Source organism: Podarcis raffonei, chromosome 4, assembly GCF_027172205.1.
Source record: "Podarcis raffonei isolate rPodRaf1 chromosome 4, rPodRaf1.pri, whole genome shotgun sequence".
In the NCBI taxonomy this organism is placed as follows: Eukaryota; Metazoa; Chordata; class Lepidosauria; order Squamata; family Lacertidae; genus Podarcis; species Podarcis raffonei.
Genome location: NC_070605.1, coordinates 64989916 through 65278273, shown reverse-complemented (window position 1 = coordinate 65278273; position 288358 = coordinate 64989916). Strand labels below are relative to the sequence as shown.

Below are 288358 nucleotides of genomic sequence, written 5' to 3'. Positions count from 1 at the left end.
ACATTCAAAAATAGTTCTTTATAGTTCTATGGTGGATCAAATCAGCTCAAGCAACAATGCATACATGATTTTCATAATTAAGACTATGCACAGTGTTTTGAGGATGCTGTGAAGGAAAACTCATTGAGCTAGATAGGACTTCCAAGCAAACATGAATAGAACTGCATTGCGCCAGTTGCAGAAGTGTCTCATCAGGTGGGGTGGAGACAGTACACTTATCTTCCCAGTAAGTGGGTTGATGCTGAGACAAGGAGGGTTGTGGTGATGGGGAGTTCAGTGTGACACAAAATTACCAGTAGAGCCAATTTGGCACTTCTGCATTTGCACTTTGTCAACCTTCCCACTAACTTGCCATTTATCCCTTCCCTCCCAGTAACCAACAGCAATTGACCTGTGGGAAACTAACATACTGGCTCCACCCATATGCTTCTGACTAGTTTTGCAGCTCAAGCCTATCATTATTAACTCAGAGACAACTCCCAGCGTATTCAACAAAGCTTACTCCTAGTTAAATACCTATAGGATTGTAGCCCTTGACATTTTCATTTAGCCTATTCAAATTTCATTAAGGCCCTTTCTGAATTAGTATGTAGATTACAAGAATTGTAAGAATGATACAAATGTTCTGGGATTGATGAGAACAGCCATGAAATCATCTAACATTCTTAAAGAACAACCCCATATGAATTACTAAGGTAGGATTCTTCAACAGGGCTAATTCATATGAATATTATATCCACAAGTGCCTCCTTCTAACATCCATCCAAAGAGTGAAAAAGAGTGAATAATAACATCACTATTACAAATGAGCAGCTTGGGGGGGGGTTCCTTTCATTGTATTAACGTGTGAGTTGAGTCATCTTGAGGGAAATCGAGAATGAGGAAGAGTTTTCATCCCCATCACATTGGTCATGAATTTTATGTGTTCAGTAGGGTGACAGCCACTTTATTGCCAGAAAATGAGGGCACAGACTTGTATAGTATTTGCATATAAAACTGTTAGGGGAGCGGGGGGGGGGGCCATAGCTCAGTGGTAGAGCTTTGCCAAGTTTTATTCCCAGCAAGCCTAGGTAGACCTGTGGAAATAATCCCAACTGAGCTGTTTCCTGTCAGTGTACGCAATACTTTGCCAGATGGACCAATGGTCTGGCCCATAAGGTTCCACATGTTAATTTATATGTATAGATGCAAACTGAGGTCCCATTCACACCAGACATTTAAAGCACTATGATACCACTTTCAACAGCCTCAATTCCAGACCAGTTTAAAAATCAATTCTTATTCATAGGCAACTGGACAATGTAGCTCTGTGCAGGGAATAGGGGTTGCCTGACAACTCTCAGCACCCTTAACAAACTACAGCTCCCAGAATTCTTTTGGGGAAGCCACGACTCTTTAAAGTGGTATGCAGAGTTGTCTAACTCTCACCACCCTTCACTGAGGTTAGCTGTCGCCCCAGATTATGTCAGGACTCTCTTAAAAGGAGCACTGATTTTGAGAGACTTCAACTCTCTTTCCACTTCGATAAGTGCTTTGGGCTTTATTACACCTGCGGTAAGCTGACCTTGCACAGGCTCCAAATGACCTCAGTCAGCCATCTAGCAGGAAAAATAAGTTGAAATTGCTCCTTATCTTTTGGAGCTAGGTAGCCCCAAGCAGCAACACAAACCTATTAACCTTTGCAAGGGAATCATTCTGGGTTGCATAGCATCAGTATTTGGGTGTGGTTTTTTTAAAAACAGACCTTCCTGATTTCTTTCCAGCCAGCAGAGCAGAAAGTGTTTTTTAAACTCCAGAAATTGCACATCAAAATTTTCTAGAATGAACTGTGACCACCTGTATTCTAGGTTCAAAAACAAAACAAAGCCCTTCAATGTTTACTTTAAGGCTGCATTCAAGCAGTACTTTCATCCATTTCCCCAGTGTTTTCTTATCTGGTCCCCCCCCCCCCCCAAGATTTATGTGATCTTTCACAGGACATAAAAGCCGGTTTTGGAAATCGAGGGAAATCCAATGGGAGTTTAACACTGATTTCCATGTTAATTGCTTCCAGGAAAAACCCACCTGCAATCATGATAAGCTGGAAAACCATGGACAAATTTTGGGACAGTATCCTGGCATACAATTCTCTCTCACCATGCGTATGAAGGATGAGGGTGGTGAGATGTCCAATGACATCTGTTTAGCTGCACTATGCCAACTGGTGCAAATTAAATTTAGTATGACATTGTGGTATAGTGGTAAAAAAAAGGCCACTCTTCCATAAGGTAACAGGCAATGCAGTGTAAAAGGGATGCTAGAGACAGGGACACAATCACTAGCATTATAACCAGGCAAACTACCACAATAATCCCCACGTTGGAATGCACCCTTTTACAAATTCACTCAATCACCATACATGGGAAATATACATTAAGGCACCTGATCTACTTTAAGGCGCCTGATCTAACACCATCTAAGCAACAAAGACACACCCAGTTTGCTGAGCCCCCTCTCCACGGCTGCATTTGAAAGAGATGGGAGATTCATTGTAACTGAACACAATACATGAAACTGTAGAATGCCCTAACTTCTACGCCTCATAAACAGTAAGGTACTTTAACTGCCCATTCTCATGCTCTTTGGTACATAAATGTATTTTTAAGAGCACTAACTTGTCTCTTAATTGAAGATTTTTTAAAAAAACATCTAATGCAACAAGCTCCAGATGTGCTGGTGCAGACAAGATGGTACTGAGGCGTCTGAAGTGTCAGTCTTAAACTTTCATTAGTGAATCTTTGGCCTGGGTTGGCAAGAAAGGTCCAGCTCTCACTTGCAAATGAAGATGCCATCACTGCTTGGTAATTATTTTCTGTTGTGGCTGGCATTTGTGGTTGGTTTATTACTGAATAAAACTGAATTGTGCCATCCATTTTGTGGATACAGTTCAGCATTGTGGAGTAGTGGCTCTCCAGCTTCATCTGATGAGTCACCTTCAGTCCTACCTGGGGACACCAGGAATGGAAGCTGGGATCTTCTGCACACAAAGCATGTTCTGTGTATACAGATGTTTGATCCAGTTCACATTTAAAGGTCAATCTACCCAATTCACACTTTCCAAAGCAACATGTGACCTAAAACACAGCCATCCTTAGAAATTCACACCTCTCCAGATTTTGTTATGCCATTCTCCAGCCAAGTAATGTGTACAAAAATGCATGTGCAAAGTGTGCATAAAGATGCACATATTAGGGCAAATGGCTTATAAAAATGCTTTGCAAAAATGTGTGTATTGGGCAAAAATGCATTTGAATGTAGGCATTGGGAGACATTTGCAATAAGATGCTGATGTATTTTCATGTAGAGAACTGAATTTAAGATTTTGAAAAATTAGAAACTTAAACTGACAGATTTGCCTATCCTTAGTCACGTGGTCTGTTAAATCCTCAAGCTTGCACTTGTCAGTGTCTGCATGTTTTAGAAGGCACATTGTTAACAAATTATAACAGTACTTTTGCTCCCATCCTTTATAGCCTTGCTAGGCCCTTTAAAGCTCTGTGCATTTTATATTGAAGCTTTGCATCTGACAGATGTTAGTGATGGAAAGTAGAGGAAATATTGTGCTAGCAACTAAAAGACCACCCCTACTTCTTCACCTGATTGTGAGGCGCTGATACTAAAATAGAAAAGTGCTGAAATACTCAGACGTGCAACCAAAAAATGACTTCAGACTTTGCTACGAAAAAGGCACTAGCTATTTCACCTTAATCTAGTAAAACTAAAGAGCAGTAAAAGCGATTTAAAACTCTCTCTTGCTTATTTTCAATTTTAAGTTTACTTATCCTAATCTCAATATGACCAATAACTCATAACCCTTTCCATATCTATATCGATATCTATAAGATAGCAAGATACTTAGCAAGCAGGTGGTCCCAGACTCTCAAAGCTCTAATTTTTAATTGGAACTCCATTTGACTGCTGTAGTTCCAGGACTTCTATCTGAGCATTAATCTTCTGATTTCAGAAGTGGCAATTTCCAACTAATGATGGTGGTTGGGGTTTTTTTTTTTACGACTATGCCCTTACACTGATTTATGCAAACGGCAACAGAGATTTTAGAAATAGTCTAAATTAGCTTCAAACTGATTTCAGTGCAGCAATTCAATTACATTAAGTCAAAAGGGGGTTCAAAAATGATGCATAATCATCAAAGCACAGGTTTCATGAGGCTCACTTAAGTGACAAAACAATCAGCAATGGCAAATCCATCATCTCTTCCTATAATGACATAGCCCAGCTTTTGTAAAGTTTGTGGAAGCAATGAATATTTTGAAAAAAATGCCAGGAGTCTTTGACTGCTCGCACCGAGCAACCACCACCTATAGAACACAGGAAGTTACCCATGGGCAGAAAGACCTAGCTGCATTTAAAGCTGGTAATATGTAAATAGCCAAAGATGCTTCCTAGTCCACTTGGGTATGCAGAAAAAGGCTGGTGAAGTTATTTTAGCACGTGAGATGGAAAATCCCACAAATGCATTACCTCTCCCTAGTAAGAACAAGCAACAAGAATAAGAATAAATAAATAAAGAATATAAATATAAGAATAAATATAACAATAAATTAGATGGCTTAACAATTTGTTGCCCTTTGACAACAACAACAACAACAACAACAACAACAACAACAACAACAACAACAACAACAAACTTGTATTTGTCCCCTGCCCTCCCCGCCTGAGACTGGACTCAGGTCGGCTAACATCAAATATATAACATTGGTACAAAATCAAACAATAATTAAATTACCTTCTAAAAACAAGTCAGGATCAAATTAAAATCTCGGCCCAGTATACCTGAAGGAGCGTCTCCACCCCCATCATTCTGCCAGGATGCTGATGTCCAGCGCCGACGGCCTTCTGGCGGTTCCCTTGCTGTGAGAAGCAAAGCTACTGGGAACCAGGCAGAGGGCCTTCTCAGCCCTGTGGAATGCCCTCCCATCAGATGTGAAAGAGATAAACAACTACCTGACATTTAGAAGGCACCTGAAGGCAGCCCTGTTCAGGGAAGTTTTTAATGTGTGACATTTTAATGTATTTTTAATCTTTGTTGGAAACTGCCAAGAGTGGCTGGGGAAACCCAGTCAGATGGGCGGGGTACAAATAAATTATTATTATTATTATTATTATTATTATTATTATTATTATTATTATGCTTTCCACAGGATTAGAGTTGGGAACAGTAAATGTTCATCAGTCCCAACTGTTTACGCTGTTCTTATATGGGCCTGTGAGAATGCTGGGAGATCTCTTTCATACTAGTTCTTACACAAAAAGAGAAGGGGAGTCAGGCTGAGCCTGGTGGAACAACTGTCTTGCAGGCCCTGCAGAAAGATGTTAAATCTCGCAGGGCCCTAATCTCTTGTGGCAGAGTGTTCCACCAGGCTTAACCATTTGTTGCCTTTTCACAATATGCAGATTTCTTCTAAGGAACTGTTGACAACTCTGACTCCATCTTTGACACAACTATTAAATGGGCAGGAGACTTCTCCTCAACACCACATGCTGGAATCCACAGGAAGGGAGAGTACTGTTGCACTCATATCTTGCTTGTGGACTTCCCACAGGCATCCGGTTGGCCATTGTGAGAACACAGGATGTTGGACTAAATGGGCCATTTGCCAGATTCAGCAGGCTCTTCTTACATTCTTTATTTTTCCTCTTGTCACCCTTTCAGTGTTGCACACAGAATGTTTATTTCAGCTCAGCAGGCTTTTGCTAGCAATGAACCTGATCAAATGAGAGGATCTGAGTTCACAACAGACCTTTTTTTCCCCTTCCAAAAAGAAAAAGAATATCAGGGAAAAATTGCTCCCTTCTATTTGAGGATGACAGACTGTTCTCTTAAACTGAAAAGATTGTTAGACATTACCGAGACACAGGCCATCCCTTTTGATTGTGGCACAGATGAAATATCTTCAGCTGCAGCAAAACGGCTAACAGTCTAAGGATCGGTGAAATCCCCAAGGTGGGAAACTCAGCGGGGGGAAAAGCCACAGGAAGAAAAATCCAGCGCTGGAAGAAAATTGAATGTGTTTCTTAGATGGAAAAGCAGCCAGCACACAATCACTTAGTAGAAGGGAAAGTTTTCAGGAGCATTTGAGATTAAGCAGTGTCAGGTCACATTACCCTTTACATCTTGCTAAAGAATCTTTGGAAGGCAGTTCATAGGGTTTCATTAATTTTTCTTACCCAAGTTGGAAATGGTGTAAGCGTTGCTGACAACAGAAAAAATGGCTGCTCTTTGTAATTAAGGCATTGGTCCTCCACTTAGAGGCACTGATTTATTTCTTGGTTCTGCCACAACTGTGGTGTCACTAAATCTCTGCCTCAGTTGCCTCCCTGAAATATGAAAATAAATTCATTAGGTGTTTTCTAAAAGGCTATATGGGCTATATGCACATAGGGAAGGACAGAGAGGAAACATTTAAAAACAAACACACCTGAGATTGGAGAGTGACGTGTAATGCAGAGTAATAGATTCTTTACTGGGATTGAAGCAATTTGTAAAATATTGTACCAATGCTGTATTGCCTAAATATACCCAATAAAACCTGTTGAAGTAGGCTGTTGATTCTCCAGCCTATGGGCTACTAATGCTTCCAAGCCATTATCAAACATCTGCATTAGCTGTCCCAGACAACATCAGTTCAAGCCAGGTATAGGGATCCTTTGGCCATCCAGATGTTGCAGAACCACCCAGCAAGCATGGCTAATGGCCAGGGATAATGGAAATTGTAATTCAGCAACATCTGGAGGGCCAAAGATTTCCTGCACCTGGTTTAAGCACACAACTGAGTTTGCTGGTTTTTGTTGTAGCATCCCATACATCCTCTGCAGGAAGCATTCAGACAACCAGTCTTTGTTCCAATGTTTTTTGGTTTTGGTTTTTTGCATTAGGGATTCCAGTGGAACACCGTTGTCCAAAGGGGTTTCAGCAAGTGATGGCCTTGAATGACGGACTTTTTTTAATCAAGCTGAGTTTGTGACAGCAGATGGTACCAAGCTTGGAATGCATCACATGATGGGTCTATTCAGAAAATCTCATTCCATTCAATGTGGGAGGGGTGCATGAAGAGAGATGTGCTTGAATTTAGTCACATAAAGCTGCACAGAAGAAGCTGATCCACATCTGAGTGTCTGTCTGCAATCACTGCCACAGCAGCAGAAATAGACATCAACAGAAGTCCAGCTACAGCATTGTAAGGGGAAGTGAAACTTCCTTTGCAAAGTTATGCATGAAAACGCTGCACTTGCTATATTCTTGCTACATTGACACTTTGCTCTCTTGAGGCACGAAAGTTGTGCTAAATGAGTCTCTCGTACATCCTTTCCCCACAAAAGTAGCATGGCATGTTTCCCTTACTAGATTCCTCACTAATAACAAGGAAATAACACTTAGGCAATATTCTTATATTGTCTGACATTATTTTCCAACAATTGCATTTCATCGCACCCTTCTTTCTCCTCATTATCTCTTCATTTGTTTTGCATAGTTATGAAATAATGTGTAAGTGAAATGTCTATGAAGCAATGAGAAAAGCAAGTATAAGAAAATGATTTTCTATTTAATAAGTTCTGGTTACAAGGAATGAGAAAAACACAAATCAACATTTAATACCAGACTTTACACTGTGTTGCACTCAGGCACAGTGAATTAATTGCCTACTATTCCCTTAAATGCACTCAGTTTGGTTCAGTCCAGCCTCCAGGTTCCTCTTCTGACCACAGTAAAAACTTAAGCTAGTAGAAGCCCTGTGCAGGCCTGAATTAGGAGCCCTGGTGGGGAGCTGTGAATAAATTTAATAAAATAAATAAATCCAAAGAATTCCAAAGGAACCTGTGAGAATTTCCATATTCCTAGCAAATTATCTAAGGAGGCTTTTGACATGTTCCTGGTAGGTCCCAATAGTTTGTCAGTATTTGACAAAGTCTTAGCTGTTAAGGTTTTTATCCTCATCCATTAGAGGGAGAAGAGTGAGGAGAACTTATGCTAACCCAAACTCAAGGTTGGGCCCAGGAGACAGATGAGGAACCAATGGCCCTCTGGATATTTTTAGACTCTAGCACCCATCTGCTCAGTGATATGATGTCATAAAATACACCACAGGGAGGTATCCTATCAATTCTCTCCCCCCCACTCATTTTTGCAATGTGTTTCCAGGCCAAAGTTGATACAGACAATGACCTCAAAATTGAAAAACTGAAGAACAGCGCCATATCATGTATGTTAAGGAGCATTCTCTGTCACAGACATCACCAGCAACTGGAGAAGGAAAGCATATTTTTCTTACATAATTGTAAAGGAGATATAATAATTTATGCAGGGCCATCTCAAACTAGGGTTGAGATTTTAATTGACGAGAGCATAGCCTTCCATTGATTTGGAAGAGTTTGATTATCCAGCTCCTTGTTCCATTCTGCACACATGGGTGTTGTATAACGTTTAGTTCTATCCACAAGTCAACGGTTAAAAACTATAGTTGGCTTGAGTAGTGTTGGGAAGTAGATCCCCCTAATTAATATGAGGAGGGGGCAGTTTAGAAGCACTGCAGGGAGCATGACCAAATTAAGGGTTGTATCCAGCAAAGTAACCCTGTTAGCTCAAGGACTTCTAATGCAGAGGTTTTCAACCTTTTAAAATCCACAGCTCTCTTGACCAACTACATTCTTTCTGTGGCAACCCTGTGGGGCTCAGGAGCCCAGTTATGTCACCCCTTTCCTGCAGAGCCTCTCATGCTTTTTTGAACACCCTCCCTTCTGGAGTGTTCCCTCAGCCTCATCTCTTCTCCTTGGGAGTCCTCTGGCCAGCCGCTGCTGCAGCCCCTGGTCTCTGAGCTGCCTCCCTGCCCAAAAGAGAGGTGCCTCCTCACAGTGGCCCACAGGGGCCTGGGACTTGTCTGTCCATTCCCAGCAGCAAGGGCTGATGGACTGTCTGGCTGGGCTCCCTTGCCCACTTGCTTGCTTACTCTGAGGCTGCCTCATTCAGCTCGTGGCAACCAGCTCCTCCAGCCAACTCCAGAGGCACCATTCACCTATGGAGTTTGTAGCCAGGGCTTCTGCAACAAACAGCAGTGCAATCCATTGGGAGGCAGAGGCACAGGCACAAGAGGGCATCAGGGAGGAAGGGAAGGAAAGAGGGACAGATGCCAGTGTTGCCCATGGCACCCCTGACCATCATTCAAGCCACCCAGGGTGCCACGGCACACTGGCTGGAAACCCCTGTGCTAATGAGAAAACTTCATTGGATACAATCCAAAGAAACTAATACACTTTTCAACTGTAAATAATATCACTGGCAGGTATCAGGTGATCCGTATGTTTCTTGAAAGTAAGAAAAGGGGACAAAATTACTTTCCTTGTCTGTTTATTGATCCAAAGTGAGAATTTGATTATCTGCCCTAGTCTTTTACAAAACTGTGAGACCAGCAATTTTTTAGTTCTGGATTATGCCAAAGTGTTATTTCCCTTGCATCGATGGAAGGCTCAATAATGTGTTGGCAGTCTAGGATACGGGGGTGGAGGGTATCGGATGTTTATCAGAAAAGTTGTGAATATACCTGAAACTAAGGGCTGTCCACCCCATCAATGTAGAAAGAGCTGTTCTAATATTGTCTAGGCTGATGTTGATATGAGGATTCTGGCTGTGGCATTTATGTACTTGAGAAAGGAGAAAAGCTCTATAGAGAATTTGGGGAAGTTAAAATCACCTTAGATCAAAAGCTGAGGTTTATATACTGAAAATGTGGGGTGCTCTACTGCACCATATAAGGCCTTACAAAAACTTGTTGATATGTGTAAACTAGGAACCTGAGATGTACCGTATATTGGTAAGCCATGTAAAAAAACAAGTTAAGAATTGTACCACATTCATTTTCATAACATTAATCTTACTCCAGATGTTTACAGATTACATAGCCCACCTATCCAAGTCATCTTTTATTGTAGCAAAGTGTGAGCCATTCTTTGACCTTGTTTCCTAGACATATTAGGCCTCTGGTTTGGATGCTTAAGCCCTACAAACATAAAAGAGGTGAAGGGGTATATGTCAATTCTGATTGAAAAGGTGTATGTTAGTTCTGGCATTAATTCTGATCCCCAAAGGCTATCAAATTTGTGAATCAAATCAGTTAAAGCTATGACTGAGGTTGTCAGGGTCATCAACAAATACTATGGCATCATTAGCACAGAGGGCAATATCAGAGTCTTTAAATTTTATTCCTTTCTTTAATTGTGAGGTTTTGCTGAATTGCACAAGCTGGGGATTCTGATGCCAACTTAAATAATAAAGAAGAGAGGGCAGCCCTGTCTGGTGCCTTCGTATAGGCTGAAAGGCTTTAATATTATCCCCTTAGTAATGTTGGGAGGCTTAGGAGCAGAACCGAGAATATCTATTTCTTTCATACTCACAACTCTATTGTAGCAGCAAACTGGGGATTCCGTGGGTCTAATTTTAGAACAGGCATCCCAAACAAAGCCTCATGAAATAATCATATTATGAACTGCACGGGTGGCTTCCTGTTCCACACCTTAACCTACAACTCTCCATGAAGTCTTCCTTTGTGCTCACATTATATGTGACTGTCTTAGGTGCTCCTTTAATAGGCTTCAATAAAATGTAGACTAGGGAGGAGGAAGAAATTTGATTCGGTTTCCATTTACAAGTCAAATTATCACTTAAGAAAGTACTGAAACATAGGCATCCTCTGAAATTTTCACTTACTTGAATTTTGTGGTGCAGTTCTGCAACCAAACCATTTTTTAAAAGTGCATCTATTAGGGGAAAGTATGCATAATATATGCATAATATAAAAACACCCTGTATTAGGTGAAATTGCATGCAAAAGGGTGTATTAGGACATATGAGCATTCAAATGCTGATGAATTTTCATATATATATGTGTATTTATATGTATGTGTGTGTGTATATATATATATATATATATATATATATATCCCACAGATTGTAGAAAAACTGCGCAGAACTGAATTTAAGATTGGAAAAAATCAGGAATGGAAATAACCAAAATGGACAGATCCATCCATCCCTACTGTAGCATAATACTTTGCTGTGACAGCATAAAATGTGAGGATCAATGCCAGTCCTACTGAGAGTAAACCTATTGAAGTTCATATACATTACTCACTTAGGTTCATTAACTTCAGTGGACCTACTATGAGTGGGACTTAATTGAATACAACCCTGAGATTCCCCTGCTCCAGCACAGAGAAAGAAGTGAATGGGGGGGGGAGCTGTGCCCCTGGCACCCCTTAATTTTAGCAATGCAGATGGCAGGGTCTGCTGCAAGTGCTTGTCTATGTGGAACAAGTGCTGTGAGTCAACAAAACCCTGCAGCACATCATCTGTTTTAGAGAGTGAAATCACAACATTGCACACAATAAAAACATATGGAAAATATGGGTATCTATACAGAAAAATGTAATTCAGTTCCACTGAAAACTGCCTCCTCTCTAGTATGATGCAGTGTTAATTGTTGCCTGTCTTCTCTGCCCCTCAGGATGCTGCCTCCGTTTAGAAAACAGACAGCAGACAGATGGAGAGCTGCTGGAGTTGAACCCGAACACAGATAAACAACAGATACAGACTTTACGAAAGCTCAAAGGTGAGTGACCTACGCATTTGCCACAATTCTGTTAAAAATGTGTAAATGAATGTTACATGTAAAGGGTAAACACACTAACTTGGACTGAATTGGAATTTATAATTAATCTTTATGTTCAATTGATTACAAAAATATAGCATGATTGTTGGTGACACTTCTTGCAAATGGGATACATAGCTCTTTACTTTTTTGCTCTCTTTTGTCATGTTGGCCTCATGGATGAAGGGATGGAGTTATTGTATGAAGCCACAGTGATAAGGCATGGGTAGGCAAACTAAGGCCCGGGGGCCGGATCCAGCCCAATCGCCTTCTAAATCCAGCCCACAAATGGTCCGGGAATCAGTGTCTTTTTACATGAGTAGAATGTGTCCTTTTATTTAAAATGCATCTCTGGGTTATTTGTAGCACCTGCCTGGTGTTTTTACATGGGTAGAATGTGTGCTTTTATTTAAAACGCATCTCTGGGTTATCTGTGGGACATAGGAATTCGTTCTCCCCCAAAGAAAATATAGTCCAGCCCCCCACAAGGTCTGAGGGACAGTGGACCAGCCCCCTGCTGAAAAAGTTTGCTAACCCCTGGTGATAAGGCATCTCTGCTGCTCACCACAATGAATGACAGAATTAGACTCCTGCCTCTTGTATCTGTCCATTTATGTCATCTCGTTTTTAATAGAACTGCACCCTATAGATTCAAAAGAGTGATAAAGAGAGGTTGTGGATAAATAGAGGTTGTGAATGCCAAGCTTGATCTAGTTGCACGGTTGGGATAAAAGGCAGATGTGGGAGAAATATGCCTGTTATAGGAGCTAGATGTACCACAGGGTACTGTAGCAGACAGAAATATGAATACATTCAGAAAGAAACTAGCCTAGGTGAACTGAAAAATGAACAGTTTTTGTTTTTGTTTCATTCTTTCCAATAGCAAATAACAGCAAGTATGATGCCATTATATACATAGACGAGATAGCCACACATAGATTCCACATAAAAGTCACCACATATAGGTCTGGCCACCCTATCTCACAAAATAAAATACCAGAATTGGAAAATGTATGCCTTTTATTTAAAATATTTATACACCACTCTGCATTGTGCAAATTCCAGGGTGGCTCAGAATAAAACACCGTAAGTCTGTACAAAAAAACTTGCTACCTCCATCTCCATTGCCCTTCGCACATCCAAGGGCAGTTGTATCGCAGCAGACAAGGCTCCTATCCCAATGGGGTGTGTGCTTTTAAACCCTGAGTACATGAAACCTTCCAACAGCAGACAGTCACTCTTGAACACGCAACGTGATGGGAATTTGTGTGTGTGTGCAGCTAGTAATCTCATTCATAGTCTCCCCTAACTGCATGTTAATTTGGGCCCCATTGTATCTGATACACTGTTCATATATTCCTTCTAATCTAGGACCAGATGTCCTGCTCCCTTTTTCTTCTACACAGCAGGATGTGGGAGGAAGTTGTGATTGGGCTGGTGAGCCATTTGGCTCTTGTGGGCTGCTGGTGAATTGGCATACAGCAGGTGCCAGTTACAGCCTCTTCGTAAACATTTATTGTATTCTTTTTGCTTTTGTAGTTATTACATAATCTTTCTTCTCTTCTTTGGCAATCACTCGTAGCCGAGTAAGATTGTCTTCCATAAACACGGTTTTGAAAGTGAGTCCATAAGTGACTGCGGAGGCCAATTCTGGATCCACATGTCCTTCCATAGTGGGGACATAGGTTTCTGGGTGGGAGTTGATCATGGTGAGGGTTTGCCAAACATGCCTTGCTCTTAGCTCATTTCTCCCTTTCATCCTGAGTTCAAGTGCAGGTGCCCAGGCAGTTGACATGAACGTTTGATCACTTCAGTGAAATTCATGTATGAAATATCCACTCAGGCTCCACCTACATTATACATTGAAAGCAGCACCACACCACAATAGTTAGACAGCAGCAGCAGCTTCCAAAATTGTCACTGTGATCATACAATAATGACCAAGAAGTTACAGGAAAGGATGGATCCACCATAAAATAATAAATAAAATAACAACAACAACAACAATAATAATTTATTATTTATACCCCACCCATCTGGCTGAGTTTCCCCAGCCACTCTGGGCGGCTCCCAATCAAGTGTTAAAAACAGTACAGCATTAAATATTAAAAACTTCCCTGAACAGAACAATATGTTCTGCATATTGCCATTGACAGGGATCTTGATTATGAGGAGGCTTTTAAGTGCCTTTACAAATCCCCCTCAGACCTGCAGGCTAAATATGCCAAGGTCAGGGGAGAGCAGGCACAGCCAGTGAGACTGGTGACAAGTTCTATGTGTGGACCCCCGTCCTTCTACATGCTTTTGCCCTTGGGTGTCTAGGTTGAGTGCCTAAAAGAAAGCCAGTGTGGTGTAGTGGTTAAAAGCGGTGGACTCGTAATCTGGTGAACCTGATTTGCTTCCCCGCTCCTCCACATGCAGCTGCGGGATGACCTTGGGCTAGTCACACTTCTCTGAAGTCTCTCAGCCTCACTCACCTCACAGAGTGTTTGTTGTGGGGGAGGAAGGGAAAGGAGATTGTTAGCTGCTTTGAGACTCCTTAGGGTAGTGATAAAGCGGGATATCAAATCCAAACTCCTCCTCCTCCTCCTCCTCCTCTTCTTCTTCTCCTCAATCTTTTATTTTAAACAAGGACTGTTGAAGTAGGAAATGAGGCCAGCAACAATTCCACACCTGACTTGCCTGCAAGTTGCTTTTCAAACCCATGGAAAGATATGTATTTATTATGCATATTTATTTAATTTACAGGTGTGTATCTTATGTTTCCACTGAAAAAGTCTTTTGGCAGCTTACAACAGATTGCAAATAAAACAAACAAACAAACAAACAAACAAACAAACAAACAAACAAACCACTCACACAATATTAGCACAACCCAACAGCCCTCAGACCAGCATGGTGTTTTCCAAAGTCCAACAGTGCCAGCCAGCATAGCTAACAGTTGGGGATGGGGGGGAGTTTCAGTTCAACTTATTTGAAGGGCTCCATATTGATTTTCCATGCCTCAGCCCTTCTGGCTTAAAACATTTCTGAAGCTCATAAATGGAAAAAGTGGAAACAAACTCCACATAGGAAACCCTCCAAGCTACTATCTGCGAATTCTTATAAAACAAAGGTATGTTTATCTACAGCTTTTGCTTCTCAAGTGTCGTTTCAAGGTTTAATCTACTGAGCCATGAGGACAATGTTTTCCTTTATGTGCTTTATTTTAAAGTTACAAAAGAAGGAAAGCTCATCACTTTCTTTCTGGATCTGAAGGGTAAACAGCACATTTGGGGGGGATATTAAGAGTTAGCCTCAAATAAATCTGAATCCACACAGCTACTGCCCACACCATCTTTTTACTGCTGAGTGATAACAATGCTTAGCTTTTCATGACTGGCCCATCTCCTGAGACACAGCTAGTGCTGCTGCTTTGGCATAGCTACATGAGAACAGAGATAGACAAGAATTTCATTTGGTTCATATTTTCAAAGTGAAACTGATCTAATTTGAACCTCCCAGACTGACACAGGGATCACAATTTAATTATCCTTCAGATTTCACACTTTTCTGAATTTGACAATAAAGTTTTTGGTTGAACAAACGGTACCCAAAAGCAATAAATAAATAACTTTAGAAATGTTTATATGGAGTCAAATAAGCAGTTTGTGATTAAATATGTATTTACATATGTGTTTAAGTGTGGATTTTTGTATTTTAAAAATGCAGATAGATGTGCAAACAGGATGGAGAGGAGGAGTTATGAACAAACACATATGAAAATGATACAGGCCAGAACTAGACAGATATGTCCATTCATGTATGAACATGGAAGAAAGTTTTCCTTTCAATAGGGATACACCTCTAAGGGAGGGGAGCAAATATTTGAGAATGATCATCAAAGTAAGTATAAACAAGGGAACAAAAATCTTTCCTGGGAAATATCAGCCACAAGCAAAGCAAACGCAGTGTGTAGCACTTGTATTCAAGGCAAGTCTAAGGGGAGTGTCTGATTAGAGAACTCTGAAAAATGACATGCTCCTGATTTCACACTGAAACATTTTTGTGTCAAGATGACTCAGAGAAGAAGAGCCATGTATGGAAGCAGGCAAACAGCCATGTATCATTTGCCGTCCCAGGAATCATGGGTGCAAATTTTGTTGCATCAGGACCCTCAGGAACAAGGGTCTCTGGCAATATTAAATTTATCAAGTGTTTTTAATGTATGAACACTAGCCAGCAACAGCTGACATCTTGTTGTATATTTGGAGGGGCTACAGGAAAATCACCTCCCAGCCCTATTACCACTCTTTGTGCAAAGGTCTGGTGCAGATTGTGAGCATGCTTGGCTGAATACTCAGTGCTCCCAAATGTGTGGAGGACAGGAACAGTGTTTACTAGAAGGATTAGACCAGGCTTCCTCAACCTCAGCCCTCCAGATGTTTTGAGACTACAATTCCTAGCATCCCTGACCACTGGTCCTGCTAGCTAGGGATCATGGGAGTTGTAGGCCAAAAACATCTGGAGGGCCGAGGTTGAGGAAGCCTGGATTAGACCTTCCTACCCAATGCAGGAAGGTTGAGGATGGAAAAGATGCCTGAAATCTGCCTGGTTTGGACTTTAAAGACACTCAAACTCAGGACGAAAGGGAGAAATGAGGTAAGAGAAAGGCACGTTTGGCAAACCCTCATCATGATCAACTCTCACAAGGAAACCTATGTACCCACTGTGGAAGGACGTGTGGATCCAGAATTGGTCTCCATAGTCACTTACAGACTCACTGTTGAGACCGTGTTCATGGAAGACAATCTTACTCAGCTACGAGTGATCACCAAAGGAGGAGGAGGTTTGTTTAATCCATTAAGTCTGGAAATGTTTAGGGGTACTCTCATTTTCCTACTCATATTGAAATATTGCCCCTCGAGGCCAAACTTAGATTCACAAAATGTATGTGTACCCCTGTCTCCACAGAAAACAAGCACTGGTTATTACATACATTTAAGATTTTTTAAAAAAGATTTAAAAATATTTATGCATATCTAGGGAATCTCTCCAGTATGTAAAAACCGCTGCCTTATTTGTTTGATGGCCCGTTTTGCTTTTAAACTGGATTGGAGTATCAAGCATGAGGGTTGACTGACTGGAACACTGAACAGGATCTCTCTACATAACGATTGTTTGTTGCAGGCCCCACTTGTATTCACTTTTACTGTTTTTACTAGAATTGTTTCTGCTTCTGCCGTAGACTGCATGCATCACCAGCACATAGTTTCCTGAGTGCTGCAGATCAGAAATTGGCACCATAGCACATTATGAACAGCTTTGAGGAGAGGAGCACTCACTAACTTAGCCTCATAAGCATCTGGTTGGCCACTGCAAGAGGTCTTTGATCGTCTTCTTATGCTACCTCTCTCTGATCTTAGCTAATTCCATGTCCATTCAGATAAAGATTGAGCCTAGACCACAGTTCATATCTGCCTATTCACCGCTTCCCCAGTTGCAAATAGTCCACTTGCTAACCTTGATGATCATAAGAAAAGATTACATGGCCAAGGATTTCTACATCAGTCAGAATTTTTTTGTGGGGACGGGGGATAATCTACTATAGATGGAAGGTTTTATAACTGTATTTTAGCTCTCAAGGTCTGTTAAAATATATATTCTATTGCTTACTTTTATTGAGCCATTAAATATTTCCATAGAGGAATCAAGCATACTCATAAGATCCGGAGGTTCTTTCATATATCAGCAATGAGTTTTCCTCCTTATACATTTCTAAATTCTACATTATCCTTCTGAAAAGTAATATCTTGAGACAACATAAGTCAGATGTAGAGATCTGATATTCTTTCCTGAATTCTCTGTTGACACATCTCTTAAAGTACAAGAACTGGATCAGGCACCCTCTAGTCCTTTGATACTTTTTTCTTGTCCTTTAACAAGATATGAAAAATCACTCCCAAGTCCTTTTAAATGCATGTTCCCCTTAGAATCCTGGAATGTAATTAATCTGCATGAGGTGTCTTGTCAAAGTGCTTTATGTAACGGTGTGTTCTGGTATAATCATAAAGCATCTAATATCCTCTCTAGGTGAACATATATTTCAGCCTTCCAGATGCAGCCTTTGGGGGTTTCTTTAGAAATCCTGTACCAGGGGACTGGGGGGAGGGGGAGGTTGAAATAATGTAATGAGACCTTAGTCTTAGAATGGTACTCTTCCAACATGAAACCAAACATCACACAATTCTTCCTCCAGCTTATTATTGCCTATTTTTCGGAAAAATTTCTTGGACCTACATTTTCAGACTTGAAATTGAAGCAAATGCCGTTTCCTCAAATTTCATTGAACGGTGTACTATTTGATAAATTTCTAGTTATATTTTATTAGCTAACATGTCCGATAAGTACTGACTTTAAGAATAGCCATGTTCATTATTTGTCTAATTCACTACCACCCAAAACCATGAATCTAGATTGTTGCATAGCTGTTGCACCTTGAGTGTAAGGATCTGTGTCCCTGTTACAGCAAACTCATACAAGTCTTCACACCAGAAGAAATTAACAAAGCTCAGTACCACAACATAAGACCCTGCTGGATCAGGCTAATGGCCCATCTAGTCCAGGATCCTTTTCTCAGAGTGCCCCCCCCCAAAGCCACCACTGCCCATCTAACAGCTGCCCAGGTCAGAAATCTGTCAGTTTCTATCTCTCTCAGTTTCCGGTTTTCCAGTTTTCAGTTCTCCACATTTCTACATTACTTCATGATCTTAAAAAAAAACCAAAATCCTCATGAAAATCCATCTATATTTTAGTGTGAATTTCTCCTAATGTACACATTTGTGTCTACAATTTTCCCTAACATACACATGTTTGCAAAGCAATTTCCCTTAATATAATTAGTTTTTGTATGCTATTTTCACTAATAAATGTATTTTTGTGCACACTTTTTAGTATATGCATTTGTGGACAAATTGCTTGGCTGGAGAATTGCATCACAAAACTTGGATAAGCAGAAGTTTTGAAAGATGGCTGTGTTTCATTTCACGCATTGTTTCAGAAAGTGTGAATTACCAAGTCCAAAAGGATCAATTTCATTTGGGCCCTGTGCCACTTAATAGCCTAAGGGAAGCCAGTTCCTAGTATAAAATTCACAGAAAAAAGCACACAAACACGCTGTAATAAATGGCTATTTGTGAATCAAAGTGCATAACAGAAGTACAAATACTGGGAGCTGCAAACATTTTTCTTTGTTCTTCTTCATTCACAAGTCATTGATCTGGCTTATTACAGTTTTGAAATTCTGTCTGTTTTTGGATCTCATATGTCTTCTAATCTCTTCAGTTTTAAGGACATCATGCTTTTATTACATTTCTTATATTTCCAGTTCCTTCCACCCTACCCCATTTGACTCCATCTGCTTATTCTTGCTTTATTCCTAACTCCTGCTCTTCAAAAATCTGCTACATGAATAAAACACCCTGTTATCACCATTCTGATTTGTTCTTCTAGCTCTGGGACTTTTATAAAGACCTCAAAACTTATATAAACAAGGTCTTTAAGATATTGCTTATTCAGTTTGGTGCCACCTACAGGTTGTCCGTATAGGTCCGTATAGTTAAAGCCATGGTTTTTCCAGTAGTGATGTATGGAAGTGAGAGCTGGACCATAAAGAAGGCTGATCGCCGAAGAATTGATGCTTTTGAATTATGGTGCTGGAGAAGACTCTTGAGAGTCCCATGGACTGCAAGAAGATCAAACGCATCCATTCTTAAGGAAATCAGCCCTGAGTGCTCACTGGAAGGACAGATCGTGAAGCTGAGGCTCCAATACTTTGGCCACCTCATGAGAAGAGAAGACTCCCTGGAAAAGACCCTGATGTTGGGAAAGATGGAGGGCACAAGGAGAAGGGGACGACAGAGGACAAGATGGTTGGACAGTGTTCTTGAAGCTACAAACATGAGCCTGACCAAACTGCGGGAGGCAGTGGAAGACAGAAGTGCCTGGCGTGCTCTGGTCCATGGGGTCACGAAGAGTCGGACACGACTAAACAACTAAACAACAACACAGGTTGTGGTGACTTGAATGAGTCCCTTTGAATTAGGAAGGACCATAGCTCAGTGGCAGAGCCCCTGTTTTGCATGGAGAAGGTCTCAGTTTCAATCTCTGGCCTCTCCAGGCAGGGCTGGGAGAGAATCCTGTCTGGAATCCTGGATATTCACTGCCAGCCAGAGTTGACAATACTGACCTAGACAGATTAATGGTCCAAGCGCTGAGTCTGATGTCCAATGGACACCAGACACAAGCTGGAATCCAGATGTAACATGAGCAAAATGACTTAAATATTGGAAAAATCTGGATTCATAAAAGGAAGCACAGTGTTAAAAAATGGTACATAAAGTACTCGCAACAGACAGGTAAGATGAAACATGACAGAAAAGTGAACAAAGAAAATAGAGCCACAGTAACAGCAAAAGGCAAACAAGAAAGCTGACAGCAGGGAACTCTTGCGGAATGCTAATGAGATCAATATAAAAAGAAACACAAGAGCCAATGGAATGAAGCAATTAGATGCAAGGATGGGAGAGGCAGAGACGTGACAATGGCAGCTGAGATTTTGGCAGATCTTATATCAATAGCGCCTGTTGCTGGTACAATGTCAGGTCCATGCACAAAAGGAGCCAAGCAGAGAAGGCTACTGGGATGCCTAATTTCTCTGAAAAGCCAGTCACTAAGAGCTGGTTCACATATGCATGTGCATCCCATGATTCTTTTGCTCAACACTTGACTGGTGGCAGCTGAATGAGTCGACTCACTACATTGAGATATATGGTGCTTAGCTGAATAAAGTTTATATGAATTCTCTCTGTTGGGTTAGATCTTTCATAGCTCAGCTACAATAATTCATCGCATGGGTTCTGTAGTCCTCTGGTGACAAAGATGCAGGTGTAAACTAGACAGTGCTGTTATATCATCTCATGTTTGGAACCAGACTTTTTTTTTATGGGAATGCTTAACTCTTACTACAAACATTTCTTTACAAGCCCTTATTTTTCTGTCACTGTGTTGCTTAAAATATTGCATTAGATAATCAATTCACAACGCAAAAGAGATTCATTGAGGATTCTGGCTTGATGGCTCCTACTCTGAACACCCCCTGCCGTCCATCTTTTAATGGATGCCAAGATTGGATATCCATCCACTCTTCTATTCTGAGCAGAGAAGAGATGCAAAGCCCTTCTCTCTTTGAGTGTGGCTGTGGCTGATATAGGTGCCTATTTTCCCATGACAGTCAGAATGTGTTCTGCCATGCACTCATGGCAGCCATTTTGTGGTTGGGACCCACCCCACAATGCAATCTCAAAATTTCAAACATGCCCAGTGTTCCAAAGAGGTTGGCAACTCAGTTCAGTCCAGTTTCTAAGATCTATTTATTTTCAGACACACAGCATTGGACGATTAATTCTCCTACATTATGTTTTTGCTGCTGTAATGAGCTTCACCATGCTAAACGAAGCCCAATTAACCCCACTTAACCACAACTGTTCATTTATACCTTTAATAACAAAAGAAAGCCACGAAACAACTTGTGAAAATTCCAAAATATCGCTCTTACAAAACCCTTCAAGAATAGTTGAAATATGTCAACTATTCTTAATGGCCTAATGCTAGTTAGGCCTGAACTGTTTAACCATGTTCTAATAGCCGTACATGGTGCCCAAAAAGAAAGATTCATGCTGCTTGAGAAATAGATTCGTTTAAAACAGTTGCAGTCGGAGCCAATACAGATTCAGATGTATTGTTCAGCAGAAATGAGACTCTGGGGCAATGTGAACTCAGCAGGAACAGAGGACTGCCACTGTTGATTAATATTCCTGTGAGTTACCATTTTGGTGACTGTTCAGAAGTCCCACTGTATGCAGTAGGGCTTATTCCCTAGTTCATAGGTTTCAAACTGCAGCCTGAGATAACACAAAAAACAGAAGTGGCTTCCTGGATGAGACAGAGCCACTGAACCAACTTCTTGGCAGGTGGGCCACTGTGTCTTACTGGGCAGTGCAAAGTGGCAGGGAGGTTGGCACAGTGCGAAGGCACTGCCAGAACCAACATGGCACTCCTGCTGGTGTGTTTCCACCCTGTCGACTTCACCACCATCTCATCCCTCACTCTCCAGGTGAGCAACAGTGACTTGCCTGCCAGGAACCTAGAGCAGTGGCTCTGCCCCACCTGGCAAGCTGCATCTGCATAAAAATAGATCACGTCAGAGTCTATAGGCTCTGTTGTTATTTTTAGTGAGATTTATTATTCTGTAATAAAAATGGCTATTCCTAGCTGGCCTCATTCTTAAGACATGACAATAAACTTGGCTTCCTACATTTGTTTGGCTTTTGCTATTACAATGGTAATTTTTAGCTGCTAATCCCGCCTACCAGAATGAAATTCAAAAAAGGAGTGACCCAGAAACTTCAAACAGACTTATTCCACTGTCAGTCTTGTGATTACCCTTGTATAATGTTCCATTATAAACAGGAATGGGTTTAAAGAATTCTAAAAAAGAATTATGCTAGCCTAAACAAGAGAATGTCAGAACTAGAAAATATAGTTGGGGGGGGGGAATGTTGCTTACATGGCAAACAGCCAGTGGAGGAATTAATACTGCACAGTTGACCAGCAAAATTTATCTCACTTACCCAGACTGAATTGTAACTTCAGTGAGGAAAGTAACGCTGAAACGGAAACTAAAATATCTTCCACTGGAATGAAAATGCCACGTTGATAAGAAAAAAGCAAGATAAGAATTTGGAGCGTGAATGCAAATGGCACTGCACTGAGTTTTCCGGTGGGCTTGTTGGACCTGCTTTTGATAATATTCTCCAGCTTATTAAAATTTCCTAATTTGCTTTTGTAGATTTTCCCTCCTAAACTATGTAGCCTGAGCCTACATGAATCAATCTTATCTCTCTATCTTGTCGATTTCAGCATTTTATGATATCGTTCTTAACTCAATAAAATCTAAATTATGTACATGTAGATTAGGTCTGCCTTGCAGGATCCAAGGTTGACTTCACAGAGTTCTCAAATTACTCCATAAAAAATGAACATTAGTTTGCTTTTTGAAGCAATAAACTAGATGTACAAATTTAGCATTATTTTTTTTCTTTTGCAATTTTTAAATTGTTTGTTTATGTGGCCTCACTTGCATATGTAGGTTTTTAAGCACACTTAACTTACAATAGATTCAAAATAATGTTTGTACAGCTTAATTCTAAAAATATTTCTATAAGGAAAGAGAAACTGTGTGACACGCTGTTTGCTTTTGCAATTCAGTGCAACAAAAGATGGAGCAGCATTTCCCCATAATCAATACTAGATGTTTTGCTCTGCCCTGGTCCTGGCTTGCTGGCTTCCCAGAGGCATCTGGTTGGCCACTGTGAGAACAAGATGCTGGAGTAGGTGGGCCTTTGACCTGATCCAACAAGGCTGTTTTTTATGGTCACCTTTTCAGCCTACTAGATCTGATGGACTTCTTAGTTTCCTCTATCTTCTAATCATGTATCCAAGTATAAGGAGGCCCCCACATTACATCCATCACATTTGCCATAGTAGTCTTTCACAAATAGTCAGTGTGAGATTCCTAACCCTGTTTGGGAACCTAGTATGGTGAGTAGCAGCATTTTATTGTGTTGTAGCACTTTCAACAGCCATGGCTTCCCCCACAGAAACCAGGGAATTGCCTCTTGTTAAGGATGTTTAGAATTCTTAGAAGACCCCTATTTATCTCGTACAGCCACAATTCCCTAGTTTTCTGGGAAGAGGGACTGGTTGTTAAACCACTCTGCAAACTGCAGCCCTGTGAGGGGAATAGCAGTCTTCTGCCAACTCTCAGCACCTTTAACCAGCTACACTTCCCAGTACAGTGGAACCTCGGGTTAAGTACTTAATTCGTTCCAGAAATCCGTACTTAACCTGAAACTGTTCTTAACCTGAAGCACCACTTTAGCTAATGGGGCCTCCTGCTGCTGCCACACCGCCAGAGCGTGATTTCTGTTCTCATCCTGAAGCAAAGTTCTTAACCTGAAGCACTATTTCTGGGTTAGCGGAGTCTGTAACCTGATGCGTATGTAACCTGAGGTACCACTGTTTTCTTTGAGAGAAGCCGTGGCTGTTTAAAGTGCAGCATTAAATCTATAGGGCGGGTGGACACTTTGTTATTTATAAGGAAATCTGAGAGGACTCTGACTTTTCAACAATATAGCTTGAATAGTTTCCATGGTATCTTGACCTGGACCCAAGCAATGAACCTGATGAGATAACTAGGGTGATAATTATTATAGATTGGTTTTATATCCAATGTTCATTTATTTTGTAAAATCCGATTCACAACAAAGTTGCTGAATAAGGCTAATCCCTGTGCTAGCTAATTTTCAGATAAACCTTTCAAGGTGGCATTGGCAAGGAAATGTCAAATGAAAATAAGCATCTGTCTTCGTCCTCAGCCCACTTGGGTTAATGTTGGGAAGCAAGCTTTGCTTCCATGCCTGATTCACAAAGAAAACAAAGCAGCTATCATCAAAACACATCCAGCTTCCCCATGGGCTCCTCTCAGGGTTAATGTTCACAGAGATTGAAGCCAGAGCTGTTAGACCAGTATGAGATGGCAATTTAACACAGGTGCCGGGTTCTGCACCTGAGAGAAGAGAGGAGAGAGGATAGTCTTAAGAATGATGATAGTAATAAGCCTCTTGGCAGAAATTTGTCACACCTGCACCTGGATGAGGCTGCTGTGCGGAGTAAGCTGGAATGTTCCCTGGCAGAACTTTGCATTCTGCTGGAGAGATCATTGATCTTGCTATTGGCCAGATAACCCTTTGTAACTTTTTTGATTTTACAATGTTTTTAAAAATAGTGAGCCAGATGGAGGAAACAATGAATAAAATATGGCTCATTATCTTTCCTGTTAAAGGCAGCAACAAGTGTGAATGTGGAACATTTGGGGATTATTGTTATTTTTTAAAAAAACCAATTTCGGTTCCTAGCCTGCCAGCCTCACTCTTTTAGATTTTATTCAGTGTGCAGAGCTTGCCTGCCTCCAGTTGCACATGGAAGTTTCTTCTTTTATGAATGAAAGGAGAAGGCGATCTTAGAGACAACATTTCTCATTTAGATTGAACGGAGAGGTCTGACAAATCACCAGGGCCAGTCAGAGACATTTTGTTGCCTGAGGCAAAAGGACAACATGGCACCCTCTCATTTAGCATGTTGAATCCAGCTGGATTGGCAGCTGAATCATACATCAACACTGGGAAGAGGGCCTCCTCCTTCTCAGCACCTGGGCATCATCAAGGGTGCAGGACTGGCTTATTTATGGGACTCAGTGAGAACAGTGGGGACTGCTAGCCTGTCCCTCAATATGTGCCACCTGAAGGAACTGCCTCACTCATACAACTGGCCTCTCAATTCACCAAATACAGTGTTTCTGTGCCATACTTTATCATGGCCTTTATATGGGTGCTGGTCACAGTAATATTTCACGTTATCTGATGTGGTTCTTTAACTTCTCCTTAATTTATTTGACTCTTGTGTTCATTCCTTTCCTTATCATTTCATACAGCTCTCACTTGTTACTGTTTTTTTTCTGAGAGAAGGGGAGGAGAAAATGGAACTTTTTTCTTCCTTCCTTAGCATCTCAGAGCTCTTATTATGATACAAAAACACGATCTTCAACTTTACAGATGACGCTAAATTGGGAGAGAATAAAAACAAATGAGGAATAATTAGGTATTGCAGCCAGATATAAAAGGATTTAGATAATTTCATATTTATGGAACAGCAGATAGCAAATGCAGGGCTGAGCAAATAAATTGAGAGTAATTAGGCTTACAACACAGAATCACAAGCAAGAATCTGCATTAATGGAAAGGAGCTGTGCATTATACTGGCCGAACAAAGAGCCAGATGGGATATCCTTCTTTTATTTGTCAGTGCATTTCTCTGTTGAACTGTTCATTGCTTGCATGTGGAGATGGCAACTTCAGAGAGATGTCAAGATATGTATGTTCTCATAGGACAGAGAAAAACCAAGGAAGGTCAGGTCTAAGGCTGTGCATGGACATGGATCATACATTATGCATACATACAAGTAGGTTCTGCAAAACGTTGCAGTGTGGACTGTTCACGATGCCAGTCATGCCCTTTCCCACAATATTCTATTCAATTTCCACTCTCCATGTTTCACATTTCCCTACATCAAGAGTGAGTTGGCATCCCATAGACACTGAAAATGTTTGATCCTCCCTGAGCTATATTATGTTCGCTCCTTCCGCTTAGAGCTTTTTTCTAAAGATCTTTTCATACTTCTGCAAACCTTGGGATTTTCTGGAGTTTCTCACTTGTGCATGGGTGGCAACATACATAATGACCCACATACTGAGGATGAGCTTGCTATTAGTCATAGGATTAACCATCGTCCATTGCCAATAGTACCCACCAGTCTGTGATCAGGGAAGGATGAAGCTTTTGGAAGTTGTGAAAATGGGGATGAGGTACTACTATTCCCAATGAACTTTCACCTACCCGGCAGACAGAAAATGCGATGCATCCTTTACTCCATTGGTACAACCTTGGATCATTTATTGCTGCTGCTTCAGTGCTTTCAGAGTGATACACTGGGACTCTATATTAGATGCTTCCTGGAAATCAGATGAAAGAAGCAAAGTGGTGCACTCTGCTGTGCTAGCTGGAACACTAGGCTGTGCAAGAACTGCAGTGGGGCTCATTCTACACATGCCACCTCCTGGAACATAGGGCCATCCATTAGGTCATCTATTTCAGAACTGTCTCCAATGACTTGCAACAGCTGTTCAGGGGTTCAAACCTGTGCATTTTCCAGCCCTACAAGGAAATGTCGAGGATTGAACCTTGGACCTTCTGCATGCAGAGCAGATGTTCTACCACTGAGCTATGCCACTTCCCCAAAAAATTAATATAAGAAGCATAAGGATGTTATACCAAGTTAAGTCATGGGTCCATCTAGCCCACTGAGCTCCCAGGGTAGAAGGCAGGGGTTTTTCTAAGCAAAACTTGGAGACACCAGGGGCTTTCTACCCTGAGCTATAGCCCTTCATAGGCTCCCTTGTTTCCAAATTCACCACAAAATTACAGTGCCCATCTAGTCCAGCATCCTGTTCTCATAATGCACAACCAGATGCCTGTGGGTGTTGCAAAAGAAGGATCTAAATAAATAAATTAATAATAATAATAAGGGCTTCCCCAGCCACTCTGGGCGGCTTCCAACAAAATATTAAAATACAGTAATGCATCAAACATTAAAAGCTTCCCCAAACAGGGCTGCCTTCAGATGTCTTCTAAAAGTCTGGTAGTTGTTGTTCTCTTTGACATCTGGTGGGAGGGCGTTCCACAGGGCGGGTGCCACTACCAAGAAGGCCCTATGTCTGGTTCCCTGTAACTTGGCTTCTCGCAGTGAGGGAACTGCCAGAAGACCCTCGGCGTTGGACCTCAGTGTCCAGGTAGAACGATGGGGGTGGAGACGCTCCTTCAGGTATACAGGACCGAGGCCATTTAGGGCTTTAAAGGTCAGCACCAACACTTTGAATTGTGCTCGGAAATGTATTCTTCCCACCTGTGATTCCCATGTACACAGAATGGAAGATGACAGGATCCACAAGCACATGCTTTATGGGAGCTGGATTCCGGCACCAGGCTTGCTGGCAGTCTAACTCGGTGTTATCAAGATGTCTGCAAACGTGACATGAAGGCTGGCAACATTAACCCAGCCATGTGGAAATCCCTTGCATATGACCTCTGTGCTTGGAGACAAACAGATAGGTCATGTATCCAGAGCAGTGATGAGAGGGGAAATCACTGCTGGGAGGAGCGCAGGGAAAAGAAATGTTATGGTGCATCTGCAGCAACACAACCAGATGCCTTCATCTGCCCCAGCTGCAACAAAGCATGTCTATCCTGCCTCAGTCTCTACAGCCACAGCAGGCACTGTAACTCTCCAATGGTTTGCCCCAAAAGCACACTCCTCCATTGTCTCCTGAGACCAAATGGATGCCAGCAATAGGATGACCCACGTTGCAGTATTACGAGAGATGAGGGAATTTTTTCCCTATCCACTTGCTCCACAAACCTAATATATAATTGGAGTGCCATGATTCATTGTGCCACATAACTCAATACTATGCTGCTCTGGTAACACTTGAACAGAATAAATGTATATGATGGACAGAGCACACAGACAGATAGTATAAGTAGGAACCACTTGCGAGCGATAAATTGTTTTGGAGATTAACATTGTGTGGAAGAAAACAGTAGCTGAATTATTTGTGTAATGATACAGGGTGGACCAGGCTGTGTTTCCCCCTGAAGTCTTGCATGACATACAAGTGTACCTATTTTTGCTGGGAGCTAAATTTATCTCTGTATTTGTTCAGAAAATATTTTGGCTGTTTTTCTACAAGCTTTCAGTCATTTTGGCAGCATTCCTGGCCTAGAAAACACAGACTTACCCCCAGTTTGGGACACTTCTTGTTTGTTTTCAAGGGAGGTTATGTGTGTGTGTGAGAGAGTGAGAGAGTGGGTGACAGAGGGAGAGGGACAGGAGGGCCTTATGAGGATGAAGGGTAATCTTCCCTCTCAAAAGCATAAAGTGTTAAGTACCCTTTTCCTGTTTTTAAATAAATAGCTATCAATATAACATGGCTCTTGATGTGTCACAAAATGGTTAACAGTAGTGGCAACCCAAAGCATGCTATTCATTCAATGCTTTAATTTTTTTTAACCCCAAGTGCACATCTTTAGAAAATCAATATATCGATGCCTTGTGCTGTTGCTTTTCTATACAATAGTCAGTTTATATTCTAGAAGAAATGTTCACAGGGTAATACAATAGTGGAGACAGCGGCTATTGCAAAATGCTTTTTGGGATTCAAATAACAGTTGGTTTGGAAAACAAAGTGGCCCTGATCCATGAAAGTCTGCAAGTGTCTGTATGCACCACTTTGCCATTGATGAAGGGGCTTTGCAGAGTCATCTCTATGCCCGGGTGAGAGTTGGGGAAGCTTTTTGTGACAACACTGAAGTGTTTTATTTGGGTTTTGAACACAAGCACCCATTTATTTATTTATTACATTTATATCTCAGCTTTCCTTCCAGTAGCTTAAGGTCCTTCTCCCATTCCCCATCCTGATTTTATATTCACAACAACCCCACTGGGGTTGGGTTGAGAAAGGCTGGCTGGCAAAAAATCACCCAGAGAGCTTTGTGGCTGAAAGGGGATTTGAAGTCAGGTCTCACCAATGCGAATCCAACAGCTGCACCACAGTTTATGCAAAACAAACAAAAACAAACAAACAACCCACCCCACACACCTGGAAGGTTGGTTGGGGTTGCAAAACATTCCTGTCAAAGTGCTGGATAGTGATGTTGATTAAAAGAAAAACAGTGACATTGATCACAATAAAGGAGGGGCCTGTTGATTCCAGGATTCTTAAACTGAGCCACTCTGAGAGTCTAAAAGGTCACCCACAATGTTTGCTCCAGTTTCCCATTCCCATTACATTTCCAAAATGTAAATAAGGCAAAATGGAAAGTGGGGTTTCCAGATGAAGCAATCAAAACAAGTGAGAAAATGCCCCCCCCCAGCATGCTTTAGGGTACCAGAAAGGACAAATAGCACAAAGGACCAAATTCCGAGACTAATGACAAAATGACGCAGAGATGAAGAAAGATGAGTGCATTGTGGAAAAAGCCCTTCAGACTGTTGAACTCCATGTAACGTTTCAATGAATAAAGCAAATGCTATGTCAGACATTATTGCTTGAGGATTAAAGTGAAACTCCAGAGAGAGAGCACGTTATGACTGCGTAAGACATCACTTACTTTCATCTACACAGCTGGATTAATATTAATTCCAGTGCTTTGCACAGTGTACATAGGCCACCTCTCTCTCTCTCTCTCTCTCTCTCTCTCTCTCTCTCTCTCTCTCTCTCTTGTAGCTATTGCAGCAAGGTCATGGTATTCCCAAAGGTAGCCAAAACTCCAGAGTTGGCACGAATCAATTTATCAATCCTATTGTGTTCTTCTGGATTGTTCCATAAACTGCCCAGCTTTATTGCTTATTTTTTGGTGACCGCAAGTGCTCAGACCAGGGGGTGCCTAGCTTTTTAGGCACCTAGACACTTTGGGGTTTTTGAGTGAGGCCCATTGATACCCTGTCCCAGTTTCCTGAGAGTGGTCCACCAACAAGAGACAGAATGAGAGTGAGAGAGCGCACACACTTCACTTTTCCAAGGGATCTTGGTAGATTCTGAGCCTTGAAAAGCATATAGAGAGCTGAAACAGGAAGCAGGACAGAGTGTCACACTTCCAAGTTCCTTTCCCACTTGGAAAGGGAGAAAGAGGGTAACTGCCCTTCCTACCTCATGACCAGGTGTGGGAGAGAGGGGCTCAGAGGCTTCATGTTTAAGACCATTCCATTAACTCAATGCTGCAACATCATTAGTAAAAGTACGGTAATGCTATTAGTTTCTAGTATCCTGTTTTAGGCTGATTATTCTTCTCCAGACGGACCTCCCTGACTTTTCTATTCAAATGTTTTCAAACAGGCCTTTGGCTCCCTTTAGCTATCAAGAAAACAGAAGAACAGATTTAAAAGCTGTAATTTTGCTAATGTATATAAAATGCTTTGTTCCACTTTCCAAGCAGTGTCAAAATGTGCCACTAAATGTACAGAAAGAATAAAATAGCATGTGGAGAACTAGTATATAAAAGCAAGTTTCAGACTAATGTTACATTCAGAGATGAGAGTGTTATGGATGGTATTCTTTATGGAACATTGAGACTCAGAGGTGATAGCCAACTGTACTTTGCAGAATTTATATCACAGGGAGGATGCTTTATAAATAGTATCCTAAGGGCAAAATAAATGGAGTAGAAAGGCTTAAGAACTTACATCAGAAGAAATGCTTAATTCACCCCCCACCCCTGCACAATGGATGGCAATTGAAAATAGTAACCTAGTGAAGCGAGAAGTACCAGATTGGTTAAATCCTCTCTCAGAGAAGGAGGATCACCATGTATGAGGCAAAACTCATAAATATGTGACTTACACTCCATTCCACAGCATTCTTGAAACTGTATATTTTAGGGATGGAGAAGAATATCGTTATGTCCACATTTTTTAAGTGAAGCAACCAAATTCATACCTACCAGACAAATATGGATCAAAACACAATTATCCTTTGGATTTTTCACTTCTCCAACTTTTGTGATACCATTCTCATCTCAAAAGCTGTATGATATAGGGCATAATAAGTTTCACTGAGATAAAACATGTATTTAAATTCTTGCTTAAATGCGCTCTCTCTCTCTCTGTCTCTCTCATCTGTGAGAAAAAGGAAGGACTAATGAATTAATATATGAGGAACTGACAGACCAGGAATAGACTGTCAATCTCTAGTCTATTTGACTATAATCCAATAACATTTTTAAAAATATACCTGTCCATTCCAGGCAAACCATTCGGGCTGGTTCACACATTAGGTGTATCCAGATATCCCTTTGAACAGGCAACCAAGTCCTCCTGAGACGCAATCTCCTGCTTGCAGTTTCCAGAAATGTAACATCTGAAAACAAGCTGCCACATTTGTGAAAATCTCTTGAAAGCACTGCTTTGTCTGTGGAGAGCTTACTGACAACCTGTATGTATGGAACACCATTTGTTTTTACATTAGTGGAATATAGAACTGTTGGAAAATAAATGAATACAGCATTAAGCAAGAATGGAAGAATCTTCAATAACAGTGGGGGGGGCAGGACTGGTGAACTGATAAGATCATAAGAAGAGTCCTACTAGCTTAGACAAAAGCACCATCTAGTCCAGCATCGTCTTCCCACAATGGCCAACCAGATGTCTATGGGAAGCCCACAAGCAGCACATGAGGGCAATGACACTCTCCTGCTCATGTTCCCCAGCAACGAGAATATCCAGAGGCATACTGCCTCTAGTGCTCAAGGCAAGATCGTGGCTAGTAGCCATTGATAATCTTATTCATCACTGATTTGTCTAAGCTTCCTTTAAAGCCATTCCTGTTCACTCTCACTACACCTTATAACAGCAAATTCCATGGTTAAATATGCAGCATGTTCAACTATTGCCAACCATAGGAGGGATGAGGAGTATTGGCACCACAAGGTGTGGTACCCTGCACTCATGGAAAAGCTGATACAGACACTTAGAGTGTGGTTATTTGAAGACAGACAAATTTGTTAAAATTCTGTATAATTCTGTTAGTTTTGTTAACACGACAAAATACAGTAGGACCCCTCCTCTATATTATGCAAGAATTCAGAAAGCTTAAACTCATTATATACATTCCATAGGCTTGGACTTCTCTTATGCTTCCTTTTCATGATTACGATTGTTTTTGGACAGTAATAATATTAAATATGTGCTTTTTCTTCTTCCACTTATGGTTTAGGGGAAATCTACATGGCAGGAGCATCCATTGTCCTTGAAGTTATTATTAATGGTTTTGGTTATGTTGTTTTTGTGCATTGCAAGCAATGGTTTCTTTTATGTGCTACTTGGTGTACAATGTAAAACAAACATCGTTTGCTTCTCTTTCTATGTTTTCAAAATAAATAAAGCCTTTTAAAAATAATAACAAACAGCTATGCAGCACCAATGAGTCACACCAACAAAGCTGTAATGTCAGTGTGGTGCAAAACCATCCAAACATTTGACTAAGGCACCGCCCCCTGATTTGGCTGTTGCAGTTATGTGGTTAGCATATGATCTGTTGTCACACTAAGTTGTATCTCAATGAAATATTGTTGTATTTTTTAAAATGTTGCCATTCACTGTAAGACTGTATGGACAGAGTAGGTTGTTTAAATGAATAAAAATAAATAAAACTGACCTGCTGCATGAAAAAATACTTCCTTTTATCTGCTCTTTGACTCCTTCCACCCAGCTTTATTAGGTGATTCTAAGTCCTAGTATTATGGAGCAGAGAAAGAAAGAAATGTAGGATGAGTTCAGTAGGGATGTTAATGCTATGTCCCCTTTTCTTTCCATGAAATTTTTGAGAGTAGGCTAGGTTAGCTCCTCCACTCTATGCTCTTTGCAGTCGTGGCACCACAAGACTTTTCCTTCTAAAATATCATCTGTGTCACTGCTAATGGATTTTCCCCTCTATGTGCTGCACTACCTACATTAAATATCCAGGCATGAAAACAAGATAACAAAGGATGAGATGCCATTTGTTAAAGGCACCAGCCATTTAGCAAAATGTTCAATGGAATAATAGCAATAAACAATATCTTTCAATAAATTTTCTAACTGAAAGGCTTCTGATTGCCCCTGCCTCTGAAAACAGTCTTTATCTAAGTAAACACAATTCTCTTTTAAAACCAAACAGCCCTTTAGTAACCATTATTTTCCTGTCAATCATGGGATTACACAGCTATGTAATTGCAATGTCACTGGAGTTATCTGGTTGCCACTGCTGTTTCCAATAGAATAATAGTTTGCATTTTCTCAGCGCCTATGACATTGCACAGAAAAAGAATCACACATCACATTGCCGTGGGAACATAGATTAATATTCCCCCAAACCATCTGAGGAACTGCACCTGCGAAAGATGGATTATATGGAGCTGCAGTAGCTGAAGATAAATATTCTTGTTTCGGTTTGCACATCCATTGCCAGGGCATCTGTCTAGGATCATTCAGTCTAAAAGCAGCAAGGAATTCTGGCAGAGGTTAAGTGACTTCATATTAAAAGATGACAGCTGGTGAGGATGAACTTTAACAAAATCCCTGATACTTCCATGGCCCCAAATGGACGTATTTTGTTTGTCTATCTACTGGAAAGTCTCAAATCAATTAACACTAGATTTCTATTACAGGCCTTAACTCCTAAATGCTATGAATCCATTTGGAAGATGAGAGAGGGTGAGGGACGGAGAGATAAAGGGATTTGGGGGAATTTACTGGAGTTAGCTATCACCAAAGGTTTTTGAGTTCTTCACTAATAAAGTCACAGGTCCAAATTTAAGGCCAGGACAAAGGGGCCGGAGAGACCCCCTTGGCCCAAGTGTGCCCATAACAATGATTTCTCTCCCAGTTACATTATGCTTGCAAATGACATGACCCATTTAGCTGCCCACAAGGTGCTTTTAGAAGAAAAGTCCCCAAGCCATGCCTGTGACAGATGGACCTTGGGTCCTTCTCCTGGAAACCCAGAAGCCAATCAGGTCTGGGTGGAGTGTCCGCTAATCAGGATTGAGTAAAAAGTTAAACCCGACAGTTAAACTATCAGATGGGGCTTAGATTGGGCATAAAAAAGACTTCCTTAGGGATTAGCTGAGTGGTTAGGAGTTTGCTAGGCAGGACAGTCCAAATTACTGTATTTCCTTGAGGGGAAACAAAAGATTGTAGAAGGGGGCTGGAAATAATTTAATGGTTTAGTAGACCACATAGCCATTCTAGGAAGAATTGGATTAATTAGAAACAGGTTTACAGTGGAAGTTTTAAGTAAAGTTCTTAATTACTTTTTAAACTAAGTGCTGTGCGCAATCAGAGTAGCAAATAAGATTGTAACCCTCATTGAGTGTGTATACATAAAATTTCATTTTTGTCTCCAATGTGTCTCATCCCTTTTAACCTCTAGTTGAGGGATTAGGGGGTCACAGGTTTCCCTTTCACTTTATTAAGAGTCCTTGCTGCTGGATATTATCAATCCCAGGCAACCCAGGTTTAGTGATCTGGCAGAGAATTTTGTAGCATGTAAAATATCTTGGCAAACAAGCTGGCAATGGTTTTCCAGCTCATGATTTATCAGACAGGCAAAACTGAACAAATTTCAAGACCAAGTTCAAAGTACTGCACATTAATATCCAAGCATCCCCAACCTACTAAAAGCTAACACAAAACTGTATCTGAAAGGGGGCATGTTTGTGATTGTTTGACTTCACCTAAAAGTAAAACTTAGCAAGGAGCAGATAGTGAGATATGTGAGACATGAAGAAAATTGATGAAATGATGCAATAGCTTGATTAGACAATGTACATTTAGCTGAAGCTTAAAATGGGAGAAATGTGATATATATATATCACATCTTAATTTCTATTTCAGCTATAAGGAGACATAAGACGTACAAATTTTCCTAGTCACCTGCATGCTCACACACACAATATAAAGATTATGAGAGCGACTAATGCTTCTCTCTGCTGGAATTAGTGTAACAGCAAAGCTTGCTTGAATGACAGTGCAGATATCAGCTGAATTTTTTCTGGAAAATTAATACCCAAAATGAATGCAACCTCAGAGCTTTTGGACCACATTGCATATTTTAGCCCTTTCAAGCCTATGACGGTTCTTCGGAAAATAGGACTGTGCACTAGATTTGACTGAGTCCCAAGCCAAATGGTGACTATTCAGAGGGACTTGGGCATTGGACGAGTCGGGTGCAGAGAGCTACAAATAACTTCAGGTCAGGCTGGATGGTTGAGAATATTCTCTGGCTCTTAGTGAGCTGGGCATCAGGCAGGAGGAGAGGTAGACATCAGCTGGGAAAGGCTTACCCTGATTACTGGCTGCATTTCTGGGAGAAAGTAAGAGGCCCTCCTGACTCTCCTTGCTGTCTGGTGCAGGGCACTCATTTGCAAGGGAATTCTCTGCAGAAAAGTCACTCTCAGAGAAGCTACTTGCAAAGGAGCACCCATCAGAATTGACCCCCTGCTCTATTCTAGGTCAGAAGTGGGCTAGAACAATGCTTTTATATTTTGATTGATTCAATGAGATCCCTTCCTGGTCAATCACTAGAACTTCAGGCCCCATGAATGTACATCTGAAATGTATATTATTTTGCCCCCAAATATATCATCAAACTACACTAGCTTACATTGAATTCCATTTGCCTTTTGATGGCCCGTTCACTCAGTTTTGAGAGATCCTTTTGAAACTTATCACAATCATTTTATTGTTGTAAGCAAATTAGATGTCATCAACAGACTTGGCTACTGCTCACCCCTAACTCTAGATCATTTATGTTGAGTCAAAATATATGGGTCCCAATCAAAATCCTTGGGGGACCCCACTTTTAACATCCATTGGGAGAACTGTCCATTTATTCGTATTCTCTGCTCCCTGTTTCTTAACCAGTTACTCATTCACAAGGATTTTTTCTTACCCAGTGACTTCTAAGCTTACTCAAGAGGTACTTGGTCTAAATTAGCTGTTGCAGTAGCCATCTCCTATACCTGTTGGGACAATAAAATTATGGATCTAATTTTTTCTCACCAGATTCTCCCATGGGTGTTCTAGGCTCCTTTCCTTTCCTTTCCTTTCCTTTTCTTTCCTTTCCTTTCCTTTCTTTTCCTTTCACTACATGGCCAAACAGTACAGTTATAAATGTGGCTCTTTATTGTAAAATATGGTTAAATCACCAGTGAGTTCTTTCTTGGTCGACAGAGCACTATATATATTTTTGAGTTAATGCAATGGTGTTTGCAAAAACAGAAATAATAGTTGGAGCGTGCAGCAGTAGAACATTGAGTTTTCCTTCCATAAGTTAAAGGAGTGCCATAGATTGCTGTTTGTGTCAGCCTGGTTTTAATCACGTTAAAATGCTAATTGTGAATGACACTCTGTTTTGTATGTGGGTGAGAAATGACTACAGGAAAAGGCATTGCTTTGAATACCAAGATGTCTCCATGCCCAGTGAGTCATCTAATCCTATGATGAGTTGGAACAAGGCAGGCAGCACAACACACAGCAGCTGAAATTAAGCTAAATGGAATACAATACCTTTTGATTAGGCACTAATATGTGATTGAAATGGGCACAGCTGCATATACACCATTAGCATGGGGACAATAAAAAAAACATTTTGAATGCCTTTTTTTTTCTTTCTTCCCCACAATCCTCGCCACAAGGCAAACACTGCACGATGCATTTGTACTAATCAGCCAGGAAGTTAAAAGTCTGACAACATTTGCATATGTCTCTTCACTACACTCCGTCGTGTCATATATTTGGCCTTCTTCATTTCAGCCAGCCAACATCCAAAATGCTATGAGAGAATTTTCAATGCCAAGATGAAAGAGGTGCTATTAAACTGCCATCTCTTTTCCAAGGCATTTTTAAAAATTAATTTCTTTTAAATATGTCCTACCTGCCCTTCACTGACAAAACAATCCCAGAGTGTGTTACATTAAAATCAAATGCAGGATACACCTTCAGACAAAATGGAGGGGGGACGGGACGTGTACCGTGCATGTTAAAAACAAAACACAACACAACACAGCTGCAATCCTCACATAAAAGATGGGGCAATTAAGTAAGTTTTCAGCTGTCACTGAAAATTTATAAGAGTCAATGGCAGCGATATGTGAGATGGGAGGGGATTCCATATGCCGGCCAAAGACATTTTGGTGGATGACATACATTGTATTAGGGAAAATTGCATTCCCAAAATATATATTAGGATAAATTCACACTAAAATGCTGGGAAATTTCATAAGTACATTAAAACAAAAACAAAAAACCTGCAAACTGTTGTGGAAATATGGAGAACGGAATTTAAGATTGGAAAAATGAGAATCTGGGAGAAACCAACATTGACAGATTAGTCCATCCTACCATGACAGTAAACTATTTTTGAAGACAGATGTATTGCCTTCTTGGTAAAGCTGTGTAGGATTGCACCATAGTTTGAAGACAGAAATCCTCCAGTGCTACTTACACATCTAATAACTGATTTTGGTGAAATTCACTGATTTGACTGGTTGAAATCAGACATTCTGAACCAAGCCACAAAGCTGACAGCTGTGATAATAAAAAATAATAATTTTATTATTTATACCCTGCCCATCTGGCTGGGTTCCCGCAGCTGCTCTGGGCAGCTTACAACATATATAAAACAGTAAAATATCAAACATTGAAAACATTTTCAACAAATGGCTACTTTTCTTTTTATTTATATATTAAAATAGTAAGCCACTTTTATTTGAAGAAACCAAAGCCACTAATAGTAACACTTGCTTTAGAAACCCACAAAAATATCAAAAACAGCACATGAAAGTAGTACTGCAGCAGAGAAAACAAGCACTCAGCAAAAGAAGTAGCCTAGCCCATTTCACCAGCAGAAGCAATAACCAGCCGTCAGCCACCTCTGTTTAAATGAGAGTTCCATAAGCACTGGTGGAAGTTTCAAACTTTTTTTTTAAGCAATGAAAGGAGAATATGGAATAATTATAGCCCAGCGCTTTCATCTCATTTTCAGCTATCCAAAAGCAAGAATCCTCTGGCACACGTCCTTCTTGCAGCTAACAATGGGTAAGTGCCACTGAACTTACCGTATCCAGTTGCCAGTCATAGCCCACAGGTAGAATGACCCAAGCATTGGATCATATACTACTTCAAAAGGGAGAATTAACCTAAGTTACAATTTCACAGGAACCTAATAAAATGAAATCCTGCTAAGATTAGTAGTAACAAGCAGAGAGCATGCTAACTTTGCAAAGTGATTATAATTCCCTTCTGTGATTCTTATTAGCGGTAATATTTAGACTGCCAAGAGAGAAGAAATAATGGCAATGTTCATAGTAGTTGCAAATTAGCCTTCTTACTGCTGCATTAAAGGTTGGAATTCAACAGCATAGTTGGGGCAAGGAATTAGTTCTCCCAAGCCTACTGGTAGCTCCACCTAGTACACCACTCAGTTGTAAAAATACAATCTCAAAGTGGTTTACAAAAAGATAAAGCGAGAAAATCAAGAAAATATTACAATATTCTAAAACATTCAAAAAGTTAAAATACTAACATGGGTCAAAATTCACACCAGCCTTCTAAGCATCTTGGTAGGCTTGTCTAAACAGAAATCTTTTTAGCAGGTGCCGAACAGAATACAATGAAGGTGCCTGCTTGATATCAATAGGAATGGAGTTCCAAAGTGTAGCGCTGTCACACTAAATGATTAAGTTTAGTGGAACCATCCTCCTGGTGGCAGCATCACTACCATGATGAGGTGGGAAGGTGATGGACCAGGGCTGTGTGGGTGCAAAAGCAGGAACACCAGCTTGGTTCCACTCATGCTGCCATGCAGCCCTGCCTTCTCTGCTGCCCTGCCCCACCCCTCTTCCTTCCAGGTAAGCAGCAACACAACAAGGGTGGTTCCTCAACACCACTGCACCATGCTGGCCACTTTGGGCCGGCTCCCTGTAGAGACAGCATCATCCTGTAGCTGCCTTATATAGGAACTGTCCGAGGTCCTGTTCTTGTCTGCCCTTTGACTTTGACAAGCTCCATGGAACATCCAGGCGAATATTCTTCAATAATAATTATTTAAGTTCAGTGATTTGTTGCCAAGATTGGGGAAGCCTTGTTTGTTGGAGTGAGTGGGGAAATGTGTGAGCATTTCAGTAAGGATGTTTCTCAACTGCTTCTGTTTTGTTTTGTTTTTGAGTGTGTGGCAATGAGAACTAAAAAAAATACCGCAGACAATGGAAACAAGACTCTGGAAAACTCCCCCCGAGGCTTTAAGTTCAAGACATTTCCCCCCTCAAAGGCCAAATGGAGAAGTTTTGAGGATGAGCAGTGCCTTCTAGCAAACCCTCTAGGTAACTTGGCGGGAACCTCTGCTTGGCTGACAGTCAAGATGAAGCTAAAGAGATGAGGGAAAGTCTTCAGTGTCTCTTCCAAGCATTACTATGGTCTGATCTGTGGCTCCTCAGTTGTGCCTGAAAGCACTCCATTATGCAGGTCCCTGAGGGCCACCAAAGCCGCTTCCCTTTTATGGAACTGGCTCTGTTACAGGTGCTACGTAATACTCATTTCTGCATTTGTAAGAAATCAATCTTTTACTTTGGAACTTCCTGCCTATTGACATCAGGCCTGTGCCTCCATAGTCTTCTTTTTGGAAGCTGCTAAAAACACAGTATCATAGAATCCAAGAATTGCAGAGCTGGAAGAGACCCCAAGCGCCATCTCTTCTAACCCCCTGCAATGCAGGAATCTTGTGCACATTTTTGCTTAGATGCACCTACCTAGATAAGTAGAATGTTTACATATGTTTTAATCTGTGTTTTTAATTATTTGAATGATTTAAATAAATGTTTTTACCAATAATTTTATTGTTTTATTCTTTTTGTAAACCACCTTGAGGTTTTATTATAAGCAAGCAAGTTATAAATCTCGGGGGTGGGGGGCAAGCAAGCAGCCAGCCCCATGTAGGGTGCACTACAACAAAACACACACAGGATTGCACTGCAATGTTATTCATGCCTTTGTAACCCCATTACCTTATTAAATTCACCCTGTTGCCTAGAGCAGGAAGAAACATGGACGGTATCAAAGAATACCACTGTGGATTCTAGCATAAATTTTTAATTCAGTTATTATTCTGATTAATTTAAGTCCACCCAAAACTCGCTGAATAGGGTTCAAAGCGTTTGGCTGGAAGTTTCTGTTAGATCTTGTGCAGCTTTGCTTCAGGCTTCAGCTTGCTTCAAATCAAGGTGATACCTGAAAACAGCACCAGTAAAAGCTGTGAAGTTTCATCACACACCTTCCTTTCAAAGATATGTGAATTTTAACAAACTTCTTCACAGGCCTTGGTTGTTCCCCCACGTGCAACAAAAGCAGGGAAGTTCTGTGCTTTGAAACTTTACAGTACCTCTTTCATCAAACCTTCAGAAGTAGTAACATTGTGATGAGTTACATCCAAACTAAATTATATTTAGGTACCATTGAAATTAATGAGGTTTAAGCTAGCTATGGTTGACTTTTCAGACTGATTTCAATGGGACCTAAGAGCAACATGAAATCCTAACCATACCTAGTCAGAAATAGGTTCTACTGAATTCCGTAGGGCTTACTCCCAGGGTTAGAGTGTCAGCCTTAGTCTAGATCCATGCGCTTATCTAGCAGTGCAAATGGGTTGACCTAAGACTCATTGCGAGGACGCGGGTGGCTCTGTGGGTAAAACCTCAGCGCCTAGGACTTGCTGATCGTCAGGTCGGCGGTTCGAATCCCCGCGGCGGGGTGCGCTCCCGTTGCTCGGTCCCAGCGCCTGCCAACCTAGCAGTTCGAAAGCACCCCCGGGTGCAAGTAGATAAATAGGGACCGCTTACTAGCGGGAAGGTAAACGGCGTTTCCGTGTGCTGCGCTGGCTCGCCAGATGCAGCTTGTCACGCTGGCCACGTGACCCGGAAGTGTCTGCGGACAGCGCTGGCCCCCGGCCTCTTAAGTGAGATGGGTGCACAACCCTAGAGTCGGACACGACTGGCCCGTACGGGCAGGGGTACCTTTACCTAAGACTCATTGCAAAGGGCCTAATCCTTATAATTTGGGGAGGGTGTGTGTGTTACATATAGTGGAGGAGCTGATAACTTCAGTCCCTGTCTGAAGTTTGTCTTCCATCTCCAAGTAGCTTTGAGGATGTGTTGGAAAACAGAAGTGAGCAACATCTGAAGGCGGTTGGAGGATGGATGGCAGCTAATGGATTGAAGTTGAATCCTGACAAGACAGAAGTACTATTTTTGGGGGACAGGGGGCGGGCTGGTGTGGAGGACTCCCTGGTCCTGAATAGGGTAACTGTGCCACTGAAGGACCAGGTGCGCAGCCTGGGAGTCATTTTGGACTCACAGCTGTCCATGGAGGCGCAGGTCAATTCTGTGTCCAGGGCAGCTGTCTACCAACTCCACCTGGTACACAGGCTGAGACCCTACCTGCCCGCGGACTGTCTCGCCAGAGTGGTGCATACTCTAGTTATCTCCCGCTTGGACTACTGCAATGCACTCTACGTGGGGCTACCTTTGAAGGTGACTCGGAAACTACAACTAATCCAGAATGCAGCAGCTAGACTGGTGACTGGGGGCGGCCGCCAAGACCACATAACACCGGTCTTGAAAGACCTACATTGGCTCCCAGTACGTTTCCGAGCACAATTCAAAGTGCTGGTGTTGACCTTTAAAGCCCTAAACAGCCTTGGCCCAGTATACCTGAAGGAGCGTCTCCACCCCCATCGTTCTGCCTGGACACTGAGGTCCAGCGCCGAGGGCCTTCTGGCGGTTCCCTCATTGCAAGAAACAAAGCTACAGGGAACCAGACAGAGGGCCTTCTCGGTAGTGGCGCCCGCCCTGTGGAACGCCCTCCCATCAGATGTCAAAGCGATAAACAACTACCTGACATTCAGAAGACATCTTAAGGCAGCCCTGTTCAGGGAAGTTTTTAATGTGTGATATTTTAGTGTATTTTTGGTTTCTATGGAAGCCACCCAGAGTGGCTGGGGAAACCCAGCCAGATGGGCGGGGTACAAATAATAAATTATTATTATTATTATTATTATTATTATTATTATTATTATTATCATCATCATCATCATCATCATACAGCAGGTGAGTGGAGAGAAAGTAAAGCCAATGGGTTAAACATGGTTGATTACCAATTGGTTAATCAACATGCTTTGTACATCCATGGTCTTTCTCAGAGGAAAACGCTAAACATGAATCCAGAAGAAAAACAGTTGACACCTACTTCTAAGAAATAGCATATGAAATGGCAGTCACTGCAGTCTGTTGATGGGATTTACACAACTGAATCCATCCATAAACATAATATAAATACATAAATCAATTCAGAAAAAAGCAAGTACTTGAACATCCAAAGTTTGATGTCCTTGTCATTTGATCCAAAGGGTGCTTTTGAATGGTTCACTATGTACATAAAACAAAGTGAATTTGGATGTAAATTGTTCATTCCCTGAACATTGCAAAACAAGCAATGCATTTTGTGATAGGCATGAAAATCAACTCCCTTTTTCCATCCAAGGGAAAGCCATGCCCAATACATTCTGTCAACACAGATTAAGATTATATTACAACTAGAACGGCTGTAATTGGGTCAGAATAATTTGTAATATATATACCTTCAAGCAATATTATTTTTATATAATCAAGTAAGACAAAAAAAGGAGTGGTTGAGATAAAAAAAGGAAAAGTGTTATTGGGAGTTGAGTAGCCATATAAAGAAGGCTGATCGCCGAAGAATTGATGCATTTGAATTATGGTGCTGGAGGAGACTCTTGAGAGTCCCATGGACTGCAAGAAGATCAAACCTCTCCATTCTTAAGAAAATCAGCCCTGAGTGTTCACTGGAAGGACAGATCCTGAAGCTGAGGCTCCAATACTTTGGCCACCTTATGAGAAGAGAAGACTCCCTGGAAAAGACCCTGATGTTGGGAAAGACTGAGGGCACAAGGAGAAGGGGACAACAGAGGACGAGATGGTTGGACAGTGTTCTCAAAGATACAAACATGAGTTTGACCAAACTGCAGAAGACAGTGGGAGACAGGAGGGCCTGGCGTGCTCTGGTCCATGGGGTCATGAAGAGTTGGACATGACTAAACAACAACATACATGGTCACCATTTGTATTGTGACAGTTAATCAGAGCGTACATTTGCCCAGAGTGTGGGGTGATCCAAGTAAAAAAATGAAGGAGAGGACCTGACTGTAGGTATCTGATGGAGATGGATGGGTGTTCAAGCAGGTAAGAATAGCAGGGCTTGATAGAGGAATTGTAGGGATGGTGGGTGATGATGTTTCAGCCACTAGAAACAGTGCAGTAGAAGACATAAGAAAAAAGGAAGAGAAGAGAAAGGGGGTTGCTACCACCACTGATCCATCAACCTTTCCGTTTCTCAACTTGTCACATACTGTCAGGGGTGTATGGGGCATCTGGGGAGGAAACAAGGTGGTACAATATCAAAGAGGCAATCTACAGCATAGTGATGTTCTCCTTTGGCAAAAGAGAGCAGCAGATCCCTAACTGGTTTGAGGCTGGCATTAAGGACATGGAGCCTATTATCTCTGCAAAGCATGAGGCTCCTGTGAACTACAAGCATGTTCCCTGCAAAAAGACACTTGCTGCACTGAGAAAGGCAATGAGTGATACCCAGCAGATTGCCAGGCATTGTGCCAATGACTACTGGCTAAAGCTGTGTCAGAGTATCCAACCCTCTGCTGACACCTACTGCAGCAGGCGCTATAGGCTTCCAACAGTTTGACTTGACCCCCCAGTGGCCCACTCCTCCATTTCTCCTAAGACAGACCTATGCCAACAGTAACCGATATTGTCATTTATGAACATGAAATCAGTTTTAAAGAAATAAAGTAAAATTCTAACATAATGTTTAAGGTATTCAGTCACACTTCTCCTAGTTATATTGCCCACTCAAAAGGTTCCTGCTCTACAATGCTTCCTCTTTCCCTCTCCTCATGGAGTGCCCCTCACATTAGTATTTTACTGCCATGTTTTCAATGTACCCATCATATGACCATGAGTTTAAACTCAGCAAAATTTGCTGACACACACATGTGGTAATGGATGTGGATCTCCAGCCAACTGCAGCATTGAGTGTGTCACATCCTTATGTGTTACAATATACTTTTCTCTCATTCAAATGTTAAAGTGCTTCATCATTAAGTACACAGTGGTCCCACTCGAAACCCTTCTGTGGCTTCAAATTTGAGATAGGCTTCACTTTCCAGAAAACAGATGACTCCGCAGCACACAACTGGTACTGATTTGAGAACAGTTCTAACCTCAAAAGTCAGGATTCAGCTGAACGTAAGATTGTGACAATTTTTCACATTGTGCTGCGAAGGGAGGAAATGTCTTTCTGAACATTCAGCCTTTAAAAATCATAAAATTTTTCTTCCTAAAATATTAAGGCTCTCCTTATACCACAGATCACATTTGAATTCCAGTAACTATGAAGCAAAAATTAACAAGTTTTTCTAGGTCAGTGCACTAAAGAGAAATGCAAGTTTAATCCTCTTTCTTTATATAGCAGGTGTGGCAATTCACCTGGGACTTCTCTGCATTTTCTGTTGACACTTTTCTGCCACTGTTATCAAAGCTTCAGCTTCCAAACTCTTATTTCCAACCATCTACCTGCCACCAGCTTATGTTCATTCCATAATAATCTGACAGCCCATAGATAGCTACAGCAGGCATCTAAGCAAAGACTTCTGTCGGATACAGAAACAATTATATTCAACTCCAGGATATAGAACATTAAAAAATAACAACACATGTGCATGTTTATTTTAAAACAAACATAATTTTAAAATGCTAATAAATAGAATTGCCTTTCTTTGCTGTTAACGGTATATTCTCCTGTGTGATCTAGTGGGGTGTAGTGGTTAAAGTGTTGAATTAAGACAAGGGAGACCAGAGTTTGAATCCTCACTCAGCCATGAAGCTCACAGGGTGGGTCTTGGCCTAACCCAGGGCTGGCCCAAGACATTTTGGCACCTGAGGTAAAACACATAATGGCACCGCTCCTCCCCACCACCAGGGAAGAAAGGGTGAGTGGAGACCTACATCAGGAACAAGGGAGGAATCAAATCAACCTTACCTGATAGTTGAACCGGGAATCAAAGGCCATGGGGGGCACTCTGAATCATGCTAGGTTTGATTACCAACAATCCTATTCCCACAAACTATCATAACTCATGTGTACAATCAGTCTGCTATTCACTTAAAGGCATTAAAAAAATGACAGAAAAAAATATTTTCCTGAAATAGAAGATAAGGTTCCTCTTTCCTGGTAAACTTTCCCTTCCCTCAGGCTGAAATCCGTAGTTTCTCTTTCACAGGAAGCCTGTGCGATCATATTGCAAGCAGTTTGATTTGTTAGAATGCAAACAGACATGGAGATGACCACATCAATAGCTATTGATGCCCTTTCTGTGCAGGCAGGTGTGCTAACTTAGCTTGCCTCAAACAGGTAATATTTTCTCAAACACTCTGAAGTCCTTCTGATTTCTTATTTTCCTTTCTTTATCTCCCTCCATCCCTCTCTTTGTTTCCAGTGAATAGCATCTGCATCCACAGTTTTGAGGTAGGTATTTTTAAGCTAATTGTTCCATTCCAAAAGTGGAGCACATTGAAAAGAACTCTGTGGTGACGCAAGTGTGTGGCAAGGACGTTTCACCCACTAAGAATATGTCATCATTGGTCATTCTCATCAGCTTGCTTTGATAGTTGTTTGGAAGCCACCCAATGGCCCTTTTTAAAGAGAACATTCATTCAATATCCCAATCTATTGGACTTTGCAGCTTTAGGAAAGACCCGAATAGGCACAAAATGCCTTCAGATCCAATATGGACGACCCCCCCCCCCAACATCAGCTGCTCACCTTTGCTGCCTTTCCGGTGCATAACCATTATCACTGCTCACACCAACAACAGCATGATTGCCATTTTACCATATTGGTCAGGAGAGCATACCCTCCCCAACAGCAACTTGAATTAAACACACCTTTCTTTCTATACCGAGGCTATTTTATATGCACAGCATGCAGGAGCAGTGCTTCTGAGATGGCAGAGGTGGTAGGGGGAAGTGGCAGTGACAAAGCAGAGAACTGGGAGCACCAGTGCTTCACCCTTTATCGCTGCCATTTCAGATTGATTGCGCACATAATGTTTTTGATATGCCTGTGACAGAGTGGTGGAGGCAACAAAGGTAAGCTACAAAGAAGATGCAAGCAACTGTGCAAGGAGCAAGACCGTCTGCTGACTCGAAGAAATTGGTTTTGCAGCACTTCTTGTAGCAGAGGAGTTTATTGTATCCATTAGTATTGTAAACTTCAGGAAGAATTTTCTACAGTGACAGCTGTTCGACAGTGGAACGGACTCGCTCGGAAGGTGGTGGACTCTCCTTCCTTGCAGGAGTGCAGGAAGGGGGTTGCGGGGGTGCGGTCTGCCCCGGGGGCCATCTCTGAGGGGGGAGACAAAAAGGCAGGAGGATTGTGCCACCACCATGCACGGAGGATTGCCCTGCCCCCACGCGGTGCATCACCCCGCCCTCCCCTAGGTGCACGGCATGGTTGCCTCTCTGGGCGGCCATGCAACCAGCTCCACTACTACTTCCTTGGTGGGTTTTAAGCAGAGGTTGGATGACTACCTGTCATGTATGATTGAGTTGAGATTCCTGCAGTTGTTAATTCAAGGACTATTTACATATATATTGTAAAATTTAAGAAAGTTAGATGGTGTTGGATTGAAATTGAGAGGTTTCTAGCTGAAATGATATATAAGAACATAGATGGGGGAAAAAAGGGGTTTGAAAAATAAGGTAATGTTACAAGCTGTAATGCTTTAAATGAAGGATTTGCTGAACAAATAATCTTAATTGGGATACAAGAAGGAGAAGTATGAGGAGGTCTGAGAAATTTGTTATTTAAAAGTATGGTTTATGAATTTTATGCTTTTGTTTAATGTTTCTGTTTGTCTTGTTTGTTTGTTTTGTTTAAAAAATTGGAAAACTTAATAAATATTCTTTTTAAAAAAAAGAGATTCCTGCAGTTGAACCAGATGACGCTTGAGATCCCTTCCAACTCTACAATTCTATGATTTCAAAAAAGTACCATATATCTATAATGGAAAGATCATTAAACATGTATTTTTTTAAAAAATTTTTTATTAAAGGATTTTTTTATAACAACAAAAACATAACAGTACAATACAATAAACACAACAAACAAACAAACAAACAAAAAAACAAGTACAATTTCAGATCTTGTTTTCTTATACCTTACTTCTCCGACTTCCTCATGCCTCCCTTTTCTGTATTCCAATTTCTAATCATTTATTCAGCAAATCTTCCCTTATTTTAATTTGGTTTGATCTTACTTATTCTCCTTGTCTTATCCATTACTAATAGTAACCATTTATTTTCTAATCCAACATCATTTTAACTTTCATTAATTTTGTAATATTTCTTTAAATAGTCCTTAAATTTTTTCCATTCTTCTTCCGCTGCTTCTCTTCCCTGGTTTCGGATTCTGCTCGTCATCTCTGCCAGGCCCATGTAGTCAATCACCTTCATCTGCCATTCTTCCAGGGTGGGTAGATCTTGTGTCTTCCAGTACTTTGCAATGAGTATTCTTGCTGCTGTTGTAGCATACATAAAAAAAGTTATATCCATCTTTAACACCCCTTGGCCGACAATACCCAAGAGAAAGGCCTCTGGTTTCTTAGGGAAAGTATATTTAAATACCTTTTTCAGTTCATTATAGATCATTTCCCAGAATGCCTTAATCTTCGGGCACGTCCACCAGAGGTGAAAGAATGTGCCTTCCTTTTCCTTACATTTCCAACATTTATTGTCAGGCAAATGGTAAATCTTTGCAAGCTTGACTGGGGTTATGTACCACCTATAGATCATCTTCATAATATTTTCTCTTAAGGCATTACATGCCGTAAATTTCATCCCGGTGGTCCACAACTTCTCCCAGTCAGCAAACATAATGTTATGACCAATGTCCTGAGCCCATTTAATCATACTTGATTTAACCGTTTCATCCTGTGTATTCCATTTCAGCAGCAAATTATACATTTTTGACAAGTTTCTAGTGCTGGATTCTAACAGTTCAGTCTCCAATTTTGATTTTTCCACCTGGAAGCCAATTTTACTGTCCATTTTAAACACTTCATTTATTTGATGATAGTGCAGCCAATCTCTCACTTTCCCTTTTAATTTCTCAAAACTCTGCAATCTCAATCTGTCCCCTTCCTTTTCCAGAATTTCCCAATATCTTGGCCATTTAGACTCCATATTTAGTTTTTTGACTGCCTTAGCTTCCATTGGCGACAGCCACCTTGGGGTTTTGTTTTCCAACAAATCTTTATATCTAGTCCAGACATTAAGTAGTGCTTTTCTGACAATATGGTTTTTAAAACCTTTGTGTGCTTTAACCTTGTCATACCACAAATATGCATGCCACCCAAAGATATTATTAAAACCTTCTAGATCCAAGACATCTGTATTTTCAAGAAGTAGCCAATCTCTTAGCCAGCAGAAAGCTGCCGCTTCATAATAAAGTTTGAAGTCTGGCAGGGCAAATCCCCCCCTTTCCTTTGCATCCGTTAGTATCTTAAATTTTATTCTGGGCTTCTTGCCCTGCCAGACAAATTTAGATATATCTTTTTGCCACTTCTTGAAACAATCCGTCTTATCCATTATTTGCAATGCTTGGAACAAAAACAACATTCTTGGCAATACATTCATTTTTATAACCGCAATTCGACCTAACAAGGAAAGCTTCAAATTTGACCAAATCTCCAGATCTTTTTTCACTTCTATCCAAGTTTTTTCATAGTTATCTTTAAATAAATTCACATTCTTAGCTGTCATATTTATCCCCAAATATTTCACTTTTTTAACCACAGTTAACCCTGTCACATTCTGAAACCTTTCTTTTTCAAACAGTGTTAGATTTTTCTCCAATACCTTAGTCTTTAACTTATTCAGTTTGAATCCTGCCACTTGACCAAACTCTTGGATTAGTTCCAAAACTCTTTTCGTGCTAGCTTCTGGCTCTTGCAATGTAAGTACCAGGTCATCTGCAAATGCTCTCAATTTATATTGTTTAGCTCCGACCTGAACCCCTTTAATCAACTGGTCCTTCCTAATCATATTTAGCAAAACCTCCAGGACCGATATAAAAAGTAGTGGGGAGATAGGGCACCCCTGACGTGTCCCTTTTTCAATCTTGAACTCTTCTGTAACCACATTATTTACAATTAATTTTGCTTTCTGTTCAGAATATATTGCACCTATACCATTTTCAAACCCTTGACCTACCCCCATCCCCCGGAGGTTCTTCAGCATAAAACTCCCAGAAATATTGTCAAAGGCTTTCTCGGCATCCACAAATATCAAAACTGCCTTAGTGTTTATATTCACTTCCAACTTTTCCAAAATGTCAATTATATTCCTTACATTATCCGACAAGTGCCTTTTCGGGAGAAAGCCCGCTTGGTCCCCATGAATCTCCTCCATCAAAACTCTTTTCAGTCTCTTTGCTAAAATATCAGCAAAGATTTTATAATCCACATTTAATAACGAGATGGGTCGGTAGTTCTTAAGTTGGGTCTTTTCAGTCTCTGTCTTTGGTATAATGGAAAGATCATTAAACATGTAACCATCCCTCCCCTTTTCTAGAGTGTTAGGATACATTCCTAAACACACTCACTAGGGAGTAAGCCCCATGGAACACTGTGGGACATGTTTGAGTATGTTTGCACAGCATGAATGACTCTTGCTTTCATGTACATGAGTATAAAGAACATTTTCCCAGTAATTCAGTGCCAGTGTATAGTGCACATTTTTCGCAAAGCAGAGGAAATCTGTGCAATTTTTAAAAATTTCATGCATCCTTATGCAACTTTCCCAAAACGTAATGAGTATGGTGATTTTTTGATAGACCTCTCACATATTTGTTAATACGACATTTTATAAATGGTCAAAATACTGGTTTGGTAGTTGGGTGGAAGACAGGCATCTTTGTATGCATTTTATTGATACTGAAAATATTCCTTTTCCTCTGATGAGGCAGTACATTTGAATGAGTATTTCATTATCTGCAATACCTTGCAGGGCCATAAGGTTGATCATTTGTGTTTTCTACTTGAGGAAAATGAAGTTTTCACTGATCCCAAATACTGTTGTCATGGTAAGGAAGTAACCTCATGCAACTCTTTTTTTCAGTGCACAAGTTCAAACTCTCTGCATGATCCAGAAACTCCATCTGAAAAATGTGCATATGCTCAGTAATTAAAATAAAATGTCATGGAAATACGTATTTCATAAGTGTTACATTAAGAATTGCTTAATATGCACCATGACAGAAAGTTCTCTCACAAATTTAAAGCAATCATAATATGAAACAGGTCTACTAACAAGAGCCTTTCTTAATCCTGAATTAGACTTATGTCTGAACTATTAACCTGTTACCACCTTTAATTTAGACTCAATTAGCATTGATTTTAAAACCTAATACTATAATACTCTATAACAAGAATAATGGACTTTTTTTTTTACTGCAAAGTAGGTCCATATACTTCATAAAACTTTCATAAAACTTTCATTCTCTACTTTACTACTGCATTTTATTAACTACAATGACCTAGTTAATGTGATGCATGGTTCATAGCAAATGGTTGCCCAAATAATTTTGATCAATTCTTTTTATAATTCATCCAACAGCAATTCAAACTAGTCTGTGACAAAACATAGGGGAGAGCATAGGAAAAGCAAAATTGAAGTCAATACCTTTCCCAGGAATTTTAATGCCAGTTGCAAAGCACTGAATAGTAAGCATTCTAATGTTCCAAAGATTCCCAAATGATGCCATATTCAGCAAACTGAGCTCAGCAAACACACAAGCTAAGTGCACAGGGCTATTATATGTATGATTTAATTGCCAGTGCTGCAAACTTCTATAGGCCACAATTCTCTGCATGTACAAGAGCAGGGGAGGGAACTCGCTGAATAGCAAGCGAGGCCAGGCTTAAGAAGAGACCCGGGGGCCATCTTGAGAGATGTGGAGGGCCTGAGGTTCCCATCCCCTACAAGAAAGCCTCTGCAAAATCATTGTGGATACTCTGAAGATCTATGCACATTACTAGAAACAAGCTGCATCTATAGAAGACTCCAAAGCAGGAAGCAAATAGTGGGCCATTTGCTCCACTGACAAATAACGAATGGCTCTTTGCTGGCAGACCCTCCAAGTGTCCCTGTTTTCCAGGGACGTTCCTGATTTAGAGAAGCCGTCCGGGTTTCTGATTTGATCCTGGAATGTCCCAGTTTTCCTTAGGACATCCATATTTTCATTGGAGAAATGTTGGAGGGTATGGAATTATCCGACCCCCGAGCCATCCGAAGGAAATCCTGTATAGGGAAGGTTTTTTTAATGTTTAATGTTTTACTATGTTTTTATATATGTTGGAAGCTGCCCAGAGTGGCTGGGGCAAGCCAATAAAATTTGTGAGGTGTAAATAATAATTTTTTCATTATGAAATGGGACGACCCTATTTTCATCAGAGAAATATTGAAGGGTATGTGTTGGGTGTGGACTCAGCAGAACTTTAGGATGAAAACTGGTGCAAAGGTGTTTTTGCAGGACTATGAAACAAAAATGTAGATATAGTCAGTTCACATTAGTTACATCACGATATCAGTCAATGCCATTAAAAATTGCTGGACAGATTGCAGATCTGTACCTTGATTGCACAGGTCACAGAATTTGAAATTGAAACTCCAGCCCTAAAGTCAAACAAATCACATCTGTTTCACAGACAGTACTGAAGGTTGCAGGGGATATTTTTAGATCCAATTGTGGGCGTAAAAATCACACTGCACTGAAGAGATTTTGTTTAAGGAATAGCACTAATAGAAATATGGATCCTGTATAATTTTCAGCTGCACCATCACCTGACAGAAATTATGGATTCCACTCTATTATATCATTAAAACTACATTTACCTTAGATATGTGGAGTTTAGGGTTCAATGGAGTGTAAGGAAAGTGTATGGCCAAGCACATTTCAGCAGTGTGCTGCAACTGTGTAATCATTACGGAATAGAGCTTGAAAGCTGACTGCAAATGATCCTTGTGAAAAGGATCTAGGAGTCTTGGTGGACCACAAGCTTAATATGAGTCAACAGTGTGATGCAGCAGCAAAAAACGCTAATGCTATTCTAGGCTGCATCAACAGAAGTATAGTGTCCAGATCAAGGGAAGTAACAGTACCACTCTATTCTGCCTTGGTCAGACCACACTTGGAGTACTGTGTCCAGTTCTGGGCACCACAGTTCAAGAAGGATGTTAACAAGCTGGAACGTGTTCAGAGAATGATCAAGGGTCTGGAAACTAAGCCTTACGGGGAGCACTTGAAGGAGCTGGGTATGCTTAGTCTGGAGAAGAGGAGACTGAGAGGAGATATAATAGTCATCTTCAAATATCCTAAGGGCTGTCACATGGAAGAGGGACCAAACCTGTTTTCTCCTGATCTGGAGGGTAGAACTCGAGGCAATGGCTTCAAGTTACAAGAAAGGAAATTCTGACTAAACATTCAGAAAAACATCCTGACAGTAAGAGCTGTTTGGCAGTGGAACGGACTCCTGCGAGAGGTGGTGGACTCTCCTTCCTTGGAGGTTTTTAAGCAGAGGTTGGATGGCCATCTGTCATGGATGCTTTATCTGGGATTCCTGCACTGCAGGGGGTTGGACTAGATGACCCTTGGATCCCTTCCAACTCTAAGATACTATAAAATAAAAATAAGTGCACAATATCATGAAATATATAGGTGCTTTTTTTAAAAAAGGCATATATGATACAACTGCATCATCCGTATCTCTTCTCTTTCATGCTACATCATTAAACATTTTACAAATCAACTGTGTTGTTGTTTTTCTCACTGAGGGGTAAAGAATGCTAGCCTCAAGCTTATCAACCACTAACACAACCCAAACCTTGGTTTCCAGTAGCTTCAGCAATTGTGGCATTGTTATTGTTTGGCAACCCATGCACGCTGTCACAAAAAGCCATTTGTTCTCACAGGAAGGGACCGTGGGTGTAACCTGTAAAACTATTTTTTTTAAAAATGGACAGATTTCAGATGCTCCCCTCAAAAATCCCTTTTGTCATTACAATGGAGTACTGATGGAAGCAGTCAATTAAAAAAATGAAATTGATTTTCTAAAGTTGACAAACTGAGTGGGGCGTAGGAGGATCACAGAAGACCTTTTCTTCATCACAGTGTCTGTGGCCTACATGAAAATGGGGCTGGCTGGCGCAGGCTGAAAGTGCACTCCCTCCTGCACCAGCCAGCCTCATTTTCATGTTGTCCTCAGTAGAAATGAAGCTCATCCATTCCAACCATGAAAAGCTCCTTCCTCCACATCCAGCTTCATCCCTGTTTTGCCAGCCCATTTGGTGGAAGGCATTCCCCGCCATGTCCCTTTAAGGAGGCCCTTCCTCTTTCATGACCTGTTCTCTCCTGAGGTATGAAACTTAATAGGTTCTCCTCACTTCAAAACCAACATAAAAGCTGGTTATACAAAAGACCCACCATCAAACTGTTACATTTTTATGCGGTTCATTTGATTGTTCATTCAATCAACAGTTTTATATTGAGCTCACCCTTTTCCCCCCAGGATGAGTCCTCACAAAGTCTATGAAACCAATTGTAAAATATATTAAAAAAACAAAAATTTAAAGTCTACAATTGTACTCCTGTAAAAGGAGCAGTAAACAAGTCAAAAAGACATTTCAAAGAAAAGAATAAATAAAAAGTAGATTTAAAAAGTGGGTGGCAAAGTGCCAAAATAACAGAACAAGGACTTCATTTCATCCCCAAGACTGCGGGTGTGGTGCTGATGGAAGAATCCTGACAATAGTTGAATTATGGTGGATTATATTTCATACAAAAGGCAATGGTGGTGCAAGAAAAGGACCCAGAAGCTTCTCATCCTATTAAAGCATTATTTTAAAAAGAAATTCAACATTCCAATTTAGTTCAGTATAAGACATTTATTCTCACTAGTCAGATGGCTGCATACATCATGTTTTGAATTTACTACCATAACATGCCACTTATATAAAAATCATTGCCTTTTACAGTGATTTTTTATTCTCGGCTGTAGCAATGCATCCTATTTATATGCACACCAAGTACTCTTAAAATAACTCCAAGCATGTCTAAACTCAAAGAAAACCAATCCAAGGATTCAAGACAACCACCTGGTAAAATGCTAATGGCATATTTAAAACAGAACATGTTGATATATAAGGATATTTCAAATTGCCTTGTATAAGTTGGCTGTATCTGATAGATAAAGTGAATTCTAATTAAATCCACAGGAATTTTCTGGGACTCCGGAACTCCAACTTGCCCCGGTTTGCTGATGTATGGAACTATATGCTAGAGAGTTTCAGCTAAATGAATACACTGCTGCAAAGCTACTCATACTGAACCTGAAGCTCTGATTAAGCATTAGAAACCCAAGGGAATTAATTTGCAACCTCTGTAGTAAGCACAACACGTGTTGAACAAATAGAAAAATCGACTGGAGTAAATGAATTTTGGTGGGTAAGCAAAATAATAATAATGAGGTGCCCATGTCAATGACACGGGTGCCTGCTGGCAGACTGCAACAGATTTAATGTCAAAAGCTTTTAGTGCTCCTCAGCACTTCACGTTTGCAACTGCATCCCATGGCCTATAATGGGAAATTTATATGACCTTTGAGGAGTTTATTGCAAGCTTTGCTTTAAAAACAGAATTCACACCCACACATGGCAACTAGTTGGGGGCATAACTAGTTTCACCCATAAGGAGTAGAATATCCATGTGCAAGACTGTAGCACAATTGCCAGCAAGCATTAATGGCACAGTTCTGCCCTTATGTGGAGAGCTTTCCTCCCATAAAATGCCAAAGCAGAGGGTGTGATTTGGATCGATTCTGCAGTGTGGAGGGGGCTGGGGTCCCTATCCAGATTGGTGGCTCCATACCTGCAATGTGCTTTGCAAGTACAGGTCCTGTTTGTTTCAGCGATATTTTTTTTATTGCAATGTAAATTGCAGGTGTGGGGACCCTGATCCAAATCAGGATTGCATCAGGGGAGAAAGCCCCCTTTCTAGCCCTTTCTTTTTTTTTCTTTTTTTTTTTAATATTTTTATTAAACAATTTTTTATATTAACACAAACAAAACATACATAAACAAGCAACAAGCAATAACAAAACAAAAAACAAGTACCATTTCATGACCCAATTTCTTAAACCTTACTTCCTCGACTTCCTCTTGCTTCCCGTTTCTGTATTCCAAGTTCTTACAATTATTCAGCGAATCTTCCCTTATTTTACTATAATTTATGTTAATCATCCTTATTCTCTTTATCTTAACCATTGCTAATAGTAACCATTTATTTTAAACCCAACATCATTCTAGCTGTCATTAACCTTTCTAGCCCTTTCTAGCCCCCTGCTGCCTTTTCTAAGATCCCAATCTAAATCACCTTGAAAACACTGGGAAGTTATTTTTTGGTGGGCTACACTCAAGGATAGAACCAAATCATTAATGTCATCTATAGTTTGGGGCCTTAGATGGGTGGTCAAACTATTTATATGACTAGTTGCTATGCACTGCAATCAACAAGAAATTAAGCCAACAAGAAGAGTTTCTTGTGAATGAGTGAATGGCACTCAGGGGCCATTTCATAGGGTTCCAAGAAGTCCTGGAGGGCTGACTGATGGAGACCCCTTTCCTTCCTCCCAAAGAAAAGATCACGGTACTGATGGCTTGGAGGCTGCTGCAGACAACACTGCAGAATCACTCTAGAGTGTCTTGCAAAACAAGAGTAGGCCAGCCAGACTTCACAATGGGTTAAGTAAGGCACCCGTCTGAAACTAGCTGATGGGAATCTATACAAACCTGTCTTCGTAAGTACAAGTGACTCATGAGTAACCAACCTACCACCTTTCCCACTCCCATACTGTAAGCCATAATGTGTTCCTGTGGTTAGACAAGAGTAAGGAGAACCAAGTACCATTAAATAAATGAAAAGAAAACCTGTCTTTGCCAGGAAAACACAATGATGAGAAGATATTAGAGACATATGAGGACAATATATGCAAATAATGCCCAACTCATATGTGCAGTGCATCACTATGTACATTCTCCAACTTATACCTCATCACCAAGGGCCTGAGGGCCAAAGTACACAGCCATCCTTGTGTATGCCTCATTCAGACCAAAGCAACTCCTTGACATGAAAATGAGGACATGGGGAAGTGATGTAAAACCCCTCCTCTGCCTTACCTCTTTCTCCATTGATCCAACTTGGGGGTAGGGAATGTATGGCCCTCCAGGTTTTGTTGGACTCCAGTTCCCATCATTGTGACCATTGGCTATGCTGGCTGCAGCTGATAGGAGTTGGGGCTTTAAGTGTTTCCTTGCTATTATTATTAAAATTTATATACTGCCCTATACCTGTAGGTCTCTGGGTGGTTCACAAGATAAAATCACTATATAAAAACACAAAATAACCAAAATATAAACAGAAAGAGGCAAATAAGCCCAACAAGACATAGAAACAATTTTTAAAAAATAAAAAATAAAAATACAATTAAAAAGCTGTTTGAAAGAATGAGACAGTACTCTCTGCTGGGCAGCAGAAGTCAGGGCCTGTCCTAGGCCTGGTGGAGAGAGGCAAGAACATAACCCTCACTGTTACTTACATGTCTCAAAAATAAGCTGGACTGAAAGGAAATTGCTTAAAGCAGTGTGTGTCACTTGTCAGTAGTAGGCAGGGCCAGAAACAGAAGCTGACAGAGCAATGAATAGAATAGCTACCTTTCTTCAGGAGGCTAGCTTCCCCTCCCGCTTCTCTATCCTCCAACCAGACTGTCCTGAACTCCTGGCCTACCTGGCAGCAAGTCCAAAGTCCTGGGGTCAAGCCACACAAGCAAAATCCAAAGTACAGGAAACACAGTCCAGGATCAATCCAAGTAGTCAAGTCTGAAGTCCAACAGTCAGGAGACAGTCCAAAGCACAGTCCCATAGAGCTCCAAGAGCACCCAAACCAAGGTCCATCAATATGGACAGTTGAACAGACACAGCACTTCAGCTTTGCTTCCCTTTTATACCTTGCATGCTGATTGCAGCACCTGGGCTTGATGACGCATGTGACCCTCACCTGTTCCAAGCCTATTCCAACTGAGAAATCACACCCCTCCTCCCAGAACTAGCAAGCCTCAACAGGCCAGATAGTGAGCTGGGCTGTGGGCCCTCAGCCTCCTGGAGTGCCCCGCTCACTGCCCCCTACACCTCAGAGCCAGCCATGTTCATAGAGACAGGGCCCCCTCCAGCTCTGGTGATGGGTCTTGCTGCTCAGGTGCATTGACCCCCAGCTCCTTGCCATTCTCCATCACCCTGTGAGTACTCCCTTCCCCACGCCCTGCTTGTCCCAGTGTGTCCCAGTCCCACCCCTCACCGGGATCCTTTTCCCGGTTGTTCTGCCAGTTCATGACACAGACAAACAGGAATCATTGTCAGAACTCAAGAACATTCCAGCCAGGCAAAAATATTAATTTGTAGCAAGACCGGTGAGGAGCAGTAGCTTGTTGAAAGGAGGTGTAGCTACAGAAGGGCTGTGGCTTGGGGGAGGGTTCTTGCATTTGGCCCCTGCATGTAAGGTCCCCCCACTCTTGGCTTAAAGAAATGAAGCATACCACAAGGCAGGTGGGAAGGGTTTCGCTCCTCTCCATTATTTTTTCTTTAGGGGAAAAAATTAATACTGTGTTTAAAGGAGTAGCTTTTACATGCATAAGATCCATACACACTTTATCTGTAAACAGTAACCTCTTTCCAGTATAGAGACAACCCATGAATCTATCCATCCGACATAATGCATCCTGAATCAGACTGCTTCTAAATTGTACTTCAATTGGTTTTAAAGTGAATTTGTAATCATGGTTTATTCAAGTTTTCATTTTTTTTAATGCAGTGCAACACTTCTCCTTATGCCTTTGACCATTTATCAAGTCATGTGAATGAGGAGGTAAATAAGACAGTTGAGAATGAATTTAATAAATAGATAACTGCAGAGTGTTGCAAAATCCAGTTCTAGTTTCTGTGTTAGATGTCTAGGTTCCTTTGGTCTTCAAGTTCCAAAAATTAACTCCAAATCTCCTGAAAGCATTTTTCTTTTTGTAGTTGTTGAACAGGACTTTCTCGTGGGTTGGCAGCTGCAGAAGATCCTGCTTCCAACCTTCTATGCTTGGTGTGGCCTGGGGCTTCCAAAGTTGTAAGATTACTTGCTGTGGCATTAGAGTGGTCTAACACAACCATCTTTCCTACCCTTCTGACAGCTCCCAGTTTGATAGGTATGCAGCTGTATATAACTGATTAAACCCGAAATCCAATAATTTATCCAGAACCAAATGAACTTGCGTTTGTACTTCCTTCCAAAGGAGGCATGTCAAGTCTGCCTATGGCAGCCTGCATCAGTGTTAACATTTCTGAAGAATGCTTGGCTTTTTTTTGGTAGGCAAGATGTTCTTCAGAGCCTTGTCAAATGTCATTTTATATATTGAACATTATGCCTTCTGTTGACACTGAAAACTGATTTTTCATGCATGAGTTTTCAAAGGTTTCCAGCGTGTCTAATCAATAGTCAATTATACCCGTTTTTGCTTTGCTTGTCAAAAAATTATGTATAGAAGTTTACCTTATCTATTGAGAAACTGAAATACCACTGAAAGGCAGAGTGCTCCCTATCAATTGATCCTATTCCTAAAATTAGGTGCTTCTTAAAATTCCAATCTGCATGTTTCCGAGAGGACAAATATGAATTATCTTTCCTTTTAATTTTTGAAAAAATATGCAGTCACTATGGTGACCATCTACAGCATTCTGGTAGCTCTGTGTGTATCGGTGGACTTTGCCTGAAATTGTTCCGGTGTTTTCCCTCACACCGCATAAAATGAATTAATACTGAGGTAAGAGAACAGTGAAGTAAGTCTCCTTAAAATGCTTGCCCATAATGAGAAATGAAAACGATTTGCTACACCAAATTGGAACTTGACAATCTCATAAATTGTTCTACATCTTAGCAGGTGATGGAAAATCACTGTTATAATGAGCTGATAGAGTATTTTAAAGGGAGCCTGGGACTTAGTGCTAGTAATATAGGATACATGGACTGCAGCAGACGTATACCAAATTGATCAGGTTGTAAAATCTAAGGGCCTTGAATGAAGATCCCTTGCCATTGTTACCTATCCAGATATGAAAGAAGATACTTACCAGTATCTATGGTCTCCTATTGAAGTGGGAGCCCCTTGCCTTTTCTCTAAGCCCCGTATAATTAGAATTTTATAATTTTTATCAGAAGGATCTTCATCAGAGTATGACCTTGTAGAAGGGTACTTCCAGACTGGGGATATTGTAAATGGGTCATTTGGTTGTCAAATATCCAGCAACAGGCCTCTTCTAACTTATTGGATTTCCTCCGGAAATGGCAAATCCAGATCAAATTGGTGGGCAGCGAGGAACACAAGCTGGCATCTTGATCCTGAAAACTTTGCAAGGGTACTGCAGAAAATCATCCATCAGCATCGGTCTCGTGGCTGTTGTTGACTTCTATCATGGCATAAATCCATCTGGGTCTAGACTCTTAGCATCACTCCTTGCACAGAATCTCACTTCATATTTAATCTCCTTGCCTTCTGACCATCTTGGACAAAAGCTGATACTGACTGACTAGAGGTGCCTGAGCACACCAGGCATATGTAGTTACATGACAGTATAAATGATTAGTGTGAACCATATGAGAGCTGGTCATCATGTTTGAAGTCACTGCTATACTTGTCCAGCATGCAAGTGGCTGCTTGCTCACTCTGGCAGGAAAAACCACCATGGTGCTCTCCAGATGTGTTGGACTACAAATCCTATCAGCTCCAGCTGGCATGGCTAATGTGCAGTAATGTGGAGAGCACCATGTTGGCTATTCCTGCCCTATGCATACAGCCCAAGTCCCATAAGACTTTCTCTGTGTAGCTGCATGCACATAGCCACATGATCTAGTAGAAAAATTCAGCAATGAAAACCTGGTGCTCAGGTAATATTACAACTGTCTAGTCATTTGCCTTTTGGCACAAAGATGGCTTTCTTGGATCATTGTTCATTGGGGGGAAAAGTTTCTTCTACATTATGAATCGTCTCCCAAACCACCACTGAGCAATGACCTGAGGAATCTAATGCTGTCAGCAATAAAGTGTGGGTGGAGGGTAAATTGAAATTTGAGGTCAGCAAACACAGCTGCCACATTGTGTAACAAAAACATGCCCATTCAACTAAATAGGGTGGGAGGTCTGAATGTCATCTCAAGGATCTCCCCAATAACTCTGTATGTTTTTAGTTTGGTTAGGTCTTGCCCAGGCACGATGGATGGCTATTGGCTCAGCTGAGTATAGGCCAAAAAGAAGGAAAACTATTCATCCTTTTGTGCTCTGTATGGCTAGAAAGGAAAGACTTGAGTTTTGAATTCAGACTGAGGTCAGGCAGTGAGAAGGACAGATGGATGAGTTGCTTTCTGTAAGGATCTGACAGTGCTGGAAGCTCCCCAAGGAATCTAAAAGAGGAGGATGATTTTGGGGAATCTGTTGGAGTCAACCAACACTCAGCCTCTCTCTCTCTATACATCTCAACAGAACCACAATTCTCCAGTGATCTCATTCAATAGAAGCAGGATCTAAATACACACTGGAGTTCACACTGCTTGGAGAAGTGGTGTGCACATAACACTATCAATACATTTTATCTAGGTGATATAGAATATAGTACCTGTCCAGCCATGAAATCTTTGTGGCAGAAATGGGCAGGTGGAAGACCAGAGTGGGATGGAGATCTTGGTGGGGACAGATTGTGGGCAGCAGAACTACCCTTCATGAATATCTGTGTCCCTTCAAAAGAGCAATCTACTTTAAAACAGATCTAGAACAAGAGATGGTGGCTAAAAACAAATCAGCAACACTGTTGTGATGGCCTGGGAATTGGATTCGGATGCTGAACCTGAGGAATCCCAGCCTGCACAGGATTCCCCGCCTCCAGATCCAGCTGAGCCGGGGCTGGGGCATGAGCCTGAAGGGTCCTCACCTGTGCTGGATCCTCAGAGCAGGCATCAGCTGAGTCTGCTCTGGCTCCTGAGGGGATGGAGGACCCATTGCCTGCAAGTTCTTCATTCTCAGCCCCGTCAGAGGAAGCTGAGGTTGCCTCTGGGTCCAGTAACCCTCCAGCCTCTCCTGAGCTGCAGAGGCTCAGGGCAGAGAGGCGGAGGGAACTAAGTTCCAGCAGGAGGAGTGCTCGCCTCTAGGCCAGGAGAGGCAAGTCACCTGAGGATCAGGGCCACCCTATGCCTCAGGGGAGATAAAAGCCAGCCAGCCCCAGACCCAAGTTGCGGGAGCAACATAGTTGGTTGTCAGTTCCAGCCTGATCCCTGACCTGCTTCCCTGCGGGAGCTCCTGACCTCACCCGACTCCCTGCCCTGCACCCAGCTTCGACTTCTATGGACTGCCTTCATTTTGTACCATCGACCTCGGACTGGACTCGGACCTCGCCTCTCGGATAGCCCCCAGGACCAGCACAACTGTATAAGTAATCCTTCTTTCATTAGAGATACATATTTTATCATTTTCCATTGCTAAATAGTGTGTGTGTATGTGTGTGAAAGAGAACCTGAGGTTAGGTACTAAATGGTTTTCATGTTCTATTATTGGAAACACTCCCTGCAGCTGATTGAAGTGTCTCTCATTTTCAACTCGCTGCCATTGGCAAATCTCTGTGACATAAGGCAGCATGCCAAAGTGTGTCTGAGATCCAACCTGCAATCAATGGCTATTCTCTCTCTTTTGGAATCCTTTGCTAAACACTCTCCTTTGTGGTTCCAGAAATGCCTTGCAATGGAACGGTTGACAGGACCTTCTCTTGTGGCCTACACTGTGCACTCTTCAAATTCAAAGTTGGCATTGATGAACTAATTGGAAATTCAGAAGCTCATGGTCAGACCCTTGCCCCACCTTGCCATTGATTGTGGTCAAGTTGAAGCCATTAAGTCCTTTTGCCAAGAAGGAAATAGAACACTGAGGCTGAATCGGAATCTTCTCATCATCAACATCTTTATTAAAACTGCTTTCAGATTGCAGAAGAGAGAAATTCAATAGGATATCGTTGTATTCACAGAATACGCCAACCAACATTACTGCTGTTTTGAAAGTAAGCCCAGCATCTGTTTCCTAAGCATTATTCCTTGTGAGGGAAACAAGTGAAAACACATAAAGCATTTGGAGAGGGGAAAGGCCTGCAGATCCATTAAGAAAATACAAGGGATTTTATATTGAACTTTTTAAAAAAAATATGCACACACAATTACACAATAATCACTTGAAATGTTATTTTTTTGGTTACTGTTTTTCCCATGCATTTCCAAAAAAAACCTCCACAGCCCAGTGTTACTTGGTACTAAGAACCTCCTTTTGCAAATCAGTTTGTCATCAGGTCACACTTTGCTATTTAGTTATTTTTAGCCCCCTCATTACACCTGGCAATCTTTGCAGTTAAAGTACTGCCATCTGGAGTTGTTAATGACATGCTGATAGAAGTGTAATCACTGGATAACTTTGCTCAGCTTTTCTCCAGGGCATAGAAATTGTGATACACATTTAATTTATGTTATATTGCACTCGTTGCTGGTTGCGCTTATAGTACAAGCACAGTAATCGCCACATTTGGCACTTCGTTCCAGTGCACAGCCAAATGCATTGACTATATATCAACAGGAAGCACAGAGCACATCAGCAAAATGTTACTGCAGATGAAAGAAAATAGCCATTCAAAGTGGGGGGAGGCTGTATTTACTTTTTCTTGGGGTTTAATAAGATTTGTACACCAGAATACATTTCTGTTTATCTTTCATCTCTGCAAAAACCTCAATTGTGTCTCTTTAACCCGTGGAAGGTAAATTTTAGTGGCATTGTCTGAATTGCCTCTGTGATAGCACAGAATGAATTTTCTATTGTGCTTTCAGGCACAGCAATTTATATATCAGGACAGTGAACTCCACTTTTCAGCAAGGAATTGTTTTGCCTAGGCAGTGGAAATACTGAGCAGTAATTTAAGTATCTTGATGTTTACTTGCTGAAACATTTTAACAGGTAACAATCAAGATCATGTTCTTATTCACAACAAATGGATTCCTGCCCCCCCCCAACTCCAAGTGCCATTATCTGAGTGCCAAAGGACGACTAGAGAAATAGGCCTGTAGTTAATGAAAAGGGAATTCTTGAAGACTCTTGTGTGCCTGATATGCTTTCACTCTGGGTGATGGGACAAAGACTGGCCCATGGCTTTGGAGGTGGGTGGGTGGGTGGGTGCGCATGCGCCAGTGGGGATGGGGGTCCGAACTAGACCCCACTTTGCCCATAAAAGGAGCTTCTCCTGGAACCCTGTTCTGACTTGGGGAGAGAATTAGCATTGTGCTAAGACTCAGGAGATCCTGAGCTGAGGCTCCAATACTTTGGCCACCTCATGAGAAGAGAAGACTCCCTGGAAATGACCCTGATGTTGGGAAAGATGGAGGGCACAAGGAGAAGGGGATGACAGAGGACGAGATGGTTAGACAGTGTTCTCGAAGCTACCAATATGAGTTTGACCAAACTGCGGGAGGCAGTGGAAGACAGGAGTGCCTGGTGTGCTCTGGTCCATGGGGTCACGAAGAGTTGGACACGACTAAACGAATAAACAACAACAACAAGACTCAGGAGAGGGTGAAAGATACCTGAATCACTCCAGTTCACCTTATTATTCGTTTCCCGCACAGAGCTGATCCATATCCTAAGTTTGCCATATGCCACCATCTATTTCAATTGTTTTGAGTCTATGCTATACATATTTTGATCTTGGATATCCCCCAGTCTTTTGAAAGGAAAATGGGAATTAAAAAGAGATTTGCATTTATTTTGTGGGATTTTATTTGATATAAGGTTCACCTTCCCCCTAGATCAAATTTAAATAGCTGTGCCACTGAAAGTTTTAAATATCATTGTTTTTCCTGGATATCTGAGTTTGTACTGAAATAATGTAGTTCAGTTTTACATATACCGCAAAGTATTTGCCTGCAGTTCCTTATCTGTGAACTGCCTAGAAAATCACCAGCGTGTCCATTTCTTTGTTTGCAGGAGAACATAAGAATATCCTCAAGGTTTAAGATAAGATATAGAACAGAAAAAAAATAAACAGTGGTCCAACTGTTTAGCAATTTTATAAACAATATAACTTCTGGGCACTGCTTTCTGGACTGTGCTACAAAAACACATATGGTGAACTCTCGTGAAAATTTTAGCTAAGTAACCTAATAGCTAAGTGAGATACTGAATTTCTGTGTCTTGGTCTAAAGAGGTCCTACTATATGTACCTTGACCACTTCCACTTGCACAATGGGGTTTCCTTCTCTCACCTTGTGCCCCAAACCCCACTAAAATTTGCTCTGGGGTTAGTTGGAGAACACCAGAAGTGCACATGAGGGAGGAGAGGGAGATCATTCAATTTGGCAAGCTGAATGTTAGTTTTAGCACCATGTTTAATTCCATACCTTGACTAATGTGGAGAGGGTCCCTTTTCTCTGCTTCAAGTAGTAAAATGTTCTCAGGCCCTGGCCACCATAAGAAATCTGGTTGGCAGGAATGTGGGAGAGGACCTTTTCTGTGGCAGCACCCTAGTTATGGAATTCCCTCCCTAGAGAGGTTACAATGACCTCATCTCTGTTGACCTTTCGTCAGGCAGCATAAACATGCCCATTCTACTTGGCTTTTACTGAGTTTTAATTTGACATTGAAGTTTTAAACTCTGCACTTCTTGGTTTAAATTCCTTTGTTCCAAATCTGCTGCTAGGCCCATTTCACTTGATTACCTGTTTTGAGAGGAGACTCATGCTTGACCATAGAGAAAGAAAGCCTTCACAGTAACACCATTCTCCCTTGTTCCTTGGCATGTGGTATTCATGTGAGATATATCTATTGGGAAGTGGCCATAGGGCCAGGCAACATGAAAGCCAATTGTCAATCTTTTCCCATTGAGTCCACAAAAACCTACACTTACTCTGTATAGATGTACACTGCAAAACCAACATCTAAAATTCTCCCTTCCCTCAGGTAGCTTCTTCCTAAGTGGTCCTTTTTGTTTTCTATGTCCTATTTCACCAAGCTTCTCTGGCTACGTTATTGTCCATGATTTGTCCTGAATCTTAATATATAAATTGTATATACTTTGGTGAAGCCACACAGGGACAGTGGCTCCCATATCTCATTTGTCTCAGCCTGGTGACATCAAGTCTCATTGAAAGAAGAAAAGGCTTTTGGAATTTCTTCTTCTGTTACTCATGCAAAACAGCAGGAGAGTGTGTCTTTGCATATTTCCAGATAGCTAATATTGTCCCTGTGGCTAATATTAGTATGGATTTTAGAATTAAAAGCCTGTGATGGTCAGCAGGACTTAGCAAAAATTGGATCCCTACAGTAAATCCATTGGGAGTTCTGAAGTATAATAGTCTATAACCAGGCACAAGTTATAATGAGAGTCATCTGTTTCTGACATTGTTTGCTGTTCCATTTGAGCTTTCATAGAGAGAATGGTGAAGGCAGAAGGGGCTGCAGCTGAGAGGAACATAAATGATTTAGCGCTCGGGGTGTGAGTTATGAAGACACACTTAGCCTGGAGGTTACAGTACATACTGCAGTTCAGAAAAACTGAGGAGAAGAGTGCAGCTCATAAAGGAATGAAATATAATGAAAAGAGGTGACAGATTGATACCTGTTGGTGCCACAAAATAACAATTGCTTCTCAGGCGGAAGGTGACACCATGAAATTGACAGGTGCATTAAAAGACAAATCAATACCTGCTATCCAAACAAAGTTCATAAGTCATAGACAAGAAGAAAACACTGACTCAGCAAAATGCTACCCATTTGAGCAAGAAGAATAATCACATTTTAAAAAGAATGGACTAGTTGACCCTTTGGGTCCCTTCCAACTCAATCATCCTGTGAGTTTGATCTACCTACCATTCCTCCACATTGAAAGCTAGCTTGTCCAGAAGAGGACTACATTAGAACATTTCAGTCTCATGAGCCTTTAAAAGGTAAAGGGACCCCTGACCGTTAGGTCCAGTCATGACCGACTCTGAGGTTGCGGCGCTCATCTCGCTTTATTGGCCAAGAGAGCTGGCGTACAGCTTCCGGGTCATGTGGCCAGCATGACTAAGCCACTTCTGGCGAACCAGAGCAGTGCACGGAAACGCCGTTTACCTTCCCGCCGTACCTATTCCAGTGGTACCTATTTATCTACTTGCACTTTGACGTGCTTTCGAACTGCTAGGTTGGCAGGAGCAGGGACCGAGCAACGGGAGCTCACCCCGTCACAGGGATTCGAACCGCGACCTTCTGATCGGCAAGTCCTAGGCTCTGTGGTTTAACTCACAGCGCCACCTGCGTCCCTCATGCAGTCTAAAATGGTACAACGTAGAAGAGCAAAACTAAAGTATTAGAGAAAAACCTGGATAATGATGAAAGAAAACTATTACAAGAAAAGACGGGCTTAGATTTTGTGAAAAAAGTTAAGTATCTGGGAGTGAACTTGTCTGGGAAAAATCTGAATTTATATAAACTATGAGAAATTATGGAATGAAATAAATAGAGATATGGTCAAATTTAAAACTGTCACTTATGGGCCGGATTTCAGTGGTTAAGATGAATGTATTGCCGAAGATGTTATTTCTGTTCCAAGCCCTCCCAATTATAGATAACGTGAAATGTTTTAAAGAATGGCAGAAAGTTCTATCTAGATTCATCTGGCAGGGGGAAAAGCCCAGAATTAAATATAAATTACTTACAGAGTCTAAAGAAAGAGGAGGATTTTCCATGCCAGATTTGAAAATATACTTTGAAGCAGCTGCACTTTGCTGGATTAAGGAATGGATACAATTAGAAGATACCGATGTTTTAGATTTGGAGGGATTTGACAATGTGTTCGGATGGCATGCATATCTATGGTATGACAAGGTAAAGGCCCATAATGCTTTTAAAAACCATGTAATTAGAAAATATTTGTATAATGTATGGATAAAATATAAAGATCTCTTGGAAAGGAAGACACCCAGATGGCTTTCGCCAATGGAAGTGAAGGCCCAGAAAAAGTTAAATATGGACACCAAGTGGTAGAGATATTCAGATTTGTTATTGGAGGATAAAGAAGGTTACAAATTAAAACCATTTGACCAAATTAAAGATAAGCTAAATTGGTTACATTATCACCAGATTAATGAATTGTACAAATTAGATAAGAAAAATGGTTTTGCTTCAGAAAAATCTAAGTTGGAAATGGAGCTGTTGGATTCCAAAGTTAAAAATCTGTCTAAAATGTATAATTTATTGTTGGAATGGCATACAAAGGATGAGCAAGTTAAATGATAGATTGGGCAAGAGATGTGGGACATAATATAATGTTTGAAGATTGGGAAAGGTTGTAGAGGAAAGGGATCAAGTTCACTGCATGTACAATGCTAAAGGAAAATATAATGAAAATGATGTATAGATGGTACTTGACCCCTGTAAAGTTAGCAAAGACTTATCACAACAGTGATAATCTATGCTGGAAATGTAAAGAAAAGCCCACCATATCTGGTGGACTTGCCCCAAGGTGAAAGACTTCTGGGAAAAGATTTATAATGACCTGAAAAAATGTTGAAATATACATTTACTAAGAAACCAGAGGTCTTTCTTCTTGGAATAATAGGTTTGGAAATGCCCCAAAAAGATGTTAAATTATTTTTGTATGCCACAACTGCAGCAAGAATTTTGTTAGCGAAGAATTGGAAAACACAGGAAGTACCAACAGTGGAAGATTGGCAGATGAAGATGATGGATTTTTTGGAGCTGGCCGACCTGACTGGAAGAGTCTGCGACCAGGAGGAGGAGGAGTACCAGGAAGAATGGAAGAAATTTAAAGACTACTTAGCTAAATAGGTTAAGGTAATTTAATTGGAAAAGCTTGCAAATAAATAGAAAGGCTTAGGAGTTAAATATATAAGGATAAGATTTAAGATGTTTAAAGTCAAACTAGAAAGAATGAAAGATGTTAAGTGACCAAGTTAATTTTTTGAGAAAATCGATTTTGGAAAACTGTTAAAAATGAGATATAATGAAATTCAACCAAGGGGATTTGAGGAAGTCACTTAATAATGTTACCAAGACCTAAGCAGGATGTATGTGTGTATGTTTGTTTGTTTGTTTGTTTGTGTGTTTTGAACTTGTGAAAACCAATAATTTTTTTTGAAAAAATAAAATAAAATGGTACAACATAAAAAAGAGTGAGAACTAGACTGAGTCCCAAGAGGGAAGTCATAAACTGGTGTGCCCCTGGATTAGGTCTGATAACAGGTCATGTTGGTAAGATTAGAAACAAGAAACTTAAGAAACAGGACCATTCAGGGCTTGTTCCATCCCTAGCCAGAGTAAGGCCACAAGCTCAGGAAGCAGATGCTCTAGGCAGAGGGGGCAGCCCCCTACCCTTTCCTCCTCAGACTACTTACCCTTTCCCTACAGCCTGTTCTACACCCCTAATCTAGCCTTCTTCCCTCAAGTGAGGTGAGGATACAATCCCATTAGCTGGGTCAAAATAGCATCCAACCGCTAGTTCAACTGGCTTCTGTATGTTGAATGGTGGGAGGAAATACACCATCTTGTCCTTTGCATTAGGCAACAAAATTTCTTGGGTTAATCCTGGGATCATTGGCCCATCAAGCTCAACGTTGTCTACACTCAGTAGCACCCATGGGGTAGGATGGCAGAGCTGACCTCAGCTCCTAGCAGCTGGGCCTCTGCTGCATACCAGGAAGGAGGTGGGGAGGTGGCAGGGAGGTTGGTGCGGTGTAAACACAGCAGCACCAGATTGGCTCTGCTGGTGCATCTGCACTGCACCGATCTCTCTGCCACCTTGCTTGTCCCCTTGTCCTTCCAAATAAGCAGCAGTGACTCAACTGACAGAATAGCGAGTGAGCAGCACTGGCTCGCCACACCATCCAAAATTTTCTACACTGTCTCGCTATGATTCCCGGGGTTTCAGGAATGAGTCATCTCACACAGTGAGATAGTAAGCAACTCACTGGAGATGCAGGCGATGTGTGGAAGCGCTTTCTCAGCAGCTGAGTCTGGAATGTGGTGGGCTGGACCTGAGGGCAATGAGCATGGTCCATACATGGAAGGACAGTGAGGAGATGTTTTCCTAGTCTAACATAATTTGCTAAAGTCATGTTTCTATAACTGGCTTCCTTGATGTTTTGCATCCAATTAATTTGGCAGTGGAAACAATACACTTCAATCAAAGCTTCTAAAATTACTACACTGTGCTCAGAGGGAACCATTCTCAATTTACAAAAGGACTAACAAAAACCCTTGCAATTATCAGTTGGGGGCAGGGTTGACAATATGATGGCAGCAAATCTACTGATTGTATATGCAGCGTAATCCTATTTTTCAGGGCAGAGGGGTTAATTGAAGAAACAATTAACTGTATTGCTGCCTGAATCAGAAAGTAAATGTATGCTTGTTCAAGGATTTTATTTTGACTTAGAAGGTGAAGCCCTGGGATTTCTCGATTTGAATGGTGTATGGATTGAGAAAAATCCCCCACCCTCGGGTTCTTGATTGCTTTTAAACAAAGCTTTTAATTAGACTTCTTGTTAAGGCACACAATCAGATAGCTCATTGTTTTGAATTTGTTTACATAAACCTCTGGCACGTTATTTATTTTCTACGGATCTTCACGAGTGAAAAGAGAGGAGTGTCACTTACAGCAGAAAAGGGTTCACCTGACAGGCATTGCAGATTTTTCTTTTGTGTAGTCTCTCCCTCCCCATCCCACCTCAAGCCAAGAATCAGACATCTTTGCTGTAGACTGGATATAACAGTACAGTAAAATGCTACAAAATAACCTACACCTTCTCATCCACACATGGGGAAGGGCCTTAGCTCATTAGTAGAACATCTGATTTGCATGCATAAGGTCCCTAGGGCTGGGGAAGGCTCCTGTCTGAAACCCTGGAGAGGTGCTGCCAGTCAGTGTAAGCAATACTAAGGTAGATAGTCTGACTCAGTATAACACTGAATTATCTGAAATTACTTAACGATAAAGGATACTCTCATGTCAGGGCAGGTTCAGAAAGGCAACTTATTTTCATGGTATGTGGGTAAACATCTATTCAGTTTATTACTACCTGGATGTGCCAGATAGATTGCCAATGACAAAGAGCCAACATCTCTGAATAGCTCAGTTGGTTAGAGCATGGTGCTGATAACAACAAGGTTGCAGGTCTGATCCCTGTATGGGACAGCTGCACATTCCTGCATTGCAGGGGGTTGGACTAGATGATCCTCAGGGTCCCTTCCAACTCTACGGAGTTCAGAGCTCAGAGACCTGTGGCCTCCAAATGTTCCTGGATTACAGCTCCCATCACCCTGACCTTTAGCCATGCTGGCTGGGACTCCTGAAAGGTGGAGTCCAGCAATAGTCTGAGGTCCACAGTTTCCCCATCTCTGATGAAGTAGAAAGGTCTTCACAGATAGCTGCATGCACCACAACCCTTTCCACAAAAAGGCATGATTGGTGGCAAACCAGGAGTTTGTGCAGGCCATGCTGCACTGTAATGTTTAGAAATCCACTCTGTGCTTTTTTGAGTAGTTGTACAATACCAGAATCATACTATAGTAGTTCCCACACACCATAGCTCTGACATATGGAGATCTGGGCTAGTTCCAAACCAGATTAGACTCACCCATGTTTCACCCAAGCCCTATTTGGCCATTTCCCCTCACATGATTCCAGTCAGATCAGGGAGAAAAACAGAGGTACATTTGTTTTCCCCTTCCCATCTAACATGCTCCAAATTTATTTTCTACGGATCTTCATGAGTGAAAAGAGAGGAGTGAGAGGAAGAGTGGCAAGAGGTGGTCCTTGGTCTTGCCCCCTCTGTCATTTTCCCAGCAGTCAGACACTGCAGCCACCCACATATTAGTGCTGACCTTCTGGTGCAACGAAAGAAAGAAATTCCTGTTGGGAGTGTAACTTTTAAGGAACCTATGCTGAAAATGTGACATTTTTGCTATCTTGCACTGAAACAACAGTGACAACACAACAGGCTTAATTTAAGGTCGATGTCACAATAACCCAGCCTTTTTAGTTACCATGAAAGATGAAGCTATAAATAAGTCTGGTATTATTTCAATGCATCCCTTGCAAAAACACCAAAAGCAACTGGTGGGTGGGGAAACGGCTCTAGAGGAGAATGAAAGATTACTTTTGTGACTTTCCGTCAACCCACTATAAAGCTAGCCTGACGAATCGAGTCAGAAATAGAGAGGAACAACATTTCACTACCATCTACCCTTCTGCGATAAGCCAGCCACACTGACATAGGTCAAAACCAAGGGTACTCGCCAAGATGCAAATGTAGATAAGATGTCGTTTATTACACAAGGATGGTGCCTATTGAAAAAACAACAATTACAACAACAACACCTGATAGACTGATAAGAAGCACTTTTAGCAGGAAACTCTGAGCATTGCAATGGTTGCAGACAGAAATCTCTGAGGTCTTTCAAAATGAACTGGTGAAGCTGCATTCTTGCTGTTGAGGCTGATGGCAAACTTATTTAATTTTTAGGCAGGTGTCACAGTTGAATTAAATGGTGCTCTGCATACAATATATTGGTTTAAAACAGCCACACGTGAGAGTCAGACAATGAGGAGTATAGGTGCACTTCTTTAAAGTGGATGCAAACTAAACTGCTCCTATGGAGTCAGGTGAATCAAGCCACACAATACAAAATGTGCACGGCTAACATGTGGGCCAACATCCAAACAACAACAATAACAACAACAACAAGAGGTGTAGGGACCTGGAAACTCACCCACAAATACATACAATCATTTCTAGACATTGTCTCTTGTACCCCATGCCATTTCCCACCAATATCCACTCTATATGACTTACATCCAGACTAGGTTAGTTGAACTTGGGTCCCACAGACATTAATGGGACATGTTAATTATCACTTAAGTTCCAGGCTAAGCTAAGTTACACAAGCATAGTCCTGTATATTCATAAAACAATCCAGTGCTTTTCAACCTTTCTGCTTTTAGATACTCCTTCTACTGCAGAAACTCATATTTGGTTAATTTTAAACAAGGAAGTGGGGTAGAAATAAGAAAACAAAAATTAAATGATCAAACATTTCAGGATGGAGTTTTAGTTCAGGTCTTAGCATAGGTGGTGCATCAGTCCCACTTGCTGAGTCTTATCATTGCTCAGAGTGACCTAGACTATACCTTAAGCAACTTGTGCATTACAAGGGGAGATTATTGAGGGAAGCCGCAGTAGGCTACTTCTTTTCCAGAAAACTTGTCAGCCATGACTGATCTTTTCATTGAGGAACCTCTTGATAAAGTCAGTGAGATAAGCTAATAGTAAATAAGCATTATGCCATTCTGACATACAACATATATTTCAATGCTATGTAGAGGAAGAGTATTTATTTTTCAGTGGGGCCTCTTTTGGTTTCAGTGAGGGAACTGCATTTCTCATAGGGCTGTAAATTAACTGCAGCACTTCAACTGCTTCTAGAGTGTCAACATTTGCCATTAATACAGGCTTGCTGCAGTATTAATACAGCAGAAGGTGGCAGCATGCTGCATTTACTGAAATGCTATTTAGAGAAAACAGACATTGCACATGCATCCATACACTTAAAACAGCACTAAACTTAACACCATGTGGATGCCCATAAGGCAAAATATATTCCACAGGGTGGGAAAGCTAGTTTAATTTGCATGTCCCTGTTTAAGCATCTAAGTTCTGGTAAATTCTATTTGCAGTTCCTAACAAAAGAACATTTTGAATCAAGAAGTGGCGATTAAGGGCTTTATTAGACCACAATGGAGTGGACGTTTAAGAAGGACTTCTACAAATCCTCTACAAATATGAAAGCCACTCAGATATTACAGTTATATTCCACAAAACTGTGGAAATCAGTTCTTGCTTCTTCTTCTTTAATAGAACAGAACATTGGTCCTCAGAGTTTCATGAAAGTCAGAAAATTGTTGTAGTCTTCAAGTCAAACACTCCAGTGATGAAGCGATATCCTCTTAAAACCTCAGCTATCTATGATTAGATGTTTCAATGACAGGGAAAGAAGACCTAAAGCTAAAACAGTGAATAGTGTTGTAGTCCAATGCCAAGAAGAGAGCAAGGTTTTGTAATCAAATAGACTATTCCTTGAATTAAATTCTTCTTCTGATATTGGGCTGTATCCAGTCATGCCCTTCCACTAAAGGAAGACCTTTCAAACCAGTGAGTGGAGGTTCCTAGAATGGGTGTTCAATTCAATGCATTTTTCTGCTGATTCTTCTTCCTTCCATACCAACCCTGTGCTACTGGCCTACAAAGAGGTGGCAGAAAAGCAAGACTGAAATCCTAAACATATTTATCTGGGAGCAAGGCCCACTGAACCCAGCAGAATTTACTTTTGAATAGGCATGCTTAGGACAGTGCTGTAAATTTAGTATTAGTAAATTTAGTATTGTAAAAGTGATATAATTGCCCCCCCTTTCTTCTACTTATCTCTTTAAAATTCTGTTAGCATCCAGGAAAAATATTCCTGTGATAAATGTAAACAACTCTGTTCCCTTCAGGCTATACCTCTGTTATTTTCTTGAAAGAGGATTTTATTTTTTATTTGCTGGAAGCCAGCAAACGGCACAGATTGACTGATAATGGGAAATTCTGTAATCCCAGCACTGATAATATTTGAATGCTTTGTGTTTAATAACTATAGTTTTAAAATTAGCATTATAAACTAATTTTGTCTGTAAAATGGATGAAACATTTAAGAATAAACCTTGATCAATTTTAGAAACATATATGAGCTCTGTAATTTTTAGATTCATTTGGCTGAAATCCTATACCCAATTACCTGGGAGTAAGCCCCATTGGACCTAACAGGACTTACTTCAGAAGTGACACCTATAAGTTTGTACTGTTAATAAAGAATTCCCAAAATGCAATTCAGGAGCAGCAGGTTTGTGTTCACTATTTACCAGTAGGTTATCAGATTGTTTTCAGTAGGAGTTGAGTGCATAAGATTCCATTGGTGAAACTGTTTTGAAAAATGTTTTGGAAAAATTGCAGGAGGAGATTACAACAATTAAGAAACTGTTTGAAGCACATTATACTTTCCCTAAGGTAGCATGTGAGAGACTTTGCTCCCCAAAGAGTCTACTTGCACCAATGTATATCTACCATGAGGTTTGCCTAAGGTCACCCAAGCAAGTTTTTGTAATAAGTCCATCACTTTTGCTATTCCTTTGCATAGGCTACAAAGTTTTAAAAACCAATGGAAACTGTTAGCTTTTTCCAATAACTGGGAAGGCTTTTGAGCTGAATTGTTGCAGAACAATGTTTATCTTAGGACAAGCAGGTGGTTGATGGCATCTGGAGGAGAAAGCCATTTCTCACCTCCATAGAGCAGATCTCAGTGCCGATACTCCGCTGTTCCTAAAAATAAATATCTCCCTTTGGGAGAAAAGAGGATATCAGTCAAGATCAGCTGCACAAATCCAAGATTTGAATTCCCTCCTCTCTTTTGGTTTCAGAGTAAAACTGCTCTGGAGATTTTGCTGTAAATGGAACTTAGGCTTCTTATCAAAGAAAGCCAAACACCAGCTTTAAGTAACTCCTAGGAGCTTGGTTAACTAGCTTTACAACCGGGCCATGTTAAGGAGGAGAGGGTGGAGATGGGCAAAGGACCTGTCTCTTCTCAATGGAATCTCACAAAAGTCACCACTGTATCCACACACCTTGCTCTGGGCTGATACCTGGGGCTCCATCTTGTATTGCTCAAGGAACCAGATTTGGCCCAGGAACTTCTAGCTGATGATCCCTGCTGCAGGATGTAATTGTTATTATGCTGCCTCTAATCAAACACCTTTTAACTTCATAACATAATGTGCCAATAATTCAGATCTCCTTGATTAAGCAAGGCATCAGATAAGAGGTCTTTAAACACTGCATTTATTAACTCCCTGGATATGTTGAGATTTAAAACTGCAGTTCTTATTGAACAGTATAACCATTTCAGGAAGGAGAGTTTTTGTAGCACTAAATCTTTATGATAAATGCAGTACCTAACAGACCTAATAATTGCAGACTGTACTAATTACCTTAAGGAGCTACACTCCAATAATGTACTGAGTAGACAACAAGTCTTCCAGCTTTAGGCCTCTGCTCATTAAGTCAAATTAGTATGATGAATGGAGAAGGTTATTTGGTTGCGTCCACAGTTGACAGAGCTTGTTTATCACAAAGGGGGGGGGTAGAATTTAGCAGAAAAATAAAGAATAACTAAGAATTATGTTCCATTTTCAAGCAAAGCCAGCAAAACTATATACAAGGCATAATTTCACTTCCAGTTACAACTGGGATTTCCCAAGGGTCTTCCATCACAACAAATCATGAATTAGGATTTCTGCTTGTCTATAAGAAAATGCCCTTGAAAGGGTGCTCTGTAAGGCGTCCAGGTCTGAAGAGATTTAGAGTGAAGCTGAAACATATAGTCATTCTGTGTAAAGACACCCTTGATATTAAAAGCCTTTGACTGTCTCTCTGGTGATTTGGTAGTACTTGTGGAACAGTGTTCAGAGAAAGTACTTGGAACATGTTGAGAACTCTTGAAGCACTGATTTTATTTACCATCACCTTAATTAAGAACACAGACTGAAAACATGATTGAGGACATCTCAATGAAACAAAACCCTTCTTCTTCTTCTTCTTCTTCTTCTTCTTCTTCTTCTTCTTCTTCTTCTTCTTCTTCTTCTTCTTCACTTGCCCTACACGTTATTCTCTTTTCATATTCCCAGTCCTCCATTACACCTACAGTCTGCTTTCTACAAAGAATTAGACCCTCCAGGGATGGACAAGGTAGATATTATTTTCGCATACAGGCCTGAATCTGAAGAGTTTTTGAGTGGAACTGAAATACACAAATTCAGAAGAAAAGATGCTATTGTCCTGGCTCCCACCCAACACACACAGGTGGAAGGGCACTTACCTAGAAGCAAGCAGGATGTCTTTATTCAGGTAAGTTATGGTACAGGCTCAGCAGCTAAAACAGCACTCAGGAGAAACAATTAAGGAGTGAAGTGCAGAACTAGATGCAAGTGCCAAAGAGGTCCCAATAAGTTTCCCTGCTCTGCCTGTCAAGGTTTTAAAGACAAAGTGTGATGTGCTCACTCATGAGACTCTCTTGCCTTGTAGGAATATTAATATTGCAAGCTCACAATCCATCGGGGCAGGTGGGGCTGCTCACATCTGTGAAGAAACGACATGGTTTTTGGCAACAAGTTTGCGCTCTCCTGAGAGTTGAGAGTTGTTCGGAGACCCAAATTCCCTTCACAGAGCTACAATTCCCAAAGTGATTTAACATGTCGGGCTTCCCCACCCACGAGGCAAGTTGAGGTGACTGCCTCAGACAGCAGAATCAACAGGAGCAGCATGTCCCAATGTAGATCTGTATGCCCCCCCTTGTTCTTGATGTAGATCTTCACTCACCCCTTCTTACCTGGTGGGGAGGGTGCCATTTTGTGGTTTGCCTTGGGTGTCAAAATGTGTTGGACTAGCCCTGTTAACAAGCAATCCACTCTTCCCAGAGAACTCTGGAAATTGAAGTTCTGTGAGGGGAACAGGGGCCAACTCTCAGCACTCCTAACCATAGTCCCTGGGTGCGCTCCCCCCACACTCCTCTTCCTCCGCCAGTGGGTATCAGAACCAGAAGCTATGGGTTTTTCAAGTACTGATTTTAAATGGAGAAATAAGCAAGCCAATGTAATATTTTCAAGACTAGATTTACTCAGGAGCATCTGCTGTCATAGGTCAGAGATGTGTGGGCCCAGTGGCATAGCCATTCTGCTTCTCTCACCAGTGCATTCACAAAGCCTTGTTCTTGTCATTACCTCAACCCTGCCAGGTGGCTATTGCCATGATCCTCCTCACTGACCAAATCATTCCCATATTTATGGAATGGAGCACAATATTACTATTGTGTTATCCCCATTCACTATGGCACTTACAGTCCAATCCTATAAATGTTCACTCACAGGCAAGGCATCATCCCTGATTGGTGGGCAAACGTAGGATGTCCATCATAACCCTTTCTGTATTGTCTGGTTATTTGTTTAATTATCTTCTCTCCCCTGCCAGTTTAGCAACAGTACCTCTCCTGTCCTGGCATGATGTGAGCATAGGATTACTCTGTTGCACAGAAAGGTGCATAGCCTTTTCCATATATCCACAGGCCTAACAGTTCACATTATTATGAGCATTGTTAAAAGCTCATCTTTAAACAATGATTCCCTACCCCAGCGCAATGGGGAATTTGACTTCTAGCAAGAGGTTATCATCCCTTTACATCAAAAGAGAAAGGTAATTTATTCTTGTCAGTTGCCTTCAAGTAGCGTGTCATTAAAATGATACCTTTATTGCACACATTCATTTACATGACATCTTAAGTCATATCCATCTGTCAGATGAAACAGATAAAAGAACTAGCTGTCCTTCAAAAGGGCCCTCTTTTTTTACTATTCATAAAGTTCTGTCAAAAATCTTTTTTATTATGAGGATGTCCAACCTATCAATGGAACGGCCACTCCCCCACCCCCAACAATTTCTTTTTTAACAGACTCTTGTCAAAAAATGAAAGCCTCATCTGAAGGGAAGGTCTGGACTAGGATTACCGGCCAAAGACGACCAGCATAGCGGCAAGCACAAGCGCTCCCTTTAATGTACTCCCCAAGGATGGCTTCAGGTAGAATTTGTGTGTGTGATGCATTCCATAAGAGTCTGGAATCTCAGTAGCAAGCCATTTTATCTCCAGAAGCTAGAAATAAAAGCAGCATGATTCTCAATGGCCAGAGAACTTCTTCATTTGTGAGATGCCTAACAAGTCTAAATAGTTTTAAACTGCAATTATAATCCTAATTATATGTGGACAAGCATAGTGCAGTTTTGTGTGTCCCAATAAGTGGGCTGCGGGCACTTTGTGCAGTAGCGGCTGGTGTTGTGGGGTGAAGCCAGGAACCCACTATCTCAGTCCTGGCATCACTACAGGTTGGCTCCACTGGTATGTTTATATAGATAGATAGATAGATAGATAGATTCTTTATTGTCATTACACACGTGCAACATTGCACAAGTGCAACGAAATTGGATGCCATCCCTTAAAAACAACAAAAGCAAAACAACAACAACAACCAACAAACCACATTCCAGCCACACCCACACCCATCAATCTCCCAGGTCACACTATCGAGTTACAGCATTCAAAAGGGCCACAGCTCTCGGGTAAAAACTGTTTTTCAGTCTATTTGTCCTTGACTTGATGTTTCTATATCTCCTGCCAGAAGGCAGTAGTGCAAACAGACTGTATCCCGGGTGAGATGAATCCTGCCTTGCCGCCATCCCACCCTGTGCATGTAGATAAGCAAAATACATACATTTTTACACACACTTTCCCCAACATATGCATTTTTCTGCAAGTGTTTTGGCTGGAAAACTGCAAAATTCACAGCGCTGGACATTTTGGAGGATAACCCTGTTTCAGTTCATATACTGATTTGGAAGATACAAATTAGGTGTGCATTAAGAAGTGTGATCTGAACTGCATTTCTCCCTCATCTCTAGTCATCACACACAGCTTTGTCCTCTAGAGACTTGCCACAGCTCTCTATCACATACCATATGCCCACTCTGCCAAATTATAGAGCTGCCCCTGGAGAACCAGTTCTCCTGCCCATGGATAGTCCCTTACAAGTTCTTAGAAGTGTCCCCAGCCCTCAATATTCCCATTAGTTCAGGAGATATGGGACTGGAACATCTGTTTCAAGAGATGGCTTCTGCTTGTGCCCAGGAATTACTATTCTGGGCAAACGAGTAGTGCATTTGATTCAACATTTTGTCTGTCAAGCATTGCCTTAGAAAAGGTTCCCACAACTGAGCCTTCTCATTAGATGTCCTCTTATGTTACAGCAGCCTAAGAGGCCAACAAAGCATATTTTAAAACAAGACAGCCTCTTACAAGTCCTGCATGTGTCCTCCGGATATTGCAATGCCTGCAGTCATTCAGGAGAATGGTGGAAATTCCAGTAACCTAAGAGAATACACTATTACTGATATTATTTCCTGTAAGGGTTGATGATTCATTAGCTGCAAAAGTTCCTTAATCTCACAAATGGCTAAATAGCCTTAAGAACATGTCCCCATGCCAAGGATCAGCTTTATCAGGACAGCACAACTTCAACTTAATGCTTCATTTCTATCTTTACTGCAATCTTAAGCAGCTGCCAGCTTATTCTAGCCACCTTCTGTACAGTAAGAGCAGACTTCTATTTAGGCAAGAATTTATCAGCCAGGCAGAGAGCATTTGATTTACATTGCTCTAGAGGTAAGATGAGTATGGGTTGGAGGGAATGTTTGTCTCTATTAGTTTTCTTGCTTAGTATGATCAAGCAAAGTTGCAACCAACCTGCCTGCTTCCAGGCAGAAGCGAGGAGGATTCTGCTTTTTGAGAGAGGGGGAGCAAAGTGGGGGCATAGTCCAGCCAAAGTCAAGCACTTAAAAGTTCTATTAATTGGGAGAATTGAGCAGCCCCATTTCTCTACCTTTTAATGCAGAGTTGCTTGTCTAAACAATTTCTCCTACAAGCCAGTCAGCTCTGCTCAGTTTTCTGCTGTAAACTGGAACTGAATCCTATGTGCTAAGGTTTAGTCTGCTGCAAAATGTTATGCATACATGTGCGGGGTATTGGGGGGTCAGGAAATATCACAAAGAGAATCAGAAAGGAAGCAAAGTGTGTTTATTCCAAATATGATGTTATGGTTGTTAAAAAAGAAAAGACTGGTAAGATGGGAAACTATGGGTGGCATCTTGGACTATTTACACCTTGTAATAACCTGTATAATGTCAAAAATAATTTAATTGACCTATGGAAACATTACATTGCTCACTTCGCAGTATGTTGATTGCAAATAATTGCAGTCTATCCTTTCCTTATCCTTTCCTTCTGTTTCCTGTGCTTTTCCATCCCCTTGTTTGTTTATATATGCCTTTATCTATTTCTGCCTTTTACTCAGATGTATTTATGTTCAGACTGAAACTGAATTAAGAAATTAGAGAAGAATAATGGGATGGATGTCAGCAACCCTGCCCCCTCTTCCCCTCCTGACAAAAATGTTGAACAATTTCCATGATACTTTGTTCAATATTGTTTTATTTTCTGGAGCTATGTACTTTCCTTTGTCTATACTAGAGAACACGTGTAGCCATATAGGTATTTCAACCAGTGGTTTTCAACCAGTGTGCCATGGCACCCTGGGGTGCCTTGAATGATGATCGGGGGGCCATGGGCTACACAGGCCTCTGTCCCTCTTTCCTTCCCTCCCTCCTCTGACGCCCTCTCATGTTTCTGCCTTCCCAAGGCTTGCACAGCTGTTTATTGCAGCAGCCCTGGCTATAAGCTCTGCAGGTGAATGGTGCATCTGAGAAGCACCTCAGATACCAGCAGCAGCTGCCCAGAGGACTCCCCAGGAGAAGGGATAGGAGAGAGGAGGCTGAGGGAACACTCCACAAGGGAGGGTGTTTGAAAAAGGGTGGGAGGCTGCCAGCTCTGCAGGAAAGGGGTGACATAACTGGGCTACTGAGCCCTACTGGGTTGCCGCAGAAAGAATGTAGCTGGTCAAGGGAGCTGTGGATTCAAAAAGGTTGAAAACCTCCAATTTAAACCACTGTTGCCCATCAGCAGTGCTACCCCCCACTGCAGCAAACCTGCCTGCTCTAAGTATTCCTCATTCCATCTGTTCTTTACCCTATTGACACTGAAAAGGCAATTATGCAAGAGCAGTGAATGTATAGAGGTGGCTTCTTTAATCATGTTGAAGGATCCTAAGTGGGAATAAAAACAATTGCTGTCCTTATGCAGTGCTGGATGGGCATTGAAAGTATTTGGTGTTGACGCCTTGAACATATTCAGAGATATTTTAAGGTGTGGTATAGATTTCTGTTGTTGTTTTTATTAAAAAAATGGACATTTTTGAATTACGTTGCTCAAAGTTAGTTTTGTCTCAATTTAAGCGGCTCCGCATAATCGTAACAAATCTTATTGGAAGGCCTATATGTAGAAACACAAAAGGGATTGTGTTTAAGTCATCTTTATAAATGTCTTGCCTAAGCAGTGTTTATCATGCACTCCAACTTTATACAATGCTGATAAAATGACTTATGGCAGCTTTAAATCTGGTCAGGTTGGGCCGCACTTTGCAAGCTGCTGGTACTGCAGAACACACGCTTGAAATTGTCTGGAATAGAGATATAAGTGGCACTTTTATGTACCATTGGCACAAGAAGGTGAAATATTTTTGCCTTACTAACCACAACAGGGAATGTTTATCTGAGGACCAAATTAAAATAAAAACTGAGCTAGATAGAACTCTGGTTTCCTCAGGTCACTAACACCCCTTTACAAGAGGCAGTTGCAATCTGCCTCAGAAGGCTTGGGAAAAAGAAAAAAGGAGTGGGGTTTCAAACCTTTCCCCCTTTACTGGCTTTCTGCATAAAATTGCCCCCAGCTGTTTTTCCTCCATGGGGAAAAAATATACAAATACCTAGTTTTGTGTTGTTTAAAAAATGGGGGGGGGAATGTGCACAGCTTTGACTGCATTTCAATATATATTCACAGGTAAGTCCCACTGAATTCCCTGTGGAACACCCTCCCATCAGATGTCAATGAGATAAAGAACTACACAACTTTTAGAAGACATCTGAGGGCAGCCTTGTATTGGGAAGTTTTTAATGTTTGACGTTTTATTATGCTCTTATTATGTGTTGGAAGCTGCCAAGAGTGGCTGGGGCAACCCAGCTAGATGGGTGGGGTATAAATAATAAAATTATTATTACTATCATTATTAGGGGTTACTGCTGCATAGATAGGCAGGAAATATATTGATAAGAAACCACACATCGACCATTGTACAAACCACTGGCAGAAAAAAGAGGCAATGAAGATGTTGCTAATTCCAGTTGGTTTTGTAAGGGCGGCTTTGCTGTTGTTCCCAGTAGATGTAAGCAAATTTGTTGAATTTATTAAGCAGGGATGGACAGACCAGTCTATTTTTGCTCCATGTCAATTTCACAAACTATTCATTCAGATCTCTGTTCTGTCCTGTCTTCCCATTAATTGGCAGCATTTTTGAAGGAAAAAACCCTCAAAGTATGCATTTCTGAACATATTTCCCCAAAAAATGCATTTTTCTTTTCTCCACATGCATGTTTGTGTTTGTCTCACAAAATTTGGGGAAGTGCTAAATCTAAAGAGATAACACAGTTCAGATCCATGTATTAGTCCTGGAGGTGCAGATTTAGTCAATTCACGTAAAACGGACAACCAAGTGAAACTCTCCTCCATCCCTAATAAAAAAAGGAGCAACACTTGATAGGCATCACATCAATTTAACCTCATGTAAAACACTGGGTAGTCACTGAATATGTCTGTTCCATAAGAAACATACAGCTTCCACACTAATTTATTCAGCCCATTTATAGACCGCTTTTAACCCACAGATCTCATAGTATACAATAAGGAAAATTCAGTCGCATAATCAAAATACAGTAATGCGCAATTTCAAGTGAATGACATTTTTAAAAATCCAAACACATAAGGAATTTTCAAAGGCAACCATCAAAATGTTATCTATTCCAAGAGTTAAAAAAGAAGTACCGTAATTTTTTACCCTTTCCTCATATGAAAGACTGTGGACTCTTCCTGATGAACTGTGCCTCATGCATTCACGTTTTATGTGGGTCCAGACAGTTTTGCCACTACCCTTGTGTAATCAGCCTGTGTTTTGCCATTCCTAGCAATTATCCCACACTCTCCACTACTGTAGAAAATTCTAGTTTTAACAAAATAATTTAACAGTACCAGAAAGTCCACAGATGTGGAATTTCTCATCACTATTCCCTACAAAAAAAGTTCCTTATGCCTGATTCTTTCTATCTGATTAATTATTTCCTCATTCCACCAATGCTCATCTGATTGGTCCCAAAATATAGAAGTGTGTGTTTGTGTGTTCAAGTCCTCTGGTTGCAAACACAGGAGGAATTTCCATTTCAGATCAGGCAAAAAATAATAATATCAATTTATTTATTTTAGCACAGAGAATGTACACTCAAAGGAAAAGTCACTCTGCATAAGCTCCTTTACTATCTCGTGTTGGGAAGTGAGCACAACTTCTGGAAATGATTTAATAAAGAATTGCACTAGTGAGGTAACTTTGTTGCAATTCCAGATGCACCAAAAATGGAAAAGTAAAAATGAGACAGCATGGAGAGCCCTCTGCCTGAAAGGGTGTGATATATTACTTGGTGATGGTACCCCTGGCTTTACTCCTAAAGACAGAAAATGCCACTAATGTTATTTCTGACCCCTTTGCCCTCTGATCCAACTGAAGTACATGAAAACTGCCCACACTTCCTCTATTTTGACTGGCATTTAAATACAATTTGCTACAAAAATGTGATTCACGATTAGGAAGCTACTTGATGTCAAGTCAAACCAATGATACATCTAGCTCTATGTTGTTTACATAGATAGGCAAGCACTGCTGAGATAGAAGCCTCTTACAACCCTGTCCAGGGATACCAGGTATTAACATGAGGGCCTCTAGTATGCAAAGCGTGTGCTAGAGCACTGAACTACAACTCCTTCAGCCAGTTAAGCACGTTCAGGACACATCTATTTCAATAGGAGAGATTTAGATAGGTGCTTTGCTGCCTAATCCTAATGCAGTGCTAGGCATGCCTCATTGATTTCAATGGCCTAAAACACGCTTAGCTCGACAATGTGTTGGGTTGTAACTCTCCCACTGAAAGCATATTAATGGAACTTCAAAACAGCAATACATTTCTTAAAAGTGGCAATAATCTAAAACTACATGAGATGAGGCATTAGATGTACCAGTACTTTCAGAGAATCAATCTCTGGAGAACATGGGCTTTAATTGCTTAACTTGAGCTTTAATTTCTTTGCAAACCAGCAAATTTTTACAAAATGAGAATATTAAATCCTAATGGTGATCATTTTAATTGAACTGATAATTATAATTTCCTCCCCTTTGTAATCTGCTTAATTGGATTCCTAGTTAAGGAGCTGGTATATTGTGCGACTGTTATTGTAGAATAGGGTTTTCTTACCCCTGTATTCGCCATTGGTCATGCTGAACTGGCACGAACCCCATTATCTTTTCCATCTTGTGTAGTTTTTAAGCAATGATTGGAAGAAGGGTGTTTCTTTCGTTAAATGGGCCATAATGATCCATAGCTCTGGGTCCATGTAACTTGGCTAATTGTAAAGGCTAATTGCCCATTAACCTTTACAATATAGCACTGGCATTCTGCCATTTATTTTTTTTAGTAACTGGTCTCTCATAGTATACTAAAATGGAACTATACAGGAAAGGAGTCATCTACAAAGGCTTATTGTAGTGATTAGCATGTCAGAGTAACACTGAATGGATCCAGATTCAAATCCCCCGCCCAGCCCAAAATGTATTCAAAATGACCCTGAAGTCTCTCTCTTGACTTCCTAGGTCATGCTGAAGCTGTTTCTGAGGCCATAGTTAATGCTTGTGTAACTCTACATTTTTTTTCCTGGTTTCTTATCCACACAAAGGGTGGGGATAATTCTTGGGCAGCCGAAGAAATGGATCCTGCTGCAGAAATCATGATGGGTCTTTGATCTCCCTGGAACCCTCAGCCTGGCAGTAGCATCACTGCTGTGCTTTCCTTAGTATAGTAAATACCTCTTTAGTTTGTTCCTGATGCTGCTAGTATTTTCATTTTTGCAATAGATTTCATTCCTCCCGCTCAGGTACCCATAAAAATGTCATAACCTGCAAGAGCTGACATCAGTTGGCACTAACACATTCTTTTAAACATTGCACTGATGACACTACAGTGTTTTTCATGACAGCTTAGGCAATGAACATTTTTCAGCAGCTGTACACTGCCATGATTCAAATGTGAAATGAAAGTTGCACAATATGGTCTCCAGAAAGTAAAGTAACTCTTATCCAGTGTATGGTGTGTACTCCACATTGCCCTCCCCTTCACTGATAGTCCTGTTTGGGAAATCTTTCTACACAAAATCCTTGTAGTGCTGCTACAAGCTGGACCACAATGACTTCACCAATCATTGTTACATTGCGACCCTTTTGCCCGTTTCTGTAAGTCATTGCCTTTATTATTTATTCATTCATTTCTGAAGCACTCTTTAACCCAAGGGTTCCTAGGGAGATATGCAATATTCAAGATAAAATACAACATATGAGCAAAAAGCATTAAATATCATAAAAACATATGACCAATGACCACGTTTAAAAAAAGAAACCAATAGAACTCACCAGCAGCAGACCCACAGCTCTCAGCTTATCAGTCTCCAAAACCTGAAGAAAAAGGGACATCTTCAGTTTGTTTATTTTTATTCATTTGCAAAAATTTGTGCTGGTTGTTGACCTGGTCATAGCCTTTCAAATTTTTCCCAATTCAGGAAAAATTCAGGAGTAATCAACATTAGGAGAAAAAAATTATCATAAGACCCAAAAACTCATAACACTGTTGAATGACTAATCAGATCTGCTCGTATATTCTGTGCAGCATGTTTTGCTGGACAAATGGCAAATATCTCCATCACTCTCTTTGACATACTATAAACAAAACATTTAAGAGATTTGCTTACAGGAAAAAACTCATAAAAGAACACATGCTTGTGTGTGAATATCAAAATAAATGAGGACCTTTTCTGGATTCAAGCTATTCATATGAATCATTTTTGATGGATAACAACTCTCGGTTATAAATTCAATTCGGCTCTGTACTGAAGAAACATCAACTCTGCTTGATTATAGCAGCATGCACTTGTCCCCTTGCAACTACAATAACTAGTGGAAAGGGTGACATAGAATTCAAGAATTTATTACCAGCTTTGTATCCTAAATGGCTCTGTGGGCCAACTAAGAGCAGGGAGCTTACTGCTGATCTGAAATATAGATAACTGAAAAGTGTTTAGACTTGGTACACTTGCTCATGGATGAACCATAAAATGGATGGTGATAGGGGGGGCAGGGATAGTAAATCACTATGGATAAGACTCCCTAAAGTAGTAGATATCCCAGATGTATTTTTACAGTGCAAACTGAAGGATACCACGCCTGATCCCTTTTCACCCCAATCAGCAGTATTTTTTAGGATCTTCTCACTGCAATAACCTTTGGAATGTTAAAAATATTCATGTCCAATGAATTTGCATAGGTAGATGAACGGTTGCTGGTGCTGCAATATTTGTGATCATATGTTCTAAACTAAGATGCAGTAACTATGACTTTCTCATGAAAAAATGACAGGATTCTGAACAGCTCTTTTCAAAAACAGGCATCACCATTTGAAAACAGAAATAGATAACATGCATTGGTTGCATAATTTGCTTTTTAAAATGAAACATCTTTGGACCAGTTCTCACAGTGACATTTTGCTCTCTGAATGGACAGTCCCAAAGATCCTGAGCAGAAATACCATTTTCTCAAACTGAAGGGGCTAACATGACGTCCTGACATCACACACATGTGACGTTACGAGTAGCCAGGCGCAGAGCAGAATGCCCTCTTAACATCGAGGGGGCCAGTCAACTGCCTCATCCTGCTTTAAAATTAGTATCAGCACAGGACTACCATCTTCCCAGCCCTCATTTCATGATCACACCTTAGCCCGTTCCCCACACCCAATTCTGCTGATGGTCCAAAACTAGCCAACTTCTCCCTTTTCATGTCTTAATATGACAGACCCACATCCTGTCTCCATGTCCTATCTAAAACTGCAACCTTGAGTCATGCCCTGTCAGGTACCCAATTTCCCACTTGCCTTTACCTTTTTACCTGAGCATTGGTGATGCTATAGATATCAGCTCTGTGATGCTGGTCAGATATCAGTAATTTTGCTTATGCCCTCATCCCGGCAACTGATCCACAGTGTCTGCCTTTCAGAAAACTTTTCTATTTCTTCTCCTTCCCGTTCAGTTCAGTTAAATCCATCAGCAATTCTATTTAAATGTAAAACATTTTAAGCAACCTTATAATAAGAAGAAAACCTGAACCTTTCAGCTCATAATACTATTCAGAAGTAGTAAATTTAAAAGCCTTACATTCTCCCTCAGTAACTGGCAGTGACTAACAGCTTGGGCAAAACACATCAGCTGAGCAGCTCCACCCTCGCCACTCTGCCGGCTGCTACCGGCAACAGGTCCCTTATGTCTACAGTAGATTTGTATATAACTCCTCTGGGCTCAGTTGTGGACACTGTTAATATTGGATCAAAACCGAGATAGCATTTGTCTCATTCATGTATGATAACAGTCATTTTCTTACTTTTTGCATAATGCATTTTGCTGATGCATTATGTAAAAGGAAACCTCCTGGGTGCCTCTTCGCCTTTACCACTTAAAGCCTTGAGTCTGAGAAATTTCTGACCAAAAACAATTGGATAGTAAAACTGAGAATTGAAAAGGAGCTTCCAGATCTGATTATATTGGAGCTTAAATCCCTGGCAGAATCTTATCAGCATCCAGGTCTGTCTCAGAGCTAATTACGTACAATTAATACTTTCACTGTATATTTTTGGACACCAGGATAATTTGTGGAAATAGTCCCATGCTGGGAATTCATAACATGGAGTGCAGTCCTTAGCTATAATTTTTGAGTGTCTGTCTTACTTCATGCTTTGACATACCACAACAGATATCCTGTTTTGTCTTTGAAGGTGGCTTAAAATGTATTGCATGGATTCCATTTCAAATCTGAGAGTATTGTTGGAAAGATAGAGGAGAAGGGTAAATGTTATTAGGGACATACTAATGCATTGGTAACAGAGGCCTGGGCTTTGTATTACAAGAGAAGCTTTGTTGCGGTTATGAGTGAGAAGATGCTCTCGAAAGACATTACAAACCGGCTCCTGAAAGGCTTGTGAAACAATACATAAAGCTGGCTTTAACTCACCTCTAGCTGCTACCCTAAAGATAGAAAGCTATCAAAATTTAAGTGGATGATATAATTCCACTTTCCACCCTGCCTTGATTTAATTCCCCCTGTTTAGCCTGGGATGCTGGCTGCAAACTTAACTTTTGCAAAAATCACAATAAAAGATGGGCGAGCTCCTCCTTATTCCCTGTGGAGAGGTAAGACCGCCTGTCAGTCATTGTGACATCTGCTGTGCTAATAGCAAGTACCTTCTCAGTTGATGCACTTGATAGTGAGCAGCCCAGGAAGAAGACAGCTACAGCAGGATGCTTGAAAAAGTGCAAGACACAAAATCCCTCAAGCTGGCAGCACTGTTGATATTCTGTGCTGGCAGACGCAGAGGTTGCGGTGAGATAACCTTCTGTCATCTCTGTGGTTCTCAGCAATGATTTTAACTCTCACAGTGTATAAAGAACACTGAGAACTCAATGTATTCTAGAAAGAGGGTACAAAATATTTAGGGATGAAACAAATGCTGGTGCACATTTTGCAAATCTAAATGAGCCAATAGTCAAATTCAGCTTCCTGAACTTATTTTATCCCAGAATGCATAACTTGATGCTCCACTTCAATATTATCTACATCTGTTAGATGTAGACCTCCAGAGGTCACGCATTTTTTGCTGCATAAATTTCTGCTATATTAGTAACACCTATTAGGTCAGTTTCATTTGCACAATTTATCAACACACTCACAACACCCTTATCTCTTGGTCACTAGGGAAAATATTAATGAATTGGACCATGAAGGACTCTTCTGGTTACTTCTTTCCAAAATAGCCATCAGAATTTATCTACAGATTTTAAAATTCCTAATTATCTAGTTTGTGTCTAAAGTCAGTCTCAAGCATTAGGAAGTCTCCACTGTTCCGTTTTTATTTCTGAACTTTGTTAAATATTTGATGCATTAACCATGTTCCGTTCCTGTGTGTCAACCATGTTCGGTTCCTTTGCTTCCTTCACACCTTTCCCCCACTCTGCATTTATGATTTGCAGGTCCTAGGAGTGGGGGAAATATGACTCAGATTGCATTTAAAGGTGCATGTATTCAATTCTCGTTTTTGGAAACATCCTTCAAAGCCATCCTTCAAAATTTGCACATTTTTGAATTTTGCAATGCAGCTCTCCAGCCAACTAGTGTAAAGTGCATATAAACGCACATATTACTGAAAATAGCAGGCTAAAGTGTACTATATTAGGGGAAATGCCAGTATTTCCTTTACAACATTGGCAAAGGCTGAATTAGACTTGCCTTTCAGCAAAATGTCTTCCATCTAGCCAGTCTTGAACATCTTATAAAATACAATTTTCCAATCTGCATATTATTTTAAGAAGTACTGTATCAAATGTCATAGCATATATACTTTGTGTATCAAAGTACCATAGATCTACACATTTTTCTTGCCCAGAAATCCAATTATCTAATATTTATAGGGGAGCTGAATTTTGCAGTGTCAACCAAACCTAAACATTTCTCCCTCCATCTATCACCTACCGTTTTCAATATCTTTCCCATCTTTAGCAGGTTGCAATGGGATTGTAAACTTTCCCTACTGAGATCCATAGGCCCTTTGAATTTCTGTGAATTATATGCCATGATGTATAGCAGCCGATTGTGTTAGGCAAAGTGTGGAATACACTTTGATGCGGAAGCCTCAAGATAATTTTGACCATTAGCACTCTTTCCCCATGCACAAGATACAGCAATTCTCTACATGCAGGAGGTCCCTGGTGCAGTCTGTGCCATTGACCAGGTAGGGGTGGGAAGGATTCCTCTCTGAAACCTTCAAAAGCCACTGCCAGACAGTGTTAACACAAGGCTGTGGCCTCCATATGCTTCTGGATTGTTACGTCCACCAGCCACAGCCAGTATGGCAAATGGTCAAGAATGATCAATAGCATCTAGAAAGCACCAGGTTGGGAATATACTGAGATTAAAGATGGGCCAGTGGTCTGACCTAATATAAAACAGCTTCCCATGTTCCATAGATTCAAGTCTATATAAATTCAGCAACATGGATCCCATGCAAAGACCTTTCACTCCCAGATTTAATTCCACTTTCTAGTTTTGTGATCCAACTTTTGGTAGTCAACTGCAGGATTTTTTTATCTCTCTGCATTATTCCAAATTCTCTTTCTCCGTGTGTGTGTGTGTGTGTGTGTGTGTGTGTGTGTGAGAGAGAGAGAGAGAGAGAGAGAGAGAGAGAATGAACATTACATTTTCTTCCTTTTTCTCCAGCTGTCCACAGCATGGCTGCCATCATATCACTCTGTCATCCCACCATCTAAGCTATGCTTCCCAAAGTGTTTCTGTGTCTGAATTTCACCCATAGCATAACTAAAATGACATTTACTTGCCAGTCTTTGCACAGATGTATGCTGCTTCTCTAGGATTACTGCATTTCTTGGCCCTGCAGTGTAAGGAGGTTTCTTTCTTTCTTTTTTTCAAAAATCACCTGAGGACAATATTTCAAATCCCTTCCAACAGCTGCTGCACTAATTTCAATGGGCAAACAGCCTCCCTCTCAAAATGTGATGAGTCATCCTTCCTCCTAAGGAAGCCATCCGAGCGAGGCAGGGAAATGTCTGGAGCTGCACCAGCATGGAGATGCACCTTTCCCCCAGAAAATATTTTTTCTATACAAAACTGTGAAATCATCCCAGTGATGGAAATAACCATGCTACCTTTGACTCAAATGCAAAAAAGGAAAAGAATAAAGCATATTTCAAATGCAGCAGGACCTGCTTACAAACACATAGAAGTGGGATCAAACCTGACATACAAATAGTCAAGGATTCTCCCCATTCTTTGATTACTGCATTTTATCTAGCACCACGAGACATTTTTTAAAGATTCTGCTGGCCCTTAAAATTATTTCCTCTTCTCATATTTGCATTGCAAAATCTACAGCTCTTCCAGGAAAGATTGCAATATGGGCATTCCAGTATTCACAATGCAGCATCAAAATACATCTATTACGGAATGAATAGTGTTTCAAATATAGAATTCACAGAGAATACCATTAAACTGGGATGTGTTTACTTTGTATAGTGCAATCTTATGCATGTCTACCCAGAAGTAAGTCCTGTTGTTCAATTGAGCTTACTCCCCAAGTAATAAGTATATCTGGTGCAAGTAGTAAATGATTGCCATCTAATCATATGCACACACTGACCAAGGAGTAAGCTCCACTGAACTTGGTGGAACTTCTGAGGAGACATGCAGCAGATGGCCTGTCTGTAGTCTCAGTTAGTATGCATGCTTGACAAGTTATGGAAAGCCAATTTGTATTATAAAGGAAGAAATTAGTTTTGCAAATGCACCTGCAATTCTCAATGTAATGTTGCTGGGAGAAAATTGGATTATATCATTTTCTAGAAAACTCTGTAGAATTCCAGACATGGACGCAAACAAACTATCATAAAAGCAGTAGAAAGAAGCTCCTTTCAAGTCCTGAGAGCCACATTGGTAGACCACAAGGGAGGAGACCTCGCCACCCCCATGCTCCTGCACCTTTCACAGGTGTGCCCCCCCCCACAGACGTTATTTAGGTGATGCCTTTCCTGGTGAAGGTATAGGTGGTGGAGAAGCTCCACCTGATACAGTTATGTTCTCATGCAACTTTTATATCCACAGGAATGAAGTCAGTCACTGAAACAGCAAGATAGAAGGCAAATACAGAGGAAAGCCTCTAAATCAGGCATGAGAGTCATCTTCAGTTTTGGAGAACCTTCTGGTTACTGGTGGGCAATGCCAGGGGCAAAAGTGGCAACAAATATATATATTTCATAGTTGTATCAGCACACTAGCTTCTACACACACCCACACAACCCTCCCTGTTTTCCATCCAGACACACAAACAATGTTACTGGGGTCAAGAACACATTCTAGACATGCAAAACGACTCAAGGAAGGGCCATAGGGGAACGCACACCATGCAACTGTATCATTTTAAGGAGGACATCCCAGGTTTACAAAAGCCACCCCAGCTTCCAATCCCAATCCCAGGTATCCCGCTTTGGCCGTGCACCTAATTCCGATGTTTTTAATTTGCTGCCAATGTTTGGATTTTGAAACAGTGTTCAACTCACACACATGGGGCCCTGGGTGGATTAACTGCAATTAATATATCCTCACCTACCTATTAAAATGCACCCCACACTTTTCACCCATAGTAGAATTATACTTCTTTTTATTTACAGATATACAAGTTGAGCATAGATGGGCGCAAAGCTTAAACCTTCCAAGAGGCAGCCAAAATCCACTGCTTCTACATCAGATCTCTAAGGAAATGCTTACATGACCACCAACTCGCTTCAGTGTCTCTCACTCAAACTGTAGCCGGTCTTCACCTGGACATCTAGACAATATGATCTTTAGCTGAGGAAATGCACTTTTCAGGTATTTCTTAGCCATTCTAAGACTAGCTGTTGAGATCAAGAGGCCAAGAAAAGGGAAGGAGTTGGCAGGATTGCTAGAACTATTAAGGTAGTGTCCACAAACCCTCTTCTGTTCATACCCCCATCATAAAATAATTTTGTAAGATAAAAGCCAGGAAGATCTCCCCACCCCCAATAAATAAAATCCTTTTCAGTAATCGAAATGGGCTGTGTCTTATTCCCACTTGCGTTGGATTCCTTGAGCCAACGTTTTGGACCTTCCCCGATCAAAGCACCCCAGCAACATCATCTTATTTCAAAGAGCTGCTTTCTCTCCAGATTCCTAGCTGCTTCTCACATGCAGCAAGAGATATATAATGAAGCAAATGGCCTTAATTGAAGCATAAGGGATCCTTAGGGGCGGAAAGAGGACACAGAGAAGAACTTGAGGCTGTAATTTTGATTTTCACAGAAGCAGCTAAATAAAATGAATAAATAAATAAATGGAAATCATGTCATTTGTATCTTTGGGGCTGATATGAAGTGTGGAATTCTTGGCATACCACAGCCTCATGATGGATGAAAACACAAACAAAAATCAATGCCTTAGCTGTTAAAAGAACACATTTTCCCCCAGTAGTGAAAAGATTTGCTATGGGCTGGCAGCTGAATTCTAGTTAGTAAATGCATCCCAGTTAATAGGAAGCTTTCTCTGTACACAAGAGGTAATTATGAAGGCAAAAGTGTGGAAAAGCCCAACAGCCTTTCAGCCCTCCCTGACAGGTTTCTTACTATTTGATTATCATTTTATTAAGTTCTATTTCAAGACAGAAAAAATGGTCATAGAATCATAGAACTGTAGAGTTGGAAGGGACCACGAGGATCATTTAATCCAACCTCCTGCTTTGCAGGAATCTTTTGCCCAATGTGGGGGTTGGATCCATGACCCTGAGATTAAGAGTCTCCTGCTCCACCAACTGAGCTTTCCCAGCAATGTCATTTTGCATCAGCCATCTCCTCTGAAGTGAATTCAAGTTTGAATTCATGGGCTGGATTTATCACTCCTGCTTCTCCTTATTGGCAAACAGCTGACTGGCAGGATTCTGGCTTTATAAATAAGGCCTCAACAGGCCCATTTTTAATATACCTTGGAAATAGGAAGGAAATGAGAGGAACTCAGAGCTCTGTTTTTTAAAAAAAACCTAAACTGTTACAAGTTCTACATATTCAGAGTTGTATATCCTCTTTGAAGGATAAGGCATCATTTGTTTCATTTTGCTTTGGCACAGTGAAGTCAAAACAGACTGTGCATGTCAGTCAAGTTGCCCCCAAGGTTTTCTGTGTCTCGGTTGCCATGAGGTATCATCATATTGTGCCAATCCTGATGGAAGGTTTATTGCTGGAAAAGTAATTTCCTACACAGAAGGCTTGAAACCACGCCTCTCACAGTTCCCTGCAATGCATCCCCTTGAAGGGCATTTCAGTGACAACACAGATCGAGGCGAATTCTTGTAATGGGAAATACCAGTAGGAATTAATGTTTTCCTTTGGGGAAAAGTACATGAACTCCAACAGTTGCAGGAGAGGAACAGCAGCTGGGGCAACTACAGAGCAGGTGAACTTTTGCCATCTCCCTACTTTGTTTTTCCTGTTGCTTTCCATGTGAGGAGAGCAGAGCCTCTGGACAATCCACACACCCCAAACACACACTGATGTGCAGCAGCTTAACTTGATGACCTCTGGGTGGGGAGACTTAAAACAAAATCAGGTTGACATGAATTATTTTTGGGATAGGGAGGAGTAGTGTTGGTGTTGGTTTTGTATTTTTATCTCCTGTTTAATCAGGGAGAGCTTTGTTTTGTTTATGTGTGCTGCCACCATTTTCTATTACTGTTAAGGGATGGCTGGTTCACCGCCCCCACACCCCACTGTGTTGTATGAAATATTAATGTTTTATCTTATTTCCCCCTCCTTCTTTGATATAATGTATTTATGTATATTTTTCCAGTGTAAGTCATTTGGTGACCCTTTGTGTGAGAAGTGACTAAGAATATATATATTGTGTTATTAGATTGTGGGAGCAGGAAATAGGCTGTATGCGAGACCCTTCCAATTCCTGGATCCAGCAAGTGTTAAAATATAAGCCATGCTAGCTTCCTGTGTTGAGGTGATCGCCTGAGCAATGAGCCATTAATGGAAGGGGGCTCTGTGTGAGAGGGCAAATGGGTGGAGGTGCTCCCTCAAGTCATAGATAGTTAGAAGGGCAAAGCTTGAGTTTAGAGTTGAACTGCAGTGATGTGACCTAGAAGTGAAGCAGCAACCTAGAGAAAGAGAGAGAGAGAGAGAGAGAGAGAGAGAGAGAGAGCCAGAGCAATAATTGAATTCTTTTTGAATGCAAGGCTGTGACTATGGGAGAAACAAAACCCTTTTGTGGTGTTGAACCCCTCCATCGTAAGCGCAGGTTCTATATATGTGTAAAGAAACCCATATGTCCTAAAGACACCACAGTCTCCACTGTGCTTCATTCCTGAAGACAACACAAGCCCTGGGTCAGTGTCTGAAACCTCTAGAATCTTGCACCGCTCAAACATTGGGGTGGCATGCAGCAATACTGTAGGCAAATGTCCTCCTTTAAGGAGTTTTCTTACCACTCCTATAGTTCAGCAGTGTACCACCCATGACCATTTCACTATTGAAAGTTCCCACTTTCAACATTTTCTTAGAGGAAACCATTTTAAAGTTGAATAAAAGCTATGGTTTTCCCAGTAGTGATGTATGGAAGTGAGAGCTGGACCATAAAGAAGGCTGATTGCCGAAGAATTGATGCTTTTGAATTATGGTGCTGTAGGAGACTCTTGAGAGTCCCGTGGACTGCAAGAAGATCAAACCTATCCATTCTTAAGGAAATCAGCCCTGAGTGCTCACTGGAAGGAGAAATACTGAAGCTGAGGCTCCAATACTTTGGCCACCGCATGAGAAGCGAGGACTCCCTGGAAAAGACCCTGATGTTGGGAAAGATGGAGGGCACAAGGAGAAGTGGCCGACAGAGGACGAGATGGTTGGATAGTGTTCTTGAAGCTACCAGCATGAGTTTGACCAAACTGAGGGGGGCAGTGGAAGACAGAAATGCCTGGCGTGCTGTGGTCCATGGGGTCACAAAGAGTCGGACACGACTAAACGACTAAACAACAACAACAACAAAACATGAGTATGGAAAGGTTGCCCTGTTCCACCCAGCATAAAAGCGTAAGAGGGCTGCTGGATCAGGCCAACGGCCCATCTAGTCCAGCATCCTGTTTTCACAGTGGCCAACCAGATGCCTGTGGAAAACCCACAAGTAGGAATCAAGCACAAGAGCTCACTCTCCTCCTGTGATTTCCAGCAACTGGTACTCAATAGCACTTTGCCACTGAAACAAGCATTTCAGCTTCCTATATTTAGTGAATAATTTTCTAGCTGTTTTGAATACTGTGCTCTGTTTCTTTCCACAATGGCACTTCATTCTTTTGCTCACAGCCTGTAGTAGCCTTGACCCCAAGCCACCATGCATTCAGTCACAAGCACAGAAGCACACTTCAAAAACTTGTTGACCTGTAATGCCCCATCGCTGCATAGCATGGTATTGTCAAGAGGTGAAGTAGAGCTGCAGGAAACAAGTGTCTTTCCCTACTGTAAAATGTGACACATGCCCACACATGAATTTGATGTGATCCGTGTCGCCGTTTTAAACCAAAACAATGCGAGTTACTTGTTACTCTTGCAATCTGCTTTGGTTAATGGCAAGCTACTCCCACAACTAGAAATTATATGAGGAGCTTCACTTCAGTTCAGCAGGACCTCAACTCTTCCACCTGTGCTGCCCTGTGACTTCAATTCCATTATGTGCTCTCTGATCCCAGAATAGCTGCCCACCATTTTGCAACAGCTCAAAGTCTAGTGTGGGTCACTTAACAGAAAAACTAATGGAACTTTCTGCTACCAGCACTCCTGCCAAAAAGCTGAAAACAGAAAGCTGGAAGTAAAAAGGGCAGGCACAAGTACAAAGAACCCTTACAAATAAAATCCATCTTTCTGATCAGGATTCATTCTGATATTCCAATAACAGAACCTCAAATGAACTTATTTAATAGTCTTAGGTGTACAAAAAGCCTATGAAATGTAGATTTAGCTGGACCACTCCGGTTTTGGCTGTGAACCCTTATTTCCTGTGTGTGGTTTTAGACTGCCAAACCACATTCATTAATAGAGCTCATGCTTCTGTTGTGTGACTCCATGAGATCGTAAATTTTTAAGGCTTTCCTACCATTCCAGCCAAGTATCTGACCTAAGCTGCATTGGTATTTTTGGAAATAATGACTGATGCTCTTCTATAAGGGACAGGTGGCCTGGCAACAGTGATCGGAAGCCATCCTGCAGCTCAATTCATACACTGAAAAGTAAAGAAGGTGATTGAGCTTGCTATGTTTGACAAAAATAGGGTTGCCAACTGCTCCTTAATTCTGTGCCAAATGCTTCACAGTCATTTGTGTGGGTGCTGGCTTATAAACGACATTGCTGTATTAATTAATAACTGTGAATCCTGCAGAGCAGGAAAAGGACAACAGTGCAACAACAAAAAAGCTGGCCCCTTTCTTCTTCTTTTTGAAAAGAGAGAGTAAATTAAAAATAGAAGTTTCTTCTGGATGCCAGACCCCATGAGATTCCTTTCAATACACCCACAGGAAACATTTGGAATAGTTCCCAGGGGATGGATCTCTATACAAATGTTACCTTCTGTTATCTACTCAACTTTCTGAAAGACATTCACTTAAAGTTGACTCTAACTAGAATCCAAGAGTCACAGAACAAAAGTTGACTGCAAGAAGGATACAGCTCCAACTGAGCCATTTAAGAAATGCTTTCCTTCTTTCATTCAACAAAGGACAAGTAATAGAAGGTTCCAGAAGTGATGGAGATACACAGCAGTTATAAGCAGGGGTGAATCCCAAATCCTAAACTGAACTGGGATGCCTTGGGTGTATGCTAGGCTTGTGAGATCTCTATAAGGCGGCACAAGTCAAAGAGTCCCTTTCATGGTAGCATGGTAATCCAGACATCAAAATAATGCTGCAGACAAGTATTTGCTGAAAGAAAAAGCAATGTCTTTGATCCCACCATAGCACCAAGATGGACTGAGGAGGGAAGGGAGAGCAAACACCATGGTGGGCAAAAGGGGAAGAGGAAGAGCTCCATTGACATTGACAGGTCTAGCATGTTATCAGAGAAAATGATTGTACCAGTGCTCTCCTATCCCAGTGTTTTGCAGCTCTGCAAAAGCAAACCTGGCAAGGTATTGCTTTTGTAGGATATAGAGGCTGAATATGGTGAGGATAAAGTCAGAAGCATTCTCTAATCACAGAGAAATAGTTGTGAATAACCACTGGCAGCCCCAGAAACAGACACATTGCAAATTCCTTTGCATCTTACGAGACATAGATATTCAAATGAGGCTTGGGTAAGTATGGCAAAGCAATTGGCAGTGTGCATCCAGATGTATGGGACACGGGTGGCGCTGTGGGTTAAACCACAGAGCCTAGGACTTGCTGATCAGAAGGTCAGCGGTTCGAATCCCAGTGACGGGGTGAACTCCCGTTGTTCGGTCCCGGCTCCTGCCAACCTAGCAGTTCAAAAGCACAACAAAGTACAAGTAGATAAATAGGTACCACTCCGGCAGGAAGGTAAACGGCGTTTCCGTGCGCTGCTCTAGTTCGCCAGAAGCAGCTTGGTCATGCTGGCCACATGACCCGGAAGCTGTCTGCGGACAAACGCCGGCTCCCTCGGCCAATAAAGCAAGATGAGCATCGCAACCCCAGAGTTGGTCACGACTGGACCTAATGGTCAGGGGTCCCTTTACCTTATCTTATCCAGATGTGCACCTATATCTGTAATTTGATACATGAAGTATAAATTGCTTCCATTCACAAATCTTAAACTGAGGTTACAGAGTTGTATCCAAAATTCATCAGTTATGTAATTCAGAGAGAAAGCCATTATCGCATAAATCCAAAATACTGCTTTGAAATTATTGTAAGTTGGCATCCCTAAACTGGTTAAATAGAACAATAAAGCCAAAGCAGAGACCCACGTTTATGCAAAATGCAATTGTGGTCAAATAATAGTTTAACTATAGAATTATACACAAAGGCTGCAACCCTGTATGTGCTTACCTGAGAACAATCCCCATTAAACTCAGTGGGACATAGTTCTGACTACTGATACATAGGATTATGTCGTCGGTGTACAGTCATTTATACACTTTGACAAAGCCCCAGACTTAGCATCGTTCAGGGGCATTGTGTATGTGGGCAGGGGGTGGCAGCTGCCATGAAAAAAATGGTGGACTTTTTTTGCAGAAAGTTCTGGAAAGTTGCCTTCTTGTTCTATGAGTGGTGGCAAGAAATAGGAAAAATCTCAGAAAATTTCTATTCTTAAAAAAGTATTTTGAGATACTTTGGTTCATCCCTGCTGGATGCCTTATAAATCATTCTTATTCACAGTTATTTTCATTCAAAGTATGATGGTATCAATGAAAATTAAGGTCTACATGTTTACTAGCAATGGGCAGCATCCCAATCCTGTTTTGAAATGGAAGCAAGATTCCGGATTTTGACTTTCTTCATCCTGCTTCCAGTGAATCCCAAATGGTTAGTGTCTCTGTTTTATCAAGCAAAATATAATACATGTTTATTCTAATACCTGGTATATTACAATTCATTGTATGACAGTGCTGATTGTTGTGGAAGAAGGAAGATAGCCTGTGAAATCACAGAGCGTCAGATGAGATTGTTTTAATACAGGACAGTTTTGTTTGTTTGTGTGTGTGTTTGTTTGTTTGTTACCCAGGTTCGAGGTTATCTTATGTACAGTGAAAATTGTTGTCATGAAAACTGAGCTCCTTTATCTAACTTTGCAGCCATTAGGAGAACATATTAGTCATATATCTTGCTTTCTCTGCTGCCTGTCACAAAAATACATCATCAGAGAATACTATTGTCACATACTTTCTATGAATTATTGCAATGGCTTACTACCTTCAGGGTTATATATATTCAGTGGTTGTATGTTGTCCAGATGAATGGAAAACAAAATGGAAAAATAAGGACCCTTCTTGCTGTTTCTGAAAACCAAAGCCAAGATTTAGAGGTCAGGGGTGTCCATCTACCCCAGAATTCTCTATACTTGGACGAGAATAGTTCTCTCATTTTCTGTTAATAAACTGAGCATGGAAGCAGGGCAGCCGGCAATGTCTGTAGAGGGGGCCCTGTACATGTGAATGGCACTTCTAGATCATGTGTAAATAGCTCTTTGTGCATACAATCGTATGTTCAGGAGCAATCTACATATTTTTTTTACAAATATATAATTTTCAACATTACTGAAAACGGACAATAACGAAGGCGTTCAGGAACCAAGGTTTGACGGAAGACACAAGATTTACCCACACTGGACCGATATAAACTTTTTATATCGGTCCTGGAGGTTTTGCTTAATATGATTAGGAGGGACCAGCTGGTTAAAGAGATTCAGGTCGGAGCTAAACAATATAAACTGAGAGCATTTGCAGATGACCTAGTACTTACATTACAAGAGCCAGAAGCTAGCACGAAAAGAGTTTTGGAAATAATTCAAGAGTTTGGTCAAATGGCAGGATTTAAATTGAACAAGTTAAAGACTAAGGTATTGGAGAAAAATTTAACACAGGTCGAAAAAGAAAGGTTTCAGAATGAGACGGGGTTGACTGTGGTTAAAAAAGTGAAATATTTGGGTATAAATATGACAGCTAAGAATGTGAACCTATTTAAAGATAATTATGAAAAAACTTGGACAGAAGTGAAAAAAGATTTGGAGATTTGGTCAAACTTGAAGCTTTCCTTGTTAGGTCGAATTGCAGTTATAAAAATGAATGTATTGCCAAGAATGTTGTTTTTGTTCCAAGCATTACAAATAATGGATAAAATGGACTGTTTCAAGAAGTGGCAAAAAGATATATCTAAATTTGTCTGGCAGGGCAAGAAGCCCAGAATTAAATTTAAGATATTAACGGATTCAAAGGAAAGAGGGGGGTTTGCCCTGCCAGATTTTAAACTGTACTATGAAGCGGCAGCTTTCTGCTGGCTAAAAGATTGGCTGCTTCTTGAAAATACAGACATTTTGGATTTGGAAGGTTTTAACAATATTTTTGGGTGGCATGCATATTTGTGGTATGACAAGGTTAAAGCACATAAAAGTTTTAAAAACCATATTGTCAGAAAAGCACTATTAAATGTCTGGGTCAGATATAAAGATTTGCTGGAAAACAAAACTCCAAGGTGGCTGTCGCCAATGGAAGCTAAGGCAGTTAAAAAGTTAAATATGGAGTCGAAGTGGCCAAGATATTGGGAAATTCTGGAAAAGGAAGGGGACAAACTGAGATTGCAGAGTTTTGAGAAATTAAAAGGGAAGGTGAGAGATTGGTTGCACTATCACCAAATAAATGAAGTGTTTAAATTGGACAGTAAAATTGGCTTCCAGGTGGAAAAATCAAAATTGGAGACTGAATTGTTAGAATCCAGTACTAAGAATTTGTCAAAAATGTACAATTTGCTGCTGAAATGGAATACACAAGATGAAACGGTTAAATCAACTATGATTAAATGGGCTCAGGACATTGGTCATAATATTTTGTTTGCTGATTGGGAAAAGTTGTGGACCACCGGGATGAAATTCACGGCATGTAATGCCTTAAGAGAAAATATTATGAAAATGATCTATAGGTGGTACATAACCCCAGTCAAGCTTGCAAAGATTTACCATTTGCCTGATAATAAATGTTGGAAATGTAAAGAAAAGGAAGGCACATTTTTTCACCTTTGGTGGACGTGCCCGAAGATTAAGGCATTCTGGGAAATGATCTATAATGAACTTAAAAAGGTATTTAAATATACCTTCCCTAAGAAACCAGAGGCCTTTCTCTTGGGTATTGTCGGCCAAGGGGTGTTAAAGACGGATATAACTTTCTTTATGTATGCTACAACAGCAGCTAGAATACTCATTGCAAAGTACTGGAAGACACAGGATCTACCCACACTGGAAGAATGGCAGATGAAGGTGATTGACTACATGGGCTTGGCAGAAATGACGAGCAGAATCCGAAACCAGGGAAGAGAAGCAGCAGAAGAAGAATGGAAAAAGTTCAAGGACTATCTAAAGAAATATTACAAAATTAATGAAAGTTAGAATGATGTTGGACTGGAAAGTAAATGGTTACTATTAGCAATGGTTAAGACAAGGAGAATAAGGAAGATTAGCTTAAATTTAAAGTAAAATAAGGGAAGATTTGCTGAGTAATCGATTAGAATCTGGAATACAGAAAAGGGAGGCATGAGGAAGTCGGGGAAGAAAGGTATAAGAAATTAAGATATGAAATGGTACTTGTTTTTTGTTTAGTTTCTGTTTTTGTTTGTTTATGTATTTGTTGTTTTTATGTTATGTTTGTGTGGTTATAAAAACTGTTTAATAAAAAATATTAAAAAAAAAAAAAAGATTTACCCACACTGGAAGAATGGCAGATGAAGGTGATGGACTATATGCACCTGGCGGAAATGACTGGCAGAATCCGAGACCAGGGAGAAGAGTCGGTGGAGGAAGATTGGAAGAAATTCAAAGTTTATTTACAGAAGTATTGTAAGATTAATGAATGTTAGAATGATGTTGGAATGAATTCATGTGATTTTAGCAGAAATGTCACAAAGATTTAGAAAAAACAGACTGTTAATTGGTGAAAGGAGGGAAAGTAAACTTATATTAATATCAAGATAAATTTACAGGACAAAAATTTGAAAAGAGGGAAAGGATTTGCTGAAATGGATAACTGACTTAGAATACAAAAAAGGGAGGTGTGAGGAGGTCAGGGAAATAAGCTAATGAAAGAAAACAAATGGGAAGAGTTGCTGTATTTTTTCTTGATTTTTCTTTTTGTTTAATGGATTTTAATTCTTTGTTTTTTCTTTTTGATCTTTCTTTTTTCTTTTTTGTATTTCATCTTTTTTTGTTTAAAAGGATGTTTTTCTTGATGTTTCTTTTTGTACTTTTAAAAACTTTAATAAATATCTTATTAAAAAAAAGGAACCAAGGTTTGACTCCCATTGTTCTGTCCCAGCTCCTGCCAACCTAGCAGTTCGAAAGCATGCCAGTGCAAGTAGATAAACAGGTACTGCTGTGGTGGGGAAAGTAAACAGCATTTCCATGTGCTCTGGTTTCTGTCACAGTGTTCTGGTGTGCCAGAAGCAGTTTAGTCATACTGGTCACATGACCCAGAAAGCTGTCTGTGGACAAATGCCGACTCCCTCGGCCTCAAAGCGAGATGAGCACTGCAACCCCATAGTCGCCTTTGACTGGACTTAACCATCCAGGGGTCCTTTACCTTACCCTAATGCTGCTAGCATTTTCGCTTGTAACAATCTACAGATTTTTAAAATAAATGTGCAAAGGTCACATTAGTGAGCCTGTGCATATTTATTGCCCATGTGAAACAACACCTGAAAAGGTCTAATGCACCCTTGCCCAACCTTGTTCCCTTGATATTTTACCATATTTTTTGCTCTATAAGACTCACTTTTTCCCTCCTAAAAAGTAAGGGGAAATGTGTGTGCGTCTTATGGAGCGAATGCAGGCTGCGCAGCTATCACAGAAGCCAGAACAGCAAGAGGGATTGCTGCTTTCACTGCGCAGTGATCCCTCTTGCTGTTCTGGCTTCTGAGATTCAGAATATTTTTTTTCTTGTTTTCCTCCTCCAAAAACTAGGTGTGTCTTATGGTCTGGTGCGTCTTATAGAGCGAAAAATACGGTATTTTTATCTACAACTCCTATCAACTCACATCATTGGCTGTGTTGGTTGGGGCTGCTGAACAGGAGACTCTCAATAAGAAGACCAATAACAACAGTGGCTAAATTTGGGGGTTAGCCCTTCAACACAGAATCTGATGTCTAACAGTACAATCATCGTCTCTTATACCAACTGCCAAAACATAAGAGAAAAAGTCCAATAGACTTTCTCCTGATCTTTTTGTACCTCTGAATAATAAATAATAATAAATAATAATAATAATAATAATAATAATAATAATAAGAAGAAGAAGAAGAAGAAGAAGAAGAAGAAGAAGAAGAAGAAGAAGAAGAAGAAGTTTGGCAAATAAGTTTGGCATAATTTAATTTGAAAATGGAGCCTAACTCAAATTCAAGCACCATTTTCAAATCAATTTCCAAAGAAATTCAGCTCCACCATTTATTGCCTCAACGGGTATCTTCTGTCATAAAACTGTGACGATGTACACCGCATTAAAATTCTATCAAAATTAGGCCAGCAAATACTGGGAAAAAAGAGTGGTAACGTTTCATGGAGGAAAGGCAAAAAGTTAATGTGTTCTTCAATATTATGCTGTGTTCTCTACATGCACCTTTTACCGGTTATCTCAGGGGTCAGCAACCTTTTTAAGCCATGGGCTTAAGCCACTGTCCCTCAGACCATGTAGTGGGCCAGACAATATTTTGAAAAAAATAAATGAACAAATTCCTATGCCCCACAAATAACCCAGAGATGCATTTTAAATAAAAGCACACATTCTACTCATGTAAAAACACGCTGATTCCCGGGCCGTCCGTGGGCCGGATTGAGAAGGCGATTGGGCCACATCCGGCCCACGGACCTTAGGTTGCCTACCCCTGGGTTATCTGTTCCATCGACGTAGACAAAAATTTCAGTGAATTTATAGTGAATCTATTCTGAAATTTAATACTGCCATTTTGTTGACCTCCCTGGAGAGTGAATGTGATGAAGGTCTCTTTCTGTTTCTACTGAAATACATCTAAATTCCGCCGCTTCCCATGGAAAGATTTTAAACTATAATCAGAGCTATAAAGGGGGAGAAATTCTATTCAGTTTGCATTTATTATCAAATTTGCTCTTTATGAAACAACATGAGAAGCAAAACACAGGCATCCTTTGAAATTTGCACTTAACTTTGTGAACCAACATTTACAAAAATGCATATACTAGTGAAAGTATGCAGAAAAATGAATATTTAGTTAAAATAACTTTTAAAATTGGATTACATTCAGGAAAGTATTGATGAGTCAAAATTGTTGCAGATATGTGGAAAACTGGATTGAAGACTGGAAAAATGAGAAACGGAAAAGAATGAAAAAAGAGAGATCCTTCCATCGATCCTCAAAACAGGCCCAAACAAAATGGTTTCCATATGAAGGCTGGCTTCATGGATCCCTGTGGCACTTGTCTCAGTGCAGCATTTGTGTGCAGCAGCTTAGCCAAAACACAGTGGAGAGCTGTGAAGAAAAATCCCTTCTCCACATGGCTTGAAAACAGCCTCTGTTTTCAGCCATTTTACCTGCTTTCTGTTGCTTCTTGTTCTGTTTTTCCATGTCTGTAAAAATACCCAGAGAAAAAGAACAACTTTTGGTTTCCAAATGCAACCACCAAGCAGATAATATGACAGCCAGTTCCACAATATGAGCACAAAACCGAACTGTAGGCCTTATGAAAATTATGCTGTGTAACTGTGTTACAGTGTTAGATGCAGGCGAAATGAGAATAAATTTCCCTTCTTCGCTTTCATATTTTTTAGGCTGACAACAATAATCAGTTCTTAAAGGTCAAGCCATTCCTTCCCGAATTCAATTGTCACGATTCTTTTTTAGCCAGGCGAAAGTGCAACTGATCATATCAGGAAATAACACCTATGATAAATTGCTTTTTAACCTTCTGTTCCTTGTCAGCTGATCACAGAGCTCTTTCACAGGGGAGAGGCGATTGCAGGGGTGTGCTTACTTGCTTTCTTACAGGTAACGTTTACTTCTTACTCTGCCTCATGCAAATGAGTTGAACCAATTGATTATTTACGGATCATTTACACTTGCACCCTTCACCAAGCAGTCCCAGGGTAGATTACAAAAATGCCACCATGAAAACAAGTCCAAATGATGTCAAAATCATAACATGAAACTATAAAAACTAACTGATGGCAAAGAGAACAAAACAGCAGCACTGAATAGCAGTACAGTGGTACCTTGGGTTAAGAACTTAATTCGTTCTGGAGGTCTGTTCTTAACCTGAAACTGTTCTTAACCTGAGGTACCACTTTAGCTAATGGGGCCTCCCGCTGCCGCCACACGATTTCTGTTCTCATCCTGAAGCAAAGTTCTTAACCCGAGGTACTATTTCTAGGTTAGCGGAGTCTGTAACCTGAAGCCTCTGTAAACTGAAGCGTCTGTACCACTGTACTGTACCACTGTACTGAAGAAGGGAAAATATCTACTCAACCAAAAGGCCTGGGTAAAGGGATACATGTGCCCAGTGCCATTTTTTCTGGGGGGATGCAGGGCTACACATACCCCTAAACATTTTGTGAATCTAAGTTTGGCCTCATTGAAGGGCAGTATTTCAATTTGAGTAGGAAAATGAGAGTACCCCTAAACATTTTTTTATTTTTTTTAGGGAAAAAAGCACTGCATGTGCCAGTGATATGAAAGTGAGTCTTTGCTGAAAGTGAGGAAGCAATAATCTGAGGATGGAGAAGACAGTAACAGAAGAAGAAGAAGAAGAAGAAGAAGAAGAAGAAGAAGAAGAAGAGGAGGAGGAGGAGGAGGAGGAGGAGGAGGAGGAGGAGGAGGTGGTTTGGATTTGATACCCCGCTTTATCACTACCTGAAGAAGTCTCAAAGCAGCTAACATTCTCCTTTCCTTTCCTCCCCCACAACAAACACTCTGTGAGGTGAGTGGGGCTGAGAGACTTCAGAGAAGTGTGACTGGCCCAAGGTCACCCAGCAGCTGCATGTGGAGGAGTGGAGACGCGAACCCGGTTCACCAGATTACGAGTCCACCGCTCTTAACCACTACACCACACTGGCTCTCAATAGGGCAGAGCCACATTCATGACACCAGCGTCACTGCAGTTGACTTGGATTGACTTGTGATACAGAGGACAGTGGTGTGCTTGGGGTTGATCAGATGCACCAGCAGGGCTGCCAGAGTGGTGGGTGTGCACAGCCCTGCTCTCGCCTTCACCCTGCCCAGACCCAACCAGGTAAACTGCAGCAACGCTGGCGCCAAGAAGGCTGCTCCACCCAGCCACCTTGGCTGCTGTTGGTGGAAGGTGCTCCACACTCACTTTGGGTTTGGCCACAGAATTTGCTGATCAAAAATGAGCATTCTCTTAATTTATAGATAGATCTCTTTTTAAACAATAACAAAACTCTTGCCTCAATTGCTTCATGGAATTTGTAGGAATGGTGCATGCTTTTCACACTGGGGGGGGGGGGGATTGTTTTCGGAATCTTGACCTGCCTCACGCTCCTGCTACAGGACAGACAAGGGCATTTGGAGCATTAGTTGCAGTCTAAAAACGATTCCCAAACAAAGTCAAAATATCACTGGCATAGCTACCTCAGGACAATATGTTTAGGAGCTATTTATGTAAGGCAGCCTTAATACAATGGATAATTTACTGAATGGGGTCCAGCTAATCCAACCCACAGCATTGCCCATAATGTTTAAAGCCTTTAGGACTCCAGGAGGGAAGTATTTTCAGCAATGTTATCATTGGGTACAGTCCAGAGAATGTTAGGCACACTTAAACCCTATTGAAATGAGCAGGACTTAAGAGCTTAGCTGTGCACTCAAACTCTGTTGAGTAAACCTTGGTTGAATAAAGCACAGTTGAAGCACTGCTTCAGTATGATTTAACCACTGCTGACTTTCTCTGTGGCTTGCGTCACCTGCATAAAGCACAACTACATTTTAAACTCCCTGAGTACCAACAACCGAAGGTAGATCCGATATGAAAAACAACAAAAACAGCAAACCCATTTGCATTACCTCAAGGACTCCTTTACAGTATTTACCCCCATCTGAAATGGGGAAGGAAAAGCTGTCAATTTTGGCTTTCAAGTGTTATGTTCATTTTCCCACACTACTGCATCAATTGGTGATCTCACTGGCCCCCCCCCCAACAAGTCATCACGAAAATTCATCAGCATTTTAGTATGTTGTTGTTTAGTCGTGTCCGACTCTTCGTGACCCCATGGACCAGAGCACGCCAGGCACTCCTGTCTTCCACTGCCTCCCGCAGTTTGGTCAGACTCATGCTGGTAGCTTCAAGAACACTGTCCAACCATCTCGTCCTCTGTCGTCCCTTCTCCTTGTGCCCTCCATCTTTCCCAACATCAGGGGCTTTTCCAGGGAGTCTTCTCTTCTCATGAGGTGGCCAAAGTATTGGAGTCTCAGCTTCAGGATCTGTCCTTCCAGTGAGCACTCAGGGCTGATTTCCTTCAGAATGGATAGGTTTGATCTTCTTAACATTTTAGTATATACCTCTCCTAACATGAAGATCTTGGTGTGCAATTTCCCCTAATGCACATACTTTTGCAAGCAACTTCCTCAAATTTAATGCATTTTTTTTGCATTTTACCAATACATGCACTTTTATGAACACATTCCCCTAATATATGCAATTTTTGAGTTGGAGAACTGCACTGCAGAATTTAGAGATGTGCAAATTTTGAAGGATAACTGCATTTTGCTTCATGTGGAGCAGAGTTTCCCAAACTTGTAGTCCAAAAACAGCTGGAGACCCAAGTCCCAACCTCCCTAGCTAGCAGGACCAGTGGTCAGGGATGATCAGAATTGTAGTCCAAAAACATCTGGAGACCCAAGTTTTAGAAACCCCGCTGTAGAGTTTGGGGAAGCACCAGTTGTTATGTTGTTTATTATTATTGTTGTTGTTGTTGTTGTTGTTGAATTTATATAGTTAGGTAGGTCTGCATTAAAATATGAACCAAACTGAATTTTTCCTAATCTAGAAGCTCCCTCGATGTTATAGTCTTGCCTTACAGATCTAAATAACAAAATGCCAAATTCTGCAATGATGGAGGAAGGTGAAGGATTGTGAAGAAATGTTCTCATCATTCTGATGCTGGAGTAACAGACAAGTGGGATGAGAACAAGAACTTTATGAGAATTGGGACCAGGGGGGTTGCACAGGAGTTGTGCCTTACGTTCCGCAGAAGAATGAAACTGGTAGATCAATGTTGATTTTCCATCACCTTTGCTGTGTGGTGAGAGGAATGTAGTGGTGGCCTCAGGCACAACTGGAATGAGGAAGGTCATATAATTGTGGTCTTCGGTGGAAATTACAATTTTCCTCTCTGTTGTGGTGGGGTGAACAGTGTATTGGATACTTAGCAATGATCTTGCCTACCTTTGCAAATAGTTATGAATGGCAATCACTAGAACTAAGTCTTATGAGGAAAGACATCTGCATTCCTTAGAAAGGTAGAAGACGGGGGACAGGAGGGTATATTGGTGTGTGCACCTATGTATAAAGAGTGCTATTTCACTCTGCAGCTTATTCATTTCTTGCTGGAAGCAAGCCATTTCTCAGACCTTAAAATAACTTCAGAAATTTTTCTGTGCTCTCTATACATTGATTTTCAATGGAACTATAATTGAAATTTATGAATGTGAGTGGAAATACAAAAGCCAAGACAAGCTCCATTTATTTTTCCCAAAGCAAGCCCAAAATAAATATGTGTGGAAATCCTATCTGTACCTTTCCCAGGATCAGATTTGATACTGGGATTCTGGTTATGGGTTGGATTTCCTCATTAATGACTTAAAAAGGTAAAGGTACCCCTGCCCGTTCGGGCCAGTCTTGCCAGACTCTAGGGTTGTGCGCTCATCTCACTCTATAGGCCGGGAGCCAGCGCTGTCCGCAGACACTTCCGGGTCACGTGGCCAGCGTGACAAGCTGCATCCGGCGAGCCAGCACAGCACACGGAACGCCGTTTACCTTCCCACTGGAGTGGTACCTATTTATCTACTTGCACCCGGAGGTGCTTTTGAACTGCTAGGTTGGCAGGCGCTGGGACCGAACGACGGGAGCGCACCCCGCCGTGGGGATTCGAACCGCCAACCATGCAATCGGCAAGTCCTAGGCGCTGAGGTTTTACCCACAGCAGTGGCGTAGCGTGGGGGGTGCAGGGGGGCCCGGCCGCACCGGGCGTAACATCTGGGGGTTAGGGCAAATCCACGGGTTAGGGGGCGCAAATCCACGGGTTAGGGGGCGCAAATTACTTGCCTTGCCCCGGGTGCTGACAACCCACGCTACGCCACTGACCCACAGCGCCACCCGCGTCCCCATTTAATGACTTAGGTACCTACATTGATTAAGGGTCCAAGCAACCCAGCTCCAGAGCATTTGCCTGTGGAGTTCCCCACTTCCCAGAATAAATCTGTGACAATAAGGCCTGTCTAACATTATTTTATAATTAATCTATGAATTATTAAAATAGGGTTGCCATATTTCATAAAGTAAAAACCAAGACACCACAAGTTGTTGGAAAACCACCACCACCACCCCCAAATTGCCAAAAAAAAAGCCACGATTTTTCGATTGACTTGCCTAAGATCCAGAACAAAGTGCCACATTTTCAGAAATCTGTCCTGGATATTTTAATACTAATGAAAATATTTAAATAATTACTATTTTGTGCTACCTTCTCTATTCTCTGTCCTACAAATTTTCAATAATCCCACAGTGGTCAAAAAAGTGCAGTCTGTTTTATTTTCTGGTATCAATTTGTAGTTTTACTTGTTGGGTGGTTGTTGTTGTTAGTGTCAAATTGTTTCTGTAATTACCTTTTAAAACCTGAGCATTCTCTCTGAACAAGACAATACTTTTTTAGCTCTAGAAAAATGTGCTCAACGCGCCCTCCCCTCGGTGTTCTAAACAACCAGTAAATCAGTAGGCTGGCTATATAGCAAAATCAATGTTCATTTTTATACTTTTCTCAGAACAACATGGATGCCTGTTGAAATACGTGTAAGCTGAAAGTCTAAGTTTTTAAATTTTTACAGACGTGTGCCTCCAGCCATTTGTGAAATCACTTCATTTCACTGGAGCAGAAGTAGGCTTCCCCGTGAACTGGATAGGGAATAGCACATGCCAAAAAGATGCTGCTAGCAAATTAATGTGCATACCCCAGCAAAAAATGCCAGAGCACACAACTGGTCAGGAGGGTTCTGGGGGCAAGACTCAGTCCCTGCACCTTCTTCCCCACACATTAGCTGATGGGTCAGATCCCAGCTTTTTTAACTACCCAGTGGACATGTTGTCTTCCTCTACTGTACACATGCTGTTGTACTGGGGCCCTTTAGTAGGAAAGAAAGTTATACCAGATGTGGTTTCAAATACAGTGGTACCTCGGGTTACATACGCTTCAGGTTACAGACTCCGCTAACCCAGAAATAGTACCTCGGGTTAAGAACTTTGCTTCAGGATAAGAACAGAAATTGTGCTCCAGCGGCACGGCAGCAGCTGGAGGCTCCATTAGCTAAAGTGGTGCTTTAGGTTAAGAACAGTTTCAGGTTAAGAATGGACCTCCGGAATGAATTAAGTTCTTAACCCGAGGTACCACTGTACAAACAAGTGGTACTGGGGGACAGTCATGGGAAGGAGACTTCTCACTGAATGGTTGAAAACATCCTTAGTGATGAGCTGGTCCAATAGAACTGGCCAGAGGCACTGTTGAGATATTCCCCACACCATCTGCCATTCCATAGAACTGCTTTGTCAATAGAGCATATCATTCTGACTTTGTGAATGGGTTTCCTACAAGTTCTTAACAGGTATAACTCATAGAATCATAGAATCATAGAGTTGGAAGAGACCACAAGGGCTATCGAGTCCAACCCCCTGCCAAGCAGGAAACACCATCAGAGCACTCCTGACATATGGTTGTCAAGCCTCTGCTTAAAGACCTCCAAAGAAGGAGACTCCACCACACTCCTTTTTTTTTTTATAATATTTTTATTAGACAATTTTTATATTCATACAAACAAAACAAACATAAACAAACAGAAGACAAAAACAGAACAAAAAACAAGTACCCTTTCATGTCCTAATTTCTTAAACCTTTCTTCTTCGACTTCCTCATGCCTCCCATTTCTGTATTCCAAATTCTAATCAACTCCACCACACTCCTTGGCAGCAAATTCCACTGTCGAACAGCTCTTACTGTCAGGAAGTTCTTCCTAATGTTTAGGTGGAATCTTCTTTCTTGTAGTTTGGATCCATTGCTCCGTGTCCGCTTCTCTGGAGCAGCAGAAAACAACCTTTCTCCCTCCTCTATGTGACATCCTTTTATATATTTGAACATGGCTATCATATCACCCCTTAACCTCCTCTTCTCCAGGCTAAACATGCCCAGCTCCCTTAGCCGTTCCTCATAAGGCATCGTTTCCAGGCCTTTGACCATTTTGGTTGCCCTCCTCTGGACACGTTCCAGTTTGTCAGTGTCCTTCTTGAACTGTGGTGCCCAGAACTGGACACAGTACTCCAGGTGAGGTCTGACCAGAGCAGAATACAGTGGCACTATTACTTCCCTTGATCTAGATGCTATACTCCTATTGATGCAGCCCAGAATTGCATTGGCTTTTTTAGCTGCCGCGTCACACTGTTGGCTCATGTCAAGTTTGTGGTCAACCAAGACTCCTAGATCCTTTTCACATGTAGTGCTCTCAAGCCAGGTGTCACCCATCTTGTATTTGTGCCTCTCATTTTTTTTGCCCAAGTGCAATACTTTACATTTCTCCCTGTTAAAATTCATCTTGTTTGTTTTGGCCCAGTTCTCTAATCTGTCAAGGTCGTTTTGAAGTGTGATCCTGTCCTCTGGGGTGTTAGCCACCCCTCCCAGTTTGGTGTCATCTGCAAATTTGATCAGGATGCCCTTGAGTCCATCATCCAAGTCGTTGATAAAGATGTTGAATAAGACCGGGCCCAAGACAGAACCCTGTGGCACCCCACTAGTCACTCTTCTCCAGGATGAAGAGGAACCATTGATGAGCACCCTTTGGGTTCGGTCAGTCAGCCAGTTACAAATCCACTGAGTGGTAGCATAGTCAAGACCACATTTTACCAGCTTCTTTACAAGAATATCATGGGGCACCTTGTCAAATGCCTTGCTGAAATCAAGGTAGGCTACATCCACTGTGTTCCCTTCATCTACCAGGCTTGTAATTCTGTCAAAAAACGAGATCAGGTTAGTCTGACATGACTTATTTTTCAGAAATCCATGCTGACTATTGGTGATCACAGCATTCCTTTCTAGGTGCTCACAGACTGTTTGCTTAATGATCTGCTCCAGAATCTTCCCTGGTATTGATGTCAGACTGACTAGGCGGTAATTATTTGGGTCCTCTCTTTTCCCCTTTTTGAAAATAGGGACAACATTTGCCCTCCTCCAGTCTGCCGGGACTTCGCCTGTTCTCCAGGAATTCTCAAAGATGACTGCCAGTGGTTCTGAAATCACATCTGCCAGTTCTTTTAATACTCTTGGATGCAGTTCATCTGGCCCTGGAGACTTGAATACATCTAGACTAGCCAAGTATTCTTGTACTATCTCCTTAGTTATTCTGGGCTGTGTTTCCTCTGCTGAATCATTTGCTCCAAATTCTTCAGGTCGGGCATTGTTTTCTTTATCAGAGAAGACTGAGGCAAAGAAGGCATTGAGGAGTTCAGCCCTTTCTGTGTCCCCTGTTTGCATTACACCATCTTCTCCTCTGAGTGACCCCACTGTTTCTTTGTTCTTCCTTTTGCTACGAACATACCCATAAAAGCCTTTTTTGTTGCTTTTAACCTCTCTAGCAAGCCTGAGTTCATTCTGTGCTTTAGCTTTTCTGACCTTGTGTCTACACGTGCTGGCTATTTGTTTGAATTCCTCTTTGGTGGTTTCCCGCCTTTTCCATTTTTTGTACACATCCTTTTTTAATCTTAACTCAGTTAAAAGTTCTTTAGATAGCCACCCTGGCTTCTTTAGGCACCTTCCATGTTTCCGTCTCATTGGTATTGCCTGAAGTTGTGCTTTTACTATCTCCCTCTTAACAAACTCCCAGCCATCATGAACTCCCTTTCCTTTTAGTATTACTGTCCATGGGATCTCACCCAGCACTTCCCTAAGTTTTATGAAGTCGGCTTTCTTAAAGTCGAGAAATTGAGTCCTAGTATGCTTGGCTGCTCCTTTCCGCTGTATAGTAAACTTCAGAAGAGCATGATCACTCGCGCCTAATGATCCTTCCACTTCTACCCCACTAACCAGGTCATCAACATTGGTTAGGACCAGATCTAAAATGGCTGTTCCTCTTGTTGCTTCTCCCACTTTCTGGACAATGAAGTTGTCTGCAAGGCCAGTGAGGAATCTGTTTGACCTTATGCTCTTGGCTGAGTTTGACATCCAACAAATATCCGGGTAATTGAAGTCCCCCATTACTACTATCTCCCTTCCTTTTGCATGCTTGGCCATCTGTTCCAGGAAGGCATAATCTATGTCCTCCGTTTGGCTTGGGGATCTATAGTAAACTCCCACAATGAGGTCACTGTTATTCTTCTCTCCCTTAATTTTGACCCAAATGCTCTCACTTTGGCTTTGAGGTTCTAAATCTTGGATCTCTTCACAGGTATACACATCCCTGACATATAACGCCACTCCTCCTCCTTTCTTGTCTGGTCTGTTCCTCTGAAATAGATTGTATCCCTCCATTATTACATTCCAATCGTGGGACTTATCCCACCAGGTTTCAGTGATTCCTATTATGTCATATTTAGTTTGCTGTACCAAGAGCTCAAGCTCATCTTGTTTATTTCCCATGCTTTGCGCATTAGTGTACAGACATTGAAGTCCATTAATCATTCCCCCGTGTCTCTTATTTAAGGATTTTTTCCTCCCACCACTAGGTCTGCGTGCTGTCTGCTCCATTCGGTCTATGACATTTGGATGATCATCTTCATCAATTGATAGACTCCTACCTTCAGGAGCACTGTCTCCCTCCCCCACATTAGTCAGTTTAAAGCCCTCCTGATGAGGTTTCTGAGATTTTTTGCAAAAACATTTCTCCCAACCATTGTGAGGTGCAGCCCATCGCTTGCCAGAAGTCCATCTTCAAGAAACTGCATTCCGTGATCTAAGAATCCAAACCGTTCCTGTTTACACCATTTGTGAAGCCAGTTGTTCACTTCCACTATTTTTCCCTCTCTCCCTGGGCCACGTCGTTCAACTGGGAGGACAGATGAGATGACAATTTGTGCATTTAATTGCTTCAATTTCCTGGCCAGAGCCTCGTAATCTCTTTTGATCTTCTGGAGGTGAAAAGAATGCCATACTGCAGAATTCAGAATGGAGCCCAATGTTTCTTTGACATAGAGATCTGAACAAGTCATTTGGGAGCTGCATGTCGGAAAGGTGGGTGTAACATAATGATATTTGAGCTATTAAGGCTGCAGTTCAACACACATTTACTCGGGAGCAATTTCCATTGTAGCCTACAAGAAGCAGATATGCATAGGACTGGACTGTAATTGTGTTTAAGCAAATCAGCTGGAGACTTTTAGGAAAACTTAACCCTGAGATAGTATAGAAAGCTCATATTATCCTCCCTAAGCATTAACCAAAATGAGAGATTAGAGCACATTTTGCAGTTTAGCAATCTTTTGTATTGCCTCCTTCACAGCTGAGGAGAAGGAAACTCCATATTTACGGGGTCTGAACTGCTAATTAAACGTGCTTTTAAAACGGAGAGCTCAGTTACTCATGGCCAGCACCATAATTTCCCCAGCAACTAGCTAATGTGTGATCTACAAGATTAAAGCCTGAAATGAAAGATCTATGAAACAGACCGCCAACGCTCTTCTTTGTTCCCGGTAGTGGATGTTAAATTATTAAACTAACAAGGCAAGCCTGCAGTGTTAAGCCCTAGTGAAGCCTGATTTATTTGTGACCGATTAATGTAACTATTCAAACAATAAATCAAAGATTAAACTCTGCTTTGTAATATTTAATTAAGTTCTGTGTCAATTAAACTGAAACATAGGTAACAGACAGCACAAGCATGTTTACTTGGAAGTAAGATCTAAGAGTTTCAATGGGATTTACTCCCAGGTAAAAGGGTATAAGATCACAGCCATGCAAAAGAATTATTTGTATGCATGTTGGGGTTAAGCTTTACATTTTTTTTTAGAAAACCACTAACAATTACAGATGTTAGATAACATGAATTAGGCAACACAAAACTGGAGCAAAAATATAGAGTGATTAACCAATGGGACCCAGTGCTTAAAAGTGATTTTAGTGTAATATTTTCAAATGATTCCATATTTTACATTTTCTAGAAGGATGGTGCATTTCCAAGAAAGACTGACACTGATGTCCAACATGACATCTTCACCTTATACGTACTGGAAAATAATGATAGGATTCCAGCTCAATTTACTATGATTTGCGTGAGACTGCAAGAGATCCTGGAACATTTATTATAACCTTCAAATGTGTTCCATGTGACAATAATATCAGAGGGTTTCCCCATGTGTTTAAATAATGTGTGTACGTAAAGGAGGGGGGTAATGGAGCAGTGTGGACTAGCCTTGTCCCCCCACCCCACAATTTTCATGTCTGCAGTCCACTCCTCCTCAAAACTATCCACACGCATTGCATGCATGAGAAGTGGCTTTACGTTGTGAACATATGCGCATAGAGATGCTATGCAAGCGGGGAGAGATCCTGACCTCATCAGACTCAATCCTTGTACTGCGTAGTTACACATGAAGAGCCCTTTCTCACATCTACCAAAAGGCAGCATACTCTCCAACATCCTGCTGATGAAGGAAAGTAAATATTCGCACATCAAAAGTGTTCTGGAGAACGAGAATTAAAACATTTGGGGAAAATATATCCCCACCAAACTATCCTCAGCTGCTATAGCTAACTAAAAACAGGAGACTTCAGCATAGCCTTAAAAAGATCTACTCTTTCTCCCACAAAATGTTACAAATGATAATTCTATTTGAGCATCCTGATTCTGTCACATGAGTAGTTTTCATAGTTATTCTTCATTTGAACACCTGATGGTATTAATTATACAACACAGCTTGGATATCAGTGCATCATCTCTGATCAAAATGCCCTCCGATGTAACATCTACAATCTTCAAAGCAAGTCAAGGACATTGCACCATCTTGATGAGCAAACAACCCGAGAGCTTGTCATTTAGAAAATATTTATGACCCACAGATATGTTGTTTTCCTTCTCATTTTAGAATATTTCTACAGATCTGATATGCTGAAGAATTTGAAGCAGAATTCTCCAGACCCATTTCTTTTCCAAAGCAGGAGGCACCTTAGTGAGAGCAGATATATTTTTAAAGTGTCGAAACCAATCTCGCTTTTCATTCAAAGGGACAATTCAACAGACAAAAGAGAATTTGGTTCCCATTAGATGCACCTTAACGGGGAACCTCCTGAATAATGGATTCACAAGGTTACTGGTAGATGTGGAAGGGCTGTCCCTCAGAAAAGCTGTCTGCTCACAAGGCTTCTCACTGAAGCCTAAGAAGCTTCAATAACAAGAGAAACCTAGCTTCCTAGGCTTTGCACAAGGAACAGCATTTCAGAGAAAGACAGTTCAGTTGTATGCATGGTCCCACTGGGGCTTGCGCCCAGGAAAGTGTGCATAGGACTGTAGCCTTGGAGGTGGTATTTTAGAGCTGCTATTGCCTGCAGTGCACACAGTCATCCATAGAACCATAGCTTTGGAAGGGATCCCAAGGGCCATCTAATCCAAGCCCCTGCAGTGCAGGAACCTCAGGTAAAGTATCCATGACAAATGGCCATCCAACCTCTGCTGAAAAACCTCCAAGGAAGGAGGTTTTCTACCATGATTTCTTAGCAAACTGGTTGTACAAATTTGGGGTGGGGGGAAGGAGACCTAGTTTAGCTGTAGAGCACATAGCCTGTTTTGTTTGCAAAAGGGTACCAGGTTTTAGTCCTTAGCATCTTCGGGCAGGGCTGGGAAACAAGCCTGTTTAATACTCAGAGAGCTGCCTCCAGCCTGTGTAGCCAGTACTGGGCTAGATAAATCAATTTCTGGAAGCTTTCATAAGAACATCCATCCCTAGCACTTCAAGCTGTAGCCTAGGAAAACTGGAACTTGCCTCAAGAAGCACGATCAGTCCTATTACAATACACACAGGTATTTTGCTATGTCTGTTGTAGTCTGAGCCCAATAGTCATGACATCTCACATCACAGAATCCAGACTAGTCTTTGAACCATATTTAAAGTTTTGCATATATATATCTGTTATAAAGAAAGGATAGGTGATACACTAGACACAAGCACACATGCCCTGAAATCAAATAATGAAGGTTGGGGTACAAATAAGTGTTTTTAGAACTAAAATAATGAATGCTCAAGTAGTCCTTTAAAAAAGGGGGGCAGTAAGACCTTGAAAGGCTCCTCCTCTCTTGCATCTGAAGGGTAAAATTGATTGAACCAGAACCTGCTTGCAAGCCAATCTAATAAATTTCCCATCAGCATCAGCCAGCACACTCTAGTCCAACAGTTACTGTCTGGGTGTCCACAGTTCACCACTCTTGGCTTACAGGAAGCAGCTGCAGACAGTGTGTGTGTGTGTGTGTGTGTGTGTGTGTGTGTGAGAGAGAGAGAGAGAGAGAGAGAGAGAGAGAGAGAGAGAGAGAGAGAGTGTCAAGGTTGTACTTCCCCCATCCTAGAATAAATCAAGATCAGCCATTGCCATTCAGAATAAAGGGATATATATATATATATATATATATATATATATATATATATATATGGGGGGCACTGTAAAGCTACAATATTCTACTTAGGCTAAACACCACTTTAAAAAATCTCAAAGAAAATTCACAATCTTTACACAATTCTCATATAATACAACTTGGTTTGCTCTGAGGTAAATGAGAGAACAGGGTTGCAGTCTAAGGCTTCAGTTTTGTATGCATTTATGTTATATATGCTGTTGAAAGCATGGATACTTTTTTCTGAATAAATATTCATTGGTTTTCTCTATAAAGAATTTCTACTCCATGTGCTATGTCTGAAGAGCTGTGCATTGCCAAATTGCCCCTGAATTTTGTCTAAAGTGAAATCTGAGACAAATCTGAACCATCCCGCTCAGGAATTTTGAGGGAAGTGAAAAATATTTTCACCAACATTAACAAAATTGAAGAGGTGGGGTGAGGAGTTCCCATCTCGAACTGGGAGTGGGCAGTGCTGAATGCTGAGGAAACCCCTTTATATAGCTTTGAGAAGCTCACCATGTGGTGGTGCCACAGACAATGCAGGCCATTTTGCCACACTAGCTACCTGGAAACACCCTAAGCAAGCATCCTCTTGGCAGCATGCATGAAGTTTTCTCTTACCTTTCAAACTTTTTGATGGGCATGGAGAGTTAACCACTCAGCCATGCTCCTAGCTCCTCGAGCCGGCTGTTTCCATCAGAAATTTGTAGTTTGGGAGCCCAGATTCTGCTGCAAAACATCTTCACAGACACACCTCTTCTATCAGTTGCTTCCAAAATCCATGGAAACATGGATTACTACTTGCTCTGTTCGTATATTGCAGCAAGGAGAGGAGGGGAAAGCAGACGTTTGTGTGAGCTTTTGCATTGCCAGGCTGAGCTGAGTGATGCTCTTACGCTCGTCAGTAGCTGTCCGTAGCTAGGGAAACCCCATGGTTTCCTAGCTATAATTCTAAGCTTTCAACCTGTTGCTAGGGAAACCCTGGTATTTCCTAAGCGAAGCGCTGCCTCATTGGTGCCTGGACTCCTTTGGTTCCAATCTGTCTGTGAAATCAACGTAGTGGTGTGACAGAAAGTCTTCCTATGGCTGCAGCAGGATTGAAACAGAGCATGAGACAAGCCGATTCTGTGATGCTATTCTAGGGAGAGGGTCTTAGCAGCAGCCATCTTTGGGGTGCCAAGTTTACCCCATATAGCAACCCCAAGAAGCAAAGCAGTGGATGCCTGAAGCATAAAGGACAATGATGAGCCCTGCTGAATGCTTTCCCCTCAGAAACAGCCACAGGTAAGGAACGAGAAAATGGTTGGGGAAGGAGGGGGAGGCTAGTTTCTGTGCAGAGACAGTTACAATACCAAACATTCCTGCTTCAGATCTTGCAGTAGAGTTTTTCTAAATTCAGTAGCTGCATGGGTTTGTATGTTTTATTTATTTATTACATTCCTCCCCCCACCCCAGGAGTTCAGGGTGACAGACACTGTTCTCCCCACCCCCCAACCCTCCAAATTTTCTCTCACAACAATCTTGTAAACTACATTAAACTGAGAAAGAGAGAAAGAATAGTCCACTAGGTTTTAAAGCTGAGTGTGGATTGGAACCCAGGTCTTCTTGGCCCTAGTCTGACACTAACCACCATGCTAGCTCTCATTAAAATCTGAAACTTTAAAACAAGCAACAAAACCATGTCCAAATGGCACATACAAACTGCACAATCAGAAGAAAAGCAGCAGCAGCAGGGAATCAGCTGCAAGAAGAAGAATGTTACATTCAAAAAGAAATTTCCTCTTAAGTGTAGAATTTTCCTTTCGCAAAGATCAGGATCCTGATACTGAGCAGGAAGAGGAGGCAATTAATCTTTGCTCTGCTTTGGACTCAATCGAGAATGGGCTTGATCACAGATAATGGAAGGGGAGGGAGGTGGTGGCAGGGCACAGTCGGGGAAAAGATATCTCTCTCATAGCTACCAACATTTCTCTGATGAAAATAGGGACGTCCCATTCCATAATGATAACTTTGCTATTTCTACTCCACACATCTTACTGGGTTGCCCCGCCCAATCTGAGCAGCTTCCAATGTATCTAGAAACATAATAAAACATTTTAAAAAACCATCCCTATACAGGATTGCCTTAAGACGGCTCAGGGGTCAGATAACCCCATACCCTCCAACATTTCTCCTATGAAAATAGGGACTTCCTAAGAAAAAGTAGAACACTCCAGGATCAAATCAGAAACTGGGGCAGCTTCTCTAAATCAGGGAGGTCCCTAGAAAATAGACACACTTGGCGGGTCTGATTATCTGTTCAATCCTAGTCCAGATTGGAAGGAAAATCCTTCATTAAAGGCAAGCCATATGATTAACCCAACACATAGTTTGGCCCAGTGTTTGATTTAGGGGAAATAAAAAGTTATTTAGCACCAAAGATATCTTCTTCTTTGGCGATCACTCGTAACTGAGTAAGATTGTCTTCCATAAACACGGTTTTAACAATGAGCCTGTAAGTGACTGTGGAAGCCAATTCTGGATCCACACGTCCTTCCACAGTAGGGACATTGGTTTCTGGGCAGGAGTTGATCATGGTGTGGATTTGCCAAGTGTGCCTTCCTCCTAGTATGTTTCTCCCTTGTGTCCTGAGTTTGAGTGTCTTCAAAGCCCATGACACCTTTGGTAAAGGCTGTTCTCCAGCTGGAGCGCTCGCAGGCCAGTGTTTCCCAGTTGTCAGTGTTTATACTACATTTTTAAAGATATGCCTTGAGACAGTCTTTAAACCTCTTTTGTTGACCACCAGCATTACACTTTCCATTTTTAAGTTAGGAATAGAGTTGTTGCTTTGGAAGACGATCATCAGGCATCCGCACAACATGACCAGTCCAACAAAGTTGATGTTGAAGAATCACTGCTTCCACACTGGTGATCTTTGCTTCTTCCAGTACACTGATATTAGTTCGCCTGTCTTCCCAAGTGATGTGTAAAATTTTTCGGAGACACTGTTGATGGAATCTTTCGAGGAGCTGGAGATGGCATTTATAAGTGGTCCATGTTTCACAAGCATATAGTAGAGTTGGTAGTACAATAACTTTGTAAACAAGCATTTTAGTTTCCCTGCGAATGTCCCGCTCCTCAAACACTCTGCACTTCAATTGGGAGAAAGCCACGCTCGCAGAGCTCAGGCAATGCTGGATTTTGGCATCAATGTTGGGCCTTGTGGAAAGATAACTGCCTAGGCAAGAGAAGTGATTGACATTTTCCAACGTTACACCATTGAGTTGGATTTGTTGCGCTGCAGAGGGGTATTTTGTATTTGTTGGTGCACCACTTTGGTTTTTGGGATGTTGAGTGCTAGGCCAAGCTTTTTGTAAGCTTCTGCAAAGATATTTAGGATGGTTTGGAGGTCATCCTCTGAGCGTACACATACTACGTTGTCATCAGCATACTGAAGCTCTATGTCGGAAGATATATATGAGCTGGAGAGCCTCTATGGTGAGAGTATTCCATAGAGGCCCTCTCTGCAATTGTCACCCACCTAACATCAGAAACCCAAAGCTCTTAATGCACAGGAAAGTAGACATGAGAAAAGACAACTTTTAGATATCCAGGAGGGCCTGAGCTGCCGCAAACTTTAATGATAAGCATTAGCACCCTGAACTGATTTGGGAAGCACCTCATCAGGCAGTGAAACTGTTTCAGAACAGAATCATGGTTTTGAGCTTTCATTATTTACCGGTAATGAAGTTTGTAATAACCATGATTGGTCAATATTTTTGGTACCTGTGTTTTTACTTTTTAATGGGATGAAGGGAGGTTTGGAGAGGGGCGGGTGGTTGATTGACAAGCATGGAAATAAAGCACTGTTGTTATAAACCTAATGCAACTAACTGTGTGATCCTATATATGCCAGCTCAGTAACAGCAGAGTCCTATGCATGCCTGCTCAAAAGTAAGTCCTAGGTATGTGTGAATAAGGTTGCAGCCTAAAAAGCTGAATCCATATTGGGCACCAGAACAGCAATAAGGTAGGTGTTTTGTGAGCCTCTCTAAGGAAAGTGTTCCACAATTACCAGTCAGTGGAAATCCCATATACAGTGGTACCTCGGGTTACATACGCTTCAAGTTACATACGCTTCAGGTTACAGACTCTGCTAACCCAGAAACAGTACCTCAGGTTAAGAACTTTGCTTCAGGATGAAAACAGAAATCGTGCTCTGGCGGCACGGCAGCAGCAGGAGGCCTCATTAGCTAAAGTGGTGCTTCAGGTTAAGAACAGTTTCAGGTTAAGAACGGACCTCCGGAACGAATTAAGTATTTAACCTGAGGTACCACTGTAGAGAGAGTGCTGTTGCACTCAGTTCCTGCTTGAGGGCTTCACACAGGTTGGACACTTGTAAATACAGACTGCTGGACAAGATGGGCCTTATGCTCTTTGCTGGGGTGTCACCACCAAGAAGGCCCTATCTTCTGTAGCTACCCATCTCACTTCATTTGGTGAGGGTACTGGTAGAAAGCCCTCTACAGAATTTCTTGATGTATATACAGGAAAATATCAAAAAGTACTTAGTCCTAAATCACAAAGGGCTTTAAAGGAAAATGAGCACATTGAATTAGATTCAAAACCGGACCGGGAGTCTGGTCAGCATAATATTGTCATAGTCCCAGCATAATACTGTCATAGTCCCAGAAAAAACATCCTTTTTAAAAGGCTCTGATGGATCACAGACTTTCAATGATATCACTGGTCATTTAGTTAAAGCCTTGATGCAGCAGTTCCCCCTATTATTATTATTATTATTATTATTATTATTATTATTAGGTTTTATTGTAATTATTACAGATACCTGCCCCTTCCTCTAACACAAATGTAAAAACTGTCTACACACCCCAGCTCTGCTGCCCCACCTCCCTTGCTCAGATGGCCACAAAGACCATCTACTATCCTATTGATGCTTAGGGCAAGGTAGCTAAATGGGAATCATGTTCCCTGGTTTGTTTGTGGGGTTTCCCCAACCTTGTAGGGACTACAGATAAACAGTTGTCTGAAGGATTCCATTACATTTCAGATTTAGTTGCGTGAATTATTCGCACACCCACCCACCCAAATTTGTGGCCCATTGTTTTTCCACAATAAACAACGCCCTCCAATCAAATGTCAAACAGATAAATAACCACGTGACTTTTAAAAGACATCTGAAAGCAGCCCTGTACAGTATAGGGAAGTTTTAAATGATCTGTGATTTATTGTGTTTTTAATATTTTGTTGGGAGCCGCCCAGAGTGGCAGGGTGTAAATAATAAAATCATCATAGAATCATAGAGTTGGAAGAGACCACAAGGGCCATCAAGTCCAACCCCCTGCCAAGCAGGAAACACCATCAGAGCACTCCTGACATCATCATCATCATTATAAATCATCATAAATAAGAAAGTTGTTGTTGTTCAACCTCTCCCATTTTTAACCAGGGCAGGTGACATTACAGCTCTTAGTTATTCTCTCTGCCAACATTCCTTGGGATGTCTTGCATGGGATGTCTCTATTTCCACCATTCTTGAAAATAGAGCCCTATTCTCAAAAGCCAACTTCTCATAAGCAGGAGATGGAAGAGGGAAGGTTGTGTCTGGACTATGGCTCTTCAGACTGAAGGTGGAGACTCAGGTGACTGAGTAGTCTTCCATATTAAAAAATAATAATCCTGAACATACAAAATGATAGGTCAGTGAACAGCATTGTAGCTTAGCCTTTTCACCGGTGTGCTAGTTTTCTGTGGGATGGGTTCTGGTTCTCACTCTCCCCACTCCCCATTCCTTCATGTAAGATGCCATCTGCCATGCAAAGTGGTACAATCCAGACCCAGCTTTATTAACTCATCTGCTCATTGTGAAAACTAGACCATGGCTTTGAGTACCCAATCCATGTATTGCAATCTACCCTTGCTATAAAATCTAAATGAAATAAAATCTCCAGTAGACATTGGAAATATGTTGCTTCAACCATTCTGAATGTTAAACCTCATAAATTTAATACACCTGCAGAGTTATTGTGAGAATAAAACTAACTCTTTGTACATTGTCTGAAGAGATAAAAGGAGAAATTGGGAAGGTCCTTAAGAAAGCATTTCTGGGGGAACGCTGTATGTGGAGTAGCCGTTGTCTTCTCCTGTTGGGTTCCTTCCAGCAAAGTGACATGGATCTCTGCAGTCTGCCCTTTTGCAATAAAAAAATTGTAGCTTATGGAGGGGGCTGTTAGATGGGTTCAGTAGAGGCTGTATGTAGAAATTTATGTAGAATATTGTGGCTTTATCTCAAAAGTTCTGAACAAATGGACTTCGAAACAGCAAAGCACTATGATGATGACAACATTGATCCAGTTCAGGACCCTATTTGGCACCTCAGATCACATTCAATCCAAGTAGATTTCGAAACTAACTGGGGGCCTTCCATGTTCCTAAGATTAAATAGGTGTTTAAACCCTAGTTAAACATGTGATTGGTTAGTGGGGGTGAAGGAGAAGTGAGAGTCTCTGCCTGCATTGCCTTCTCCCTCTCTTTGCTGTCAACTGCATGTTGAAATAGGGATTCAAATCCTGATTAAAGCTGACCACCACCGACCCACACTTTGATATACCCGTATCACTCTGGAAATCAACGGCTGCTTCAACGTGTTCCAGGCAAATTCTGGATTGACTTGGATCAGCCCAATTCAGTTCAGCATCCAGGATTTGTCCAGAGCTGGCACACAGCTGTGTTATTTACCAACCCACAAATGCAGTTTAGTCTGCATTTGAAAATTATCAAATTTCAGTGAAATTCTCATTCACAGGGTCAGGATTTTTGCTGTGCTTTCCTTAATGGTTAAGGGCTTTGAGTCTTTTCTCTCATTGTGCAAACCATCCCCCTGGTGATTTGCTCTCTGCAGCCTACCCAGGTGCAACCTCTGTGATATCCTAGGCTGGACCTTCATGTAAGCACAAAATACTAGGAAGGCTTCCTGCTTTGTGCCTGACAGCTGTTTGTTGTTGAGACATTTGAGATTAAGCATTTCCATTAAAAGCATTTTAACTTTTGAAGAAATAAATCCAGAAAGATTTTTTAAAAAAGAAATAGGAAGCATTTCCATTAAAAACAAAACCAGGACCAAGCCTCCCCAGCTTCCCACACATCCATTAAATCCTGCAAGTAGATTTCATGGGGCTTTTTTCAGATGATGAAACATGGACACCTGGGGAGGCTGAAGAGCACTGGATAAATGATTAATGTGGGGTGGGGAGGACACATGCACCATCCTCGACAACCTTGCAACAGTAAGGTAAACTTATTCCTGTATCCAAAATGATAAAGAAATGATAAAACACAGAGGAAGAAGTATTTCAAAAAATTGGAAAGCAGGTTTCAGTATAGCAGCAGCAGCTTATTGCCTTATTACAGTTATCTGGCAGATAGGCTTAAATGGTTGCAAGCTCTCTGTGTTTTGAAAGTTTAAAATAGTTCCCTCTGGGTTTTTGATGCCAACTCTCTCAATTTTCATCCGCTGACCTACTTATGACCTCTGATGCCTCACATGGTTAACAGAAAGCAAGAGATGTGATTAATTGATTAGGAAGTGAGTATATCAAAGGGACAAAGAAGATTAACACTCATGTAGGAGATTGGTGGCTGCTTTTGAAAGAAGTAAATAAAACTCCCAAAGGACAGAAGCGGTTGGCAGTTTTGCAATGTGTAATGAACAAATTACACTTTCAGCTCATATTTCCTGTAGTGTGCCCTGTTGATGAAAGGCCAAAAAAGTGACAACTTCCTAATTAGTTAACTCTAGGTGACAAATTAAAACTTTCAGAGTGAAGTCGGAGAGCATGGAAGATGAAGAAGAGTGGACAGAATTGATGAGAGGCTCTGAGATCCAATTCCTCACACAACTCAGTGAGGAAGAATTACTACCTGCAGTGCACAGTCTTACTGCAGCTCTTCGGCTTTCAGTTCATTGTCAATACATAATTGTCATAACAAATACAAAGTACAAAAATTAATTCTTTAAAAAGTGAAAGAACTGGCAACACAGTGAGGAATCAGACTTAGGGATAATATCTAAAGTTAGGAGGAGACACATTAAAATGAATGGACACTTGTCAATGGATGTATTCTTAATATGAAGTGTATATCATCCAATAATCTTTAAATAATAATCTTATATTTTTATCTTTGCTTGTCCTTTCTTAAACTTTTATATAAGTTTGAAGGTCAACTGAACTCAAAGATACAAATATTTCTCCAGTTGTTATTAGTGAACAATGGCTTGGTGTAATTTTGTTTTCTTGTGTACAGACGTTGGATTTAAGTGGCTCTTACTGGCCTAGGTAAATATTATAAAACGGAATTAATTATTATCAGCCTTTCCAGTGTTGTTTTAATAGAAAAAGAGGTGCTGGAACTCACCATCAACACCCCCCTTATTCTTTAGAATGACAATGGTGCCCACTTTATACCTCAATTTTACATGTGTTCATTTAGGTCTGTTCCACCCTGCTTCTGCATTAATCTATGATGATTATCTTTAATCCATATAAAAATGTATACTTAAATCATAGAATTGTAGAGTTGGAAGGGACCCCAAGGGTAATTAGTCCAACCCCATACAATGAAAGAATAAATATATATATATTCAAATATATATCTAAATACCAGTTTAAAACAAAATAGCATTTTATCTCAGCATACACATTTGTAAAGGTATTGCATTTTACCCTAAACTATATATTCTTTGGCGTCTTGGTATCCCCCCGCCCTTTTAGCCAAGAACTGTACCGCAAAATTTGGAGAAGGGTAAAACTGGAAGGGTAATTTTGTTCCCAGCGTTGTATTAATTTGGCAGGTGTGAATGACATCAGAGCCTCTTAAAGCGTGGACTAGGCAAAATTCCAGTCCATCCTTACTTACAGGTGGCTTTTTATTCAGCCCTGACCCACCATTTGGAAATCCCTGACTGGTGCATGGTTAAAATGAAGCACATCTTTAATCTTTACATCCTTTTCACTTTGAAATTTACACTAAGACATGTTGAGCTGGAGGTAGGCTTATTTCCCCTAATCAATATCCCTGCAGCACGCTCTCCTTGCTTCAGACATTTTATGGGTTATTCCTTTAAACCCTTTCATCTTCCTCCTACAAAGAGGATTCAATTTATCAAGTTACTACAAAGTACCATGCAGAATTTTTGTCAGACCAGCTGTATGCAATAATTACATGCTTCTTCCATTGGAAACCATGGCAACTATCCAATAACTAACACGAAACAGATACTGCAACAAAATATTTCTGGGAATTGATGGGAGAGTGGGTGGGGAGGAGGAGAAGGAATTGACATCCATGGCATAAGAACTAAGCATTACACATTCCTGGCACAAATAAATTCCTGTGGCCAAAACTGTGTACAAATATTTTATGCTTGTAGATTAAATGAAAACGTTGTGCTACCAGCCACCCCACTCTCTGTCAAGTCGTAGCAAGCTCCAGGGGTCTTGGCACTTAAGCAGGGACTGTGTTCCTTTGCAATGAGGCATGGTGGAGACTGTAGTGTCTTTAAGATATGTGGTTTATTTACACACATTTACACCTGCTCTGGTTCTGCTTCTGGTTCGCCAGAAGCAGCTTAGTCATGCTGGCCCCATGACCCGGAAGCTGTCTGCGGACAAACACCGGCTCCCTCGGCCAGTAAAGTGAGATGAGCGCCGCAACCCCAGAGTTGTCCACAACTGGACTTAACGGTCAGGGGTCCCTTTACCTTTACACCCGAGTTCAGGTGGAGGGAGTTACACCACAAGGGTGCCTCTTGTTGTTCCTTGGATAGCTTCAGCAAACAGAAGCCAGCCATGCTCCTCAATATCTGCTTGCAGCCTCACCCAGTCAGTCCCACATGGAGTTCCTGGCTCTCTCTTCTTCCCCCAAACCCTTGCACCATCACAACTCAAGCCTTGTATAAAAAGAGCATCCTTCTTGTGGGGACATCCTGCCCACTGTAACCTTGGCAACTTCCCCCTCACAACTTTGCTATGTCTTTTACTGACTAACACACCAATGGGGGAGGACCTCCGCCTCACTTCTTGTCTGATGCTGAATGTCTCACCTTTGTCAGGGTAATGACTCTGCCATCACCTGTCTTTGATCTTTGATGGCAGCTCTCTAAGTAAAACTCCTGGAAGCTGGCTTCTTTTTTAGGCCTTGCTGAATCCATGTATCAACCTCCACATTGACTAATTTCTGAAGTTATGGGGAGTACCTGGCACCCAGTAATTTTAGGGGGTCCTTGCCCCCTGCGACCCCCTAACAGCTGTTTTAGTGCAGCCATCTTCTTGTGGTTGTAAACTTTGACAGCTGAACCACTTCAGAAACAGCCAGGTCTTTCCACACAGCAGGTCAGTCTAAGATTATGAACCTTGCAGAAAGCCAAGTAGGAATCACCATCAAAATAGATGTTATACTTGTCTATTGTTCATGAAACATGGCTTAGCATGGTGGGAATGACTTTCTGCAAGCCTTGGCTTTGTGTATTGTCCCCTCCCCTACCTTTTTCTGATATAGTGGCAGAGAAGTTTTTGATTCTCTTTTATTCACCGAGGCGTGTCGTGTCATCCGAACCTGGATAATCTTAACAATGGTTTGTCTAAAACAAGGCAACGTCAAATCATAACTTCTAAAGCTGACTTGTTTCCACAAACAACAGTTAATATTAATCACAATTGCTGCAGTTTAAACTTAATTAACTGCAGTGAATCAAAAATGGAAGCTCCTGAACTCCTCCTCACAGCCACACTGGTGGAGGAAAGAGAAGGCATGAGCCCAAGGTTTGTATTGTAATAGTAATAAGAAATATGAAAGGTGATGAAGTTAAAGATACTATTAATATGAAACAATTATAAAATGAGAACAGTATCTGTTAATATTAAGAGAATGGTCATTATAGTTTTTGATCCCAACTGTGATTGCAGCAGCATCCATTGATTTTTTTAGTGTTGTTGGATCACTGCCATTTGGGGGAAATTATTTTAATGCTTTTGTAAACAAGAGCACAGAGCCAAGAGAATAGCTTTATTTGTTTTACTGACACGGGCCCAACTGCCTCATTTCAGCCCTGCTCTTCAAATTAAAATTTGGATTGGGTCCAAGGTAGCCAACCTGCCAACTTAAGGCTCACTCCCACTATTGAGAACCATTCAACGCTGGTAATGCAAAGATTGTAAGCTTCACTGTCACAAGCAGGTGTGCTGTATTGTGCCAAGGGGAGTTTGTGTTTTGAAACAGGGAGAACGGGACTGCAAGCTCGGCAAGTAAAATTGATTGTTTCCTAGCACTTAGCTTTTGTACAGCTCATTTGTCTTCAAGTAGATCAACTGTGTAGGAAAATCAAAAGGCACCATTCGATGCCACTGTTAATTTGCAAAGGGGGGAAAAGTTGAACTTGAGCCACAAGCTTTGCAAGTTCAACATTCTGGTCTGGAAGCCCGACTCTCAGTGAAGGTGGCCACCAAATAAAAGGACAACAGAGGAGACCAATTTGCATAGAATCTTCCCAAGAGCAAATTTTAAAATAATTACTATCATTTAAATAGAACAACAAGCCTCTCACTATAGTGGGCAACCTCAAGACTCCTTCTCTCCCTTCCTTCCTTCCTTCCTTCCTTCCTTCCTTCCTTCCTTCTTTCCTTTCTTTCTTTTTCTTTTTTAAAATCAAATTGTTATTAAGTTTTCAACAACAAAAATACAGTAAAGGTCAAACTAATCTAAAGAGAAAGGAAGAATAAAGAAAGAGCAATAGGAAGTATGAAAGAAAGAAAGAAGAACAGAAAAGAAAGGAAATGGTAAAAAGGACTTCCAACTATCCATCTCTGTTATATATACAATAGCTCTTCAAAATAGTCAAATGTTCAGTCCAAATTAGTATTGCTCCACCTCTGCTAGGTGATTTTCCAGTCTTCATTCCGGGGTGCTCCAGTTCATCTAATTCTTTCAGTGCAAGAAGTCCAAGGAAAGTTTTACAAATAAAATTATAATATTCTACAATAGTTCTCCTCCGCTCCAGCATCACAGCATTTCCTCAAGTATTAGGAAATGTTCAATCTGTCTTTTTCCTCCAAGACTTCTTCACTGTGTTTTTGTATTAGAGCATCAGTCCATAATTATTTGATTATTATACAGTCCTTAATCCACACCCAAATCCATCTATTCCATGTCAATCATACTTCTCTGTCCTTATCTTTTCCTGATCTTCTGTTTTTCCATTCTTTTACCAGAGTTGCTGAAAGAAGCTTGCCATCTATTTCTTTCAAATTCAATCCAACTTGTACACAGATTCGTTTCCCTCCCTCAATGCTTTCTGTTTCAATTCAGAGCATTTTTTAGTCTTTCCATCCCTATCTGCTGCTCTCACTTTCTTAACCAGACATGAACTGGACAACCCTTCAAACAGAAGATCCTCAAGCTCTTTGACCAGAGAATTGTCTTCTGTAGTGTAGTACATATAGTCATTATATCTGCAGTTATAGTGGATGATGGGCCCTGCATGTTTCGCTCTTGGTTGCTACAAAGAATTTCACCTATGTAATATTCTCTGTGGGCATGGCTACCATCCTACACATGTGACACCGGGAAGAACTATAGAGAGCGCAAAACAAGTTTTTGTGCAGACTCTTGTCAGTCTCTATCTCTACAAAAATAGCACCACTCTGTGCAGAACTCGCTGTAATGCCCATTAAAGCCAAAGCCCTTAGACTAGCTCTGCTTTTTTGGTTAAAAACTATTTTTAAGCATGTATCAGAATCTTGGGAAGACATGACCCCAAACTCATGGAATCATGAAATCATGAAATGCAATCTGCTGCCATGAGGTTGGGACTCTCTGCCTCCTTTCTTGTGACGCAGGGTTTTGGGAAAGCTAAAGAATTAATACTCTGAAGGTTTAAAGACGCCGAGATGCAATCACAAACTGCTGAAATAAAGATCTGCCGATCGAACAAATTGTATGCTTTTTTTATTCCATTGTACCCATCCCTGCCAAGATATCTAGCAGATTTGCCTAATGTTAAAATGAGGGTAGCCTTTACTCAGGCAAGACTGAATGTCCTTCCGTTAGCAGATTGGACAGTACTACATAAAGGAGTTCCTAAGGAGGATAGAGTTTGCCAATGCAACTCACTGTCTATAGAAGACATAACTCACATACTCCTCGAATGCCCTTTTTATAACTATCTTAGAAACAATTACATCCATCCATTGTTAAGATTGCAGAAGGGAAGGACATCTCTTGCAAAGACCTGTTTTTTGCTGTCTGATGTGGAAAGCATCCAAATTTCTTGCAAAGGCTTTACAAATTTGTGTAATAAAAGGGGGAATGGGAAATGATTTATCCTGTAAAGGTCGGGGAGTAGAAATGTCAACCACTATTCATAGTTGAATTCTTGTTATTATTTTCATGTGTGTAATGGCTGTTCGCTAGAGACAATAAATTGAACTGAACTGAACTGTATAATTTTACGTATGGTTTTAGTAATAGTTGGATATTTGCTGGGGTGATGGAATAGCTGATATTAATGTTGGCATTGTGCATCCTAAATATTGGAATGCAGAATGAATACTCTGGCTGTAGCTCAGTGGTATAACATTTGCACTGCATGCAAAAGGTTCCAGGTTCAATACATGGTACCTCCAGGCAGGACTAGAAGAAAGCCCTTTCTGAAACCCTTGAAAGTCATTGTCAGTCAGTGTAAGCAGTGGTAACATAGATGGACCAATGATCTGACTGAGTATAAGGCAGCTTCTGGAATGAACCTGATTTTTAAAAACAAATGTCTTATATACTGTTTACACTGAGATATATATACAAGAAAAGGGACACCAGTGGCACTGTGGGTTAAACCACAAAGCCTAGGGTTTGCCGATCAGAAGGTCGGTGGTTCAAATCCCCGTGACGGGGTGACCTCTCGTTGTTTGGTCCCAGCTCCTGTCCACCTAGCAGTTTGAAAGCACGTCAAAGTGCAAGTAGATAAATAGGTACCACTCTGGCAGAAAGGTAAACGGTGTTTTCATGCACTGCTCTAGTTCGCCAGAAGCGGTTTAGTCATGCTGGCCACATGACCTGGAAGCTGTATGCCGGCTCCCTCGGCCAATAAAGTGAGATGAGCGCCGCAACCCCAGAGTCGGCCACGACTGGACCTAATGGTCAGGGGTCCCTTTACCTTTTATATATACAAGAAGGCCTTTAGCCAGGGCACTAAAAATGCTTTTCGCATTTCCTGACACAGCAATGTGAATGATTAAAAACCTACTTTGGTTACAATGTATATTAATGGCTCCTGTATACTCTCCGCCCCACATTTACATGTGCGCACAAATAGCAATAAGGAGTTTGAAAGTGTTTTTAGCATTATGTGTGATAACATCCTGCCCCTGCTGTGTTGGGTTTTTTTCTGAGAAAAACGAACACAGCTCTAAGTTCTTGACACTTGCAATTTGTCAAGAAGTTTCCTTGTTGAAATCCATTTTCTGTTTTTCAATCCCAATACTGGGAAAAGCAATGGAGGAAAAATAAATGATGTCCTTTTCCATATCCTTTCGTCGTTGTTGTAAAGACACACATACTTTCTCTTGCTCACACACACACACACACACACACACACACACACTAAAACATACCAACATCTCACTGTGTAATCACTATAAGTTATGTTATCACAGATGCCCTGCCTTCCATTAGCATGGTTCCCAGAAGACCATCTGCTTGGCTTTTCAAAAAGTGATCAAAAATGTATTTCCCACCCCCGCCCACTCTTTCCAGCTAGACAGAGGACCCCAATGGTGTGTGAGGTAATGCAGGAGTGAAAACTGCTGCAAAAAAAAGAGAGAGGGAAATGTGCCAGTTCTCTCACTTCAAATCAGAGATTGATACTCCTGCATGGGTGAGTATTTGCATTCCAGTTTCTGTTGTGCATACTGCTAGATCATGTCCCCCAAATTAAGTGTAAAATTAATATAACCAGTGAGCTTGCTTTCTGTATCATCTGCTTAAATATCAGAGGGGCCTTCAGCTGTGACAAAATGTTTTAAGAGGGTTATAAAATGAGTGCCGCAGAGCAGTTAAAGTTACCCAAAGATGGCATTTGGCAGGTGCCAAAAGCAAGTGTGTTGCATTAGTCTGTCACTTACAGTTTATGTGCCACTTACACCTCCATTTGTCACCAACTAAATCCAACCCACTTATATTGAAGGTGATTTGGTTTTTATCTATGTGTTGTCTCTCAGAATGGGACAGTTACCTTTCCATGTCAAAAAACCCCCTACATACAACAGGATAGATGTGAGTATTTGAAATACTGTCCTGATCATTGTGTCAGCAAGTTTACTCCATGTATTATAAAGGAGAGTTTATTTTTTAAGGTGTTTAAAAATCAGCTCGCACAGCTGACAAGATGCAACAAATATCATTAATAGAAGGAATTTTGGCTGGTGTACCATTTCCTACCATTGTAGCTTGATGACAGCCTTCTACTAAAATTTCCTAAGGAGACAACAGGAACACTGATCTCAATTGCCTTAGGTCATCTGAATATATTTATTCCACAAATCTCTTGCACAGCTTTAAAAAGGGGGTGACATACCCCATCTGTATGTATGTATGTGTGTGCTACAAAGAGATTTAAGATGATGATGTGGCAAGCTGGCGTTGTTAACCAGTCCTTCCCATCACTACTGTTCCACCATAGAAGGCAGCCTCCCAGGATGTTTTTGTTTCTGTGTTTTAAAAAAACAGCAAAAAGAAACACACAGCAGTGTGCAACCTGCAGTTTGACACTTATAATGTATAAATTGCACATTCCACTCTGTTTATATTGTTTCTGGTAATTCAAGATCATAATTTGCATTTCAATCAAAATCACTTCCCACTTTTCACTATTCAAATCATGTTCCCTTTAAGCCATTTATGCCTAGTGACAGCAAATTTTAAAAATATATACAGATGTTATCAATGTAGTTCTAGCCTAGAAACATTTTATAAATCATATCTTGAGAAGAGAGCAGAACTTATTGATTACTCATCTATATCACTGTGTGCACCTTGTGGCAAAATGCTGGCTTCTGAAGAACTTTGTTCACCACATGGTATTATCTGTCATCCATCTTAATGCCTTGTGCCAAAGTGTCTGTGACGGAACAAAATAAGCACCTGATCACAATTCCGCTCCACAGGTTTTGGCGTAAATATAGGAAGCAGGAACAATGCCACAATCCAATGGTATTGCAGGCAGTGCCTATTCCAACATTACGAGCAGAAACAAATGCTTCCTCTCACAACAAATTCTCTACTTCACTGGAGCCAAGAAAATGGGATAGAAGAGCATTGTTTGAGTTCTTATTGCTGTGCTCATCAAAGAGATTGACTCTCCTCCATCAGCAAGATGAAGCACTTCTGTGGTAGGTGTACTCTTCAGACCAGCTCTTCAGCAGTTCTAGAAAATTGCAAAAGGAATATAAACGTGTATTTCTTCAAGAGCTAGTCAGACAGGGGAAATTAAACAAGATCCCTCAAGAAGCCAAGAGAAAGCCAAGGGAGAAGCAGAGAAATGGAGAGCATCACCAAGAGAGAGAAAAAACAAGGATGCATCTAGATTGAGATCCATGATTAGGACCACTTTTCTTTAAAATATATAAATAAATAAGATTAATAGCCGCCATATGAGGGAGCATCAGATTAGAACCACTGCATGGATAGAGCATTTAATCATCGCAATGTTCATGATCAATTCAGCTAAGAACAACAGCTACAATTTCCGCAATGTATAAGAGCGGCTTCAATCCATGCATGAGGAACATTTAAAATGGGCTAAAATCTATTCAGCTTTTAGAAAGAAATGGGGAACAGGAAGCGAGCAATTGATCCCCCTGCTCCCTCTCTTAGCAAAATAGTGGGGTTAGAGGGGTTAAGGGCCTCAAGTATACAGCTCTAGCTTGGAATGGGGACCAGAACCATATGCACGGGGTAGTATTTATGTCACATGCATATAATAACCATTAAATAGATTGAGGAATTTGCCCTTTTGTCCCATTTGATATCAACATTTGGTGCAACCTTCTTCTTTTCCATCTTCTTCAACCATTACTATAAATTTAAATTCTAAGAAAGCTCCCTGACAGTATCCACAAATACTAACTATGTCTAACATGATTCATTTCAAGACTGTCCTGGGCCAAATTCTCAGTTTTCCACTATATGGGCTCTGGTTTTTATCACAATGACATCAGTTCACACATTCCCTATTGGATTCAGTCCATTTCCACGCACATCAGTCAATTTAATATATTGCTTTTACCACATAATGTTCTTTGGTTGCTGACAAATTGCATTTCTAAACATGTACACAAGGTCTTCTCACCTTTTTGAACTTGTCAATATGCAATGTAACTAGGCCTGTTTTAAAACATTAGAGATGATGCATAGGAGGAAATAATCCATCGTGTTCTCTCTTTTTTCCCTATTGACTTACCGCCAATTGGACAGTGTTATTAACCAATTTGGGATTTATTATATTATGATGAGAAAGCGATCAAGTATCTGGCCACATTCTCTTACAAGCACAATATAATCATAACTCAACAAACAAAAGAGGACTAATTAAGCAGAGGTCATTGATCTTGCATAGGAGTAGCTATTATGACATGTAATCATACAAAGCACCAACAAGTGACACAGAGCCATACTGTTAAGATTTACTGTACAGAGGAGCATTAACGGGGGGGGGGTTAAATTACTAGAAGAGGAGAAAATACTTCGCCACTCTTCCAGGGACAGGAATTATCTGCTAGCAAAAGGAAGAACACATCTTTCCATTCTGATATATAGTATCCCAGCCTCTTCCACCCCACCCCACCCCACCCCCCAAAATTAAAGGCTACTAACAATAAAAGAAAATGATAAAACAAATCCAACCAAAGTCATAAATCAAAGCATTAGCATAAAAACCAAAACCACAATAAAAAGTACAAAACAGCCAGGAAGTCGGTACACCAATGGATGGAAGGAACATTGTAAAAATCAACATTCTCCATAACCCATTTGCTCGAGGTACTTTGACCACTTTCCATGCATCCGCAATGTAACCGTTAGCTTAAATGTGATTTAAATAGGCAGTGTAAATGTTACTCTTGGGAATCCATTGCCAAGAAGACCTATTTGGCTGAACTGTTCTGTTCTTGATATTTCATAGACTGGATGCTTTCAGATTGTTGCAGGAGGAAAGGTAGAATTAGGAATGTGAGAGCTCTTGCAGTGCACATACATTCTTCTGGAGTGTTAGACCAACCCGATAAGCAGAACTGATATTGAATTCCATATTTCTTTATGTGTCATTTCTCTCAGAAGAGATCAAGCTCACAAGGAGACTTAAATTTAGCTCCCAAAGGACAATAAGTCATTTAAACACATTCTGGCTCAAGCAGTACAGGACATTTAGGCAAAGGTGATTAGCATGAAGTATAAAAGAGAATTATTTGTACAAGGGGGTGAGGGTGGGGTGGGAATTCAGGGCTGCAATCCTATTCACAAGGAGTGACCCGCCTGAGGCATTCCAGATGTTGGACTCCAACTCCCTTCAGTCCCAGACAGCATAGCAAACAGTCAGGGATGATAGCAGTTGTAGTCCATAAACATCTGGAGGGCCATTGGTTAACCACACCTGCTGTACACACTTGCCTGGGAATAAGTCCCTTGGAGCTCAATGGGACTTACTTCTGAGTAGGCATGTATGGGCATGCACAGTACCCTAATCATACTACAATTTGCTCCAATACATATAAAATTATATTAAAATTTTAAAATCGTGCTGAAGTATATGCTGCATAAGACTCTGAGATTATCCTCAGAGTACTGTTCAGTTCAGACTTCTAATCCAAGTTTATTTGGCCGGGGAATATTCAGAAGGTTGGAAGGGACCTTGTAGTTCAGATGTCTGTAAATCAGATCTCCCTTTGTAGTGCAAAATGCTCTAGACTCTCAGAGATGCATCATGGTGTAATTTACCAGCTTGTGGTGTTGGCCCTGTGCCAAGTGTGAAGTGTTCTAGTGCCGTGCATGATGGGAAATCAGATTTAGCAGCAGGGAGACCATCTTCCCCTTCAGTTTTGCAGATGAATTCCCTAACTGCCAATGTGGGAATTGTCAGAAGGGCGGTCCCACGTGAAGGTTTCAGTTAACAAAATGTAAATTAAATAGGTAGCGATTCACTCTGTGACCTTCTGCTGTTTTCCCTGAACACAGAGGCAGCTGTTCACGAAAACTCAGGTTTAGGTAGGTCTCAGTTTCCTTATTTATTACAAGCACGAGGAACCAAACAGACTGACAAGAAGGTATGTGTTTTCCCAGCAGAGGGTGGAATTCCCCCTCTTTCCTCTCAGCCCTGTTCTTCTTGATAACGTTCTATGATAGCAACGTATTGCAATGTGCACATGTGGAATCCAGCTGGTGCCACTGCAGTCACAGAAGGGTTGGTGATCCACAGGACAGAAGAGAAGGGAAGGTTACTAGTGCCGATTCCCCCTTCAACCTGTGGACATCTTCCTACGTGCATCTTCCTCCATATTATGGAAGATCCCACAAACTGTCCAGGACTGATTATCAGGGGCACGGGAGGTTGCATAGGGGAGGGGGATAGAAAACATTGCCTCCCCTCTTCATCCATTAGTGGGGACACCCATGGGATCAAAGGCCATCCTGCTCCCTTAGCAGAGGTGGATCAAACCCTCCCATGTGTGCTACAGCACCAGCCCTTCAACTGGCTGCAACTAGAGCACCAACTGGCTCTCCTAAGGTGTCTTCTCATCATCATCATCATCATCATCATCATTTATTATTTATACCCTGCCCATCTAACTGGGTTTCCGAAGCCACTCTGGGCGGCTTCCAACAAAACACTAAAATTCATCATCATCTCCTCATCTCCTCAAACCTTTTCTGCACATTCCCTTCATTTTGGAGCTTTTCCTTTATTTTTAAAGAATTTTAAAAAATGAAAATAGCCCTACTTGCCATACGTCCGGGTTTCCCCAGACATTTTACCAATTCAGCAAAAATCCGCCGGGACACCATTTTCTGAGCGATAAACCCGAACGTATGGCAGCCCTAGAGAAGGCCCGCATGATGAGCATTCTTGAAGACCATGATGAGTCTCTGGGTCAACCCTTCTGGGTTAACAAAAAGTGCAGTGCCCATTGTGGAAACAGAATGCTGCACTAGATAGGCCTTTGGCCTGACATTTCTAAGATCCAGTGGCAGCTACTGCCTGAGTACAAATAGCATAGCATGTTTCCAGCCGGCAGCAGCCACTGAGCAGCAGATCATGGTTGAGGTGACATCATGGCTATTTCAGGAGACATAGCAATTAACTTTAGTCTTTGGCTCTCTCATCACCATCAGCACCACCACAACCTTCCTCTGATACCTCCATTGCTTGTGCATCTACTTTTCTTACCACAAATGTCAGTAGCATTGTTTAGAAAGGCGTTCAAAGGCTTGTATCAAAGAACCAAAACACAAACAAGCCCAAGAGTCCTACGGCACCTTAAGAACAAACAATTCTGGATGTGGCTAAAGCTTTTGTGGGGCCTGAAATCAGATCTCCCTTCCATCGTGTGCATCAAGTGCTAGCCTCAGCTGGCAGATGCGTAACATTTCTTGAATCTGAGATGTTTTATGAGAAGTGATTCAGAGATGGAATTAATTAAATAAATGAATAAAAGTGGGCTTTATTCCACAAAGCTTATACCGCAATACATTTCTTACCCTTTAAGTGCCACAGAGCAGTTAGTCATTTGCTACAACAGGCCATTCCATCCCCATTCTGGAACCAAAAGCAATTGCTGGGATCCTCTGCACCCAAAGAGGCAGAGTTGGCAAATTTGTCCATTTGTAAGTAATCAACTCTATTTTTAGGATATGTTTTCCATAAGAAGCCCAGAGAAGCTGGTATCTTGCAGAGATTATTTGTTCTTGGTAAATAAAGCATAGCACAAACAGTTCCGCAGGGTTGCCTGCCAATCCTTAATTTCGGTAGCAGCAGATTTGCAAGTGATGAATCGTAGCAAAACAGGAAAGAAGCAAGACTAATCTCTCAAAGCCTGCCATTCAAGGAGACAACCAAGCAGGCGCAGTTTGTGAAACGAGACACAAGCAGGCATTCAAAATGCACTTCGTCAGAGCTCAAAGGACAAATCTTTGCCCAAAAGCTACGAAATTGCAATTCGCCAATTGGCAGCGTGCAAGTTTTGCAACAATCCCATGACTAAGAGATCTAGGGCTTAAACAATGTTTCTGACTCTGCTGTAACGTAAGAGCACAGCAGTCAGATTTAAAGGCTGCTTTGGGGTTTGTTTGTTTTTTAGAAGCATCTCTTCAAAGCTATCAATAATGGAAGAGCTCTGGATTAAATCAGTGCCCAGCCAAACCTCAGGATTAGGGTGGGCATTGCATGAGCTTCACAAGAGAGGTCTTGACCCCTGATTTTTCTCTGGATGTGCTTTGCCTCCTTTGCAGGTAAGCCACTTGGTATATTCTACATGAATCTCAAGTTTCTGCTGCCAACTTAAGTGGAGAATCCTCCCTTCTGGACAAACAGGAAAGCCTGTGCATCAGCCACCGCCCTATTCCAGCAGGAGGGGCCTAAAGAAAGGGAGTCTAATTGGTCAAGGGGGTGAGCATTCACAGGCCCATCTAGGCCTCAATAGAGGGCGACACAATCAAATCATTCCAGAGCCAAATTAGATGTGACCAGGACAGACCCTTGTCTTTAAATGTGTGCCTATCCCAGTTTAAAGTGGAAGATGGAGGACATGTTATGACTTACAGAGCTCCATTTGACTTTGGACCTGGTTATATAAAGACTGTATACCCTCATAAGAGTTTGTTTGAACTGGGAGAAGACTTTCTGTGTGCCTTCAGTAAGCTTTGGTGGAAAGGTGGGGTTGTGCCAAACCTCCTGCAGGGGAGCTCTGCTGAAATTTCCCCACACTGGCCACATTCCTCCACATTGCCACAAAGTGATTTCTTCCTATGGGATGCAATGAATGGCTGAGTCAATACAGGGAACAATAGCAGAGGATGAGGGAAACCCATAAATAGGTCCTTAGGAATATGGAATCCCTTTGTAATGGTGGTGATGGTTCTGAGCACTATAAGAACAGGATGCTGATTCAGCAGGCTCTTATGTTCTTATCAACAGATGCTTACCAGTGTCTCATTTTATATTTATATATATTTTAAAGCACCAATACAAAGCATGCAGTAGCAAGGACCCCATGCACTTAGTCAGGGGGTGACTAAGTGGGCAACTTTTAAAGGCTATATATATATGTGTGTGTGTGTGTGTGTGTGTGTGTGTGGAATGAATCACCTCATAAAATAATGCTGTATATTCTGAAGTGGTCTAGGAGTCACTGCAGGTCATAATTCTCTAGGACTGAATCAGGTGAGTCCATTTTGGAATCAAAGTGTGATGGATTCTCCCCCATCCTTAGCCCTCACACATTCTTCTTACATGTCTGAAAATGGATTATATCTTTTTGTTACCAGCTCATATTTGAATGTTTTCAGGACACTTTGGGGACATCTCTTCTAGATGTGGCCACGTCCTGCAATTTGTGTCAGGAGCCCTCTTTTTCTGACCTTTCAATCTTGGACAGTGCTGTACTACTCTTATCCATAAAGCACAGTTCTAGGATCAACCTCCCCCCCCATTAACCTCTAAATTGAAAGAACATGTTCAATTTTGCTGCAGTTGTCTAATCCTCCTTTAGAGTGTGATTCAAAGGACACAAATACACAGGAATGATGCAATACTAACACTACAGACTAATGCATGTGGATCTCAAACTTGGTTCTAAGAAAGTTTTGATTAGAGGAGACTAGGGGTGGACATACTGTAATTTTTTCCCCCAAACATAAATGTAATTCTCCATGTTTCTGCAGCAATTCATTTAAATTCATGAAAATTCATCAGCATTTTAGTGTGAATTGAAACACATTTTTGTATACAATATTGACTAATGTACACATTTTTTGCAAGCAGGAATTTATGCTTGTATGTTGTTTTTACTAATGTATTCATCTTTACACTGTCATCCCTAATGACACACTGTTTGACTTCAGAACCACATTGCAAAATTCAGAGAAGTGAGAATTTTGAAGGCTAATTTGTTTTGGTTAGTTTACTGATTCAAGTAGTCTGAATTAGGCAGCTTCTCATTAGGGTGCAAACAGAATCAAATTTATCCCACATCCCTAGTGGAGTCAGATTTTGACTTGATCTTGTTCCATCACCAATTCTATTTTTATTTGCTGAATTTTCCTTCAGCTGGAGCTTAGTTTGGTGTTGTTCAACAAATGAATTATTCAGCTAATGAGGTCAATAGCGATACATAATTTATTAGCATTTCCCCCCCTGGTATTTTGTCACTCCTGTTCCACTGTCTTCCCCCAGTCTAGTTAGTGGACTGGGTATCTTCTTAAAATTCCTCTCTCATTTCCTGGGATAGCTCATGAATGCCTTGTCATTTCTCTTGATGTCTTTGGCTATTCATTTTAAAATTCTCTTCCTTTCCACTTCTTTCTTCTCTTCTGTCATCATATCATTTACATCAAACCATTTCGTAGTCAAAAAGGAAATTGGAGCAACTGTAGGGCTTGGCAGATCTGTGGTCCGAGTACCCCAGCTGCAGTTACACCGTAGCTTAGACAGTGCTGCACTATTACCAGCCACAAAGCAAAATTCTAGAGATGGGATATCCCTAGTGTACAAAGAGCATGTTGAGTTTTGCTGCAATCGCCCGATTTTTCTATGTTGCTCCTTTAGAATGTGTTTCAAAGACTACAGATACACAGGAATGATGCACAGCTTGTTTATAAGGCATTGGTGTTCCCTTGTTGGCTCTTAACGGCTTCTCATGCTGAGCATCATTGGTTCTTCAGTTAGTTGGACTCCTACCCTATGATATGGCAGGGAGGTTAGGAGGCAGTTAGCTCGAGATTGATTGACTCAGATGGGTGTCCTTTTATTTGTACCACCCCCAGGCTTTTTCCCAGCCAGAACTTGTCAGAACCCACCCTCTCAGGTGGGTGCCATTGCCATTATAAGACAACAAGGGAGGTGAGTTCTGGGGGGGGGGGAATTGCTCTTTCTAGAAAAAAAAATAGCTCTGACCATCTATTTCCTTATACCATCACCAGTGATGGGACTGACCTCTTATAGAGAACTACCACTACACCAACATCCTGCTTTTTGCCTCTTGCACTGGTGGCATCCTTCCGGTGGATTGGATTTAGCGTACCCTGATATATATATAAATAAAACACATCCCTACAACATATCTGCCTTCTTGGGAGGGAATGGGTTTATTAGACAAAATGCTTCTTATGAATTTACTACCTGCGTCCTCATTAAGATTTCTTATGGATATGCTGAGGATGTAATTCTGCAGGACAGTCGGGAATTAATTAGCAATGAGCGCCTAGATGGAGTGGCAAATAAATGGAAAACACGCGCAAGGGACACAGATGGAAGTGTGCATGAGAATGTGAAAAACTACATATGGCAAAGGTTCTGCAACTACTGGGGTTTAAAGGGGGCAGAAAATTGATTACCTGTAATTGTCAATTTTTAGAATGCTTATTTTTATTCAAATACAACAATGGTGACATACTTTTGCAAAGCTAAATTGTGCAGAGGTGACAAAAGAAGTTTTGGAACTTTTTGATTCAAGTAAAAATAAAAAGTAACCAGGGCCAGATGGTATTCGCCAAAGTGTTCTGAAAGATCTCAAATCTGAAGTAATTGATCTTTGGACTAAAATATGTTCCCCTCCAAGGGACACGGCTTGTGCTGTGGGTTAAGCCACAGATCCTAGGAATTGCCAATCACAAGGTCGGCATTCGAATCCCCACGACGGGGTGAGCTCCTGTTGCTCGGTCCCTGCTCCTGCCAACCTAGCAGTTCAAAAGCAAATCAAAGTGCAAGTAGATAAATAGGTACTGCTCCGGCGGGAAGGTAAATGGCGTTTCCGTGCACTGCTCTGGTTCACCAGAAGCGGCTTAGTCGTGCTGGCCACATGACCTGGAAGCTGTACGCTGGCTCCGTCGGCCAATAAAGCGAGATGAGCGCCGCAACCCCAGAGTCGGCCACGACTGGACCTAATGGTCAGGGGTCCCTTTACCTTTACCTTTATGTTCCCCTCTACTACATCACTGAACAGTAGCAACGAGTCACTGCTGCATGCTGGGATGGGTGAGATGGCAGTGAGATCAGAAGGGTGCAAACCCTTACCCATCTTGTGCCCAGTAAGAAGCAGCAACTCAAGTCTGGCAATGACTTCTTCACCCTACCCCACCATCCACCACTACCAATGAACCTGGCTGGCTACCATAAAACACAGACCAGAGCTGCTTCTGATGCAGAAGAGCTCTTCTGACCATATTCCTGAAGCAGAAGATGAGAATAAAACTCAAATCAGATCGTCAAGAACGGCATCAACTCCTTCCAGTTTTAAGCAAGCGACAGAATGAAAACGGCTGGCATCCTGCCGTCTTTTTATTTTTAGATTACCCATTTTCAAAAAAACAAACAGCCCACATCATTTAGCACAATATAATTTCATTTATAATAATACCACAGCAGCGTAATTTAATAAGTATATTCTTAATCTCTCCTCAGCTACATTTTAAGAGGTCTCACTGTGGGCACAGTAAGAGTAATGTATAATAAATGGTTCATTGGCTTCCACAGGTAATACTTTTGCCAAGACAGCTGGAGAGAGCCGTGCAGGTTTATTCAACCTTGTATGCGAGCACGGAGCATATTTAGAGAAAATAGCCGAAGGCCAACTCAAAATTTACATCGTGATAATTAATAATTTACCATGAAACTCAAATTATATGGATCAATTTTACTCCATACAGAACTGGGAGCAGGTTGCTATATTAAATCAAAGAAAGGGAGGGACATAAGGAAAGGGAGGGAGGGAGGGAGGGAGGGAGGGTTACAAGAAGTAGAGTTTGGTACAAAGCTTGGGGAAAACCCACACGACTGGCTCAGGCCCATGGCACTGGGTCATTTAATCAGTCTCATAGCTGTGTGGGAGCTGCTTGTGGATGTATGAATCCCACACGGCCTTGGATATTGTCTAAAGGTTCCTGAGCAATAGGCTGGAAAGATTATGGGTCTGGACTCTCAGCAGCTGTTTTGTTTTCGAACCTAAATAAAGCCAGCCACTCCTGAAACTCCAGCCACTCCTGAAACTCCAGCCACTCCTGAAAATCATCTAATTTTACTGAAACCACAAATGCTGCAAATGCACAATTTTCTATAACCTTTGCAGTCAATGTTTAGAAATTGTTTTCTAAAAGAAAATCAGGTTCCCCACCCAAAAAAATATATTTATAACTTGGATCGTCCACACATGATCTTTCTTTGGTAAGCTGTGAAGCCACCCTTTTTAAAAACAAAACTGAGGACTGAGCATGAATAAGCAATGGTTATACCCAGTAGAAATATTTCATTCCTGGATTTCTTTTCTTGCTAAATCCATATGGGTCGCTCTGCTCTGCTGCAACCTCTCTCACATATATTCCTTCATTCAAGGGGTTGGGAAATGTTGCACTCATCTCTATAGGTCTGGTGTTTGTGACGTGGATGGAGATAGTAGAGGTAATGATAACACAAACATTTAATGAAGGGAGCAACTCTGTGGCCTGCAGTTTTTGGTGGCCTACCATCCACTTTTGGTCTTTTTACCTTTGAAAAGTACCTTTGCCTGGCACGGCACCATTATTAGAAGATGGAGGAAACAGGAAGCAGCAGCACCTCTTTTTCAAGGCCTTCTGACAATGGTGCTGTACTAGAGGGAGCAGTGATGCTCTTCAAAGGTAAAGAGACCTTTGAATACATTTTCCTTTCATCCCCATTACAGCAGTGGGAGTAGGAAAAGTGTCTCCCACTTCAGCACTCCTATAGGGAGGGAAAGCACTTTGTATACTTTCCCAAACACAGTGCTGGGGTGAGATGTGTGTTATGGGTAGGGTTGCCAGTAAAAACCCAGACACGCCAAAATTGTTGAGCTCTCTTTCCTTCTGGAAATTCCCACTGAACGTCACTTCTGCCTTTGAAATCCTGGACGTATGGCAGCCCTCATTATCGGTGAAATGAGATGATGTGCCAGTGATGTCCACGAGTAACTTGCCACTATCCAAACTTGAGTTTGATCAGGGGTGGAGTCTGGTAATCTCTGGTAATATGGCAAAAATTTGGAGCCCCCAAATAGATCTCAGTTATGGGTCTTCTCAATTTTGTGCCCTCTTAGCTCAGCACCCTGTGTGAGGGAACCACCTTCCCTAAATCTGGTGCCGAGTATGATGTAGATTGTAGCCAATGACTTTGATCCACCAGCCTGCTCAGGATCATTTCCCTGTAGCACTACATTGTCAACAAGCTCTCTGAGAGTTAGCCACCAAGAACACAGTTGAACCAGTGGATGAGCAAGTGTCTTCAAAACGTTTTACATTTCATAAATGTAGGAGCTACAAATTAAGATACTACTGGTTTGCTGGGACCTGCAAGAAGAGGAAGCCAGTTGCATTGTGCCATATTTGTGGGCTCCCCAAGCACGGTGGGAGGGAGATATCAGACTAGCCATTGAAATAATGATAGACTGGACAGGCCTTTTTGTCTGATCCAAAAAGAGACTTCTTACATTTTGGGACTTTTTGTGGTGCATGTTGGTGGGGGGCAAAGACAGTGTGATACCTGTGCATTTGTCAATCGAATTTGAATGCAGTCAATTAAATCTGCAGGATTTTTCAGACAAGCAAAATAGTATTCAGAAGAGGTGCTTTCCCTCTGGAGCTCACACAGAAGGAGGGCTGAACTGTAGCAGCAACATTTGGATCTCGGCAAGGGGCTTTAAAAGACAAACAGATGAGTCGTGCTTTGCCTGTAATGGAAAACATTACGTTGCCCATAGCCTTCTGAAAACGTTCCCATTCCAATCTGTTATTCTAACTACTGTGACCTAATCAGTGAAAGCATTAACATCCCATGAAGGCATTTTTGTTAAGCCACAGGATGCTATGCAGGAAGAAGCTCATCTGACTTAGTAAAATCAGTGGCAAAGTACCTGACTTCATTTGAGACTACAATTGGCCCACGAAGATTGCTGTGACAATCAGGTAATATATTCAAGTCTTCCGTGTGCAGCAGCACTCTCACGGTCAAACCTCACATTTCATTAGCGTTTCTTTTTTTCTTTTCTGGCTGGTTTCTACTTACTTATAGCAGCAACAGGGCCTAAAGAGGATTGGGACTGTGGCATACCTGGGAGGAGTTTCTCTAGCATTTGCTTGAACACCATGATCCTGATGAAAAATCACTTCACCATTAAAGCTGGCTGGTATTTGAACTGGGGGCGGGGGGGGAGCAGCTACTGTAACCCAAAACTGCTTCCTTCCTGGAGCAAATAGCTTCAGAGGCAAACAATTTTCATTGACATTATTTGATCAGGGGCTCTTGCAGGGGGTGTTTCAAATAGAAGACTTAAGGGATGGGGAGTGTGTGCAGCATAACATGCAGTATGAGCTGTGTAACATTCAAGCTAAAGGTGATAGGACAGGGTGCCCTCCAGATGTCAAGAACTAAAATTATCAGCATCCCTGACCATTAGCCATGCTGACTGGGGCCAATGGGAGTTGGATCCACAACTAAGGAGTCCTGATCTTCTCAGCAAATTCAAACAAATTCAATTTTGCTGGCCAGATAGCCATGAAAGCAGAGCCAAAATGGCAGATGAAAATGATGGACTTTGCAGAACTGGCAAAACTGACGGGAAGAATCTGGAACCAGCAAGATCAAGTATTCCAAAAAGACTGGAACAAATTTATATTATATTTGAAAGACAACTGTAAGCAATTAACATTAGCGGGGCTATCTGAAGATTTGTAAGATGAATTAGTTACCTATTCAGGTTGAGTAATATAAGATCTTAAGTAATGATATAACAAGGATAAGAAAGGAAGTGAAATGCAAAAATGCAAAATTAAATTTTGTAAACCATTAGGCGGGAGGGAGGGAAGTCGTTTAGGCTTGGTTGAGCTAAGACAGTTAATAAGAGGATACAATGTTACGTATTGTGATTATATGTAAAATTAATAAAAATTGTTTTATTAAAAAAAAAAGCAGAGCCAAAATGGGAATAAGTCTGCCTGTAGGCATAGAAAGATCATCTTTTTATGTTGTTTAATGGATTTTGTGTAGTTGGTTTTATTATATGCATATGTTACTGTTGGAAGCTGCTTCTAGTTTATTGGGGATGGGTAGAGGCCTTGGCAGAAAGGCAATATATAAATGCTATACATGCACACAAGGGGGTTCAGTTTCTCCAGTGATATCAAAGGATGTAACATCTAACTGTTGCTTATGTGCTGGACTGTTATATATTTATCTCACACACAACACACTCTTCCTCCCAAAGTTGCTTGCACTCACAGCAACCTGCAACATAATGTAGACTGTGGGAAAGGTGGGTGTTTTGCCCAAAAACACCCAATGAGAAAGGATGTGAACTCAGATCCCTTTGATCTAGTAGTCTATCTACTTCAGGCATCCCTAGCTGGGAATTGTAGTCCAAAACATCTGGAGGGCCAAAGGTTGGGGGTGCCTGATCTACTTCAACAGTCTTCAAGGTTGGATTTGAACGCTTAACCCAAAGCACTGAATGCTAGCCTCCTAACATCTGAAGCAACAGTTTACATTTTATACTAAAAACAAACAAAACTGAAAACTATTTTTTAAAAAAGATGAAGAGCTGAATGACCCTTTTATATTTCAGTATAAACCTTTTCTCTTCTGCCAAACAATAAAAGCAAGACTCACTTTCTCACATATAAGCTATATTATTCCTTTATGTGACAGAGATTAATTGTGAGAGTCTGTCTATATAAAAATTACAGGCAAGTCTTCATTGTCTATGCTCTCATGCCTTGGAACCACACTTTGAAACGAGAGTCTTGCCAGAATCGCTGGAACTGAACTAAATCATCAGTCCAATTACAAAGAGCTAAGATTCTTTAGAGAATCATTGGTTCCAAATTGCAATCATAACTCTGAACTAGATTACTGGGGAGAATTAAAAGGCATTTCCAGAATCATTATACCCAGCAAATATCAGCAGGAATACAAAGAGTCCCTTTCTAGTTCAGCACAATGCCCTTAGAACTGTTCCATGGCCATTACAGCCACCTTCAGCATCCTATAGAGGTGTGAGGATAGATTTTTAAAAACCCTCACAACCCATGACTGTGGCTGGTGTGTGTTTCAAGGATGCAGATTGGGAAGAGACCGCACCAGTCTTGTCCACTTATGCTGTGTTAAGGCCACCATAGGCACAGTGCCCAGGAAGTTTCCTGGGCATTTTAGTCCAGGAGTAGGCAACCTAAGGCCCGGGGGCCAGATGCAGCCCAATCGTCTTCTCAATCGAGCCCGCAGACGGTCCAGGAATCAGCATGTTTTTACATGAGTAGAATGTGTCCTTTTATTTAAAATGCATCTCTGGGTTATTTGTGGGGCCTGCCTGGTGTTTTTACATGAGTAGAATGTGTCCTTTTATTTAAAATGCAGCTCTGGGTTATTTGTGGGGCATAGGAATTCGTTCATATTTTATTTCAAAATATAGTGCAGCCCACCACATGGTCTGAGGGACGGTGGACCGGCCCTCGGCTGAAAAAGGTTGCTGACCCCTGTTTTAGTCTGTAGATAAGCTCTTGTGAGGAATAGGAGCTCTCTCCCAGTCATTGCAAGAGGGAGTCAATTTGCACACAAGTATCATAGTGAACAGAACATGGTGCCCTGGATTAGCCATTCTACACACACTGCAATATCATGCATATGATGGGTATATTTCAAGTTTCAGGCTAATAGTATTTCACCCCACTTTAGCACCGGATTGCTTTTGGAAACTGAAATAAGGTGCTCACCCTGCCAGAACCAATTTTCCCCTGTAGATCATATGAATGTGAACATTACTGCTCCAAACTATTGCTCACTTAAATTGCCATTTTAAATCAAACTTTAGTATAAAAGCAGCACTCCCACTGAATTGATCTGCCCATAATACTTTTCTTCATGTAGCAAATGCTAAAACTTGCTCCAACTTATTCCCTCCAAGATTTTCCACCCGAGTGTTACTCGCTTTAAAGAGGCACAATAACACAGCATCATTGTCCAGCTTTCGTGTGTGTGTGAGAGAGAGTTAAACAGAAATATCCATTCAGTCCTAGCCAATTGAAATATATTGATCTGAGAGGGGTGGGTCAGATATTTTATGTTTGAAGCAGTCCTTTGATAAATACACTAGAGAAAAATTGCATATTCAAGGAGTTCATGATTCATTAATTACTGCAAGTAATGGGTTTAGAAATGCATTTAATTTCACTGATATATAATTTAAAAATAACCGAAAGAAGCAAATGCTGCTGCAGTACCTTGACTGGAAACTTTGCCAGAGTTTTCTAATATTAATTGGCTTGGTAAATGCTTTGCATTACAGAAAGCCAGAGCTCCTGGATAGCAAGTGCTAGATCAAAATTCAACATGACAACAGAAGGCTTTTCAAATTGCATTTATCCATTTTTTATGAACGAATTTGGTTGTGCCAGTCCAAACGCAGACATACATCGTCATATTGACATCTTATATTCACATATCAATTTTTAAAAAGTATTCAAGACTTCCCAAATATGGTAAACATTCATTTTATGAAAATATTTATTTGAAAAATCAACAGTTAAAGATAGCTGGATAGACAGACCTTACCCAACCTCATTCAAGCAGGCAGGGACAACCTCATCTTGCAAGGAGGCATTAATCACCTCCCTGGCCCAGCCAACTCTCCCCTGCCTGCTAGCTTTTATCAGCCAAGGGGGACAAGTGTCCAGAGCGCAAGTGGTCGACTTGACCTATCCAAGCTTGACCTTGTCCACAACCACATAAAATTTGTTCTTAGGCTTTCACCAGACCATTTCCTCAGAAAGTTCCAGAATCTCTTAGGGATAAGAGAATGGCATACATGTTAGTCCATCTTTTTGTGATTGCTTTGGCTTAATTAACTAACTAAAACATTTTTGTGAATATAAAAATGCATCAACTGATGCTGAATTTTTTTAACCTTGCCTTCAGCTTTCATTGAATTGATTGGTGGTGTGACTTTATACAATTTGGTCAATAAATTCTTATTTTTAACTAGGCTGTTACCATTTCACAAAATAGATGATATAATTGAGCAGTTTCGGTTTGTAGATGTTGACTGCAAGATTTCGTCAACAATTCAAGATGTCACACTTCAACAATTCCAAGTTGTCATTGCCCCAAATCTGCAGACACTTCTGAGCATGCCCAATTCTCAGTGTGGCCACAGTCTCTTCAAACACATTTCAGTGCAAAGACTTCCACAAGCAATTTAATGAATGAGTTTAAGTTTCAGTGATACACAGATTGAGTTCTAGGTTGAAGCAATTGAATCTCCCACTACTTAAGACATGGGGGGGGGCAGTGTGTGTGCTCTCTTCCTATTCTTTTTCTAAGAAAAAAAGAGAAACAAAACTTGCTGAATGATCATCGGGACGCTGTCACACAGCCCTTTGCTAGGCTGCGAGTACATCTGCTAGCTACCTGACAAATGGACTTCAAAGTTGCTTTACTTGTAGGCACATGGGAGTAAGTAGGTAATTACTCTCAAAATATAAAGTGATTCCTTGGATCCATTTATCATTCATCTTAATATACATCAGTTGCCTAGTTTGTAAATAAAACAGCACTTGACTTGGAGAGGTGCAGGTGAGCCAAATGAAATGCCATTTGATGTGTTTATTATTTTATGTTCTGTCTAATTTTAGGTTTACTTCTACATATTCAGAGTTCAAGTGTTCTGTGTAGGCAGATATTCTGAATGCACTCTTAGGGATCTAGGCAAACTTATTTTTCATCTGATTAGAAAGCACCACCACCTAGAACTTTTTGTTTAGCAAGATAGGAAGGACGTTATTCATGCAAATTCTGCTCAAGGATCTTAATTAATAAAAAGCTATTAGTTAGATCACAGCTTGGTAATTGTTTTAGCCCAGGAGTATAGACCATTAACATCATTTTTAAAAAGCTTTCTTAATAAGCAGCTATTCTTGTACTGCAATTGCTTTTAAATCTCCTGAGAGTGGGGTGTAATATTCAACTGTTCCAGTTCAAAGCTTTCAGCGCTCAGAGGACATACATCCGTTTTCAAGTTGCTAATTTGCTATGGTAGTCCATACCCTATTCTTTCTCAACCGGAGAGACAAGCTCATTTACTATTTTCAGACTGATCATGGATTATGTGTGACTTACATACACAAATGTTCTAAATGCCACACAATGCCGTGGATTTGTAATTTGTACTTCAATGGGTTCTGTGCTGAATATGCCGCTACTGTCCCCTTCCAGGTTATTAAGTGGCATAGATGGAATGCCAGTGGTTGATTTGACAGCTAGAACTCCAGCTCAAGAGACTAGCTGTTGAACATGAAAAATTCATCGCAAAGCACCTTGTACAAAATCTCTCATTCATCTGGGCTTAAGCAAGCTAGCATGTCATCCATGATTTTTTACAGCTTGGGCTGGTCCTTTGAAGATGGTTAGAGATTACATTTATCAGCATCAGTAGCTGAATCTTTTGGTTTAACAAGTACATAAATAAACATGGCAGCTTTTTAAAGAGACACATTTGATACATATTCAGCTTGGGCTTGCGGAACAGGGGAAAGAGTTGTGAGGTTGGAAAGCATTTTGAACATTTTCTGACCTAGTTCCTACCATGACAGGAGCCCATTTCAGGTGCTCAGTTGTCATGTAATTCCACTTGTTGTCATCCCCACTGTTTAGATTCCCTGCTGACTCTGCTCTACCCCCACCACATGATGGGGAAATAATCTGAAGGAGCCCGCTCTGTGCACATAGGCTCCATAGTCCCATGACCTGCATGAGAGTTCAGAGCCCAAAAACAGGATGTCCCAATTTAAACAGGGCAGTTGAGGGGTATGAACTTTTAGATGTAGCTCCAAAGCTACATTTTTAGCTTGTTTTAATTACTGGGCCCCACTACTATAATATCCATGTACAGGATTATAGTGCATTGTGACTATAAGGCCTTGGATCAGTGAATTTATTTATTACCCCTTATAATTTATGAAAAGATATTTCTTCCTTTAATTACTTGTCAGACCTTTCTCTAATTCCTTAGACTGTTAATTCCATCTTACATGTTAGGCATAATTACTTTCTCCTCTGCACTATAGCCTTTCCCTACACCCACCCATCACAAATTTCTACCTCCCACCCACCCCGCCAGTAGTTTACAGTGGTACCTTGGGTTACAAACACCTCGGGTTACAAACACTTTGGGTTACAGACTCCGCTAACCTGGAAGTAGTACCTCAGGTTAAGAACTTTATCTCAGGATGAGAACAGAAATCGCACGGCGGCAGCGGGAGGCCCCATTAGCTAAAGTGGTACCTCAGGTTAAGAACGGTTTCAGGTTAAGAACAGATCTTCGGAACAAATTAAGTTTGTAACCAGAGGTACCACTGTATTGCTAAATGCCATGGTCACACTTTGGTATTTCATCTGGGTGGTACAAAGATGAAGTGGTGTAGTTTATAGGCCATGAAATTTTGATGAGTCGTAGTTAATTCTGCATGAAGATCAAAAAGCCAGGGCAGTTAAAGTCCTTCTGAGAAACAGCTTCCCTGGTGAAAGAATACCCTCAAGTTGAACTTGTTTGAGGCTATTTTTAATTACATTAAGCTTATATTTTCTCCTGCCCCCTCCCTTTATTAATTTATTTTCAATAATATATTCATATGCATATGTACTACCCAGACAAAAAAGTTGTGTTTTAATAATGATGAGCATAATCATCAATTATTTTATTCAAAGATCAGTTTCTGTCTGTTAGGATATCCTGTGATAAATGATTTCTGGCAAAGTTGTGTTTTGTTATCAATTTTAGGCTTTCCATCTTGGGAACCTCTGGGCTGCCTGAGGTGGTTGGACTCCATTTCCCATCAATGCCAGCCATCCTCACCAATGATCAGGGTGATGGGAGTTGTAGCTTAACATCTGGAGGTCAAAAGGTTCCCCAGCCCAAATGTGGTAAATACTAAACTGCCAATGGCAAGTACACTGGCTTTCTGCATTAAATGCAATACAATCATACAAATTAAGGTGTGCTTTCCGGTCCATCTGCTCCATCCAGCCTACAGGAATTGTAGTGATTTGCAATCACTCCGAGTGCAAAACGGTGCTGTATCTCGGAAAACAACTCTCTAGCATAGTAATACCATGAAAAATTCAGTAGCTAAATACTACCCTTCACTCCTCAAAATCTAAAACCTGAGGAAATCTTATTCTTTGGTTGCAATTTCATAGTTGTATTTCAGAAACAAAAGTGTTATTCAAAAACACTTTTAAAATTGCATTGTTAAACACAGTCAAACCACAACCTGAAAGACATTAAAGCTGGCTCACCAAAGAAGGAAGCACATAGTTTCACCACACAGTTATCTGGGTACATGACTGTGCAGAAAAACTTTGGCATGATAAACTTATCACAGAGCTAGTCACAGCTATTTTGCCATTTTGATGAAGAGCAACTACAATCAATGAAATGGCTACAGGAATCCTTATGCAAGTAGTTAATTGATACCAAACTTACCCCATGCAGTGCTGAACCAGAGTACATAATAACAAAGGTGAAATAAGTACCACTGTTTGTGTCCACCCATCGTAAGACATGAGGGAAGGGGAACGTCAAAGGAATCCATTAAAAATGGACTCAAACCAATTTCCTTCCGTCTACCCATTTGACCCCTACCCTTGCTGTGAAAGCCATTCACCTTAATTCTCTACAATTTTTTTAACATGCACACATTATACAAAAAATAGATATAAATTGTTTTGTTATATATGTTATTTACATATTCATTGACGTATGCAGCTGGCTGTTTGCTTTTCCAAAGTGTTGCTTGTTGCCAAAGGAATCCTATAAGTACCAAGATTTCAATCCTTAGATCTACTCAGAAGTAAATCCCATTGAATTCCTTGAGGTTTACTCCCAGGTAAGTGCAGTTAGGATTTTATCACTGCTCTTCAGTTAAAGTCTTACCCTCTTAAAGTGGGAAGAACCCACTTCAACTGCCCATTTTTCATCACCCAAAATCTTCATTTTAAAGGCAAAACTAAATTTAAAATGCCTTTCCTTTCCTCTCTGAAGTTTTCTTGAATGTCCCTCCCTGATGCCTCAGGAAATGAGCTAGAATGAGAAGTTTATACTGAACTGTGAAAGCAAGGTTGTGAGAGTTGCTGCAATCCTAATGTCCTGAACCCTGGGGCCTACCTGGCAGCAAGTCAGTATGCCAAATCCAAGGGTCTGGAAACACAGTCCAGGATCAATCCAAGTAGCCAAGTCTGAAGTCCAGCAATCAGGATACAGTCCAGAGTCAAACCCAATGCACAGCCCCATAGAGATCCAGCAGTATCCAAATCAAAACCCATCAACAAAGGCAGTTGAACAGACACAGCCCCTCAGCTCTGCTTCCCTTTTGTACTTTGCATGCTGATTGCAGCATCTGGGCTTGATGAGGCAGGTGACCCTCACCTGTTCCAAGCCTACTCCAGCTGAGAAATCACACTCCTTCTCCCAGAGCTAGCAAGCCCCACCTGGCCAGATAGGGAGCTGGGCTGTGGACCCTCAGCGTCCTAGAGTACCCCTCCTGCTGCTTCCTATGCCTCAGAGCCTGCTGTGGAGACAGGGACCCCTCTGGCTCTGGTGATGGGTCATGCTGCTCCATGTCCTATGCACTGTCCCCCATCCCTTCATCACCATGTCACCCTGTGAGTATTTCCTTCCCTCTCCCCTGCCTGCCCTGGTGTGTCCCAGTCCCGGCTACACCCCTTGTTGTGTTCCTCTTCCTCCTCCCTGTTGTCCTGCCAGTTCATGACACCCAACTTTGCTTACCTGGAAGAAAGACTGTGTTCAACAGAACTTATTTCTGAGTAGACATGAACAGGTAGACATCCAGTCATAGTTTGGTAATAGGGCATTAGCCACTTCATTAACTTTGTCTTTAAGGGTCTTTATTGTTTTTGCCTCAAAAGACTAAGAGGGCTACCCCTCTGGAAAGTCCTTAACTTTGAAAGAGAAAATGCAGGGAAGGTAATTGATTTGTAAATATCTGTGGATGGTTGAGATATTGGTGCCTATTTTGTGCTGTGTAAAAATACATGTATTTCTGCATCAATGGACACAAAATGAAACACAACAGAATGGAAAATGTCACATGACAGTGGAAATGAATATCGTAATAGATTTGTGTGACTCCTCTCAATTCTCCTCAGACTCGGTCTACATGGCTAATAGTCATTTGACAGGGGTAGCATTAGATGTAGTCCAGCAAGTGGAAGGCATAGGTTCCCCATCTCCATTTTGAACCTTATCTACAACAAGCTTTGCCCCCCACCCCACCCCACCCCATGCTTAGGCCAAGTATTTTGCATTGTACAAAGCTCTGTAGCTGGCAGCTGCAACTCCAGCCATTGATTTCTTTCTGCAGTAACTTCTCGTGATTGAGAACTTGATGGAAAAGTGACAATATAAACATTTGTGGCAGGGGCCATTTAGCCAAAGGCACTTTGGAGAATCCCCCAGAAGGAACTAATGGTGCTAATAAAATTGTAATTGTTTCTAACCTTAGCAATGGCCCAGGTAAATCAACAGCACTTTGTATCCAATCATAAACAAAGTTCTTCTCCTTTTCGTTAAATTTGCTCTTGAGAAGCTCATGAAAGTGAGCAGAGCACAGTGAAGAAGCCCCCAACAATCATGTGTTCTTCTGACAAATAAGGATTTGCCTTTTTTTAACCCCTGACCTTTCTTTTTACTTTTTCTCTTCTAGCCACAGATAGGGACCAATAAAGCTTGAGATGAGAAGGTGACTGCAGTGAAAGAGAATGGTCTGAAGATCCCTGCGGTGAGTGGAATTAGCAGCTGTGGAAATGTTTGACATTCTGTGCCTTCTGGCCATGTGGCTACTTTGACAAAGCATGGAATGCGCAGGGCACAGGAATCTGTCCCTTTGGACACAATAGGACTCAGAACTGCTCTGACTCTCCTATAAGGAGGAGAGGTGTGGTTATGGTACTATTTTCTATTCTTTGTGCATCTACGTAATGGCATCTCCAAAGTATTAAATAGTAACAGAAAAATAGTAGCAGAAAAAATGCCTTCCTCATCCCTAGTTTGATACACCAGTACAAGAACACAGTGCAAAAATGATGGGCATTAGCCATTCTTTCGCCCTAATATCCATGCAGGAGCAAATCAGCATAGGACTCATTGCAGTGCACTTTCCCAGCAGTAGAATTGCCTGCTGCTTACCAGGAGGGAAAGTAGGAGAGACAAGGAGGCAGGTAGGTCGATACTGCGCAAATGCACAGGCAGAGGTCCACCACTGCCCTACCCCACCACCTGCCACCACTGGAAATGAATGATCTCAAGATGAATATAATACTGAAATATTGGAAATATTAATCACTCCATTGATATGCAAGCTGCTTTATCTGATAGCTGCTTTGGGAGAGTTAAAATGTACGGACTGCTTTGAAAGACACATCTTAGTATATTTTGTTGAGATTGTTGCTGCTGTTTAAACATGCTGGTGGTCTCCTAACCACTACTAGAGGATGGAGAGATTTCAAAGTATTTTCACTAAAAGGCATAGAGCAAAATATTCTAAGAATACCTGCCATTACTCTGTGCTATGAGGTCTGTTTGTTTTCTGGCTTTTTGCCTAATCCATAGTGCGGGAAAGTTCCTTGCATTTGCCTATGTGTTCCAAGTCTTGAACATAGAGGCAGCAGCCAGATTATTTCTGTATAGACCCATGGAGCAGGAAATGCCAGATGAATATGGTTGGTGGTGAAGCCTGATGGACGTTTGTTCCTACAAAATGGATGAGGTGGGGCGGGGGAGGAATCTGAGGCTTACCTGCCCTAATAAATTTCCCTTCTGGCTCTCAGTGTTGATCTCCATGTAGCAACTGCTCTGATGGTATTCCCTGCTGTGTGCTATATGCAGACATCAGGTACTGCATAGGCATTGCTCCAACATATACAGAAAAGAGGGGGAGAGTTAACTGATCTGCAGTGCACCAAAGCAAGTTGAGTGTACAAACCAAAGCTGTTTCAGCCAACACTCTGTGCACAGACTTTAAGTTCCTAAATACTGAAAGTGGGCAAGTGAGAAGCAGTGATTTGATTTTGATTTTTAATTCAGCTAACCCGGATACACCTAGCCATGTAAGCTCTCTGTTTGTGGAAATTGGTACCCAGTTTTTTCTTTACAGTTAAGCTTTTTACTTCAGTGGCAAGGCCCAGAGAGTTTATTTATCTTGCTGCAAGGAAAGCTTTGCCACAAAACCTACAGGGGGAAAGGGTTGTAGCAGAAAGCACAAAGGCAGCAGATAAGAAGGGGTGGCCATGGCTTACAGATATGGTGGAGTGGAAAGTGCTATGATGGCAGGGGAAGTGTACTAAGGATTTTAAGTATGAACCAACCACAAGATTTGGTTTTGACTACAGGCGACTCCCCACTTTCACAGGGACAATGTTCCGGTCCCCTGTTGGCATAAACAAAGTGCACTTAAGTGGAAAGCCCTCTGCAATAAATCTTCTCTCCAAACAGCTGTTTAGCAGGGTTGTGTGGCAACAGTAAGAGCTCCCATGCAAAGAACTAAAAGGGATTCACTTTACAGGCAAAATCATCCTCTCTGGTTATAAAGTAGAACGACCCATTATCATATAGCTTCCCCTCTGCCATCTGCCCTCTCCATCTTGGCATCTTCCTTGAGTTTAGATATGTAAATTTCACTCATACAAAGTTGTTCCCTCTCCCCAAGCAATGGGATTGAAGAGCCCTGCTAAAAACAATTCCTTCTGATTATAAGGTAGGGAGCTCCTCCTCCTGATCCCGGCCTTTTTCTTAAATTAGGGAGCTAAGTTTCAATTTTGCAAAGCGGCTCCCTCTCCCCCTGCTCTTCCTCCACACCCTGGCATTTTCCTTATACTATAAGCTTAGAAACATAGTTTCACTTTCAGTAAACACTCATCTGCAGCATTTTTTAAATTGTCTGGATCACTGAGGCACCACTAAGTGCTTCAGGGATCGCTGCTTCGATTCATGCAGTTTTCTCACAATCTTGCTTCACCTTGGACAGGCCCCAAATTCCTCCAAGACACCCAACCTTGGCTTCGGGATTTGTCCAAATCTGATGCACACCCCTGCTAAGGATCTACTCAGAGACAGGACTTCCGGGAGCATCACTTTACAAGCTGTTATGACAGCCAGCCAGGGTCAGTGTTGGCATTACTGGGCACCTCTGCAGACCACATGTTACTAGAGGCCCTGAACTAGTCATCCTCCTTGCTGTCACTGCCTCTTACATTGTCTCCTCCAAGCAAGTAAGTCCTGATTGAAGAAGGAGCAACAACCTGCTCTCCTTCTTCTCCCCACTGAGCAGAGAGGGCATGTGAAAGGGCAGTGATGGCACCAGGAGGAAGAGGTGAACACTGAGGATATAGAGCAATATATATAAAAAGAAAAGTTTGAAAAGTTTAAAATTAACTAATTAAAGGGGAAATTGATTAAAAATTGGCTAAAACAAATTGGTTTCTAGCTAACAAAGATGATAGAACTAAGAATGTGTTGAAAGTTTTCTAATTTCAGAGCTTTCTGTTGGGAATCCCTCTCCCCTTCTTTGCATGATTCAACTAGGCCCCTGCTGGGAAATATCATTAAAGTTTCATTACCCACAGAGAGAAAACAGCACTACTCCCTGAATTGAGATCATTGGAAGAGTAGCAGGTATTTCTAAAATTGTTTTTGAAATTCCTGAGAGATGACTGTAAATAATTGTTCAGCTATCCAAAGGCTACACTGCAGTTGAAAAAGAAAAATGACAGCTATGTTTGAGGTTTTAAGACTCATCCTTCTTGGTGTAAAGGTCTTGGAAATATTTCCATGGGGCTTAAAGGTTGCTTAAGATATTTGTTTGTTGCTGGATCTGTGTCTTGGTTTCCCTATTAAATATTATTCCTTTCACTTTTTGTAACTTTCAGTTCTCTCGAGGAAATCAAAGTTTAATGATATATTTCTGAGCTTCGAAGAAACTTACAGAGGCTTGATTGCAAGTTAAATATGCCAGCGAGTTTACAATTAAATTATACTTTGTTGTTGCTGCTGGATTCTGTGAATCCAGTATCAAAGGAGCAAGTTCAGATCAGAGTCCTGATCCTATAAAGCCCAAGTGCAACCCAAAATGTGTCTAGACCAGGCTTCCCCAACCTGATCCCTTCCAGATGAGTTAGACCACAAGTCCTCTTATCTCTGACCATTGGCCATCCTGGCTGGGACTGATGGGAGCTGGAGTCCAGCAACATCCAGATGATACCAGGGTGGGGAAAGGCTGGTCTAGACCAAGGCTAGAAATTTGTAGGCTCTGACAAACAGCAGTGATGAAATTACATGGCATCTCACACCCTACAGGTGTGTGCATAAAATTACACCGTGTGTAGATATAGAGCTTTTCTTTCTCTCTCGTAATGAAGCTGATTGGCAGAAGAGTCAGGACAGGCAAAAAGTAATTTGCACAGTGCACAATTAATGTATAGAATTTGCAACCACAAGATGTGGTGATCAAGATTAGTTTAGATAGCCTTATCTTCCATGATTCTGTCTAATTCCCCCTCCCCACTTTTTAAGCTATCAATGGCTCCTAATCACGATGGCTATATGCAGCCTCCATGGTCAGAAGGAATATAATAATAGTAATAATAGTAAATTTTTATTTATACCCTGCCCTCCCCAGCCAGGGCTGGGCTCAGGGTGGCTAACACCAAATATAAATTACAATAAAATGTAATGGAGGGGCAGTCAATTAAAATACAGTTTAGAATACAGCTTAAAATGCAGCCTCATTTTAGTAGTAGCCCATAAATCAAGACCATAAAGGGAGGAAACATCAGATATTCACCCGCGCCAGCTAGCCATGCTGGTCCTACATGGGCCAGCAAAAAAGCCAAAGGAAAATTTATATACCAAATCCCATATAAGGGGTCAGAGTGAGTCTAAGCCAAAGGCCAGGCAGAACGGCTCCGTCTTGCAAGCCTGCAGAAAGATGTCTAATCCCGCAGGGCCTTGGTCTCTTGTGACAGAGTGTTACACCAAGTCAGGGCCAGTGCTGAAAAGGCCCTGGCCCTAGTTGAGACCAATCTAACCTCCTTGAGGCTCGGGGTGTTGTTATTTATAGACCTTAAGGTCCTCCGTGGACCTTAAGGTCTACCAGGAGAGGCGGTCCCATAGGTACGAGGGTCCTAGGCCGCATAGGGCATATGCCTTTGAGACCATTTGTTGGGAGAGCTCTATTGACTTCATGTCCTGCTTACAGCTTTCCCATTAGCTGCTGTGTTGAGCAGGATGCTGGAGTAGATACCTTTGGTTTGATACAGCAGAACTTTTCATATGGGCAAAGGATACATGAAGCCAAGGGCAGAAGGGGACTGAATACAACACGGGTAGCAATAATACACATGGCAGCAGAATGGGATTAAACAGGCCAAGCCATGTCCCAAGACTGTCCTGCGATTGGCAGTACAACCAGCGGGTGAGTTCTAGGAGCCAGTGCAACCAACAAAGGAGGAGGGACCCTCACTAGCCTATGTTGCCCATCCACCATGGCCACACCAAGCCACAAACACCACTTCCCCAGTGTTCATGTGAGTGGACCTTCTGTTCTGATTGCCCACCGCAACAGGATGGTCCTGACTGACTACTGTCTACACACACAGTTGCAAACTAGAGGTAGATGGGAAGGTTGTGAGTTCTCACCATAAATAACACTGTTAAGTAGTCAGTTCCAGATTTATTCCACTGCTAGCTATCATCCATATTAGAAGATGACTGCTTTTTGTTATGGTCAGTCAATCATTTACCATAAGACTGCTGAATATACACAGCAGGTATAAAGTCACTCTGGCCAGCGAGGAGAATTTTGGATTTAATTGTTTTAACTGTTTTATGACTTTATTATATTTTATGTTGTGAGCTGCCATGAGAATTATTTTCCAGGGTAAAACCCTGGAGAGACGGTGTGGTGTAGGGATTAGAGTATCAGACTACAACATGGGAGACCAGGGTTCAAATCCCCACTTGACCATGAATCTCACTGGGTGATCCTAAACCACTCACTGTCTCTCAGCCTAACCTACCGCACAGGGTTGTTGTGGGGATTCAATGAGGAGGGGAAGAACAATGTGTGCCACCAGGAGCTCCTGGAGAAAAAGATGAGATATAAATGCAACAAATAATCAAACAGTGTTAGTATTATCTTGGAGGGAGGGAGAAGGTTGACCATGCAATGGAAGAAACCCAGATTTTACATAGAGCTGATTTTTGGAATGGGCTATAACTGGGCAGAGCAGGAAATGTTATTCTTTAAAACCAGCAGGGCTTCTAAAGTGACTTATCAACTTTCCCATACTTCCATTTTACTGTTATGTATTCTGATGGGTAGAGATTTGCAGACCTACATATTGTATACTCTGGAGTCCCATCGAAAGAGAACTTGTGTGCCCTGAAGCTGAACTGTAATTTGTAGCTCACCTAGATTTCCATAAAGTTTCTTCATGGCCCCAGAGTGTATTAAACTCATGGCTAGGAAATCTGGAAGTGACAATTGGTTTCTTAGAAATTGGAAAAAATAGAGTGATTTGAAATGTGGCACTAAAATAACTGGATTGGTTAGGGAGGTTCAAAATATGTGGACTTCAAAATAAATGCAATTTAAAAGTAGCTATGCGTCAGACTTCTTTTCTTTCTTTATACCTGGAACCCTGGAATACACACCCTATCATTCCATCCATTCTAGCTCTAAATCCATTCTGAAAAGATAACTTAGAGGGAGGGAATACAAGACTGTTCCTCTTTATGGGCTTTTAAATAATGGTATTTAAGGTTTCACTTGATGCAGTTAAGAAGCCTTCTGAATTTACACATATTGCAGCCCAGTATAAACACAGAATCCCAGATGTGATCTTGTCCATGCTGGCTGCCACATTCACTTCAGTGGAGGAAGCAACTCTATAAGCAAGTGAAGAAGAATATAGTTTCTATCCCTGAATTGAATAGGATAAGCCTATAACAGGAAGGGAGGTTCGTTGCATATTAGAGTTACTTTTGAATTATGGTGCTGGAGGAGACTCTTGAGAGTCCCATGGACTGTAAGAAGATCAAACCTATCCATTCTTAAGGAAATCAGCCCTGAGTGCTCACTGGAAGGACAGATTGTGAAGCTGAGGCTCCAATCCTTTGGCCACCTCATGAGAAGAGAAGACTCCCTGGAAAAAACCCTGATGTTAGGAAATATGGAGGGCACAAGGAGAAGGGGATGACTGAGGACGAGATGGTTGGACAGTGTTCTCAAAGCTACCAGCATGAGTTTGACCCAACTGTGGGAGGCAGTGGAAGACAGGAGTGCCTGGCATGCTCTGGTCCATGGGGTCACGAAGAGTCGGACACAACTAAACGACTAAACAACAACAATAAGAGGAAGGGAGGTTCATTGCATATTAGAGTTACTGTTTAATAATAATAATAATAATAATAATAATAATAATAATAGCAGCAATAATAATAATAATAAGCTGGATCAGCACAAATATAGACAAATATAACTCCTTTGACCCACTTTGCTCATCCTTTTGAGCCTACTGGGGCACAAACTGTTTATTTTTGTGTAATGGATAACACTGGCTGATTGCAGGTGTTTTATAAATATGATATAAATAAATAATATCAACTCTGCAATCTTAAGTACACTTGCTGGGAAGGAAGCAGTGTCATGCTCAAGGGCACTTACTTCCAAGAGAGGGTGTTATTAATGTATTCAGTTTTCAAAGTCTGGAGGAGGCAAAGTCAGACCACTGGGCCATCCAGCTCAATATTTTCCGCGCCAAGTGGCAGCAGCTCTCTAGGGTTGCAAGGAGAGTCTTTTCCAGCCTTACCTCAAGATGCTAAGACTGCACCTGGGACCTTTTGCATGCAATGTGTATACTCCATCCCTGAGCTTTGCCTCTTCTTAGCCACCAGAAGAGAAGGTATTGTTCTACATCAACAACGCCTTTAAAATAACAACACCTGCCCAGTCTGTTAGATGTTTAACAGAGTGCAGCACTCTTCTAGATTGAATCTGCAGCAAGCCCATTTGTGACGAGGTGGGACAGGAGCACTGATTGTATCAGAGTCAAAGCATGAGCTAAATGGGTAAGTGATGTTGATGTTTGTATTTAACAGCGAGCCACAAAAATGAGAGGAGGAAAGGTTGCACGGATGATATTGACTTGACAGCATTTTCAGAAAGAAGTCCGTCCTCACAAATGTCTTGGTCTCCTGTAATAATATCCCACGTCTGCAAGTCTGTCTGTTTTTCTGTCCACCTCCTGAACTGCTTTGCCGGCATAGGCGGGGAAAGTGCTGTCAGAAAACTGAGAGAGAGGTGAAGCTAATAGACTGAATTGGGAGACCTGTTGCAGCCATTTGTTTAGTTTTACTCAGGCGGGAGCCTTCACTCAATTTCCTTCCACCTAGGGGCTGCATAGGGGATTCACATCCCCAACTCCCTTGGCTTTTAGGGAGTTTTCAGGGCCTTTTTAAATAGAGGCAAACATTATACAAATGCCCACAATAATATCGGGCATATTTGCATGCCTGCACCAAAGCGCTTTCCTGATACAGTGAATGCCGCTCTGGTGTCCTTACGTCATGCAGGTTGTTTGTTGTATGTATGATGGGCTGGTGCCACATCATGGGATGTTACCCTGTCCCCGTGCTTTGGTTGTCTCCTTCCTTCATTCACATGCTGCTCCCGGAATAGTTGGTGTAGGCAACATTGCCATGGATGCTGGGAGAGCAGCTGTTTGTGTTGCTTTGCCTTCTCTGCTTTGATGTCCTGTGATCTTCATGTCCACTAGGAGTGCATAGGATACAAACTAAGCTCTGTTGATGTTATGCTGGTATATGCTGGTCTAGTGGGACTATTAGATTGCTCTCCTCTCAAGCATGGAGTACTTTCCTAAACATGAATAGATGTGCACTAGAGCTGGGAATTAAAGCCTTTGGCCTCTCCTGCTATTTTCCCCCAGCAAGAGATATTCAGAAGCATACTGCCTCCCAGTCTGGAGGTTCTATATACAATGGACCCAAAGGTAACATAACTTTCAGGTTGCAAACACTGCATACTTCCGGGTTTTGCCGTACACGCATGCGCAGAAGCACTCTATCGCGCCATGCACGTGCACAGAAGTGGCGCCTCATGTTGCGGACTTTTCGGGGTACATAAGGACCCCTGGAATGGATTAAGTTCGTATCCGGAGGGTCCACTGTTCTTTTCATGACTATCCACCATTGATAGGCTTGTCTGAATTTGTCTAATTCCATTGTAATGCTGCATTCTATAGAAAATAGCTGTATTGTGTAGAGAATGGCTACTTAAGCATTGTTCCCCAAAAAGGAGCAAACGGGTCACTGAAAAGAGCATACAGATTTGTAGAAAAGTTGCATATAATAATGTATAAGCATAGATGCAAGATTAGAACTACAATACATTTCACCCTAGTGTGAAATACTTTGTGTGCTCTGTCTATTGTCCTGGTTCTGATGGTTGATGGGCAGCCTTAAGGCTCCTTCTCTTCCTTCTTATGCATTGCTCTCTTTAAACTGGACTTGGACCAGTCAGTCTTTGAAATAAAGGACTGTCCTCTAAGTATGGCCCATGGCCACCCTAATTCATTAGCAGCTACCAAATTCTTTAGTAGATGTCATGTTTTGCAATCTTTGGCCGCCATTTTCAGCCCCTGCCACCACTCCAGCAAAACCAGCATCCCACGGCTACCCAACCACCTCCTCCGTATGCCTTTTCAGGTGCTAGATTTGTGCGCTGTGGTTGGTGATTAATATTTAAGGAGGTTGTTTGGCACCGGACATGCAGTCCATGCTTTGCAAGGACTTGGCAGAAAGGAGTGAGTAATCAGAGACGTGCCACCGACTCATCAAGAGAGATACCTCTGCTCAATACTAATCAAGCCCTGCTCTGTGCCAGTCCTCCTGCTCATCCCTTAGACCGAGAGCAAAGCCTTTCCAAGTAGCTCTCCACCCCCTCTCCCAAATTGTAGCCCCGGGTGCCAAAATACCTTGTTATTTTCATCCATTTCAAATGAATGCCTGGAAAGCTGAAGTGAGAAGAAAATAGATCCTGCCTCCTGTTTTCCGTTTCCTATTATTCTCAGATGCATCAAAGCCAGAATACTGTACTGGGGGAGGGGGCTGCTGTTCATAGCAATAGGTGGCATTTGTGTATCTATGATACTGGAAAATTGCCCTGAGAAATGTGTTTCCATCTTGAGATTCTGCACACATCCCCATTAGCCTATTAAAGAAAGTAGTTCTAGCTCCATTATGCAATTCTTTTCCAACATGGCCAAATTCAGATTGCAACATTCGATAACTAGCAACAGGACCCTAATCATGTCTACAGAGAAGTTTTATTGAACTGAATGGGGCTTACTCCCTGGTAAGTGTGGTTAGGATTGTAGCCAAAGCAGTGATCCGAAGTGCATGTGCACCCCTCCCCTTATCCAGAAGTTGGCTTGGCTTGTATGGGACTTACTCCCAAGTAAGTGTGAAGCTGCAGTCCTAGGCACTTGGCAGTAAAGCTGATGCAAAACAGTGTTGCTTACTTCTGATTAAATAGGTTTAAGATTGGAATGCAAGCATGTACTATCTGTCCTATAAGTTTTACCCATTCAAGAAAGAGCTTATTCACCTAAAATATTCTAAAACCATCATAACATGGCCAACAAATGTGTGATTGGTTGAGACAACTGCAGTCCCAGCCCAAACCGTATTATGTTTCAACCATGCTGCAGAGACATCAGGCTGGAACATATCCTTAGGAATAACTAAATATGATGGCCCAAACTTGATCTGAGCTACAAGAATCTACAGCGGTTGTTATCAGCAGAAGTTAGACATCTATAGCTAGTCTCTAGTCATTGACACTTTCATGCAGGCATAGGCAAACTTGGCCCTCCAGATGTTTTGGGACTACAACTTCCATCATCCCTGACCACTGGTCCTGTTAGCTAGGGATGTTGGGAGTTGTAGTCCCAAAACATCTGGAAGGCCGAGTTTGCCTATCCCTGCTTTCATGCATGAATGCTGGTTTGTTTGAAAGAAATTGGAGCACCATTCAAATGTTGCTAACATGAAGGAGTCTCCATGCAACCATGAAGCAGTGAGACTTTGCTACTGTCCTCATTCACAAGGTCATGCAACTCCTTCCATCCTGTCATGCGTCAGGCATGGACACCTGCATAGGTGAAGCCTATATATGTACACTAGAGGTGTTCAAAAGAATTGGACAAATCCTAAATCAAGAATTGTAGTGGGGTCACTTCAGCAAGATTTGGAGCTTGCCCCAAATGGAAACAAGAACTTCCAAAGTTCTTTCATGTGCTTCAGAGTTTTGGATGTACATGCAAAAATTGAACCATTTCTCCCTAGGTTAGCAACGTAAGGAAAACAGCAGGATGGGGAGGGGGGGAAGAACTCTCTTTTGACTGGCAGGTCATGCTTCTAATCAGAGAGGTGATTTTACCAGAGTTCTCCAATCACAGTGCATTACTGAAGGGGCGTTGAAACAATCTATCAGATTGTTGTTGTCTATTCTGTACTCTTTGCTGATTCTGCTAGTGGTACTTGCTTGGAAAATCCTGGACATTCAAGTCCTTCTGTCTCTGTGCCGTATACCTACACATCAAGTCAAATCAGATTTACTTTTATGTGATGTTTGCTACCAACTGAGCAGAACAGAAGCCTGAAGCTGTTTTCCCCCATTCATCATAACTCTTTAGCGCCTGCACCCATCAAATTGTGAAGCTTACTTTTCTAGGAATTCCTCTATAATATTTGGCATTTTCATAATAAAATATTTGCCCACAAAACCAAAGGGAAGGAAACAATTTATTTATAGATCTTCCCACCTACCTCCCAAAGAACTTTAAAGTTAGAAAACACACAAAAAAAAACCTTGGCCTATTTTTCTGTAATTTGACAGGTTTTTTACCTAGGGGTCATTGTGTAGTTTTCACACAAATTGCCCATAACCCAATAGCAAGATTGTGAATCCTTTTTGACCACTACAAAACTGTTAAGGCTGTCCATGTAGAAAAAATGCTTTAGCCACCTTTCTGAGAACTGGCAAGATTAATCCTCTCAGAATTCCCATGCTTGGAAATTTCATCCAACAAGCACCAACAAATTAGACAAGTTACTTTCTAAATAATTTTGAAGGTGTCCAGCACAAAAACTCCTCCATCTGTTTGTCTGAAATTTGGCAGATTTCTTACCCAAGGGCATTTCTCTCATATATGATGTTTTCATACAAATTGCACACAAAACAATAGAGAAGATTAAGTGAATCCTTTTGTAATCACCCCAAATGGTAGAGGTGGTTCCTGCAGGAAAACAACTGTACCTACCTTTTGAATTTTTTCAGAATTCGTCTCTTCAGGAGGGGCTACCATGCCTGTAAATTTCATTGAATCCTGACAAAACATTAAAAAGCTATGTTCAAGGATGAGAATCATATTTTGAAAATGCCCAGTAGAAACATTGGTCTCCAATTTGGCAGATTTTATCAACTCAGGAGGAGCTAATCAACCTTCAAATTTCGGGGGGGGGGGGTGAGTTACAGATTTTCTCCTGCTCCCAATAAAAGTAAAAGTGGAAGGCACAAAGCTTTGTTTTTACAAATTGCAATTTATATTCAAACCCGTAGCAGAACTGGACAGCATCCAAAATACTTTGGACTGAACCTCAATCTTTTCTGGAAGCCAAATGGACTCCAAAACAACTCTTGCACACCCCCTAATGCACACCCCTGTTTGTGTTGGCTTTCCTAGCAACTGTAAAACTGTGCAATTGAGGTTCCAGCTCCCAGGGAATTCTATGTGTGCAGAGGTCTACGTACACAGTTTTCCCCTTTGCAAATACCTCTGAGCATCAGGGGTGGTTTGAGGGGTGCAATATATGTCCTTGTGGGTGAGACCAGAAGTGCAGCCTTTCTGCTCCTTGATCATAGTAATGGAATACTTTTCACATAAATGATTTGTGAAGGCCTCTGCTTTTTTTTTACAGAACCAAGCCAACACTGTTAGAACGTCCAAAGATGAAATACCACAGGCAAGGATTTTCCATCTCCTGACACCCTCTCAAACATAGCACTTTTCAAAGGAAGCACTATGTTCACCTATGTTATCAAGTGATGAGATGACCTCTGGAGGTAGAATAAACGCATATCTGGTGGGAATGTGGCCACAGTAGTGGTTCCTGCCCTGACCTATGTGTGTTCATTCTATACTTAAATGTCACCTGGAAAGGGATGCTCAATGAAGTACAAGGATGTTTAAATCAGCTGTAAACCTGTCCAAGAAATGGAGCTATGTTGGGTGGAGGGGGGAAAACAATATGATAAATCTAACCAAACTGTTAACAGCCAATCTCTTCCTTTTGTCTGTGTGGAAATGGGGGGAAATGAATGCCTTTTTAGATCCGCCTTGAGCAAGGAGGATACTGTGGCATCATGTTAACATTTTTCGAACTTTTTAGAAACAACGTGCTGTTACTTAGAGCTGAGAGGGTTTTTCTACGCAAATTGGTGTGTGTGTGAGAGAGATGGAACTTTAGCACAGGAGTACAGGATGCTTTATATTGTGACCTGCCATGCCAGTAATTTGCATAAGGAAAACAGGCTCACATTTAATTACCTGAGAGCTTTTTCCCCTATGGAAGTTTCTATCATGCAGGGAATCACAATTGGGACCAGATTGGGGGGAGACAACAAAAGGTTAAAGCCCTCTGAACCCCTCACTAATGTTCCAATTTGGATTCTCCCCATCCTCAACCACTGGCAATCTGGGTTAAGAAATCCCTGTACTTAAGGACACTGACAGAACTCGCATATTATCTAGAGAGAGCCTTAAAGCTATTGTGCAAGAAAGTTGAATCTACTTTTCTCCTCCACCTTCCACCTAAGCTCTTTGCAAATATTAATGAAGTGGGGTCCCACAACAATCTTGCAAGGAAGGGAATTTATCATTAGGCTAGAATTATAGAAGGCGGGAAACCCAGCAGAGGTAAGTTAATTGGCTTGCCTGAGGCCATGCAGCAAAGCCATTGTAACATGTATTGCTGTTATATTTATGAATATCACATCTACTGTTTTTCCTAGGTCTTTTAGCATCAGGGATGGAGGCAAACTTACTTTATCAATCTAAAAAGATGGGGACATCCAGATGGCAGCTCCAAATGCTCCCAATTGTTCATTATCCATACAGGGCACTCTCAGACAAATGGCTTGCCAGGTGGAGCAGTCAGTCTCCATGTAGTTACATTTTCAAATGGCTACAATGCCACTGATTGTATTTGTGATTTGACACTGAGTCATCAATGCCCTACATAGCTCACTGTTCTTCTCCCTTGGCTAAGAATTTTGCCCCTCCCTCTGTCCGTAATATCCCTGCACTTCCTTTCTTCCGGACATCATCCTCAACATCTAACACCAGACATGTTCATCATTTTGTTTTGTTTTTAAAGTTGGCTCCCTTCCCACCCTGAGGAGGTTCAGCAGTGGTGGAGACAACAGCCATGTAGCAAGGGAGGAATATGACCTGTTTCCATCGCACAGGAGCTCTTTCCAGTTGTTCAAGGAAATAGAATATGCATGCATAGGCCAAATGGCATCAAGCTCTGCCCCATACCTAAATGCAGTCATTTTAACGTCTGAACCAAATGCACTCAAGAAGTGCAGCCTGGCACCTAACTATGTGCATGCACGCACACACACGCGCACACACACACACACACACACACTTCCTCCTCCTCAGTGGAAAGGTCTAAGATGTTATGCAAAAAAAAAAAAAAACTTGAGGGAAATGCTCTTGCCTTCCTCATCATTCAAGCTATGCCCTGGAAATCTTTGGAAGGTACCTCAAGATATAGGCACCTTTAAACACAATGGGAGGTGGAGGAAGGTGGTGGCAGTGAAACTATGCCTCTAATGCAAACTTGACCAGCTCATAATGCACTAGGAGGCCCACCCAAGCAGGATGGATAACCTGTCATCTCCCAAATGTTCTTTGACTCTCCATCTTCTCCAGCCAGCAGGGCCCAATGGTTAGAGATGATGGGATTTAGCCCAACAACTTCTAAAAGGTCACAGGCTGCCCATCCCTGCTCTATTTATTCATTGGAAAATTCATATCCTTTTAAGCAATTTCCTCCACAACGCAACTTAAGTCTTCAATAAAATCAATTCCACCCAAACCCCAGGGGTACTCCCCAGATGTTGCTGGGCTCCAGCTCCCATCTGCCCCAGCCAGCAGGACCAATGGCCAGGATAGATGGGACCTACAGTCCAGGAATATTTGGAAGGCACTACATTGGCTACCCTTGTTCTAAAGTATGTAATAGCCAACCTTACTTTGGCCTGGAGTACCAGCACCCCTCTTGTCCCCTCCTCCTGCCCTGGAGCAAGTGCCTTGTATTTAGGAGACTGACGACAAGAAATAATCTGGAAGATCTGGCACTGTTCCTGATTGACTACCACATGGAGTAAGAGTATTGGATTGAACATTTGTTCCACACAGAGCAAAGTTTAGACTTACGAGAACCATTACAAGTGTCCTCCTCCTTTATGTAGCCTATGCAGAGTTCTTTCAAACTCTAGGGCTGCTCATTCCCTTAGTCCCTGCTAGTGAGTCACAACAAATGCTGCTAAGAAACCGGAAGACACAGCTCAGGAGGAGGGTGGGTGGGTAGTGATATAATCTGTGAGCATGAAAGGGCACAGTCAATAACCATTTTATTTACAGTGAGGTGGCTGAGCTTAATAATTCTCATAGTGGCTGTCCTGCTCTTTGCAGGAACAGAAGTGAATTCCTTTGTATTGGAATGCTTGTCGCAATTAACATTCTTCGCAGTTTAAGAGCATTTGTGGCCAAAGATACAGCAATCTTCGGCTGCAGAAATGAATGCTCACTTAACCCTGATGCTTTTGCCTGTGTGCCAACAGCAAAACAGAACTTTGGCATCCTGAGCATCTATCGGACAGCAGCTCTTCTGGCTCCTAAAGTGAAATTCTTGCTTACATACTTCACTGGATCGGGAGAGTGCATTTGGCAGTAGGCAAAATCAAGCCCAAGGCCAAGTTCATGACTGTTAACTTCAACTCACATCAATCCCAATTTGTCCTAATCACTGCAGTATTTCTTGCTTCCTCCATGTGCTGTAGTAGACATAATAATGGAACATTGATCTCCTAGGAGATAAAACTTACCTTCTTCCAGTGTCTACATGTTATGGCCATTTATTTCTTCCCTGAAGGGACCCTGGAAAAGGTTTTTTTATTTTTTAAAAAGTGGGGGGCTTATTTTGCTTCTACAGGGTGTAATGATGGCTCCCAAGTTGGATAGCTTTAAAGAAGGATTAGACAAATATTGGAATCACAAGTAAGGAGAGCGCTGTTATGCTCAGGTCCTCCTTTCAGGTTTCTCATACGTATCTGGTTGACCACTATGAGAACAGGATGTGGGATTCGATGGTCCTTTGGCCTGATCCAGCATAGCTCTTCTTATATACATGGTCAGGAGGACAAAATGGCTATTGCATACTTTTCAGGTGCATGTTTATGTATTTTAGTGGGCAAAAATTATGAACGTGTGCAGTATCCCCTTTCAGTGTTGTATCATTAGTTGATCACTGCCATATGTACTTGTGAATAAGGAAGGAACAATGACTAAGAACTGGTGAGCAGCCAAATTAAGAATTATAGTACACTCATAAAATCCCAATCCACCTTGACTGCAATAGCCTTTCTTGCTTGACAGTCTCAACCTCCTGCCAATCATTGGAGAGGTTCTGGGTCTCTCTGCCTTCAAATGCATTTGATCCTCCTAGTGGTGGAATCAGAAAAGAAACTTGGTGGGGAACAAAGAAGCATATTTATATTTCACATTAATGCTATGATACAAAACATATTTGGCAAGCACTGTGATATATTACATTGATTTCAATAACTTTTATGTCCAAGTTAGTATGTTTATGATTGCAACATTAATTAAAATTCTAATTTAAGATGCTATTTGTTTTTGTACTTAATTGTAATCTCTAGGTGGTGCTAAAAATCAAACGCTTTAAAAAAAATGAATAGAATTCATCAATGGGATCTGTCCTGGCAAAATAGGTCTGTACAACATTCCAACAGCAAAAGCAGATCACCTGCTGAATTTCTTGCTTGTGATTCAGCTTTCAGCTGTTTAGAAAGTGCACAGCCCTGCCTGATAAAAGACTGCAGTCCTGGATACCAAGTAGTATTAAACCTCCTTCATAAACCCACATCCACCACTTATGGGGGTCACTTCTCTAGTTCCCTCCAGGGTAGTTGGGACCTCAATATCTGTGCAAGGGGGCCAGATCACAGCCGTGTAGGATAGCACCTGCTTCCATATGTTTCAGTGTGTGCCTCAATGTGTAGTTTGTAAGCATGTACCAAACACTTATTGAGAGAGCATATTAGGAAACACACTTTTATGGATTGTATGCTAATTGCATCTAAATATTTCTTAGATATGGATGACTTCTTCCTACAATCTTCTGTGGATTTTGATCTTAAAAAAAATCACTTTTTTAGGACTGAACCTACTTATGAACTGAATTGCATGTTATTTCAGACCCGCTATTGCTTAGAGCATACTTAGGGAAGTACTTGAAATCACCCATACAGATAGATTATAAACAGAAATATGCTGTTGTCCACTGAGGGTCTTCTTCATAGCAGAATAAATTTTATTAGTCCATTAGCCGACCTGTCAGGCTCAGCTGATAATCACCAATCTGCTTGGGGGGAAACACTAGTTGCTCCTCATTAAATTTATTGGAACACTAACCAGAGAACTCAGCTTTTAATGTTTAATGGGAATGTATACGACCTTAGTAGATTGACTGCTTTTTCCCTTGTTTATCATTGAGGAAAGCAAAACCAGCTCTTAGCCCAGTGCAATGCTTCTATTGTTTATGTGGCTACAGCACTGCATGGAAAAGAGGGATATGGTGATAAATTGTGGCTAGCTCACACTGCATATGGCTCACTCCATATGTTCCCCACAGTTTCATATTAACCTTCATGAATATGAAGTTAACTGGCAGCCCACAGACCAGATTTGGCCCATAAAACCTTTCCAACTAGTGTACCTCCTCAGAGGCTCCACATATCTTCTTGGCTCCATCTCACCATTCTGGAAGCTACCAACCAGCATTGAAGCCTCTGGTGCTTATCAGTCTTCCCCAGTGCTTGTGGAGCTTGCAATGACATGTCCACCTCCATTTCAGCTGGCATTCAGCTAGCATCTGAAGAAGCTGTGTGGCCAAGTCCAGCCCATGGGTTTCTCTATCTTGGGACTCAGCTAGACTGGTAAAGAAAAGGTGATTTATATGTGTTGTATGTGCCACCTGATCTCTTAGGTTGCATTGCTCCAACCCTCATGCCTCCTCATGCATTTCAACCCATCAAATATTCCTGATTTCAATATAGCCGTCCAATAGTGACACTCATAGATTGTGGGTGTTTTATTTAATCTTTCTTTTAATGTTAATTTAATTGTTTTCTTGTGTACCGGTAATTATTTGTGACTACATATTTTTTATAATTGGTTTTATGTTTGTAAATGGCTCCTTTCCAGAATGGCTTCTGAGTGGTATATAAATTTAGTAATCATCAGAATAAGAATGTATTTTGGCCAGGACTCAGTATAGTTTATATTGCTGCAACCCATCCTGGGACCTTATGGAAGGGTGGTGTCAGGGAACTGCCATCTGAGACGCAGGAGGTGAAAGGGCTCACGGAGGGTGAGAGAGACCATTCAGCTGAGGAGGGGACCAGCAGGGGGAGTAGTGGAGTTCCAAGGGAAAGTGAGTCGGAGGGAGGGCTCAGAGACACTTCAAGCGAAAACAGTGGGGAGGTTTCAGGACCTCCTGTAGGGACACCCACTCCTCGCCGGAAACTGTCACGCCGAGAGTCCAGAAGACGCGTTTCCGTTAAGGAGCTTTTATGCTGGAAGAAGTTCCGTAAACGCCCACTGTCCGATTCAACGAGCGACTGATGGAGCCATGCTTAAGGCGCTCCGTCACAGACAGAGGTTTGTGGACTTAGCCAAACTCTGAGGGACTAGGATTTTACGCACAAGCAGCTCACCATCCCATCACAGGTGGCAAGAAATCCATAAAAATATCATCATCATCTCCACAATGCTTGATTTTTTTTTAAAAAAAATTATACATTCTCCCAAGGGCACAAACCCTTTGGAGAGTGCTGATCATGAATGATTTTGCTTGTTAACCCATGATCCAGACATAATTTACTGATTTTGTACAAAGAATTACTTACTAAAAATGCTATTTATTCATTTAAACTTGTCCCTTATGCAGACAGATCAGTGACCTTCCCTCAAATCTATCTAGGCATTTTAAAAAAAGGAGACTAAGATTAATGTTGGGTAATGCTACTATACAAGGAGTACAACATGATCGGGTCTGGGTGCTCTACCTTCTCTTTATCGTTGATGAGGTCAAAAAGGAGAAAAAAATTACATGGCAAGAAGGCCACAAGGACAAAAGAGATGAAGACCAAAGGAAAATCCCTATGGCATTTAGCATGACAGGGTTGTGTCTCAAGTGTTTCCGAGCCAGTTGAAGCTCACCACACATTGACTGCACACGCAGAAAGCCTCCCCAAGTTGTTGCTTATGATTGCTCACTAAATAAGGTGACACTCAAAATACATTTGCAACAATGTTAGAACTACAACAAGTTACAGTGGAGACACTCCAACAAAATATTTCAGTGTGGAGTACACCCAGTTCAGGATTCCAGGCATTCCATTCACCCTGTCTCTCTCTGACACACACACACACACACACCAGTTTTCTTTCTCTCCAATCAGCACTCTGTGGTCATTGAGCATGTTCAGTCTTCATTGGACTCCTTTTTTAAAGGGTTCACTCCTTTAGGGCTCTCTCGCCCCATGGCTGCTGCTGTTCAAGCCTTCTAATACCTCACTGGTGTATATGAGCAGTGCCAAATAGCACTCACATTCTGTACAAACTTATTCAGGCACCGGCCAGACCAAAACCTCCCTAGCTTTATGGCATTTGACATGTCATAATGTTCATGATTTTTATTTGAAAGCTGACACATGCTGATAACAATTGACAGTTGGCCACTTCAGAGATTTCATATCTGACAGCTGGCAAAATCAAAACTTTCAGGAGATGCAACAACAAATCAGACAAAGGAAAACCCATCACGTTTTTGAAGTAAAGGTTCGCTTGCAAAAGATGAGTAGTAAAGGGGCGAAAGTGTGCCAAATTTCAAAGGCTTGCTAAATGTTTCAAGCTCTAATAGTACAGGCCTGGGCACATCTACTCAGAAATAAGTGTCTCTGGTTTCAATGGAGCATACTCCCAGGCAAGCAGGTATAAGATTGCAGCTTAAATAGCTATGTAAGTCTATCTAGACAAATTCCTTATAAGCATGAAATTAGGCAACTGTTGTCTAGTGAACTGCAATCATTTAGAGCGGGCTAGGAAAATACAGCATCTTATCCTAAACTCTATGATAGTTGTTCCAAAATAACTATTTCTATTGTGATTTTTTTGGTAGAACTTTTCGGCAGAAATAGACATGCAAGGGAAACTCATTAACTTTTCATATATTTATTGTCACAGTTTTATCTGAGATTTCTAGTTTCTAGGTGACATGACATATATTTTTGTCCCTAACAACAAGGGGAAAGGGGTAATCAAAGATGTAGGCTTGATATTGTTGTTGTTGCTATTTAATTGCCTTCAACACAATCATCTCAAGGGGATGTACAGTAAAACAACAGAAAAGCACAAAGAACAGGCAATGCATTTAAAACAAAGCAAAAACCAGACACCCATGGCAAATACTTATTTATCCACCTGGGAAATCCTATCAGTGAGATGGGGGTGTCCCAGGTATTCTCTTACTTTTAATTCTGCATTAAAAGGTGTGTTGTTTCATGCTGGGGGGAAATAACTTATACTGAGTCAGGCCATTGGTCTACCTAGGTCAGTATTGTCTGCAATGGTTGGCAGGAACTCTCTGGGATTTCAGGCAAAAGGTCTCTTTCCCAGCCCTCCTTGTGTCAGGGCCTGGTTGGCTGAAGAGGAAAGCTGGGAGCCACCAGCCCAAGAGCCTCCCAAGGAAAGCTCAGACCAGCTGGATGAAGAAAACTGATGGGAACCTGTCTCCCAAGAGCCCCCTTTGAAGGGCTCCAAAGGTTGTCCCATTAATTTTAATGGGTTTTTACTAAGTATGACTAAATCTGGATTCAACCCTAAATAAATAATGTTATCAAAATATCTGTTTCGATTTCTATTTACTTTTTGTGTTGTGAAGTACTATGTGACAACTGATAACAGAGCCAATTGCATTTGTAAGAAGCAAGAAGAAGTCTGAATAAGATTAGGAAATGTGTCTTTTGCTTTCAGATAACAGCAAGACACACTTAAAGTCTGTGAGAAATCTCCTGCTGAAGAGAGTTCAGCACATCATGAGGTCTGAATTCCAGCTTTCAGCCTGAATATCTGAGTTCTTGTTGTTCTGAATATGAAAAACTACTTGACAGCATCTTGCCGCTCTGTACAAGGTAACCCGCTTGTCCCACACCGCAGGATGGGTATTGAAGTCAAAGTGAATTTTATAACAGAGAGCTGAAAACTTGCCTTGCACTCACATTTAAAAAAAATGCTACTCAAACAGGCAACATCAATCAAGACAGCTTCTGAAATCACCTAAATGAAGAGGACAACTGTTTCACAGATTGCAGGCTGTACTACGCTTTGAAATGCACAGCGTTGCGGCTTTTATCTACCTTCTATTGATAATAATTTCTTATTATGTACACCGCTTAGAGTTTTTTCTGACTAAGCTGTTTATATTTTTTTCTTGAATAAATATATTTTTACTCTCCTGTGTGAGCTTCCCTGAGATCTAAAAGATGCTCAGGCTTTGGTGAGGAAGACATTTCATTCATAGGAGAAGCAGCCACGAAACCTTATCTGCATATCAGACTCTGGTGGACAGCAATGGGAAAGATGTTCCCTAACAGAACAACAGCCACAGAGAAAACCCTTCTGCATCTTCTGTAACCTGATCATTGGAATATCATTGGTCCTGACCTGGACACATACATTTTTTTTTTCTTGTTCTTATTTATATTACTTGTTTGTTTGTTTGTTTGTTTGTTTGTTTGTTTGTTTGTCACTCTCTGCAAAAGATTTGTCTTAAACCTAAAAGATGAACCTCTATTAGGAATGAAATGCCTTGGTGTCTAAAGGACGGTAGTGATGCTGCTAGGTGCATCTCTCTCGGGATAGTGTTCCACCCCTTTCCTCTACAGTGAACTTAGTTGCGCTGCCAATCCAGCCACCACTCTAACTGACCAATACTTGACATCACATATGATGTCAGATATGGGCCACAGTGGCCGTGGTTTGTGGGCCCAACTGGGACCTGTGTCAAGGAAGATGTTTAATTGATTAATTCCACATGAGTTGGTAATGCTGACTCATTCCCCGCAATGCATTTGTCTGACTCTTCTGACTGTCTTATCACTGCTGCTAGGCAGAAGTTGCACATAGTCCCTATGTAGATAAGGAGCAGAAGTTACAGTATTCAGTAGTCTGCTGGCTGGGAAAGTATGAGAGATCTAAGCAACAGAGACTGACTGGAATCGTGGAAGGAAGTGGAACACTTTGCACAGAGCTGCAAGCAGCTGAACAAAGGACTTGCTGTGAACTTTGGAACAGCAAGAACTTTTGAAGCAAAGAACTCTCTCTGGGATCAGAGAAAGATGTCTATGTGCAACAACTGTATATAGTGTGTGTGTGTGTGCGTGCGTGTGCCAAGTAAAAGCAAACTCTGCTAAACATCTGTTTCCTGTGGTGAGCTTGACTGAAGCTTCCCTAGTGAATGCACACAGAAATATACCCCAACAACCTGTAGCAGGCGAAATTTGGCCCTGGGGGCAGAGGTATTCCACTCCTGCACAAATGCAAAGCCACCACTTCATACAATTCACTGAGATTGGATTATAGGAAGATAGTGGTTTACATAGGGTGGAATTTAGTGTTGTGCTATTGCAAACATTCCATCTACACACATAAGCATCTCAGCTTGCCAGACAGAATGACCCCTCCCCCCATGGGTGGTTTTGGGGGTATTCTCCCAATCCCCTCATGCCATTTTTGGGAAACACAGGGAAGGAGATGGGGGGGGAAGTCTCCTTGTGCAAGCAGAAGCTCTTGTGCAGAGCCTCCAGTGATGGGGTTCATAGCTGAAAACCTGCCACCTTTTTTTCCTACTTCTACTGAGCTTCAAAAGCTTCGAATGACTATAGGCCAAAATTTTGTGTTAACATTTCACATATAGTCTAGTTGACTTTGCAGTCATTGTGCCAAAAACCGTCTTGAGCTATGTGTAATTGTGTTTATAAACCAGTGCTTTGTGAAGCTCAATCAACATATAAATGAAAGCCAATGTTTACTGTAATAATCTTGTCCAGTATATTCAGCAAGCATGTAGACTTCCTTTTCAATCACTGAGATTGGAGAGGACAGCTCCTTATTTAATTATGTTTCCTTTAAAAGGACACCCAATTTAGTCAAAGCTTAGCTTCGTGTTGAAGTCAGGTTGTTATAAAGTAATGTAAACTGATAAGCAAGCAACTGGGTGAGGTCATAAAGAACATACTAGAATATGGAGAGAGCACTTGCAATTTACAGAGTGATGTTATTGTAAATCTGTTGAAAGGCTTGAGCTATAATAAGAAAAATCTCGATGCACAGAATATTAGACTTGAGAGGTGCTGTGGAGATTGCCTAGTCCAACCCCCTGCTTCTTCCAGAAACCTGCAACAACAGCATCCCTGTCTAGGGATAGGGGACAAATGCGATTCAGTTTGCATTCAAAGGTGACCCAACATAATTCATATTTTCTGAAACAATACATGAATCGAAACACATTCAGCCTTCAAAATTTGCACGTCTCTGAATTTTGTAGTGCAGTTCTCCAGCCAGGTAATGTGTACAAAACTGCATATACTCGGGTAAAGTGTGCATAGGAATGCACATATTATAGGAAATAACATATAAAAATGCATCATATTGTGGGAAATTGCTTTGCCAAAGTGTGTATATTGGGAGAAATTTGCACTAAAATACTGGTGAATTTTCATGAATAGATAGATGATAGATAGATAGATAGATAGATAGATAGATAGATAGATAGATAGATGATAGATAGATAGATGATAGATGATAGATAGATAGATAGATAGATGATAGATAGATAGATATAGATAGAGATAGATATCAAACTGATGAGGAAATCTGGAGAAGTGAGCTTAAGAATGTAAAAAATAAGAAACTGAGAGGAAATTCTCATTGTCAGATTTGCCCATTGCTCTCCCTGACAGATGGCAGCCCAGGCTCTACTGAAATAGCTTCAGAGTGTCCACCACCCACTGAAGCAGTTTGGACCTGGGACCTTCTATATGTGAGGGAACATGATATATGACTGGGCTATGGCCCTTCCCCAAATCTTTTATCCCAAGTACCAGAACTAGGTAGCCATTGAGTGTGCATACCAGCATAGGAAAAATGCTCCGTTAGTATTCATATACTATGGTGTGTGCGTGCTTTCAACTTCCCCCCACTGGCACAGAGATTAATTCCTTGTTAGGAAAGGTAATGTGTGAAATGACCCCGAAAAGGTGAATTTCTGAAGGGAGAAAAACAATCATAAGAATCTGTCTTAACAGCATTTATTAATCCACCTGAGAACAGAACCATGCCTTCATTAACCTAATGGCAAATTCCTGACCAACTGCAGGGAGTTTAAGATGATGTTCCCAAGCATTTCCTTCTATTTAATCACACAAGGCCTGATTCAACACCACTTTCTGCATGGAAACTAATTTCCTTTACTGGATGTTCACGTGAGTAAAAGCCGCAGAATCTAGCCCATAAGTCTGCACCTGTCATTGCTCAAGCTTCATTACGCTGAATAAGATCCAAAGAAGCATCTCAATTAATCACTCTCATGTATTAGTAATTAATTCATTAATTCAGTAAATTGCTCCAGGCCTTAGCATAATCAGTCATGTCAGAGTCTTCAAAATCATAAACCAAAGTGTTAAACACAAGCCGCCTGTCTTGGACTGATTTGTCATCTGTGGAAATTACTCATGACTGGACAGGTAATACTTCATATACGTTTTTTAAGAAAGCTGGCATGGAAAATTTGTCAAGTTAATTGTCCAGATTTCCTCCTTAAATGTACTGCTCCATCATCGAGGCTGATCAAGATCCAAATCGCATTACATTCAGAACAGTCAGGGCCTCAGAGTAAATACCTCTCAGGAAAGTCAAAGATCAGCATCTAAATTCACTAAATGTCCTGCACCAACTATATGTAAGCAAAAGTCCTATTTATCAAACTTCAAATTATTCAAATGTATCAGATGTCACAGCATATATCCCAGACCAGTCAAGTAGATAAGTTTAATAGCACATGAGCTGGCATGCAGCTCTGCTTGTATTCTCCATAATTTCAGGGTTAGCAGGATGAAATAGCCCTCTGGAAGCTAAACACAGGTCTGATCAACACCATGTGATAACTGAAGAGATTTAAATCAGTTCAGTCTCATTGAAGGAAAATGAGCGAAAGTAGTGATGAGGAATTGAATCTTTGCACATTCTTATGCAAAAGGACCTGATCTGCACTGCTTGGAATTAATGTATGGAATTTAGTGAACCACCAAATTTCACACTTCTCTGAATGTTGCATTTGTTGAAAGCTTACAGATATATAAATGCTGTTATGCATTTGGGACAGAGGGGGTAGGTTTTATGGCAGTACTCTTGTGATTCCTGGATCCAACACAGATTCATTTCCTGAAACAGCAAGGCTAGCTTCCCGGTGTGGTAATGGACCATTAAGGAAACAAAGGGAGAAGCTCTGTGTGGGTTCCCTTCCCTCAACTGACTGGTCATTAGAATGACAAAGGCCCGAGTTGAGAGTTATGCAAGCTGGAAGCTGGAAGCTGGAAGCAAGGCAGCAGGTTGGGAAGGCAGAGGGCCAGAGCCATGCCTGATTTCTGCTTGAATCCTAGGTTGTGGCTATGGGAGAATCAAGACCCAAGAGAATTCAAAAACTTGTCCATAATCCCAGGCTGCAAACACAATGGATACAATGGCCAGGTATGTGCATTACTCTAAGCAAAACACAAACAGGTGGGCTTCTGGTTACTTCACTCTTCCCAAGCTGTTTTGCTACTGCACCACACTGAGCAAAGCCACAGTTCATCTTACAATGTTGGCCACACCTGGACTCATGGTTTTTCTGAACTGGACAAACTGTGAGTCATCAACCATAGGACAAAGCTTTGTGGTTAGTCTGGAGAAAGTTAGACCAGGAGCCCAGGTTCAGACAACATACTAAACCAAACTGTTGATTAATTCTGTATGGCAAAGCAGGAAAACATGTAGGCCAATATACTGAGACAGCCCACCTTACCCATATGACTTCATCATTGATCAGGAAAAGCAGATTGCGATATGGTTATTATGAGGGTCACACAAAAAAGGAAGCAAATATATATGCACTCATTGTACTGCACTGTTACATGGTCTGATCCCCCATGAAAAGCTGCCACACAGGTACTAATTGTGTATAGGGCTATAAATATGGTATACAGTGGTACCTCGGTTTTCAAAGGTAATCCATTCCGGAAGACTGTTTGAGTTCTGAAACATTCAAAAACCAAAATCTCAGTAGCCGATAGCTAGGCCTCAGGATCTTGCACTCAACAGAAGCCGCGTGGCATGTATGACTTCCAAGGCGTGTTCGAAAACCGAAGCATTTGCTTCCGGGTTTATAGTGTTTGAAAAACGAAATGTTCGAAAACCGAGGTACCACCTTACATTGAAAAGACGCTCACGCAGGTGGAAAACTGCTAGCTGTTACAGCTTTTGGAGTCTAAAGGACAATAGCTTTCAAAGAGAGAAAAGGCATATTTATAGACCTCATGTTGTAAAAACAACTATTGTGCCTTGAAAGGCTATGAAACTGACAGGGGAACTGAGCATTTTCCCTCCCACATTGTTTCTGACCAATGTGGGGCTTCAGGAGACCTGGCATCAGCAATTGGCCAGGTTATACTCAGAAGGGCCCCTCACTGGCCGGACCTGCCTTGCCAATGGACCCAGGTAGGGGCGGTGCAGAGTTGCTTCAGAGTCAAACTCAGCTCCTATTCACAGTGGCCAACCTGCTCTCACTTTAGGAATGTTTTGAAAACAGTTTTCCTTCCATCCACCTATTTGACACTCATCACGGCACAGAGTCTTGCTATGGATGCTTTTTGGCTTAGTTCTCAACAACAAAAGTGTTCTATTTTTTTAACACGCATACATTATGCATAAATGATATGCTCATTTATTTACAATGTATATTATTTATAAATGTTAGGGTAAAAAGGTAAAGGACCCCTGGACAGTTAAGACCAGTTGAATTTGACTATGGGGTGCAGATCTCATCTCTGCTTTAAGGCTGAGGAAGCTGGCATTTGTCCACAGACAGCTTTCTGGGTCATGTGACCAGCATGACTAAACCACTTCTGGCACAATGGAACACTGTGACGGAAGCCAGAGCGCACAGAAAGACCGTTTACCTTCCCACCACAGCAGTACCTTTTTATCTACTTGTACTGGTATGCTTTCAAACTGCTAGGTTGGCAGAGGCTCAGAGAGAGCAACGGGAGCTCACCCCAATGCCAACCTTCTGATCGGCAAGCCAAAGAGGCTCAGTGGTTTAGACCACAACGCCACCCATGTCCTACCCATATGATTTATATATCCAGTAATATACAATTGTATTCTTGCTTTTCCTTTTTCTGAAGCATTGTTTGTTGACAATAATAATAATACCTTTATTGTCAATGCACAACCTGTGTACAATGAAATTAACCAAGCCTCCCCCCCATAAACACTCAGTCTCATTGCGCACTCTGTGCTTGTGTTGTTCATTGTTGTTATTCACTGCTAGAGGCAGCCTGTATCTACTAAAGCTGCAATCCTAGCCATGTCTACTCAGATGTAAGTACCACTGACTTCAACATGGCTTAAAAGGTAAAGGTAAAGGTACCCCTGCCCATACGGGCCAGTCTTGACAGACTCTGGGGTTGTGCGCCCATCTCACTCAAGAGGCCGGGGGCCAGCGCTGTCCAGAGACACTTCCGGGTCATGTGGCCAGCGTGACAAAGCTGCATCTGGCGAGCCAGCGCAGCACACGGAAACGCCGTTTACCTTCCCGCCAGTAAGCGGTCCCTATTTATCTACTTGCACCTGGGGGTGCTTTCGAACTGCTAGGTTGGCAGGCGCTGGGACCGAGCAACGGGAGCGCACCCCGCCGCGGGGATTCGAACCGCCGACCTTTCGATCGGCAAGCCCTAGGCGCTGAGGCTTTTACCCACAGCGCCACCCGCGTCCCTCAACATGGCTTACTCCCAGGTAAATGGGGTGAAATTTGCTGCTTTAATCTGATAATCCATTTCATCCAGGAATCCCTGAATCTGATATACAAAAAAGTAATATATAAATTTTGTTAAATAGAATAAAAATAAATGAATGTTTATTACAAACACTTAAAATATAAATAATGGAGGAATGATAGGCTTCAGCAGACACATGCATGTCTAAAATTTGCATTTATGAAGTAAGATGTTGCAATTAAAAAAACCTTATATATGGCTAAGTGAGAAAGAGAGGCTAAAAGGCTGCAATCCTAATCCTACCCACCTAGGAGTAAGATCCACTGAATTCAATGAGACTTACTTCCAAGTAGACATCATTAGAGTTTCAAACAAAGCTTACTTCATTAACTTTGTTTTCAAGGTGCCACAAGACTCTTGTTTTTTAATACAAAAGATTAACAGGGCTACCCCTCTAGAAAGTCATTAACTTGGAAGGGAGCACACAGGGAAGATAATTGATTGTTGATGGCTGAGATATGCATGACTGTTGTGTGCTGTGAGATATGTGAAAATATGTATATTTCCGCAGCAGGGGACAAGAAAACAAAACACAGACTTGTTCAAAATTAACCAATTGCAGTGGAATAGAAAAGTGTTAATGGATGTTGGAACAAGCTGAGGCACATTTGTTCATCCCTGCTCCATCTCCATGCCCACTGCAAACACACACAAACACAGTGGCTCCTCTCAAAAAGACAAAATTAATTTTAGCCAGTGGAAGTCAGAATCAATCCTAGGATGAGAAATATAGTGCTGGTACGCTACACCTTAATATCCAGTTGAGCTTCTAAGTCCCCACACTAGCAGAGATGCTCATTCACAAACATGACAACATAACAGCCCGTGTTTCCCCAGCAAAGTTGTCTAATAAATACAACACAGTAAAATAAGGATAACTTGAGAAGAAACAGCAGGCAAACACACAGCTTCGACATGTTTCCACTGCTTAGGAACACAACATAAGAAGAGCTTGCAGGATTGGGCCAGTGGTCCACCTAGTTCTTACAGTAGTTCTTAACCTATGGGATAAGGTTACCAGATTTTTTTCAATTAATCCAGGGACACTTTTCAACTTCAATGGATTTTGCATGGAGACTGATTTGTAAATCCGGGGACTGTCCCCAGGAAACAGGGACGTCTGGTAACCTTACTATGAGAAAACCACAAGCAGGATCCGAGCACAACAGCCCTCTCCCCTCCTGTGGTTTCCAGAAACTGCCTCCAACTGTGGAGATAAGGCATAACATGGCATCATGACTAGTAGCTCATGGTAGCCGTTTTCTCCATGAATTTGTCTAAGTCTCTTTTAGCCCATCCAAGCTGGTGGCCATCACTGCTTCCTTGGGAGCGAGTTCCAGCCTTCCAACATTCAGCTGCATTGGAAGTCCAGGAGTTCTAGTGTTATTAGGGGGGAGAGTATTTCTCCATGCCATGCATTATTTTATAAACTTCCATGATATCACCCCTGACTCATCTTTCCTCTCCCACACAAGCTGATCATTCCCAATGTGCTAATCTCAAATCACTCAAGGTAAACTGAAATGAACAGAGTTAGTACAGCACTTGGCAGAAAACAAAGTGCCACCATCGCCTTGTGAACCAAGGGGGGGGGGAAACATTGCCACATTTCAACAGTGAGTCCCCTTTGCCAACCTCACTGAAGGACCTAGTAATTCTCTTGCCTTGCTCCTATTCATTTCAATGAGCGCTGTATAAAAGAAATTCCTGGTGGGTTGTGTCTTAAATTTTTTAAAAGGTACAGGAGGGGGGGAGCTTAGAAATTCCTATGAAACTGCTTTTTGAAAAGTTTTGAAAGATCATTTTTCTTAGTCTGAACTTGTAAAGTGGCAAATTTGGAACTAACCCAGCCAGGTCCCTCTTTGAATAAACCGAATTTAGGTAATTAAAAGAACAGAAACAAGCTTTACCCAGCGTAATTAGGCTAAGCTCAAACTAATGGACTAAGGAATTCACAAAGTCTCAGATGCCCTCTTAATTGTAGCTGAGTAAAAGGCAGTTTTGGCTAACTAAGGGCTGGAGGGTAAACAAGCTGGAAGATTCATTCTTTGCAGAAAAACTGCCAAGGCCAAACACAGAGGGTGACAGCTGTGTTCGACATCATTTCCCCCATCTGCCATAAACATGACAAATTAACTGACATTTAAGGCTAGGGATAAGGGGGGAAACTGCCTTGAATAGCTGTGCAAAAATAAGTCATTCACACTCTGGGTGAAAGATTCCAACAGATATACAAGTAATGTGCAATTCAAATGAAAATCCCATCTTTAAATGCCAAGAGAAATCACCTTTTCTGCCCATGACTCTCTAATTCTCATTCGCATTGAAGCTAAGTGACCAAAATTCAGCAAGCAGTTCTATTGATTTGTGGCTTAAATTAGCAGTGTAAAACAGAAAGTGGGTCTTGTTTAAGGTCAAGCTATGTTAAAATGGGTCCAGTCCTATGAGCTGCTGCACTGACTAGAGCAGATCCCAATGGTGGTAGCGAGGCACAAGTTGTTGCTTATCCCAATGTGGGGTTCAACCTTGGATGCACGTTCCTTTCGCCCCAGCTCCCACATTGTACATCAAATTCCTTGTGCCATGCAATGAACTTTACGTGACTCAGGAATCTGGAGAGTGCCTGGTCCTTTCTTCTTCCTTTGTTTGATATCTACTAGGCCCTATGGCGCGTTGCAGCTACTGAGGACAACACGCTTCTGCTTTCTCCATTGGAGTAACTGGGACAGCATTTATGAGAACTTCTAAGGTCATAAGACACCACTGGAACTGTGAGGGTAAGAAGGAGTTAAGGTGAGGCAGAGCATTTCTTCCTGAGATGCACCACCTTCTGTTACAAGTCAGGCACGTGTTTCCAATGGTCAGCAGGTCAGCTAATGAGACCTGGCAGAGGTCCATCTTGCAACATCTGGGTAGGAGAAGGGCCTTTTCTTCTGTGGCCCATCTCTGTGGAACCCCCTCCTCTCTGGTGGCATTCTGATACCTACTGAAAGCTCACTTATTCTCCCACACCTTGATGGTAATTAATTGGCTGGACGAAGAGGAGTGGTGGCAGGCACCAGCCAGGGAACCCCTGAGGGAAACTCCAGAGGAGGAAGGCTCAGAGCCAGGGGATTGGTGGTGGGACACCAATGAGAGCTCAGAGGGAGAAGATGGCTTGGGAGGAGGTGTCAGAAGCTGAAGCGGCAACAGGGTTTAGTAAGCAAGAAGAGCCTGCGACAGAGAGCACTTCAGACTCTGAGGCTGAAGCGGGGGGGGGGGGAATCAAGAGACTGCTGAAGAAGCCAGGGAGTCTCCCCCTCTTGCTGAAACAAGCTCCCCTCCCCACAGTTTCCAAGGACATACAAAGTAATGAGAAGAGCAGAACAGAGGTCAGAGGTGAGCAGACACAGTTTGAGACTGCTTGGGAAACATCCAAGAAAGGAGGAGACTTAGAGAGGGTGGAAGGCAGGGACCTTCAGTCCTGGCAACTGCTCCATAGGGGCAATACATACTGGGCAGGGTTGCTGAGACTACTAGGCAAAGTTGTATTATTTTGTTTCCTTGAATAAAGTGTTAACTTCATCACTGGCCTCAGAGATTTGCTTCCTTTCTTGCTGACCTATGTCTGACTCAGAGCTGACATTACTGCCAGTCTGTTCTTAATTTCTGGATTTACTATAGGTGCTGGGGGAGGGGTTATAATTGTTGCATCATGCTGTACACTGCTTTGTGAGTTTTAATTAAAAAATGGTATTCACATATTTTAAAATAAAAATAAATGAACAAATGCTCATTAATACATCTTATCAGCTTTGAGAACATAGAGCCTGAATTGCTTTTAATCAATGTTGTAAAGCCTAAAGTGGCTCAGTGTAATCAGTTGCCCAAATGGAGAAAAGGTCGAAACAACTACTGTAGTTCTGAAGCAAATGATGGATCGCCATTTTTCAAAAACACATCCCTCAAACACAGGACACTGGGCAAAATTTAGCTATGTGCATATTAAGGAAGAACCTCACATTGTGACCCATGGCGATAGACCATATGCAGCGGGATGAGCTGCCCATGGGGGTGGGACAAGCCGGGCAGGGCACTCTGGGCGAAGCCTGCATGGAGTTTGTCCGCTACCTCTCCCTCAGCCACCCTCCAGCTGAGGGCCTCCAGCCAGAACCACTGTGTCACTCCTAGGAGAGAGGCATGACTCGGGTGCGCTGCAGGCCCTGCGTAAGTGCTGCCCCCTGGGTAATTGGTGCCCAGTGCACCCCACCCCTCCTCCCCACCCCCAACTACGCTGCTGCTATATGCCTTCATGGAAAATCATAGCTTTGGATTACAGACATGATGATTAAAAGTGTGGCAGAGTAAGATTTCCAAAAGTTTGTGATACAGTTTTACCTCAAGCGCAAAAAAAGGTTGTTGAGATTATGGGTTATATCCAATGCTAGCCCTACTCAGAGTATACCCATTGAAATTAATAAACACAACTAATATAGCTCCATTAATTTCAGTGGATCTACTCTGAGTAGAACTTAGTTGGATACAACTCTATGGTTGAAATATTTTGGTAAATGGTCTTAAATTCATCTTACGTCTATCAATATTTCATACTTGCCTATACATTTACAGTGATTGAACATCCTGTTCCCTGAAAAATGTCTCTGATTCAAATATTGTCTCCTTGTTATCTTCCTTCCTGGCGACAAAGCCAACCCTCTGTCATTATCTCAGAGTGGTCTACAACTTTCTGTTCCTGTCAGGTGCAATAATTTATTGTTGTCACAAAACAATAAGCTCTTCCTCAGTGTCTCTCAGGTTTCATCTGCAGGAACTGGATGAAACCAGTGTCCCAATCCAAATGATGTCTGTCTAAAACTGGGTATGGGCAGGGCAGGAATCATTTTTAAAAGTGCGATCAAATTCCGACCTGCTGCATCGTGAGCTGGCTATTTTCTTTATAATATTTTACTCTACATTAATTCAAGGGGCTCGTGATTAACAGCGGTAAAGAGCAAAGAAGTGAAGTGTAAAGAAATGTAATGGGGAGTTGGGTCTACTCATGGAGGCTGTCCCTGCAGCCTCCTATATGATTAGAACCCTAATCATATAGGAGTCTAAATCACACCGGGAAACTCCATAAAAAGAGCCTTCTCCTTGCAGTAGATACTCCACCCCAAAGTGTGAAGGCCAAGGGGAAGGTGGGAACATCAGGAATACAACAGAGGAGGCAGAGGTGTCAAGCACATCCTTTCTCCCCTCGCCCTCAGGTGACTGGAATCACTTGAGGGGGAAAACATGACTAGAGATTATATCACTTTTAAATACCTAATATTTTGGCATTCCTATAACCACTTTTTTACCTTCTATCATCTTTTTATATTTCACCTCATTCTATGTGAATCAGTTTCTTATTTTCGCATTACAAAACATTTGAACTCAAACCGACAAACGTCTTCAGATGTTTACAATGTTCTTTCATATAAAATATAAATTTGCTCCAGTCCTTTTGAAACAGTTCGTCGCACTGATTCCGGATCTTCTCTGTCAACTTTGCCAACTTTTAGTAAAGAGGTTCGAAAGTCAGAAAGAGGAGGAGGAAGGAGGTCGATGCTCAGTTTGAGCAATGTTTTAGGCTATAGAATTATGTAATAGAATATGGTTATGATAAATATGGAAAACTCAATAAAATTATTATAAAAAACCTAATATTTTGCTTTGACTCTTCTTGCTAGGTGTAATAGATAATATTATCTGCACCAACAAAGCCTATCAGTAATAGCACCACTGAAAATCTAAAGCATGCCTTGGCAACTGCATTGTGGGTTGATATCTTTGGCGAGAGCTATTAGTCTGAAGCAGAATCTGGAACAGCAGTTACACTGTGTCTGGTGGAGTAACTAAGGCATGTTGCACCTAAAGTATTGTCTCCTGAGCTTAGGTGCACAAATGGTAGTTTTGCAGGCCGAAAAGTTAAAGTGACACATATTCATCACACCAGGGACAGGTACCCTCCAGATATCGTGGATTCCCACTTCCCTCATCTCTTACGTTGTAGTTTGGTATGGGCAAATACATCAGTATTAGTTTCTCTCCATTTCTAATTTTTCAATCTTAACTTCATTTAAGAAATTTGTCTAGTTCCTACCCTTGCTGTAGTCCAAGGGATAAGCCAGAATTTGCTACTGTCTCTTAAAGCAAAGAATCAATCAAGTACCATTTTTAAAACTGTATGCTTGAAGCTGGAAGGCAGAGTTAATGTTCTAGGAAGGGCCAGGAGAGAAGCAAGGGATTTAATTTACTTCACCCATGTAATATATTCCTTGCACTTAAATTATGTTGACAGAGTGGGACATGTGCTTAATAAGGAGCAGCAGGGTGAATCCCATATCTGTCAGATGCAACTTGACTAGAATGGTAGCATAAGACTACTTAGGCCTTATTTGAAAGAGACTTATGGAAAAGAAATCAACATCATTAAACGGTTGCAGGGAGGGGGCAGGCCGTCTTATCATATATCAAGACTGGCTTTATGCTCCTTTTAGGAACCAGGACAAGGGAAATGAACTCACATCAATTGATAGGCAATACCATCCTGGAGTATGGAAATCTGACTGTTGAAGCTGATGTAAAATGACTGCAAAGTCTAACGACCTTGTGCATCATGGAAGCCAAAACCTATAAGCACATAAATAAAGCTTAGGTAATTGCTCTGCATGTGAAATAATTGAAGTTGTCTATTCACTGAAAGAAGTGAAAATATACAGGCCAAAGGAAATAGCATAATATCTGTGAAACCCTTGTAACCATGTGTAATATGATAATGTCAACACAAAAATATTTCATATTAATTGAGCCAATTGACTCCCTCCACAGGAAGTCTACTTGTGTCCTTTGTTCTGCTAAATTTCTGTCCTGTTCCCATACTCTAAAGCAGGCTTCCTCAATCTCGGCCCTCCAAATGTTTTGAGTCTACAATTTCCATCATCCCAGACCATCCTGCTAGCTAGGAATCATAGGAGTTGCAGGCCAAAAACATCTGGAGGGCTGAGGTTGAGGAAGCCTGCTCTAAAGCATGTGTGGGCAATCTTTTGTCTGTCAGACTCTGCATTTCCTCAGAGATAATATGTCAGGGGCTGCAGGCCAGCTATGACTGGATCCAGAGCCGGTGGTGGGCAGAGCCAGAAACAAAAGTGTTCTGGATTAATTTATCCAGAATAAAGACAACTCCCCCCCCCCAGCTTCAATTTTTCCATGGCTACCTCAGACTAGAATTCCCTATTTTACACAAGTCTACTCAGTGGGTGGCACTGTGGTCTAAACCACTGAGCCTCTTGGGCTTGCTGATCAGAAGGTCTGCGGTTCGAATCCCCGCAACGGGGTGAGCTCCTGTTGCTCTGTCCCAGCTCCTGCCAACCTAGCAGTTTGAAAGCATGCCAGTGCAAGTAGATAATAGGTACCACTGTGGCAGGAAGGTAAATGGCATTTCCATGCACCCTGGCACTCGTCACAGTTCTCCATGTGCCAGTAGCGGTTTAGTCATGCTGGCCACATGACCTGAAAAGCTGTCTGTGGACAAACACCGGCTCCCTCGGCCTGATAGCGAGATGAGTGCCGTAACCCCATAGTCACCTTTGACTGGACTTAACTGTCCTTTTTTTTTTTAAGAATATTTATTAAGTTTTCCAATTTTTTAAACAAACAAACAAACAAAACAAACAAAAACATTAAACACAGGCATAAAATTCATAAACCATACTTTTAAATAACAAATTTCTCAGACCTCCTCGTACTTCTCCTTCTTGTATCCCAATTAAGATTATTTGTTCAGCAAATCCTTCATTTAAAGCATTACAGCTTGTAACATTACCTTATTTTTCAAACCCTTTTTTCCCCCATCTATGTTCTTATATATCATTGCAACTAGAAACCTCTCAATTTCAATCCAACACCATCTAACTTTCTTAAATTTTACAATGTTTCTGTAAATAGTCCTTAAATTTTTTCCAATCTTCTTCAGCCGACTCTTCTCACTGGTCACGGATTCTGCTCGTCAATTCTGCCAGTCCCATACAGTCGATCATTTTCATCTGCCATTCTTCCAGAGTGGGTAGATCTTGCGTCTTCCAATACTTTGCAATAAGTATCCTTGCTGCTGTTGTGGCATACATAAAAAAAGTTCTGTCCTTCTTTGGCACCACTTGGCCGACCATGCCCAAGAGAAAGGCCTCTGGTTTCTTCAAGAAGGTATATTTAAATACCTTTTTCAATTCATTATATATCATTTCCCAGAAAGCCTTAATCTTTGGGCACGTCCACCAAAGGTGAAAGAATGTACCTTCAGTCTCTTTACATTTCCAACATTTATTATCGGGCAAATGATAGATTTTTGCAAGCTTGACTGGGGTCATGTACCACCTGTATATCATTTTCATAATATTCTCTTTTAAGGCATTGCATGCCGTGAATTTAATCCCGGTGGTCCACAACTGTTCCCAGTCAGCAAACATAATATTATGTCCAACGTCTTGTGCCCATTTAATCATAGCAGATTTAACCGTTTCATCCTGAGTATTCCAGGGGTCCTTTACCTTTTACCCGTTGTGTTTCTTGTGGGACTGATACACTGTTGATTCCCAGTACTTTTATGATGCAGTTCAATTGGCAAATCCATTAAGTCAGGTATAAATCTGGCTTATGTTTAAAGTACATCTTTTGTCATGAATGCATTGTTTGGAAACCTTAACCTGATTATCCTAGAAGCTCCCACCAGGAATATTTCTGCAGGAGTGAAGCAAAAACATTTATTGGGAACCACATGGAGCATGGCACATGGATGTGCACAAGCGGATTAAGCTCCATCTCTTCCCAATTGGATGAAGAGGCTGTCCCAGTATGCTTAGTAGAAGGTTGCACCTCCATCCTGTGAATCCCCTACATTTTTGCAAGACAATGGCTTTTTAGATTTTAGTGGCCCAGACACTCAGGTTTACCATTGATGTTAGATTCAATAACTGTATCTCTGGACCCATGGGAGCAAAATTGCCCTTCATTCTTTGTTTCCTTTAAGTCAGATGATATACTCTTTTTCTTAAAATGCAATCTCTACCACTATTTTCCCTGACAGAGTTGACAGCCCTAAAATACAAGTGGATTTTCAAATACGTGTGAGAGGAGGATGCAGCAGTGTTGCCATTTTTGTTGAAGTCTTTGCAGGAGGTCCACCAGCAATAGATCAGGTTGGGCTGGAGAGAAGGCCTCTCCTATCAGCATGCAGAGATAAAGCAGAAATCTCGATTGGGAGGTGTGAGCCCCACAAGGAACCAGAAACAGAGAAGCTGAGGGAAGCAGGAGAGACAGAGAGGAGTTGTCAAGAGACACATCCCATCCCACTCACAGAGCAAACAGTTTGGGGAAACAGAGATAAGAACTTGGGGCTAAAAGCCCTAGTGGTGAGTTTATAAGAGGAGATTGGTGGGACAGGATAAAGGACAAGCTGATATGATGAAAGGGAATCAAAGCACTTGCAGCAACAACCCCGCCCAGTAAAAGCTGGAATGTGAGTATATTGCAGCCTTGAGGAGCCTCTGGAGTGCGTAGATAAACACAGAGCAAGTATAGCAATGTGCCACAAGTCCATTTTTGCCTCTAAACTATTTCCATTTAATCTCCCACATTCACAGCAGGGATTTCACTCTGTCTCCTCTAAAATATGGCTCTGATTTTCAGTGGAAAAGACAGTTACCACTTAGCAAAGAGAATGTCACTGTCTGTTGATTCCTCTCTTTCTTGGAAGGTCCAGTGACTTAGATCATTCTCCTAATATGAAATCACATCCATGGGAAATGAGATTTCAGCTGCACTCCCTCATGCATTCTTTTTAATGTGTAGTTTTCATTAAAGGCATTACAATGGACAGACAATCTAACAAAATAATACATTATCTCTGTCACGTCTTTCTTTCTTTCTTTCTTTCTTTCTTTCTTTCTTTCTTTCTTTTTCTTCAAACCTACAGTGTTAGTTTTCACATTTAGGTGTGCTGTAGGGCTTCATATAAATTATATTGCCCCATGCACTCTACGAACTCCCTGCCTATTGAGGTTCACTGTATTGTTATGAGTCTGTGGATACTAGACCACTATGATCGTATCAGAGTTGAATCTATGCTTGGTGTGTTAAAACTGGGGAATAGCTAGACCCGTATATATTAGACTCGTGTGCATTAGGCCAGACCCATGTATATTGAGCTGTGTGCTATACAGTGCTAATCCTCTGGGATCAGCATGTGTTAAGGGCTAATTCAGCTAGGCTGATCTCCTGTGTGAGGTGATAGCCTGGGGATGGGCCATTAAGAAGAACACAAAGCATCAAAGGAAACTGTGTGAGATGGCAAAGGGTGGGGGCCCTTTCAGCTAAAGATAAAGCCTAAGATTAGAGAAGTAGGGTGAATAAGTGATGTGAGGCAGAAGTTTAGAGTAGGAGTTGTGACCAGGAGAAGCAAAGCAGTAGGCAGAGCATGATGCTGATATCTGTTTGAAACCATGATGCACCTATGGGAGAGGCAAGACCTTTTAATGCTGTAAACTTCTCCATCGTAGGCTCAGGTTGTAGATAGATGTAAATAAACCATATATCATAAAGACACCACAGTCTCTGCAGGGCCTCCGCTGTGAGCAATTTGAGTGGAAATTCCTTCCTAAAAACACATTTTTATATGAAATTTTGACTAATATGCAAATTTTTGAAAGCAACTTTCCCTAATGCAAACATTATTTTTATTAATATATGCATTTTTATGTACATTTCCCCCTAATATATGCATCTTCTTGCCCATTGGTTGGAGAACTGCATCACGAGATTTAGAGAAGTGCAAATGTTGAAGTATAGCTTTGTTACAGCTCACCTACATTTGAGAAATGTGAATCAGGTAGAGCTTATCATTAAGTGCGAACAAAATTGAATTTCTTCCCCATCTCTTCTCGGGATAAGGTGGCTTCCTACGTCCCTAGAGCCCCAAGGTAGTTCCTCCCTCTTTTGCGCCCCTTGGGAAATGAAGACATTTTAAAAGAATGTGTGCTTTTCTGGAAGGAATTCGACATAATCCTATCTGACCTCTGCAACAGCAAGATAAACTCTTATAGTTTTGGGTATAGGAGAGCTAATGCTGCAGTACCTTATGTAAGCATCTGTTTTTTGTTTTTTCCAGAGAGCACATGGGGAGAAGGCAGTGTGGGTGTGAGTAAAAAAAGCAAGGGTTCCAACTTTTATCAGAATTCCAAGGCCTTTGTCAGTTTAAGCAGGGTCTCTGCCATCACTTTAACATAGTGGGGTTTTACAGCTAGAAGTGGCATCCTGCAGAGAACAGAAACGACTTGCTTAGGCGTTCTACAGGAATGCATCTATAAACCTGACAGCAATCGGCAACCAGAGACCTCTCAGACTCCTGTCTGCAGTCTTTAAAGTTTTCAGCCAAACCTGGGAGGGGAGAGAGAGAGATCTGTAGTGCTGCATTCTAACCAGAAAACATAAGTGATGCTGTTGCTCCTCAGCCTGAATGCCTCTGCAGAAATCATGTTTTAATTCTGAGAGGACGGACAGCTCTTTCCTCACTTGCTTCAGGACCAAGGGGCAGGGCAGGGGCACTTTGCCACTTGCCAGCACGGCGCAGGGGTGCTGCAGGACAGCAGTGAGGTTGGAGGAGCCTGGAAGCACTGGCAGGAATGCCAAATCTGCATTGCCTCCACTGCACCGCCAACTTGCCCCACTGCTGCACAGCGATGCCGCTGCCAAGACACCAGCTCCATGGGGGTGTCCCACCAGCTGCTTCTGATTTCCTTGGAATAACTGAAGAATCTGTCAAGAGTGGGCAGCACTCTTCGGCGGCAGTGCCACTGTTGCCACACCAGTCTGAGACCTTGTTATTCACTTCACATAGTAGAGGCGTCCAGAAAAGGCTGGCAGGGGGCACATGCTGGCAGTGATGAAGTTAAGAAAAAGGAAGGGCTGGGCTGGCTAGTTTGCCTCCCTCTCACAGTGCAGGCTACAGCTTATACCATCATGTACCGTCTTCCAATAAAATATCTGAAATCCCCAATACCAAAGGAACATTTTGCGTGATTTGAGGGCAGAAATGGGGGCTTATATAGGGTGCTTTTCTATTTTTATTCGTTTCTACCAATAAATTTATACCATCATCTAATCTATTTTTTCCAATTGCAAGTTTCCAATAAATGATTTTATGCATGAAATACTAATGCTAAGTACAATTATTATGTAAAAGGAAAAAAAGGCAATTGAATGTCAAATACACTAGATCAAGTGAGCGATTTAAATATTATTTTATGGCAATTTATACAAAAAAAAAATTCTGAAGTGTGAAAGATGATATAGAACCTTTAATCAGAGCCAAGAACTATAAGTGAGTAATACATGACACCTTATAAATTAAGTCCAGAATGATCATACATAAAAAAGGAATGAGACATTTCAGTTACAGAAAGGATAAGAAGTACTTTATTACAGAAAGTTCTTTTCAAAAGCTTCTAGACATGAATAAAGCTGTAGGCATAGTAATGCCAAGAAACAAATGGCCTCATCCTATAAACTAGGGGGAGCAGAAAGTGGATCAGGATCTAGTGGTAGATCTCTTGGTGATTTAGATCAGCAAAGGTTCCTGACTTCTGGCTGTTTCTAAATTATGCTGCTAATACTATAGCAAGGAATCACTTGTTGTTGCTGCTGTTTAGTTGTTTAGTTGTTTAGTTGTGTCCAACTCTTCATGACCCCATGGACCAGAGCACGCCAGGCACTCCTGTCTTCCACTGCCTCCCGTAGTTTGGTCAAACTCATGCTGGTAGCTTCGAGAACACTGTCCAACTATCTCATCCTCTGTCGTCCCCTTCTCCTTCTGCCCTCAATCTTTCCCAACATCAGGGTCTTTTCCAAGGAGTCTTCTCTTCTCATGAGGTGGCCAAAGTATTGGAGCCTCAGCTTCACGATCTGTCCTTCCAGTGAGCACTCAGGGCTGATTTCCTTAAGAATGGATAGGTTTGATCTTCTTGCAGTCCATGGGACTCTCGAGTCTCCTCCAACACCATAATTCAAAAGCATCAGCCTTCTTTATGGTCCAGCTCTCACTGGAATCAGTAGTGGAGGTTTTTAATAAGAAGGGACAGGCAGTTACTTCGGTTCCAGTGCTTGAAATAAAAATCAAATTCCTTGATTGAGCATGTGTTGAGAAGAACCCTGCTCCTAAATCTTATGTATGTTCACACCCCCAAGGTCCTGTTTTGCACCTGGCTCTGGCAGGTGGACCTTGACATTCTATTAAAAATACAAAGCAGTGCTGGAAGTTCAACAGCCATTTGTAACATAAGGATTAATTCAGTCTAGTTTGGGGTGGGTGGAGGTGTTGCTTAGCAATCGGAGCGGCATGATCTTTCCTGAGGTAATACATGATCTGATTGGTTGTGTAGTTCTAGAGGATTTCCCCCACCCCCTGCATGTTAGGTAGAATGTCTCTCTGCTTTGCATAAGAAAGAAGAAAGACAAGACTTCTCTGGTGATGGCCTGGGATTCGGACTTGAATGCTGAACCTCAGGGATCCCAGCCTGCACAGGATTCCCCGCCTCCAGAACCAGCTGAGCCGGGGCTGGGGCATAAGCCTGAAGGGTCCTCACCTGTGCAGGCATCATCTGAGTCTGCTCTGGCTCCTGAGGTGATGGAGGACCCATTGCCTGCAGGTGCTCCACTCTCAGCCCCATCAGAGGAAGCTGAGGTTGCCTCTGGGTCCGGTAACCCTCCAGCCTCTCCTGAGCTGCAGAGGCTCAGGGCAGAGAGGTGGAGGGAAGTAAGTTCCCGCAGGAGGAGTGCTTGTCTCCAGGCCAGGAGAGGCGAGTCACCAGAAGATTGGGGCCCCCCTATGCCTCGGGGCAGATAAAAGCTATCCAGCCCCAGTCCCTAGTTGCGGGAGCAACATTGTTGATTGCTAGTTCCTGCCTGAACCCTGTCCTGCTTTTCTGCCAGAGCTCCTGACCCGCCCTAGCTCCCTGCTTGCATGCCTGTTCCTGACTTCCCCTGACTCCCTGCTCTGCACCCAGCTTCAGCTACTACAGACTGCCTCCATGTTGCACCTTTGACCACGGACTGGACTTGGACCTCGCCTCTCGGGTAACCCACGGGACCAGCACATCTCTATTCCTTTCTCCTCAAAATACACACTGTTTTGTTCAGCTTTCTCACGAAAATGTTATCAAGACTTATCTCTTTTCACTCAAATCTGCATTGACATCAAGGCCTTGGAAAGGACCCAGCTAAAGAAACCATGACAGAATCTCTAAGACTAGATCCCACAGCAACAGATCTCACCTTTACACTCTACTCTGTGCTGTTGAACCCATGCATTGCTGCTGTTGTAGGGACTGGATGATAGAAGGGGAAGGATCTCTTGCCAGTCCTTGGCTAGGGTCCTACAAGTCTTAGTATGCACCAGCCATTTCTTACAGTAAGAAGAGGCATAGGTATCTTCTGGGAATGGTCAATCCTGACTGGAGCACGGATGTTGTTATCAGGTCTGTCGACCAGTCTGGAAATTCCTTCCTGTTCTTCAGAATTTGAGGATGAAACGTGATCTGACATTAATTGGATGTGTGCAATTAATGTACACACTTTTTGTTATGTAAACAACAGCTGAGGCGAAGCCTTAGCATCCTTTAGACCAGTGGAAAAGGAGGGAAGGATTACTCTTTTGTATTTTTTGGGTAAAGAGCAAGAAAAGGAATACTGTACCCAAAAAAGCTGAGTCCAAAGATTGTGTCTTCAGCAGGCTGAGGCTAGCAGTCTTTCTAATCTCAACTATTAGTGACTTCCCATGGTATTAAAATTCAAGCAGGGTAACCATTAAAATAAAGATGTTTTCTTGCCAGCACTATATAGATGTTTGGAAAAGAAGGAATGCCTATTTAATTACTCAACAAATGATGTTCTTTTGGTTACTCAGCATAAGGAACGGCTGGACGTAATAGACTTTGGGCTTTAATGGTGTTTAAAATTGCTTTTCCAAATCACCTTATAAAGTATAGGTTCATTCTCATTTCTTATATTCATAGGATACACTAAGGTGTAGTTGACTTTTCATCTCTGGATCGCTCCTTCCTTCCAAGGACGCCAAATGACTATTATTTCAAAGTGCCAAAAAGATTATTGCGTTGCCCATCAGCATTCTGTGCTTAGTTGTTCATTTGGTTCTTTCCTTTGAAATAATTAATTGTGTTTCATTTTGTCCCCTCGCTGTTCTTTGCGGTTAATACACAGGGACAGAATTCAGGAAGATTTGTTAAAGCAAGATGTACATGACACAGTGACCCAGGGCTTATTGCTTTTCCTACAGAACAGCAGATACTTTGCACCCCATTTTCCCAGAGGATGTACTTGAATATACTTAAATCATCAGAATGGTGTGTTCCCCGCCCTAAACAAACTCAACCGCCCATCTCCATAATGGATGTTGTTTTGCATAATTATTTCTTTTATTTTTATATTTGCTGGTTCCACAAAGGCCCAGAACCCTTTGTATTGAACTGATGATATGAGACCCATTTTGAGGCCTGTGAAAAACCCAATTATCATGGTGTTAGGAAATTGTCCTGTAGTTCTCATACTCTGCAAATAAACTGAACAGCAGCATGTGTTACATACTTCATTAGGCTAATGGGTGGGAGATTTTGGACCAATTAAAAATATTTTCCCAATACAAAGACTGAAAACGTTGTTGCAACTGGCCAAAAATATTGTTGTCTTTTTCTTTTTTCTTTTTGTACTGAAAAAGAATCAAACCAGCAATCCAGAAATCTGTGGACAGATTTTGCTTAAGCAACTCATGGAACACCTAGGGATGGACAAACCTGTCCATTTTAGTTTCTCTCATTTTTCCAGTCTTTGGTTCTCTACATGTTGATATCTATTTGCATTAAAAAAAAAAAAGTCCTCATGAATATTCATCATAACTTGGGTGTTAATTTCTCCTGGTCTATGTATGTTTGCATGCAGTTTCCCCCAATATAACACATTTTTGTATGTTATCTTCATGATATATGCAATTTTATGTACATTTTACTCTAGTTATATGCATTTGTGTACATTACGTAGCTGGAGAACTGCACTGCAAAATTGAGAGAAGTGCAAATATAAAAGAGAGGCTCTGTTTCAGTTTGGTTTTGGAAGGTGTGAATTAGATAGATTCTTTAGCTGTGAATCGAGTCTAATTTCTCCCCCATCCTTGGTACCCCTTGACAATGACTGTTGTCCCTGGCAAGCAATTGCATAGAAATTGGCCACAATAATCCCAAACTACATTCCATTTTGATGAAAACAGAGGAAAACACAAGCAGAAGTCCAGCATTCCATTGAAGGTCATCGCCATTGTGTTCTGAATCTTTCTCTATCACTTTCTCACTTTTGCTCAGAAGAGCCAATCTTCTCACAGCGTTTTCTTGAACACCGACCGTTTAGTGCTGAAATAATTTTACTGTGTTCCATGCAAGCTACTGTCAAGAAAAATAAGGAATGATCTCGCGTAGGAAGGTAGAAAAACCCTACTGCATATTCCATCTAATCCAGATCTCTTGTCTGGATATCTGAAGAATGGTGAGTGCTCACTGACTTCAAACAAGCAAACAAAAAAGGTCACAAATCACACACACACAATATGGATTTATTTCAGTGTTATTGAAACTCATTTATTAGTATTCGAAAGTCCATTTCCAACTGAATACGATTGGCTAGTACAAAGCAATTCATCTTTTTTAGCACAGTATAAAGCCACTCATGATTCAGGCAGCATCCCTGGGTAATGGATACAGATAAACCAAATCGAAGAACATGACAAGAACATGGGATAGTGCACTGAATTAGGCAAACTTGAGGAAATGAAAATGAGGGGCAGGGTGATGCTTGCAAGGGAGGCTGAGGGACAAACTAAAAGTGCCATTAAATGCCTTTTAGCAAAATGCAAATATCATAACACGATGGGGGCTGATAATTATGTGAGTCACAGCAGGTGCAGGTGACGGAAGTACTGTAACTTTCCTCCCCTGGGGTGAGGAAAATCCTTTCTCCACAGCTGCTATTTGCATTGGGAGCAAATTCCCTCGTTGATCCCCAGAAATACTTCTGGTCTCAGAGTCTGGCTAGCAGGGGGAAATAGAAATTTGGGTAATGTGCAAGAAATGGTTAAACACCTTTCCTACCCACCCACCTATTCTTCCCTGTAGCAAAAGTCTTCTACTCCTCTGCATTAGCATTATAGGAAAAAGCAGAGGGTGGGATCGCAAGTTTTTCTCGCAATGTGCAGTTCTCCCCTCATAGAGCGGAGGGAATCTATCCTCGTAAGCTTTGAGGGCAATACAGTATAACCATTTTGTAAGGAAGAAAATGCTACAAGTACCCTTAATGCAGCTTTGTTTCTTGCACCTCTGCACCCCAATTCCTTTTGGCAATTTCACTGCCTTAAGAATATCAGAAGAGCCCTGCTGGATCCAGCCCAGCATTCTGATCTCCCTGTAGCTAACCAGATGCCTATGGGAAGCTCACAAGATTGACATTCTTCCCATTTTGAACCCCAGCAACTGGCATATAGCCTCTAATACTGAGCTGATCTATAGCCTGGTAGCCATTGATTGCCTTATCCTCCATGTGTTTAAAGCCATCCAAGTTGGTGGCCGTTACTTGGTTGGTTGGCATCTGTCTGTCTAGGGAGATAATGGAGGATGCACCTTTGAGGAGAAAGTCAAAACTGTTGAAGGTTACAGTGCCTGCTGTAGCTGTAGAGAATGATATGGGAGAGACATGTTTTGTTGCGGCTGGGGAAGATGTAGGCATCCAGTTGTGCTGCTATGGAAGCACCATGGCTTCTCCTCTCTCCGCGTTCCTCCCAGCTGTCACTTCTCCTCCGGTCACCGCTATGCACAACCTGATTGGGCGTCTCCAGGCATAGTTTAATTATGTGCCACTTGAAGAAATATTGAATGTTTTGCCATCCTAAAGCTTCCAACATTCAGCTTCATTGGGTGGGCCAAATTGAAGTATCATGAGAAAGGGAGAAAAAAACATTTCTCTCCAATTTGGTCCCCGTGTTATCCTAAATTGCAAGGAAAAAGAATGTATCAACAGCAATGATAATTTCTGTGTGAAAAACATTCCAGATCGCCCATGCATCTCAGGGCAAAGACCGTGTACAATAATTACGCCAGGGGCATTGTAGTCCTCTGTATCCTGGATACACATGTGGGTAGGCAGTCTAGTGCAACACTGAGCTTTTAAAAGGGACATTTCATTTCATTGTACGGAGAGACAGCCCTGAGGCACATTTTTCTTCTCTGTTGCAGTGAATTTCTAAAGCCCTTATCTTATTCAGCAGGTTAATATTGGTCCAATGCGTTCCATTTTTGTGTGGGCGGTTAGCTGGCTTAGTTGCCAAAGAAAATATTATATACTTGGTCCCACCCATGCATAATACTACTAGTACAATAAATATTTTGAAAAGGATGGTTGTCATGGGGGGAGGTCTAACTGCACTGCAGAGATGTACGAACCAATTAATAGCTTCAGAGAAATTTTGCTGGAAATGCCACAGCCTCTGCCACAAAAAAAAAAAAATGCTCTCTCTTTCTCATCTCCCTCCTTTCCTCTTTCTGTCTCTTCTCACACACACATTCAAGCCAAACAAGCATTTTTCCTCCAGGTGCAAATATTTGAAAACTGGACCTTGCCTGCTGTATCAATGTACCACCACACTGCCTCCACAATGTGTTTTCTGCGTAAATGAAAGGAAAGTTGCAGGAATCTTATACTGTTGCCAGGGATGCTCTGACACTTGCTCTCAAACACTCTATTCTATTGCTACAGGGTTTTTTGGGGGGGGTGTTCTGCCAAAGCTTCAAGCTCTCTTGAGCTTTTTAATGTCTTATATATTATTTTCACCCAGGATTTGGATCGGCAGCTTTCACTCTGCATGTAGATTGGGTTGCCCAGGCCTTTGCCAGCTGTCAAAATTCTGACACAAGGGACCTGGGTGTGTTTCCCTTAAGCCTGGAGATGCAACCAGGGAACTGATAGTGTTTTATTTTTAAAAAATTGGGAACCCAGATTGTGTGTTTCTTCACCCCACAATACCTATCTATAACTTGAAAGTTGCACAGTACCTAATGAGAACCTGATCTATTACTTTTGCTACCTCTCCCTGCACTCCATATTAAGCCTGTGACCAGTGCTACCACTTCCTGCATCCCAAACCTGCGATCTGCTCTAGCCAGGATGGCTAGCAGATGGGGATGAGGTTTTCCAGATATTTCTGGACTGCAACTCCCATCATCCTTGACAATTGAACATTCTGGCTGGGGTTGCTGAAAGTTGAAGTTCAACAACTTTATAATGTAAACCTCCCTGTGATCTTTGGATGAAGTATGGTATAATGTTGTTGATGATGGTGTTGATGATATCGATGATATCTCTTGCTATACATACTGCCCCTTAAGGTCACGTCCTGTTTTTTCCTAGGCACAATTCAAGGTGCTATCTTTGGCCCTTACAGCTCTAAATGGTTTGGGACCACATTCTCTGAAGCAGTGCCTCCATCTGAGCCAGCCCAAGCAGCATCTAAGACCCTGCTCTCTGGCCTGCCAGCAGCAGCCATTAGGTTGACAGCTACTATGGATAGAGCTTTCTCAGTGGTGGCCCCACACCTTTGAAACTCTTCTTCCCAGGGACGTATGCAATGACCTCATCACTGTCAGTGTTTTCAAAACTGTGAAGATGCATTTATTCCTAGGAATGTAGGAAGCTGCCTTACACAATTGGCCCATCCAGTTTTGTACCATCTACCCACTGACCCTCCAGAATTTCAGACAGGCGTACCTCCCAGCTCTGTCTGGAGAGGCCACAGACTGCACGGGGGCCGTCTGCCACAGAGCTAAGGCCCTTCCCTTTAAGTCTGCATTTCAAGGCTGCATTCAGCTCAATTGCACTGCATTCGAAAATTCTTTAGCTGCTGCTGTTTTGTGTGTGTTGCGTAATGTAATTCCGAGTGTCTTATAGTCTTGTTGCATTGTGAGGGCAGTATTTATATTTTATAGAAAGAATGCAAACATTATGATTTTAATAGCCAGCTCCCCCCCCCATCCCCACTAACTGAATAACTCTTTGTTTTGTGGCATTTTGGTTTGAATAATAAAGGTATTGCCTTACTATGGATTTTCAAATAAATTATGCATATCTTTCCAAAGTTGTTATGCTAGATCAATAACATCTCATTTTTTCACTAGGCCAGTACTGAAGGGTGAGAAATACAATTTTGTCCCCTCGAATCATTTGTGTGATGTAGTATTTTGTATGGAAACTCAATCCAGAAATACTGTGGTCACTTCCCGATGACCTGTTTATTGACCATTGATCCTGATTTGATTAGAGGGACAATGTCACATCAATGAACTGCGATCCCACACTTTTGAGTGGATTTCCCCATCACTTTCCTTACCACAAAATTCCATTTTTAAATTTTTTTAAAAAGCAGCTTTGTTGCACAAGAGCACAAAATTCACTTCGATTGCTCAATCTGAATTTCCCGGCATGTGACATTCCCACCCACAAAATAGTGACAGTCTGGAATCAACCTATGCCTTGTAAGCCAAATCAAGCCCAATTCACATAGCATATTAATTGGAAAGGAACAGGTAGGGACTGGGTCTGGGCACTTAGATCACGATTTAGTGTACCATGGTTCAGCTCCTAGAAAATGTATATTGGCATATTGAGTCTCAATCTGGATGTATTGTGAAGTAATGATGACTGTTCCACAGTTGACTATGCAACAGGGTCATGTGAGTCAGCCTTAAGTAATATATATCATAGATCAGCAAATGCAACTCGGGAACTTTCACATAGCTGGGAATGTCCATTTATGGATTCAACATGAGATCAATCTAGGTTAGGGTTGCAATATTTCAAAATGTGAAAATCTAGACATTAAAGTTGTTGAACTTTTCTTTTCGCCCAAAGTTGTTGAGCTTTTCTGGCAAAATTTCAAAAAAAGACATTTTTGAGCTATTTTTAAGGGAAATTGGCATTTAACCATTTTGTCTACAATAAGGGCAATTGTTCCATATTATGTGCATGTCTATGCCACAACTTTAGTTTTTCTGGGTGTTTTTTAAAAGAATTTAAAGAATTATTAATAAATCATTTTATCTCCTTCCTCTAAAAACAGAAAAAGCAATGTGACTCTAAGCATGTGTCTCTATGAACAGGAGGGTAAAAAAAACTCCTGGGAGTTTTTGAACCCATCTTTACCCAAATGTTAAAAGAGGCTTTGTTTAGGCATCATTGCAGTACTTTCTAATTACCATCCCTTTCAGCTTACATAAAAGCAGATATATAAGGATCTTTCTATATTTGGTTGGTAATCTAAGAGGCTCAGAGTGGTGTTCTCAGCTGGAGACATTTTGGAAATACACATAATAGCAAATTTTTTTGCAGGTAGATTACGTTGGCTTTCTCCCCTCTAATAGCAAGACAAAGAGCAACAGGGAGAACTCAAACATTGTAGAATTACCATAGCACTGATTGTCATTAGATGCTGGTAAGGCTACAGATTTCATAAGATGCAAATTCATGAAGAGAACAGGAACAGAGTTCCAGAGTTCCAATAATCACTGCTAGCCAAAAAGATTGGAAATGATCTAACCCCCCCCCCCCATGGGAAGTCTAAACCAGCAGCTGACATTAGAGATTAGGAGATATTGGAGGAGGCAGAAGTGCAAGTTTTTGCATCTGTTTCCTGTAAAAATATTGGCACCTGCCTTTTATGTATCTGGCATCATTGTTTGGTGCCATGCTTAGATGGGCTCTGAACTGTACCTAAAGGCATGGCTCTAATCCACTTTAGAGATAATTCCTGTGATTCACCTTCTTTTTCTTCCTGATTAAAATAGCTGGAAAGCCAACAATGACAGCTAGGGCAACAGCCATTCTTTACTAACAGAAACGATAGCAGGGAAAACTCCTGATTTTCTGCTGTTTCCCGCAAAGTTCCCCATATTGGAAAGACATAAAAAAGGAGGAGGCACACTGTTTGATTCACACATTTATTTTTAAATTGTATGTCAGGTGACAGCCTACAGTAGCTAACCATATACAATATACACACCTATGTAGACATTCCATAAATAGCAGGATGAGGGACTTCCATACATTAGAATTTGGACTTGACTGAACGGGACCAACATCAGATTTGTAGCACTTCCTCCCATGGGAAACTCATGTAGCCTTTCTACTTTATAGACTATGTTAGTTCATTTGAGCAGCTTCTCTTTGAAAGGGGAAAAGACATGGTTTTCTCCTCCTCCTTTTGTCTAAACTCTCCTCAAGAGAAAATAATGATCAGTATTTCATACCGTTGTAGCTCCAGTGAAAGCCTTCTAGCGGGCTCTGGAGCCCTACCTAGAAATCTATGTTTCTAGGTAAGTGCAATCCTATGGTCCCTGGGTTGATGTTCCAGCAGGGACCATAGGGCAGAGCAGATCTCCCCCCTTCACCTGCAGAGAAGGAAGTATGTGGGCAGAGGGGGAGATTCATAGCTCAGTGCCAGTGCATCTGATTTGCATGCAGAAGGTGTTAGGTTCAATCCCTGGGATCTCCAGCTAGTAATAATAATAATAATTTTTTTATACCCCGCCCTCCCCAGCCAAGACCAGGCTTAACACTGAATATAAATACAGTAAAAACATTTTTTTAAAAAAACCCAAACAGTTGATTAAAATATAAGTTAGAACACAGCTTAAGATGCAGCTTAAAATGCAGTTTTAGTGGTAGCCTATAGATCAAAGCCATAAGGGGATAAAATGTCAAATATTCACCAGGGCCATCCATGCTGGTCCTACATGGGCCAGCAAAAAGAGCCAAGGGAAAATGTATATACAAAATCCCATATAAGAGGTTCCATAAAAAAAAATGAGATAAATTAGAGGGAGGGTTAGACTGAGTCCAGCCCAAAGGCCAGGTGGAACAGCTTCGTCTTATAGGCCCTGTGGAAAGATGTCGAATCCCGCAGGGCTCTAGTCTCTTGTGACAGAGCGTTGGCTGGGGCCAGAGCTGAAAAGGCCCTGGCCCTGTTTGAGGCCAATCTAACCTCCTCGGAGCTCAAGACTTCCAAAGTGTTGTTATTTATGGACCTTAAGGTCCTCCATGGGGCATACCAGGAGAGGTGGTCCTGTAGGTACAAGAGTCCTAGGCCGCATAGGGCTTTAAAGGTCAAAACCAGCACCTTAAATCTGACCCTGTACTCCACCAGGAGCCAGTGCAGCTGGTAAAGCACTGAATAAATGTGATCCCGCGGCAAGAACCCCGTAAGGAGTCTCGCCTGATGAATGGACCGTGAGAGGTAGGGGGTGCCAAATTTTAGTGTCACACCAAGTGCTGCTAAAATTTGAGAGCCCAAAGTCTGCCACTGCTAGGAATATTCCCTTTCATTATGCATTGCAATAATCTAACCTAGAGGGTACCAGAGCATAGACAGAGGAAGATGCTATGGAGGGGCACTGATGAAATTTGGCTTTTTCAAGCAGTCCCATCATTGCATTGTTGTTGTTATATTCAAATAGACATTCTCATACAGTTGTAAGATACCCTTTCTTTGATGGCTAATTCCATTAAATGGTTTCCCCTCCCCATATTTTTCCATTTCTGTAGGATCATGTATGTGATGGCCATTTATCCTTTAAAACCAAACTATTCTCTGCAATATTCAATCTAAGCTTACAGGAAAATAGCCCATAGGACAGTTTTCAGCAGCAATCTTGAGTATGAAGATCAAAAATAATTTTAACTCTCTCCTGCCCCAGCTGTCTTAAAATTGTTCTTTTGATTTCATATAGATATACACATTGAATGGTCTTTTCATTATTACCAGCCCAGCTGATGCTTAAAGGATAAGGCTTCTGTTTCATGTAGTTTCTCTGCCAACCAATATATACATGATGAAATGTATACAAACAATACATCGTCTTGGATTTATTGCCTCCTTTGGATTCTGTGACACATGAAGCACTGTAAAATAATCTGTTAATTAAACTCCAGACGTGCCCACAAGGCATGTAAGTAAACAGTATTATTCTAGGCTTACAAAAGGAAGCAAACAAGAGGTCTCAAGAGACTTACATAAGATAACTTGGGCAGCTTTGCACCTTATGAGACGCAGCAAAAATTAGGAGCCTGAGTGCGCTCCTTTCTTCTGAGTATTGTAAAGTGTAGCAAGGGAGCTCATATATAAGCTCACACAGCTGCATCTATGCTGATCTACTCAGGCCTGGTCATGGATTAACATTTATAATTTACATCTTGAGTGGACTTGCTCATTGTCCGTGAAAGAAAGAAAAAACCCTGAAATGTCATTTGGTACAGGCAGAATGCTGCTGCTAAAATCTTTATTGGGACCAAGTGTTAGGATCATGTGACCCTTTTATTATAACATCAATAAGGGGAGGCTGTTGTTCAGCAGCGGAGCATCCACTTTGTCTACAGAAGGTCTGAGGTTCTATTCCTGGCATCTCCAGGTAGGACAGGAAATGTGCCCCATCTAAAATCCTGAAGAGCCACTGCCAGGAGGTGTGGACAATACTAAGTGACATGGACCAATGACCTGACTGGGTAGAAGGCAGCTTCCTGTGTTCCTATACATTGGCTGCTGATTCATTTCTGAATGCAATTTGAAGGGCTGGTAATCACCTTTAGAGCTCTAAGCAGCTTGGGACCAGTGCCAGATTTATGTACAATGGTACCTCGGGTTACAGACGCTTCAGGTTACAGACTCCGCTAACCCAGAAATAGTACCTCGGGTTAAGAACTTTGCTTCAGCATGAGAACAGAAATCGCATGGCGGCAGCGAGAGGCCCCATTAGCTAAAGTGGTACCTGAGGTTAAGAACAGTTTCAGGTTAAGAACGGACCTCCAGAACGAATTAAGTTTTTATACCACTGTATAAGCTAAACAAACTATAGCTTAGGGGCCCCTCTTGGGGGTCCCAAAAAAATTTAAACGGGGGGAAAAACTGGATGTACATTTCTAAAATATAAGATAAAAAACAAATAAAATAAAACCTACACACAGCAACAGTGTTTTGTGTTGTGTAGGTGCCTATGATGTAAGTAATGGGCCCCGCCTGCTAGCCTGCTCCCTAAAATATCACTGGTTTGCTCATTTCTATACATAGGGTGCCTACATTCTGCATGGACTGGTTATTTTGTTATGTGCAAATGGCTTTAGATACCTTTTGGGTCCGTAAATTACCACATAGCATATTTTCAACACACAAAAAAGCGACAATTTGTTGTTGACAAAGGACAGATGGACATATAAAGGGCCCCATTACCTTCAGTAGCTTAGGGTCTCATCAAACCTAAATCTGACCCTGCTTGGAACCAATCTGTTTGAAGGACTACCACCTCCCTGGTGAATCCCATCTTCTAAGATGGGCCAATATGGCTCTCTTCCATGGGCCATTGTTTTGTGGGGTATAGCTTTCCCTAGGTGGAAATCCCTGTGCCAAGAGGTTAGATCACCTTCCCCTTTATCTGTGCTCCACCAGCATACAAAGACTTTACCTTTCCAAAGAAACTTTTTGTTTTTAAGAACAGTTTATCAAGACTTTCCACATCAAAGAAAAACAAGCAAAAGAACAGAAAAAAAAACTCCGAGCACATACACCTATACATTTGGTTACAGCAAAACAAGCATGCAACAGAAAATCCCCCACAAATCTACAATCCATAACCTATGCACAAATAAGAATTGCATGAAAGACCTTTGATTCTGTTATTGTTTAATAATATTAATTGTTCACTCTGGCCCGCTTGGTTCCATTTTTCAATGCTACTTTTAGACTTGAAGTGTACTGATACTAATCCATGATTGGATTATTGCTAATTTTATTCATGATTTTACCTTGTGTTCAGAGGGTAAGAATGCATCTTTCCCCCCAACAAAGACACACACACACTCCTCCACCCAACCCAACCCACACACATATGGAGCCCATGCAACTCCCCACTGGGTGTTTGGTGCTGGGAGGTCATGTTCAATCTGTGCTTTGAGAAAGATACAAGAAAATCAGATAACCATAAAATAGCTTTGAATACATATGACATGAGGAAAGGGTAGCGAAGGAACAAAAGATTTTATATATCTAGAAATGCCTTAAAGAACAAACTGATGAACAGAGGGAACAAACTGTTCAGCAAGGCTTCAGAGGCAATGACAGAGCAGACTTAGGAGACACATCAGAAAAACCCACGGAAGTTCTAGATGAGCAAGTGTTTATGGCTGATAAACTCATACGTCCAGTTTATTAGATATATTTTTACATGTGCCAAACCTAGAGCTTCGTCCTTCAGGAGACTTCCTATTTTGTCAAGTACATTATTGTGAAAGGAAACATATATAGGACAGCCTACAAACTGCTTGGCTCAGCTACCTGCACTGGAGACAAGATTCACTACAGCAAAGATAGCCAATGTGGTGCCCTCCATATGTTTTTCTGAAATACAACTCCCATCAGTCCCAGCAAGCATGGCCAAATAGTCAAGGATGGTGGGAGCTGTGGACCAACAACCTTTGGAGGGGACCACATTGGCTACCACTGCACTATATACCCTATATATACTAGATTAGATAGATGATAGATGATATAGATAGATGATAGGTAGCTAGCTAGATGATAGATAGATGATAGATATAGATAGATAGATAGATAGATAGATGGATGGATGATAGATAGATAGATAGATAGATAGATAGATAGATAGATAGATGATAGATAGATGATAGATGATAGATAGATGATAGATGATAGATAGATAGATGATAGATGATAGATAGATAGATAGATAGATAGATAGATAGATGATAGATAGATAGATAGATAGATAGATGATAGATAGATAGATAGATAGATATAGATAGATGATAGATGATAGATAGATAGATGATAGATAGATAGATAGATAGATAGATAGATGATTGATAGATAGATAGATAAATAGATAGATGATAGATAGATGATAGATAGATAGATAGATAGATAGATAGATAGATGATAGATAGATAGATGATAGATATAGATAGATAGATAGATAGATAGATAGATAGATAGATAGATAGATGATAGATAGATAGATGATAGATAGATAGATAGATAGATGATAGATAGATGATAGCTAGATAGATAATAGATAGATGATAAATAGATATAGATAGATGATAGATAGATAGATAGATAGATAGATAGATACTATATATATCTTGGGGCCCTGTGAATACACACACACATACCCTATATGCACTTCAAAGACTGAAGAATACTTTCAGCAAGGCCATTTGCAACTTCCATAACAACTAAATTTACATTATTATATCATCTGCCTGAAAGAACTAAAGTGTGATGGTGCTGAGCCAAAAATAAATTCTGTACATCTGTTATTTACATTCAGAGAACAGTAAAACCAAATACATTTTAGGTATATGGCAGTGTAAGTCTGCAGATATTTATTTACTTGTTATTTAACTGTTAACCAATGAGTCTCCCTGCATGATTTACAAAGGTCAGTAGTAAGACAATGGTGAGATATCAGACTTGTCATTCCCAAAGGGTGTAAGGGGTGTAATATCTTTCTCTTCCACCCCCACTCCGCCAGGCAAAACTGACAATCTGTAAATAGTAAGACAGGCAGCATTTGTTTTTCATTTGTTTATCCCACACTTCCAGCATAAACTTATGTTAACAGAATGGCTAGGAGTATAGTTAAAATATAACATAATTTTAAAAGACAAAATATAAAACAGCAGCTGAACAACAGCAGTCCAGTAAAATAACCAATTAGTCATATTTCATATGGTTGGGCAACTTGTGGTTTTTCTGGCAAACTCACAGTCTACAAAATTAATTGCTGGCCCTATGAACTTGAATAGATCTGCTTTGTGGATTTCTGGCTCAGTGCTGGCATCCCAGATAAGTTTTCTTTCGCAAGAACTCTACTACCCTACGTGCAGAACTATCCATGGTACTGAAAAAATAAATGTCTATATTTGTTCCATTTGTGCCTCAACTTTCCACAGAAGCCATAACTACATTGTGAGATAGGCTAAACTGTAAGATTGTGGTTTTCCCAGCAGGAATGAGTAGCCTGTGACCCTCCATTCTGATCATTAACCAAGCTGGCTGGGGCTGATGGGATCTGGAGTCAATCAACATCTGGAGAGTCACAGGTTTTCCATCTCTACCCTAACTGAGACTTTCCTGACCCAGTGCCTTTCAAATGTTATTAGATGAAGCTCCCGCCTGTCTGACCGTTGGCCATGCTGGTGGGGGTTGAAATCTAACAAAGTCTGGAGGGAGCACAGCTTAGGGCAGTGGTGGGCTTCCGATATTTGAACCAAAGTTTCCCATAACCAAACTAAATCCCCTACTAATCACTGTACCACACTAGCTCTAGTCAACTACATATTCAATCAATTAATACAGTGGTACCTCGGGTTAAGAACTTAATTTGTTCCGGAGGTCCGTACTTAACCTGAAACTGTTCTTAACCTGAAGCACCACTTTAGCTAATGGGGCCTCCCGCTGCTGCTGCTGCCGCGCCGCCTGAGCACGATTTCTGTTCTCATCCTGAAGCAAAGTTCTTAACCCAAGGTAATATTTCTGGGTTAGCAGACTCTGTAACCTGAAGCGTATGTAACCTGAAGCATATGTAACCCGAGGTACCCACTGTACTGACTTTTTTCTGTTGTTGGTTTTATTTAATCCACATTCCAGTTCAGTTATATTTGTTTTCTTTTTCTTTCTTTTTCATGGTCACTGAAATGGCAGCAAACTGAGAAGTGGACAAACAAGGAGGGGAAGAAACTTGTCAATTTCCTCGCAGCAAGTTATTTGTTTCCCACCAAAACTATTGATTGCAGGTTGTGGTCTGAGGTTAAGTGTTCTTTTCTTTGAAGAATAACATTTTGACTTAAATTACATTGTTGACTTTGTGCAGGTAGGAAAGAACAAGCCGTCATGCCATTTTGCCAAGTAGCTGCTTTAAATCTCGCTGCGTGGAAGCCACTCAACGTCGTGAAAGCCCAATATTTGTATGCATACAGGGCTTCCCCTTTCCTTTTGTGATGCTGCAGTGTGAGCCATTCATGCACAGCTGCTCACCATGCAGAGAATCTGGTTTCCACTCTGCCACACACACACACATTTAGAGAAGGATTTGTAGTGACATGTCAAAAGGCTGAGGTTCCACGTGGTGAACAAGGACATCATACCATCCTTGCCAATGAGCCTACAAAACATTTGTTTGTTTTACTAGCCCAGTAAACAAATTGCTAAGGAAACCAAATTGCCAGAAAAAAGAGTGAGTCTATCAATGGTTATTAGCTAAACCAGGGGTCAGCAAACTTTTTCAGCAGGGACTGGTCCACTGTCCCTCAGACCTTGTGGGGGGCAGACTATATTTGGGGGGGTGAAAAAATCCCTATGCCCCACAAATAACCCAAAGATGAATTTTAAATAAATGCACACATTCTACTTATGTAAAAACATGCTGATTCCCGGACCACCTGCAGGCCGGATTTAGAAGGCGATTGGGTTGGATCCAGCCCCTGGCCCTTAGTTTGCCTACCCATGAGCTAAACGGATCTCCCCCAGCCTACCAAAGGACCATGGGAGAGGTCTGCTGCCTGCTTAGGCCCTCCCCAAGGTTGGTCGCTGCTGAGGACTTCTTGTGGACCCCTGATTTAATCCAGCTTTGCTGTTGTTCACTGCTAAGGGAATCTGGTAGACAGCAATGGAACTGGGAGCACATAAATGCCAAGGTGTTTGATTGGTAACATGGATTAGTCTTCCTGGCTCCTCTAAAACCAATAGGAGGCATGTGGGTTTGTCGTTTTCATTCATTCTCTTCAAGCAGCAGGCAGTCTGGACATAAGGGGAAATCATTTCTGTCTGGAGGGGAAGTAGGAAGGAGCAGGGAAGCAAAATGAGCAGTAAAAACAATGATATCACCCAATATCACCTGAAATCTGAGCTGGAAATTCTAAGGCAACAGTGCTCATCAACACAGAAGTGTCAGCAAAGACCCCCAGAATACATCAGATGCTGCCACAACCACTCCCCAACTTCACCCAACAGCTGCCGTTCCCAAAAGCAAAACCGGTGGATGATCTGGGAGTTGAAAATAAAATGATTGGGAGCCTGGGCTCAGCACATGAACTAGCAGTTCACTACTCTTGATTTAGAATTTTGGTAACTGGAGCCTTCACAGTCCTTTCAGGGGAGAAGGGTCATGATATGAATTGAATAACAGCTTTTTGAAGCCTCCTCAAAATGTTTTTCCATGTAGGATAGGGGTAATGTTTGTGGAAACTCAAGCTGGGGGTACTGTTTGTGGAAACCCAGAGCTCCCTTAGGTGCATGCAATGGCTTGCACAATCCTTTGGCATCAGCATTAATTTTGAGGAGATGATGAAAGATTAAAAGGAAGGGTACTTTTCATGATTATTCACAGATTTAATAGGTTATTTATTTTGTTAACTATCTCAGTGGGATTTGGTTTATCACTACTGTGCAAATTTTTGGATATGTGTTTCAACTACAGTCTAGAAAGAATTGTACTTTTCTTGAAGCCATGACGCCTCTATTTTAGATTAATTAGTCTCTCTAAATATACGAGCAGCTGTTTGATACAAATTCATGCCCTTGACAAAATATTTGCAGTTATCACTTTCTATAAACCCCTTTCCTTCAGCTTTCTCTCTCTTTCTCTCTCCTATTTAACTCTATTTAATTAACATCAGCCAGAATGGGCCTGCCTTCCAGGCGAACCTGTTATGTTATCTCGTCTGCTCCTTTCCTGCCTTTCAAAATATAGCTCTAAATTGACTTGTCTTTTTGGATTAGCTGTTACTTTTCAGTACATTGGGACCATTTAGGCACATGTCGGAGTAGGGAAAAGCACATACCACAAGCCTCTTGTTTGTTTATTGTTATTTCCATGAGTTTTCTTTAATTTGTTTTATTGCTATTCATATTGTTGAATATTCAGGAAAATGCCCTTTTGACACAAATCATTATGCATCTGTTAGCAGCTGGGTGCAAATGGCCAACTCACATGCAAAATGGTTTGAGATGCCGACAAGAAAGACAAGAAATAATATGAAGAGGGAAATACAGCTTCAGGGGTAAATCCATATTAATATGATGATAAAAGCTGGGGCCTAAGGAGCTCTGAATGCATTTACTCTCTTTTTTTGTCCTTGGCTGTTTTGCATAAGGCTAACTGCTGTGTTTACACCTGATTTACTGCAAGCCTACTTTGTCACGAGGCCTCAGGGGCAACTGTTAGAGCAAGAATTCTTACGCCATGTTCCAATGATCATCTTAGCAGCTAGCAAAGCTCATTCTAACCCTACAAATGGGAGGCATGTCCACAAAGTAGCTCCTGGGTCAAGGAACATAAGAAGCTGCAAGTCAAGGCCACCGGCCCATCTAATTGGCATGGCAGTGACTCTCTAGGTTTGCAGACAAGGTGTCTTTCTTTGCCCTACACTGTAGCAGAGTGAGCCTGGGACTTCTGGGTTTGTATTCAACATAGTGGTAAAATTTACATTTCATCAGGGCAAGGATTTCTCCCTGCACCAGGGCACATTCTCCCCCTCTTCTAGTCCTGGCCACCCCTTAAATCTGTTAACCTTCTGGGACAGATTTGGGAATGTCCTCCCTGTGGAGGGAGGAGAGGAAGTGGTGCTGGCCACTATTCAGGAAAGATGTGCCATTGCGTCGGCTAGGATTGGGTGTAAGGGTGAGAAGGAATGAAAGTGTTCATGCCGTCCTTTTCTAACTTTTCAAAGATCCATAAGAAGATCAGCTCACATTTTGAGAACCCTGAGACTTTGTAAGTAATTATCAGGGTACCAGAAGCTTCTTTCTATATTGACACGGTGGCAGATGCGTAAAAGCCACTAAAAATAATCCACACATAAGCCCAAGTGTGCTTTCTATGCCGGCATGTTAGCAAATGTAATCACTTGCGTCCAATGCACTGAAGTCCCATTACAATGGTCTGCTTCTGGTCTGCTTTTCCAATCCGCCTGTGTTAGTGGTGCAATCAAAGGATCTCCAATCCAATTTTAGCATGGTTGCTGTCAGAGAAGCAGCTAATGGACTGTCTCGGAGACAGACCGTGAAACTGCATTTCTCACCACCTAGGGCATTCTTTGCCAACAAACACACACCACACAACCGTATTCCATAACAGATAAGTCACAGCTACTTTCCCTTAGTAATCACCCTGAATCATTAAAGAGCTGCCAATGAATGACTACCAGCGGTACCCAATAAAGAAGCAGGTGCTGGCTGTCTTTTTATATACTTATTTAAATGGAAAAGGGGGAGAAACCACAGTGGGACAGCTAAGGTTTTGTATACCGTATTGCAGACCTAGCTGCAGGATAGAAAGCCTTTTTCAGAGAATCATCTTTATTTTAGTGTGTGGGGCGGGGGTGGAGAGTGACAGGAGGTCTTTCATTTCTCCCACCCAAATAAAAGGTTGCAAGTCTAATTTTTAATTTGCCTGTTGCTGGGTTGGGGTTGCAGGGGAGGCATGGAAGACCCAGATAAACTCAAACTGTGAAATCAGGACTGCTAACATCAGAGCAAAGGGGGCCTGTGATTTGGGTAGCCTTGTGTCCTATGTGGTGGAAACAGCTCTCTCTGTGAGGGGGCTTGTATTGGAAGAGATGTCCTGTCCTAGTCCTAGTCCACTTCTAAAATAATGAAAGATGAGAATGGTGAGCAGGAGGGGCCTTGAAGTGGCCCAGCGTACATCTGGATAGCATTCTGAAGAGGCATAACAGGTCTCCAGGCCAGAGGCTTACCTAACACAATGTGATACACTACCGGTATATGTCTGTTAAAAATATGGTGTGTTCCTTCTGAGGGCTTTTCAATGCAGGTGTCCACCCAATTGACAGAGACTGACCTGCTGGGAGCCTGAAGGGCCCTGCCCTGCTTCTCTCCACCTGGCTTGGGGCGGGGCCTGACAGGCTCCATAAAGGACTGCTGCCGCTGCTGCTTCTGGGCAGAGAGGGCCGTTTTTTGTTTTGTTTATAAATTGCTGGGTTTTTTTTACCTATGTCATTTTAAACTGTGATATTAATGCTCTATTCTTAGTGTTAGATTTTGATTTATGTGGAAATTGTTTTCCATTTGGTTGTGTACTTTTTGATGTGTTTTACTTATTGTTGATGACTTCTGTTATGTTTGTAATTATGTAAATCTTGTCATGTTGGAAGCCGCCTTGAGCATTGTTTTAACTATGGAAAGGTGGCATACAAATAAAGCGATGATGATGATGATGATGATGATGATAGAAAGTGTGTAAGGCCTAACACAGTCATTAAGCCAGGGATAGGCAACCTCAGGACTGGAGGGCCAAATACATAACTTCCAGTATGAAGCGAACCAATCCAGGACACCATCTTCTGCGGCTGCACTCCCATGAGTCATGTGACCTGCACAAGAGCATGGCCCCCGAAAATATTTTATTATTATTATTTATTGAGTTTATATAATGCCCTATACCTGGAGCGGTTCACAGAAAGGATCGCTTGGGGGACAGCAATCTTCTGCAGCACCCCAAAACATGTGTTTTTGGGTGCCATGCCCAAAAAAGTGCAGCCCAAAATTATGCAAGGCTGTGGCAGCCATTTTGGCTGTTGTCCTCTTGCGAGAAAAAATGGGACATCCTTTTTTTTCCAGGGTGGTTGCAAATACAGCCCTATGGATCTCTCTATCTGGTCCTCATAGCACTCCCCAGAGGCCCTGCTTCACACAGACAGTGTTTTTGTCTGCCTGGCATATGCCCTTGAACTCTGATAATGGGCCCCTCCACACTGGTGTTTTACTGCAGATGTATTTTGCAACATGTTCTTGACCCAGTAATAGTGCATTAGTGGTGGATTCATTCTCCTTCGGTTTGTTCTGAGATGCTTCCCCAGTGCTACCACATTATTGCTGCTCAGAGGGGCTATAGCACAACAAAAGTGGAACAAAAATAAACCAGAGGATTGGGGTGGTTAAAAAAAGAAATTGTAGGAATTCATCTGGAAGTTATGGTATATACGCTGAATGGAAATGAAACAGAATGACGCCCCAAAAGCTTCTGCAGGCTCAGGTTTGCATGTGACCACCCTGATAGCATCACGAGCACAAGTCACCATGAATGTGCAACAGAAAGGACATCTGGAAGGGCCCAAGGTCTCTTGCCTATCTGTCTGGAGGATAGTGTCAGTGTGTATAGAAACTAGCTTTCTATACAAATATGAGATTTACATCATTACTCTGCCCATTTTTGCCCCCAGCAGCATGCGTCCCTAGAAAGGTGTCCCAGAAAGGAATGCAACCATCTTATCAGAGCCAGCCAGCAAGGCCAACTAAGTTAGAGTCTCGAATGGTGTATGATCCCAAAGGACTTGTAGTAGGAGCAGATGGCAAAACAAGGGTGGGAAAATACAAAACTAAAGTGATGAGCAGGGACTAGATTCTTCTCTTATAGGACCTTCATAAATGTATAGTGGGTACATTTTTGATGAACATTTGTTTGCAGACAGCACTTTCTTCTCAGAACCTCAGCTTTCCACCCCAAAGAAATTCTCTAGCCATCGTGACATCAGCTATAAAGATTTAAAAATGTGATGCCATTGTGCCTGAAAGGTTGAAAAACAAGGTAAATGGAAAGATAACTTGATTATCTTGATTCTAAATCCAATAATTTCTAACATGATCTCAGAAGCCTACTTCTGAACACGCAGAAAGATTGTTTTGAGAGATATCAGTACTGCACCCTCTTTTGGATGACTGTCAGGAAAACACATTCAACCCTGGAATAGGTGAAGTAAAAGAATGCAGCACGTTAAACACTGCGGTTTCCCTGCATTCATCCACCATCCTCATAGTATGTACGGTATGCATCCCCATACAGAGGCTTGATTTCACTGTTTAGGAATCAGCATCTGCATGCAGGAATGGAGATATGCTTAAATAGCAAATTTCTGAAAAATGAAATGCCCACACAATACATGGCAACATTTTCAAGCTTCAAAAGTCATTAAAGTAGTACAACAAACCAATGGAGGTGTGAAAGGATGAGTAAAATCCACTCGGCACATGCAAATTTTATGCCAATTGCATTTCACTCATGGAAAAGTGCCAATGTTCTCAGTTTGGGACATACTCTTCCAACTTTGCAGTAAAGATCAGTGTTAAGTTTCAGACATCCTCATCGTCTTCCTTCCAAAATAATCATTCTAGAAAGAACATCTGTGATTGAAGCCACAAGGGAGCATGGGAATTTCCACAGTAACAAGTAACTTCTAGTTAGCATTTACAGAACTATATCTGAGGACAAATCCTTTCCTTATCATAGGTACTTGCCCTTCACCGCTGCACTTCTAAATGTGAACATAATTGCTTTGTTTCAGAGTGCGAACTATGAACTGGAATTTCCTGACTGAACAGCGGGTAGCCCAGGACACTTGCTGGTGGCCCAAGATTGATTTGTGCTACTCTCATTCATGAAACAATACAGAAGTAGAGGAAAAGGAGTCTTTGGTTACTTTTACTTATTGGGTTATTTCCAACAAAATCATCATACTCGTGCAAGAACTTCCACTTGTGCAATGAAACCACCTTCACCTTTCCTCTCCCCACCCTGCTCCAATTCTGCTATAGAGTGTTGGGAGAACCCCTGGAACAGATTGGGGGTAAGGAGACAGAGGGGAAGTTGTACAAGCGGAAGTCCTGGCATGAGTTGTATGGTTTGGTTGCATACATCTGTATATAACCGTAACCCTTCCACCCAAAGGATCCCATTTCATTAAAAAACAACATATCAAGCAATGCTTAGAAACCTGTATAAAACCCAAACACACCACTGTATTTTTAAACAGCATTGAAAACTTCTTAAAAACCCCATTTTGCTTTTGGGTGTTTTAACGGTACTGTGTTTTCTTCATAATTTTATGCATTGCCGTTATTTTAAAGGTACTTAATATTGCTTTATGTTATTGTTTTAATGACTTGATATCTTATCACTGTCATTTTCCTGAATGCTTTGTAAGCTGCCTTGGAGGGGAAGCACCCTAAAGATGGATTTTAATACATATATAAAATAAATCCAGAAACTAGAAATCAGGATAATTATCCCATGTTCAAAAAAAGCAGCATTTACTGCATCAAATGCAGCCCTTTTAAAAATAAAAGAAAGATAAAAATGAAAATCTATGGTGTTTGCACATATTTATAATAGTCACTCACCTCAGGAGTGCCACAAGATCACAAATGAGTGCTGAAACAACTGAGTGATAACCTGCCTATTGAGGCATGATCCACTTCACAAAGAGGTATGAGAGCCCTCGTTCCATTTTATGTGTTAATTGCATGCTGAATAAGACAAAAAGGTGTGAATGCTCCACATTCATCATCCATGGGTGTTAACTTTATAGCTTTTGCTCTGCTATCAGCATCTCAATTGCCTTTTAAAAACACTGGTCTGGAACCTCTTCTACTGCAGAAAAACCTCAAACAAAACAAAACCCTCCACATAGCCTGTTGTTGTTGTTGTTGTTGTTTAGTCGTTTAGTCGTGTCCGACTCTTCGTGACCCCATGGACCAGAGCACGCCAGGCACCTCTGTCTTTCACTGCCTCCCGCAGTTTGGACAGACTCATAGCCTAGCTGAGCAAAAAAGTTTGGAGGGGGGTGGTCTGGTATGGCCACATAAGTTCTGTCTATATGATTATTGACTTGAGTTTCCCCACGGAAAAGAAAAGATGGGGTATAAATAAATATATTATCATTGTAATAGAGAGATATTCCAAGAGAGCCATCTCTACTTCACCTGCCAATATGCATGGTAATATGCATGTAAGTGTGGGAAAACCAAATGCAGATCCTTGATCAGCTTTTGCTTTGCTTTATTTATTTCTGTATATATTCAACAGATTTATATGCTGCCTTCCTTCCCGCTAAGAAAAAACTAGTCCCAAGCAGCTAACAATATCACTGTTGTTGTTGGCCATGAAGCTTGTTGGGTGACCCTCAGTGACCCTAATCAACCTCCTAAAACTAGAAGAAGAAGAGTTTGGATTTGATATCCCGCTTTATCACTACCCGAAGGAGTCTCAAAGCGGCCAACAATCTCCTTTCCCTTCCTCCCCACAACAAACACTCTGTGAGGTGAGTGGGGCTGAGAGACTTCAGAGAAGTGTGACTAGCCCAAGGTCACCCAGCAGCTGCATGTGGAGGAGCGGGGAAGCGAACCCGGTTCTCCAGATTACAAGTCTACCGCTCTTAACCACTACACCACACTGGCTCTCAGTGGAGAATAGAGCAAGTTAATCTCACTGATGCTGCTTTGAGGGAGGGCAAGGTCCTTGTGTCACAAGCACAGGCAAAGGACTGCACTCCTCACTTGGGTCAGTTCACAAGGTGCAATTTGCTAACAATGGTGCTGTCAGTGGAGGATTTTAGTGCGGAAGTCCAAGGCCCCACTCAGCAGAATGAGGAGGGCCCTCAAGCCTAGCAGGGACAGCTCAACACATATGTGCAACACTATATAAAGTAGGCTTGGAAAACCTTGGGCCTTCAAGATATTGATGAACTACAACTCCCATCATCCCTGGTTATTGGTTATTTCCTTGGGCTGATAGGAGCTGTACTTTATCTGGAGCATCATGGCCAAAGATTCCCCACACCTGCTCTAAAGAGTCTCTCCACTGCTCCAGTAAGACCACAGAGTCTAAATATTTCCCAACTAGTTACAGGTAGGTAGCCGTGTTGGTCTGCCATAGTCAAAACAAAATAAAATATTCCTTCCAGTAGCACCTAAGAGACCAACTAAGTTTGTTATTGGTATGAGTTTTCGTGTGCATGTATCTGAAGAAGTGTGCATGCACACAAAAGCTCATACCAATAGCAAACTTAGTTGGTCTCTAAGGTGCTATTGGAAGGAATTTTTTTATTTCCTAACTGATCCACTATTCACTACTGTCAGGGCTGGTTCAGCTGCAGGTCAACATGGAGACTCAGAGACGAGCTGTAAAGTTGATTCTTTATTCAAGGAAACAGAATACAAGCAGAGAAACCACGGCGAGACTGGCTCCAGTAAAACTGTTGCCAGAACTGACCATCTGGGCCTTCCACTTCCCTCTAAGTTTCCTCTCCATCCGGCTGTTTTCCCTGCAATCTTAAACTCCACCGGGGCAGGGTGAGGGCTGCACTATCTGTGCTTTTTGTTCTGCTACGTGCAAAAATCTCTCAGCCCTTGGAAACAAGTGGAAAGGGGAGCTGAACACAGCAGAACTGGCAGGCTCCTGTGAATCTGTTACAGCTTCAGCCCCCACAGCTTCTCTTCTTCCTCTCATTCAAGCCTGTTGCTTGTTTGGCATACTGCTTGCCCTTCAATCTCTGACCTGACTTCTGTGTCCCACGCCAGTCCCCTGGTTCCAAGCCTTCCTCTTCTGAGGCTTTCCTAGGGGGTTCTCCAGCGGGAGCCTCCCACCATTCCTCATCGTCCCTAAAGCTCAAACCAGTTTTTCAATTGTGATAAAGTAGAAATCTGGCCCTATCAACCGGCCTAATATCCACAAAAAGGTTTATCAACTGGAGTGCCTGGCCCTACTTGAATGTGTGCCAAGATTACAAAATGGAAGGTAGTCATAGGCGTTTTGTCTGAGCAGACAATGCTTTCTAGTCAGCAACAGAAAAAAAGCAGACGTTGTGTATTTTCTGCAGGCTGCTGCATTGTACAGTCTAACCTTTTCTCTGATCTCTTAGCAATCCTGATGGCAGAGTTGAAGAGACAGGGGAATTTCAATGTCCAAAAAACTTCTCAACAGTCCTGAGTTCTCAAAAGTATTCAACTTCCTTAACTAGAGCTGAACTAAAATTTCTCAGGTGGCTTTTTTTTCCTGAGAAAAATTGTGAAGTTTTTCTTTTGCTCATCGCCCCCAGAAAAATAAAGGTACTTTGCAGAAATCTCTCCAAATATTTTCCATCGCTTTTTGTGGCAGCTGCCATTTTGTCCTGCCAGTTTCTCCCCTAGAACAATGCTATATCTGGCACATTGCAAAATGGTGGCCAAGCTGCCCACAGAGTTGCTGCTGTTGCTGCTGCATGTAGCAGAAAACTGAAATAAAACTTGGGGCAGGGGAGGAGAGGAAACAAAAGAGGTTGTGCTACTAATGCTGCTGCTGGTGAGCCCCACCCTCAAGACACTGATGGAGAAATTGTCCTTCAGCAAAATGGTCCCCTCAATTTCTCTGCCCACAAATAAGGGGCATTTTCAAGAGGCCATTTTTGCACAGCCCAGCCATAACATTATTCTCTTCAAGGTATGCATCACCACACTTACTTAATCTACACTTCCTTATTGTGTTACTTCTCCTAATACTATGGGGGTGGGGTATTTTGTTGCTGCTGTTGTTATGTTCTGTATTTTGTGTTTTTATACTGTAAACTGCCCTGTGATCTTTGGATGAAAGGCAATGTATAAATAAATAAAATCAATTAATTAATTAATTAATATTAAAAAAACACCAAGAGCTATGTCACTCAAGCCATTCCCATAAGGGAAAAAGTAACACAAGAAGGCCTTATAAGCAATTCAACTCACATGCCTGGATTCCTGTCTTTTCAACACCAAGGGAAGACCTTTTTATTTTCCCAGGCCTTTTAATTATATGTTTTTAGTGCAATTAAGATATGACCACTAATTGCTTTTCTCCCTTACTGGTTTTTAATATTGATCTTGCTAGTCTGTTTTTCTGCTGATCTTGTGCTGCTTTTATGCTGCTTTCTAGGTTTTCTGTTATTTGCATTGTGATAGTTTTAATAAGATTGGATTGCATTTCTGTATCTTATTGATCATTTTAAATCACCCAGAAGACTTGGTTGAGGAACAGTCTAGAAATGAAATAATATAAATTAAATAACATCTGGTGATGCTTCACTTGTGGCAAAATCATTTCAGCTTCCCTTATTTTGCATTATTTACTGCTTGCTTTCCACCCTTTACCACGTTTCATATTGTCAGACTTCTTCTTCCCATTCCCCTCATCTCACTGCACTGCCATCTCTGCATGTTCTTAATTAGGTTTGTAAGGTCTCTAGGAACAGGAGATGTCATTATGTGTTTTGTAAAACATTGTGTGCATCTGCTAAGCAATACAATGAATAAGTAATAGGAATCTTTTTCTTCCTTTCTGGAAGTTAAAAACTCCATAGCTATTTAAAGACTTTCTGTTTATTAACCATCTTGCATTTAAGTAATTTATTAAATCAGTTAAATTTAAATATATTCTCCAAATCTGAGTACCTTTCTTGGTACCTGCTACTTGTTATATGAAGGACCTGGCAGGGACAAGATTTGACAGGTAACAAGAAGTAACATTGACACAATGGAACCAAGTTTGAGAAAGTTCATATTAACGACACTTTCTGTTTCCTGTTACTGCCATTACGTCCCCAGGTTACTTATAGGACTCAAGACCCCACAGATAAACCATGAACAGGCTAGCTATTTTGTTGCAAAATGTAAAGTAGATTTTCCCTCAATATATTTTCTTTCCCTAGCCCACCTCATAAGACTAGTTCACAAAGGAAGGAACTAGATTTTTCTCCTTCAGGCACCGAGTCTCTTGCCTGTGCAGTTGGCAAGCACCATGCATCAAACCTGTAAGCCTCCTACAAGATCCCACCGCATGCAGAAAAAGAAGGGCAGATCCATTGGCCTGCTGTGTGCATACCTAGACATGGGCAAAGAAGGAATCCTGTAGAATTATCCACACAGGAGTTTTGCTTCCTTGCAGGCAACATGCTAAGCACAATGAAGACAAACAAGTCTCTTTCTATGATTCTTTTTGTATACATGCTAAAAAGGTAAAGGTAAAGGGACCCCTAACCATTAGGTCCAGTCACGGCCGACTCTGGGGTTGCGGCGCTCATCTTGCTTTATTGGCCGAGGGAGCTGGCATACAGCTTCTGGGTCATGTGGCCAGCATGACTAAGCCGCTTCTGGCGAACCAGAGCAGCTCACGGAAACGCCGTTTACCTTCCTGCCGGAGTGGTACCTATTTATCTACTTGCACTTTGACTTGCTTTCAAACTGCTAGGTTCGCAGGAGCAGGGACCAAGCAACGGGAGCTCACCCCGTCATGGGGATTCGAACTGCCGACCTTCTGATCAGCAAGTCCTAGGCTCTGTGGTTTAACCCACAGCGCCACCCGCGTCCCGTATACATGCTATCCTCATCTTAATACAAGGGTTCACACTGAAGCAGCACTGGATTTAGGATGGTGCGGGTGGATTTCCCACACAGTGTGCTGAGCCGAGGAGTTGCAAACTTGAGAAGATCAATAATTGAGAAGATACATTTGGGGGCACCAACTTTTGGTCTTGCATAGGGTGTCATATAACAATAGATTACAGTGGTTACAGACGCTTCAGGTTACAGGTTACAGACTCCACTTACCCAGAAATAGTACCTCGGGTTAAGTTCTCGGGTTAAGAACTTTGCCCCAGGATGAGAACAAAAATTGTGCAGCGGTGGTGCGGTGGCAGCTGGAGGCCCCATTAGCTAAAGTGGTACCTCAGGTTAAGAACAGTTTCAGGTTAAGATCGGACCTCCAGAACAAATTAAGTTCTTAACCCGAGGTACCACTATACCAAAGTCCGTCGCTTGTGATTTGCAGCAGTTGGTATTCAGAGGCAAACTCCCTCCAACAGCAGAGGTAGAAGATAGCCATCATGACCATCATTGATAGCCTTATCCTCTATGACAGCCTTATGCTAGCTGGATGCTTCTGAACCCTGTTTGTACATAGGAATGTGTTAGGAGGACAGATCGTGGCTGAGTGATAGAGCACATGCTTTGCATGCCACAGAGGTCTCGGGTTCAAGTTCTACTGTCTGGCTGGCACAAACAGCAGATGATGGTAAAGACCTATGCTTCAGAACCCAGAGAGCTGCTGCCAGCAGAGCAGACAATATTGGGCTAGATCAGGTTTTTCCAAACTTGGGTCTCTAGCTGTTTTGGGACTACTGGTCCTGCTAGCTAGGAATGATGGGAGTTGTAGTCCAAAAACAGCTGGAGACCCAAGTTTGGGAAACTGTGGGCTAGATCAGGGGTAGGCAACCTAAGGTCCAGGGGCTGGATGCGGCCCAATCGCCTTCTAAATCCGGCCCACGGACAGTCCGGGAATCAGTGTGTTTTTACATGAATAGAATGTGTGCTTTTATTTAAAATACACCTCTGGGTTATTTGTGGGGCATAGGAATTCGTTCATCCCCCCCCCAAAAAAAATATATAGTCCGGCCCACCACATGGTCTGAGGGACGGTGGACCGGCCCCTGGCTGAAAAAGGTTGCTGACCCCTGGGCTAGATGGACTACTCATCTGACCTCCCGTTAACTGCTAGCCAAAACCTTTAGTTTCTTGAATTCATTGGAACGACAACTGGAGCAATTGTTTTTGTTCCTAAAAACAGAGCAATTACCCTCAAACCTAGTCATATGCGCTATGTTAATTAACAGCTGCATATTCAGCAACGTGTCATTTTTATTTAAGCACAATATTAATTTAACCCATAAACTGTATAGAGTGACAAATGCTAAACACATTCTAAGACAATGATCCTGCCACTTGCATTTCTGAAAAGGAAAACAAAGACATATACCCTTGACTTCTGTGACTGCATCTTTCTACATCTTGCTCATTAGCATCCAAGCCTGTGAATGTTAATTGGAAATTTATTGAGAGGAATTAGCATATTGATACAGTGGTAATGAGAATTAACTATGAATTAATTATGAAAATTGATACACTGAGGTTATCTAACGCTGAACATCAGAACCTGGCAATTGAGAAACTGATTGGCTATTAGACCTCTGTTCAATAGGTGCAAAGAATCGTCTAATGAGGAAACTTTTTTTTTTCATACCGGAGCAAAAGCTGTGCCACTCAGATCACTGGATATTTTGTGAATGGCTTTAATGGGCACTGGATCTGACATGCAATATGTTGCACTTTAATTTGCTGAGACAAATCTATGTTAGCGTACTTGGTAATAATAATGGTTTCATTTGTTTACAACAGTGGCTCTCAGTGTCGTATTGTTGGAAGAACCCTGGGGAAGGAATGACAGATGGATCCACCATGTCCATAGGAACAATTATGGAACAGACCTGCTGCCGTCTCTCCATTTTTCCTCCCTTACCTGTCTCCATAAAAGCTTTGTTTTCTTTATTTTCTATTATTCTCTCTCCTGTCTCCCCACCCCCCAACATCCTATTCTCCTTCTTGTCATATATCCTTAGTGAAGTAATCTTTCCTTATTATAGGCCCCGCGGAATTCAAATCTCTATATGCTCTCTTAAGGCGCATCACCCATTGAACTCAATGGGACTTATTTCCAAGTAAACATGCAGCAGAGCAAATGCTTTCTGCCGTGTCTTCCATCACATTTTGAACAACCACAGTTAGCTATACGTGTTTCATACGTTCTAGTGCTTTGCTGATATAATATTCTGTGGAGTGAGTCTCTGAAGCATGCGACTCTTAAGATGTGATTACATTAGCACACTTTGCCTTTCCCAGAGATGATAAAAGTGAAGTACAATAAAGGGGTTGGAGCCCAATCATGCTAATAATACATTCACACAACCACTTCAGCACACCCAGGTTGTCATTCAGCACACACAGAGGTGGTCATGTGATGGTTCAGGAAACCATACAGAAACTGGATTTCGGTCAGCGTTATCAATCATGCTTCTTTGGACTTTTGTATTTTTTCTTCAAATCATTTCACAGAACACATGGGTCAGCCCTCTAAAATGTACCAAATTCCTTCCCTATGATTCGTAATGATGCTGTGTTTGTTTATAAGAGTCAATACTTATAACTTAAACATTGGGTTTTTGATGGTGTGCTGATCTCATCTTAGTTTATGCATGAACAGATTGGGTAATGGGCAAGTTCATTCCACATGTTCCCTGAAACACATATTCTGCTGGTCATGCACTCTGCAACCATATGTGAGTACATGTGTATGGCCTCTTCACTTGGCCATCAGACACATCTGCAGAGAGTAGGGCTTACCAGTATCAATGTGTGAAGTTAGAATGTACCAACACACACACACACACACACACAGAGAGAGAGAGAGAGACAGACAGACAGACAGACAGACAGACAGACAGAGAGCATTCACTCTGCTCTGTTTCCACCAATATGCACAATTTTCTCTTAATATACACATTTTTGTAACTTGTTTAGGTTGGAGAACTGCATTACAAAATTTGGAGAACTGCAGATTTTCAAGGACAGCTGTATTGAGGGGCATGTATTGTTTCTCGAAGTTTAAATAAAGTAGGTTCATGTTACAATGTGAACCGAACTGAATTTCTCTTCATTCTCCATCGCTTGTCAGGTCAAAAGGTTTCCTTCCTCCAACACAAAGACTTTCATCCACCAGAAGAATGAAACCTTTGGATCCAAATTATTATTAGACAAACTAAGGAGTGTGAAATTTGTAACGGAAACTGTCAAAGTTTACTTATATAGTATCATTGGTACACAAAATGTTTCCCTGAGACAAGCAAAACAGATTAACTTGGGGAAAGGGGAGAATGTAAAAGTAACAGGCACTTAAGACTGTTTTCATGAAATGTATTCATTTATGATACTGATACTTTTGATACTGATACTTTTGATACTGATACTTCCACTTTTATTAAGAATAAGGGGGCTTACAATTCAGAAAGGTACAAATTAACAATAAAACAAGAATAAAATTATATCAAATGTTAAAAAAACCCAAAAACCTGCAAATGTAGAAATGCAGTCAAATTTTCATTAAGAGCAAAATACCTGCAGGGTGTACTGGAATAAAAAAAAAATTGCTGCCTGTCAAAAAGTAAGAAGAAAAGGGTCTGGTACACCTCTCATAGGACTGTTCCAAAGTCTGGTGCCATAGTAAAAAAAATGATTACGCATCCTAAGAAAAGACCTAATGCCACCTTTGCCAACCTGATACCTTCCAGATGTTATGAACTACAATACCCATCAGCCCCAGTCAGCACTTTGCTAGCTGTGTGTCATAGGAACTGTAGTCCAAAACATCTAGAAGGGCACCAGGTTGGTGAAGACTAGGCTAGTGGAAGAAATAGAGAAAGATAGCTAATCTTATTTTATTTCTTTATTTTTTTTAAATGTGTGCTACAAGTTAGATTCTACATATGAGACAGTGGCACTCTAGTGTCACATAGGCTGTCTTCAATGAAAGCATCTTACAAATATTATAATTACCATATATTAGTATATTCCTATTTTATTTGTATGTATATTAAACTGAAATCTCCATTGCTATTTTCTGTGCAATTTTCATACTTCTGAATTTCAAGTTAATTTTCTTACTTAGCCTTATCTTATATTTATCAAATCTAAATCAATCTATTTCTCATCAGTTATTTGAATACTGATAATTCTGCTAGTTAACTTTTTCAAATTCGTCTTCAATTCTTATATCATGCTCTTTGAGCTTACTGACTGCTAACTAGAGCTACCAACTACATCCATCATTTGCAAGCAAGCAATCTGAAGATATATCTGAAATTAACAGAAATCTCTAAAATATCTAATTACTTTGAAAGATCTTCCATACAAAAGTCTTTATATTTCCTTAAGTAACAAAAAAAAGCAATCCTATAAAGCCTTGGAGCCTATTTAAAAATTACTTTATTAATGAAATCCATTATGTTCTCAGAGTACAATAATTGAATTCTGTGGGATTTACTCCCTCTTAAGTATATTTAAGATTGTACCTAAGATACAAGAGCTTAATTTTAAGATTAAACCTTATTTGACATATTAGCCCACAGAAAGTGTGTACACACACACACACACACACACACAAATACAGATATAGTCCAATAAATATTGGATGACATACCCCAAGACTGGAACACTTCTACACATGTGGTGATCCTGTTCCCTATAAGACAGTTGTGGAATTTAGTATTTGCTGAAATTGATAAAATATTATGACAAAATGTGCCTGCACGTTTGGTCATGCTCCACTAGATCAACAAGACAGCTTGAACAAAGACTTTATTTTTTTTAGTTGTTCACTAATAACAGCAATGGGGTCACGAAGAGTCGGACAAGACTGAACGACAACAACAATAACAGCAAACAAAGAACAGGAAAGGGGCAACTAAATCCCAGTATTGCCATGTAGAAATTGCCATGATGGAAAACATGAAAGAAGTGAAGCTAATCCAGAAATATTGTATGTTATCTGGCCTCCTTTCCTAAGTTATATGTCAAGTATGAGCAGACTTTAGGCTTGCAGGATATACTCTATTTCTTGTAGTAGAACCCAGAAGTTCAACAACAAGAACCAGGTACTAAAGGGCAGAACTACATACTGAGAGGAATCACTGATGCTAGTGGGGTTTAGCTGATGCATCAAAGCTTAGAAGTATCAGGCAGTTGTGAAGGCCCCAATCACTCAGGAGATGCAGCAGCACCTGAGAAGTCTAGGCACCATTGTGTAGGGAAAGCCTGTTTTCTGTTTGTTCCTTCCCACCTCTGTGCCATGCACAGCAATAGCCACACCTCCGTCTCTCAGTCGGATGACAAAGTGTTGCAAGGTAGCTGGTGCTCAGGTGTCCACAAAAGTGGTTGGTTGCAAGGAGGAGTTGTCATTGTTGCTCACCTGATCTCTGACTCTCAGAGGTGCAACAGGTAGGGTATGCCCAGGACACAGAGGGGAGGAGTGCAGGAATCCAAGCAGGGAGAGTTGGCTGCTTGTGCCAGAAGGTGCCACCTCTTATTCTTCTCACTTGTGCCACGGTAAGAATTTGGGAAAGGGCCACAGCTGAGTAGGCCTGCTGCTCAGATCAAACCCACGTTCACTGTCCCTTTATCTCAATGTAGAAAAGGCTGGAAGACCTAAGAGAGCAGTCATTACAGGAGTGGCTGCCACGGCTTCTGACATATACCATGCCTGGCCCTCTTTCTGAGGAGAATCTGCTTGCTCATTCACTCTTTGCCAAGGAGACCTGAGCCCAGCGAGTGAGCAGGTAGAGTGGACAGAAGCAGTGATGACCACTGCTAGACATGCTAGGCCCAAACCCCACTGCCCAGAGGGAGGACCTTGAATGAACAGCTGCACCTGCCCACTTGCACATCCGACTTCTCCCAATCCTTGGATATGGGTCCAATCCTAACTGCTGCACCACCCAGAGAAAGAACTATGGGCACAGCTGGATGACAGCAAATTTACACTTCTGAGCAAAGTGCCACAGGGTGGAAATGTTTTAGAAATATATAAGAGCCAACTCCTTACTCTTGGTGGGGAGGACTGGGCCAACCCAGAGCCCACCAAAGGCATATTGCTAAGGGTTCCCTTTAACCTGAAATTGGGCACAAGATTCAATATCTGGGGTTAAGCCCAGTACCCCATTTCAATCCCAGACGCATCTAGATTGGACTGGGAATGTGAATGTGAATCCCTGGAGCGCTGCTGCCAGTCAGTGCAGACAGCACTAAGCGAGATGGACCAATGGCCTTGCTTGGTCTATAAGGCAACTCCCTATGCTCCTGTGGAGAGAACTGGCTTTCATTGAAACTCGATGGCCTTTTCTCCACATCCTTTCCTGGGAGAGCTGCCCTTTCGCCACCGCTTCTCGCCCCTCCCCCCTTGTTTTGGGGCATTTCCATTCATCCCAGTGACCCCACGGTTCCTTTTCCCTGACGGGATTCCAGAGGGCTGAGTTGCTCCTTCCTCCCACCTACCCAGGCGCGCGCGCCCGCGCAGGCTCTCCTCGACCCCGCGAACTCGCCCGCCTCGTCGCGCCCCCTTCGAAGGAGAGGGGGAGTCTGAGGCAAGCTCCGGGCAAAGGGTTAAGGGCACCGGCTTCGCGGCGGCTTCACGTTCTTAATGGGCATGTGCGCAGCACTCGCACATGCCCATTTAGGCTGGAGACTGGGCAGTTTCTGCTCTCGCACAGAGAAGAGCGTCGAAGCAGCAACGCGCGGAGAGAGAGAGGGAAGAGAGGGAGAGGGGCAGGCAGAGTCGGCGAGAGGGAAAAGGAGCCAGAGAGAGGGGAGCGGGGACGCCAGCGAAGAGGGAGCTGGAGCAATTGCCCAGGCGTCTGTGGCTCCTGGCACCGGGAAGCGGCGAGTCCCTTCGCTATGCGCTGACAAAGAGAGAAGAGGCGGCAGCTTGACACCAATGAAATACACAAAACTGTATCTCTGCGCTGATCCGGGTCGCGAAGCCATGAGGGAGCCGTTCGCCCCGGCGGGGAGCAGCCCTCTGCCGAGCGCGCTTCTTCGGGGACTCCTCCAGAGGTGAGCCGGGAAACTTTGCCATGCGCCACGTCGCTCCCAGCTACGCGCCCGGCTCCCCTCGTTCCCTGAGGCGGCTGGGCAGCTCTTTCGCTCGGGCGGCACAAGCCGGCGGCGCCGACATGGATCTGACCTGAAGTAGCCTCGGGTCGCCAACAAAGCAAAACAAAAACCAAGTGGGGGATCCAGTCCTCGGAGCAGAAAACCCCGAGGCGGGCACGAAGAAGGCAGTGAGCCACCCACCTCCCTGTGTGTTAAGATGAGGAGGAGGATTCGTCCCTGGTGATTCGCAGTCGGCGATCGAGACTTCCAGTTAAGTTACCTATAAAGGTTATTTTAAATTAGTGTTATTATTTAAAGAAAACCCTCCCATCTTGGTTGTGTTTCATGCAACCCCTCGGATCCTTGAGTCGCGTGAGAGAGCCAGCGAAGATGGGGGCGAGGAAGCGCGGCTTCGCCTAGCCAACTGCTCCGAGCCACCTGGGCATTGGCTGGTCATTTGTTCAAGCTCAACAACTGTCATGAAAAAGCCGCGGAGGAAACTGCCCCTGAACTCGCTCGCAAGTGGCGGCACCACCACCAGCAGCAGCGTGTGCTTTGAAACGGCGAGTTTCTCCCCCTGGGGCTTTTGGACTGAGGAAGAGGCGAGTCTCTTTCCTGTCATCGTTTAGAGACGCGGGTGGGGGAGGAAACCCATTCATTCAGTTCTGCAGGTGTGTAATCAGCCGGAGCCCCACGATCTCCTGTGGATCTACAACCGAGCAGGAGCAGCAGCAGCAGCAGCAACAAATCGCAACACCCCCCAAAGGATCAGGTGTCGAGGGCTTCTGCGTGCGAAATTTTTATTATTATTTTTAATATAGAGATCTCCCTCCCCCATCCCTGCCCCCCACCATCTCTCTTCAAGCCGGGGAGCTGGAGCTCCACCGAGATTAGTCAGCAAGTGTGTCAAACCCCCACTTGGATCTATACACACACACCCCCCTCTCCTGGACCAACAAACAAAAACACCCCCTCCAAAAAAAGAGGCACCCACCCACTTGGCTGGGCAGAAAGCGCAACCACCCTCCAGAGAAACAAAGAGGTGTTGCCACCCATCCGATCTGGGTCTCCTTCCTTCCCCCCCCCACCCCCTTCTGGGTGTTGCTTCATCGGCGCCGTTGCCCTTTTCCCTGGAGAGTCTTTGTTGCTGTTTAAAGTCAGACAATGAGGCGCCGGGAAACTCCCCTCGGCAGCCTCCTGGACCGAGGCGAGCAGCTCTAGCGCCCGCCGTGCGCGGAGAGGCTGGCGGGGAGCGAGAGGCAGAGTTGCCTGCCCCTTTCCGCCCGGAGGGGCAGCTGCCGCCGCCTGCCTGGGCTCCCCGATGGTTTTGTCTGGGCTCTGGCAGAGCCTCCGATCCCGTCGCGCGCGCCTCGCCCTCCTGCGCTGCTTCTGCACTAGGATGTTGCGGCAGGTCTTGCACAGGGGGCTGAGAACGTCTTTCGCCAGACTCGGCCACTTCATCGCCAGCCACCCGGTCTTCTTCGCCTCCGCGCCCGTCCTCATCTCCATCTTGCTGGGCGCCAGCTTCAGCAGGTACCAGATCGAAGAGAGTGTCGAGCACCTGCTGGCGCCCAAGCACAGCCTGGCCAAGATCGAGAGGAACCTGGTCAACAGCCTCTTCCCCGTCAATCGGTCCAAGCACCGGCTCTACTCCGACCTGCATACTCCGGGCAGGTACGGAAGGGTCATCATCACCTCCTTCGTGAAGGCGAACATGCTGGACCAACACCACACCGAGCTGATCTTAAAGGTAATGCCCGAGCGAGTGTGTGTGTGTGTGTGTAGTGGAGGGGAGAGAGGCAGAGATGAATCGCCCCTCTCTCCTGCACCCCCACTCCTTGAATCGTGGTAGATTTGCTTCTAAATGTGAACAGATGTGTCTGCATCATATATTTATCTACGCGGCTGTGTCTCTCTGGGTAACTGTTCCTTGCCCTGAGAATGCAGCTGCCAAGTCACAGCCCTGCAACAGTTGGGTTGACTCCTGGTTGCAGAACAGAGTAGAGATTTCCTCTCATCTTGGGAGGAGGAGAGGAGGAGGAGGAGGTGGTGGTGGGGTGTGTGTGTAAGATTTTGTGAATGAAGGAATGACACTTTAAAAACATTCTGCCTGTATTATACACGGATTGTCCCCACCACCACTTTTCCCCCCTCTCTTGTTTCTATTGTGCAAGTTGAGGCAATGGCAGTTAGTTTTGCTGATCTGCAGTTGAACCTAAACTTCAAAATTGATTTAAGGGGATTTGTAAAAGCCGACCGGTTGTGGGCTGCTATGGACTTAATTCCTATAGAACAAATTAAAAACAAACAAACCACAACCTTAGTATTGTAACAGCTCTTGCAAGTTTGTCAAAGCCAGGTGTTGTTTTGTTTGAAATCTATTTCTTTAATGGCATTCCACATGCTATTTTCACACACAGCTTCAAAATCAAAGGAAAGGGTATATTGTTTAAATGGCGTCACTCTATAGATGTTTGCTATGTAGTATAATGCATGTTATTTCATTAGGTTTTACCTTCCTGGGTATAAGCGGTCCCACCTATTTCAGTAGTCTGTCGTAATTTGTCAGGAATAATTTCCGTGTCTGTATTACAATATATACTCCAATCATTTTGAGTACAGGCTTAGAATAAAAACGTGAGAAAGAGCTGCAGGTGAGTGGAAAGAAGAACAATATGATGAAGGGGAGGAAAACAAATTTCTGAAACATGGAGAATTGTTTTAGAGGTGTGGCTATGACTAGCCCTGTACATGCTTTTCAGCATTAAACAACTGCACTGCATGTTTCCCTTGCCTCTTTTGGGAATTGCCAGACAGTGATTTTCTGGAAACAAAAAAAATGTTGACAGGTCTTCAGAAGACACTGCAAAGTAATTTTAAATGTTTTGACCTTTAGAGTCTCTCTCCTCAACTGAGAAAATGCATATTCATAGAGATAGTCTTGCAAGTTCCACCAAACCATATGCTAAGCATTCCATGATAGAATAGAATCAGTAATACCAGCATTTATCTCACATTTAATTATTTGTATTTGAATATTGATATACTGACCCAGAAATATCAAAAAGGTGATGTAGTTTGTGTCTTCCCATAGAAAATTTCCTGGCAAATAAGGAAACCATAGGGATGTCAATCCCTATTCCTTTATTCTCCCTGAGATACATTCTGTTATAAGTAGGCATAGGATTAGCATAGATGTTCTCCTGGTTTGCTAGCTCCAGAAAAGAGACACAAATGACTCTGAATCTTTTCCAAAACCCTTTTATGCACCACATTATCTACCAGTGCAACTTAGAACTGATAGTTATGTCAGAAAGATTGATAATTATATCAGTGTTCGGTTCAATCTAATTTATAATCAGACTTTGGCCACTGAATGTTTATTGTTCATTTAATGAGATGGTGGTAAACCACACACCACAGTCACTTTTGACACCATGGACTTTTGCAATTAGCTAGAAATCATTAGGCATGCCAAATGTTCTCATTGAATAGTTGCCATCTATACATTGTGCAATGACCTCTGTTTTAACCGCTTCTCTTTGGGACTGGTGCCATGTTCAGGTGAATGTGTGGTTGAGCCCTTGAAGGATCCTGGGAAGTTGGGTTTAAGCAATGAGAGACAGGACACGAAATTCTTGACATGTTGTGGTCATGTGGCGTTGAATTGTTGAGCAGCAAAAGGAGGTAACAAGTAGAGGATTATAGGAACTTAAGCTGTAATCCTAGACCTACTTTCTAGGGAGTAAGACCCATTGGCTACAGTGGGATTTGCTTTAAAGCAAACGTACATTGGGTCTCACTGCACGTCATCTGGTTCCCATAATGTTCCACCTTGTAGCTAAATTAAGAACTGTAGAATTGGAAGGGACTCCGAGGTTCATCTAGTCCAGCCCCCTGCAATGCAGGAATCTCAACACGCAGTCTCCCATCCAGTTTTAAACCATGCTGGACCCTGCTTAGCTTTGCAAATGTTTTGGCAGTTTTATTAGATGTTTCATTGACTACCTAATAGGCATAAGTATGACGGGGAGCTAATGGCTATAAGATTATTGAACATATTGTTTTGTCTTTCTTCAATCTATGTCTTCAGTCTGTCTAGAAACGTTCTGTCCCCCTATTTTCCTTTCTCCTTTTTTCTCTGAAAGATGGCCATGGCACTACTGGTGCAACCCATCAATCAAAATTATTATCTCGCCATTTTAGGAAGATCTCATGTTTGGAAAAGTCATCCCCACTTCTATAAGCAATATGAGGAAGGGTCAGGGTGGAACAACTGCTTCTCATGCAGAAGATTCCAGGTAGGGCTAAGAAGGACATTCTGGAGAACCACTGCCGGTCAATACTGATCTACATGGACCTGAGATCTAACTTAGTATAAGGCAGCTTCTTATGTTTGCTCCTAAGTACTAGATGGAGAATTAATAATGTTTTGATACAAAGCAGTTGTGTCTATCAATATGAGTATCCAGGAGTTGAGAGGCTGTTGATTGTTTGATTTGAGCACTGTTTCCTGTGGGTGGCTAATGGTCTTGGGACATAAGGGCAGGGCTATTTTTACAATAATGAGTCACCCTTAGAAGAGAAGGGGGGGGGAAATCCATGGAGATCAAACCAAGATCAGCGAGATTATATCATGGAGGAGAAGGCTATCAAAGGCTACCAGCCATGACAGCTCTGCTCTGCCAATACACTTGAAGGCAGCAATGCTTCTGAATACCAGTTTCTGGAAGCCACAGGAGGGAGAGAGGGTTTTTGTGCTCAAATCCTGCTTGCTGGCTTCCCACAGGCATCTGGTCGGCCACTGTGAGAACAGGATGCTGGACTAGATGGGCTATTGGCCTGATCCAGCAGGCTCTTCCCATGTTCTTATCAGCAACTGAAGGCTCTCCTAGCTTAAGATGGACCTCAGATCGTAGTGTTACATCTGCAGCTCATTCTCCACTGACAAGTAAATTTTAGCATGCCACACTCTCTAAATTGCTTGCTCATATTAGCAACTCTGGAATGAAGATGCTCTTTATATCTCAGACCCAGTTTGGACACTGCTGATTTCTGCCTTTCTTTTTAACCAGGATTTCTAAACAAACTCCTCATTCGCTGCTAAAAGATAAAATAAAATAGGATTGCAGTGTATTTATTTTCCCCCACTTTGGTTAACCATGTCTGTTTTAAAATTTCAATATAACCATAGAGCCAAGCTCCAGACTTCCACTTGCAAGTATATTTGGGCTGCTGTTAACAGCTACTGCTTTGCAACTGGTTTCTATTTTTTGACAGGCAAAATGATGAGGAAAGACACCAGTGTTCTTTCCCAAATCTAGCAAGTTCCCTCGTTCCTGACAGAAGTCATCTACTAACTAAGAGGGGATTTTAAATGAGAAAACACAATCCTGTGTATGTCCCACCATGTTCAGTGGAGTTTACTCCTTAGTAAGTTTGTTTAGGATTGCAGCTTAAGCTGATACTGTCTTAACATAAAAAAAAGAAACTCCCTGGACTTGGGTATAGTAATTTCCCAAAGGCACTAGACTTTTGTCAAATATTTAGTGGCACTGAAAGCTGATAAAATGAAAACAGGAAAGCGAGACCTGTATGTTTCTACTCATTCACGAGTCCCATTGAGTTCAGTGAAACTTATTCCTAGGTAAGTATGTATAGAATTGCAGCCTAAAATGTTTGTTTTATTTCAGGGCACCTAGAAAATTAGTGCCTTTATCTTAGCCTAAAGAGATATTCTGGATAATGACAAAAAAACAGTGAAGTTATCTAAGGGGACCAAAAGAGGCAGATTAAACCTTAGCTGTATACCAGTGTTTCTCATTGACAGTCCTCATTGACAATCCTGAAAATGCTTAGCAAAGCTGCCGTAGTGTATCTAGAGCAGGGCTAGGGAGCCCAGGACCCTCCAGATGTTGTTGAACTGCAATTTGCATCATCACTGAATATTGGTCATGCTGGCTTCAGCTGCTGCATTTGTTGGGCCCCCATCTTTGATGCAGATCAACAAGACACTTATTAACCAGTCATTTTCTGCTGGGACAGGTGACTGTTGCATCATTTAGTCTTCTGAGAGTTTAGTGGGAGTATCTGTTTAGGATTAGGGTGATTTCTTGCTTGACTGGAGGCTAGTACAATTCATGAAGGGCAAGGAGCCAAGATTGAAGTCTACATATGGGAAGGTAATTTCTTTCATGTAGGTTTATAATGTAAAAGATGGTGAAGCCACACTTGCACACTACATGAGTTTCTCCCAATAAGAGTAAGAAACATTTGGTATTTGACATTTGAAAATAGCCTGAAGCACACAAAAAGCAGGGGAATTATGCTTGCACAAAATCCCTACATGAATATGGCCCATTGGCTTGCCAGATTTTATAGAGGCATCTCTCCTACAATCTAGCTTGGAAGGCAAATCACAGGGCCTATATATCTACCTCAAAGAGCTAGGGCTGATATTGAAAGGTTGTGAAGAACAAACTATTAAATGTGGCCTTTTCTTCTGACAATTAAAAGCTTCCCTTACTTCCACTAGTACCACACATTTCCTTTGACTTCTTTATTTTAAAAAGCACCTTTGTTGAGGTTTTCACATATTTAAATTATCTCCTTTTAAACCAACTAATCCATAAATCAGCTAAAATATTTTAAACAGTAAGTAACAGATTAAAACTTTAAAATAGTTTCTAAATGCATACATTTCAACAGGATGCTACAAAACTGGTTTTGAGCTCAATTGGATATAATGGCACTATATTCCAGCTTTTCATGAAAAACGCATTCACCTGTCCTGACAGAATTGGGAGGCAAACCATTATACATTTTTGGTTCAGGACCCATTACGAAGTCCTTTTTTTAATTATTTGGTTCCACTTCAGTTCAGTACAGGGTGATATGGCAAACTGACCTAGCGAGTTCCATTCCAGTTCTAGTTCATATAATTGTGCTACTAATCTTAATCCTAATCTTAATCTAAAATGGCTAAACATACCAGAAAGAAATGCGTACAGTACATACAGAAAGTTGTAATGTAAAAAGGAGAGAGAGAGAGGACTGGGGTTGATCTGGGGTTATATTACATGACATTAAAATATATAATTTGATGACAAAAAATTTTTTTTAAAAAAAACAACAAACTTTCACACATACCATTCATCTCCATTCAGCAAACTTTCCCCCAGTACCTTAGATGTACTTTAGGGTGGTCACATATACATTGCCAAAAAGAGGACACAGATGTCCATATGACAATTTGTATGTAGCAATGCAAAATTAGAAATCTGCTAAACAGAAATACAATACATCCCACCATAGTAGGGGAGGCCTGTGACCAGATGACCTCTGCACCTGCTCTCCTATTTAGGCATCCCACCAAACCAGAATGGCTTATCTGCTTTAATGTTCTGTTTTGCTCAGTGCTCTCATCTCCTGGTGCAACAGCCTCCCTACACGTATATAAATAATGGTTGTCAATTCAGACATGAAGCCAAATAAAGGGAAGGGCTGCAGATCAATGGCAAAGCATCTGCTTTGCATTCAGAATGTCTCAGGTTCAATCTTTGGGCATCTCCAGGAATGTTACCTCTCTGAAACCCAGGTGAGCTGTTGCCAATTAGCATAGACTCGAACTAGATGGACCACCAGTATGGGTGGTACCGGGCAGGGGCAGCGAGGCACACGCCCTCACAAGAAAAGAGCTTTTACCCCCCATTGCTGGACTCTGATTAGCATCTGCTGTTATTTTTCTTTCAGAGATGCTAACATATGTGACATAACTTGCCCATCATGAAATATACTTTGCCCCATCTGTGCCGCCCTCCCTCCAAAAAAACATTTTTTCTGGTGCCATCATTGGCCAGCAGTATAATATAGCCTGCTATATTCCTATGTTTCAGGAAGCTTCGTTATGGTTTAGTAACTGCAGTGAGGTCCCAGCTGGAAAACCGGTTTGCAACTGAACAGCTACCATGCTGACAGAAATCGTTCAATGCTTCGCATACACATAACACCCACGGGCTCGCCCTGGTTTACACACCTACCTTTATGACTTTCCGTAAATTCTGCCCAGGTCCTAATGGGCAGCAGGAATATGTGCACCATGACATAACTGGGAAAATCTCTTGCATCTGATGCAGGAGCTGTGCTTCCCCACTCAAAGTGCTATCCTAGGCTGAGCTGGCACCACCATTAGGCAAAGTGAGGCAGCCCTCTGGAGCTTTCCTCCACCCACCTCCCCTTCTGGAGGATAAAGCAGTCTGTGTGCGCACCACACAGACTGTTATGCACTCCTAAGCTAACCTGCTACTGCCCTTGAGTATTGTGGAGGATGCTGTCCCATTATAGCAGAATTGAACTCTATTTCAGCTGCCAGTCCACTCAGCTTCTATATGTGGAATGGGGGATGGTACCATCTTGCCCTTTGCTTCAGACAGCAAAATTTCTTGGCCTGGCACTGAACCTAGGCAATTAGCTATGATTACCTGCTTAAGTGAAAAAATATGTAAATAAGCTATGGTATTTTTTTCCAGAAGACAACCCCTGCTATATACATATGTAAAATACCCTATAAATGCAAAAGGAAATATTATCCATACCTTATACCATGCTAAAATAAAATCAATGTTGATGGAATCCTTTCAGTATCCTGTCTCATGAGCTGGCTTTGCAACTCCCAGTGTAGATTTTATCAACTCTTGACATTCTGAAATCATGTATCATTCCCTAGAAATCACGCTAGAGTTAGAAATCATGAGAGTGGAATATCTTCTTGGCCTTTTGCCTAAGATCAAGTGTAGAAAATCATGAGATTGAATAGGTTGCACTGAGATTTGGGAAAGGGTATCATCAATATAATGATGACCAAGCTCTTTTTCTTCTTTTCAGCAGAACCAAGTCAGGTGGTAAGGCCCTGGTATGGACTACAGCGGACTGGGTTCACTGAAGATCAATTGAGATGAGACAGAGATATTGAGGGTGGGAGCCCTAATTTATATTGGGAGTCAGTGAATACTTTGTTCTGAATGGAGTTAAACACCTTTCTGAAGGATCAGGTGTGAAACATAATGTTTCTGCTCTTGTCATGCTTTGTCTTGAAATCAAGGATGCTAGAAAATTATTTTTTGTTTCAATGAAAAATCTGATTCCCCAAGCTAAGGCATTAAGTGCAATATCATTGTGGAATGAGCCATAAACATCTCAGAACTGCATGACAAAGGACGTGGTTAATGCAAAGGATCTTTTTTGTAAGAAAGAATTATATATGGGCCACTGGTTTCATTAAAACAGCTTTTGGTGAGAAATGAGACCTTATCTCATGGCATTTTCACCATGGAAGTATGGTCAACATTTTTGGATAACTGTAGTCCATATTTAAGTACTAGATGGACAGCTGAAAAGATATAGCCTGTCCTTGAAGTAGAAGGTTTGCTTTTTTCTCTTTGCTGTAAAATGGAACTGCTGGGGCACAAAATGCCCCTCATCCTATCCAGATGTGGAAATGGTAAATCACAAAGAAAGCCCAGTTATGGTGCAAATGGATCACCCTGTAAATATAAAATCTGAGTGATATTGAATTGGATGGCAACTAGTGGCAAGTGTTTTCCTGCCTTTTCAGTAATGTATAAATATTTTAGCCTCAGAAACCATAGGATAGATATGGTGAGACAATCATCAGATGGTGGAGCACCATTAACAAAGGGATAAGTTTCTGACTCACCCAGACGGCTGTGTCAACCCACCCTTGCAGTCCTATAAATGTGTTTAGGATAGTGATGCTTCTTTCACACTCAATTGACATAAATAAATTGCATTGCACTGCATATGAGCATCATGTAGTGATTGCCCTATATGCTATGAATCATGCAGGGGAAACCGATAGTATGTAGAACATCATAGGCTCCAGCTCCTAGGGGCCAAAGCACTTTCACTTCTCCCCAATGTATTTTTTGAGGGGGCTGGGCCCCCTCAGTGTTCAGAGGTCCGTCCCCTGGCTTCTCACAACACCACACACATGATGTCAGGACATCATGTCTGGGCCCCACTATCTTCTTCAGAAGTTGGCTCCTCTGTAGAACATGCAGATTTGGAGTATTATTCTATCTAGCTCAGTATTGGTTTCTAGCTGGCAGTATTCACCAGCCTTTTTTGGAGATGGCAGGGATTCTGTTATCATTACATATTCAATTTGTTAGCAAATTGCAGGGCAAGCTCTAGGCTACTTACAACTAACTTTAAAACATACATAAATGCTAAAGCTAGCAACCATACATAAACATAGAAATTTAAAGTGGAGGTTGATCCATCAGAGTAAATGGATCTACCCAGTTGCATGCCTATGTTTAGAATTTTTAAAAACTGTATTGTTTTAGCACTTTGGTGTTTGCTACCCTGGGCTCCTTTAGGAGGAAGGGTGGGATAGAAATTTAATAAGCTCACCATGCCAGGCAATTGTATATATGCTTGAAGGAATGTCCAAAATATGATAAATATCAACACACACATAAGAGTATTGAGAATCCCATATGAATGTTGTAGATTGCCAAAAATAGGTATGTTTTTACAGTTCTCAGCTGTATGGCAACAATCATATTTAGGGGGTGGTCAACACTTACCGGTGTATCTGCAGGGTTTCAGGCATTCAACAAAGTCATCTGTGCTTGTCAGTATTAGCGTGTAAATGTTAACTTTAATGTGATTTTGAAAATTCGCAACGTATTGTATATCCATCACTAATTCTGGCAGTGAACTTGAGTGGCTGAATGCCTATTAAGTTGGAAGTGAAACAGCCCCAACCAAAACAAAGTACTGGGGACTCTCTAAGTGTGACGGTAATTGAGTTTGCAATTAAAAAGAAAAGATGCCCCTTAAAAATTAAAAAAAAGCCTGACAAGGCCCTGTGACCCTCTAAGGAATGTTGAGGTAACAGATTTGGGAGTGGAGAAACTGGATGGGGGGGAGAGAACAGGGAATTGCCCTGCTTAACCCCCTAACCGCTGATAATAAGAGATGCAAGCTGTGACTTTTTTATATGTTTAAAAAAACCACCATCCTTTCTCTGTAGCAAGCAGAGATGTTTCAAGAAGAATAAAGAAAGCCTTTTTCCCTTTCCCAGTCTCAAAATTACCATTTCTCTCTACAGCTATAAATGCTGAGATTCCCAGGCTGGCAGACTGCCCCAAATCCGAGTCCTCTAGCATGATATAGCACAGCAGGGGATTGCCTCAGAGAGGTAGGATGGAATAAAGGGTCCTTTTTTTCTTCCCCCTCCTCCTGGAACTGGAAACACATCCAAACCTAAACAAACTACAAGCACAATTTGCAGAGACCTGAATTCCAAAGGGTGGGGATATGCTGCATTTCTTATTGCTGGTCCCTGTTGTACGTAATAAGATTTGTGCTAAGTCACTATTAGCATCATCAGTGTTTTTCCCCCTCCCTTGGGCTCCACTGTTCCAGCTCCCTCACAGAAAGAAGCTAAACAACCCCCTTTAATACGTTCTCCGTACTTTGCCAGCCACCAATGAGGCTCCTGAAAGCCAGGAGGAAGTCACTAGCCTAAGTGACCTCCTTGAACTCAGGTGCTGACGAGCTCACTAGGGCAGAATCCCCAAAATAGATTTTGTTTTTGAAACAGCCTCTTAAGATTTGTCTTCTGGGATGCCTGCCACTGACATTTGCAACATTTCTCCCCCATCAAAGCTCTGAGGAGATAATTTTTCTCTTTAATGAGAGACCCTGAGGTTCTCCTGCAACAACTCTTGTATAATGACATGGCTCCAGGGGTGTGTGGCTTCGTAAAGAAAAATGCCTCTTTGCCAAAAGAGTTTTTAACCCTACCTACGTGCAGCACACTCCCTCGTTCTTCTAACCACAGGTTGCTCTTTGTCCTTGGCCTCAAAGTCAATCTGTAAACAACAGAGGACAGAATTTATAGTTCCGCGGTAGTGTCACAAGTGTCAGGCTGTCATATCGGCAACGTTTCTCTATTTTTGTCAGATTACTCACTCTGCTGGAACAAAATATATCCATCACGCTAATTTTATATGGCGAGCTATTTATTGCCACATGTCTAGTGACACAGCATAGTTTAGAGTAACAATGTACCATATTTCCAAACAAAACACCACGTACAATGTTCTGAAAACAGAAGCAAAAGAGAGAGAAAAATCAAATTGAAATGTTTTTGAAGTGGTCGAGGACAGACACACACTGCAGGGTTGAGGATGGGCAGGCTGTTGTATGAAACGCAGAAAATATCTACTTCACTACTGCCCCGTTTGGGATTTGTTTTATATAAACCAAGTAATCCCAATGTCCTTAATTCCAGATGAAGGCTACTTTTGGAATGCCTACCAAGATATAGCTATATCATTTATTATCAATTGCAAACTCAATTCCTGTGGTGATGTGTCGGCTCCAGGTTGTTGTTGGGTTTTTTGGGGGGGGTCCTTGGGCCCCTCCCCTCTGCATAGCAATTATCTGGTTGCTTTCCCTCCGCTTGCAGAGGAAAAAGGCAGACAAATCAGCTGGCTGTGGCAGCTTTTGTTCCTGTTGCTCATTCCTGTTTCTTGCTGATGCTCTCCTCCCGGGCCAGAGGACCAAAGCAGGGTGTGTGGTTGGCAAAAGCAGAGCAAAAGCAGGGGCAGGGGGCTCCGGGGGTCAGCACAAGTGTGGGCCTCAGCAAGTGCCCAGCAGTGCCAGCCCCTGAGGCCAGTCCTCTGGTTGTATGTGAAGCAGTTCTATGAAGCATGTTTAGAGTGCTTTCCCATGGCCGTAGATCATCTCCTCGCTATAGGTGTGCATCTTTATTTTTTAAATGCTTGTGTTTCCTTTGAGCCAACAGGTGGGGGGGAATGGTTTCAGGATACAGAGAAGAGCGACTGAGGTAGTGAGCACCCAGCTTCCATGAAAATCAGTGGGAGTGTTTTCTGTTGTTCTGAGTCAGGAGTGGATTAGTTGAAATCTGCTTTGGGCTCAGGTTTTGCTGATGAACTTTCAGATTCAGCTACAGAAACCTCTTTTTGTGTTAGACAGCTTAGCCTCATCAGGGTTTGGGGGTGTTGCTGTTGTTTTACTTGGTGGGTTAATTTTATTTCTTTTATTTTTCAGCCATAGATTTGATCTTAGCACCACATTGTACAACCAGGTTTACAGGATTTCAGGGATTATGTAACTGTGCAAAGGGATGCTCCTGACCTCCCATCGGAGCAAATGCATGCAATTTGTTTACTTAAAAGGAACAGCATAGACTTCAATACTCTTTGTGTTTTGTTTGGATATTTTTTTTTAAAGCATATTGTACCTTTGTGTATTGTGCTTTGACATTTGTGAATGCAATCAGATCATTTCCCTTTTATGTTTTGAAGGATCTTGTTAATGGGACTGGGGAGAATCAAAATGATGTTCTTCCCCCCTTTTTATCTGCAGACTCCCCACTGTTCCCTATTTGTCTTTAGCCTTTGCTGTGTTCTTTCAAATAAGCACCCTATAGCAGAGCCTGGAGAAGGACCGAGCCATCAGCAAAATAATAAAAACAACTAGGGACAGAGTCTTCTCTTCCAAGCAGAGTCCGAGAGAAACTGGTCCAGTTGTCTATTTACATTGCTATTTACACCAAGCCATATTTCCTTACTCCCCAAAGCAACTTTTCATGTTTGTTAAAAATGATGTGCTTTAAAGGGGGGGGAGAAGAGTATACAACTATATTCAATGTATGTGCATGTGACACTTTTTAAAAAGGTGGATCGTGCTCCTGGGGCATCCTCCAGCCTGGTGACCTGTGGATGCTTTAGACTACAACTTTCATCAGTCCCATCTGGCTTTACCAATGGTTAAGGATGATGAATGCTTCAGTCCCACAATATCTGAAGGACCCCATGTTGAGGAAGGCTGTCCTGGAGCACGGTGGGGCAGGGCAAAGTAGACTAATGAAACACTATTTGATTTGCTGGCCAGGACATCTGTCAAATGCATTGTGATGGAGTTAGAGAAGTAGAGGTGGAAGTGGAAGGTGGGGAGATGCGTCAAAACCTGTTGGTAGGAGCACAATTGTTACAAGCTGATCAACTTTATCTGGTCTATCAGGCGAACTGGCGTGAATTCATCTGGTGTTATGACATTTCTAAAGCCTTTTCATAAACAAACAGTTATTATTATCATTGTTGTTGTTAATAATAATAATGATTATATCCCACCCATCTGGCTGGGTTTTCCCAGCCATCCTGGACGGCTTCCAACAAAAGATTAAAAATACATTCAAACATCAGTCATTAAAAGCTTCTCTAAACAGGGCTAACTTCATACGTCTTCTAAAAGTCAGATAGTTGTTTATTTCTTTGACATCTGGCGGGAGGGCGTTCCACAGGGCGGGCGCCACTACCGAGAAGGCCCTCTGCCTGCTTCCCTGTAACTTCGCTTCTTGCAGTGAGGGAACCGCCAGAAGGCCCTTGGCGCTGGACCTCAGTATCCGGGCGGAACGATGTGGGTGGAGATGCTCCTTCAGGTATACTGGGCCGAGATCATTTATTTATGTACTACTCATCATCCAAAGATCTCAAGGTGGTTCACAACATAGTAGTGCAGGATAAAAGCACAAAATAGATAGTTAAACAGAAATAAAATGTACATAAGCATACCCTTGGAATTGTTATTGCTATGGGGTCATATATATGAAAAAGCATTATGTCAGAAATGGAGTCATCTGCATGAATTTTTCAGGAAGTGCTGGCCAGCAGAAGGAAGTACCTTTTTACGGGCCAGGAACTCAGTAGCTGCAATGCAGCTGCATAGTGTGCAGAGACACAGGTGATTGTAGGGATGGTGGCTGGAGTTCAGTAGACCTGGTGGGACTACTAAGAGGGCACGTGAGCATGGCCAATGAGAGGGCATAGGGGTGTGGCAAAGTTCTGGTTCCCCCCACTACCACCACCCTCTGCTGTTCCCTTGCAAAAATGCTATGGACACTTAAGCAACACTGTTTTACAAATAGTTAACCTCTAACTAAACTGGAAAAAAATCTTAGTTTGTTTCCCAAGGGGTCCCTGCTGTCACAAATGTTTCTCCGCTGGGATAATGGTTGTGTTCTTTTTGACCTGTTCTGGTTCGCTCCCTGCCCTCCTGCTTTGCAAAGAAACAGTGGACACTTAAACATTGCAGTTGTATTAATACTTAGCACCTAAGTGCCTCTCTTGGGTCCGAAGGGGTCTCTGCTACCATGATTTCTAGTGTGGATTCATACCACAGTAACTGTACAGTATATTACTCAGAGGTAAGCCCCACTGCGTTAGTCATAAAGGAACCCTACAGGACTGTTAACAAGGTACCCCATACAGATTTTTTATTTATATTTATATATTTTTGAAAAATAAACAATAATTCAACAACAATTCAAATTTAGCAGTCAATCAATCAGCCTAGGACTCGCCTCCAGCCACCAAATGTACCATTTGAAAGCAATATCAGGGAGGCAAACAATATCTTGACTCATCAGGTTTAAGTAACTAGGAACCATTAAGTGCATATATAAATTCTGCTTCTGTTTGCTACAGAAACATATTTATGGGTTTACCAACTTCTGATAAAAATACACATTTGTAGTCTTTATTCATTTATACGAAGGATTTTTATCCCATTCTTCAGCTGAAAAAGACTCCCAGAGTAGCTTAACGTGATCAGTAACAAGATAGTCCTTGCCCTCAGGCTTACAATCTAAAAGTTACAACACAAAAGGAAAGGGAATTTTATTTTTCGGGGGGGGGGGATGGCCTTTGCAAAATATATTTTGTGAAATTGTTAGGGAAGCAATGTTTAATCAATTCGCCAATTTGATTCATCAGTTAAAATTATTAATTCACTAAAATGGGAGCCCCTATTAATGACAGGTTTTTAAATACATGGTTTTTAATACCAATACTTACAGATACTGCAGGGGGCAAATGCCATTTTAAAAGAGATACTGATTGATTGATTGATTGATTGATTGATTGAAAGAGAACATGACTACATTATGTAACGCAAAGGAACATATAATTATTGCTTCAGAAGCATTGTTATTATCCATCCGCAAGCTTATGAAACCAATGATTGATTTAAATCCATATGATTAAAGACATTTTAACCAATTAATCAGGTTACAACCAATAAACTGAGTCACTGTGCTGTGGTCTAATATTGGTAGATGCAGGCTCAAATCTCTACTCAGCCATGAACCTTACTAGGTAATCTTTGGCCATTCTGCCTATCCTATCTCATATGGTTGTTGTGAGGATAAAAAAGAGAAGGGGTGGAACCATGATTTCTCCCTCAGCTCCTTGAAGGAAAGGTGGGATATAAAATGTAGTAAATAAAATGGGTGATGTCACAATACTTTGTGCGATGTTATAGTCTGATTGCATTCTCAATTTTCTGTCTCCCTTGGACACTCAACCTCCAAGCTGAGCACTTAGAAGATAAAATATTGCTCTCCTCTTCCCATTCAGCACAGAAGTGGCAGATTATCCTTACAACTGAGACGTGTATTGTCCTTGTTTGAAACAAAGGGATAGCACCATGTAGACCTTATTTTGCTTTACGCTGGAATGAAAAACAATCTTAGGGAAAGAATGAAGAGATTCCCACAAAAGCAAACCTCATCTAGCCTAAGAAATATGTGGAGTAAATAAAGTTGGTGGAGAGATGAGATTTTGTAAGATTACTAATGCCCTTATTTATCCTTTGGCTCATGCCCGGTTCATGCCTACTGCTAGTAGCAGATGACTCATTCCTATAGCAAGACCCTGCACTGCTGCGGTAAATATCTGAATACAGGTGCTACACAGATGGGGCCAGGAAATAATCAGAAGAAAAGAACATGTTTCACTCCCATAGTTCCTGCATGCAGCCTGTGGGATCTTGCCATGGAGTAGCACCACATATAATCACAGGCTCCAGTCTGATCTCAGTTTCTGTGAATCAATCCCCACTTCTTTTGCCAATGTATATTTTACAAATGCACATTTTAGAGATAATTTAGCATGAATTAGATAACAGCTTTAAGCATCATTTTGCTAAGGCAATGTGAGGGGGTTTTTTTATTTAAAAAACAACAACCAGTTATGCAAATGTCGGTGTGAGTTGACTAATGTATTTGCCAGACTCTCGAGGCTCGCAGCTGTCATTTTAAAGAAAGATGCTCCTTAGGTAAACTTTCCCTAGTGCCAGGGGCAACATTAGCACCTGTCACTTGTGGGCATATGTGAGAGCCTACTACTGATGTCTGCCTTGGGACACCCTTTGAAGAATATCTGGTCCCCAAAGGGTTCATGTAACCCACTCAGGGAGTCCATGGCACCATTCACATAAAAACAAACAAACTACCATAGATATACCAAAAGTTTAAAAAAGTAGGGGGTTCACAGCTTGGCTTTTGAAAAACAGTACTTAGCTCATTGGGAACCCCCACTGTTAAAAGTCCCTAAGGTTCGGGGCGCTGTGGAACATTTAAGAAGTGGCTAGAGCCAGCTGCCCATTGCTGCTTAGTGCACTGCCACTGCAGCCAGAGAAGCCCACCAATGCCCAGTGGCAGGAAGAGGCCCAGAGGACACTTTGCCCAAGGCCCTCTCAAACCTGGAAGTGGCCCTGTCTGCTTGCAAGACTGGACAGCAGGTCTTTCTCTCACTGCCCTGGATTAATTTAGTGCAGAAGTAGCCAATGCGGTGCCCCCCCCCCAATGATGCTGGACTACAACTCCCACAAATGCTGGCTGTTGGTCATGCTGGCTGAGGCTGATGGAAGTTGGAGTCCAAAAAAATCTGGAGGGGGCCACATTGGGTATCCCTGATGTAGTTACTGTTAGTATTTCACGCCTCCGATGCTGCAGATGAGATTGGTGTAAATCACACGCCTGTCTGGGAAAAGAATGTGAGAACGGTAGACAGTCTTATCTCTTCCGCTGTATATACTATTGTACCGTACTTTTGCTTTTACTTGTGTCTGCTTTCCCTCTCGGAGCTGGAGAGAGAGGACGCCATAATTCTTTTGTCTGTACAGTGGTACTTTGGGTTAAGAACTTAATTCGTTCTGGAGATCCGTTCTTAACCTGAAACTGTTCTTAACCTGAGGTACCACTTTAGCTAATGGGGCCTCCTGCTGCCACCGCGCAATTTCTGTTCTCATCCTGAAGCAAAGTTCTTAACCTGAGGTACTATTTCTGGGTTAGCGGAGTCTGTAACCTGAAGCTTCTGTAACCCGAGGTACCACTGTACTTAGTGTGTAAATAAATACGTAGATTAGCTGTATGATGTCTCACGCTTCTTGCTGTGTTATGCTAGAAGATTAGTGTGCATGTATCATTTGATATATGTCGCTGAAGCGCACTGGAGAAGAAGGGAAGTGCCTTTTCCAGAGCTGCACATACCGGAGGACGCTCAGAGTATGGGGCTGCAGGGGCATCCCCAGGGTGTTTTCCAACAGTTACTTTGACAGTAGTGTATATTGAGGAGACAGGGGCAGAGGCCCTACTCTAGGGCAGTTTGTCCAAGTTGGGAGCAGGCGGAAGTGTCAGGCTTGGAAAGCAACGCTGTTCCTCCCCTCTTTATATCCAACTAGGAACTCTGGGCTAAAAAAGGTTTTTCTGTGAGGACCGTGACCATTTTCAGATTCTGAGCAAGGCTGCACAGGAAAGGCTTATACAAAGTGATGCATTTCCCCCTCCCAAATCTATGTTAATCTGTGCCAGTTAATTATCCTGGAGTGCACTTTCAATCACTAACACCTATTCGTGTCACCACTCCTGGAGATGAAAGATAAATGAGAAGAAATGAATGATATATATTTAATAGATTCAAATGTTTGGTGCAAATTATCTGGCCTAGGGTGAGTTCTGGTGGCCTTCAGTCTGTAACTAAGCTTGGATGATGATGATCATAATTATTATGATTATTACTCTCATCTGTAACAGGGTTGGTCTGTAACCTGGATATACAAAACCATATTTTGATACTCCACATGTTTGCGAGTCTTAAACCATGAGGATTGGGGTGGGGTTTCATACACTGAAGCAGACCCCTCCTCATTAGACCCCTTCACAAAGCTTTCATTATTTCCATCTACCTCACCCTTCTTTACCCTTAAAATCCTCTGCAGTACAGACATCATTCTGTTCCTGCATGCTGTCATTGCTAGACGTGGTCTGTATTTTCTCCCTTGTATTGTGTCAATTAAGTAGCAGCTACTTGGAGAGAATACTTTTAAAGGAGCCACATGATAGTGGCAGAATGGGCGAGTTCTCAGATCATCTCTGCCTCAGCAGACGTTCCACTTACAATAGAGGCACAGGTGTGATTATAGTAGGACAGCATCCCATTCAACTTTAGCAGAGAGAGGGAGATAACTAGGTCTATTCCTCCATTTTTTCCCCTCGTAGCTATCCATGTCAAAATCCTATTTTTAGAAAAATTAAAAATAGTTTACAGAGTTGCAATCGTGCATTAATGCATACGCTTTATTACTCATGGAAATTCTAGTACTCTTGGGACATCTCTATGTAGATTGCCCTCCTCTGAAGTGCATTTGGTCTTTTCCTTCAAGGAGTGGAGCTGGAATCACTCATTCTGCCTCTGTCCACTAAAATTATGACATTGGAATGGATCCACCTTCTGTGAATTATTTCAGGCAGTGATTAATCTAAGTTTCTCTCTATCATTTGAACTGTATTTCCAGGTGAGTTTAGGAGTGGGGGGGGGCGGAGCAAGCAAGTAGGGACACAATAGAGACATCTAAAATTAAGCATGATGTGGAGGGAATGAATTGGAAAGTTTCCCCCCCTCTCTCGTAGTACTAGAACTCAGGGCCATCCTAAGAAGAATGTTAAAAGATTTGTTACAAGTGGAAGGAAGGAATGATAATGTTCACGCTGCTATGGGGTGTCATATAAATGTAGCAAATAAACAAATTACAAACTTGCAACCGCTTGCACTCATACTCTGTTAAGCTTAAAAGCCTTGGATCTGTTGAGATGAATGAGAGGGAGAAATGGGCAAAACAGCTCTCTCACGAAATATAGAAGAGGTTTTGCGTAGCAGCAGAAACCATTGCCTCACATAGGGACAGAATTTCTTCAAGGATAACTATTATTTTCTTTATTTTGATCCCTTAACATTTTTAAAACAAAAACAAAATCTAATATACATTTGGGGGGAAAGGGGGAAATTGCTCAGGGGCAGGAAGAAAACTGTGTGACATCCTGACACCAGGCAATGTTGTACAACCCTCGGTGCTGCAGTGTTTTATTGAGATTGCAGTGTTCTTGTGTCTAAAGTTATTTATACTGAGTGAGCTCCTAAATTATGAGCAATGACTAAGCAATGCCAGCCGTTTGGGGTGTTGTTTTTTTTAGCTCAGTTACAAGTTCCTCGTGGATGTTATTTTATCATTCATTGAATCTGCGCTTTCCAGTCTTCTTTTTAAAAAAAACAATACTTTTTTGTTGACAACAATTATATGGAATTAAAAAAATAATAATCTTGATCAGCCCAAGCTGCTCCGTGGCACCATTTTCAAACCCCGCATTCACATTTAACAATTCTATGTTGATTAAGTGTACACTAATGCCGCCCCAATTAAGCATCTTCCACTGTCATTAAACCAAAAAGTTTCCTGGGGAATTCTTTTAATATACTGTGTCCAAATGAATTAGCATGTAATGTAGTAATTCACTTTTATAGCACCTTTCATGTTTAATATCAGACAAAGAAAAGGGGCATTGAAATGAATTCCTTGGAAAATGAATTATTGAGACTGAAATAATGAGTGAAAATTGAATGGAGCTTTGCAGCTGTTCGCAATGGGGAGGACTTGGGGGGGAGAGAAGTAGCTCCCCAGGTCTGAAATCTACTGGGTTTTTCTAATCATAATGAGTCAGCAGGTGTTGGCAAATGCTAGCAATAGGAGTTTTACTATTTTGCCATAATAGGCTGTGTCATACAGCTGCAAACACTTTCAGAGAGAAGGGCAGCAATTACTGGTACACCTAGTATTGCTAAATAACTATTTTTCACCCAGACAGTTTGGGAATTCAAGCTCTGTGTCCAGTCTTGTTCCAGCTGCTCAAAATCTGGGAATGGGTTGAGAACAGAGCAAATAGGTTTAGGGCAGTGTTTTTCCTTCTCCACCCAGACCTTGTTGTGGGTTGACCTTAGGCATAAGGGAGAAATTCAGTTGTGTTTGCATTTTGATGGGAAACTACCCAGTTTGAACTTATCGATCCAATACACAAATGAAAACCCAGTTTTCCTTCAGAATTCACACATCTCATAACTTTATGCATTGGGGGAAATGTGTATTAGAACATACATTTGCGAAAATAATATGCAAAAATTAAGGGAAATTGTTTTCAACAATGTGTATACAGTGGTACCTCAGGTTAAGTACTTAATTTGTTCCGGAGGTCCGTTCTTAACCTGAAACTGTTCTTAACCTGAAGCACCACTTTAGCTAATGGGGCCTCCCACTGCCACCGCGCCGCCACTGCACGATTTCTGTTCTCATCCTGAAGCAAAGTTCTTAACCTGAAGCACTATTTCTGGGTTAGCGGAGTCTGAAACCTGAAGCGTATGTAACCTGAAGCGTATGTAACCCGAGGTACCACTGTATTATGGTGACGTCTGCCCCTTCACTGGTTTTTGTTCCCAAACATCCTTATTTTAAAAGAAGAAAAGGAAGTGGCAGATAGGTCTGCCTCTGGACTCCAAGCTATGACTTCCATCCACAAATTGCTCCGCCATAGAGTTCCTGGCAAAAAGCAGGGGACAGGTTTACTTCATAGCCAATGAAAGTGGAAGTGGATAGGACTTATACCAAGTCATTAACATTTTTAACTCTTTAATATAACAAAATTTATCTCATTTTTTTTTTAAGGTCTTTCACCAAACCACATCTCTTATTTGCTTAAATTGGCAGTTCTAAGCTATGGGAGTGTCAGTTTGGCTGGAAAAATTGTGAAACATAGCAAATGCCAAAAAAACAACAGCAAGTGTTTTAAATTTTAGGCTCCCTTTGAGCTTGAAGCCCAGGGCCAAATGGTCCTTGAACCAATGGCGTCAAGTTACAAGAAAGGAGATTCCGACTAAACTTCAGGAAAAACTTTCTGAAGTAAGAGCTGTTTGACAGTGGAATGGTCTCCCTTAGGAAGTTGTGGACTCTCCTTCCTTGGAGGTTTCTAAACAGAGGTTGGGTGGTAATCTGCCATGGATGCTTTATCTGATATTCCTGCATTGCAGGGGGGTCGAAGTATATGGGCCTTGGGGTCCCTTCCAACTCTACAATTCTATGATTCTATGACCCCTCTCTGGCAGGCTCTGGCTACCACCCTCTCAAGCCCCATTTCCTCTAAAGGCTAATAGGTGGGATGTCTGTACAGTGGTACCTCAGATTACATACGCTTCAGGTTGCATACGCTTCAGGTTACAGACTCCGCTAACCCAGAAATAGTGCTTCAGGTTAAGAAATAGTGCTTCAGGTTAAGAACTTTGCTTCAGGATGAGAACAGTGGCGTGGCAGCAGCGGGAGGCCCCATTAGCTAAAGTGGTGCTTCAGGTTAAGAAGAGTTTCATGTTAAGTACGGACCTCCAGAACGAATTAAGTACTTAACCCGAGGTACCACTCTAGTTTGTAGATTGGCAGTGGAAAGGAGATGTTCTGTGATGGCAATGCTGCCTTTACAAACTCCTCAACACACAAGGATCAGACTTCTGCCAGCTAATCACTCTGTATCCCCATCTATGCAGTATTGAATTCTGTGAATTAGTATGCACATTTATTTTATACATACATTTATATTTGTCTCTCTCTGTGTGTGTGTGTCTGTATAAAATAAGAAATTTCCATCTCAGCCTTCTGTTTCTTCTTCACCACTCAGGGCAGCTAATAATTAAAATCAGCAGTAAAATACAATAAATGTTATAAAAATACAATATAAAAAAACAGAGGCAATGTAATATAATCAAAGCAGAAACAGGTGCAGCAAATAAAACAAAGGCTTCAGATGAAATTCTGGCTTTTCTATCAATTTGAGGGAACTTTTACTAAAAGCAATACAATAGAATAGCACACATCTAAAATGGCTAAAAATACAGCAGCAGTTAAGCAGGTTACAGTGTGTGCCTATAGACGCCTACTCAAAAACGTCCCACTGTCTTCTGTTGGACTTACTCCCAGGTAAGTGTGCATAGGATTGCCCTGGGGCAATCCCAGGGCAATGTTACTTGCTAACTTATTGTTTACTTAGTAGTTCAATTTGTTAACCACCCTTCATTAGTAAAGATCCAAGGGTGGTCTACGAAAGTATAGGTTGTTGGAATCTGTGTCTTGAGAGACAGCAGAGTGCACTTCTGAGGTTGAAGTCAAACCACTGCGTTAGCAACACCGAAGTGACCTCCTAGGGCGCAAGCCTGGGCAGTGTGTATGGAGGTCTTGGGCTGCCCAGATGACAAGACCCCCCCCCTCGGCCTCACTGATATGGTCCAAGGGAAAGCACAGCAATATGTTTGGCACCAGCTTGGCTGCACGAGTTTCCGGAAGCAGACTCTGCTCCAGATTTGGATAGGGCAGGTCTGTCCAACTGGTCCATCGTGATCTACTGGTTGATCTCGGGATTTCCCTGGTCAATCATGGGATCCTGATTCCCCCTGCCCCCAGAAAATAGCTCAACAACTTTGGCTTCTCCTCCCCCAAAAAAGCTCAACAAGTTTTTTCACAGTCTCTTGGAAGTTGGACGTGCCTGGTGTAGGGTTTACTCCTGAGTCTTTTCTTCTCTTGAAGATATCCCACAAGGCAGCGGAGGTTTAGCATCAGATTTTTCCTTCCCAGGTTGATGAGTCCCATCTGCCCCTCATTTCTCTCATTTCTTGAGCATTGGGCCCACTATTGGTCTCATTTGCTCAATCCACCAGAGCCTATCTTCACATGCAAGGGGAAGTCTGTAATTCCCTGAGGGTTTGACACCCATTGGCTATCCTCACCTGCTTTAGCTGGCCAGTCAAAGCTATTCTTGGGATGTGGTTGCTGTCGCATGCTGACAGCTTCTAGGCGCCACAGGTGTATAGTATATATAGGTAAAATGAGAGTTTCAATAAAACCATTAAAAGCTTTATTAATATGTCAAACACCACCTTAATACTTGGAAATAGGTAACATAATGTTGAACAGTTCTTACTCCCCAGTAATTGTTGTTAGGACTGCAGCTGAAGATGGCAATTATGTGCACACATAGAAAATGTCAAATTAAGCTTAGTGGAACATACTCGTGAATAAATGTTCATAAGATTGTGTTGTAAATGTATTATCATGCAGTAGAATTCATTTAAACATGATTTTAAATCATATTAAGAGAACACAGCCACTGTACGCTAGCTCTTTCTTTTCTTTTCTTTTGGAAATTTAAAAATCAGTTTCTTATCTCCGCAAGTAGCCCATTTCAAAGTCTGAAAGAAAAAGTGTAGCAAAATTCAGAAATGTTGCCATCTTAATGGGACTCGGGGATTCAGCATCATAAAAACAATGGAGAAAAATGGGATAGAAAACAAAGACACATGTGGGATGTCCCACACACTGAAGATTTTAAAATATGCTAAAATGAGAATGACAGCACAAAATAAGAATACAAGTATCAGATACTTCATAAGAAACACAATGTATACTTCATTGGCTTACAATTTATATCAATAAACACATTTAGGCAAACACAGCTTTAAATGAGATCAAAGAGTGTCAAAGATCTTTAAATAAATACTTTAAAAATGCCATACTTCCATAAAGTTAATTTTCACAATAGACCATTTACCAAAGTCCATTTTTGCATTAGCAGAACTTCCTTAACATTTGAAAATGGCTGCTGTTAAGAATCTTTTGCACAGACTAGCTGCAGGAATGACAGACACCTTATACAAAGCACCTGAGAGCTTTCTCAATGCAGCCAGACTGTCAAAGCAATTTAGCAACAACAAGGCAGGTTCAAGATCAATATGATGGCTCATGACCTTAGTACATATATTGTCAACTTTATTCCAAAACAATGAATTACATCATGTTCCCAGTTTAAGAAATAGTATGTTCCAACTTGCCTGTGATCCCTCCAACTTCTGGGGTTAGAGATTTGTTATACCCTATCTAGCACAGTACACAGGACTGGCCTCAGACATTTTGCTGCTTGAGGCAAACGACATCCCCTCATCATCCCCAACTCGCATCATGGATCCTTACACGTACAGAAACTGACAGCTGAATCTTAGTTCAAAATTGGTGATTGAGCAGCATCCTCAATTCCAACTGAGGGCAACAGGCTAGTTTATGAGACACAGAACAGGCTGCATGGCACACACAGCTCCCCAGGACTTCCTATGCCCCATCATCTGCCTGAGGCAGCTGCATCATCTGCCTAATGGTAGGACCAGCCCTAGTAATGCAACAACGCCTGCAATTAGAATATCATCTCCTTATTCCTTCTCCAAATGCCTGTTCCGATAATTTCCCCAATCTTTAGCTAGCCAAAAAAGAAGGAAGTACATCTGTCAGCAACGAGTATTTAGAGATGTACAGAACACCCTTCAAATGTGGATCAGTACACTTATTACAGTGGCTGTACATCCTACGTTACAGAAAACAGTCCTCTGTTTGAAGGCTGTCAGAGGACCATCTTCTATTCGAAGTCCCATTTAATGATTAAAGAAAACCTAAGAAGGAAGCACAGGGACCTTGAAGTTACCTGTCAACATTTGGCCTTGGGTAGCAGAAGGCATACAGGTCACCTAGTCACAGTCTTCTCCACAATAGTGAAAAGTATTTTACTTCTAATTATAGTAATTATTTCTAAATTTGCATGTAGATTAGCATATGCAAATTTGTGTGTAAAGTGCAAGTATCAAAATGCATCCCCAACCAATCAATATGCATCTTGCTCTTTCTGAGGATGCAAAATTATGTAAAGCAGTCACTTGCAACAAATTTAGGGTGGTAGCCCAGCAGAGTCATTGGAGACCAATCAGACGCAACATATTTGTACCCAGGGAGTAGTATGTTTCTAACCCAAATATTAGAATTGGCCGTCTCTAATAAATTATTTTAGAAATTCCTCACATCACTATCTAACACATAGCTCCCAGTAATGTGTTCTATTTAACAGCGATGGGAAAGTGTTTGCACACATACACACACACACACACACATGCGTATACACATATAGAGATCAGTATACTTGTTGTTATACATTTGATATATTACATCCCTTTTACTTATAGTAGACAAACAACTTGCAAATTGAAACATGGTATCTTATCAGGGTTTGGATGAGAATATTATCAGTATTATTATTATTTGAATTTATATAATGTCCTATACCTGGAGAGCTCAGGGCGGTTCACAGAATAAAATGAAAATATAAAACCACAAAATATATAATCAAAATAAAAACAACAACCCAATAACACTCTCTCCCCCAGAAAAAAACACTTTTTAAAAGGGCATTGGATGTCAATCAAATCAACCCAAGGCCTGGTTAAAAACGAATGTTTTTGCGTGGCGCCTAAAGGTGTATAATGAAGGCGCCAGGTGGAACTTCCTTGGGAACAGCATTCCACAGATGGGGAGCCACTGCAGAAAAGGCCCGTCCTCGTGTTGCTACCCTTAGGACTACTCAAGGAAGAGGCACACAAAGAAGGCCTCAGCAGATGATCTCAGGGCCCAGGTAGGTTCATATCTGAGTGTGTGAACGAAAGAGAGCAACCAAATGAGGCATGCAGTGTTTCTTTATGCCAGCCCCTGATTGAGTTATGGGAAATGGTTTTGGGGGATGAGAATAATACTTCAATGCATGTTTTCCATTTTCAGCAGGTCCTTATGAATACTGCAGTTATTAAAACCTGCTGGCTTGGTTAGATAAGAGGAGACAGACTGTTGATGAAGCTGCTGTTGCTGCTGTTCTGCTTGCTGTAATGCAGAGATTATCAGCTGATAAATAATGTGTGTTGATTTTTCTCTCCCTTGTAGTTGCACTCTGCTGTGACCAGGATCCAAGTACAAAGACCTGGTTTCAATTATACATTTGCCCATATCTGCATCCTAAATAATGACAAGTCTTGCATCGTGGATGACATTGTGCACGTCCTGAAGGAACTGAAGGCGGCTCGCTCGTCTAATCAAACTAATTTTGCTATCACGTATCCGATCACACACTTAAAGGATGGCAGGGAAGTGTACAACGGGCACCAACTTGGGGGCATCACTGTGCACAGCAAGGACCGGGTGAAGTCTGCCGAAGCTGTGCAGCTCACCTACTATTTGCAGGCAATCAACTCCCTGAACGACATGGTGGCGGAGAAATGGGAATCCAACTTTTGCGACACGGTCAAACTGTTCCAGAAATCCAACCAGAACGTCACGATGTATCCCCTAACTTCATCATCGCTTCAAGAAGACTTCCAAGAGACAAGTAGGGTGTCGGAACGCTACCTGATGACAAGCCTGGTCCTCGTTGTAACCTTGGCTATGCTCTGCTGTTCCATGCAAGACTGTGTCCGCAGCAAGCCCTGGCTTGGCCTCCTTGGGTTGTTAACTGTGAGTTTGGCCACTCTCACTGCAGCTGGAATCATTAACCTGACCGGTGGGAAATACAATTCTACCTTCCTGGGGATTCCGTTCATTGTGTTAGGTAACTCTCTTATATCCTATTATTGCTGTGGGTGTGCCTGAACGTATTAGTTTGTCTGAAGTATTGCTCAGTTTGAAACAAAGGAGAGAGGGCAATGTGAAGGCCTAGCCCAGCTGGCTGAGGCTGATGGGAGTTGTAGTTCAAAGTAGCACCAGGTTGGTGAAGCCAATTGGATGGACCACAGTTTATCTAATCCTTAGTAATAATTCAGATTTGTGGCAGTTGACTTATGCTTGCTTTGAAGCCAATTAACTCCTAAGTGTGGCTCTTACTCAGCCATTTCTACTTAATATCATACTGCATTCTGAACATCAGTCCATATGATACACTTGTAATACTTAAAATCTTTTTCTTTTATACTTTACATGGAATGGAGCCTAAGCTGTTCCGTAACACAGTTTTTTGTCTGCTGCTGTGGAAAACACATGCATCATCACAGGGGGTTATTCAAGATAAAGAAAAATCAAATGCCTACTTCTCTGTAGAAAATCTGGTTGGCTTTGGTACTTAGCTTTATAATAAAAACTTGCACAGCTCCTCTTACTGAAATTAAAATATCAGTTGCCTTGGTGAATAAGAGCAGCAATGTGGGACACACACCCCACCTGTATTTACATAGCATATACATTATACTATTATTATAGTTTTTACTAAGTATACATTGATTATTACGACTAGCTTTTATTTTCATCAGGATGTGTCTAGGGAACAATGATAATCATGGTTTGATTTTCAGTTTGAGATCATGGATTTATCTTGCGCATCGCATAACTGAAGGATGCTCTGCTGAACGAGAGGTGTTTGCGTTCAAGCAAAGAAAAGATGAAACTGCTTACATTCCTTATGCTTCAGGCTTTGCAAACTAATTCAGCTCTGATCCTGGAACTGATAGTTTTATGCCTCCTTGGAGATTTTGCTGCGGTGGCAGGAATTGCCATTCTTTTCTGATTTGGACAATGGAGAGCACTTTGACATACTGGGAATCTGTTAGGCATGGTTCAAAGGTATATTCCTCTTGTGTCAGATACGTTCTGCAAGCACATCTGGTGGATGAATGGCATTAGCCAGTGGTAGCCAATGCCCTCCAGAGGTAGTTGGACTCTAGTTTCCAGCATCCCCAGCCAGCATAGCCAATGGCCAGCGATGACTGGAGTTGTATTCAAAACAAAATCTGGAGATATCACATTGGCTGCCCTGCTTTAAGCAATAACTTGTGTAGCTGATTTCTATAGCAATGCATAGTACAAGTTTCTGTCTGAAGCACACATTTCATGCATAAGGGAAGTGTTAGAAAAATTATTTAGATAATTTACATACCACTTAACATTTAACCATCTCTAAGACATTGTAAAAGGTAAAGGTACACCTGACCATTAGGTCCAGTTGCGGACGACTCTGGGGTTGCACGCTCATCTCGCTCTATAGGCCGAGGGAGCTGGAGTTTGTCCACAGACAGCTTCCGGGTCATGTGGCCAGCATGACTAAGCCGCTTCTGGTGAACCAGAGCAGCGCACGGAAACACCGTTTACCTTCCCACCGGAGCAGTACCTATTTATCTACTTGCACTTGACATGCTTTTGAACTGCTAGGTGGGCAGGAGCTGGGACCAAACAATGGGAGCTCATCCCCATTGCGGGGATTCGAACTGCCGACCTTCCGATTGGCAAGCCCAAGCTCTGTGGTTTAGACCACCGTGCCACCTGTGTCCCTTAAGCCACTGTAGGATACTACAAATAAAAACCAGAAAATTAGTAAGACCATTATTTTAAAAATCTGTCAGTTAAAAACAACACAACAACTGAAAAGGATAAGCCTCTTAATCATCAGGAAAAAGGTCAGAGTAAAATATCCTGGGTCCTGGGCCTCTTCTGAAGGCCGGCGGGGGGCAAAAGTCTTTGCTCCCCCCCGCCTGCCTTCCCGGGACAGCAGAGACTTCTCCGCTGTCCCGGGGCGATCTTAAAATGCTGGCGGGCGGCAGCAAAGCCTTCGCTACCGCCCGCCAGCATTTTAAAATCGCCCCGGGACAGCGGAGAAGTGCTGGCAGTCGGCAGCAAAGCTCTCCTGTCCCCGGAGCTTGCGGGGCGGGAGGTGGGGAGAAGGGCTTTTCTTCCCACCGCCAGCCTTCAGAACAGCCTTCTGAAGGCTGGCAGTGGGAAGAAAAGCCCTTGTCCCCCCCCCCCAGCCTTCAGAAGAGGTCGGGGGACAGACTGTCCCCGGACCTGGTCTGAAGGCGGTTTTCATAGGAACGCATTGATTGATTTTCAATGCATTCCTATGGGAAACCGTGCTTCGCAAGACAAAAAACTCGCAAGAAGAAAAAACTCGCGGAATGAATTAATTTCGTCTTGCGAGGTACCACTGTATTTTTAAAAGCACCAAAGACCACTGCAGACCATAGATATTTCCTTGTTGACAACCAGGGCCATCTTTAGCATATGCGCTGCCCAGCGGCCCCAAATTTAGTTTAGCCATTGGGGGGGGGGCAAACTCAAAGTTGTTAAGCTTTTCTTGGGAGGGGAAATCACCCACCTGTAACAACTACGCAGCGGAAAAAACTGCTTTTGTTTCCTGACCCATAGGAGTAACAGAGCAATGGAGGAGGTGGGCGGGGACTTCCACTCCATTGCTTTTCACTGCCGCCGATCGAAAAGGACCGGTATGTAGTAGGTATACATTTGGCGCCCCCCTAGAATTTGGCGCCCGGGTGCACTGCACCCCTTGCCCCCCTGGGTAAAGACAGCCCTGTTGACAACATTACTTACTCATGGAATGCTCAACACACTGATTTGATAGAGGCTTCCCAGATGAAATTTAATTTATAATGCTTATTTGTGTTTTAGCATAAGTGATCTCGTACTGCTTCATCACATCTTGTAGTTGTGTTATACACCTTTCAGGTGTGTTTCCTGGTTTGTTTGTTTTAATATATCCAGACTGAATATTAAGCGTGCACATACTATGCTTGATCCCCTCTTACATTTTTAACTGAAAAGGTATTACATCTCCATCCTTCACAGCAGTCATATGTGGACACAAGATGCTTAGTGAACAATAAGAAAGTCCAAATTGGAGGCAACAATTGCTTTATTCCATTTTCAGATTGCATTCAAAAGTCAAAGGCAGCAATAATTCATAGTCAGAAGACTAATCATGATTTCCTTCACTTCCATAAACTGGACTGTATGTGGTGTGACAATACCTTGATCAAAACAAAGTGGATTGTGCAAAACATATATCCTACCCTGCTCCCAATAATCTACATTAGGGAAAATAGAAATATTCACTGCAGGAATCAAATCAACTCCATCCATAGAATATGCAGCATAGAGTAATTTTTGTAATGGCATCTGGATTGAGAGATCAAGACACCAGTCGCCCGAGGCCAAATTTTCATATTCTTAACTGACAGGCAGTGAATATACTGGGATCCTCACTTTTTTAATGGGTTGAAATGAACTATGGCAAGTCTGCCATTTTCAGCTTTTCATTGTTCGACAGCAGATACAACCACATTTGTGTTCCCTCCAGGAATGCATTTCAAGCAAGCAATTTAACTCTAAATAATTGTCAGAGCAAAATTGCCCAGTTCATTTGAATCCTTCCACTGCTTTGCATGGCTTAATAAAAACTGACAAAAGCTAGACAGCAGAGTGAAGGACCAATGCAGAGCAGGGTCTAAAGAATCTTTAATGAGAATTAGTTCAGCCAGGGAGACGGCTTTATCTTGGGCAAAATATAACATTCAGTACTAGTATCAAGAAATTACATATTTACTAGGACAAAAAAACCAGGGTGTTTTATTTTAAATCAATATGAAAAACACAACCCTCCTCAACCTTCATACCCTTATGTCAAACAGCCCTGTGTGGTTTTTTTCTTAATTTTCTACTTGCCTTCCTACACTTTCAGTTCTCTAGCTCTGGTTTCCTAATTCCTGCCTTCTAATTCACTCTAGTCACACACACACACACAAATACACACACACACACACACACACACACACACACACACACACTTTTATTTGCATTTAACATACAACAATAAACCAACAATGCAAACACTCATCTCAAGTCTGAAACGTTAAAATGAGTGGCATGGGTTGTACAGTCCAGTCAGGAAGACCACCTTAAAAAAGAAGTAGGACAACAGCAGTGATGGGGGGCAGGGGGAGAAGAGCCGAGCAACCAGGGCAGCTGGGGGAGAAAGGAATGTGGGGTGGCCAAGGCAGTGGGGGGCAAAGGAGGAACTTGCAGGCAGCATCCCATTATTAGCCTGTTTTATAAACCAGGGGTTTCCAACTTCCAAGAGACTGTGATATACAACCACTTTGGGAAGTCATAGTTGTTGAGCTTTTTTCTGGGAAAGCCAAAATTGGGGAGCTTTTGGGGGAGGGGGGAGGATCCTGCAATCGACCAGGATCCACCAGGGGCATCGACCAGTAGACCTGTGACCTGTTGGACAGCCCTGTTATAAACCAATGTAACTCAGTGGTAGCCATGTTCCTCCATTCGCTGTTTCTGTGAAGCTGAGAAGTTACAGAAGCTATTATTACGTAAAGGTAAAGGCAAAGGTACCTCTGACCGTTAAGTCCAGTCACGGACGACTCTGGGGTTGTGGCGCTCATCTCGCTTTACTGGTCGGGGGAGCTGGCATTTGTCAGACAGCTTCCGGGTCATGTGGCCAGCATGACTAAGCCGCTTCTGGCGAACCAGAGCAGTGCACGGAAACGCCATTTACCTTCCTGCCAGAGCGGTATCTGTTTATCTACTTGCACTTTGACATGCTTTTGAACGGCTAGGTTGGCAGGAGCAGGAACCGAGCAACGGGAGCTCACCCCGTCGTGAGGATTCGAACCGCCGACCTTCTGATCGGCAAGCCCTAGGCTCTGTGGTTTAGACCACAGCGCCATCTGCGTCCCAGGCAATTATTACATGGTGCTATTTGAGATCCTAGGAAGTAGATATAATAAGACCATGGTGGGGAGGTGGGTATTCTAGCTGCTTAATCACTTCTAAAATGGATACAGGGCACCTGGGTGTTTTTTCATAGATATATATTAGTTCTTTACCCCTTCTCTCCTCTCGTTGGCATGCAACCTGAAGTGCCAAGTGTGCTCAAACAGTCTGAGCACTGCATTCAGAGGTGCTGTTTACACACCTCTGCCTTTGTGGGCCCAAGTGCTTCCGGCTAAATTCATAGGATCACTGAAGTGTAGAGTTGGAAAGGACCACGAGGATCATCTAGTCCAACCTCCTGCAATGCAGGAATCTTTTGCCCAATGTGGGGCTCAAACCCACGGCTCTGAGATTATGAGTCTCACACTCTACCATATCAATGTATGCCCACTTCATGAGCATCATGAATGTAAATCATTGTGAATGCACAATGAAAAGGTCACCTGATGGGCAGCTTGAACTACAGGCTTGTGAGAATATTTGGCATGGCAACTGAGCATACTATAACGTAAGTGCTCTTCCTCTTCACTTTTATCAGTCACAGTAGATTTTCATTAAAAACCAATGGTTGTTAACCCATTCCTTGGCTTTATGGTTTTCCACAGTCAAAGACACAGTCAGCCTTCACATAAACTTATATTTAGCCACTTATTTGGAAGTGTGGTACAAATTAAGCTGGATCATTTAAAATATTTTGCCACAAATGTTTTGAATTTTCAAGTTTGAAGTTTGAGATTGTCTTCCGCACCCCAGTCTGTGAGCTATATCTAATTTCCTTTCATATTTTTTTAAAGATATGTTTCTCTTAACCACCACCCCCTTTCAATTATTTCCTTTCTTTATTCTTTCATATTTGTTTCCCTGGCCATTTTTCAAAATCTATGCTTTACTTTGCATGTTCTTTCCTCAAATGCCTCCTCATCCTCAAAGGCCTCCTTTCCTAAAGAGATGGCTCCCTCAACCCCAGTTTTTCCTTCTGTACCCTTCTCATATTTATTTATTAAACATTATAAATCAATATTCCTCCAAAAATGGATTTCAGTGTGGTGTACTATGAAACTGTAGAAGCATTGCAAGACAGACTGGCAATAAAATCAAGTTTAAGAGGAATAAAGTCAATTGAATGGTGGAAAATCTAATAATCTAAAATGCCTAGGCAAATAAAAATGTTTTAAACTGGCACCAGCAAGAATACAGGCCACATCCGCAGCACACCTTTCAAACACTTTTATTCCACTTGAGGAGTCATGGCTCTCTTCACTCTATCTTCTGCCATATTGCCCCTTTTTGAGCATCAATACAGCATTCATTATCTGCTTCTTTAGCTTCTCTTATCTTACGCATGCCATTCATTCTTTTTTCTTTTCTTTTCTTTTGTAAATATAGCAGGGTGGGAAAGAAAGAAAAAACCATCAGCTGACATTAACAAAATAAGATTATTCTATGGATCCTGACTTAAATGTGTTAAGTGAATAGAATTCCCATCTATTGCTAAGGTTATGTTCTATCTTCCCAGCCTCTTTGCCAGAGTCCATTTGCTCTTGAGGTGTAGCCTAGCCTCTTTCCCCATCCTGCCTTTTCTGCCTCCTGAGCTTGCCCTGTCATTGTTCACAATCAGTGCTCTTCTCCTGTCAGCTTTCTTGTTAATGTCACAGACCACTCCTGGGGAGATAAGCATGCTTACCTTTTAACCTGACAAGGCCCAAAGTGAGTGGCATAAAATTATTCAGAGAGAGATGGAAAATGCTGCACTATTCCTTCCCTCGCTTCAAGTTGCTCTGCCCTCCAGACTATTGTTTACAGTGGGGGGGGGGGGTGGCAGGGATCACCACTGTACCTTAAAACATCTGGAACTTATGTTCAAAGTTTGAAAACTCTCATGCTTTCTCAATGGGCAAGGTTCTCCTCTAGCTCCTTTCGGTTATTCTGAAACCGAAACATTGATTTGAGCGCACCAGAATCAATTGCATTTGGAAGTTAAGGTGCCCACTTTAACCTCCATGTCACCTAAGCAGATATGTGTTACAGTGTTGTATATCACAGTATAGCTTTCATGCAGCCATGGTCTCTCAGCCTCAGTCGTTTTCCTCTGCATCATCATCATCCCTCCCTCCATTTCATGCAGGGGACGCGGGTGGCGCTGTGGTCTAAACCACTGAGCCTATTGGGCTTGCCGATCAGAAGGTTGGCGGTTCGAATCCACCCAAAGGGGTGAGCTCCCATTGCTCTGTCCCAGCTCCTGCCAACCTAGCAGTTCAAAAGCATACCAGTGCAAGTAGATAAATAGGTACCACTGTGGTGGGAAGGTAAACGGTGTTTCTGTGCACTCTGGCTTCCATCACGGTGTTCTGTTGTGCCAGAAGTGGTTTAGTCATGCTGGCTGCATGACTCGGAAAGCTATCTGTGGACAAATGCCTGCTCCCTCAGCCTGAAGCGAGATGAGCACCACAACCCCATAGTCACCTTTGACTGGACTTAACCATCCAGAGGTCCTTTACCTTTACATTTACCATTTCATGCACACAAACTGGCAGCCTCCCTCACATAAGCACATGTACATGCAGGACCTCTTCTAATACACATGTGGTACATTGGTCAGAGTGTTGGACTAGGGCCTGGAAGATCAGAGTTCAAATCCCCACTCAGCCATGAAGCTCACTGGCTGACCTTGGGCCAGTCACAGTCTCTTTGCCTAATGTACTTCACAGGGTTCTTTGGGAGATCAAATGAGTAGAGCAGTGGTTTTCAACCAGTGTGCCTTGGCACCTAGGGTGCCTGGAATGATGATCAGGGGTGCCATGGGCAACATTTGCATCTGTCCCTCTTTCCTTCCCACCCTCCTCTGATGTCCTCTCGTGTCTCTGCCTCCAAATGGCTGGTACAGCTCTTTACTGCAGCAGCCCTGGCTGTAAGCTCTGCAGGTGAATGGTGCCTCTTTGGGGTGGGGGTGGGCAGCTCAGAGACCAGCAGCAGCTGCCCAGAGGACTCCCAAGGAGAAGGGAGAGAAGAGAGGAGGCTGAGGGAACACTCCACAAGGGAGTGTGTTTGAAAAAGGGTGAGAGGCTGCCAGCTCCGCAGACAAGGGGTGACATAACTGGGCTCCTGAGCCCCGCAGGGTTGCCACAGAAAGAATGTAGTTGGTCAAGGGAACCATGAACTACTGGAGTAGGGGGAGACTCATGTGTGCCATCTTGAGGTCCTTAGAGAAAAGGGTGGGATATAAATGCAATAATAACAACCGAGACAGATTCTTCTTTCTCTCCCTGTCTCATACACATGCACACAACTGCTCACTACAAACGTTAAGGCCTGAAAAGAAAGGGGAGTAAGAACGTCTTTTCCCCTCCTCCAGCTGCTTCAGAATAAGTAGGATTTTTATAGATCTGCTCCTCTCACACACCCACAGAGGCAATAGTTCTCTCCTGCTTCTCTCTCACATATAATAGCACTCATCTCTCCCCACCTTTCACGCATGTGCAAGCACCTTACACATGTACAGGGTCTGAGCAGCAGCATCTCTTCCTTACACATTAATACACAAATACACAAAACGGGCATGCAGTAGCATGTCTCTCTCATTCATAGACATAGATACGCACAAGCGATGCTGCCTGCTCCGTCTAACAATAGTCCCTGGCCTTCTAGGGAGGAGCCTTGTTTAAATCTTCAAAATGGAAATGTTTCCAGATGACCTGTTTATTGAGCATTCATTCTTTGATTGTAGGGAGGTTAGGTGACATTGCATCAATGCAAGTGTTCTCCTGCACTTTTGGGTGCATTTCCCCATCACTTTCCTTATTATAGAAAGTCTTAAATTTGAGGGAAGAAGGTTTGTTGCACAAAACCTTCCAAGCAACTTATAACCATGGTTTTTGTTCAGCTGGAACGCACAGGAACTCAGTTCCAGCACCTCTCAGGTGGGTGCCACTGCCATTCTCAGAGAACTGGGGAAGCATTCATGGTGAGTTCTGGCACCTCTTTTTCTAGAAAAATAGCACTGCCTAGAACCATGTGGCGCTGTGGTCTAAACCACAGAACCTAGGGCTGGCTGATCAGAAGGTGGGCAGGTCAAATCCCCTCGACGGGGTGAGCTCCCATTGCTCGATCCCTGCTCCTGCCAACCTAGCAGTTTGAAAGCACGTCAAAGTGCAAGTAGATAAATAGGTACCGCTCTGGCGGGAAGGTAAACGGTGTTTCCATGTGCTGCTCTGGTTTCACCAGAAGCAGCTTAGTCATGCGGCCACATGACCTGGAAGCTGTATGCCAGCTCCCTTGGCCAATAAAGCGAGATGAGCACCGCAACCCCAGAATCGTCCGCGACTGGACTTAATGGTCAGGGGTCCCTTTGCCTTTACCTTTACGTAATAATTGCCTGTGTCACTTCTCAGCTTCACAGAAACCCTAACCCTTTACCTTTACCTTACAACCATGTAACCTGAATTTGCTGCTATGTGACTGGAACCCACCCCAAAATAGTGACAGTCTGGAAGCTCCTGCAAGGTAAATTTCAAGGTAAATACTGCAAGGTAAATTTCCAAAAGAAGACCTATAAAGGGTAGGGGGGGTGGTCATGTCTCACAAAAGGCACCCTTGTTAATAAAAACAAAATATATAAACTATATTAATGTGGCCATTCTTCATTTAGATTTCTCAATTATTTGGCCAGATTGTACCTCTTGCCAAGTAAATTCTCAGAACCAAATCTCATATGGATACGACTAATTGTCTTGCATACATGATGAAAGTATTTACAGGTTTTCTAATAGTAAAACACAGAAAAATGAAGATGCTTTGCTGATCCTGTGGCTCCATATTTTGGTAGGCTTGCTCCCCCCTCTGTATCACTGCCTTCAGATATACTAAAGCTTAAATCAGCTGTCATGTCAATTTCACATCTTGGAATTTTGTGAATAAGACAATCTCTTCATCTCTGTTGCTTGGAAATGGGATATAACACTAGGAAGGGATTACAGAGAGATTGTGGTGTGTGCGTGTGTGTACACACACACACATACATATATATACACACACACACATACACACTCACACCAAAAAAATCCCTTTGGACTAAAGTTTGGATAAGCCCTCAGTCAATTAAAATCTTATTTCTGCTGTAAACTAATTTAATATGAGTAGGACTATTGGGAATTGTATGTGGGATGTGTGTGTTTGCTGACTAAAATTTATTTATATTTCTAATCTTCCTTCTTCCCATGGCTCGGGGCACATAGTAACTATCTAAAAATATTCAGAAGTACAGCACACAACAAAAGACAATGAAAGCAACATAAAACAGGCAAGAAGAGCAAGGGTGGTCGATCTGATGCCCTCCAGATTTTGCAGACTACAAATCCCATCACTCCTGACCATTGAACATGCCGGCTGGGGCTGATGGTCACCCCTGAACTAAAGCGTCACCATGTTCATCTTGGACTATCCAAGGCTACTCCCTAAAAGCGTGTAAGAATGGCACTCATTCACACAAGCTTAAGCGAAGTTATATGTTGTGAAGCGAAGTTATATGTTATATGTAGCTGTGAATGGATTTGCTGCCTTTAAGGCAGCTGGAGCTGCTTCTTAGCAGGAGATCAGAGCTGCAATTCAAAAGCACTTCAGCAAGCACAGATTTAGTGTTTAGCATAGGATATTACACACACACACACACACACACACACACACACACATATATACTGGCAGATTCAGTGGTCTTGGATCCAACAAAAGTAATTACAAATATCTTGAATACTTGTTGGAATTTGGATCAGAATTCAAATATACTGGAAAACTAGATAATAGATTTGTCACACTGGTTGCCTGATAGCTTCAGCTGTCTCTTAGGTAGTCATTATTTATGTATGTATGTATTTGTATTCACAAGTTCTGGGTTGTCTACATTCGAGTGCATTATTGGGGACCTGTTATAACCCATTAAGAAAACCATGACTTTATAGCTCAAGGTGGAAGATGTACTGTCTTTATACATCTCCCATTAGTTGGTTAGGCGGGATAACAAACACATAGATATTGTAGGGGAGGGGGGCACCGTTCACAATATTTGGTTTAGATTATGATTCAGCATTTTGAAAAACAGTCATCTTCAGTCTGAGGCATTTTGTAGCCTGTACAATTCAGCTCAGGATTCATCCAAGTGTGCTTCATTTGCTCCCTATTCGGTATTGGGAAATTTAAAAATGGCTATACAGTGGTATCTCGGGTTACATACGTTTCAGGTTACATATGCTTTAGGTTACAGACTCCGCTAACCCATAAATATTACCTGGGGTTAAGAACTTTGTGTCAGGGAACTGCCATCGGAGCCAGAGGCGGAGGGGAGGCTCCAGAGGGATGCCGGAGAGGGTCCCAGCAGGCAGAGAGGCAGCCCATCTGCTGGGGAAGGAAATCAGCGTAACACCAGTGGAGAAGGGGGGCAGATGGGGGAATCTGAGAGGAGGCTCCAGGACTCTTCACCGGAGACCAGCGGAGAGAGCACGGGTGCTCCGCTGCCCGCACCCTCCCTGCGCAGAAGACTTCCGCGCAGGGAGAGTAGGAGGAGACTTGGCGTCAAAGAACTCCTTTGCTGGAAGAAGTTCAAGAAACGCCCACTGACGGATTCTGCCAGCGACTGAAACAGCTACGAAGTGAAGGGCTGTCCAGACAGAAAGGGTTCAACCAGGTAAACTAGCCAGGAGTGGCGGCAACTTACGCCAGAGCAACCCCTATAAGCATTACACTTTGCTTCAGGATGAGAAAAGAAATTGTGCTCCGGCGGCATGGCAGCAGTGGGAGGCCCCATTAGCTAAAGTGGTGCTTCAGGTTAAGAACAGTTTCAGGTTAAGAACGGACCTCCGGAACGAATTAAGTACTTAACCCGAGGTACCACTGTACTGTAGTTTCTTTTCCTTTTGAGAGGAATGAATGAAATTTCCAGACATACTAGCCCCTTCAGGATGGCTAAAGCCTGACAAATCATAAGCAAATGGCTCCAGGAGATTTTGAGTTGGGCACACTATGTTAAAAAAAGAGGGGGTTTAAAAAGTTACACGTGTAACTTTTTTGTTTTTGGACAGAATTGGATTAAATTTGCAAGCAGTGTCATCCCCTCTGAGGGCATTAATACTTCCAAAATTGAGAGGGTTAGCTGTGGTTTTCTTGTAAGCAACCACCCCCTGCAGTCTTCAGATGAAGGGCAGTATACCCATTTTAACAGCAACAACAACAACAACAATAATAATACTAATAATAGGGGGAGACTTCTAAGGGCAAGGGCAAAATCAAACCTTCTGGCAGGATTATGAAATGTGTCTTCCCAAGTACCACTCATGTTGCCTAGCAACGCACTATTATTTTCCACATTCCATGTTACTATCCCATTTTTCATTCTTTAACTCATGTATCCGTACATTAGGCATTTTATGAGCTACATGCATGGACTCATACGCCTCTGCTTCCGTATTCTATCCCTGCCATCTTTCTACATCCTTATGCCACATTTATGTTAAGGCAGGGATGAATATAAGATTGGAGTTGCAAAAGGAAGCTGGTGAGAGGAAGGCAGTGGCCAGTGTAGGAAATGGCATCACTGTCCCTCTCTGAGGTCAGACTTCTGGACCAGTAGCAGAGGGGAGTGATATAACTGAGCTCTCTGGAGTGAGGAATGTCGGGGTTGAGTGGAGGCAGGGGGAGGGAATGGCCTGCACATTATTTTTCACACATTCTGATGTTGTGTCATCCCTCTGTACAAGGAGAGAGGAGATTTGGATCCTACCTCCTCGTAACTATCTACTCATTTGTTTAAAAAATTAACAATTTCATACGCTATGGGCTTACCCACACTTCAGATTGCCCCATGCTTTTTAGGCACAGGTCCAAGCAGTTTTTTTTTTTTTTCATTTGCCCTGCTGCTTTCCCCAGGAAAACTTGTTTACCGCTGAATCGGAACAAACATCAATCCACAGAAAAACCAACTGGCGTTTGTTCCGATTCACCAGTAAAAAGCGAGTTTTCCTGGGGGGAAGGCTGCGAGACAAGCAGAAGTATGGATGAGCCCTATGTTCTGGAAAACAAAACAAATATGTATTTGCATGATGACACCACCTGAAGTTTACCTGAAGGAGCATCTTCATCCCCACTCTTCAACCCGGATGCTGAGGTCCAGTTCCAAGGGCCCTCTGGCAGTTCCATCACTGCAACTGTAGGTGAAATTACAGAGAACCAGACAGAAGCCCTTTTTGGTAGTTTTGGTAGTTGCAACCGCCCTGTTTATCAAAGAGATAAACAACTATATCATTTTTCATAGACATCTGAAGGCAGCCCTGTTTTGGGAAGCTTTTAATGGTGATGGTGGTTGTTTCCTGAATTTTTGTTGGAAGCCACCCAGAGTAGTTGGGCAACCCAGTCAGATGGGTTTCTTCTTATTCTGTAATTTTCTTCTTTTTGTAAAATTTCAATAAATATCTTTTAAAAAACCAGATATGGTTCAGTGAGGTGATGTTTTATCCTCAGCTGATAGACTAGATCAGCCTTTGCCCACCTGGTACCCTTCAGATGTTCTAGACTAAAACTTCTATTAGCCTCAACCAGCTCATGCTATCTAGGGTGATAGGAATTGTAGTCCAAAATAATTAGCATGATTACCTCAGGTTTGCCTAAAAAATGTTAAGCATTAGTCTTTTGTCTAAGGGCAGCAGTCTATTAAAATAAAAGGGACAATCTGATGTTGCTAACACAAAAGAAGGTAACAGTGTGACTTGGAAGTATCTCCCTGAACTTCAGGGTTATTGATTTTTTAGAGTGTAAAAAAGTAACATTGTTGCTTCTGCTGTCATTTTAATTTATTACCTGCCCTTTGCCATAAGGTCCCTGGTTAGCTTGCAACAATTAAATACAGTTTTAAAAACTTACAACTGCAAAAAAAAAGCAACCAGAAAAAATAGGTTGGGTCCTGAAAATATCTATCACATGTGTCAAAGACCAGGATGAAGAGACATATACTTGAACCCCATGTTTGCCAACCAGAGTTCCATGCATTGTAAAATGGATTACTGATGCGCAATGGAGTCTTCCCAAACTTCATCAATAAAGGATGAATTCACAAAATAGTTTAATATATTTTTGAGAATGAGGCACTGGAAGTTTGTTTAAATTATCATGCTACTTCTCTTACAGATTACTACTACATTATATATAATTTAATTGCAAAAAGAGGTTATTTAAAAATATCTACGTTTGCATATTGACTCTTCTTGCAAATCGCCATTCCTTCGTCTCATGATAAAAACTATCCAAGGCAACAGATCCCATGCTAATCAAAATACAAATTACACTGCTCCATAGGCTGTTTCAGATGTTCTGATGAGGTTAATTTAACATACAAGAAAGGGCCACAGACCAAGCACATTAGCTTCATTCCCATGATGGAGGGCACATCCTGTACTTGGGGTACTTCCTGTGCATTTTGAGAATCCTAAGTTAGCTCTCAATCAGAATGCTCGAAGAGTGCTTCTATAATCATGCTCAAAACTGTTTAGTTCTATTCAGGTAGCTCACTGAAAATTCCTCATAAGGCCACAGTCCTATGCACCTGTAACTCTGTAAACAGTCATGGGATCAGAGTGGGAAATACCAAATTTTGTTTAAATGCATGTCGGCCCCACCCCCACCCCCAGTGCACCGTAATTTGCATTTCATTGAGGGGAAATAAATCTACTGGTGCTGTTGCCAGCTTTTCCTACTTCGTTGCATTTCAATTTAAAATCTGGGAAAAATTAAAATCCTTACTACTACAACAACAAAAATCGTTTTTCCTTGATGGGCTACAAAGAAAAGATAGTTTTGTAGGCCAGGCTGCACTCCTTCTCCTGAACACTGCAGCTTTGCATATGGCAGTTCCCTTTGTTCTGTGGGGAACCCTCTGGTGAAGTGGATGGGCTTCCACATCAATGTTCTCTGAAGATAATAGTAAACGCTGTCCAGTGTGGGCCCCCTTCTCCCTTCTCTGAGGCTTCCTCATTCGTGGATCAGTTCAAGGAAGCTGGTTGTGCTTATCCTACAGCCAGTTCTGCACAGCTGGCGATATACTATGTGGTCTCTGCATTTGTGAATAACTCAAAGATTTGGCTGGCCTCCTATACGTGCATCGTGTTTTGCTCTTCTACAGCTCCAGGGCAAGAACATGGTCTCAAATCAGAAAGAGATACCCTTTCAGCATAAGAAACCATATCTGGTTCAAAATGAAACAGTTCACTCGGACTGTGCAAAACGTATTCCTTAAATGATACCTAAAAGTATCCATGAAGTTACTACTTGGTGTTTAATGTCTGTTTAGTTCGAGCTGAATTTATTCATCAGAGTGGGAAACACACTGATGCTCAGCCCTAGGAAGAGGAGGAGATGTGTCAGATATCTTAGATTGTTATTTTTTTAAATCTTCCTCTGGGCTTCTGTCCTTCTTCTAGTGCTCTCCTATGCTTGAGCATTCCAGACGGCAAAAACTCCTCTCAGATTAGCCATTCTTTTTAACCATAATCTTTTTGTCCATCTTGTGCTACCAAACCGTTTCCCCCCCCAGCAGGTCAGATTTCTCCCTCTTTTCCCAGATAATGGATTATTTGTAGCTGAAGCAGTGCTGAAATATTTTGAAACGTGGAGGAAATATGTTCCATGGAGCTGAAAAAGGAACAATCAAGAACATCCATTAAAAAGACCAATAAATCCTAATAAAGACAAATGGCTCATCAATATGAGGCAAAGGTGCAAGAGTTTGTGTATGCAGGGTTAGAAACGGAAGACATTTTTCATTGTTGAAACAAGAAGGGGAAAATGAACCTGCACACTTTGGGAAACCACTTGTGTTTTCACAATTATTATTTTTTTAATCTCTGCAATTAATCGAATGATTTAATGTGATACCTTGTTACTAGGCAAAGCCTTTGTACATAATTATAGCAGACTGCAACATGGCACCAGAAATGTAAAATATGCAGATATTTGGTTGCAAAATGTTTTGTTTAATAGCAGCCAGATTCATGTGGATAATACATAGAATTCTCAGACAGACTTGTCCACAGCACTTATGAGAACAAACCTCTCCATGCCTCTTTTACTAAGCAAGCTGTTGTGGGTTTTTAAAAGGAGAGAGGTCAATATGCCTTTATAAAGACAGTGAAAGTGGACTTAATAGTTTTCCCTACTGAGAATAGAACATAACTATTTAAAACATAATTAACAATAGGATGTCAGTCACTTTTTTGTAGGATTTTATGTCTGGGGAGTTTCAGCGCTCCCAATTAGCTTAATGGGGCCACTGTGCTAGTTAACAAATTGACAGTCTTGACCTGCCTGGCAGAAACAACTATAAAGCAGTTTGGAAAATGAAGATGAATAGCAGAAGTCTCGCTGCAGATAGGACCCAAATATCATTTTATATGTCTATTCATGTTTCTTACGACAGAAAAACAAATGATGATGATCCTGTTGCATCCAAAATGGACAGGATCACAGATCTTACGCTTGTAAATATTGGGAAATTTGCAGGGAGTACCTTCAGATCCCAGCCACCCCTGTGCTCTCCAAGATAAGAGTGAACCTTTCAAAAGGTGAAATTACCTTCTATGTAATCTCAGTAGGGGTTTTACTTTAGTTTAAGAGTACCGTGAGACGCGGATGGCGCTGTGGGTTAAACCACAGAGCCTAGGACTTGCTGATCAGAAGGTCGGCAGTTTGAATCCCTGTGACGGAGTGAGCTCCTGTTGCTCTGTCCCAGCTCCTGCCCACCTAGCAGTTCGAAAGCACGAAGTGCAAGTAGATAAATAGGTACCGCTCCGGCAGGAAGGTAAACAGCATTTCCATGTGCTGCTCTGGTTCGCCAGAAGTGGCTTAGTCATGCTGGCCACATGACCCGGAAGCTGTACGCCGGCTCCCTCGGCCAATAAAGCGAGATGAGCACCGCAACCCTAGAGTCGGTCACGACTGGACCTAATGGTCAGGGGTCCCTTTACCTTTACTTTTACCTTCAGATCCCAGCCACCTCTGTGCTCTCCAAGACAAGAGTAAACCTTTCAAAAGGTGAAATTACCTTCTACATAATCTCAGTAAGGGTTTTACTTTAGTTTAAGAGTACCTAAAGATCTGAATTTGAACTCTGGTATTATCAGATTGAAAACCTGCAGGGTTTTCAATGATTCAATGAAAAGCCTGATGGTTTTTCATGTGCATATTAAGCTGCCACCTAAATATGGTCTTCCTAATTCACTCTAATTTTGGAAAATATTTATTATTAGATTTATATAGCTGCCCATCAACAAATGATCCATTAGACATTAGAGAACAAAAAAGTAAAATACAGTATTAAAAGGCAATATAATAAAAAACATTTAAAAACACAGAATGTGGCATTAGAATGTCTCCTTTCTATCAGGGAAAAGTACAATTAGTAGCTCAGTCTACAAAATAAAACACCGCTTTCCCCAGATATATTTCCATGAGCAGGGTCTTGAGCAGGGCTTTTGTTTTGTTTCCTTCACCCCCCACTACATTATTCCAGTATGCTTTTACCTAAAGTGCTGAGTTGTGTTTTATTACTGCTGCTTTGGATTTCCTCTATTTTGTCTTATATTATTTTTAACTGTATTGTACCTAGATGCTTTTTATGTTTAAATTGCTTGTGTGAGCTGTTGTGAAAGGGGTTTGCCCTGAAAGGTGGCACATATACAGGAATTAAGGAAGAAAGGAAACATTTAATTTTATTGATATGAAAAAGCATTTGATAGAGTTGAATAAGCTTCCAAATCTTTTCATTTTCATATGTAGATAAGAATGATATATAAGTCACTAGCTGCCAGAATTTTATCAATAATAGGCTTTTAGACGGCTGTCTTCTTCCCTGTTTATTATTTAAGTTTGCTGTAGAAAATTTCTGCAATAGCTGGCAAATAAAAGATTTAATAAGGATTTAAGACTGAACAATAAATTGTCAAACATAGCCATCCATGCTGTCTGCCATTTTACAAATGATCCATCAGTTTAGCAGTATCTCAAGTTACAAAATGAGAAATGAGAATGTCAAGCAATTTTTTGAAAAATCCCCTGCCCCTCAAAATGTGTGTGTGTGTGACTGTCATACTCCCATAGTGTTATTCATGGGAAATATGATAAGGAAATCATCTTCTGTGCCATTACACCCCCCTGTGGTGTGTCTTTGTTATGTACTGAGTTTAATAGGATCCAAAAGGCAGCAGTCTGATTGGTCCTAGAACAATAGGATTCAGAATGCAGCAGTCTGATTGGTCCTAGAACAATGCAGCAGTCTGATTGGTCCACAGGAGCCACCAAATCCAGCTCCAGGTGGAACTGAATCCGCAACCGGATTGGCCCACGGGAGAATCCCAGAATTAGCCAATTACGTGTGGCCCATTGTGTAAATAATGTATATAAAGCAGATATTTGGGGAAACGTTCATTCCTCACTACTATGAGCTGAATAAAGAGCATGAAATCCACACTCGACTCCGAGTATATTTCAGTCTTTTATAAAATAGACTTCATAGGTAAGCTCAGTGTTTTACTTCCATATCAGTTAAAGTTCTCTTAACTTTGATAACTCATGAAGTGAAGACATGGCATGAAAAATGCATAATTTAGTTTTGAATTGTCCTCACTAGCATAATTCTTCCTAGCGACAGCTGTGGCTTCCTCCTAGCACAGCACATTACCAGCCCTGATTGCTATGGTTCCATTGTGCGTGTGTGTGTGCGCGTGTGTGTGTGTGTGTGTGTATGTATTATTATTATTTTTAAAAACCCTTGATGAAAACCACACCCACATGCACATATAAATGAATGCACCTTGGGACACATTCTCCTTTACTGGTTTGTCCTCCCTTCCTGACTTTCTTTGAACTGTCGCTTTCTCCTTTATTCCAGGGCATGGATTATATGGAACTTTTGAAATGTTGTCCTCCTGGAGGAAAACGAGGGAAGACCAACACGTGAAAGAGAGAACTGCCGCCGTGTTTGCAGACTCCATGCTCTCCTTTTCTCTCACCACTGCCATGTACCTGGTCACTTTTGGGATAGGTGCCAGCCCCTTCACTAACATTGAAGCAGCCAGGCTCTTCTGCTGCAATTCCTGTATTGCAATTTTCTTCAACTACCTCTATGTACTCTCCTTTTATGGTTCCAGCCTCGTGTTTACTGGCTACATAGAAAACAACTACCAGCATAGTATCTTCTGCAGAAAGGTACCAAAGCCAGACGTCTTGCAAGAGAAGCCTGCCTGGTATAGGTTTCTTCTGACAGCCAAATTCAGTGAGGACACGGCAGAGTCAGAGGAGACAAACAGCTACGAAAGCCACCTCTTGGTGTGTTTCCTCAAGCGTTATTACTGTGACTGGATAACGAACACGTATGTCAAGCCTTTTGTAGTTCTCTTTTACCTTATTTATATTTCCTTTGCCTTAATGGGCTACCTGCAGGTCAACGAAGAGTCAGACATTAGTAACATTGTAGCAACTGCGACACGAACCATGGAGTATACTGCTGCTCAGCAGAAATACTTCAGTAATTACAGTCCAGTCATTGGGTTTTATATCTATGAATCCATCGAATACTGGAACATGACCGTCCAAGATGATATGCTAGAATACACCAAGGGGTTTGTGAGGATATCGTGGTTTGAGAGCTACTTAAATTACCTTAGAAAACTCAACATATCGACGGGTTTACCCAAAAAGAATTTCACAGATATGCTGAGGAACTCCTTTCTGAAAGCGCCCCCGTTTGCCCATTTTTCAGAGGATATCATTTTCTCCAAGAAGTACAACAACGAAGTCGACATTGTGGCCTCTCGAATGTTCTTGGTGGCCAAGACCATGGACACCAAACGGGAAGAGCTTTACCATCTCTTGGAAACCTTAAGAAAGCTCTCCCTCAAATCCAAGGTCAAGTTCATTGTCTTCAACCCTTCTTTTGTCTACATGGATCGTTACGCCTCGTACGTGGGGGCCCCCTTGCAGAACTCCTGTATCAGTGCTTTATTCCTCCTCTTCTTCTCTGCGTTCCTGGTGGCAGACTCTCTCATCAATGTGTGGCTCACGCTCACTGTTGCCTCAGTCGAATTTGGAGTTATAGGTTTTATGACCTTGTGGAAAGTAGAGCTGGACTGCATTTCTGTGCTGTGCTTAATTTATGGGATTAATTATACTGTTGACAACTGTGCACCTCTCTTGTCAACGTTTGTCCTGGGCAAAGATTTCACAAGAACTAAATGGGTGAAGAATGCCCTGGAGGTGCATGGGGTAGCTATTTTACAGAGCTACCTCTGCTACATTGTTGGTCTGATTCCTCTCGCAGCTGTGCCTTCAAATCTGACCCGTACACTGTTCAGGTGCTTGTTTTTGATAGCATTAGTCACCTTCTTTCATTGCTTTGCCATTTTACCTGTGATACTGACTTTTCTGCCACCATCCAAGAAAAAGAGGAAAGAGAAGAAAACTCCTGAGAACCGGGAGGAGATAGAATGTGTTGAAATGGTGGATATGGATAGCACCCGAGTGGTTGACCAAATTACAACAGTCTGACTTAGTTGGTTTGTTTTTCTTTTTAAAAACAAAACAAAAAAACAAAAAAAGCCACCCTAGATCTTACCAAGAGAAGAAAATCATATTGATTATATAAACAATGGTGTTTGGATCTCTGTTTTCAAATTAAAACCAGGAGCATCCAAAGCAGTGTGTGAAGGGGGGGGAAATAGCTATACATTGATTGGCCTTCACATAAAAAGTACAGTGAAATTTACATTCACCCAATACAAAGAGAGTGTCAGTTTGGGTTGCTGCCTGAGATAAGAGAGTAGAAGAGTTGGGTTGGTGACTAAATAGCAAACTGCTTGTGTTTGTCCTGCAGATGTTCCTGCCCTTGTGGCAAAATCCCAGCACATTGAAAGGTCAACTGTCAAGGCTGAAGAAGCCGTTAAGTGTACGTTTTGGACATCAAGGCTATAGGAAACTTTCAATACAGCAATAACTCAAGTCAGTGAGTCAGCTATTATGGATCTTAGCCATCACATCTAACTTCCCTTTTTGTTGCTTCCTCCCCCCCCCCTCCCTCCGCTGCCTTTTCTGAATGGAAATGCATATGCAAGTTTGTTAAACAACAACAACCACAAAAGGCCAAGAAGATTTTTTAAAAAAATACATACGCAAGGGTAAAACACAGCAATCACTGTCAATGTAAGGTCATGTTGCAGTTGCCTTCTTTTCTGAATCAAGAGATGTTTTAAAATGTAATCAACCCCCAGTATATTTTTTAAGATAACATGATTTTGTAGCATTTCTTTTTTTTTCTTTTTAAAGAAAACAGGGAAATAATGATATGTATACAACACAGAGACAATTCTTGTTCTCTGATCCAGCTCCGCTTTCTGAATGTGTTTGTCTCATTTAGGAGACCTGGTTTACTGATGCTAGATTTTGTAGCACTCTCTTAAATATGCTAGGGGGTCTAGTGGCAGAATACAGAAGGGATATATTAAGAACTTCACCACCAAAATCCATGAAATAAGCCTCCGATGCCTAAATTTCATCAAGCAAATGTGAATGTTAGGGCTCTTTTTCAAATAAGAGCTTTCACTCCAGGCCATTCACTAGTAATACACATGATGAGGTTCAATGAGCAGCTTTACGTAACGTGTAATGTGGGCTACCACCCTCTGTCAGTAATTTCCATTTCAGTAATTTTGACTGTAGACAATGAGTCACGGAAATTAGTGGGGCTACTTTGAAAGAAGTGGCTTTTGAACTCTCAGTCTTGCATCAAGTTTATGTTAAGAGCAGATGTCCTGATAATAATGGAAAACAACGGACTGCCCTTAATTAATAAATAAATAAATGTTTGATACAGAGAAACTAGAGACAGGTGGAAACCAATTTAACAGCTAAATTATTAACATTATTGCAGTGATCTATGCCAGAGGAGTTTTTAAGATATTTGTGTCTCTTTCCCAATCTTAGCTAAAGCAATGCTACTGCCCCTCACAAGCTTTAATGAAAGTGTTAGAAACCAAATCTTATGATGCTGCTTTAGCTTCCATGGCACAGGAAAATATCCTGTGGCTAGTAACCTGCAAGCCACCCCCACCCACCCCAGTCATCAATATTATTGCACTGGCATTGGGCAGGAAGCACTGGGTAGCCAACTTTCCAGTTTTACCCTATGATCTCCTTATAGATCTGTTTCTTAGCCCTGTACTTGCCCTGAAAAAAACAACAACACCTTCTGGTCATTGGAGCTGTGCAAAAGCTGTGCTAGAACCCTTATGCGGCGGTACCAGTGACTGCTTCAGATCCAACACCGAGAATGAGTTTTGACCTCAAGATCAGGGCAAGGAGTGTATTTGCCCTCTTCTGTTGGCACTGGGTCATTTAGGCCAGTTCCTATGGGCTAGTGTAGAGAATGGATCAGGCCACAACCAAGAAAGTGAACCAATGGTCTGGCTTCCACAAATAATCTTTCAATAATAAAGAATATTTTTGTTAGAGGGAAAAGTTAGAATGAGCTTCTGTCTTCAGATGTTATATATAAGCATTCCGATTTCCCCCATGGAATCTGTCAAGGACTTAAAAGAGTGCACAAATTATCTCCCATACGTCTTGCTAACAAAAGTGGTCTCTCCTCAATCACAGATGTTTCCGATTGCCTGCAGTTTGGACAAACTTGGAGGATAAGCACACGAAGCATTTGCTGAAACAAACTAGTGATTTGGTGAAGTCTCTTTTGTTCATTTCCAGATATCCATCCAAGCCATTCTTGCTGCTCCGCTTTGATGGAGGAGCTTCTTTTGTTGCTGTTCAGCTGTTGGGGATCTGTATGTATGTGCAAGTTAAGATGTTTTGTTTCAATGTAAAGTATTTTGTCATTCTTGCCAGCTTGAGAGGTGCTCAAGCAGGAGACATTTGCGTCCCTGCCAAACCTTTTTCCTTCCTAAAATGGAAATCACACACAGGCACACAAAGTACCATAATGCCCAGGTTTGGCAAGCCGCTGTGAGCACAAACACTCTGATTAATATACAGTAGAAACTGGAAGTTGCAATGTACCTTCCTTCTTGCTACGTACCTGCAATGTACCTTTCTTCTATGATTCATCGGCTGCATACAGCAATGGTTTTCAACCAGTGTGCCGTAGCACCCCGGGGTGCCTTGAATGATGGTCAGGGGTGTCATGGGCAACACTGGCCTCTGTCCCTCTTTCTTTCTTTCCTTCCCTCCCTCCTCTGATGCCCTCTCGTGTCACTGCCTCCCAAAAGCTCGCACAGCTGCTTGTTGCAGCAGCCCTGGCTACTAGCTCCCCAGGCAAATGGTGGCCAGGAGGTGCATCCCAGGCCCGTGTGAGGAGACACCTCTCTTTGGGGCAGGGGGGCAGCTGAGAGAGCAGGGGTGGCAGCATTGGCTGCCCAGAGGACTCTCGAGGAGAGGGGAAAGGAGAGGAGGCTGAGGGAACACTCCACAAGGGAGGGTGTTTGAAAAAGGGTGAGAGGCCGCCAGCTCTGCAGGAAAGGGGTGACATAACTCCTGAGTCCCACAGTTGTGCTGCAGAAAGAATGTAGTTGGTCAAGGGAGCCGTGGACTCAAAAAGGTTGCAAATCTGGCATGCAGTTTAATCCTGAGCTGCAGGTGTGTGTGTGTGTGTGTGTGTGTGTGTGTGTGTGTGTGTGGTTTGCATAATTTGGACAAGGAATTATAAACCATGGAGGTCAATGGGGAATGAGATGCAGAAAAGTACAAGCAGTACGATGCTAATTCACAAAACAGATATTAATACTACATACAATGTGGCTTTCTTATATGTGCTAAAAATTCTTTGTCTTGGATTAGTCCACAAGTGAGTGCATTGACCCCCATGAAGTAGTGAACTTCAACAGTTTGACATTCCAGTCCCCCTTTGAAGGCTGTTTGTTCCAGGATAGACACTGAAAGTCACTTAATGAAGTCCTAGGAGGTTGAAATGTTCCCCTGCTGGCTTTTGAACTTGTCATTTCTGATGTCAGATTTGTATCCTTTGATCCTTTTGCATAGCGACCGGAGTGTTTGTCTTATTTAGAATGCAGAATGGCATGGCTGATAGATGATGTCATATATAATACTGAAGATGAGCAGTTGAATGAACCCCTGATGTTATGGATGACATTATTAGGTCCTGTAATACTCTTGTCTGAGTAGGCATGGAGACAAAGCTGACATCTGGGTCTGCCATGGGTTGGTCCCTTTGTCGGTGTCTCTATCTTTCCTTTGTGACCTGTTGCTGTTGGTGGATCCACTTTGGAACACAGAAACTACTTTAAAGAGGCAAGCAAATTCTTCGTTCGCAAATTCACTCCAACAGAAACTGAAGCCCTATGGCACAATTTAATTTACAATAAGATAAATATATTTCTTTTGCTGAAAATTTTAAATTATTTCCAACGCATAGAAAGTGATTTGGTTCTTCCTACCCCAGGTTATGGTCTAGCAGAATCTTTTATCTGAAAATCTGTACACTTGCTTCAATTATTTTTCCATACTTGCTTTTAAGCTGGATTCTAAATTTGCCTTCCAGATACACAGCGGAATAAATCCATTTCAAAGATATGGACATTTAAATCTCACTGGAATTAATGAGGCTTTAAAGTAGCAACTCTGTGTTGGATTGTGGCCACTGATCTTAGATCTTCTATGGCACATCATTACATTTTCAAAATATCACCCACTTACCCTAAGTGCTAATCACTTAAAAGGCAGTTACAGTAAGCTTTTAAGTTTACTCTATTATAATTCCTTTAACCAAAAAACTCATTTAAAAACATTACAACACCCATTTAATAACTGATTGGTCAGAGCAGATTTTACTCCAGGGTGGCAGAATTAGCGGTAGCTTAATTTACTTGGCCTAGCAAGTTCATTCACACTGGTATTCCTGGAGATATTATTCCCTATAGTGGCTTTGTGCAAATTCATTCTCAATTTACAAGTGATCTGAGTCTAGGGAGAAATGAAGGAAGAAAAACTGGAGCAATTGGAACAATTTCACTGCAAATGATCCATATCCAAAACTTATGCCCAGCATTTTATTGGAAGCAATGCAAATTAGATGAAGACTAGAGTTCAAAAACCTGAAGAAGATCTATCCAGCAAAGAAAAACATCTTTTCCCCCTAAATGCCAACCACCTTATTAAATGAGGCCAGGCCTGTAAAAGCTTAAGGACTACTAAATGGTTTGATGTTACACGGAAAGGTGCCAATGTCTCTTAGCATCCTATGAGGCTTCATATGACAGTGCAGTAGGGTTTTTTAAGTGCTATTTTCTGTTCTTCCGCATGTTTATTCTCCTGCCCATAGATGACCCTTGCTGAAGTCAATGACTTGTTTCCATCGTGAAAGCAGAGACAAAACTACTTTTGTTTTGGCTGGGAAATTCAGGGAAGTCAGAATTCACTTAGGAAACCCATCTTCAAACAACCAAAACTAAGCACCATGTTCAACCATATTTGGGGGGAGGATCATAGCTCAGTGGTAGATCATCTGCTTTGCATGCTGAAGGTCCCAGGTTCAATCCTCAGCATCTCCAGATAGGACTGGGAGAGAATACTGCCTGAAATCCTGGAGACCAACTAGACAGTGCTGAGCTAGATGGATCAATGGTCTGACTCAGTTTAAGGCAGCTTCCTACGTTCCTGCATTAAAATTAAATACTATGGGAGGGGGATCCTGGAGGTAGCATACTCACTGCTCTCTAAAAGAAACTATTTTTTCCTGGTATATGTGGAAGGTTGAAGGCCATACTGATTATTTATGTTACATGGGAGTGGCTGCCAATAATGCAGGCTGAGCATCACTTCAGGGTATGGCTGCATAGTGTTTATTGATGGGTTGATTCATTGCTGGAATATATGTCCATATCATCCTCTACATAAGCTTGATGCAACTTATAGTAGGGATAGACTCAAAGCCACAAATAACTTCTCCCCATATCTTTATTTAAAACTTTTGTATTTCAGTCTTCCAATGCATCTGCATTGCTCCGAGTGGCTTGCAGCAGCTAAAAGACAACAAACCCATAATAAAACAACAAGGTATAGCCATGTGTTGGGATTTAAGGGGGGGCAGTGATTTCTATGTTTTTTTGCCATCAGTGCTGTTTCCATTTTGCTGCAGTTTGGCTTCTGCTAAAACCTACATTGTTCATTTAACCATCTGCTATGACCGAAACTAACATAATTAATTTGAATGCTTTTCAATGGAAGGAAAACACCTAAAACAATGCAGTAAATAACTTAATTATGACCAACAAGCATTCAAATTTCCACACCTGTTTCCATTTCTGACAGAATTTTCCAGCATTCCTAGCCATGCATCAGTAGAATATGAACACAAACACCACAAAATCATTTCATCAGCAGACTGCCTTTTGACTTCAGACGTACACATCTTATAGAAACCATTTTAAAACTACAAAATGCTTTTCTAAACAGAAATGCCTTATGCTATTTTCAAAGCTATTTGAGGCTGTGGCACAGAGAATTCCAGAGGAATCAAGCCACTTCTGAGACTGCCCTTATGCATAGCACCCACCCAGTCTTCTCAAGCATTGGGGAATTTGACCGCCTGCCAGATTCAATCTCTCTCCTCTTTTAAACAGGGGTAACAGCTCAGTCCTGAGCTTCAAAGTTCCCTCACGGGACCTTCTCTTCCCACCCAAGATGTTGTACCAACAGAGCCAGGCACTTATCCCCCATTATGTTCCAGCTTGGAAGGAGCAAGAGTCTCCAAGATACTATCTAGATTCCCTAGATTCCAAAGCTGTGGCTTGGAATTTGAAGCACCAAAAGATGTGTCTTCCAGGACCTCAAATCAACTTCTCCAACCTGTCCTTTGTTGTAAAAAGCTGTGCTCAGCCCCTGGCAATACTAACTAATGAGAGCGCAGTTGAGAAAACTGCAGTGGTATTGCTGATCCCTCAAGCAGAAACTAAAGGTTAACCTTGCGAATTCCATTATTGACTGGAATACATAACCTCTATATTCATACAACTATTGTTAATTCTGAGCAGTGAAGAAAACGAATCTCGGCTGCAGGAGTAATGAACCAGCAAGCGGGAAACATCAGCAAAACTTTGATGGGGTTTCCAAAAAGAAAAGGTATCATTTAGAGGCCACAGAGCATGAAAGCAGAAAACAACTGCCAGGTAAATTGAGAGGAGGAAAGTGATCATGTTATTTTCTTAGGGGAGATGTTGTTTTTCCAGGACTTAGAGCAGAAACATTTCCACCCCTAGCATTGCCCATCATCTTCCATTCTGTCAGTCTAGCTAGTCAACATAGCATGCTAATTTCTCATTATTTTTAAATAGCCATATTGGCTGCAAGTTCATCTCATTTCTAGTGACTGTGCTAAAGCATTTGGGTTGGAAATGATGCCTACAATCCAGGCAAAGTTGTTGGAATAGAATTAAAGTAGTTAGTCCCAACGCCACCAGTTTCTTTTTGCCTTTTATTCATGCGAAGGAACTGGCATAAAATGAAGTTGTTCATGACTATGACTAGAAATGGAAGACAACAAACAGTGGTACCTCGGTTTATGAACTGAATCCATTCTGGAAGTCTGTTCTTAAACCAAAACCGTTCTTAAACCAAGGCACGCTTTCCCTAATGAGGCCTCCTGCCGCCGGTGCCCTTCTACCGTTCAGATTCCGTTCTTAGACCGAGGTAAAGTTCACAAACCAGGACACTACTTCCGGTTTTGTGGAGTTCGTAAACCAAATCGTTCATAAACAGGGCTGTTCTTAAACTGAGGTACCACTATAAAGTAATTGTTGAACGCATGAAGCCCTTTTACA

The 288358-nt window shown here is 41.7% G+C and overlaps 1 protein-coding gene and 1 long non-coding RNA gene across 4 annotated transcripts; both read left to right on the top strand.

Annotated features, from left to right (window-relative positions):
• The first annotated feature begins 119604 nt into the window (after positions 1-119604).
• Positions 119605-228856, top strand: LOC128413142 (uncharacterized). 3 transcript variants are annotated; one of them, XR_008330253.1, is made up of 4 exons: positions 119605-119695; positions 156443-156517; positions 213234-213338; positions 227562-228856. It is a non-coding gene; the product is annotated as an uncharacterized LOC128413142 (long non-coding RNA). The 3 variants fall into 3 exon arrangements; XR_008330251.1 differs by lacking the exon at positions 213234-213338; XR_008330252.1 differs by lacking the exons at positions 213234-213338; positions 227562-228856 and adding an exon at positions 223244-223450.
• Positions 228857-233009: 4153 nt separating this feature from the next.
• Positions 233010-282343, top strand: PTCHD1 (patched domain containing 1). The gene is made up of 3 exons (XM_053387021.1): positions 233010-234612; positions 259878-260538; positions 279412-282343. Exons 1-3 carry the CDS (start codon positions 234184-234186, stop codon positions 281064-281066), a joined length of 2745 nt encoding a protein of 914 aa, XP_053242996.1. The 5' UTR covers positions 233010-234183; the 3' UTR covers positions 281067-282343.
• The last annotated feature ends 6015 nt before the right edge of the window (positions 282344-288358 follow it).

Bases quoted from the DNA above. Each gene is read 5' to 3' on its own strand.
- PTCHD1 (XM_053387021.1), top strand. From the start codon at position 234,184: ATGGTTTTGTCTGGGCTCTGGCAGAGCCTCCGATCCCGTCGCGCGCGC. The intron at 234,613-259,877 runs GTAATGCCCGAG...TCTCCCTTGTAG, and splicing joins ACACCGAGCTGATCTTAAAG to TTGCACTCTGCTGTGACCAG. The intron at 260,539-279,411 runs GTAACTCTCTTA...CCTTTATTCCAG, and splicing joins GATTCCGTTCATTGTGTTAG to GGCATGGATTATATGGAACT.